Source organism: Fundulus heteroclitus, chromosome 16, assembly GCF_011125445.2.
Source record: "Fundulus heteroclitus isolate FHET01 chromosome 16, MU-UCD_Fhet_4.1, whole genome shotgun sequence".
Taxonomy (NCBI): domain Eukaryota; kingdom Metazoa; phylum Chordata; class Actinopteri; order Cyprinodontiformes; family Fundulidae; genus Fundulus; species Fundulus heteroclitus.
This window is the reverse complement of record NC_046376.1, coordinates 17,317,489-17,548,981: the sequence shown is the minus strand read 5'-3', so window position 1 is coordinate 17,548,981 and position 231,493 is coordinate 17,317,489. Positions and strand designations below refer to the sequence as shown.

The 231,493-nt window shown below is 41.5% G+C and overlaps 11 protein-coding genes and 1 long non-coding RNA gene across 26 annotated transcripts; 4 read left to right on the top strand and 8 right to left on the bottom strand.

Moving 5' to 3' along the window:
- Positions 1-401: 401 nt before the first annotated feature.
- LOC118566464 lies at positions 402-5,613 on the bottom strand. Its single transcript, XR_004933040.1, has 3 exons — positions 5,353-5,613; positions 2,583-2,834; positions 402-1,018 (listed from the first exon to the last, which is right to left on the bottom strand). It is a non-coding gene; the product is annotated as an uncharacterized LOC118566464 (long non-coding RNA).
- Positions 5,614-8,277: 2,664 nt separating this feature from the next.
- Positions 8,278-23,064, bottom strand: hs3st3b1a (heparan sulfate (glucosamine) 3-O-sulfotransferase 3B1a). The gene is made up of 2 exons (XM_012871059.3): positions 22,293-23,064; positions 8,278-10,052 (listed from the first exon to the last, which is right to left on the bottom strand). The coding sequence occupies exons 1-2, from the start codon at positions 22,784-22,786 to the stop codon at positions 9,428-9,430; spliced, it is 1,119 nt and encodes a 372-aa protein (XP_012726513.2). The 5' UTR covers positions 22,787-23,064; the 3' UTR covers positions 8,278-9,427.
- A 14,222-nt stretch (positions 23,065-37,286) lies between these two features.
- On the top strand, positions 37,287-72,160 carry si:ch211-114m9.1 (rho GTPase-activating protein 44). 6 transcript variants are annotated; one of them, XM_036147938.1, is made up of 23 exons: positions 37,288-37,821; positions 53,076-53,115; positions 54,336-54,455; positions 54,543-54,619; positions 54,757-54,868; positions 54,949-55,025; positions 55,153-55,267; positions 55,407-55,475; positions 56,823-56,904; positions 57,187-57,314; positions 57,555-57,666; positions 59,239-59,320; positions 59,508-59,588; positions 60,051-60,164; positions 60,247-60,338; positions 61,124-61,310; positions 62,098-62,115; positions 62,237-62,425; positions 63,499-64,011; positions 66,996-67,141; positions 67,227-67,613; positions 68,285-68,336; positions 70,200-70,282. In XM_036147938.1, exons 1-22 carry the CDS (start codon positions 37,769-37,771, stop codon positions 68,290-68,292), a joined length of 2,802 nt encoding a protein of 933 aa, XP_036003831.1. In that variant the 5' UTR covers positions 37,288-37,768; the 3' UTR covers positions 68,293-68,336; positions 70,200-70,282. The 6 variants fall into 6 exon arrangements, 5 of the variants coding, with proteins under 5 accessions (XP_036003831.1, XP_036003830.1, XP_036003829.1 ...); XR_004932937.1 differs by having other exon boundaries at positions 37,287-37,821; positions 67,227-68,336; XM_036147937.1 differs by having other exon boundaries at positions 68,285-70,318.
- A 1,445-nt stretch (positions 72,161-73,605) lies between these two features.
- LOC105932079 (RING finger protein 222) lies at positions 73,606-76,659 on the bottom strand. Its single transcript, XM_012871068.3, has one exon. The coding sequence runs from the start codon at positions 76,474-76,476 to the stop codon at positions 75,844-75,846; it is 633 nt and encodes a 210-aa protein (XP_012726522.2). The 5' UTR covers positions 76,477-76,659; the 3' UTR covers positions 73,606-75,843.
- Positions 76,660-82,977: 6,318 nt separating this feature from the next.
- Positions 82,978-92,861, top strand: ndel1b (nudE neurodevelopment protein 1-like 1b). Of its 2 annotated transcripts, none has more exons than XM_036147935.1 (9): positions 82,978-83,160; positions 84,996-85,092; positions 86,481-86,634; positions 88,532-88,680; positions 88,794-88,930; positions 89,039-89,206; positions 89,291-89,382; positions 91,147-91,292; positions 91,379-92,861. In XM_036147935.1, exons 2-9 carry the CDS (start codon positions 85,007-85,009, stop codon positions 91,458-91,460), a joined length of 1,014 nt encoding a protein of 337 aa, XP_036003828.1. In that variant the 5' UTR covers positions 82,978-83,160; positions 84,996-85,006; the 3' UTR covers positions 91,461-92,861. The 2 variants fall into 2 exon arrangements, with proteins under 2 accessions (XP_036003828.1, XP_012726508.1); XM_012871054.3 differs by having other exon boundaries at positions 89,039-89,212.
- A 45-nt stretch (positions 92,862-92,906) lies between these two features.
- On the bottom strand, positions 92,907-111,306 carry LOC105932085 (medium-chain acyl-CoA ligase ACSF2, mitochondrial). Of its 3 annotated transcripts, none has more exons than XM_036147932.1 (17): positions 111,159-111,301; positions 99,845-100,002; positions 99,088-99,283; positions 98,871-98,999; positions 97,068-97,121; positions 96,815-96,933; positions 96,003-96,165; positions 95,829-95,924; positions 95,597-95,748; positions 95,430-95,518; positions 95,285-95,361; positions 95,104-95,211; positions 94,647-94,798; positions 93,958-94,099; positions 93,673-93,783; positions 93,501-93,569; positions 92,907-93,414 (listed from the first exon to the last, which is right to left on the bottom strand). In XM_036147932.1, exons 2-17 carry the CDS (start codon positions 99,955-99,957, stop codon positions 93,364-93,366), a joined length of 1,821 nt encoding a protein of 606 aa, XP_036003825.1. In that variant the 5' UTR covers positions 99,958-100,002; positions 111,159-111,301; the 3' UTR covers positions 92,907-93,363. The 3 variants fall into 3 exon arrangements, 2 of the variants coding, with proteins under 2 accessions (XP_036003825.1, XP_036003826.1); XM_036147933.1 differs by lacking the exon at positions 111,159-111,301 and adding an exon at positions 109,270-109,540; XR_004932936.1 differs by lacking the exons at positions 92,907-93,414; positions 93,501-93,569 and having other exon boundaries at positions 93,674-93,783; positions 93,958-94,091; positions 111,159-111,306.
- Positions 111,307-116,628: 5,322 nt separating this feature from the next.
- Positions 116,629-125,103, bottom strand: metrnla (meteorin like, glial cell differentiation regulator a). 2 transcript variants are annotated; one of them, XM_012871067.3, is made up of 4 exons: positions 124,715-125,103; positions 122,888-123,276; positions 118,338-118,397; positions 116,629-117,280 (listed from the first exon to the last, which is right to left on the bottom strand). In XM_012871067.3, exons 1-4 carry the CDS (start codon positions 124,810-124,812, stop codon positions 116,967-116,969), a joined length of 861 nt encoding a protein of 286 aa, XP_012726521.2. In that variant the 5' UTR covers positions 124,813-125,103; the 3' UTR covers positions 116,629-116,966. The 2 variants fall into 2 exon arrangements, with proteins under 2 accessions (XP_012726521.2, XP_036003882.1); XM_036147989.1 differs by lacking the exon at positions 124,715-125,103 and adding an exon at positions 123,475-123,620.
- Positions 125,104-178,049: 52,946 nt separating this feature from the next.
- Positions 178,050-208,149, bottom strand: tbcd (tubulin folding cofactor D). 2 transcript variants are annotated; one of them, XM_012871026.3, is made up of 39 exons: positions 207,733-208,149; positions 207,598-207,648; positions 207,421-207,518; positions 207,220-207,321; positions 206,876-207,022; positions 201,419-201,474; positions 199,356-199,488; positions 198,612-198,657; positions 198,392-198,524; positions 197,983-198,128; positions 197,841-197,901; positions 197,629-197,703; positions 197,333-197,427; positions 192,867-193,023; positions 189,831-189,888; positions 189,702-189,731; positions 189,289-189,374; positions 187,140-187,220; positions 186,954-187,027; positions 186,668-186,785; positions 186,463-186,523; positions 186,344-186,366; positions 186,060-186,091; positions 185,889-185,951; positions 185,729-185,805; positions 185,237-185,318; positions 185,015-185,133; positions 184,827-184,918; positions 184,380-184,520; positions 182,952-183,035; positions 182,663-182,821; positions 182,352-182,490; positions 179,573-179,694; positions 179,348-179,425; positions 179,162-179,248; positions 178,996-179,083; positions 178,636-178,745; positions 178,469-178,547; positions 178,050-178,364 (listed from the first exon to the last, which is right to left on the bottom strand). In XM_012871026.3, exons 1-39 carry the CDS (start codon positions 207,920-207,922, stop codon positions 178,344-178,346), a joined length of 3,594 nt encoding a protein of 1,197 aa, XP_012726480.2. In that variant the 5' UTR covers positions 207,923-208,149; the 3' UTR covers positions 178,050-178,343. The 2 variants fall into 2 exon arrangements, with proteins under 2 accessions (XP_012726480.2, XP_021176380.2); XM_021320705.2 differs by lacking the exons at positions 206,876-207,022; positions 207,220-207,321; positions 207,421-207,518; positions 207,598-207,648; positions 207,733-208,149 and adding exons at positions 202,434-202,507; positions 202,914-202,920.
- Positions 193,054-197,296, top strand: znf750 (zinc finger protein 750). The gene is made up of 3 exons (XM_012871027.3): positions 193,054-193,726; positions 195,088-196,346; positions 196,437-197,296. The coding sequence occupies exons 2-3, from the start codon at positions 195,109-195,111 to the stop codon at positions 196,954-196,956; spliced, it is 1,758 nt and encodes a 585-aa protein (XP_012726481.2). The 5' UTR covers positions 193,054-193,726; positions 195,088-195,108; the 3' UTR covers positions 196,957-197,296.
- A 2,083-nt stretch (positions 208,150-210,232) lies between the features above and the next one.
- fn3krp (fructosamine 3 kinase related protein) lies at positions 210,233-212,278 on the bottom strand. Of its 2 annotated transcripts, none has more exons than XM_021320753.2 (6): positions 211,960-212,278; positions 211,606-211,689; positions 211,254-211,341; positions 211,024-211,106; positions 210,819-210,941; positions 210,233-210,726 (listed from the first exon to the last, which is right to left on the bottom strand). In XM_021320753.2, exons 1-6 carry the CDS (start codon positions 212,098-212,100, stop codon positions 210,388-210,390), a joined length of 858 nt encoding a protein of 285 aa, XP_021176428.2. In that variant the 5' UTR covers positions 212,101-212,278; the 3' UTR covers positions 210,233-210,387. The 2 variants fall into 2 exon arrangements, with proteins under 2 accessions (XP_021176428.2, XP_012726503.2); XM_012871049.3 differs by having other exon boundaries at positions 211,250-211,341; positions 211,538-211,689; positions 211,960-212,274.
- Positions 212,279-212,368: 90 nt separating this feature from the next.
- arl16 (ADP-ribosylation factor-like 16) lies at positions 212,369-215,264 on the top strand. The gene is made up of 5 exons (XM_012871050.3): positions 212,369-212,516; positions 212,778-212,833; positions 214,523-214,639; positions 214,739-214,854; positions 214,980-215,264. Exons 1-5 carry the CDS (start codon positions 212,396-212,398, stop codon positions 215,143-215,145), a joined length of 576 nt encoding a protein of 191 aa, XP_012726504.3. The 5' UTR covers positions 212,369-212,395; the 3' UTR covers positions 215,146-215,264.
- Positions 215,265-216,138: 874 nt separating this feature from the next.
- Positions 216,139-230,593, bottom strand: epn3a (epsin 3a). 4 transcript variants are annotated; one of them, XM_012871039.3, is made up of 11 exons: positions 230,309-230,593; positions 228,211-228,924; positions 223,885-224,000; positions 223,213-223,290; positions 222,746-222,838; positions 222,425-222,505; positions 222,160-222,283; positions 219,260-219,397; positions 219,070-219,177; positions 218,759-218,989; positions 216,139-218,303 (listed from the first exon to the last, which is right to left on the bottom strand). In XM_012871039.3, the coding sequence occupies exons 2-11, from the start codon at positions 228,752-228,754 to the stop codon at positions 218,014-218,016; spliced, it is 1,803 nt and encodes a 600-aa protein (XP_012726493.2). In that variant the 5' UTR covers positions 228,755-228,924; positions 230,309-230,593; the 3' UTR covers positions 216,139-218,013. The 4 variants fall into 4 exon arrangements, with proteins under 4 accessions (XP_012726493.2, XP_012726494.2, XP_012726495.2 ...); XM_012871040.3 differs by having other exon boundaries at positions 228,211-228,921; XM_012871041.3 differs by lacking the exon at positions 230,309-230,593 and adding an exon at positions 229,988-230,239.
- Between the last annotated feature and the right edge of the window lie 900 nt (positions 230,594-231,493).

Below are 231,493 nucleotides of genomic sequence, written 5' to 3'. Positions count from 1 at the left end.
CAGCACTGACTTGCATATGGAGGAAAATAGGAAGAGGAGTGAGAGTATTGGAGGATAGATTGTTGGTAATTTGGAGATACTACTCGTTCTTGAATCCTCCGATCTGTTTTTTTTTCTTCAGTTTTAAGTTGAAAAATCCACTTTTTCCAAGACAAACAAATTAAGTTGAAAAAATCAGCTAAAAATACACACACAGATACACACACAGACAAATACACACACACACACAAACAATAATACTTGTCAAGACAGAGAGACACTGTGCATTATCAGTTCAGCCTAATCTGTGATCTAGATATTATGTTATCCTTAAAAAATATTCAAGGCATTCGAGAACTCAACAATAATACAAACTTCATTTGTATGTTTTTTATGTTTTTATTGATAATGATGTCTTTACATTTAGATTCTACAGTTTCTTTAGAGTTAATGCCACACAGCAATGCCTTAAATCAGCAGGGCGCAAAGCACTGACCGCTGCATGAGGGGCCAAAAGCCACTCCCAGGAGGTGTTCACCAACCCTTTGGCCTTAACGGGACTGTGGGAAACCAACAGTAGTACAGTGGAGAAGAGATGTAGAGTGGTGCAGGGGAGAAAACGTGTATGGAGAAGGGGCATTACATACCTCCAAAGGTCTATCATCAGGCCCAACTGCCTTGTCCATCCTTATCCTTTTCAATGTCTCCTTTACTTCGTCCTTATTAATCTTTGCTACTTCCTGTTCTACAATGGTCACTTCTGCTTTTTGTTCTCTCTTATTTTTCTCATTCATCAACTCTTCAAGCACTACTTTCATCTTCCTATCACACTTGCTGCTTCTGTACCATCCATAGAGTACCGCTGCACTACTAGCAAAGATCTCATTAAAGTTGAGGTCAGCGAGAAATGGAGAAAAGAAAACTCCTAGAGAGTATTGTCTGATGTTTGGGAGTTCCTCTCTAGAGGAAGTGATTGCACACTGCTCACACACAAAGACTGTCATCCATGGCACCATCTTGTTGGATAACTTGAGTTATTCTGCAAAAAAAAATAGGCAAAAATAAATATGTGCACCGTAATTTCCATTTTTACGTTTTTTGAAAAAAAATTCAAACCAATGTATCATTTTACCTAAGGCTTTACAATCATCGACATTATATACATAAACACCTCAAGGACCAGTGCTGCCCATTGGAGCTGACGTAGCAATGTGACCGCCATCTTGGTTGGGTCCCTCACTCAACCCAGTGCATTTATTGGTACTGAGGAAGCTGTATGCCCGACTAAAATAATCATAACTCCCTGAATATCTGCCCGATTTTCACACAGTTTGGTTCGTTACAAACAGCAAAGATAGAGTTATGATACAGGGCACTGTCACTTATTGAAAATACGACGTTTTTTCATGCTGAAATTCGATTTTATGATCTTTAGAAAGACAGACATATGGTATGGAATATTAATAAAGGTGTAAATAAATACATTTTATATTTTAAGAAAGAAACAAGTTAACTGAAATCTATTTAACCCTTTCTCACACACACATACAATCCTGAGCCTTCTGTGCAACAATATTTGAATATGTTTGTGTGCTCTGCATGCACACGTGCATGTACACATTTGTTTTTAAGGCCTGGAAAGGGGATCTTAAAAATGTCCAGGTCATTCCAGTATCTTACTCTACCCTGCTTGCAACTAGCTGGGGCTGGAGCTTAAGCCCCTTGAAAAATAACTGCTTTGCACAGCTTCTTGCATGTGCTGGCACTCTGCCACTCCAGGGTGCTTAATTTTGCAATGCAATGCAGCCCTAGATTGTGAAATACAGAGACAGCAAATTAGATCGGCAAGAAATAATGGTTTTCAATTCTGAATTTGGTTTCTGCAAAGTGCTCCACGAGTAAAAACACATCTTCTCAACCAATCTCAGCAGGAGCAATAAAATACATTGCAATGTCTGATCGTAACATGAAACAGTGAGAGAAAAACCTGGTGTAGGTATGCCTTTTCAAACCACTAGTTTAAATATTGATGCCAGTCTACGGCACACAGACACAGAAATGTCACTGTTTTTTTTTTTTTGTTTTTGTTTTTTTTTCTCGGGAAGAACTCAGGCCTTTCAATAAATTTAACTCCAGGTTGCAACCGTCTGATGGAGCCCCCAAATCATCAGCTGGTTTCAGACAGACATCATGACATGCAACAGACAGTAAACCAAGAAATCTTGCTAAAGGTCTTTTATTTTTTTTCCCTTCCCAACTTCTCAGAGTCTGGCTCTGGGATTATGTCAGTGACATGCATAAAGAGCGGAGGGTTATACACGCCATTACAAAGAAAGCAGGATGGAACAGGAAAATCACTGACATGTCTAAGCTGTTTGCAGGCACTTGTGGCAGTGTATAAACACCTAATGTTGATTTTCTTTGCACGTTCCTTTCAACAGATTTTTATTCAGACGAAAGTAAGTTGGGGTTTAAAGTGCTTTAGAGACACTAAAAGAGACGTTTAAAATGATCTACGCTTTTGAATGTCTATTGTATATCTCTAGGTTTCTGCAGTTTGACTGCTTTTATGATACATGATAAAGTCATTCTTAATGTCATACCATTGGGATTTGGAGATGTCTGGCCTAATGGTGAGTCCAAAGTGGTACCAGGCAGGCGGGCGACAGCAATAAATAGTACTGGGAGACCGCAGCATGAGCATTACAAAACTGCCTGTATTGGTTTGAAGGTGCTCCTTCTTGCATGTCTCTCCTCAAGGGAATCTCCGATTACAACAAGCAGATTTCACTGCTAGTGATGCAACTTCCAGTCTCCCCATCATCACTGTGTTTGTCCTCTCCCAAACATTTCTTCTGCAATCAGAATGAAAACGTCAGGTCAGCGTTATCAGTAAGAAAAAGTATTCATCTCGTCTGTTTGTCTGTAGTGATTCATATAAATCCCATTATAAAAATAGTAGGCAATATCATTAGCATAAGGGTTGAATGAAAGAACAAAAGGTTTTACTCTTTACGCCAGAACGATCCCAAATTCTTCCACAGACCACACGAACATCGTTGACTGATTTAAAACCAACATATGGAAACTTTAAAAAGCAAACGCAGGAAAAGTATGCCTGCATTAATGAAAGCTTATTAGAATCAAACCACTTGCAAAATAAAACATAATTGTGAATGTTAGTGAGTGTTTCAGCCTTCGATTAATAAAATAAATAAGGAGCTGGTCATAAAGACAGCATATAAAAGAGCTGAATATGTCAACGGCTTACAAAAACTTTACGAATTTTCTCTGATCTGAGTTTTCCAGCCAAAATGAGAACAAATGTAATGAAAATAGAGGTTGTGATATCTTTATACATTTTAGACAAAAATAATAATAATGATTTAATTAGATTTTAAAACCAATTGGTCCATTTCATTTTACGTATGATCTCAGTCACATGTTAAAATGTTTTGACCCCCTGTAATCCAGCAAGTAAAGACAAACGTAACATGCTACTTTAAAGGGGAACTTGCTGAGAAAAATTTAGTCACGCCATGTGTTTTGAAGACGTGGATTCGCATTCAGTAGAGCACAAGGAAGATCCTGCCCCTGTAGCCAAGGTACAATAACAACACATCAGAATATGACAGCAGTTAATACGGTAATTAGATTTGACCTTCATAGCCCCAGGCGGTTAAAGCCTGTGTGCTTTGCACGAATCTGTTGTTTAGAGAAACATCTGTCTTGACTGCAGGTATTTGATCTCTTTTGTATTCGAAGTTACATAAGTCCCACAAAAAAACCCCAAAAACTGCAGGCTCATTGAGAAGAAGGATTAGATTTGAATAAGGTATGTCAGCACATACTGTCAACTCCACATCTGCTGTCTTGGATTAATGATCGTCCTTCTCCACGGATTAGGATTAGGGTTTTACAATGGCTAATAAAAGATTAATTCCGGGGTAGGAGGCAAATTCATTTAACAAATCTGAAAAAACAATGATAACAAAAAGACTAACAGATCTTTTTTTTTTTTTTTTTGTCATTTTGATCAGGCAAGTCTAAGGATTTAAGAGATCTTACTGTTTCTTCTTGGTGTGCATTTAGACCTCAGATATGAGACACGTTTCTCTAAAAAATAAAATCCACTGACTATGTGTTGTTGTCAACTTCTGTGATTTCTGTTGTCCTGTTAACAGGATAAATGTGCAGCTTCAAGCAAAGGTAAATTTTAGGCTTTATATCATATTACTTTAGTTGAGTCTTTTCTAGAATGGTGGCTGAGTTTTGTTGTTCTTCCACTTTTTCCAACTTGTGCGGTGTCACATTTTGAGAGTTCATGCTTAGCTAGACAAACTAAAAAGATTACGTTTGAGTCCTCTGCTGGGGATTTAGAAAACAAAACAACAAGTGTTATATTTTCTGCAAAACCAACTTTGGCTGCAACTAGAAGATCCCTTTATTTCCAGAGAGACATGCACTTTCAGAAGAGAGAAATTATTGTTTTGCAAATGATAGAGGAGTGAAAGCCCAACTGAATAGATGAAACTCTTAATGGATGCCTACCTGGCAACCCAAATAGCATGTGTCTGTTTTTTTTTTTGTCAATGCCTGGGTTAAAAGCATAGCTGATCTGCAGAAACTAGTATATCATTGTGAAGTGGAAATACGATGAAAAGTGTGGCATGCATTTATATTCACCCCCATTTTCTTGGATATGTCTAAATGAAACCCAGTACAACCAGTTCAGATGTCACGTAATTAGTAAACAGAGTCCGCCTCCAAGGTCCTTACTGAAATTAGACTACTCAGAGAACCCTACAAAGACCTAGGAATACAGCAGATGCATTGGGGATGAAGTTGTGAGGGCGTTTGAAGCATAGGATTTGAGACAATCTCCCGAGCTTTGAACATCCCAGCTGTTTGGACTGCCATCCACAAACGTAAAGAATATGAAACAACTGCAAACCTATAAAGAAATGAAGACGGACTTAAACTGACAGTCCAGACAAGGAAAACAGTAATCAGACTCCGGGGAAGCTACTGACATTCACAGGTCAATAAGGTCAATTTGTTGACAGCTGTGCACACTGCAAAATAGACAGCCATCAGAAGTCCCTAGTTTGCAGAAACCATTGTACAGTATGTATGGGATGTTAGATTTAGGCTTTCTGTTGTGCTTTTGCTTTCTTCAGTTGTTCAACTGTTCTTTTATTATGTTCTGTCAGTTCTTCCCTTATTAATTTATCCCCTGAGGTTATTATTATTTTTTAGATTGTCCTTCTTTGTGCATTGGAATTGATTTATCTCAGTCCAGGTCTTCACTTCCTAAGTCTCCCTGCAGTCTTTCCGACGCAGCTGCTTCACATTATCTGCTGATTTACTCACCTGCATTCTGTGTCAGTCTTCACTTCCCCCTCGGTGTATTTGCACGCTGCTTTCTTCCATTTTTGCCTCATACTCCATTCCACCGTTTCTCTGCCTGTGCTGTGTGCCTCGTTCTGCTTGTGTCTCACCCATCTGTAAGTTTTTCTATTTGCTTCATTAAAGAACTCTGACCGTTTATCTGCAGCGAGGCACTTTGCTGACCTCCAAACACGACAACATGTGGGGCACGGATAACATGTGGAAGGTGCTCTGGTCAGATGAGACTCAAAAGTTTTGGAGGAGCTTAATACACACCACCCTTAATTAGCACAAAATACTGAAAACCATGGAATATTTCCCCTTCCATTTAATTTTAATACAATACTTTGTTTGTCTATTAGATAGAAGCTCAGTATAACACATCATATAAGATGACCAAATGTGAAACAGTTAAAGGTGTGTAAGTGTTAGTTAACTAAATAAAGTTTAAAAATGTTAATTATGGCCATTATTTTGGAACTTCAGCACATATCCACACTGTAGAATGAACAAAGAAAAACAGTTTTAGCATTAAATTAATGACAAAATAATTAATATAAAATGGTTCTTTACATCTTCTTGGACATGAATTTATATTTGTTTTTTGTTTTTTTGTGTCCTGTCAGGCATTAGGAATTGTTGTCTTAATGCCACAAGTGGAGCCTTATTGCTTTTGCATTGGTGCTCTGCTTGACCTATATATGCAAGAAGCTTTGAGATTTTATGCTGGAAGTATTTCATGCTATATGGACACAGGAACAGGAAGGTAGAGAGGAAAAAAGGAGAGAAACAGGTGAGACAAAATGCTAAAAGGGAGAAAAGGTGAAAGAGAACAAGGAGGGGAAAGGGAGAGAATAAGATAACGTCCTCTGAGTCTGCTTCTACACAGGCAAAGACAGATACAAAAAAAAAACAACTGATAAAGTGTTACAGGTACAAACAACCAACGCCTTGATACCATCACTGAATAATATACAGTAGTATTTAATACAACATGTGTAAAGTGACAGCTAGAGATAATAATAGAGGTTTACTGTTTAGAAGGGAATCTGTAAGCACCTGAATCTAAGCACCTGTAGGTGTTTGTGAGAGTGTTCTTGTGTATGTCAGGTTTATCCATAAGAAAAATGCTCAATAGTGGTTGTGAGGAGCCAAAGACACACACCCCAAAGCGTCGAGACAGACACCAGGGGAACCAGAACCCCAGATGCCCAAAGGGAGAAAACATGCCCAACATGCCCAAGAGGGACCAACACAGGGAAAGCTTCCTTCCCCATCCCAGGGAAGATGAGATATGAGCCCCATGAAACCCCCCAATAGCAACAATGCCGAAGCCCCCGAGAGCCGCGGGGAAGAGCCGGCAGCCCATTACGCCAGAGCGGATCCAGCCATGGGCCTAGAGACCCGAGGCCCATGGTCACCCAGCCATCCGGCAGGCTCCCTGACAGAGCCATGGGGGGGCCAGTTCGCGCAAAGCAGCCGCCAGGAGTGAGCCAGCGCACGCTCGAGCACCCAGACCCAGACACCGAGGACCACCATCCGGCCAACAGAGGGGAGCAGGATGGGAGGGCGGGGGTGGGGTGGAGGGGGAGGGGGGGTGCTGAAAATGGCATTCAACTTACCAATTGACTGTGCACCATGCTGTTCCTCTTCCTGAAAGGACTCTCCCTCTCCCAGAAAAAAAGGTCACATGAACTTCAACCCCTCTTTTTACTGGACAAAAACATGTTTCCCCAAACCAAAATAATTAAAAAAGAATTAAAGGGGTTGTATGAAATCTAGATACGTGTTTTGCTGCCTGAGGGCAACGCCGTGCTATAGAGGGTTAATATTTTTGCAAGGCACTGTACGTCGTGACACGCAAAGAAACTTTCCACTGTCATCCTAATGAGGATAAGGTTTATGCGGTTACTTCTGCTGTGCTACACAATTCTGAACCCCTGTTCTTTGAAGCACTTTTGCTGGGTTTGAGACGTTTTATTTCCCTTCACTTTCACTCAGGAGCTCAGATTTTATCCCCGAGTGGTAGCTGCCAAGTGGATGTTTGAAGCGACTTAATTCTCCAGGCTGCCAGGTGTCTATTTTCCTTGTCTTCCCAACCTTCAAACACAAGCAGCCTCCCTTACAACAGCCCGAAGGGATATGTGCTAACAGCGATTTCCCAGCTGGGAGCCTGGCAATTACAGCACACCTCCTCCATCCCTTTAATTGCAAAGGGAGCTGCTTCCTGGGTGATCAGACAGCCTGCCTGACACCAGGGAGACTGGTTTCATCACCTTTGGCAGCCTCAGGTAAATGGAGGTGTTTTGCTGGGGAGTTAAATAAAGGTTGTTTGTTAATAGAGCAAGTTGATTCATATCTCTCTTAAGGCATCATCTCTGCATGATGGATGCCACTACTTCTTCAAAGCAAGTTAAGAGATAAGACAGAACTCCTCTGTAAAGAATCTTGTAATAAAATATTAGCAGGATCAAACCAAATTTGTGCTAAATACTGAACTTTTCAGCAGCTCCTTAAAGAGTATTAGTGTGAAAGGACATGGCTAACGCTATGTTGACAGCGCATAGTTAAGCTTCATAAAGAGCAATAAAGCTTTTTGTAATATTGTCCTCCTTTCCAGATGGGAAACCTGACCCTTTTAATATGTTTGGTGGGGTCATGGCAACAGCATCCTTTCAGTAGCAGCAGTGGGAGGCTAAAACAGCTTAAAAGTAGTTAATTGCACTCCGCTAATTAGCACTATAATGTGCAAGATGCTAAATTAGACACAGAAGTCTGCTTTTCCCTGCAGGGGTCCTGTAATGCAAACATATGTAGTAAGAGGAAAGGTCATTAGTAACACAGCAAATTTAACAAAGGCGCCATTTCTAAACATCATATCCAACATAAAAAAACATGACAAAGCACTGTGGCAAAACAGATTTATTTCCTAGTTCATAAAAACCCACAGCACTGCAGATTTGCATCGACTTCTCAGTTGAAACCGCTTCATTTCAGTGTTTGTGTTATAAATCAGTCCGTGCAGCGCAAATACTGCCTCCACCACGTGGTTGAAGACCATCAATAGTGAATACTGGCTGATGCCAAATATGCTCCCAAAGGCATGTCGATGAGAGCTGAAAAAAACTCAGCCGTTCAACAAAAGTTAACGGAGAGACTCCAAGAAGTAGCTGGGCAGATTTGAATTCTCGTCAGGTGTCGCTGCACGTTGAGGACGAGATGCTCGTTAACACGCTGCAGTAAAAAAAAGCTGTGCAGAGTAATCAATTTCCAGCAGCTTTAGTACAGATCAATAAAAGGAACAGAGCTGTATGGCTTTTCTCATAAAAGAATCTCGCGTTTAGGCATTATGAAAAACTGAAGAGCAAGTTCATGAAAAATGAATGACGATAATATCCCACGTGGTGTTGTGCCGTGACGTCCTCTTGAATAAACAATACAATAATAAATAATGAACTCAAAAAAAACTGCAGCTGTCACATTTAATTTTATATTGACCTGAATTTAGTTTAAGGCTTAACCATAAACAATGTGACCCTGATAGATACTGTAGATAGATGTTTGGCTGAGACTCTCCGGAGATCAAGGAGATGCCATCGCTCAGGCCTAATTGACGTGATGAGGAGCTATTACTGTATTGATCCACCTGGCGAGATGCACGGGATCAGCTGAGGCCCATATTGACCTAACTAAGTGAGTGCACAGTCCTCTGAGGGTCAGGCAGATGTTAAGGGGATATTACCAGTTTCGTTGGGGATTTGGATCTCAATCTGATTTGGGTGACACAAAAGGCAAATGACTTTTCGGAAAAAAATAGCTTGAAATACCTGTGCTTTAAGAAAAAAAAAACACACGCACACACATAAAATGGGTCCTGACACCATGAATAACCTGAACAGGCAGCTTTGTGATTTAAGAATAAATTATAATAAAATAGACTTCTGAACTATTTACACACAGCTAAATATTGTACATACACTGTATCTCAATGTGTCCAGGATGATTTCTTTTTTTTTTTTTTAAACAGACAAGTAACCAGCATTAGTCTGTCATAATATCATTCAGAATCCCAGCCAAAGTCATGACCAGTCATCTCGTAAAACTTCCTATTAAAAGGTTTATAGAAATCCCTTAAAGTCTGCACGACCTCCGGGTCAATATTTGGATGTGTCCTGCCTTTGGTTTTGCCCAGGCAATGTGGCTTCGTGTTCAGCTCTGGTCTTTTAAGACAGGGGAATCCTTTTGCCGGGTTAAAGTGGAAATACTTCTCCGTGACCACCCTCCGGAGTCCGAGGAAGTCCTGGACACGAGCCATCTCACCCGCAGGGTCGGTAATGAGACGCTCCCCGCTAACAAACAGCAGCTGCTCTATGAGGAAGAACTGGAGCCAACGTTCGAGGTGTCTCGCGTACATGCCGATCTTAACAGCGCTCCACGTTGTGTCGATCAGACCTGCTGACTTGTTCTTAAACATGTGGCTCTCAAAGGAGGGAATTTCTGGCTTTTTGGACAGGGTCTGCGTATAGTCCGAGATGGCTCGGGTGACAGGATTCCGGACAACAACGATCAATTTGGTGTCTTTAGACATGGCGTAGATCCGAGAGGGTACTTCCCGCGTGACAAAGTAACTTGGGGTCTTCTCCATGGTTAACTGGCCTTCTGATGACTTGGGCATCAATTCCCTGAAAAAAGAAAATACAAACATTTTAAAAGCCTATTCCTTAAAAAAAATAAAAGAAACTCTACCTGGGTCTCCCTAAACACCATGAACTAATTCGAAAAAAAGTGCAAAACTAAAGAATGACAAGATTAGCACTGACACGGTCGCTTCGTGTCAGGCTTTAAAAAAAAAAAAAAAAAAACACGCTGCCACACAGGAGCTAGTCAATCATCATCAAGAGGACCACTGTGGACGTCATGAGCTGCATTAACCAAGCCTGTGAATGTACATAAGGAGACAGAAAGTGCCAGGAAGAGAGGGAAAAACTGTCAGTCATGAGTAATTGCCTGTGAACATAACCTGAGGTTGAAGATTTGTTCTACCTACAGGTAGAAATGTATCTTTGTTATCTATTTAATTTCAAGAGCAAATTCCTCTTTTAAAATGACAGACTCCGTGCATTTAATATAACCGACATTAGCTCAGCTAAGAAAAAGGAAACGTGCTTTATAGTTCTCTCTCATGATGAACCTTCGCATTCCTTTGAAGAGAATGCTGAAATAATTGAGTCTATACCCAGACTTGCATAATCTTTGGTCAAACACAGCCCCTGTTAGTCATTATATAGCCTGTTAGCTGCAGCTCCGGCTGGATAATGGCTAAAGTGACCCGAAGGGGATTAGGACTAAACCTCACAAGCGAGCGCATTAAAGGATGTTGGGACTGTCTTCCTGGCAAACTGGGTGTGTGGCTGGCTGGTCACGAGAGAGAAAGAGAGAGGGAGGAAAGGATGGATGGCCACAACGATGGGAGTCAATGGCAAGAGTTTAATCCACGAAGTCAAAAAGATAGAAATCAGCTGCAGAGGTTGGGCACAGGATGAAACATGCTGGGTAAAGGTGAATTGTGCAGAACAAAAATGTTAAAGAGATGATAATTTAACATTTTAATCCCCCAATCATGAAAAAAATCACAATAACACAATATGCTTTTTAATCAAGTAGATAAAAGTCATGCTGCTAACAGACTGACTTTGACCTGAAGAACACTTTATTCGTTATTTAAACTAAATATTCAGTTCAATGTTATTGTTTTTGTTAAATACTGACATTGTGTTTGTAAAAAGAAAAACTTAAAAATACACTCTCTAATCACTACCAAGTCCATTTAACTAACTAACTCACTTCCCGCAGACCCTCATTAGAATAGTGTCTCACGCTGACTTGAGAAATGTCGTATACTGAGTGCTGTGTTCAGAATATTTCATGTCATTTTTCATGTCAAGTATCAGCTCCCAACAAAGTAGCTCATGTCGGTTTTACAGCATGGTATATTCTCAATTATTACACTTCTTAACAGTATTTTAAGGTTGTGATTGCTAGCGGCTGATCTAAATCAAACAACAGGAAATCTGAGGAGCCATGTCATTAACATGATTACCATAATTTCCAGCCATCTGTTGGTATGCAAGCCCAAAAATTCAATATTCCTTTCCAAACCCAGCAGCTTCATCTTACAAAGTGGCAGAAACAGGCAGAAAATTGTGCCATTTTGTGGGCAAGAGAGAAAAACTGATTGTTTATCTTGGTATTGCATTTCTTATCAGTTCCCCTTAAGTCGAAGGGTTGACGGGACGGAAGCCCCACATCGCTCCATGTGCACATAGTAATAGGTTGAGAATAGGGCTGGGCAATAAGTCAATTTAGTTGATTAATTAAAATAAAAAATAAAAATCTGATATAATTTTTGGAAAATCTGGATTTTATTTTTGCAAATGCAGTCATTGGGCTTCCATATAGAGAATAACATACAATGCTGAATATATGTTTAGAATATATTGTCAAAATATTGTAAAGAGGAAACTTTTTTACCATAATATGAGGCACTTTAATTTAGTCATTTACTTATTTTTTTATGTTAGTTTGAAGTTACACAAGTGAAGTGAAGACTGTTCTTAGCTTACCGGGTAATACCACTAGCAGCAAACATTGTGTTATATTTTCATTGCTTACAATGGCAGGGCCGCCATCTTGTTTTACAAGCATGTTGCACACTCAGGTCAACTCACAGACGAAATGCTTGGAATAAAAGCAAGTTTTTAAAATAATTTCTTTAATTTCCTTTTGTAAAACGAATAGCAGGGGGGAAAAATCTATAAATCGGATTTGGTATAATAAAATCTGAGATTTTATTTTTAAGCTGTATTGCCCAGCCCTAGTTGAAAGAAGATAAGGGCACAGCATAAAGTGCAAATGTACAGTTGAAAATAATTTTGCATTATGGTAAAAAAGTAAAAAGTGCACTGCAAATTACATTTTGTTGCTGGAAATACCTTGATGAGTAGAGTCACTATAAATCAAAAACATCAGGTAACTGCTTAAATAGCCACAGCTTAGAACCAACGTTTGCAAGATCCCATTTCTGAATGAACAATATGAGCCTAGACGGAGAAGGACTAAAACAGTTCAACACCACTCCTGTCAGTTATCCTATAAAGGTAGAATAATTGTTTTAAATTTACATGAGTTAAATGCATTTAATTATGAACAAATTATTAATTAATGAAACATTAATTACATGGTACCTTAAGCAAATGTATAATTGTTTATAACAAGTGACATAGGACATAGGGTCTCGGTTAAACTTTGTCATAACAAACTTCACACTACTCTTGTTTATGAGGCTAAGGTGCTGTGTGGATGGTTTACCATTATACGTGGACAGTAATTAACGTTTTTCCACACTCCAAAGACCCTTGGTAACCACTGTTTGTGTTGAAAAATCTCACAAACCTAGTCAAGATAACAGGTATAAGTGACACACACAACTCTAGCAACCGTCCAAAAAGAAATACCCCACATCTCTTGAGTCAACATGTCCCTTAAGGCCTTTTGTGAAGCTTTAGGGAAGTTAAAAACCGATGGTCAGTGGCAAGATTAGAATAGAAATGCTTTTATTGTCCCACAATGCACATGAAACATACAAGCACTGTTAATTTTAGCAGACAGAGAACAGGAAAATATATCTGCCTGTGCAAGTAGGGAAAATCTGCTTTGAGATTGGTGATATGGATATTAGACAAGAGTTGATCTTTACTGTAAATTAAAAAAAAAGACTGGTTTTCTCAAATCAAGCCACAATATATCAACTTTTGCCCTTTATATACAGACACAGAGGAACTACAATAATATTTGAATACATTCTGCAAATAACCAGTGCAGAAACTTCTTCTAGTTTCCTTGCAAACTAAGACGGAGGTACAAAAAAATGGTAGTGAGGGCTACAGGAAAAAAAGGAGACAAAGAAAGAAGAAGAGAAACGAGGAGCGGCAGAAGAACATAAAAGATGTTTGGATTCAGCTGCTCCATCAACTCTGAAGCAGAGCTCGCATTCCAGACGCTATGTCTACTTTTTCCTTCCTCCTACAAGACAGATGTACCCCTCAAGTGCTCTGTGCTGTGTTGCCTTCATTCTGACTGCCAGGCATTCAGGTGTGTCCATTTATGAAGAGCTGCTGCTGGAGAGACAGAATGAGTGTTGTTTACAATCCCGTTTAGCAGGAAACGGGTTCAAAGGTAGGAATTTACAACATCAGTGCATGCAGCTTTGTTTTTTATCAGCTGGAATAAGCACTAATTACCAGCATGAGAGAAAAAAAAACTGAACAAAAGGAAACCCTAGCAGCATATCCTGCTATATTCTTCTTGGCTCCCTTTAATTGGCAGACATATTTCAACTTTTTTTAAAAACAAAGGGCAACTCCATAAAAAGCCCCCCTTATCTAACGCTATTGCGCGTTCTTATCTTCGCCCTGCTGCTCCGAGAAGGGTCGAGCTACTGTTGGAATCGTCTCTCTTCGCTAGGGCAGGATGAGAAGTGGTGGTATGCAGCCACTTGGAATAATCACAGCGTCTTAACTGTGAGAAAATGTCCAGACAGACGTCCAAAAGGCTTACGTCTTGATGTATACCATCATCTGGACACTGCAGCCAGTCTTATCAGGTACTGAAAGGTATCATCATCACACTTTGCCGAAATGACCTGCTTGTATGGTGGTGAAGAGCATTTAGGTCCTCAAAGGCATTCCAGAACAGCTATGATGGAGCAGACTATCATTTTTCCCAGCCTCTGTTATCACTGTCATTTACTAAAGACCACCTGGATGTCTGGTGGAAACCGGGACAGCCAGAGCAGAAGGAGCAGAACAATGAGTGTACGAGACATCATGGCACAACACATAAGAACCCTTGAAGTTATCCTACTTTTAATTTTGTTGTTGTCAAAAAAGAAATACACGATTAAATGTCATATCAGCATGAAGCTTCCAGCATAAGAAAATTCTCAATTTAGTCATGTACAGTAGCTTTCCTCTCTAAATAAATAGGCATTGTCACTCTGTGGCTACATGAACCAGAAAGTTTTCTGATGTCTATTTGGTCGCCTATTGAGTATTTAAACCGTTTACTTTCTTTTCTAAACTGTAGCTCCACTTGGAGCGAAAAAGTAAGAAATGCATTCTAGCTTTACTAATCCCGTACTGAGGCTAAACAAACTGAACCAATAAACCCGTAAATATAACATGAGTCTAATTAAAACAAGACAGCGTGTCAACCTAAAGCCAAAGAATATATGTGGTGGAATGAAAAGTGGAAAGAAAAAAAAAAGCAGCGGAACATGTGATCACCTTGCCGGAGGCGCCATGACGCACTTTTTTTTAATCCAGAAAGTTTTTCATTTTGCTTTGTAGTTTATGTCTGCCTTTTTGGTTATTTGTGCAGCATTCAGACGGGGTGGCTGGAGCATGTTAGGAAAAATGATTTTATTGTGGAGGATGTAAAGTCCCATTTCCACTAAAATGCAGTGCTTGTAATAGCAGCTTTAAATTAATAGGAAATAAAATTCAGATTTATTTTTATATTTGGATAGCTGATCACCGATCTGAGACAGGCAAGGGGACCTTAGGCCAATTTTTTTTATCCCTGGCTGATTGATTGCTACCTAATAGGGCTGGACGATAATTCTATAACGATAAATATTGATCGATAGATGTGTATCGATGATAGAAAAAAAGGGTCAGTAAAAAGTTGAATAGAAAAAAAGTGTAACTTCCTTTTGCATTTTAGCCATGTAGGTTAATATTACAGTCATCCTCCCAACCAATCACAACGCAGACCCAGAAAGCTCTGCCCCTTCAAAGAATTCACACGTTCTTTTTTCTTTTTTAAAAACTTGCAGTTTTGGTAAAAAGTTGGTTGAATAAAGGGTTGAGTTTGAATTCAGTGTTTGTGTGTCTTTATCTAAAATAGGTTGCTAAGGCTGCACTTAAAATATATGTCTTGAATTTGTTGATAATTATCGATATCGATCAATACGATTTATATTTTATCGATATACTTTTTTCCCTATATCGTCCAGCCCTACTACCTAACTAAATATAAATGCACCTATTGATGTAAAGGCTATTCAGTTGGGAGAAAGTAATTCAGTTTTTGTGGCATAACGTTTTGCATTTGCACATTAATTCATATTTACTATAAGGCATGTTCATATTGCTGTAGCTCTACATGGAAACAGCTTCCCATTTGTCCTTTCTTTAGAAGCGTAGTCATCTATCGGCCAAACTGTGCGACCTTAGTTGTCTATTATATAATTCTATGATTGTAGACTCTTTCACTAAATATTTTCTCTCATAAACATGTAAAAATTATTATATAAGTCAGATGTGTAGCTCTGCCACTAATCCATATCAAAATCCACCAATTAACAACTGTATTCTCATATGATGGCAAAAATGTCAAGCTGCTTCAACATTAACAGAAATAACCCAAGTAGGTATTTGGAAGAGAGTTTGCAATGGCTGAAAACAGATATAAAAATGCTAAAATGCTGCTTGGAGTATTACATTGAATCGTCTTAAATAATATTGATGGATTCTGCAATATTTCAGACACCCATTACCATATGGCTGTAAACAAGCGAAACAAATCTTCAGCTAAAATTTACAAGATCTGTATCATGCATTATTATATAAGTTTTTCCTGTTGTGATTTTTAGAGAATCCATTTAGCATAAAACGGATTGCAGTCCTTGCGTGTGCATTTCCGACTTATACAGTGGTTTGAGACCATTAGGTAATTCCCCATGGATGCATGCAGGTCGGTGAGAGGATCCGCTCAGGCAGACCAAGACTTCAAACAAGCAGAACAGTGAGGGCTGAGGTGAGCTGCCACTTTCTCAAGATGCTCTGACTGTGTGTCAGAGAGTCCAGAAACAGGAAAAACATTCTCTCAGATGACTCCACAAAAGCCTGACATGGAGAAGTCAAGAACCAAAAGGGATATAATGGAGATAGGTTGCTTTGTTTTAAGTTTTTTCCATAATAAGTGCTGTGGTTTGTCAGATTGCTTCAAGATAGAGCCCAAAGCGCTCGCAGCCGCACATTTACATTGAAGTCTGAAATGTTTAGAGGAAGTGTTGCTTTACCAGAAATGACAACAGGAGATGCTCCGGTCAGCCTTTTCCTGGCAGACACAGATTTCCTGTTTTCATAAAGGAGTGACTAGGCAATCCCAGTTTTGACCAGCTTCTATTCTAATGAGGAGTATGACACATAAATGCCAGACTTGTGCAACAGCTTCTTTGACAAAGGAATTACAAATTCCTTTTGAGATATGCATTAAATGTGATTTATATAATATTTTCAAGTAGTGCCTCATACTAGATGCTCTTGGTCAACGCATAGATCCTTGCGTGATGCAAGTAATGAATGGGGGAAAAAATCCTTTTTGAGTCAATCAAGGGAAAACCTGCCAGTTCCAATCAAGACTTATTGAGTGGTGCATCTCTACTCATAAAGTAGATCACTTATAGGAGAGCCTCTGAACTCTGAAATATATTTAAAAGTTGTGGGTTGATTAGTGAAAAAAAGTTGTTGCGTGAGCTGCTTCTTTAAAGCATCACTTTATCTCTGCTGTTTCTCTTTCTTTTCCTGCCAGTGTGATGTGGGGCTTTACTTTGAGCCATTTCCTCTCTCTCTCTTTTCAGCTAAAAATTGTCAAGTGAGCAGAATAGTTGTCAAGCAAGCAAAAGAGTCCCAACTGGACTAACTAACCTGCTTTTGGAAAGCGCAGGCTTTCAAAGACTGTTTTTTTTTTGAAAGTCAAATTTGAGCCTAAAAAGCTTTAGCATAGCTTTTTTATTTTTATTTTCATTTTTTTTTTTTTTTTTTTTTGGAGGGGCCGGTTCCATTGACTGCTTCGTTCTGATGAACCCCTACTGGGCTTCGTCAAAGGGCACTTTCACCCTTCTGAGCACATTTGCATACAAAGTGAAGGCAGAGAAAACATGTTTCACACTAATTGTCTGCTCCTTTATTGTCAGGGTTAATGCAGTCCTCAGGGGTCCTCCAGCATCCCCTTTTCCTTGAGCGCCGTAGCGCAGCAGTGAGAAAAGGCTCTGTTTAAATTTACTGCCCTCTATCTGCCACTGGCGTGCACTAAGCTCCCCTGGGGTTCTGTGGAGGATTAAACCATCTTCTTTGACACCCTGAGTGAGTTTCTAAGAAAGTTTCTCTTTGTTCTTTATTTGGAGTCTCGAGAGGAAAAACATGATTACAGCAATTAAGTCTCGTCTACTGTATAGAACCCAGAGGAGCCTGATCTAGGTCTTGGTTCAATAAATGAGTAGTTAATCTGTCCAAAAAAAGACACACAGGAGGAAGTTGTCCCATTGATGAGAGGAAAGGAGGGGCGTCGGAGGAAGCCATTCCCACGGCTTTTTGGGTGTCGCGTCCTCGACTCTGCGTTAGTGAGCATGCACAATCGCCTGTCTGCTTCTGGTTTTCTTCCAAAGGGTGAAAACATGTTAGAATGTGGACGGTGTCCTGCTGTGTGAGGGCCCATCTTCTGTGTGGGGCTCCAAGGAGGATGGGCACAGCTCAATCCCACCGTAGGAGCCGACAAGCCCACCCAATAGACAGCTCCTCTGCCTAAGAGACAGCTTATCATTAGTCTGGGAGGGGGGGGGGGGGGGGGCAACAGAGTGAAACATATGGGGGAACAAATCACTGGACATCTTTGTGGGGTTTCCATGATACTGATCAAAGGGAACGTAGGACTGCAGGAGGATGTAAAATCAGTCATGATAATTCTCCAAAGAGTTAGAATCAGATGTTTTCCTGCAAGGAGGATCATTTCTGTTACGGTGGTGAGAAAAAGAAGACTTCATCCGGCACGGGCTGATGTGATTCTTGTGACTTCGAAACCCTATATAAAAATACCACAGCTAAAACTACAGCAAGATTTAATTAGATACTGTTTATTACAGTAATAATGTTTTCTACAACCTATATTTACAGTTATATTGAATTTGAAATAAACAAAAGACCCAACAAAGCGCTGCATTTGACTTTGTTTTAACCCAGCTAGCTGCCCTGTAGAGTACAGCAACAGACGAGAAAGGGATAGCATTACACCACGCACCATAGAGAAAACTAAAATCTTCTGCACTTTCCCTGGCATCTCACTAAAAGCTCTTTATACGACATGAATGATGTGATGGATAACAGTAGTGGTTTTTAAACCGTATCTTTTCAAAACCTCAGTATTTAATAGACTTCATTTTACGTCTTCAATCAATTTTCCTCAATGTTAGTGGTGAAGTGTCTAGCTGGAAATACAACCTAGAAGTTTAAAAGTAAAAAAAGGCTTTTTTTTAAATATTATTGATTCAAAAATGGTGGGAATCGTTCGTTTGTTTGTTTTTACACAAGGATTCTGGAAAGCCATGAATCTGAAGCACAACCGTTAGAAACAAAGGTCTATGTACGATGGACGTTTTCATTATTCTTTTCCATTCCATTCTGGATGCTCAGTCAGCAGCTCAGATGAACAAAAGTTTTGGCTTCTGAAACTCTACAAATGACCAAGATCTGTCAGAAATTCTTAAAGGAGCTTAAGCGCGAAGTCCCTTGAACAATGCTTCACTTCCCCCATTGTGGTGTTCTGGAGCCAGCTTTGAAACAGTGTCTAGATCCTTCGACGTTGCCTTTTAAACCCTCAGCTCAGTCACCTGAGGTGATTGCGCCTTTGATTATTTCTTAGTAGCGATGTGTCTGCTCTGGTCCAAGGCCAAACCATTTCAGGGGAACATTTTGTATATCTTTTCCATAAACGTGGCTTCAGAAATATAATTCATTTGTAAATCATCTCCACTGAGAGTGGCAAGTTGTGTGTTTGTGCAGCCAGCAAATAGCCTGCACACTGAAACGCAGTACAAGGACAGCCGTTGCCATGACAGAGAATAAAAAAATGTTGCATTACGCAGGGCTGAACATGCATGCGACTGCAGATCCCAGATGACTGTTCTTGACACTGATGTCTCTTTGAAGATCCGAACAAATGACTGCAGCTGAATCAATGCCCTGCAACTTCTTGAATCAAATATCCCTCCAGGCCACTCTGGAATGACAACGTTATGTAACTTCTCTGATTCTTTAAAATCCATTCCCTCTGGAGTCGGAGAGTTACAGGTTGAAATTCAAGGCCGGAGGTAAACAAACGAGGGAAAGCTAAAAACGACAGGAATTTACAGAGGTCAGGCAAACAAGCACGAAATCAACTGATCTTTGTTAGAGGAACACGGTTGATAACAGTTACCCGAAATGCTATGTAGCAACATAAACTTAAAAAATCAAGGTTTTAATTGAGCACCTTGACTTGTGGTTAGTGGTTACCGGCAGCTGTTTAAACAGTGGGTTGTGCAATCTCTGTGTAAACTTTCAGTATTTTTTTTTTTTTTTTTATCATAACAGCACACATAAGACGTGTACAGACTCAGAGCCCAACAAAGTACATCTTATTTGGGGGCCTGCTTTAAACTAAGCTCATTACTACATCAACAACAACAACAACAATAATAATAATAATAATATTAACAAGAATAATAATTTATTGGAAGGTGCCCCTCATGTCACTCAAGTTCACCAAAAAAGTAAAAAATACAAGAGATAAACAATAAACTATAATTATAGAATCAAAGTCAATTATAAGAGGTTATTTTTCATTTCCTGCACAAAACAACCTTACTCGATATACTTTTGTTTAAAGTTCATATCAAATGTGTTTGTCCATATGTGCATTTATAAAGTTGTTCCATGTGAATTCAAGTGCCCTAAACAATCAATAAATGTGCTTATGTCAGCTCTTTACAAACTATCAGGTTTTCAGAAATGAATGTTGTGTATTTTGCTTTTTTTCCCACACATGTGAACACACTTGTGGCTGGAGTGTGATGATATAGACGAAACTGTAAGCAGAGTTGACAGCTGATAACATTTAAGCGCACGTCAACATTTCTGTAACGCTACTCTTTAATAGAAAATAAATCTTGGAGAGACACACGCTTGCACTAAATCAAAATATATATCTTGTGTGTTTTCTGTTTGAATAACACACGTTTTTTTTTAACATTTCAAAAAGTATTCTAAATTCTTGCATGGGGTATTATTGAACTATGGGTAATTTTCAAATGTAGAAGTGCTTTAGGATAGCCAATTCATCATTTGAAATGCAGACAATGAGCTAAATGTTCCTGTAACTATTTGCATTTGTTTACTGTTTTATACTTTATTGACAAATTATGATGATAGGCTGGATAGGCTTTATGTTTAGATGAATAGACAATATTTATTGAAAGGTATTCAGTGGCTACTCCAATTAAGCAGGAGGTGGGTAGGTGTAGGATAACAGGGACAATAATCTGTCCTTTATTTAACAGTGAGAAGCATTGCTAAGATACTGACCAAAATAGCCAGAAACATGCCCCACAATTTTGCTTCCGTGGTCCATGAAAATTTCCCAGTCAAACTTCAATAAAAAGAATTACAACCATTGCAACAAATGTGTAAAGGAATGAGGAAATACTCAAGAATTATGGATAAGTACTATTTGTGTAGATGAAATGGTTAATGTGAAGCCAGCAATATATTCAGAAAGCCACATAATTGCTCAGAATATTCAAGAAATGTTCCAAATAAGTCGCCCAAAACCAGGAAGCTCCAAGTTGTTTTGGTGTTTGGAACACATTAATAACAAACACTATCAAGGTAAGTGCATTTTAGTCAGACCAGCATTACTTTGTGTCATACGCTCAATTTTAAATCTGTGGGGTTCCTCGAGGCTTCATTCACAGGCCGCTTTTATTCAAGATCTAAAAGCTAATGTGATGGACTTCTGCAACATTTTTACTATATGTATCCTGATGACGCAGCTTCATATTTCTCCGTCACCACATCATCTGAGACCATTACAGTCACCGAGTCAAATTGTCGTCACTGATGATAAGTAAGAATTTCCTCCAGTTTAATGCAAAAATAAAAACATCAGTTAATGTTTTTGGTCACAAAAATGGATAGCTATATCAGTACTGACCTCAATTAGGCTAGAGGCAACAGAGCGTGCAGAAGTTTCTGTGTCATCTTGGACTCAGAACTACATTTTAATCTATCAGGTAGCCACAGCACATCCAAAATACTCCTTACAGAGTTCTGACCAACACCAACAAAATGCAGCATATCCCAGCAGTCCTTTAATCACTGAGTTGGCTTCCTGTTTCTGTATTTTAGATCTTGTTATTGGACACGTGTTATTGGTACATCCCTTCCATTTTAAATACATCCAAGAGTTGTACAGTACGAACCATTTGGAGCCCTTAGATCATCAGATACCCAGAACCAAACAAGGGAAAGGCAGCATTTAATTCCTATGCAACCCAGCTCTGCGACCAACATTCTGAAAACCAACTTACTCCTGAAGCACAGAGATGTGTTTACCCATTCATTTTTATCATGTCTTGGTTAGTTTTTTGTTCTAAATTTGCATAATAGCCTGTATTTCTCTTTTTTAATGTCATAGTTCGATTTAGCTATTTTCCTGAATGGTGCTATACAAACAAAGTTACCTTTCACTTACCTTAAAAGTTTAAATGTACACAACAATTGAAAATTTGGGTCTGGGCTGTATTTATATTCAATTATTATTCAAACAATATACAGTGTTTAATGAATAGGACTTGAAATTAATGTAATTGACTTGGAATCTGGATTTAATTGACTATTTTTGTCAAGTGCCTGGAAACATTAGTTGTGCATTTGATATGAAGTAAAATCGTGTGCCACAGTGACCGTGGCCTAACGTCTAGTATCGCTCCTTTGCATAAGAAGCTATAATAACAAGTCTATTGCTAGTAATAGTGAGAACAATACCTGTACCACTCCAGTCCCTTGTCGTAGTTGCGGTCAAAGAAGTGCGGCTCCGCTCCCACCGCCCTGATGTCTGGATGCAGGCGCAGGAACTCCAGCAGCGCCCGGGTGCCTCCTTTCTTCACCCCGATGATGATGGCCTGGGGCAACTTCTTACTCTCCGTCTCATTGAGAAAATCTGACACGGCAGTATCATCAAGCGCCCTCGCCTCGCCTCTCACTTCGTCCCACTCGTCTCCTCTGCCGTCCAACTCATTCTCGTTATTCAATAGGTCCCTGGACGCTCCCAGGGACGAGTCTCGATTGTCAGCCGCCGCGGCGCTCTCGCGTCTCCTCGCCGACCCGTACGTCAGGTTTGGGACAGTGGAGCAGTAGCCAACACAGCAGTATATCATGTAGACCCAGAGGGACAGCATGATGCAGAAAACAAAGAGTTTGTTCCTCACGTGGGATGATGGCACAACATGTAAGCAGTGTAAAAATGGACTATATTCCATAGGAACTCCGTGGAAAAGTTGGACTCCAGCTTTAAGGCATCTTGGTGTCGCAGCCGGACTCCTCGGACGTGGTTGAAATCCTGCGCGCAATTCTCCAAAACACAGTTTATGCTCAGAGTGGAAATGAAAACAGAAAAGACTGGATAAATGCACCTTTTTCTCCGGAGATGCCCCGAGAGACACACGGGTTTTCTAGATGTGTGAAAACAAACATTCAGAGTATCACTAGTTGAGCGGCAGCCTGTGCGTAACGGAGTTTGTCACCCATCACTTGTTCTCAGCGTATGAGCGCTCAACCAGAGAGGCACTAATTATGAACTGCGTCAATAGCGAGGGGATCAGAGGTATAACCGTTTCCTGTGGAACCTGTCAAAGTAAAAGCATTCCAACATGTGATTTTCCGAGGAATTAAAAGTCATTCTTACGGAAATGTACATAGCCTAAGTTCAAATGTGATTATACTTACACATCCATTCAAAATGCAAATATATATTTAATTAACATGACTAAAAATACCAAAAAAAACTGACCAAAAATCTGACATACCAAAATCATGCTTTCAACCCCCTGTAATAGTTCAAATATTTGTGGAAAATTATCAATTATTTATATTTTTTTTAAATGGAGGTTCATTTTTATGTCTGTCTGTCTGATTGTATCTGCTTGATCACTTTTTAATCAAAAATATTGAATCTAAAGAGAACTTTTAAAATAATCAGTTGCTACTATCAAATCCTGTTTACCTTGTTAGTTCAAAATGAGTTGTGAAATCTTCACATCGGCTACATATTTTTTTTATTCTGCCATCAGCTGTTTGTCCATTGATGCATCATTTAGTTAGAGTATTAATGGTATCAGGTCGTTAAATTCTAATTAACCTGATGTTTCTGAAGAAACATAATCTAATCATTAATAACCAGCGATAAGCATTTATGTTTATGAAACATCAATCATTGTTGGAGCTGTCTGTACCAATATAAATTATTTACTCACTGTATATATATATATATATATATATATATATATATATATATATATATATATATATATATATATATATATATATATATATATATATATATATATATATATATATGTATGTATGTATGTGTATATATATAGCTCCAACAATGGTTGATGCTTCATACACATAAATGCTTATCACTGGTTATTAATGATTAGATTATATTTCTTCAGAAACATCAGGTTAATTAGAATTTAACGATCTGATATCTGCGAGGAGCAACATGAGACGCAATAAAAATGTGCCACGCGTCAGCTGTTTGCCAGCGTCACACGGTTTAGTAGGATGAGTGTTCAACTGGGTCAGTGTGAACTGGGCGTGACATTATCACGTAACTTCTCCACATGTGAACACGCTGTTCAACAAAAACAAACGTTATCAGCTGATTTCCGGGATCAATAAAGGTTTATCATCTACCCCTGGAGACTGTGAACATGCAACCGCTGCAATTCCCAGTGCTGGTGAGGACGTGCTATTTAGAATTTCCTTCAAATGACACCAAAAAAATGTTTGGCGGGTGCATCTGCCCAAACACCTCCTTTTGGGGTAGGGTCAAAGGCCTTAGGTCCCTCTGAACCCCTGAGCTGGCAGAGGATTAGTAGGATTACCCCAGGGCTGCCATGTCACTCAGAGTTTCACCAGAAACAGCCCTGCCCCCTCTGCCCTTTATCACATCTATGTCAGACATTACTAAATATGATATACTAGTGTGTGTGTGTGTGTGTGTGTGTGTGTGTGTGTGTGTCTTTTGTAAACCTAATAGTTGTTCTTTTCACAGTGCATGAGCACAGATAACCTGCTGAGTAAAAAAGTGTGCATCTTGGGATTTGTTTGACCTAGACAACTATTTATGGGGACATCTCCACCCTGTGCACAAATTGTGTTTGTTTCCACTGTTAAGATTGTAACCATCTGAGTTGAATTTGAAAAGCTCATATTTGTTTAGAAAAAAATCAGTACTCTTAACTCTGTAAATGCAAGAAAGCGAGCAACCCCATACATTTTCTTTCAAAGAATGACAATTTTTTTCCTGACTTGATGTTACAATTTACAGATGCCGTTCTTATGAAACACTCACAATCAATAAATTAGATCAGATTAAAAGTACTTTTTTGAAAAAGAACAACCTTTGAGCTGGCATTAAACATACTTTTCATCAAGCCCTCCTTTCTGCATGAAAGAAGTTTCCTTTTTTCAACCTGATGCCATATTGAAATCTTAAATACTGTGGCTGTATTAGCTGGAAGAGAGGAAACAATCGTAATTAACAAGAAAAAAAGGCTTCAAGACATCATCAGTCTGAGTTAACCTACATAATGTGTTTCCCTTAACAAACTAAGTCATTGAAATGCTGAGCTTTTCATAATATTCTGATTTATTGAACATGTATACAAACACACATGTAACACAATAAGATACACACACACACGCATATATATATATATATATATATATATATATATATATATATATATATATATATATATATATATATATATATATATATATATATATATATATATATTTATAAAGAGAGAGCGAGAGAGAGAGAGAGAGATCAAAAGTTTGGACTCACTTATTTCATTTAATGGCTTTCCCTTATCTTTATTACTTTCCACGCTACATCAAAATATGGCTCAAAAGTATATAGCAGTATGTATCAAACACAGAATTAGGTAATTTACTTTGAACTAACACAACAGCTAAAAAACTGACAGTGTTTAGAAACTATTTTAGGTGTATTGCTTCGAATACTCCATTTATGTGACTCAGTGGGAGCACAAATTGCTCATAAGCCATTTAAAGACACTCATAAACTCCTAGGAGCTGGGACACCCTGTTAACAGTTTCAGATAGGTGTGTCTTCACTCATTTATTTCATCAATCGTGAGCGTCTGCTCTCCGTCTCACTTCCCGAAGGGCTGAGGAGAAGCCAGTGCCGAAGGAAGGGCTTGACTCGGTCTGAAATTACACAAACTGAAGTCTTTTAACGTGCGGCACCTAAGGAGCCTAAACAGATGACATAAACAGCACTTAGCTCATACATAAAAGCCAGACAGTAAAATAAAAGCCTGCAGCTGGACACGCTGGCCCTGCGGTCACGGATGCGAGTGTGTGTCGTCTGCTGCACTGCGCGCTATAAACAAACGCAATGTGATCTCACCCCTGTGTGTCACCTGTCTGGAATTGTGTTTCTTATTCCAGTTCAATCGTATCTATGGAAGAATGTCGATCAAAAACTGCTTACACTGCTTATACCCCATCTCACTTTCTCATATGGTCTCATCAGTGCGCTTTCAAGATAAACCTTCCAGCATTCCAGCAGTTGTGTGAATAAAGAGGAAGGCAGGTGGAAATGAAAGCCATCTGTGTTCCTGTGAGCTGCTGTGTGAGCAGTTAGAATATGCTGTAAGTTCTGACTAGAACATCCAGTCAAATATGCAAACAAGCATAAACAGTCCTCCCGCTGCAATGCAGCAGAGACCTCCAGATGCTAAAGATCAGAACCAGTTAAAGAGGTAAAGAAGGACGGATGGGTGATCTCACCCTGCGCTCTGTCCCAGAAAAGAACAAACAAACGCAAACAACAGCAGGGACGAGACTTAGCCTCACAAATGCAAAGCCTTGAACCTAATGACAGGGTTATTAGGTGAGCTGAGACACAGATCAACGCTGCTCTGTCTCCATTAGTCCTCCATCAAGGTCTTGAGCTCCAGCTAAAGCCATTTAAGATGTCTATAAATGCTCCAGAGCCCTGCTACAAACCATCTTATCTTCTTTTAAGGAATGAGTGTAGCCTGAGCGGATTTCCTTACTTGATCCTTTGGAAAAAAAAAGTCTTATTGCCTCGCTCGTATCCCTCTGGATACCGAGGGAGCCATTTGGCAGGTTAGAAAGCTCAAAGTGGCTTAGATTTTCTGGCTGTGCTAAGTCTTCCACAATGTTTACGCTCTTAACTCTTTTACAGGTTACTGGAGGAAGCATTCATGCCTCCATCAATTTGGGATGATTTGGCACATTTATTGGTTCTTGGTATAGAAAATGAAAACTCAGATTTTTCCTTTTGGCAAATATTTACATACATATGTGTTTTTTCCTCTCTGGTTACTCTTCAAACATTCCTCATATACAAAGAGAAAGGTTGTGCACTCTTCATGTGGTTGTTTGAATCTTTTTCTTTTTTTTTTTTGCAACATCCAGATGGTTCACAGGTTTAGTCTCAAGGTTGGAGTGTCTGCTATGTTGCAATTTTATCACCTCATTTTCATGTCTATTTTAGGTTAGATTGGACACTTCTGCCTTTAAGGAGAAAAAAAACTATGGGCTCTGTCGACAGTTTTTGAGTCTACATGAAACAGTTTGAGTGAAGTCATTAATTTACCATAGTTTTTTTTTTTTTTTATTTCCACTCTGTCCCAACAGTGTCTTACAAAAGTATACACATCCATGAAGATTTCCCCTTTGTGAGGCAAGACAACCACAAACTTCAATGTAATTATGTCCATGTTTATTAATAGACTAATACAATTAGTGAGTAGAAAGAGGAAGGATACATGGCTTTCAATATTCTAGATAAAATGTAATGCAAATTCCTGTGATAAATGGCATGTACTTTCATAGCGCTTTACAATGCATTCAGTCATTCACTTATTCACACAGACGCCTCTGACCACCACCAACAGGCAAAGCGTCTTGCCCAGGGATACACCGACTGAGATGGTCGGAGCGGGGTGTCAAACCGGCAACCTGCTGGTTACAGGATGAACTCCCTCTCTCCTGTCGCCCCACGAAAAGAGGATTCTGGAACCCCCTTTTATTGCAATTACAGCAGCCTTTATATATATATATAAGTCTTTATATTGACGTCTCTACAAGCTTTATGTATTTAAAGACTCACCCCCACTCCCCATCCGTCTATTCTTTGCCCAATAACTTCACCTCAGTCAGACAGTTTGACAGAGAATATCTGTGAGCAGAAATATTCAAATCTTGCCAAAAAGTTATTCTTTAGATTTAGGTCTCGGTCATTCTACACACATGTAAATGCTAAACCATTTCGTTGTGGTCTTGGATGTATGTTAATGTTCCCTGTCCTGCTGGAAGGTGAACCTCGATCCCAATGTCCAGTCATTTGCATCCCCTAACAGTTTTTCTTCTAGGATTGCCCTTGCTCACAGTGTATTTTTTTAAAATTATTATTAAAAACATTCAGTATCATGAAAAGGTCTTTTTATTTTTGTTTTCTTCAAAAATGAAACCCATATATTTGACACATTACACATAGAGATAAATATTTCAAGCCTGTATTTCTTGTAATCTTTATGATTGTGGTTTGCTAATAATGAAAACCCAAAATTCAATGTTAGAGTGTTGTGAAATAATGCGAAAAAATTTAATATGGGAAACTCATGATGTTCCAGCCTAATCAGACATTTAACTCAAATCTGCAAAGTTTTCCTGAATCTGGTCCTCTTGAACCAAAACAGCCACGGACACCCTCCCCAATGACCACAAAAGGTCATTGCTGAAGAAGCTGGTTGTTCACAAGTGCTGTATACATGCACATTCATAAAAAGTTTAATTACACATAGTGAGATTTTCCACTCTATGTGTGATGAATCTATATAACATATGGGTTTCACTTTCTGAAATGACCGCAAAGAAATATATGACCTTTTCACGATACTAGTTGTACCTGTGGCCTCCTTATACGATTTCATAAGTAAAATTTATTATGATGCATGAACATTTAAATTTTTTTTTTAAAAATTATTGTCTTTCTCTGTTTATTTTTCCTTTGTCTTTACATTTTAATGTGACATGTCCACAATTGCAATAAATATGCAATTATTTGTTTATAATAATAATAACAGCAATAAGAATAAGAATAGTTATTATTATTACTATTATTATCATTATTATTATTTTTATTAGTAGTAGTATTATTATCATCATTACTATTCATCTTTACCCCTTTGCAGGGTGGCACAAACACATCCTAACATACTGTAGTGGGATTCAGACTTAATCATTTGATCTTTATTCTCAGCCTGTATTTGTTTTTCAGCAGCAAAACGCAGCAGATCAGCGGTATTCTGAGTGCACATGAAAACAGAACTGTGGCCAGGAATAATTTCCCACTGCAGCGTATCTGGGTGGAGGTGCTTTAAAGATGCATTATTCTGCACATTCCCAATGGTTCTCCTTCCTGGTGCTTTTGTTTCTACATTCCTCACATGCTTCATTCCTCATTCATCTTTCCCCGTTTGTCCAGATTAGAAGCACACACAGACGTTGAGAAAACTTGGACGAACGTTGCTGAATCTAAAGATTTTTCCACACTTGGTGCCCAGAACCAAATCTCAAGGTGCTGAGCAACTGTCCACTGTCCAACTCCATGCATCTCATAGCCTTTATTGGGAACCTTGGCAGCTGTCAGACTGGAACAGGGTCCCTCTGATCTAGGCTAAGGCAAGCAGACTGCGCCTTGCAATAGCCTCAGGGGTCCTCTGTCAACAAATGCAGATTATGACAAGGTTAATCAGGGAAAGTCCGAGGTAATGTGATCATTATATCCAGTTGTAACTTTATGACTTGGATGTGTCAAATTCTTTTGTCCACAACAACGTCGAAATATACAGTTGACAACTGTTTTTTTACATACACTGTATAAAAAAAAAGAGTATATGTTGGATATTAAACAGCAATAAATATTTCCCATTAGGTCAGTTAGATGAATGCCAGGATATTGGGAGCCACTTTTTGTATCATTTGCTTTTCTTTAAAGTCACACTAAGATTACGGTGTCTTTAAATAAATTGAGGAATGTCAGACAACAATATAACAGGCTTCTATTATGTGAATTATCAGCATTTGAATTAAATGGCTGCATTAAATGGATGTATTTTAAGCCAAAACCTCAAAGACATTGACTCCTTGTGTGCAACCATGGAGAACCCTAAGAAATCATCCAAGACAGGAACAGAGATGTGGGCCTACACGGTTCTTGGTTTTCTTTTTTTGTACACTTCTCAGATTCCCATAGATGCCCGAATGTCCAGCCATTAACAATGGTAAGAAAATAAACTGCATTCTATGTCCCAGAGATGGACGTGCTTTGGTGCAAACTTGTGTATCAACCCCAGAACTACAGCAAAACGACTTGCAAACAGGTAAAATAATGTCATTATCCACGGTGAAATAAGCTTCTACCGACATGGGCTCAAAGGCCGCTCAGAGAAGAAAGATACATTACATTTTGCAAAAGCTAACGGGGACAAATATTACATTTTTGGAGGCATCATCTGTGGTTTAAGAAACTAAATCTGAAGTATTTGATCATAATGACAAGCACTAAATTTAAAGGCAAAGGAGGGAACCTCTAGTGTGAGACCATTATCCCACCTGTGTTATAGGGGCGGCAGCATCATGCTGGGGATTTGGTTTGCTGCAGGAGAATATGGAGCACTTACCAAGGTAAATTGTATCAAGATAAAAGAACACTATGCAGAAATGTTGAAGTGACACTTCAACAGGTCAGCTGGGAAGCTAAAACTTGGGTACAACTTGGTCTTCTAAGTGGACAGTGGCCCCGAACACAAAACCAAACTAGTTAGAAGTTGCCGTTTTACAGTGTCCATCACAATGCCCTGATCTCATTTCACAGAAAGGTTATAAACAGAGCTGCTGAGGTGTGTGGAAGCAAAGCAGCCTACAATCTCTACTCACTTGCTCTTGTTCTGTCAGGAGGAACACCTCCAAACTCTAGAAATTGTATGCATTCTTGTTTCGTAAATAATTCCTAAAACATTCAATTCATACAGTTTAAAGGCCAAGTCTGCAAAATACTAAGGAAATGCATGTATATATCTGAATTTTAAGAACGGGTTAATAAATAATCTCGCTCATGAATCAACAATCTAGCCAATAGAAATCATTTGGTTGACCCCAGCATGATTTAGAGCAGGAAATATTTAATCCAATTTAATGTCAAACTGTGAGAACAAAATTGAACGTGTCTTTTTAAAAAGTGCACATAAATATCTATTTAAACTTTATGTCAGAGTCAATGCTATGTCATAGCTTTGGCAATTGAATGTTAAATGTATCTGAATGATTGCACTAATGGTCCCTTATCCCTTCGGAACAACTATGTGTGCAATCTCAGTGTTGCAAGAGCAAATATCTCAAAATGTGGTATGCGTGCAATCATAGAGTTGTACTTCAAGCCATTCTGAGTTAACCACTTAAATAAATCAGGAAAAATATCAGCAGACATGAAACAAATCCTTGAACAGTACTGATAAAAAAACTGAAAAAAATGTCTCTTTAATTCGGTTTTAGTCACGAAGTTGTCCTATCTGTTGATTACGCTCTCTGCGGAGGGCCTGCGCAGCTGAAATGAAATAAGCTGGTTTGTGGGCAAGTCGTCAACCCCCTGAGGAGGAAACAAGACAAACACGATAAGAGGCTGTCTGTAAAATTACAGACTTCAGGCAGCTCTTAATGGAGTTCAGCTCAGGGTTGAGAAAAATAAGGTCAGTCCATCACTTAAGCTCCTGCATGGAGGGTGATGCCTCCTGCATTCATTCCTGCTCAGGAAAACGAGTTGATTACTACACTGAGCCCAATGTTTTTACAAACAGATCCATAAAAGACCAGAGTACATTTGCTTGATTTTATGTGGAGAAGAATATTAGTTTTCACAGTGATATACTGCAGCACACTTAGCAAGCACAATGGAAACAGTCTGAAGCCAGCAAAAAAATACAAATTTGAATCCATTCTTTTAAAACACTATAAATCTATGAGACAGAGCATTGCATATATTTTATGACTAGTTATGATGTTTAAAAATCAACATCTTAGCTGTATAAGACAAAGGATTTAAAATAAAACACAGAAGAAACCATTACTGTTACAGAGTGAAAATTGCCCTACAGATGTCTTTAGTTAAGCATTTTGGGCTCTGTGAACGATCCGTTTGTGGACTTTTTCGCTGTACTTCTGGCAGGCCCATCTTTAGTTGGTAAAGGTTTGGGGTGTCGCAAATTAAAAAAGATACAGCTTTCTAAACCTGTGCCAGAAAGCACTATCTTTGTGTACCACATTCCTTTTTTTTTTCCTTTCCCCATAGTTTATGAGCAATCAGCAGCATGCAGGCAACATCTTAGGTGTAAATTTTCGCTATTGCAAGTGGCTGCCGTCGCAATCGCGGAGCTTGCTGGTCCCTCAGGTTGCTTGGCTCCCATCATAAATCCTTGAGCATCTGAGGTCAATCGGTCTCTCACATCCATGAAATGCCAAGGCCGCCTTTAGGCCATGGTTTCCAAATGTTCGTGTCATATCAAAAGTCCGGTGTGCATGCGTGTGCAATCTGCTTGAATATATTTCAGTTCAAGTTTTTTACCCCTCCCCCCACCTATACCTGTAACAATACAATATGAAAATCTTGAGGGGATAGTCTGTCTTTGCTGAAATAATGTTTAGATATCCCCCAAAAGCTGCAACACAACGTTCGTATTTGTCTAGTGGTAGAATTTACAGATGAACGGATCTATAAAAACCAAGTCCCCTTATTTACTGCTTTTTCAGTTTTTTTAAGGATTTTAGAATTTTTGCTAATTTGGATCTCAACACGTGAGAAGATGATCAAATAATAAATTAGAAATGCAGTTGAAGACATTGCTGAAAATTGCCAAAGAGCGACAGCACAGAACACTTAACCTGTCAATGCATAACAGAATGGCCCCCAAGGACATAATTAGCGATACCAAAGTCCCAGCTTGAATGCAAGTACATGAGGCAAAGTGTTTCAAGAGAATATGTTCTGTGGCACAGCAATTAAATTAAGAAAGTGGTTTGTGGATGTTGGCAGAGATTTAGTACTGACAGAAGACAAGCAAAAACAAAGAAATCCCTGTTCTCGGTGAAAACTTTGTGCTCACAAACAACACCAAGGGATGTATTGATACTGTGACGGCTCACTTTCTGTCATTACCGTGGTATGAACCGTGGTGGTCTTGTTTTTCAGCCTTGGGTTGGTTAAAGCCACGGTTTTCTCTTTTCAAGACATTACGTTTGTGCAAAAACAATGTTTTATATATATATATATATATATATATATATATATATATATATATATATATATATATATATATATATATAATCCTGCAATAAATACTGCCTAAAACAAACTGTTTTTGCTGGAGTGAGGAGACATCCATCGTCTTCATCCCTTTACTTTCATAAAGCTCCTCTGTTCTTGCCTGTAAAGAGGATTTTTGAGGAAAGGAAATGGATTAGTGCCATTTAGTCGCAAAACAGCCATTATAAATTAGTAAGAAAAAATTGTATAGCCTCATGAAACATGTAAAAGATTTATGAATCCATGAATGCAATACATTTCAGAACAAAGTCTAAATACAAAACAAATTTTTGTTAAAGAATTGTAGGGCTCAAGATTCTAAGTCAGCAAAAACACACACACACACACACACACACACACACACACAAAAGGAAGCCTCCATTGTATGTTTGAGAAAATTTAACTACCAAAATAATGACAGGTTAAGTACGCTGTTTATCTTCACATTGCATTTCTAATTCTAATTTAATCATTTTCAGAGACACCAGACGGTTATAAATATCCAATTTCAATGGCTCGACAAATCTCGATGCATCGATCCCCACGTAGACAGAGAAGACATTTGCTCCAGATTCAAACTCTCCTCAAAATCAAACTCTTCTTTTATTCAATGTGTTTGCAAGTACCTGCATGCATTAGCCTCCAACTCCACAGCTTCAGCTCGCCACACCCTTGAGCTGGCTTTCTAAACAGGGCATTGTAGTGTGCCAGGAACTTTCTTTTTAACACGTCTCAATACGTCAGGGAGGCGGCCGGAGGCAAACTCATGTCACTGAAGTGAAATATGAGACCGTTTAATTATAATGTGGGAAAACATAATCAAGTTTGTTTGCATGATATTGAGAAGCCCCAGCTGTCACTTAAGTCATTAAAATTGCGAAGTGAGGTTTAGTTGCCAACTCAAGCATAAAGAAAGACCAACTCATCCCAGTGTTTTCTTCTCTTTTTTGTCTTATATCCAATAAGATTTGTTGTCTAAAACTGAACTTACTGCAGTTACTGTTGTGGGCTGTACATTTGTGTTATGAGTACCTATCCAGTATCACCAATCCACTGCGCCATCATTTGATTAGGCCTGTCGCCAAAGTCTTGCTACTTCACAGAAAGATCTGTATCTTGAAAGATTTGACAGCATTGTAGAGCTCTATCCCTTGCTTTGTTTTAAAGGTGACTCCTGATCAGACTCAGACAGTAGGTATTACATCGCAGTTATTTCTTAGAAGAGCCGCGCTATGTCCTGTGAAAGATAACGCCTCAATAGCTGAAGTCAGCACCATCCTGTCAAATCACTTTCATCGCCTCGCTGTATAAATAGTCCATGAGTTTTAATGCTAAAACCAACAAAGTCTCTTGTTTAGTCCAAAAGCAGGGCTTCTTTTTGGTCCTTTTATTTAAATGTCTCGTTTGCGTACTTCTGGCCACACTGTCCAGCGCTCAAACCCCAGGGTTTAATACCCAGTTTGAGTCTTTAAACCTTAGCCGAGTTTGCCAGCAGGCCTGCATTTAGCGCGTCTGAGAGGTGTTTGTGATAACCATCATTTTGTGCCACTTGATGCGCGTTGAAACAGTCCCTGTAGTTTAGACCCGTAATACCTCTGTCCCTCAGATGTCACGGTGTTTAAATTAGGACAGGCGCTGGGCTTGTTGAGGCTTATTGTGGCTCCAGAAAATGCTTTCAAAACACACCGCGAGTCTGGCTTCAGCTCTCAGACTCACTTGAAGGGGTTCCCGGTTGCTAATGGAACTTTGTCTTCTGAAATTCGTCTTTGAGAAAGAAGAACGTTTCTGATCGTGAAGTGGCTTTTAAATGTGGTGTTGACTTTCCGCGCACGGCGACTTGCCAAAGCGTTCAGGCCTCTTGATCTTTTTGCACATTTGGTCACATTAGAATGACAGACTTCAAATGCCTTCTGCAGAGATTTTACTGGCAGGTTCTGCAACTAGAGAGAGGCTGGTTATTCAGAAGAATACCAACATGCACCACAGTGACATCTGCTTGCCAAATGATGTTTAGTTTTCCATCCACTTCGTAATTGTGCACGCCTTTGTTCTTGTCTGTCACAAAATATATATTTTTTGTGCTTCCTTCATAAAAAATTGCGAAAAAACTGCATTAAAGACGGACCGAGTGAAGGCCAGTGTGGTTGCAAGCTCTCCTGGCCTGCCTGATTAATATGCTGATTTCTCTGTAATGACAGACCAAAGGCTTGTGGTAACTCACACCTCGCCCCTAACCTGATTGATCTGGGTAACATGATGCTATGTGTTTGAAGATAAAACACAAGCATGAGGCGACCACCCCACCAATCTTTCCTTTGTTGGCTGGGCAACGTCTATCCTGAGCTCATAACTGGCCATCAGGTCTTTCCCAACCTCCTTACTTTTGTTAGTTTTGAGCAGGACTATCATGCACCAGCCTGACCAAACCGCTCCATGGCTAAAGAAGACCCAGGAAAAATGGATGGGTTCCAGGCTGCAGACAGCCGCCGTAACCCCTGTGTCATATCAGTAGCAGCCAAGGGTCACTAGAAGGAGAGGCTATGACCTGACAGCGGGCTTCATTAGGTTAATTGGGATCCAATTAGCCTCCAGCTCCCCAACAAAGAAGCATTAGAGTATGAGGGACACTCAGTCATTTAAGCTACTGTCAAAAACAGTGTGAGACCAGATTCAAACCTCTGGTGGGATCTTGTTTTCCTGCAGTTGGGTTTGAATGTCTTATGAGCGTCAGAGCTCTGTTCTGGTAGCTGTGTTAAAATGCATACCATCATTCTCTTTAAGCATGACTCTAGGCCTGTATTTACTGTCTTTGTCCAACACAGCAAACAGCTGATGGTGCAGAGCATGGTTAAGGGATTACCCCCTTTATGATTAAGAAGTGTCCAGCGCGACAGTCTGGGCTGGAGCTATAATTTTCAGAGGCTGGGTTTAATTGAAGAAGCCCCCAAGAGATACTCACAGAAATCCTCCCTACTTAAGGGGGCAGGGTGGGTGTTTCGGCCCGGGACTGGCCGGTTCATCTGAGTGGGGACTAATGAAAACAAATGATCTGACAGGGTCCAGAGGTTGAGATCAAGGCTGAAGGTTCCCCCCTGCCCCTCTCAATTTCCAGCTTTAGGAGATTAATGAGGGCAGAAACAGTCACTGCTCTGTATCATTTACCCCCCTCAAGGCCCCCGAAACCTTATGGTTTCAGTGTGGAGCCCACCTGTTGGTCCATTATGGCCAAATGACACTGAGCTAGAGGGCACTGCCTCTGAATTGGGTTTAAGTGCTCTGTCCTGATCACCCTTCAGCCCCAGATTGTGTTAAAGAGGATTAACCTTTTCTTGTGGTTTTCTGTCTCTAGCTCTCCTGACAATACAGATGGGTAATAGTCATCAGTGTGTGGCCATCAGATATTGTGAATAATTCATAATTGTGAATAAAATTATAGATAGTAAACTTTTATACCAATGTAAGTTAGTTGTATAAACAAGCTGGTATGTAGTCAAATCAGTTGCAGTAAAGCAACAGAACTTTGAGGCGGAATTTTTGCCCAGCCTTGTTGTAGATGGATACCTCCATAATTAAAAAACAAAGATCAAATCATATATTTTTTCTGAAATCTGGCTCAGTTACATTTTTTGTGGCACAGTAAAATAAACCCAGGAACTCACTGTGACCTGTTAGATTTATGAATAAAAATATGGTACATTAAAGATCTAATAAAATAGTAGCAGAAAGCCCAAATAAAAACATAGTCTTTGTCACCGAAGTTGTAGCTTTTTTGTGGCTGTGCTGAGGATGTGTTGCGGTTTAAAAGAGAAGACTGCCTCCTTGTGGACAGTTCACATAAAAGCAGAGCACAAAACAAAATCAGAATCAGAATATAGGGAATATTTCCCAGAGGGAAATTTCTTAATGCACATCAAGGATAGAATTTGCAGTCATATTTAAAAAAATATGACTAAAATACCTAAATTGGGTCAACCATTAAGTTCTAAGCATAAGTCCTATTACCACCCTCCCACACACACACATACACACAACTCCACAAAAAGTATTATTTAATGGGGTTCCGTTATAATTATTATTATTATTATTATTATTATTATTATTATTATTATTATTATTATTATTATTATTATTATTATTATTATTATAGTTGTTGTCATTATTATTATTGAAATGGAATCAATAACTGCATTAGCAGCGTAATGCCACTAGATGGGGGTGCATGGTAGGTTCAGAATGTAAAAATAAAGAGGCGTGTATGTGTGTGCGTGCGTGCGTGCGTGCGTGCGTGTGTGTGGTTGAGGAGGTCTGTGCGCTAGTATACTCGTGTTTTTTTTCCTGTTTTTTTTTTTTTTTTTTTTTTTTTTTTTTTTTTTTTTTGTATTTCAAAATAACACGATACAGCGAAACGAAACAGTTTTCTAGCCACCGAGCGAATGGGTAGAGCGGCTCAATTGGATTTTTAACTCTAGAGATAGTATACTACATTTCCCATACTGCCCTGCCGCGCAGCCGCTTCTTGTCACTGCTGTCGCCCTCAGCCTGTGTGTGTGTGTGTCCGCCGTGAATTGCTCCAGCATCCCTGCGCAGGCAGCAGGGCAAATATTAATGTGAAAAAAATAGAGGAATTTACCATCTAAAAAAAAAAAGATGTAATCGTGGGATACGATTTCACGCTAGGCTGTTTGCAATGACGGACGGAAAATATGGAAGAGAGAATTTTGTGCTGCGCCTCTTTGGAGGACGGACCGACGCGCAGGGAGAAATGATGCGGAATATTTCCACACATAGATGTTAACGCAGAAAATACAAGATGAAGAAGCAGTTCAATCGAATGCGTCAGCTCGCCAACCAAACGGTGGGAAGGTAAGCAAACCCTCTCAGTGCGCCATTGTCGCCGGGCCAAGTGAAATTGAAAAGAGACCCCCCCACACCCTCCAATGGCCCCGTTAAGATTTTAATAAAATGCAATAAAAGAGGCTATAATTAATGTATGTGTATACATATTGCTTGCTTAATGGATAACCGATTGGTGATTATGGGGAGCAAAAGTAAACCCCGTGTTCAAAACATCACCGGCGTTCCTCTATGCGTAATATCCAATGGAGCTACCGCATAGGCAGCGTGTAGGCGCATTGCCCCAGTAGCTCCCACCTGCCCACGGAAAGACATTAAAAATAGACAATCGCAGGAACGCAGTCAGCCTCGGCGACACGTCCCCCCCTGTTTAAGCAAGATGTGAGCTCTTAATCGTGGCGAAATCATACTGACAGGATTAGGCTGTGTTAAAAGGTTCTGCCTGTCACCGAACCTGTCAATAGGTGAACGTGATTGCGATGGATGGGGTGAGGGCTGCGACGTGAGGGAAGGGGGGAAAAATGGAGAAACGGCCCAGTGTTGTTTTTACGCAGCACCTGTGCGGAGGGAAACCCCTTCTAAGCCTGGATCACCTGCTCTGATAGACGTGAGCAACATTTTAGTAGCGCTCCTTTTGGAGATCCATGATCCATTTTACTCATTTGACGCCTTAATATCTAAAAGATAACTTGTCCACATGAGAGCATCTGGCCGTCTCTAAAACTCCCAACTATCTTCAGGAATGGATGTGTTGTGACCTTTTACACAGGTCCACCGGGCTTATCGGCTCCCTCCCCTTTCCTCTGCGCGCAGGGAGAGCAGCTTGTCGTGCGGCTCTAGGCCAGAAGGTGTTTTCTGCTCAGCACAGGGGGATTAAGACCAGAAGGTTGGGTCATTATTACTACAAGGTTGTTTGAGTGAAAGGCTCTCTCTCTCTGAAGGAGGCTGAGTCTGTGCTATCTTTATTAATCAGCGTTTAGATTCATTTGATTTTCCTTCTTGCATTCTAAGGATTTCTGCACCACTTAGTGCCCGCCTGCTTGATAGACATGTGTTGGCAGGCACGTTTTAGGACTTCAAATGGCCACCTAAAAAGAAAATTTTTGTGTGTCTAAATACATTCTCCATAGTGGTTTGTAAAGAGCAAAGTTACATTCAACTGGTCAAGTATTATGACACAGAAGTTTTATATTAATATATTTTCTTTGCAACTCAGTGCCAGATTTGCAGAGTGCAAAACTTATGTTTCTCCTGTAAAAAGATTCTGTGCGGATCTCTGCAGCCCCTCCAGAGTTAACGTGGCCCTCTGGGCTGCTTCTCTGATCAGTTAAGGTAGACAGCCGTGTCTTGGTAGGTCTGCAGCTGGGCCAAATTCTGTCTATTTTCAGATCAAGTATTGAACAGTGCTTTGTTAGACATTCAGAACTTGGGATATTGCTTTGCAACCTAATCCTGTTTTAAACATCTCCTCGACTTCATCCCTGCACCGTACGGTGTGTTCCTTGGTCGTCATGTCTGCTCGCTAATGTTCTCTGACAAAGTTCTGGGGCCTTCAACGAGCAGCTGTATGCTTACTGAGATGAAATTACATTCATTACACCGGTTACATAACATGCGAAGGCAATGGGTTGTGCTGAGTGCTCCCAGCGCTGAGTTCAAATGCAATATGCCAGGCTGTTCTGATTCTTATTTGCAAAACGAAAGCTAGGAAACAAAATACCAATAAACTATATTCTAGTCTGTGGAATTTTTCAAGGCGTCACAAACTGAGCAGTGGTTCCACTTTAGCGTCACGTTCTCCAATTTTGCAAGGAGATTTAAAACAAGCAGAATTAAATTTAACATTGTCAGAACATTACCGTTGTAGCATGAAATAAGCATCTGATATACAAATTTGATCCTTTGACTCAGAGGGAAAAGAAACAGGGTTTTGTCCAAAATTTTACAAGAAACTTTAGTATGAAGCCAGAGAAATGTATGTTGTTTTAAAAGTAAAGCATACTTGAGTGAGCCTCCTGGATAAAATAATAGGTCCATAAATGAACTTTAAATTAGCATACTAAAGTGACAATAAAGCACAGCAACCTACAGCTGTCCTTAATATTGACAGGAAGAGAAATTTATGGCAAAAGCTTTTACCTCTAAGGAATTGAAAATAAAGTGCACCCAGAGAACAGTGCAATGAAATCAAGTTACAGTTATTACTGCTCTGTGTGTATGTCATCTTGTAGTGCCGAAGACTATCCTTAAACTACTCGTTTGTCTTTTTTATCACGGAGGGTAAAAGGCCCCCGAAATGTCATCCGCAAATGATGCGTGCACGGACAGATTTCAAAGTTGAAGGAGCTTTCTTTCTGCACATGCATGCAGGGGTCTATGCATCCTTGTGCCCACGTGCAGTAGGCTATAAGTGTGGAACGAGTGGGTGAGCAAAAAATGGACAGTTGCAGATGAATCGTGCATTTTAATGTAAGCTTTCGCACCTCGAATGTGCACACGATGCTGGATCTCTGCGGTCCTTCTGCTCATTCTCTACAAGTTTTTTTTTTTTTTTTTCCAACTCTCCCATAATGACTGGATGCTTCACATTTCAGCTTTTCTGTCACGACTTTAACACCCTGAGCAGTACAAGATGAAAATGAAATGAAAAGTTCATGATTTTATCTTCCGGTTTAATGTTCTGCTGACTCGGACATCGACCTTCTTCAAACTGTGGCACGGTTCTTCTGCTTTTTCAGGCTTCTGACCCTCCTGAACTTGAACAGTCTCTGAGGAGGTAACATTGATGCGCAGTTCTCACTGTCTTATCATCCAACTCTGGGTGAAGATGTGTGCTTTACTAACAAGAATTGTAATCTCAAATATAAATATTCACGAATCAGTTAAAGATGTGTTTATATCGACCGCTTAAGGTTCATAACACGAGTCGTTTCCCCAGTCGTGGCACATCTCTCTGCCTTTACTGTCTTCTGTCTCGGGACAGTAAAAGTCTCCATCTAGTGGAGTGGGTCGGTGTTCAGGTGTGCTGTGTCAGCAGCACTCTGACTCTCTAAACCTGCTGCTGCTGCTGCTGCTGCTGCTGCCTCTGCTTCTGCTGCAGTGGGTAAGATCCATGTTATGTGATCATTAGTTGAACCAATTACCTCTGCAAAACACCACTCTATAGTGAAGAATGAGCTGTCAGGCGCACTGCACAATCTACATGAGCGTTGCATTGTCCAGTGAAAGAGACCAGACACGGCCATAGAGTGTCAAAGTGGAATGAAATAATTGCTTTCATTTGGGTTTTTGCAGGTGCTTTTGAAACTGTTTATGGAAGACATTGCATGTATTATGTCCTCGTGCATTCAGACTGAACAAGCATTGTATTACGCTGGTTCAGACAGCTCTTACCCTCCATTTCTCTTGACCTATTTCACTGTTCCCATCTCACAGTCCTATTTAGGTCCACAATAGCCTGGTAAAAGATGTCTTTTGATACAGTGGAACCATATATTTACAAACAATATGCATAAAAAAACACTTAAAGGTGTTTTTCTGACATTAAAACAGACTACATTTTTCCTGTTTTGGTTCAGGTAGGACTGCCAAAAATGAAATATGTTAGCTAAATAAATAATGTAATTAGAATAATGTAAGTAAGTAATCAAAGTAAGAAATCAACATACACTTACTGAGACTTTAGTGGAAGGAGCAACCATTTTGTGTATTCTTCTACAAGCTTCTCTCTCCTGACTGATGTTGTGAGATGCCCCTTTTAATATTTCCTTATGATAGCATCTATTTTGTATGATGCTTCCACCCCTGTATTAATATGGTGTTGTCAGGCTTGCAAGCTTTCCCCTGTTTCCTCAAAATATAATGACTATCAATATGGCCAAACACATCAACGTTTATTAGACGAGACGACATTTCTCCAAAATAAAGGTCTTTGTTCTTGATTGCATTTGCAAACTATGATCTGGCCTTTTTTGTTGCTTTTGAGTAATGGCTTCTTCCTCATGGAGTGGCCTTTCAGCCCATGTCGGTAAAGGATTAATGAAACTCTCTTACCAGCTTCGTCCAGCATCTTCACAAAATATTTTACTTTCTTGGGTGGGTTTGCACATTTCATACCAACAAACTTTTATTTCTAGGATGCAAATCATGGTCTCTTTTCTTAATGATGGCTGAACATTTTCCTGCTTTTTATGGTTCTATAAATGTTTAAACACGTGAACGTGGTACCCTCAGGCATATGAAAAATTTACTTAGTAAATCATACTTAATAAATAAATCAGATTTAAATGTATAGAACCAGAACCTTTGTAAAGGCATAGTAATTTTAAATCTAAGTGTCTGAATGTGAAGAAAGAAAAAACATCTCTAGAAAACTATATCTGATTATTCTTGCATTTGGCAAAATAAAATAATTTTAGGAATATACTGTATTTGTTACAGGAAAAGCTAAACAACCTTTTATGTAGAAACACGTTAATCTTTCACTAAATTTCCCATCAACATGTTCATTTCAATTCTCATTTTCCAACATTTAAAGAAAGACCAGGCATCAAGAAGAATGAAGAATATTTATTAACCTCAAAACCTGGAAATACTCCTTAGCCTCTAATAAGATTTAAATGTTCAAGTCAAAAAAGACAGTCATTTTGCAGAATGTTGTAAATTAAGATGGTTATAGTCTTATCATATGACCCTGTTTTCATGGAAATAGAGTCAACAATACCAAATCATCATTAAAAAAGGTGGTCATTACATAAGAGCAGATGGTCATCGACTAGCCAACAGGCAGTTTTTGGTGATTTGGTAGCAGGGTAGTGTTCAGGGCCTTTTTTATAAGCTCAACAAACTTATAAAGAAGGCAGGCTCCGTTCTGGGGCCCCCTCTAGGACCTCTGGAAAGGATTGTGTAAATAAGGTTTCTTCATGAAACGAAGAACATTATGGATAACCCTGAGCATCCTCCTGATCAGACTGTTGTACAACAACAGAGTGTCTTCAGTCAGAGGCTTCTCCAGATCAGCTGTAAGACAGACCGCTGCAGGAGGTCCTTCCCGCCTGCTGCCATCTACAACAACTCTGTGAAGAAACCACATGACATGAGTTACAACAGCATTTCATTTCCCTTTGGGAATAATAAAGTATTTTCAAATTTAAATTTGAGTTCCACCAAAAAGTCTAGTTTATAAAAGTGAAACTACACTTTTTTTGTTGCATTCCTGCGCACTAATGATGAGATTTAGGAAACATATCAACTTTTTATGGTGTGAAAAAGATATCTTGATGGAACAAAAACATAGCATAGATCCAAAAATCATCACTTTTACAATCACATTATAGGGCAATTTGAAAAGATATGTATGGGCTTGTCAATTGTTAAAAAAAAAAAAAAAAAAAAAAATATATATATATATATATATATATATATATATATATATATATATATATATATATATATATATATACTTTTTTGATCAAATGAGTGCATTTCTTACAATTACCTAAAAGACTTTAATCAAAAATGGCTGTTGTAGCCTTTATCGACCCCGTCTGGGAACAGTTACAACAGTCTGTTAAAACCTTAGTAAAAACCCTGTCTTAGCATTCTAAGAAGTCATAAAAGCATGGTTTTGCTAATTTTTTGAGACATTGGGACGTCCTATTCTTCAGAGGAACTTGCTGATGTAGATTCCCACTTCTGAGGAACTCAGAAATCTTATTTGGTATTTCGATGATAAATCCTCACAAATCAATGCATTGAAGCCCACAGTTCATAATTAACAACTCAGGCTGCTGTTTCAAATTTGGCCTTGTAAGCTGGTGTATCTAAAAATGTGTTTTGGCTCTTTGAGTCTCAACATGGAGAAAAAAGGGAAGTCCATTTTGTGGAGCTCAAGTCATTCCACATAAAGTATCTGTAATATACTATATATCTTGTAATGTGCCTCTGTTTCGCATAATGTGTGTTTATTGGGACGAGGGATGTTAAATGCCCATTCTGCCGTATTAGTATGGAGTATGTTACATTTGCCGTGATGTCACTCTCTTGTTTCATTAACTTATTTACATATTTATTTATTTAGTGTCATGTCTAACGTGCGCACAAATAACTCAGACTTGACTTTTTACCTAAAAGGACTGCTTTCCTCCTGGTTCCTTCAAATTTCTCGTTCTGGATCACAGCTCTAGCCAAAATAGGTGTTGTACTGCATTAGTGTTATGCTTGGGGTGGAACAATATTAGAAAAGCATGACATTGCAATGTTATTTGTGAGTATGGCAATAATGCTATTGACTGCGTTTTTCCCACATTTCCCCACCATTTTATTTCAATTCAATTCAATTCAATTTTATTTATATAGCGCCAAATCATGAAACATGTCATCTCAAGGCACTTTACAAAGTCAAGTTCAATCATATTATACAGATTGGGTCAGATTATACAGATTGGTCAAAAATGTCCTATATAAGGAAACCAGTTGATTGCATCAAAGTCCCGACAAGCAGTATTCACTCCTGGGGAAGCGTAGAGCCACAGGGAGAGTCATCTGCATTGTACATGGCTTTGCTGCAATCCCTCATACTGAGCAAGCATGAAGCGACAGTGGGAAGAAAAACCACCCATTAGCAGGAAGGAGAAACCTCCAGCAGAACCGGGCTCAGTATGAACGGTCATCTGCCTCGACCGACTGGGGGTTACAGAAGACAGAACAGAGACACAACAAGAGAGACAAAAACGCACAGAAGCACACATTGATCTAGTAATCTGTTCTACATTAGATGGTCTATATTTTATATTTATTTGTTTGTTTTCCATAATCACGATGACCCCAGATTATTCCTTGAGCTTTTGTATCTTGGTCACTAAGATCTTTCTTTGGTGTCAGAATAAAAGAGAGTGAAAGTCAGTTCTCTTAGAAAAACATATTTGTCAATCATAGTTTTAAACTGCATGAGCCCTTAAATATTACAGGCTACCAAGCAAATTGCAACATTACTTGCATTGAATGTGATGATAATTGCAATTCAATGTATGGCGCAGCATAAGCTATTGTAATAAAAACATCTGTATGAACTGCTGTCAATCAATGCCAATGCACCTCTTAAATAAATAGTCTTTTTTTAATAATAGTTTCGATTCTCAGAAAGCATTACTTAAAAAAACTGATTGATGTGTTAATCTTTGAAGGTTACTCTGCATTTCTCTTCGATAAAATTATTACAAGTTTTAGAAAAATATTAAAAAGTTATGTTATAGGGATCAAACAACAAGGATGTGATCTCAACCTCCAGACATCCAAAATCCCAGTACGAGCAGAGGCTAATAGGACCCACAGGTCCCATAGTGACTTGGGCCTGAGAGACAAGAGTGGGAGGGTGGTGGTGTTGAGAAAGTTGGTTTTGAGAAAGTAGAGGAACACGTCTGACTTAGTAATGCCTTCTTTGGTGGCAGTTCTATTTAGGGCTGGGTGATATGGCCTAAAATCAGTTTCACAATATATTGAGCAGTTCACTTCCATAACGAAAAATGGAAAATAACACTAAGTCCGCCTGTGGTCAACATTTTACAAAGATAACTCCTTTAAAGCTATAGTTGGTAATCCTGTTCAGAAACACTTTTTTTTATTATACTGGGTAAAATCATCCTTCCGTCCTGAAAGTAGTCAATACATTATGTATTCAGAAAAAGAAGATTAATAAATGATTTCTGTGGGAGCTGCAGTGCGTTAAAAACTTTAACCAATCACTGCCATTCACACCGAAGGGCAGAGATTGGTCAGAGTTTTGGTCCTGCTCTCACCCATAGACATAATATACGCACGGCCCTCTGTCGCTCAAGTTCTGGGGGAATCCCCTCCTTGGTTGTCCCTCATGCCAATCATTCTGACGCTCTCACGTAACACCAGTGTGCGTGCTCGTTCCTTGTTAGTTTCCGCTTGCTGGCTGCGCATACACACTTCTAGTGTTTATGTATGTGGTTAGCTTAGCAGTTAGCTCACTGTATACTTTGAACATGGCTGAGAGTCACAAGAAGCAAACCGTATACAAGTTTATGAGAAGAAGAGGAAGGCCACAGTGGATATAAATAAGACCAGAGTGGATTTGGGAGATTTTGTTTTCACGTGATCCCCCTGAGAAATGGAAGAGCATGTAAGACGGCCTTGTGCGTGCAATTCAGAAAGAGTCTTGGGGAAACATCTGGAGAAATTGCAGGCCCTACTTTTAAGATGTGAACATTTACTGATTGCCAGGTGCAGCCTGTGCCCAAAACATTGCACTCACATTGAGCTTGGCGGCTTTAATTGTCAGTAGTAATAGCGACAAGGGTCTCTGATATCCTGTGCAGACAGCATCACGCTTAAACCTGGTCCTACCATCTCCCCGGTATCGGCTGGAAAATATCCCTTCTCAAGTGCTCTGTGTGCAGTACAGTCAGACTAATGTACAGATCCATGGTGCGACTGGACCAGAGATCAGATGTGGTTGTAACAAGCTTAACAGCTGCTCCTCTTCTTCCTCGACCAGCTCTACTGCCGCTTCAACGTTTGAAATTTCCTCCATTTTCCCAATCTCACCCTCTCTTTCGCTTCTTGTTTCAGACTGAATGGGGTGTAGTCATGTGAGAACAGACCGTACACGTAGCACATCTTAAAAGAACATGAGCATAGCCTACCTATAGCTACACAGCCAAAAAGAAAGAATACAGGAAATACAGACTTCTGCAAAATGACATTGATTATTGCCGTAAATTTTGGTGTCGGTAAACCTTTATTGCCCAGGCCTAGTTCTAGGCAACATATATGTAACATAGTTTCTATATGACAAGTTTTTGTTTTGTTTTTTGTCTTTTTTTTATTAATCTCTCTTTCAAAAGTACATATGTACATACAGTCAAAAACACTATATCATTATTTCTGCCCTCATCTTCAACATGCACCTGTATGACGTTGACCATGATGCTGCGATAATGGCCTTCTTCATGCCTGTGCGTTTAGGGATAGGCCTGAATAGCTCAGCACTTCACAATCCAATTATCCAAAAAAAATGCCAGCCATTTGTGGGCTGTAGATCTTTTTTTTTTCTCCACTGCATTGTCTTGCTCTAGGTTTCCATTTCTGGTCTGATGCATCATGGGAATGCATTAGAGAGCAGCCTGCATCCTAACCAGATGTAAGAGTGGCGTGCAGAAAATCGGAACCAGAGGGTTACAGCAAGAGAAAAACGCATGAACAAACGTTGCCTAAGTCAGATTATTTTATCTGTAAATGAAAGTGTGTTTGCATATTTCTCTCCAAACTGAGTTGGATGCAAGCTAGATACTAAAACAAACATGATCATTTGCAGGTGAGATATAAGAGCCTACTTGTTGAATAACTGAGCAGCAGTTCTGTACCTTTGCTCTCCCTCTCATCCACTTTGTTGTCTTTACTACCTGGTTTAGCTGATGAAAAAAGCAGTATAAACACCTCTGAGCACTCTGTTTTTACTCTGTCTCTTAGTTCTGAGTTCATTTCTCTAGGCTTTTCTGGCTGAAACCCTGACTACAACAGAATGTAAAAGGAACAACAACAAATAGGCCTTTCGTATTGTGTTATTTTTTTTTGTCTTAAGACTGCAGCATTCACAACAAAATAAGAACATGCCATTCCATTTTACAGGCAGAGTTGTTGCTGTTATTGCATTGTGTAATCAATTGATAAGATATACCGTAAGATCCATGTTGATAACTCTCTGTGTCTTTCAGGGACAGCATAATGGTGGTAATAAAGAGCCTTTGTGAAGGGGCCAGCTATTTTGGCCAACAAAAGAGAGATGATGTAATATCAGACAGAAGCCCAGTTTCTCCCTTTGAATGTTGCTGTTTCTCTCTAAAAAGTGGTTTCTGAAGGAGCCCCTGTAATGGTGGTCAACCACAACCCTGATTGGTGGTTTAAGGCAACAGAAACAACTCGATCTTTATCAGGGTTCCTTTTTGCAGGAATTACTGCATCTGCTTGGCAGGAAGGTGATCTAAGACGCCCAGGCTGCTTTCATTGCTGCCTTCAGCCCATCTGGATTGTTTGCTCGGTTGTCTCACATTTTCCTCTTGACAAAACTCCACAGATTATCTGGTGTTTATGTCTGGTAATTCCATTGATACCAAGTAGAATGATACCGTGGTCATTAAGGTGTTTGTATCATACTTTTTCCTTCCACTGAACTTTCCATTAATTTACTTGGATACAGCAAACTTTAAACCAGTCAGATCCTTAAGGGATGACCTTTTTTTGGCTCAGCATTCTTGTGGAGGTTGTCAGTGACCGACTGACAACTATGAGGACTGCGGTATTCCCTATACCGCAGTCATAACATAACATTATGACTGCCATAACATAACATTTCTGCATTTAATTTTTTGTAATTGGTCTTATGTAATGTTTTATTAGCTGTAAGCTATATTTACCAAAATTAACATATACAAACAATTGAAATACATCACTTTGAGATACTTAAGCTAATGAAGTCATTTATATCATTGTAGGTTCACCGATGGAACTGAATTACTGAAACAACCAAACTTTTCTTTGATGTTCTAATTTATTGAACATAGTTAGTTCCATGGCTGATATTTTTTAAACCAAAAAAATACAAATACTGTATTCTAAGTTTGAATTTAAAAAAAAAAACTGTCTTCTTGTTAATAAAAACAAAATCCTAAGCAGATGGGTGACTGCTTGTCAAGCATGCCCACTTCCTTCCATTCACAGAATGCAGTCTGCTGAAAATAGGAAGCAGTGATCCACCAATATTTTTTCAGATTTTTTTTTCAAGTCTTACTTCCATTACAGGTGTTCTTGTTTGTGTGTTTTTTTTATTTTATTTATTCTAAAAAAACGAAGATCTAAAAGAGTCCCTCTCTTTTGTCGATGCAACAACTGCAACTTCTTTTGATTTGGTTGCCTAGAAACAATGACTTGGTATTGATGTGTTTCATCACAGTTGCTCGCCAACTCACATGTTCAATTGTCAAAGCTGTGAGGAGATTTGCAGATATAAGAAAAGAAAAAGTCTTTATGGTGTATTTTTGCTTTTTAATCACATTTTGCTTTGCTTTACTTCCTTGGCTCTCTCAACCGAACATTTGACATCATTTACATGTAAGGCGTGCATGGAGGGCGCAAAAAGGCAACGAGGTCTCAGTGCAGAGAACCTTTTGAAATCATTTACCATAAGTAAAGTTATTAGGGATAAGTCACTGATTGTGTTTCCAGTGAAACGTTACAAAAAGCTGCAGGCTTCCTTGCTCTTTCACTCTCTCTCTGGACATATGTGCATTTTTTTCTATGCACTTCTTGCTTATGTGCATTCATATGTGTGTGTGTTGCTTCCCTCACACTTATTCTTGCATACTTGACAGAACTGTGACCTAGTTTGCTGGACAACTACAGTAAGTGAGTTTCTCTGTTTTAGTAACCTCGTATCACGTTGGGCCCCCCCCCCCCCCCCCTTCTTTTTGCTTTTGTCATATGGGAGCAGCCCAAGCGAGACTCGAGATGCTCGACTTCGGAAAACAAAAAGCATTCAATGGAAAAATGATTTGAGAGCATTTTGAAGCACAGACATGTTGTGTGTATGCGCGGCTGCACGTGGATCTCTTGCCAGCGCTCCAGGGCGTGTGGTGCCCTGCTGAGGCCCAGGGCCACCATTCTGCTACTTTACCCTCCCCGAGCAGCACGGGGCCGTGCATCTAGTAAAGCTCTCCCCCTCAGAGCGAGCGCCCTTTCTTTAGCAGCAAACGAACGCACACCCGCCCGCTTCGCTTCGTGTTCCGAGAACGCTCCAATATCCGACAGCAGACAGTTGGCTTTATGTTGATGTAATATATTTGTGAGCTCAGAAGTTATTTTGTTCACATTTTGTCCATGCACAAATGAATTATGCAGGCTTTCACAACCTTGGACTGCGCTAAGGGGCAGGTGGTGCAGCTGTCCAACATAAACATGTCTCAAGATAGAAACATTTATTTTATAAGTTATATTTTATGGGGAATGCGCAGTTGAAATCTTCAGCTGTGTGTCTGCTTGACTTTTTGGCTCTGAGATAACGGAGTGTCCCAGATGCAGAATGGACTGCATTTCTTCCCAGACAATTGTTGCGGTGGAGCGTGTGATAGTGAGTGTTGCAGCTAATTATTCGCTGTGAAAATTTTGCCTCATCTAATGCTAATTTCGGGGCTTGCTCATGTTTGCTTTGTCAACATTTCAAGTCTGTCTCACGAGACATATATGGAAGTGAATAGGAGCTTAAGAGAATAGTTTAAGTCTGTGAATCGACAGTTAATTTCTTTACTTCGTTTTGAGTGCATTGGTCTTTATGTTTGAAGATGTCCGTGCACGTGTTGGTGTTTTTGTTCCTGCTTGTACTGAATCATCAGGAGCTTTAGGTAAAGGAATGCCTGCGCTGTGGCAGATGGTTGGCATAAAGCTGGCAGCTTCGTCCTTCCTCTCCATGAGTACACCACCCACATGGCTGCCAACTCTCCCACGTGTTTACTTTTCCTCCCAGGGCTCAATCTGCACACTGTTTGCTGAGAGGAAAATCACTCCTCACCTCAGCCTTCTCCCACAGGCTTTCTCTTCTTATCGGGATCTTTAGCACCAAGCAGGCATCTCTAGTATCCCCAGTACAGGCTAGTTATTCTTTTCATCTGTCTTCAGGGGACAGATATGGTTTAGTCCTCCGAAGGGGAAATACCACCAGCTGAAAACATACACAGAATGAGACAATTTCCCTTTGAAGATGGGCTCCAATCTTTTTTATATCAGCCTTCATGTCAGTGATGTTTACTCTTTATATGTCTCTTCCTTTGTTTTAAATCTGAACTTTTATTATCCTCTTGCTTTTTCCCAACCCATTTAATGTGTGCAGTGTTTGTTCATAGAAGTTTACTAGTAAAACGCCTTTACATCAAATATAAAGTGCCCCGTGGCTTGCAAGACTGGGTATCATTTCGTCCCAGCAAATTTGCAAAACCTCATTTTAGTGTGGAGGCACAAAAGGTCCTCCCTTCTAGGCTATTGTGTGAGGATTATTCACTAGTCGTTGTTACATCTGTACCAGGATGTTCCTCACGTTCTGAGCAAATACCCTATAAACAATGGCAGGTCTCTGGGCCTCTTCATCGATATTTTCAGGCTTGCTGTGGATGGGGAAACACCATGAGTAATTTTATCATCTTATCAGCAGCCTGAGAGGATGCAGGTGGGGGGGGGGGTTTCTGTACAGATGCAACAAGCTGTTCTGCGCTCTTATCTAGGCTAACCTGGTCTGAAGGATTCATGAACAAGAAAGCACAAAATCGGGCTCAAAGGCCTACATTTTTTATATATTATTTTGGTAGCATTGCTACTATTTGAAATATTCATCATAAACCCCATGAGCCATTGCTCCCTTTTTGTCTCCCTTCCTACCTCATTACCAAATGCGACACCATAGGTTCTCTCTGACAGCATATGTTTGTGTTTTCATTGCAACCAGGAGATCTCAAAGCTTCTCTATATGCCCCTCCATCCATTCTATATGCAATTTGGAGGAGCATGTGCTTCTCCTCTTTTCCCGCCATAAGAGAAGCAGCAGAACCAAATGTGCATAGCAGCTACAGTGCTAATTAGAAACCTAATTAGAAATTAGGTGACGGCACAGAGCACCACAAGCCCAATGTCAGCATGAGAAGGTTGTAGCCTGTCTTAGTCCAGTGTGAACGGGGCTTAAAGCAGTTTCAAATAGCTTTCACTGTCTTTCTTGGTCTAACAATGTGGCCTGTAGCGTTTTACTGCTGCTGTGCTTTGTGAGAAACATAACTGCGCAGATTATATTCTATTTTAGTCCTGTTTTGCCATGACAGCAATTATATCAATCAATCTAGCTATTTCCTAGACATACATGCAAGCACTTCCTGTATTTTTCCCTCATAGTTCAGTGAGTAGAGGAGTCAGCTTAGAGTAGATGCACGGCTACTTGACCCAGTTCCCTGTTCCAAGTTCACATCTTGGCTCAGAGGGAGGGTATTTTCATAACTGAAATCATTGAAGCTTAGCTCTCAGTTGATGGCGCGAATCTATAAAAATATTAGAAAAAATGTACAGGTCAATAGTGAACAAAAATTTGCTTACAGTCATGTCTAGCCTAACTTTTCTGATCTGCCGTGGTGCGCATTTGATCATAGGTTGAACGTGAAAAGGGTATTTCAGCACAAGCTGCTGGTTTTGTCGTGTTGGTGAACATTAGAAGAACAAACAAGGGTCTTGCCCATTCTTTTGCTAAAGATAAAAACTCATTCATTATTTGCAGCTGAGATTGGCATGGTTCAGGCACAATTGCAGGAAGGGGCTGTGCAGACAGGAAGTGGAAGTGCAGAGAGAATATTTTTACTGCCGGGTGGATGCTGGGGGTACGCAGGTGTGGTTCGCTCAGACGGTCCAAATGTCCCCGTTAGCCTGAAACCCTCATTTGTTTCCAACCAGGAATTACTTAACTGAATTTTCTGTAATTAGATCTTAATTACCATAAAATTTTGTTTTACCACCCAATTCAATTTGTTATTTTCCAACTCCTCACAGTTAATAATGAGTGGTTTCTAATTAAAACACCTAACTGGTAAAGGGCTAGAGAGTTATAAAACACAAGCTGTCTGAACTGAGCTGACACCATTTATTTCTGTCTTCCACCGGCCTGTTCTCTCCTGAGCTAATGACCTCCTTCACTTCTCCGACTGAGTAGCTTTACTGCAGCTCTGCCCTCACTTACGGCCTGAAGCCGAGGCCCTGCCTGCTGGAGTCACAGTAGGAGGCAATACACCTCAGTAGGAAGTGACATATTGAATGCGTGGCTTTAATATGCTGTTGTTAAATGGTGTTTGGGATCATGAGTCAGAAAGGCAACCAGGCATGGGAGTTCAGGTGACCCATCCCTCATGAACGATATGCAAAAGGTTAATGAGTTTTTCCCATGTTAGGGACACATGTATATGTGAAGATAAGATGACAAAATAAAATCGTGTTCTAAAAATTCATAAATAGTTAAATGAGATTGAACATTGAAGTCTTTATCGTGTCTGTACGTAAAAAAAAAAAAAAAATGCAATAATTAGAAATGCCAGTGGTTATTGCTGTTTGCAATTAGCAGGTCGGTGTTTGGTTAAAATGTGTTAAAATAAGCCAGAATAAGATGGTAATCATTGGCTAGTGTCGTTAAACGCGCTAACGGTTTGAAACTTTTATCCATACAGGGCAGAAAAAACAGAGGTGCTGAGCGATGATCTTCTACAGGTGAGCATGAACTGAACTGACAGTAACGTTATGAGCATTACGCACTGCTCAAGCTGTTTTCGTTTTTTTTATCCAGATGATGGTATTGAGGCTTTAAATAATGATGGGTTCAGAACTGTCCAAATGTTAAAGTAAAAGTCCTAGATTGACTGGCGTTTTCTTTTTTTTTCCTTCTTTCTTCAATCTGTTTAGAGCATAAAATGACAGCGCACAGCCCCTCTCTAACATATTGCTGTGCACTGCCAGTCAGGTGGCTGAAATAGGGTGTTATAATACTTCAACTTTGCTGAGAAGAAAATTGAATGCAGATTTTTGTGGAAAAATATGCAGACAGCCCAGTGGAAAGCAAAGGAGCTCCACCCTTGCAGCTGTTTAAAAACTAGTTGGCAAGTTAGCAGCATGTCTGCAAAGCTGCCAACAGCAGCCTCTTTCCAAGCGGAATATCCGGTAGTTACACTTGTGTTATTTATTTTTTTTTATAGAGAGAAGAACAGCCAAAAGCTATATTTTACGGCATTGTCGCTTAAAAGCTACTAACTTTGTTTTCGCCTATGTCTTTGCATGTGGTGTGCTTTGACTGTTGACACCTTCATAATTTGCTGTGAGATTTATCCGAGCAGAGTGAGCCAGTGAGAAATAAAATAAAAGCTCCAGTCGTCGTCTTTATGAGCGAGAGTCGGCAACTCTACCCTTATGCTGGGAATTATACAGACTAATGTTAGCTGGCTTTTTAGTCAGGCCATCTAATCAGGTACAGAGGGAAGCAGTTACTCAAAAGTTATTCTGCTTGTAGCTTGCCAACAGTTCTCCTTTAGTGTCCACTTCAGTCCGTGGTTTTTGCAATTGGAAACATTCCTAGATAGCTTTGTCTTCTTGTTGAGAGAGAAAAGATAGGACCTTCTTTCAGCAAGCTGGCCAGCAGTGCGCAATATGGAAGGGCTGCACTACTATATGTTGCAAGAGAAATATCCAGCCACTCTGACACTTTTCTCTGGCATCTCAATAAAATGGCTTTACGCAGTAGGAATGACATTACTTGGTTTTTTTTGTGGTTCCATTTTTAAGACGCTTGTATACCCTGAAACCGGCCCGGAGGCCGTTAAACCAAAAAGCACACAATGAATCGTTAAGCTTTCAGAGAGGTGACAGTAGCTGTGAGAACAGGGGTGCGTCTGTGTTTTAGACTGCACAGCGTTCAGCTGTGTCCTGTCTGCGCACAGGTGGAGAAGCGTCTGGATCTGGTCAAGCAGGTGACACACAGCACTCACAAGAAACTGACCGCCTGCCTGCAGGGTCAGCAGGGCGCCGAGACCGAGAAGAAATCTGTCAAGTCACCTTCTGTGAGTGCCCGTCTCTCGGACGCTGATGCGACGCCGCGTGGTGACTGACGATGATGTCTTTGTAACATTATCTCTCTTCGCTGACAGAAAAAGCTTCCGCTCACAATCCTGGCACAGTGCATGGAGGAGGGAGCAGCGGTGTTAGGGGATGACTCTCTGCTGGGGTAACACTCCACTTCATGGACACAGTTATCGTTAATTACTGGTTTTGCTTTTTTTTTTTCTTTCGTTCTTTCGTGAATCTTTATGTTTTCGATTGTATTCGTTGCCTGTGACTTTGTTTTTGGTTGCTACGCAACAGTAAGATGCTGAAGTTGTGTGGGGAGACAGAAGACAAGTTGGCACAGGAGTTGCTGCAGTTTGAGCTCCAGATAGAGAGAGATGTGGTGGAACCACTTTATGTCCTCGCAGAGGTAAGCCTTGCGCAAGTGTTATGCTTTGGCCTTATATTTCTCCGTCTTTGCATCACAGCTACTAATACATTCCTTTGTAGGTGGATATCCCCAACATCCAGAAACAGAGGAAGCACTTAGCTAAACTTGTCTTGGACATGGACTCAGCACGAACAAGGTGAATGGCGTTTAAATCCCAGGCTGCAATCCGCTCCTGTTAATGTCACACTTGGGGTAAAAAATATGACATATCCAGTGCAGTAGTTCTGTTTTTCTTCCCCCCCCCCCTTCCCCCCCCATGACAGATTTCAGCAGTCATCTAAGTCATCCAGCCACCCAAGCACAATGCAGCCCGGCGCCAAGTCCGAGTCCCTCAGAGAGGAGATGGAGGAAACAGCCAATAGGATGGAGATTTGTAGAGTGAGTCACCAGACAGAGCAACACATTAATCATGTCCTCCTCTGCTTCTTTTTCTCTCTGATTTAGAAATGTTGTGAACAGATTAGACACAAATGGCCCACATTGCTGGGATCTTTTATTTCTCTACTTTCATTTTTAGGATCAGCTGTCTGCAGATATGTACAATTTTGTGGCCAAAGAAATAGACTATGCAAACTACTTCCAGACAGTAAGTAAATCGAAATTTAAACCGCTGAAATATTTTTTTTGTTCAAAGTTACACAAAAAAAGCCAGCCTGGGTTCTAACAAGATAACGGTGCCTTTCAGAACTATTTATGCACCTTGAACTTTTACACAATTTGTCTCCTTGCTGCCAAAAACTTTAATGCATCCTAATGAGATTTTATGAGATAGACCAAGTAGTGCAAAATTATGAAGTGGAAGAAAAGGGATGCATTTTGTTGTTTTTTTTTTACAAATAAAACTACAAAAAGTGTGTCATTGATATGTTATAAGCCCCTGCAAGTCAATACTTTGTAAAACAATATTTTATTAGAATTACAGTATTCCTTTTTTTTTTTGCAAAATAGCTCCAGCTTTGTCAGATTAGACGAAAACGTTCAAGTCTTACCAGAGATTTGCTCAAAATCGGCCTGTATTTAGCTTCATCCATCCCTTTAAGCCTGACCTTCTTTATTATCAACAACTGGTGTGGAAGAAAAGCTTCCACACAGCATGACACTGCCACCGCCATGTGTAATTGTGGAGCTTGCCGTGATTATGCTGAGAACCGAGGATTTTCCCACCTCTGGTTCAGAAGTTATATTTACTTGCCACACAGAGGATGTTTTGCATGTCAGCCTAAAAAAATAAGCTTAACTAAAATCCCATCTGAGCAGAGCACCTTTTTTTACGTGTCTGCTGTTTCTCTTACATGGCTTGTGGCAAGGCTTTCTTTTAACCTTGGCTTTCCGTCTGACACCCGCCATTGAAGCTGGATTTGCAATTAGTAGGTTTGCACTTGAGCTTCCTCTGGAGGGTTGCTTGAACCAGCCTTAGAGATAGGGCGAGGAGCTCCATCATCTGGTGGGAGCTCAGAGCAGAGCTGCTGCCTCTCCGCATTGAAAGCAGCCAGTTGAGGTGAAGCAGGCATCTAATCGGGATCTCCCCATGGTGCTTACCTTCAGAGGTTCTTCCAGCAAGTCCCACTGGGAGGAGACTCCAGGGAAGGCGCAGGACTAGGTGGGGAGACTGTATCCGTCTGGCCTGGAAACGCCTTGGGATCTCCCAGAATGAGCTGGAGGATGTTGCTGGGGAGAAGGATGGTTTGGGTTCTAAGCTGAAGCCGATGGATAAACGGACAGATGAATGGATGGATCCTTATCGTTCCACTTCTATTGGTCTATCACATGAAATCCCTAATGCACAGTAAAATGTGTTGTTTTAACACAAGAACATGTAAAAACAGTCGAGGGGTGTGAATGTTTTTGCACGGCACTGTGAACGCATTTTAGCCATACTTTCTTGCTTTAGTTTGTTGGTTGTTACCGCCTTTTCTCTTTCCTTTCTCTCTAGCTAATAGAAACACAGGCAGAATATCACCGGAAGTCGTTAGAAATTCTTCACAGTGTCCTGCCCCAGATTAAAGCTCACCAAGGTGAGTCATCCACTGTCCGTGGAGATGTCTGTTCTCTTTCTGCACCTAAAGCTATATAACAGCAGCACATAAAAGAGAGCCTAATTGCTCAGACATATCAAATAACTTTATTTCGCAATAGTTATCTACGGTAGTAATTAAAGCGCACTGGCTGAAGCAAAGAAATAAAAGTGTGCATCTTGTTCACATTTCGCTTGCATCCTTGAAAATGTTCTTCATAGAAACATGACAGATTTGCAACTTATGTTTTCCTCCATCTGTGCCCCGCTTTTTCTGTTGCAGAGGCGTGGGTGGAGAAGCCATCATTTGGCAAGTCTCTGGAGGAGCACCTGAATATTAGTGGGAGAGAGATTGCATTTCCCATCGAGGCCTGCGTCACCATGCTGTTAGAGTGTGGCATGCAGGAGGAGGTACAGAACCAGCACGCCCACACGCTCATGCAAAACTTACACCTTGTTGGTGTGAATATTGTTGTGTGTTGATTGTTGCTTGCAAAATAAGCCCCAATGCATACCCATTAAGATTACAGTAAAAGGTCTGAACATATGCACCTTTAGCCTATTATCGGGTTAATTTACACCTCGCAGTGTTTCCACCTTATAGGTGGCGTTTACTTGTGTTAATGTGATTCAATGGTGCGTCATCTGCAGGGTCTCTTTAGAGTGGCTCCATCTGCCTCCAAGCTGAAGAAGCTGAAAGCTTCGCTGGACTGTGGAGTTCTAGATGTGCAGGAATACTCCTCCGACCCACATGCCATCGCAGGTGAATGTCACCCACACAAAATTTTATTTTATTTATATAGCACCAATTTACAAAACACATGTCATCTCAAGGCACTTTACAAAGTCAAATTCAATCAAACCGTATAGATTGGTATATGATAGAGCCACAGTAGACAGTCGTCTGCATTGTCGATGGCTTTGCAGCAATCCCTCATACGGAGCATGCATGAAGCGACAGTGGAGAGGAAAACTCCCCTTTAACAGGGAGGAAAACTTCCTGCAGAACCAAGCGCAGTATGAACGGTCATCTGCCTCGACCGACTGGGTGTTAGAGAAGACAGAGCAGAGACACAATAAGAGAGGCAAAATAGCACAGAAGCACACATTGATCCAGGAATCCTTTCTACGTTATATGGTATGGACGGATGATCTTCCCTTGATGATGTCACAGCTAACAGAATACCAGACCAGGTGTGCCTACTATGAAGAGAAAAATGACAGAGACAACAAAAAGTTAAAAATTGGAATAACAACAAGCAATGCAAATTGGAGAACAGTAGGAGAACTCAGTAGAGTGAGAAAAATAGACCCTGATGTCTTCCAGTAGCCTAAGCCTATAGCAGCATAACTACAGAGATAGCTCAAGGTAACTTAAGCCACTCTAACTGTAAGCTTTGTCAAAAAGGAAAGTTTTAAGATTAGTCTGAAAAGTAGACGGGGTGTCTGCCTCACGGACCAAAACTGGGAGTCGGTTCCACAGGAGAGGAGCCTGATAGTTAAAGGATCTGCCTCCCATTCTACTTTTAGAGACTCTAGGAACCACCAGCAGACCTGCAGTCTGAGAGCGAAGTGCTCTGTTAGGAACATACGGGGTAATCAGAGCTCTGATGTATGATGGAGCTTGATTATTAAAGGCTTTATAAGTGAGAAGGAGAATTTTGAATTCTATCCTTGATTTATTTTTCAGTTTAGTTACATATTGATTATGTACATAGAGTACTTGGAAAGGTAATCATATCCATTCATACCCTAACATTTACACATTTCTGATTTTTGTTAAAAAAATATATATATATTTTTGAACAAGTAAATAAATGTTGGTGTAGTCGACAGCCTTCGCAAATCTTCCAGTTACAAAATGCAACACTAGCTAACAAACAGTACAGCGAATGCCAAAGGACGCAACAGACAGTCCAGGGAAAAGTTGGGGAGGAATTTGGACAAGGGTTTGGTTATAAAACAATATCCAGCGCTTTGAACATCTCACATCTTGAAGATGGGATGGAACATCAATAAAAATACACTTGTTAAGTGTTGTGAAATGAGAAAATGTCAAACATCCAAGGGGTATCAGAACTTTTACTGAGCACTATAACTGGATTGAAAGAAGGTGTTTAAAGACTGTCGACAATCCTGTTCAGATATTGTTGTCTTTTAAACAAATGAAAATGAAAGCGGCGTTGAGCAAGCTGAATCTGGCAGCCTCCTGGAGGGGAGTGAATATGTGGGGCATGGCCTCACAAGCTCTCCAAGGAGAGAGAAAAAAAACCTCCGTCCTTTCAGAAAGCTGACCAACATTTCCCCCTCCTTGTTTCATTTTTCTCGCCTGCAGGGGCCCTGAAATCATACCTCCGTGAACTCCCCGAGCCGTTAATGACCACTGAACTTTATGAGGAATGGATTCAGGCCTCCAAGTGAGTTGCTGTTTTCTCATTAAAAAACATTTTCTTGGATTTTGCCATTGGCTATGATGACTAGAAAACAGTCCAACGGCTTCATAAAGAGTCTGGTGGCTTTCCCAACATGAGAAGTGGTGACATTTATTGAAACGTGGAACAAAAATAAGCTGTTAGGTTGTTTTTACTATTAATATTTTCACAGCATTCAAGATATGGACAAGAGACTACAGGCCTTAATGGCAGTATGTGAAAAACTCCCCACAGACAACTTAAACAATTTCAGGTGAGCTGTTTTGTCTTATTTTTAGCACATTATGTTGTTTTGTAACTCAAACACAACGTCACATATATCATGCTTTGTATTGTAAAAACAGGAATGTACAAATGATGTACATTTATGGATCTGTTTTCAAATCTTTCTGACTATTAAATGTATTCCCGTCTTAAAGTTGGAGCATGTTTGATTGCAGATTATCACATTTCTTAAACCAAAGGAACTAGTTGCATTTTCTGTAAGAATCGATGTATCACCTGAAGACATTGACCACTACATTTTTACCTATTTACTAATTAATTACTAATTATAATTGTGATTTTAAAGATTATGGAGAATGAACCTAATCCGCTTCACCAATATCATGTCTGCAACCAGCTAAAACATTTTTTGTTTTTGTAAATAAAACACTGATTGCCTAACAGTGGATTATGTCACTTTAAAAATAGACTATTTTGTCCAACCCTGCAGATATCTTGTCAAATTTTTAGCCAAGCTGAGTGAATATCAGGACTCGAACAAAATGACTCCTGGTAACATGGCCATTGTCCTTGGACCCAACTTGCTGTGGACACAAACAGAACCGTATGTATTCCTAATGCATCCCTGATTTACCAAATGTTGGGTTTGATTTATACGCTAACAAGTCGCCATTTCCTCCATCTAGGAACATGACGGAGATGATGACCACTGTTTCTCTGCAGATCGTCGGCATCATTGAGCCGATTATCCAGCATGCTGATTGGTTCTTCCCTGGAGGTCAGAATTACATTAATATGTACAGGAGGCAGCATTACAGTGACTTTAGGGGACATAGTTTGTATCGTTGCAGCCGTACTGGGTCATTGGATCATCTTGGTGAAGACAGTGTGTACTTATTGCATTGCCCTATTCTCTTATGGGTACTACTGTATGAACATGAGTAAAATCTATCAATACTTAGATGTGTCAGACACAGCGCCTCTGCAGGAGCAAAAAATTAGACAATTCACAGTGCCAACCCAACCATTTTTTGCATCGTATTTGCATTACATTGTACATACTTCTATCAAAATCTCATCTGGGATGCTTTTCAATCCCCAGTCCCTAAACATACTGCCAGAGCTGTGTTAGTGTCCTAGTCAAAGTCCAGATCCAATGGGGAATCCTTTGGAAGAATAGAAAATTTCTGTTTGCATTTGCTCCACATCCAACCTGACTAAGCTTGAGCGATTTTGCAGTAGAAAAAATGTCTCCACATGTTTAAAGCTGGTAGAGTCATACCTCAAAAGACTTGCAGCTGTAATTGCGAGGAAACTCTGTTCTGAATACTAACTGAATGCAAATGCACAGCATGCCTTTTTAGAACTCTATTTGTCAAAAAAAAATAAAGGAAAAGTATCCATTTCCTTCTACTTTGCAGTTATGTAATACTTTGTGTTGGTCTAGTCTATAAAATCTGAATAAAATATATTTAAATTTGTGGTTTTGATAAAGTTTAATGGATTTGAATGCTTTAACGTAGTCCTGTATCACAGTTTGTCGATGTCTTGTTCCTGCCGCAGAGATTGAATTCAACCTGACGGGCTGCTACGGGAGCCCGATTCACACCAACCACAACTCCAACTACAGCTCGATGCCCTCGCCGGAGCTGGACCAGTCAGAACGCAAGCAGCAGCAGCACGACCAGAGCCGACGCCCGCTGAGTGTGGCCACCGACAACATGATGCTGGAGTTTTACAAGAAAGACGGGTAGGGTGCCACTTTCTGTCGCCCCACCTCTCGCTCTCTTTACATCTCTTTCTCTTCCTTTCTTCTCAGCCACATCACTTTTCAGGTATTTCACATTGATTCAATGTGTTTAAGTAGGGAAGCATTCAGAAAACATTTGGAAGATCTGAGATTCTTGCCCCGTGTGTCAGAAACCTCGAAAGGAGACTGAGAGATGAGCCTCCCACTTATCATTCCCCTGCATAGAAATACACCCCCGTATTCTCAGGATTCATCAACAACAGGGCTCCAAATTGCGCTGCGTATCATTGTCTCTATAGCAACAAGCCTCTGATGGAGAGCTGCTAGTTATTTCTTTTCTCTTTTTTTCTTTTTTTTTTTTTTTTCTCGCGGGAAATATTTTTCTTGACTTATCTGCTTATCCTCCCACGCCGAGCTCCTCCTTCACAGTCTGGCCAGTGAGTCACCTGGCCTGACTCATTCACTCTGCCAGTGGAAAAAGAAAGAAAAAAAATGATGAGAAATAAGAAATCAAGTTAGTAAAACAGTTGCAGTGTTAGATGCTGAAACACAGCAATAATTCGTTTTACTGCATTTCAAGAAATGTGTGTCTTTGAAAAATATCCGCATGCTCCATAATGGTGCAATGGTGCCAAAACCCTCCTCTCACCTCCTGAACAGCCCCTCTCCTTGTTCCCCTCCAGAGTGTATCTCGTCTTCCTCTCTCATAATCCTGTATGGTGAGCCATATCTGCATCACTTATGACCTCATATCCCTTTTTGCCTCTTATCTCCCCTACTAACGCAGCATTAGGAAGATACAAAGGTACCGTGTCATTCCGTTTTTCCCACTTCTTTCCCCTCCCATCTTGCCCCCCGTCTCTTCACTAAATTCACGTCGCCTTCTCTACCGCCGCGCGTAACTCTGGACACGTGTCTCTCGCCAGCATGGGCGTCCGAGTGATGGATACCTCCTGGGTGTCTCGCAAGGGTTCATCCACGCTGACGCGCAAGGCTTCCTCCACGCCTCCCGGCATGCAGGGACCAGGCTCCCCCGCCGACGCTCTCATCCCCGAGCAGCCCGGAGAGCTCGCCACCTCTCCCTCCACCACGCCGCCGCTTGGAGAAAGGGTTTGGTAAGTCACTGTAAGGACGCGGGTCCCCTTGTCGCGCACATCTTCGCACCTGGTCATTCTTACCGTCACCACCACCATCATCACCACCACCACCACCACCACCAGCATTCTCAGATGAGAGGATGTGTTGCCCATCTTTCCATTAATTTGCGACGTCGCCAAGATGTTTGGGTCTAATTCTGTTCCATTTCACACTCTACATTGTTGAGTGTTCGCTTCACTTCTTTGCTGTGACTGTGTAACATTTCTTTTTTTTTTCTTTTTTTTTGTCCAAATGCTGTGATGAGTTTTCATCTGTGTAAATGGCGCTAAGCTTTAATTTGTCGGTTCCTCGCAAGCATGTTAAAATATCCTGTATCTCAGTATTGCCTTGGCTTTTTTTTTTTTTTTTTTTTTTTAGGTTGCAGTTCATCTTATTTTTATTCATTTCTCTTTTTACACACTGATTTCACATTTACGAACCTTCATTATCACCTACAAACACATGAATAATCAACTCGCAGTCACTTTTGTCCGCCCGTGTGGCAGACGAGATAATATGGCTTCTGGCTTGGCTTGCTTTACCCTCATTCCCCGTGGCTCTTTCAGCCCTTGAAAGGGTTTTGTGTCTGTTTCACACTGCCCTGGGCTGACTGCAGGACCTGGGATGCAAACGAGTCACATAGGACAAATTCAGGTTTCCATTTCCAGCAGTGAGGAGATCGACTTGATAATATTGTGAGCTGCGGACGAGCGCTTGGGCTCACAAAAGATCCTCAGAGCTCTCTGCAGTGTGCAGACACAAGGTGATCACAGAAGAGGTCTTCCACGCTGTATTCTTTTTTTCCGTTGCAAATAAAACATTATTTTTTTCCCGCTTTTTCTTCGTGCTTGTCTTTGTATTTGCACTTTGAACTGGGCTGGCTGTGTCCTAAGGCTGGCGCCGTACCCTTTGCCTAAAATGCTTTTGGCTCCGGACCGACTAACACCGAATCATGGCAACGGCTTTCCTATTCTTTATTTCTCCAGTGCGATTCCCTGTTCAACCATTAGAGCTGTTTTATTTGTGCTGTCTATTCTCTTAATATCTACAGCTCAGACATCGTGTTGCTCAATCGGCCAGACACCTCTTATGCCCACCCGACCCCAGGGGAGGACCGACCGCCCCCTCCTTACCCCTCCTCCTCGTGCCACTCTGCCCCCCACCACTTTTACCCCAAACCCCCGCCCTTCGCCCGACCCGTGGCGCCAGGTCCCGAGTCTCAGCCCCCAGTCTCGCCCCCACCCCCAATGCGCTGGTCTGGCTTCACTCCCCCCGCCCCGCCCCCTTCCTCCTCTTCCTCTTCCTCCTCCTCCTCACTCGACATCAATTCGAACCCCAAACCTAGCTGTCTGCACTTCCCCAAGCACAGCCCGCCAGGGGACATGTCACAAGCCCCTCCGCCCGACACTAACGCTTCCCCACTCTATGTCAAAACCCCCCTGCTACTAACCCGCCATGACCAGAGTCACAGCAACCTCCCTAGCCTCCCGTCGTCCGCTCCCCCGCCCCCGCCGTGGGCTGCCTGTCCATGTGCCCGAGAGAGAGGACCCCCCAGGCTGACTAGGTAAATACAACACTTCTGCGGCCACTGTGGGTGCATCTTAGCGTGCCGGCTGTTTTTTTCTCTTCTAGTTCGCTGGCTCATATCTGCTTTTTGCTTCTTCTTTTTTTTAACCCCTCCCCTTTCAGTTGACCTTTGATTCTTTGACGTTCGGGTTATCTGAAAACATCTGTGAAGTGGGGTACCCCAGCAACCACTGCTCAAATACTATGTGATTGTTTTTGATTTATGCTATTGCAGCAAGTTTTAACCGACTTACCCATAACCTGTTTTTAAGTATTGTTGCGGCTTCTCGTATCACATAGTTTTAGGTGCCCAATTAAAATAGATAGACTGGCTTCATAGAGCAGGAGCGTCTTTCAGAGCGAAACTTTTATTTTTAACTCTGAGGATCGCGTTGCTCCTTTTCCTAACTCATTCTTTTGTTGGTTCTGCCAACACAGAGTGTGAGTCATTGTGACAAAACCTGTTCAGCTCAAGTCAGTACGGAAATAACGATAAAACTTGTACAACCAAAATGTGACCAATGTCCCAAGAAAGGTGAAGGTTTGTTGTGGTTGGTGACTGAATTCATTTTTGAGCTGCAACACAAACAACCCACATAGAAAACAGATACAATCATATTTTTTCATCTTCTAAAACATATTAATTTAGAAAATCTTGATTATGTTTTTATGCTCTAAATTATACAGATCCAAGTTTTTTTAAGAACAGGATTTTGCCAATGCAGAGGTGACACTGAAATCAAGGCAATGCAATCTACATGCCTAAAACTCAAGAGCTTTAAGGGTCTTTTTAAAAAAGGCAAATTTTGTTAGTATTATTTAGTTAAAACAAGATTGTGATTGCATACCTATTAGAACTTCTGATCAGTGATGTTCCAAAAGCCACAAAACCTGTTTTTCTTGAGAGAGACTGATATTTTTATAGTTTTACCAGGACAGTGGTATGTTTTTTTTCACATATATGTAACTCTACACATATAGTTAACACCTTCAATAAACTCACTTCTTGAGATGAATCTTGTACGGGGATTTTTTTAATTCTATAGTGCTATGCTAAATCAATCGTGTTTACTCTTTCTTTTTTTTAAATGACTTCATAGTAATTTGGCTCATCACATAGTTTATTAGACTTCATGCTAATAATTTGCTGACACTGAAGAAGGTTGCTCTCTGTCTGGTGAGCACAGCAACCAGTACAGTCCCTTTTTTACTACAAATGCCATTGTAAAGGTTGAGAACACTAGATATACAAAATAATACGCTTGGCCTATAATTTAGTTTCACTTTTTTTTAGAATGGGCTATCTATCTACTATCTAACTTCTATCGATAGTTAACTACTATTCGGGGATTCTTCTTATATTTGTTTAGACTGTAGATGCAGGAACAATTGACTTTCAATTTCACAACCTGTCTGATCAACTTTATTCCGTTTGTTAGTATGTATCCTATTCGGTGTTTTGATCTAAATCGCACTGCAGAAAAAGCTGAAGTAATAATGAGACAAAACTTGCTTTTGATTTACGGTGTCTGAAATAAAACTAAAGTCAACACATATGTAATAAGAATATTTCTTTACATTTTCGATGAGATCCTAACTTTGAAGTTGATGCTGTATTGTCCCTTCCATCCTAATTTAAAAAAAAACAGTCTCGGATGAAGGCTACATGTCTGTATTTTACTTCCAGCCATTTAAATAACAATGACACGTTTATAATTAACCCCACATTCTGTCTCATATTTTGTTGAACACCAATATACTTTGAAAATCTAAGACCTAAGTCCAGCCATTTGCAACTGTCTTAATGATTTTTTTTTTTTTTTTTTTTTTTTTTTTTTGGACATTGCAGACTAATTATTCTATGACCACACACTATATTGGCTGCTTTTATTTTCAGTTCATGGTAAACAAGATCAAAATATTCACTGACTTAATACAAAGCAAATAATTTCATACCCTCTTATTAAAAACAGCAATTTTTGCTATTGTCACTCAGCGTGACAACAGAGGGGGAAGAGAATCTAAATCATGAAAATAAAAAACAATTGACCGAAAAAAGTAAAAAAAAAAAATCTTATGCCTTTCTTTTAAATTCAAGTGGCCGTGAACCTTTTTGTGTTTTGGCTGAACAATGATTAACAGATTTTGCAATTTTTTTTCAGTTTTTTACAAAAATGTGACTGCTCTGCTGTTTTCGTTAATATATTGCATGCTAAGTTTATTGTAGAGCACGTCAAAGAAAAAAAATCCTGGCCTGCATGGAAAAAGGTTTTGACATAAGTGTTAAATGGGCAAGCAAGAGATTTATAACGTGAGTGAAGAAAAAGTTAATTACTAACATGTATTTCCTGTCTATACGGTTATAAAATAAAAATAAAATGTTTTCTCCTTCCAGAGAAATTATCTGTTGTATTAAGGGGTGTGCACTACGTTTAACTTCTTTTTTTTTTTTTTAATGAACCATTTTGATTTTGAGGTTTCACAAGAAAATCTTATGAATTCACAATGCAGATGGGCTTTACTGCCAAATTTCACAAAATTATTTACACAAGTCCTCGTAGGTGTCCTGTGAGAAGGGAAATTCACACTTTATCATCCTTTTTTATTGACTGACTTTATACACATTTATGGAAGATTTCACAACTATGCAGGACTAGGAAAACTATTTTTGAGGCTTTTAGAATTTTTAAGTATTTATTTTTTTTAAACATCTCCTAAATCTTATGACTGTCACATTTCTTAACTGTTAGTGGTTATGCTTTTGTTCTCCATATACTGTGGGTTTCAGAACACATATTTAATCTTGGTAAGAGCGTAATTTATCTGTCACAAGTGATGGTGATGATGGTGGTTATAGCTGTTGTTGTGTTGAGTTAACATAAACCAAACTGTCCATTTTCTCTGTTTTTTTTTTTTTTTGTTTTGTTTTGTTAATTTATGTTTCCATTTTGGTACACACAATAATGTCTGCCTATCTTTCAGTTCACTAAAGAGTAAAGAGCTTTCCCCAGTGATTGGGCACAAAGGCATCCAAGTGGCAACTCCAACAGTGCCCCCCAGCTGTAGCCCTCAGAGCAGCAGCCAGTCCCCCCACTCCACTGAGCACAGTCCACACACCCTGCGCAAAGGTCACTGCTTCTGTTGCTGTAAGCTCGCTAGAAATCATTTATTCTGAGACGTTCAGATTAACGAACATTTTCTCTATGTTTGCAGGTTCCAAGAAGTTGGCCCCCGTGCCTCCCAAGGTCCCTTACGGCCAGTCCGGAGGGATATCTGACCAGTCCACAGGTCAGCCGTCCCCTGTAAGCCTGTCCCCTACACCTCCCAGCACCCCTTCCCCTTACGGACTGACCTGTCCTCCAGGGCAAGTACCTCCATCCTCCCCCGGGCAGACTCCACTCGGGCCAACCCACTCCCTATCATCTCCGCCCTCCCTGTCCGGGACGCTTACCAAGTCGCGGCCCGCCCCCAAACCCAGGCAGAGACCGAGCCTGCCCCCTCCTCAGCCACCCCCAGCGCCCCCACCCATGGCTCCAGTGCCTCAGCCTCTGGAGCAGGGCCTCCTGGATGGACTGTCTCCTGGAGAGAGCATGTCTACAGGTAAACACCAGCCATTGGAAACAACCCCCCCACCGCCGCCACAGGTGGGGCTGCAGCGGCCCTCCCTAAGACTCGCTGTGGCTCTGTCCAATGGAGACGGTGGACGAGTGTAGGACCCTTTAGGACAGTAGACGCAGACCACCCCTGTCCCCCTTAAACAACTCCTCCCTAACGAATATCTGAATGAAAAACAAAGTGGCCTCTTAGATACTGACACCAGAGAATGATGCAATGTGAATATTAGTATTTTTTTCTTCCTGTGTAGCGAGCAGAGCTCCTCACCTATGTATTTAATTGCTTGTGTTATGTGATGATGTTTCTGGGTAACGTGTGGAAACATCAGAACAGCATAGCTCGTCCTGCTTGTATGGAAGTTTGCCATTAGATTCATCACGTGCTCTCTGTTTATCTGTGTCGCCCAGACCCCCCACCCCCCTCCCACCCCCCATGTGGCAGTGGTAGGTCAGAGGCTTACACAGTTCGCACAAGGCAAGCGTCTCTCCCTGTGAGCAGACGCCGAAACATAGCCAGAGAACCCCACGTTACATTTACAGTATTATGTTCTGATGATGAGGTGTTTTCTTAATATATACCAGTCTTTTTTTTTTTTTTACTTTGTTATATTTATCATTCTCTTATCCCCCCCCTTGCTACTATTGTGTACTTTGCAGCTGTGTGAGGCCAGGGATTCAGTGTGGGCTAAATGTGAGGGGGACTTTTAGGGTAAGCCAGACCGCCCCTCGCCCCATGCACTCCATCTCACTGCCTGGCCTCGAAGTGTGGATGCCTCTGGGTTTTCCTGCAGCCTGCCTCCAACACTCACCCCTTGCTCTTAATCAGATCATATATTACCCTCTTAGCAGCAATATTGTATCTTTGCACTTTGTTGTTCAACCAGTGATGCATGGCTTAAGGATTTCCCAGAGTGCACCACACTGAGCTCACATTGCAGTTACCATCGCTTACAAAGGTTCATCCAAAAGCAGCCCCCCACCCCCCCTTTCTGTACCTTTTTTATTTCCTCGTCCCATGCCAGCAGACAACCCCCCCCCCCCCCGCCACTCTTCTCAGGGGTCTTCAGGTAACCCCCCTACTCTTCTCCTCGGCAGGTTCATTGCTTTTTGTAACCTCTGCTTTCTCTTACCACGCTCCACCTCATTCCTACACAGGAATAGTCATCAGTATGTTTGGACGTGTGGCTTCCAGTAAACGGTGCAACACAACAGATTAGCGGCAGTTTCTGCAAATAGTCGGAGCAGAATTCATGAGAATCCATTGTTACTTTAAGCCACTTGGTGTCTTGGTGACATTTTCCTACGCACACACACACACACACACACACATCTTGTCGCCTCTGTGTTTTGGCCGGTGTTGTAGACATCTAGTGTGTCAATGTGTCGTTGGATTTTTGTTTTCTGACAAGAAAAATGTGTCGCTGTTCTTTACAACTTTCCAAAAGCTGTGACATGCTGTTCCTTACAGTATTATCGTCCCTTGAACCCATTTTCACATTTTATCATGTTCCAGCCAGAAACCTTTGACGTGTCTAATTCAGATTGTGTGTAAAAGAACAGCAGAAAGCAGTGCATAATTCTCAGCTGGAAGGAAAAGGACGGGGTTTTAGGAATCCTTTATAAATAAAATCCAAATAGTGCAAAAGTAACTCAAGCTCAGTTTGATTGGATGGAGGACAGTGGTTTTCAAGTGTTTTAACAGATTCTTGATTGAATTTGGTCTAGCCATTCTAACCCATGAATATGGTTTCTTCTAAACCCTTTCATTGTAGTATGGCTGTATTTTCAGGGCTGTTGCCTTGCTGGAGGGTGAACCTCCACCTCAGTCTCTAGCAAGCCTTTTTCCAGGATTTCCATCTATACATCGCCCTATCAACTCCGGCCGGCTTTCTGTCCCTGTTGAAGAAAAGCTTTCCCATAGCATAGTGTGGCTACCGCTTGGGCGTTTTCCATTGTCTTTATGATATAGTTTGTTCATTAATGTTCTCCAATAAACCCTCTTAGGCCATCACAGAACAGCTGGATTTATACTGAGATGAAATTGCACACAATTTACAAACTAAATGTCTTGAAACAGTTGGTTGCACTAGTATCAAAGTTAGGCGGCAGAATACAAAGACACGGCACACTTTTCAGATATTTATATATAAACAGTTTAAAAATCTTGATATTCTTTCCTTCCCACTTCACAATGATGTATTGCTTTGTGTGTACTGCAGTGCGCTGAAGTTTCTGGTTGTAATGTGACAAAATGTGGGACAATTGGGGGCATGAATACTTTTGGCACTGTGCAAAACTAGTCGTTTGCCCTGGTTGATTTTAAACTGAAAACATCCCTGTGTAGAATGTGAAGCACATATAATTTACTTGTTTCTTTAATTTGGTCAAACATCATGTGCCACTCACTATGAGTTCATGAAAAGGCTTTAATATTACTTCTGCTCTCTTCCATTTTTACATCATTGTCATCACCCATATGCCTTCCCCTTTCCTCCTTTTGTCACTCATAAATACCATTTCCACTGTTCTGCTCTTCACACTCACCTTTCCCCCCCATCATGCTCACCATTAGATATCTTCAATTATGAAATCCCCTCCATCAATGTCAATCTGGACAGCCTCATCGATGAGTTCAGCGGTGCCCCCTGCAGGAGGTCCCTGGCAGTGGCAGACTCTCCAGAGGGGGACGCTGTGCCTGACGAGGAGCCCCAGAGCACCATTCTATGACCTATGACCCCGAGGCATCATTTACCAGCATCCCAGTGGTGGTACATGCATTGAACTGTCGACCCCAGGGCCTGAGGTTCTGAAGTTAACACCGACTGGCCTCACCAGTGCCCACCTGAAACCAGGACATGAATCTTCCCTCACATCTGCTACAGGCTGCAAAGAAACTCATCCTTCTCAGCTGCTCGATTTTACGTTTATGTGACTACAGAAACAAAACAAAAGAAAAAAAAAACACCAAAATGCCATAGTGGATGAACTGTTGCCTTTAAGAGAAAAGACTGGAAAATAGATACATATTACATCAAAAGCTATTTTTATCACTGATTTATTTTTTGCTTATTTGCTTTACTTTTTTTTTCTTGGTGCAGTGCTTTATGTTTATCTTGTTCTTGTATTTGTTTTGTTTGTTTTGTTTTGCCTTATAAGAACATGCAATCAAATTGCAATATGACGTTCACAAGTTGTGCAAGTTTCTTCTTTTTGCTTTTTTGCGGAGACTGGCATGGTTTGAAGCAAATCTCATCCTCAGGTTGAAACGCAGAGTGAGAGCGGGGCTCACAGGGTATTCAACTTTGCACACGTTAGGAACATGCTGGGGCCCTTTAAGACAGGCTTTGCATGCAGGAAGAAACATTTAACTTAGTTTTAATAGAGTCTCTTCATTTTTACTTCTCCTGGAGAAAAAAAAATAGGTCTTTGTTGGACATTTACACATGTATTGGTAAAACTCACTTAAAACTCACTTGACATCGTACCAGCATATAAGAAGAATGTTATTGAAATTCAAGCTTTTTTCTACTTGCACCCGTCGGTCAGTTTTCGTAGAAAGCACCATGATGTTTTTTTGCATGACAAACCCATGTGATTAATCTGCTTCAGATTAACTCCCCTAAGGGGGTTTGCTTTATTTTCTAAGTGTTAAGTTTTATTTTTGTTTTTTACCTCGGAGAGTAAATTCTGAGCCCATGTCTGTTAGGATGCTGCAGCTTGATGATGATGGACGGAAGACTACACTGCCTTTATGTTTGTGTGATTCTCTCTCTTAAACTTTGTTTCAAGTGCTTCAGGTTCAGTGACCTTTGACCCCTGAGTGTAAATACAAAGACTGTACATAGGCTTATGTATATAAAATTGAAAGGAAGAGAATATGTATAATACATATCTGGAACATATAATAATATTAATATATGTGCTGATATTTATCGTGTAGAAAATGACTTGATAAAAATGTCGATGTTATATTTTGTCCCTGCACACAATGAACAGGTGTACTGTAGATTCATATCGTTTCTCTCACTTGAACGGCAGGTTAACGCGATGCTGCAGCAGACGGGGAAAAATCTCCCGTCCGCTACAACTCATCTGAGGTCTTCAGTCCCGTTTGAGCTCTACTGATGGCACACTAACGGCTTATGCTTCCTCTACCTAAAAGCAGATGTTGTTGAAGTTCATCTCCATATACAATTTGAAATTCGCGAAACACTCCGGCCCTTTCCAGAGAGTTGGTTTAATCATGGGCCAAAATTAAAATTAGGACAACTTTAAATTGAAAAAGAAAACACTTTGGCTAATTGTATTTATTTTAACCCAAGACAATCATGCAGTGCCTTCCCAGAAGCTTTACTATACATTGAACTTTTTCATATTATATCACATAGCAAGTTTTCAAGCCTTGCCACCATTTCTTTTATTAGATTTAGCTCCAGGTTAGTTTAACATATGAATACACTTTGATATAAATCTTTCCAATGTATGTGGTCAACTCTGACCCTCCACCCTGTCCTGTCCCCACCATACTCCGCAGTGGAGATTGTATGTTCAGGGTCATGATTTTCATAGAATATTCTACTCGCATAGAATTTTGCAAAGGGGGATTATGGGTAACACTTTAGTGCATTCTGACCTGTGCACCCTTTTTCATGTACGTTGTCTTTCCTTTCATGGCTTGTGGCACGCTGCACAGGAAAACTCTTTTGTTTGTTTGCCGTTTTCTTTTTTTTTTTTTACAATCTGACAATCTTGCCACTCTTCCATTGAAGCCAGATCTGTAAAACTCACCTATTCAGTTTAATTGTATTTATATAGCGCCAATTCATGACACATGTCATCTCAAGGCACTTTCCAAAGTCGAATTCAATCAGATTATACAGACCGGATTAAATTACACCAGATAAAAGGTTGTCCTGTAAACAGATTCTGCAAGCTGAGCAATGGATCACTGCAGCTCCTCCAGAGTTAACCATTGGCCTCCAGGCTGCTTCTCTGGTTAATGCTCTCCATGCCATATTGTTGACATTTTTGGATAAAATATTAAACAGGCTTTGATGCTTCTCCGCTAATTCATCCTCGACATGTCTTCTGTGTTCCTTGATCTTCATAATGTTGTTTGGTCACTAATGTTCTGTAATAAACCTCTGAGGCCTTCAGTTGTATCCAAACTGAGATTACATTACTCACAGGGGGACTCTGTTTGCTAATTAAGTGACATTTGAAGGCCATTGTGTTCACTTGGCTTTGCCTTCGGGGTATGGCTGTAAGGGCTGAATACAAACGCGCTGCATACTTTTTCCATTTTTATGTGCAAAAACCTTTGAAGACTTTGTAATTTTCCTTCCACTTCACAAGTATGCACACCTTTGTGTTGGACTAAAACATTCAGTTCCAACAGATTACGCTAAAATGTGAGGCTGTAACAAGGCAAATATGAAAAGGTTCAAAGGGTATTAATGCTACTGCAAGGCACTGTGGAAATCAGAAATTTAGCAGATGGCTGAAGCAGCAGAATCACCTGATTAATATATCGCGATAGAACAGTAGTGGCATTAAAGTACACTTACACAGTTTACAGGTCCGCCATAGTCCGAAAAAGTGCTCAAATTTGCCTTTTGCCGAATCTACTTTTTTTAAAAAAAGCCATTGAGTTCATGGTGAAACCTTTTTTGTTGAGTTTGTTTCATGGGTGAATCCAAAAATGATGTTTAGTTTATTTCCTCCCAACACGGGATCTATGGTATGCCTCAGTGTGTGTGTTCTCAGTGGACTATCTCTAAGAAGATTTTGGTGATGTTGATTATCTTGATAGTTGTGGTAATTATATGACAAATAATTGCAAGTGCCCTCACTCTGGTTGTTACTTTTGAGCATTAGGAATATTCAATGTGTGCTAGAGGTTTTTATTCTGTGTGCCGGATCAACATGTTCATACACAGAGGCGGGACTATCTCTGAATGTGACTGTTGCAGGTTTTGTTTTTTAATGGCAGACCACCCAAGAGGTTATACAAGAGCTAGGATCAAATGTTAAGTTTGGGACTGTTGGCATCTCTTTTTATCATCCCATGGCAGTATTACTCGAATGCTTTAAGGCATCACAACTGGATTTTACAGCCGCCAGGAAGCATGCATTCAATTCGTTATTGGTGTGAAAATTAAGTTAATACAAAGAGGACAAAAAAGCATCTGTACTTTCCCTAAAAATGTGAGTCCTATTTTTTGTTCGCTACTGTACATTAACTTTACAGCAATCTTCTTCAAGTGCATATTCCTTAAAGCAACTTTTTTTCTTTTCCTCACAATGTTCTGTTGTTTTATTTAGGGTATTTTTTAATGACTGTGGGTCTTTTTCCACACAATCACTATAGGTATGTTGCTCTAAAGCAAAGACAAGTTTCCATTTTGTGTGGGTTTTAATTGAAAAGGGACAAAAAGTGACATGCATGCACTCTGAAAATATTTGATCAAACCAACGTTTTTTTTTTTGTTTGTTTTTTTTTTTTGTTAAGCACTGTCATTTTAAGGGATTGTGATAGAATGTAAATCGCAATGGACGGTCATTTGTGGGATTTTGAGCAATATAGAGGAGGAGCGGAGATTGCCTGTGGATGTACAGCCTCCTTCTGCTTTCACAACTAATGTATAAATTAAATCTGCCGCTTGCTGAGCCCACCATGCCCAACCCTTCGTCCTCTGCTTAGCATAACAAGTGGAACACAGCGTGTACTGTGAAGCCTACATGCAATCCTTATCAGAATGTCAGAAATAAATATATATTAAACTCTACATTTTTAATAATCCCACTTGGTAATTGTTGCTTTATTTCTTTTAATCAACAAACACCTACTCTGCAGTTGTTGTTTTTTTACTATTATTAATTATATTATTATACTAACATGCATGGAAAAGTATGTGATTAGGTAGCAGAAGGCTGTTGAGGTGTGTAAGTAGTGGAACTGGCCAAGCGGGATGGTTGAAGGATTGCAGCAGGAGAACAATGGGAGTGTACACCGTGGTAAAAAAAAAAATGATGGTGATTCATAAGCAGCAGGAGAGTCTAACTATTTCTTAAGCTCAGCCACGAAATGCGCAATGAACTGCGAACATTTTTGCACATGACAGCTCTTGCAATAAATGGCTACATTTGTGACTAGTGTTCATTTAACTTTCTATACTTTAGTCTTGATCTAATGCTACATTTTCTGTGGTAACCTAATCAGTCAAGCAGTGTCTCTCCTTACAGTAAACAGGCACAGCTCATCTCCTTGGGGCTGCCATCGGTGCATGAATTATTTCTAACAGATCCTTTAAAGGTGTCTCTCTCTCTTTCTCTCTTTTAAGCAACTGGTTAAAGGATTCTTACCAGTTGTTTTTACACAAACTGCTCTCGTCTCTCCAAATCCTACTAAACCTATCTCCCATTCCTTCAGAAACACTTGTAGTTCAACAATACAGGGCTCAACGTTCCCTGCTTCACGGTCATAGTTTGCTGCAACCACAAACTTTGATGTGTTTCAAAGAAAAGCAATAGATGTTTCTTTGAAATATTTGATTTAAAAAAGAAACGTGAAAATATAAATCTGCTTTCCCTTCAGTTTACAATCATCAGCCAGTTCCTGTCAGTCAGTCGCATAAAGTCCCAGTAAAGCACATGGTGGTTGTGACATGGAGAAAATACGTGTGAAAATGTACAGGGAGTGCGTTTGTTTGTAAGAGGCTGTGTCTCTACAGGTTTGGCCTGAAACCAGCAGCCTGCTGCTTGAAAACAAGGCAGTCGACAGCAACAGCTGCCACAACACTGGACTTCTTTAACAACTTTCTGATTTATGGGAAGATTTGTTTGGCGAGTTACGGTTTAAATACTGGCAAAACAAGACGCATGAATTTGTCGCCTAATTAATCCTGTTGTTAAGGCGATGCTTTATTTTAGACTGTGGCTTGGTAATACACTTTGTATGCCAGTAAACGCTTATGTTTTATTGGTCATTTCAGTCAAGGAGACAAATGACAGATTTTGTCTGAAACCACAGCCTAACGTGACTCCCACTGAATACTTTAACATAGCTCATACATGTGATGCTGATCAGTCAAATCCACATCCCGTACGGGGAACAGATCACAAACAAATGAATGACAGAGCTGACTTTCCATGGAACAAGTGTCTTGAAAAGTCGCTTTGATCGACCTCTGTTCTACAAGCGTCATTAGTTGCACTCATGCCAATAAAATCCACGGTAAAGTCGCGGCCACCAGTGCCAGAACAGTAAACGCCGACAGCAAGCAGAGTAAGCAGCGCGCCATGCTGCAAACCCTGCGTCTTCCTCTGCGCTGAGGCTGGTGATGGAGCACGGTCATCACAACGTCGCGCGCGTCCTCCTCGGCCATCGGTCGCCCCTGGGCGCTGATGATGAAGATCTGACACGCGTTGTGGTTGCGGCCGATTAACCTCTCCCGACGGACGCCTGGAAAGATACTCCGGCAGCAGCAGTGGACTGTCCCGTGAACTGGGCTCAGCGCACTGTCCCCGGAGGCGCGCTGTGCGCTCCGGAGCTGCGGCGGCGTTGGGGGAAGAGGCACCTCCAGCGTCTGTCCCTCATCTGGACCCTTGGTCGCTGCGAGTGACACCAGCGCGTCCCTTTGCCTCTTGATGAATGTCAGATGTCGGCAGATGGGGCAGGCAATCTTGTCCCTGATGACTCCGTCGCTGTTGATGCTGACCAGCGTTTTGACCAAGCAGTCGTGACAAAATACATGGCCGCAGCTTAAAGTCCGCTCGCTCCCCGAAAGACTCTCGTAGCACACGGGGCACTCGGCGTCTTCTTGGCTCTCATCCCTGTAAAGTGCCATGGAGGTAGAGAATACTGAACGCGGGTCGTCTACAGGTTAATAACTCTTGGTAAAGGCACACTGAGGTGCTCCCGGGTCCTTGTTCCTCATTTCACCTGCGCCGTTGGCTTTTGGGCGGAGGCCAGGGAGTCTTGTAAAACTGGGCCTGTCACCTGTGACAGCAGAAACTTGTTTAATTGGAACAGGCGGTACACAATTTTCCGCGAAATATCTGGTCCTGTGACTCTAGAGGTCGCTGTTTCCTCCGGGACAAACTGATTTCAAACCTCTCAAGTGCACCGACTCGATACGCAATCTCAGGGCCCCAAAAGGAATATATATATGTGTATATATATATAAACCATAAGATCAGGTGACTTAGCAACTGTCAAAGCAAAGAATGTGATGTTATTTGATGTATTTTATCATTAATAGGTCATTTTGCTCCATATCATGTGTCCTACATTAACTTCTTTCAATTAGTTTTAGGTTATATGCTTGTTGTTTTTAAACGCAAACAATGTTTGTGTTAATCATTAATGCCATCATTAAAATCAGATATGAGGTGAACATTGTTTTGCAAAGGCTCTCTCCTGGAAAAAAAAATAAAATAAAAGTTTCATTCCTCTTTCATATCGCTTTTCTTTCAGGAGTTAACCGAAAAAGGCGAGGCAAGACAAGGCAAGTTTATTTATAAAGCACTCTTGAGTAACAGGATGATTCAAGGAGCTATATATGAACAATAAAGCATTCCAGAGTAAAGAAGAGATTACAGTGACAGAGGGAAAACATTACGGAGGAAAGCACATTCCAGTGAAGCAAACTCCCAGAAACGGTTTCCTGGTAGTTTGTTCCAGATAAGTGTAGCATTAGAATGAAATGCTGCTTCTCCGTGTTTGGTTCTGGTTCTAGGTATGCAGAGTGGATTTTGAGACAGGAGAGCTTAGTGGTCTGGAGGGTGATAAACAAGTGTGTCATGTATTTAGCTGCCAAGCCATTCAGTGATTTATAGACTAACAGAAGTATTATAAAGTCTATTCTCTGAGATACCAGTGTAAGGACTTTAGAACTGGGGTGATGTGCTCTACTTTTTTAGTACACCCAGATATCAGGCCTGATCAGTGGTTACTAGCTGAAGCAATTGAAGATGTGTGCTTATACTTGATTGCTCCTCTATCAGCCCAAAACTTATTACTTCAGTTTTGTTTTTATTCAATGAAAGAAAATGTTGCCACATCTATGCATTGACTAAGCATTTACTCAGCGCTCGAATGGGTTCATAGTCACCTGGTGATGTAGAACTGTGTGTCGTCTGCATAGTTATGGTAGCTGATGTTGTTGTTTTGTAATGATCTGAGCAAAAGGGAGCATATAGATATTGAACTGAAGGGGACCCAGAATGCACCCTTTGGGAACCCCACATGTGATTTTTGTTGTCTTTGATGTAAAGTTATCTACTGACACAAAAAAGTCCCTGTCCTTTAAGTAGGATTTAAACCAGTGGAGAGCTGTACCAGCAAGGCCGACCCAGTTTTCCAGGCGCTCAGTGGCGGCTGGCCCATAAGGGGCGCTCGGGCGCTGCCCTCCCTAGATGTGGAGGGGAAAAGTCAAAATATATTTAGATTTCAAAAGTATTATTGTCAGTTTTTAATTAATGGTATGTGGCTACATGTAATATGAATTATTAAAACACTTCTACTAGTTGACTCTACCAATTCACTCTCATTTAACAGTGCATTTCCACTGACAGAACGTAGCATTTCTCCCGTAGGGCTGTCACTCAAGGAGCCCCACAAGTGTAGCGAAATAACCAATCGCATAATGTTGCTAGGGAAAATTTATAAATATTTGGCCAATCAGCATCGCCAAAATGAATGGCTGTGGGGCTACTGGACTCATAGCCCTCGCTGCACAGTGATACAGGTATATGGCAAGCCGTTTTAACATAAAGTAATGTAGCTAGCAGTCAGTAAGGCAGTGACGTAGAGATTACGGCGACGACGACAGAGAGAGACACACACATTTTGTCATGTGGTAAGTGAGTTTGATTATTGGGCTATATGTTGAAAGGATTTTGGAAGGTGCTGTGAACATTGTATGAGGAACATAATTTTGTCAGCTGATTTTTTTTTTCATATTTTGAAATTCTGTTGTGTTTCTGTTGTGTTGTGAAACCCATTGTGTCATTGTGAAACTGTTTGGCTGAAGATAATGACAGTACAGTATGGTGTATGCCTACTTTAGTGACAAATAGTGAATTTTAGAGTTGTATTTAAAGGTATACTATGCAACCGGGGTTGATTTTCCAGCGAGGCTCCCCCCAGAGGGCAAAAGTAAAAGTGCACTGTCATAAAGATGCTCAGCTGTTCTGGTTTCTCGGACAAGCGGCGAGGCGGCCGCCGCGGTAGCGTCTCGCAAAAATTAAAAAAAAAATATATAATAATAATAATAATAATAATAATAAAACTTGATATGCTTGCATGTTTATTTGAGTTTAACACCCGGTTCTTTGTTGCTTTCGCACGTGCATATAGTGAATGGCAGGGCAAAAACACATGGAGTTCTCGCCGTAAAGCAAGACCGACTCTCGCGGTCTTGCACGAAACTTCTGAGCCTGCGGATGCGGGCCGAGGGCTCCTGCAATTGCAAGTACGGTATTTCCCCCACAGACCACCAGGGCGGCCGAGAAAACCTTTGTTCGACCTGAAATGACTCATTTAATCATCCAAAACGGTATGGAACACATTCATTAACTGAAAAATGTTGCATAGTATGCCTTTAATACTGTTCCTTTCCAAAATAAGACCTAATATAGCTGTAAATGGTTAAATGTATCTGTAAGCTGCTGATTCTGAGAAGGGAATTAAATGCCTATTGTGGAATCGTAGTAATTTTCCGACTTTTAATTTGATGGCATGTACTGGTTTAGGCAGGGAAATCAATTGGCCAGCCCCACCAAGATTTTTTTTCACCAGCCACCACTGCAGGCGCTCTAACAGAATGGAGTGATCAACAGTATCGAATGCTGCACTGAGGTCCAATAATATCAGCACTGTGGTTCTTCTACAGTCTGCATTTATATGGATGTCATTAAACACCTTGATAAGGGAAGTCTCTGTACTTTGGTGAGTGTGGAAACCTGACTGGAAGACGTCAAATTGGCTGGCCATTGTTAAGAAGTTAATTAATAGTTGAAACAGCTTTTTAAATAATATTACTGATAAAGGGAGGTTTGAGATGGGCCTGTAATTCTGCAGAAGTAGTTTGTCCATATTGTCCTTTTCCAGCAGGGGTTTGATAATTGCTGTTTTGAGAGACTGGGATGAGGGACACTTGACAGAAGGGATGTGTTTATTATCAAAGTCAAATCGGACATTATGACAGGCAAAACCTTCTTAAAAGGTCCATCCAGGGTCCCCTCCTGTTCAAAGGTTTGCACGCTGTTTTTCTCCTGCATTGTTTACATTGTTTGATCACTGCTGCACTTTATATTGTAATGTTGCCTTATTCAACCTGGAACCTCACTATAATCTTGCAAGCTGTATGCAATGAAATGTTGTTCTGTATGCACTCTGTACATACAAAATGACAAAAAAGTTGTTTAAGTCTAAGTCTAAAGAAATCTGTGGGTATAACATCAAGACAGCAGGAGGATGAACTTAGCTGGTGTATGATTTCTTCTAAGCTTTTGTGGTTTATTTGGCTGAATTGAGACATTTTGTCAACATCTGTTCTAGTTGGAGACAGCTTTGGTTCTGAACTTGATATGGATGTAAAGACTGATCCTCCAATCTTTTGGATTTTCTCAGTATAATATAATATGACAGGAGGATCTGCTGCCACAACTAGTGACTGTATACTGTATTATGTCATATTTACACGCAGAAACTGTGCATATTAGGACTTATCCAGGCTCACATTGTCTCAAAAGAGTTTCACCCTTCCAAAGCTTGTCTTCCAGGAGCTGTTTAGGGCTCAGAAAAACAGCGCCCTCTAGAGTCATCTGACAGGCCGAGGAAAATGGTGTTAAGTTAAAGTTCTTAAATGGTGCTTATTTTATGATCCTCAGTCCTACAAGGCTCCATCAGACCTACTGCATGAGTACACATGCTTAGGTTGAATATTAAAAGTAAACTGGTTTCATTGCCAAGTTTAGTTTATAAGGGGAAAATAACTTCATATTTATTTTGTCTCTTTCTGTCAGTGGCACATGTTTGCCCACCCATGTGTTTTATTAAAATTTTTGGGTGTGCAAATAAATAAATCAACAAAAATCTTTAGATTTTCTGTATTCTAACTTAAATTGTAGACTTTTTTCCCACCTCATTTCAGAACAACGTTTCTCAAATATTTTGAGCGTTATTCCACAAACATTTAGTATGTTGAAGTTTTTGGGCCGCTCCTCCTCACAGACCTTATGTAACTGAGTCTGGATTGTAGGCCGCCTTCCTGTCACACACCCTTTTAGCTCACTAATTTTCTGTTGGACTGAGGTCAGGACTTTCTGTTGTCTTCTCCAAAACACTGACTTTGTTGTCCTTAATCAACCTTGTATATAATACGGACAAATCATAATTGTTGTACATTTGAAAATCCTGTCTGTTGTCTTGTATTTTCCATTTTGAAAACATGGCTGGGGGGGGGGGGGGGGGGTGCTTCTCAGACGAAAGTACACAATTCCAGAAATTAAGATCACTTCGTCCGTGAGTGCATTTACAACTGTGATCAGATTTTTTTCTCATTTTGGATTCCAATCATTTGCTTCTTTCTTGCTGTGTGATCTTTCAGCCCTTAAGCTGAAGCAAAAAAAAAATATTCTGATAAACATTTGATGGAATAATTGTATTTTTTTTACTATTTTATCTCTGATAGTGTATAGATCATTTATTTTTTTATTTTATCACACAAGTTTTATTGTAACAGCAGCTATTATTTTTACTTTTTTTCTTGTCTGTCCCTCGAGAACCTCATCTCTTTACAACTATACATATAATGTGATTAATTACGATGTCAGATATTAAATAAAAAAGTAGCTTTTAAATTGTCAATGTGGAAACTTTTTTTCTTTTGAAAATAAAGGAGATTTAAAAAAATTGTTCTGACACCTACCCATGCCACCTCTCAACCCGCCTACTACTAAAAATCATGGTAATGTTCTAAATATTATAGTCCTTAATCTTCAATAATAACATTACAAAAAGTTTTGCTTTGGTGCCACAACCATTACATTTACATAACAATGAAGTAGTCATGCTTGCACAGCTTTTTTCCCCATTTTCTTATGCGTACACCTCCCAGTCAGGGCGGGATGACAGTCCGTCTCCACCACTGTCATAAAACAACAAAGAAGAAAAGCAGATGAGCAACACGGGGGATTAAGTGTTCATATTGCAGAAAAAAAGGAAGTATTGGCAAAAGACCAGAGCCTGGATTGTGTGCCAGGCTCGATTATTTAATAACACATTTTATGTTTGGTGTCAGACAGGGGTCATTTGCAGACTGATTTTGTGTGGCCCCAAACAGCAATTCAAGGGTGATTTGGCCCACCAGCATAGGTGAATGATGTAGATGCAGTTTTTTTGTTTTGTTTTTTTTTTTTATTTGGGAAAAATTATTACAGACAAGTTAAAATCTTGTTCTATTTGAAAATCATAGGTACAACACAAAGTATGTTTCTGTTAATGACCACACTTCTTACATTCTCTTTAATTTCTTAGTAAATATAGGACCAAAGCCATTCAATGGCTTTTACTCAAATGCAGGCTTTGGTGCACCAAACTCTGCTTTTAATTCATATATTGAAATTGGCTATATACAGCAAGTGTTTTCTAAGAAAGACTAACCCAAAGTCTGCTTTTATTGCTGAGAATATACCAAAATTAATAAAATAAATAAAATAAAAGGTTCAAACAAACCAAAACGATCCAAAACTTGAAAAGCGCAAAACACTTTAGAAGTTTTGGATATACCAGGATATATATATATATATATATATATATATATATATATATATATATATATATATATATATATATATATATATATATACTTATATTTTTTACTTATATTTTTTTAAGTATATTGTTTGTCTCTGGAATACTTTGACTTGACAGTTTTGGCCTACCTGACGAACAGTTTGCATGCTACTCTAAATTGATTTAAAATATGCATGCATGGTTGTCCTGATTAACCTGTTAGGCACCCATCGAGGGTGAATGCTCCACCATGGATGGATGGACAGATGGATTTTTTTTACAATGAATAATTTTCATCTTCGCTACTGTAGCCAATGTAAAACATTTTTTTTAAACATAACATATATTTTATTTTCCATCTATCCTGTTAATCCTCCTGTAAATTTACGCCACCATGTGTTCACTAGTAAAAGTCCAACACAAATGGAAAAAAGGAGTGTCTCTCTCTCTCTCCGTCACGTCTGTGCTCTCAGCTCTCACTGCTCTCTCTCTCTCCCGTTTCGGGTTCCATGGGGCTTACGCAACGTGAAATTACGTCACCGCGTACGTCTTCTGCGAGGATTTACGTTAGTTCCGGGAGACGCGTTGGCAATTTCCTAAACAGACCACAGTTACCTCAGTCAGTTTCGGAGGCCCGGTTCGGAGACGGAGTGTGGATCGTTGAGCGTTTCACCAGGCGGACGGAGCGTTGCCGAGAAAAGAGGACCAGACACCGGGCTGATATGAGCAGGTAACCGTTTGTCTGTCCTGGAGCCGGGGCTCACCGCTCGGCCTGCCCGCTTTATAACGTGCTCAGCTGCTGCTTCTCTTCGGTGAAAACTACTTAGCGTTTTAGCTTGAATTGTTGTCTCGGTCCGCTTATAAATCTCTTTCTGGTGTCCTAAATAACTTTTTATGAAATACTACAGAGCACGTCTGGTTCTTAGATGACCACCGGTCGTCGGTTGTAGGTTCAGCTCTGAACGTTGAGATTTTTTTTTTCTTCCGGTACCCACTTCACCAAAAAAAAACTAAAACAGGCTGATCAAAGCGGCAGTCCAGCAGGAGATTGGGGTGAACCACCACCACAACCACCACACCCTACGGGGAGGGATGCTGTCATCATGCAGATCAAACCCAGTAAATATCTCCTGAGAAAAGACTTGATGTAATCCTGACCGCATCAGCATCCCAGGTGCCATTAAACGTACATTCATCAGCTTCTCGGTATGTCGGTACAGGGCGGAGGCAGAGAACGCTTTCTCCACCCGTCCCTCTTTTTTTCCCAGGTGTTGTCATAGCAAATAAAGGGATGCTGAAAATGATCGTCCCTCTCCCGATGCAGCCTCTGTCCTCCGGTCTTCACCTGAACCTGTTACATGATCGGGCCTGACCTCCCCTGGTGTTATTGTGTTACCTGTACACACTCTGTCCTCTGACGAAGGACACATTTTTTAGCTCTGTGTGAGTTTAAATTAAAGGGTTTCCATCTGTTACCACGGCAGCCTTTGATTGTCCTGTGCATTTTGGGGACCTACGGAGCTCAACGAAAATCCTCAGTGGGAGTTTCAACACAACAACCCTGTCTAGCTATTCTTGGTACTTTCCTGGTGAGCCCATAAGCCTCCCCCCCCCTCCTTCTGTCATATGAGACGTCAGACCTGTTGGGTCGGGTGTATTTTGGGAAAACCCTGCAGCTTTGCGCTGTTTCGGTGTCTGCCGCCGCATGTGGCCGGCCGGCCTCCGATGAGGCCACTTCCCAGGAATGTTTAAGCGGAAGAGCGAGGCGGCCTTTCCTCAAGAGTCGCCCACCCGCCGAGTGGAGACAGTCACACATCCTCTCTGGTCTGATCTAAGCCGGATAAGACGCGATCCACACATAACTCCAAGCCTTCTTATTCATGCTATCCTCCCTAATATTAGTCAAATGAAATCCATTTGGGGGAGGTTAACTGTGTCAAATTCACTCTTTTTTTTTTTTTTTTTTTTTTTTTTTTTGCAATTATTTGCAAAGAAATCTGCAGACAAACCCACCAGTTGTTGCTGTATTTTCTTATCTTGTTTCTGAAAGCCATCTTTTATTTATATATATATATATATATATATATATATATATATATATATATATATATATATATATATATATATATATATATATATATATATATATATATATATATATATATATATATATATATAAGCATGGGTGATGGGATGACATGAATGTCGCTACGGCAGGAGAAACGGGAGCAAGGTCGGGTCAGGTTGTAGAGCCATCCGTTCCACCAACAATGGAGTCATGCAGGCCGTATCGTGGACATGGTTGGACCGACCTGGCTTTGCTTCATACTTTAGCCCTCTAAGAGATCTTTCTATCTGTCTAGGTAGGAATGTGGCACATTTTAAAAACTGAATTTCATTGGTCGCTCTGCTTTAAGATAAGCAGGGAATGCGTCGCGCCTGCTTCGACACGCCAAAGAACACAAAAAGTTAAATATTCCCGCAAGGGCGACCATCTTTTCTCAAAGTCTACGTGTTTTTTGCCTGTGAGAATATTAAGAATGTCTCTCCTTTTTTTTTTCTCAGGTTGCCCTGACATGGACACAGAGATGATTCCTAAATTTTCATCAAAGGACGAGGAGGTTGATTATTGGAAAACTCAAGCCCTGAAATATAAGAAAAGGTAGGTTACGTTGATATTTTTCACCTTTTAGTTTCCACGCGTGTCCTTGATCTGCAAGTTCTGTGTTTGTGTAGTTATGCGATCTTGTGCTTGTTGAGTAAGCTCATCTTGCGGCTACGTTATAGTGCTGTTTTTCTTCTTATAGCTAGCAGCTGCTCTCTTGTTTTAGGCTCTTTTAAAAAAAAAAAAAAAAAAAGGCAATCACTGTTGAGAAATCTTTGTGGGTTTCTCTCTGAGGAAGGTTTCAACGCACAGCGACTGGGTTTAGCCCAAAGATGGCAAATGACTCGTCGTGGTTTTTGTGACGTAAGAAACCGCAAACATGCTGAGCGAATCATAAGGGAAATGACAACAGCTTCCCCTTCTTTGACAGAAGCCTTTCTGGAGTCTGCAGGCGCGTTGCGTAAGCCTTTCCAGACTCCGCTCCGTCCTTTTTTGTAGAGCCGAGGGCCACTCAGGCAGTCAGGCGAGGCTGGAAGTTGCCCAGGAGGGGTTAAAGAGCTGGTGGCTTTCTGAGAAATGCCGGCTGTGGGTACATGCGGGGGGAAAACATCAAGGCATGGAAAAACTAACTCCCAGTGTATGCCCAACCGTGGCTTGCTGCACGTGTTTCAAGCATGTGTTTTCTCAGGCGGACTTTAACACCAGCCAATCAGTAGCTGCAGATGTAATGGCTAACTTCCCATATTGTGCTCTTTTTCTTTTTTTTCTTTTTTACATTTGACACTTGCTGTATAAAATGAAGTGAGTTGTTGTAAATGTGGACATTTAGAGGTTAATATAACTTAGTCGCCTGGTGCTTGGATGTTAGAAAGCCCGCTGTGCCTCTCTGTGTGGAACGAACACCCACAGCATCTGATTCATGGATTCCAGCTCTCTCTCTCTCTCTCTCTCTCTCTCTCTCTCTCTGACTGTTATCCCTGTGCCAGTCAGCTAAACGAGGACTAGCGCTTGGTAGAGTGTCATCTGATCAGGAAACGGCTTGAAAGAGAACAAACCTTTCTGTTCCAGCTTTGACTGTGTCCTTTTTTTTTTCTATTTTTCAAGGAGTCAGCTTTTGCCATGTAGCTGATCATGGTTCAGACAGTTCAGCCATCTTTTTAGAGCGGCATATTTACAACGTTTGGGGTTGTTAGTGGTGTGTCCGGTTTGGTCAAACCTAGAGTGAAAGTTAAACGTTTTTCAGCACCAGGCTTATTTCTGCCCCTTTCGGGGACAGAGCTCCAGGAGCGTGGCTCTTCCTGGACAACAATAGCCTGACAGTTTTTCTAGAACTAATGCTACTGAGCAGCCTTGCGAAACTGAATGGTCGTAGTGTTGATCTCTGTTGCAGATGTGTGACAATGACTGTTGTGTCCCCCCCCCACTTCTGTGTTTGTATCATTCAGTTGCCAAGATGCTCAGGAAGAGCTGCAGGAGTTCCAGGAGGGGAGCCGGGAACTGGAAGCTGAACTGGAGGCTCAGCTCAGCCAGGCCGAAAACCGCCTTAGAGATTTACAGGCTGAAAACTCGAGACTGAAGAACGAGCTGTCCAACCTCAAGGTAAGCTGCTGACCTGGTAAATAACACAGTTTTTACAGTATTCATATCGCAAAGGACTCTTTGGACTGCAATAATAGTTGCTGAATATATTCCAACTGTTTCATAAACGTGGTAGTTTGCTATTAAATCAGTTGGACAGAGATGCACTCACCAGACACAAATGGCAATGAGGTTTTTACCCTGTTGAATGAAGATTAAACAGTTATCCAAAAGGCTAAAGGTCACAAGAGTGCATGAAGAAAATGGGAATAAGTTATATCGCAGCAGATGTCATTTCCATTATGCAGCCCTACTGACTTTTTATAACACTTTTTAGTGTGGAAGAACAGGAAGAAGAACTACAAGTTGGGTATTTCATGTGTCAGTGAGGTGTTTAAACGCGGTGGCATGTCTGGGATCATTCGGATGCCTAAACCGGGAGTGAGTTTCAGCTAAAGCCCGTACTATTTACAGTCAAGTTTGCTCTCTTCTATTGTTTTGAACAGTCCAATTTGATCCTTCGCCCAAACTGCTAGATTAGCAAATGTATTTTGAAGTAGTAGAAGTATTTTGAGCACACATGGTGACTTGAGCACACATGGTGACTTGTATGACGTGAAAGGACGAATCTATGCATAATTGAGGAGTCATTGCTCTGTGTGTTGCAGAGCTACGATTTGTAGAGACATTTCTGTCCCCCTGAAAGGCGCTAAACGCTGCCTTTAGTAATGCTGAACAAACTATGGTAACTGCTAAAATGAAATGAAAACTTATATAATAAAGCTAAAAAATGTTTTTAGCTAAAAAATAATTCTGTTGTTTTTTAATCTTAGAGACTTTGATTGCGGAGCTGTGTAACACCTACTGCTCTCTCACACAGTGTGCGATGCTGACTCTGGTCCTGATATATAGTTTGGCTGCTCTCAGCAAACTGACGAATTAATGCTTGTGTGTGTTACAATAAATAAATGAATGATTTAGTTGAACAATCCAACTCACAAATGCGAATCAGAGCATTTCCCCTTAAATACTAAGCTGGGAGCAGCTGGTGTTCGCATTGATTGGATCCTGTAGAAAACAAACGTAAGAAGGGAAGCGCTGCAAGCTGTGTTGTAATGCAGTTACGTGGATGTGGGGCTTTATTGGTACAGGTGCTTTTGTCCTCTAGCGAGGAGGATTTTACCGTGTTTAACTTTTCAGTGATGCAGGGAGAAACAGCTTTTTCACTCTGAGCTGTTTTTGGGAAATCATTACACGCAGGTCAGAGCTTTTTTTTTAAAAAAGAACACTACTTGTGGTTACTCAGGAGGTCATCTGATCTGTTTTAGAGGGGAGAGTTTCTAAAGCTCGTTGAGTAATCCTGTGGCGCTGCTTAATTGGATGTTAGGATGAAGCGGAGGAAAATAGGCAGGAGAGTTCTTGTCCTGAATTAGAGCGGGTTTGAACACTGAGTTCTGATCTTGGACGCCGTCAGCCGTATCTACGGTGCACATGATAAAAAAAAAAAAAAAAAAAAAATTCCCCATCAACACATCGTGGTGACGTGGCCGAACACGTGAGCCCACGCCGCACAAGCGAAAGCTGTAATTGAAGCAGAGGAGGTATAAACGGTGCTTTCCTGTCTTTGTGTGTCAGGAGCCCCAGTAAAGGCACGCAGCAGTATCTCTAATTACACCGGAGCTCAGGAAGCCGGGCCATTGGGCCTCCCCTGGGAACAAAGAGGCCTTTTGACACTGAAATAATGCCAAAGAACATCTTGACTGTCTTGTGACTCGGCTCATTTTCTCTGCTGTTGTTTACTAAATGCATGGGATGGTATTTTCAAGCATTATGCTTCAATGAGTTTTAATGCTCCCGATACCGTACATTGGCTCACTGGGGTGTTTTTCTCTTCTTTTATTCTCTCCATTATCATCAGGAAAAGCTGGAGCAGCAGTATGCTCAGAGTTACAAGCAAATTTCCATGCTGGAGGATGACCTGGGCCAGACGCGCAGCATCAAGGAGCAGCTACACAAATACGTGCGAGAGCTAGAACAGTCCAACGACGACCTGGAGAGAGCCAAAAGGTCAGAGCGAGATTTAGTCGTCGCATTCTAAGACTTTCAGATCAATTCAGCTGTATTTTATTCACTGGAACATCCAAGAGGGAAAAAAAAAAAAGCTGTGTCTCTGATTTTAGGGCAACGATAGTTTCACTCGAGGACTTCGAGAGCCGTTTAAACCAGGCCATCGAGAGAAACGCCTTCCTTGAGAGCGAGCTGGACGAGAAGGAGTCCCTTCTCGTGTCTGTGCAGCGGCTTAAAGATGAAGCCCGAGGTGAGAAACAAATCTTTTTTTTTTTTTTTTTTTACATTTGGTAAGCCCTGTCTCCTGCAGTTTGGGAGGGAAGGAGTATTTGATGAGTCAGACTGTCGCGTTCTGCAGACCTGAGACAGGAGCTGGCAGTACGAGAGCGGACCGCTGACAGGATGTCCGCACCGAGCTCGCCGACGTCCGACATCGACAAGACTGACTCTGCAGTGCAGGCCTCTCTGTCCCTCCCCGCAACGCCCGTAGGAAAGAGTATAGAGCACGCATTCATCAGCCAAAAGGGTAAAGGTTAGTCTCGCTCTTATTTCTGTGTCAATTAAAAATAAATAAATCTCGTTTGCGTTAATTTTAGCTTTTTTACTGCAGGTCTGACCAACGGCTGCGGTGGCTCCGCCCTCACCCCGTCTGCCAGGATCTCGGCGCTTAATATAGTTGGAGACCTTCTGAGGAAAGTTGGGGTGAGTGTTGGTTATTTCGCTGTAAATTTTTAACCGAATTGCTCCTTTTGTACCTGTGTGACAGCTTAGAGAGAGAGAGAGCCGTGGGCAAATTCGTAAAGGTTGCAGGGGCTGAAAGTGTGCAGACCTGAAACTGCTTGGAGTCCTCGTTTTGAAAATGGAGACGGAGAAGAATTTGCTCCTAAAATAGAATCAGTAAGCGAAAGAATGCTCTCTGCCCGCTTTGCAGGGAGGCGTTATGCCTGCACGTAGGAGAAAGTTAGTCTATATTCACTACTTAAAAATGATTAAAGGAACACTAAAAAGTGTTCCTTTAATCATTTAGAAAGTCCTGCAGTATTGCTCTGGTTTAGCTCTGCGGTAGAGGGGTTTGTTGATCACCGTCGGCTGTCGTGGCCTTAATTAAATTAACAGGGGCAACAATGAGACAATCCCAAAAAACAGGAGCATGTTTTACACATGGAGGCCAGACATTTTTCCTTCCTCATTTATTTGCACTGCTTTTCAGTGGTTTTGCATCTGAGCAGGGTCAGTGTCGCTAGTGGTTGCAGGGGGGCGATACCCGGACCCTGCAGAGGTTGCACTGGCAATGCAACTCCACCGGGATAGAGCATCAGTAAGCGTTTGGGTCTCCCAGCACAGTCTCAAGAGCATAGGTCAGTTTTTGTCTGCAGAGACATAAACAATGACACACTCGCTGCCATTAGCTATCAAGATGAAATCCTTAGACCTTTCACTGGTGCAGTGAAAGGTCCTAGGAGTTCCTCCTTGTGCGTGATAATGCCCAGTCTCATGTGGGAAGATTATGTAAGCAGTTCCTGGAGGATGAAGTAATTGATACCATTGACTGGGCTCCATGCTGCCCTGACCCAAATCCAACAGAACGTCTCTGGGACATCATGTTTAGGTCCATCCGACGTCAGCAGGTTGGCTGTCCAGGAGCTCAGTGACCCCCTGGTCAGGATCTGGGAGGAAAATACTCCAGAACACCATCCATCGTCTCCTAAGGAGCATGACCTGACGTTGCCAGGCTTACATACAAACTACAGAGTACCCTTTAGAGTTGCTACAAATTGAGATCAGATGTGTTTTCAGAGTGCTCCTTTAATTTTTTTTGGAGCAGTGTAAATGTAAATTACAGCCAGGACAAATGATTTTATGTTCTCAAAATCCTGAGCTGTTTGTGTTACGCACTTTGTATAAGAAGAAAAGTCCCAGAGGGCGGAATCATCCTCTCTTCCTGTGAGATGTCGGATTTTTTTTTTTATTCTTTTACAAATGCTTTGTCTGTTCAAAAATTGTATCTACATCGAGATTAACAAACAGAACTCCGATGCATTAACTCTATAAGAAAGATCCTCGTGTAATGTGTGACTTGGGCGTGGTCATAACTTAATCCAGTATATTTGTACAGAGTGCATGTAATGATATCATCATTTTAATGCATTTTTAGCTTTAACTGGTGCATTTATCTTCAAATGAATCAGTTATAAGGATGCAACATTCTGTTTTTTTCACTTTACAACCTGCCGCATCATTGATGGATTTAGAAACATTTCCATGTTATTTCTCTGCTCAAACCAGAATTCTGCTACTGAGAATATTAATAAATGAAAACATTTTACTGTATCTCTTTTGTGCAGCACTGATGTAAAAGTAGGTTGAAGTTGCTTCAGCGTGCTGGACTAGATGGCCGTCTTGCACCTGCATGGATTTGGTGCAGTTTTTTTCTAAGCACTACTTGTTTTTCTCTTTTGTCATTAGGCTTTGGAGTCCAAACTTGCAGCTTGTAGGAACTTTGCCAAAGACCAGGCGGCACAAAAGAAATACTCCACAGACATGGGCGCGCTCATCAACGGCAATGCCACAAAGTTCCCGCACCCCCTACACACTTCCTACTTTGAAACGACGTAAGCCTCTCCTGCAGATCTGCCTCCGCACTAAACTTCAATCCACATCTGCTAACGTAGTTCCTGTCCTTATATCTCAACTGCAGCACTGTTAACGGACTGGACCCGAGCTCCATGGCACCGCCCAGAGCAATGCCTCCACCAGGCATGCTGCCTTTGAGTGTGTGAGGAACCCCCACGCGCCGCCCAGAGCTCTGCTCCGACGCCTGTCCGTCCATTCGGAGACGGCGACAAACCGGGCACCTGGCCTGCTGTACGTGTGTGTGTGTGTGTGTGTGTGTGTGTGTCTGAGCGAAAGCGCTCACCCGGTGGGAGTGTGCATGGTTGAGTTAAACAGGCGCACGAGAGATGACGCCAACTAAGGAACTTGCCTCCAGGTGACGTCTCTCGGTGCAGCTGGGTGTGGGCGCGCAGCCGTTTCTGCATATGTTCCTACCACGTCCTTGCATGTGCCTAAAGCAGAGCTCCACGGTGCTTTTTATGCCCTAGACGTCGACCTCCACGCTGCTGCAGCACCAAGTCAGCAGCTCAAACGAACTCTCTCTTGACAAAAGGCCCTCAACAGACCACAGCTTCCTTTTTTCTTTATGTATTTTGGTCTTGAATTGCACAAATATATTTTGAAGTTGTAATATTTAAAAAAAGGATATGCTCATTTGAGCTAACTATTCTCATATGCTTTGAAATGCTTTTTTTTTTTTTTCTGTTTGCTGCTTTATTTTTTTTTTTATTTTTTATTTTTTGCATGTGTGCATAAGGTTGCAGAAGTGCGGGTGGACCCCGCGCTGAAGAGACAAACCGAAGTGAATGTTGATTGGCCGAAGCCATGCGGCACAGCAGTTGTCGTTTTTCTGAGTGGGTGAAGCATTCTTCAACACTCGCTGCTCCTTAAACAAGCTGCCCCCTCTGAGAGTTTTTGTTTTTGTTATTTATCAGCATTTGAGCAGATTTCTCTGTGGAAATTCACTTACAAATGTAGGAAAACATTTTTTTTTTCTTGTTTGAATTCACTGTGTTATATCTTTGGGATTTGAATTTGGCCCTAAAACCTCCGCCTCCTGCAAAGGATTCTCAAAGCCAAACAAAATGTTGAAAGACCTTTGCGACTGTTTCGGTGTTACTAAACATACCGGAGGTTAATGGCTTCTTTCAGCTTTTGTGCAGCGCAGCACATATGCTATTAATTTGGCATTAGCATTTCATGTTGGCAGCTTCGTTATTGTCTTTGTATCCATTTTACTTCTCGCAGCTTACATTTTTTATAAATCCTCAGTAGCCTGAAGTATAATTTAAAACTTAGTTGTTGTTGTTAATTGTATTTGAGCGCTCACTTTAGGCCCCAGGGAGAGCCTGTTACTAAAGTGACTTCTACAGCGAGTTTGTACAGTAGTGTTTATAGATGGTTAAATTTTGCTTACCTGTACATAGACATTTGGCATTAAAAGTCCTATTTATTTCAGATTCTGTATGGCATGTGTTGAGATAACGAGTTTTACTATCATACAGTGGTTACAGCCATTGTGAGATGTTGAATTGTTAAAGCAAATAAAGATTGAGATATAAAAAAAATTATTTATTTTTTTGTCTTGCTGAAATAAAAGCAAATGATGCATGTTTAGAATGAGGAACATAATTTATTAAAGGTTTTACAGTCAACACTAACGTTGGGGAGCATTGTAGGACTATTAAAAAGAAAACTGAATTATTCAGTTGCCATTGTTTGTAAGAGTAAATATTGTTTCCCCTGGTCAATAATAAATCGCCAGGCTGCATTAATAAACCAGCATCACTTAAAACGAGGTTTAAATTATTCAGATACAAAGTTTACTTTCAGTCTTCACTTAATACTTCATAATGACTGCAGTTCAGTGAGTAGAGTAGTCTTACAGCTGTCACATGTCAGTGTGCCTCTGGGCAAGGCACTTAATGCCAAGTTGCCTACTGACTTCCGTATCAGTATATGAATGTGTGTTTGTGACTGTAGCTCTGCTGGAAAACACCGAATGGTCAGCATGACTAGAAAAGTGTCGTATAAATTCAGTCCATTTACTTCCTGTAAGATCAAAATAAATCAAAGGCCTAATTTCTTCTCCATTTGTTCCCTTAATATGTTCTTCTTGATCTGGAGAAACAGAAAGGCTTTATTTTAGAAATCAGGCATGTATTATGGCACATTTTTAAATGCTGGCTTCAAAACAGCCCTCATACCTTCCCAGAGACGGTTAGAGGGTAGCTGTCTACAAAGATCACGTAATGTGGAATCTTAAAGTGAGAAATCTAAAGAAAATAAGAAAAAAAAAAAAACATGCATGAGTAAGCACTTAAATGTTTATAATTTCTGCCTGTTTCTAAGTACTGCGTGTCCATCAACCGTTCCTACTTTGCCTTTGCAGAAGTCTCTTATCTCCTCTGCGGTTAAGGTTTGGCCCTCTCTGAGCCTGACGCAGGCACACACCTGCTCGCCCAGCCTCTCATCTTTTACCCCGACCACCTGGGAAGCAGAGCATCACATCACTTTCTGTAGCTGTTTTTTTTTTAAGAATAAAAACGTAATGTTTTTGTACAAACAGCTCCCCCTTAAGTTTAAAAAACAAAGGTTATATTCATTAGGAAGTTGAGTAAAAAATAAACAAAAAATTGCCACGTTGTGCTATTTAAATCTTACCTGCACCTCCAGAACTTTTGGATGCTTGTGGAGGAATTGCTCTATCTCGGCGGGGTAAATGTTCTCCCCTCCGCGGATGATCATGTCCTTAATGCGCCCCTCGATGCGACAGTATCCCAGGCTGTTCAGGCTGCCTGTGTCGCTGGACAGAAGAACACGGTAAACACGGCGTGTTCAGCACGGAGAACCGCTCATTCAGAAGCAGGGGCGGTTCTAGACAGGGGCCAACAGGGGCCCATGCCCCTGTAGAAATGGCCTTGGCCCCTGTTATGGCCCCTGTACTAAAAGCATGATGTTAAATAAACTTCTCATAATTATTTGCAATGGCAAAGAAACCATAACTGATTGGTCACTTTGACCAATATTATTTGTTACCTATACAGCTGTACTCTAAAAAGAATTTAAAACTTAAGATGTTTCACGTTTAGCTTTAGCCGTATTGAGCAGGGGGCAAAGTTTTCAACTGCTAGATCAGGGGTCTGAAACCTGCAGTTCCAGAGCCACAAGTGGCTCACTTAATATTATTACACAGTTAAATATTGCCATTTTATTGTTTTAAAATTTTTTTGTTCTGTGCCCCTGTGAAAAAACACTGGCCCCTCCTTGGCCCCCCTGGTAAATTTGGTCTAGAACCGCCACTGTTCAGAACAGCATCTTTAAAACATCCCTGCATTAAAAATCTGCCTCACCCGGTCTTGTACCAGCGATCTGCAGAGATGACCTCTCTGGTTTTCTCGGGATCATCCCAGTACCCGAGCATCACGCAGTAACCTCTGATCATCAGCTCCCCTGAAGCACCCAAAGGGACCATCTCCCCTGTGTTGGGGTCCACTACCTTGGCCTTGAGAAAACACATGAAGGAACCTTGTTGGAGTGATGGTGACTCGACTGGCAGATAAGACGGAATGGTGCCGGTAGCGCTCTTCCCTTTGCTCCAAAGGTCCTTGGAGTTTTCCATCTTCCTCCGACTTCCCAAAACATGCATGTTGAGGTAATGTCCCTTAATGTAAGTATGTGCATGCATAGTTCTCTCTGTATTGCCGTGTGATGGACTGGTGACCTATCCAGGGTGTGTACCCCTCACCTCTCGACCCCTGCAAGGCTTAAGCGGGAACTGGAAGCGGATGAATGCAAAGAAGGGCATACCTCAGTGTGAGCCATGACACACCCAACAGTGTTCATCTTCAGCTCGTCGTTGTCTTGCGGGAACCCCAAGAACGTTAGAGGGCTGTTTTCAGTGGTCCCGTATAAAATCTGTGAATACATTACATCAATCTACACGCTGCAGCTCTTTGACCGCGCCATGTGTTAAATATTGGACGCCCACCGTTATCTCTTTCATGTTCATCTCTGATCTGAGCTTCCTCAGGATCTCAGGAGGGCACGGAGAACCTCCCATGAGCCCTAAGGCAAAGAAAACACTGCACGCCAAGTTCAACAGAACGTACAAATCTTGACTTAAGGTCTCTTACCGGCTTCAACCGACGAAAAGTCATACTTGTGTAAATCATGACTCAGCAAGTCCGCGTACATGGTGGGAGTGCCGTAGACAAAATTGCACCTGATAGAGGAGAGGACGCAAACGGAGATCAGTGAAGGTCCTTGTTATTGGACGCGACGAGGACTCTGATGAACATACTTTTCGTTCTGGATGGCCTCTAAATTGGCAACGCTGTTGTAAGCCGTGGAAGGGAACACCAGCGTGATGCCATGGGCTGCCATAGCCATCGCGGCGATCACGGAGCCGAAGCAGTGGTACATGGGCACAGGGACGCACACTCGCACCTGAGGCTGACGGAAAACGGTACGTATACCGTTATTTAAATCACACTCTTGTTTTCCACTTGTCTGACAGAGAAGTGTGGACTTACTCTGCTGTCATAGCCCATGCGCAGACCCAGAAAGTAGCCGTTATTTACAATGTTGTGGTGAGAAAGAGTGGTTCCCTTCGGCTTTCCAGTGGTACCCTAGAAGCAGTAAAGATAAAAACACCTTAATCAACCGGTCACACTATTATATGAAAACGGTGTCAGGGTGAAAATTACTGAAGTGAACTGGATGTTGATGGCGTCATCAAAGGACAGCTTGCTCTGCAGGTCCATCAGCTGCTGGTAGTGCTGACTCTCCCCCGCTTGCATCACATCCGCCACATGGAGCATCCCCGGCTGCCTGCTGTCGGTCACAATGATCATACGCAAGTCTGGCACCCTGGGGGATCCCGAAACAGATTCTGTGAGCCGCCAACAGAGCCGATATAGTTACACAAATTAAGCGTCCAGGGCAGAGGTGTCGAACACGTGGCCCCGGGGCCGTTTAAAGGATGTGTGGTCTCCAACAGCGATTCAAGAGTGTTACAAATTTGGCTTGCCCACACTAGCTGCTGGTGCAGAATAACCCTTTTTTTTTTTTTCCTTTTTTAGGTCGAGGTTTTCTCTGACAAATTGAAATCAACACAAAGCATGTTTCTTTGACAACAAATTTGCTCATTATTTTAACTGCATGGCATGGAGGAGCACAGACATCCAGGGAATTGGACGAGTGACCAGATAACGATCTTGTTGTTAAAAATAGACAAAAGCTTTTCCAGACCTACAATGATTTCCAGATTTCCCCCAAAAAAAAGTCAGAACACTGCTATTTCATTTCAATACGGCAACTGTATTTAATAGTCAAGCAGGTAAACTAAAGACTTTTTATAGTGGTTTATATTTTTCTTAATATCAAACTACATTTTTGCCACCTAGAGTGCTTTCAGCATCTGGCACAAGTTTGGACACTACAGATTTAAGCTCTATTAATCCTAAAATGCCAACAGTGGAAGAACACTAGTACAATACGACGTTTAATTGTGTCAAACCTGGAGCTTCTGATCATGGCAGGTGGCATAGAATCGATTCCCGGGCAGAGCTCCCGCAGCATCTCACAAAACCTCTGGCTTTTAAAGGTGCTTGGACACAGCACAGCTTTACACTGGACCTACACACAGCAAATCTACATTGTTACATCACTCACAGGTTACTTGTTGCACAAATGCATGCTACATGTCTTTTTCAGGATGTTTCGTGTGTCTATTTTCTTTTATAATTCCTGTATATTGAATGACCAACTACCTTTTGCAGCGTAAACTCCACTTCCTCCACTTGGTAGGCTGGGTTTAGTGACACCTGTAGGTGCATCAACAAGGGTTTGCAGGGTGCAAAGATTGTGCGACAAAAAAACTTTAAAAACTTTATAACAGAAAATAAGTGCACAAGTTAGATTTTGTTTTCTTTAAAAATCTGATGGCTACAGCATTATACAACATTTGAGGTTGTATAATGCTGTAGCCATCAGATTTTGGCTGTTTATTTAACCACTTCTTGGTCAAATAGTGGTTAAATTTCATTTAAATGTGCAAGTATGTCAATAGGTTGCATGTTAAACCTTAATGTTAGCATTTATGTTGTATCCAGTAAAAAAAAAAAAAAAATGTTTTCATGTATGTTTTGGATCGTTGTTCTGTTGGAACAGGAAACGGTGTGCAAGTATTGGCCATCTGAATCAGTATGTCTGCACCAGATGAAAGGGAGAGTGCTGCACATGCTGTTCAGCATTGAGGTGGCAGCATCATTCTGGTGTAGCTGAACAATGCACATGGAATAAGTTATTTAATTTCATTCATCAAATTCACAGCTCGGAGATAGGCACCAGCCAGCCATAATCGATGGATAGATGGATGAATCCGCTTAGCATTTAAAACTTCCAAAACAGTTCTGATCCAAACACACATAAACCTGGCTTTTGAAATACATAAAACATGCTAAGGTTGAGCTTTTAGAAGGTCTGACCTCAGAAATGAATGTATTTTGCTTAAAAGTTGGGCCTGCGACAGAAAACAAGTAAAGTGGGATAGGTTTATTTACATTTCTCACTACTAAAGCGTATATTAAATATACGCTTTAGTTAGGATATATTAAAATTCCAACCAGTCTTACTCTCATTTAATAAAAGTCAGTATATGAACAGGCTGAAATAATCTTTTTCGGGTAACCCACAACTGCATCAAAGGAAAGAGAGATGAATGTGGTGTGCAACCATATTTACTCCTTGAATCACCATTTTAATGCTCCAGTAGTAAATTGATTAGACTGTATCTACTCTCTGAAAGAGTCAGACATTAAACTATCTGTTCCCACACTAATATCTTGATTAATTAACTAACAAAACATCTGTACATTGTTCTCTTCTTTATCACACCTGCAATTTGATGAGTCAGCTCCCAACATTACAAAGAAGACTGTCTTTATTGCAACATCTGCATTAGATACCCGGTAGTAAAAATAGATTCTAGATCTTTTTTTGTTTCAAAACCCTGTGTTTGCTTTTTCAAAGAGAGAGAGAGTGTGTTCTAAAGATAGATGATAAGAACTGGCTGGGAGCAGAAATCAAGGACTCAGAGTGCCCAGAAATAGTTTTACCAGGGGGAGGAAAGGACAAGGTTTCTTTTTGGTGAGATATTTACTAAATAACTTTGTGGTTAGTCGCAGTTTGCTAAGGGATTGTTTTATATCAAATGTTAATGCAGATATACATCAATGCTTGAGCTTGCATGTAGAATTAGGGTGTCAAATGTAGGCAGTGTATACATATATATCTATCTATATATCTATCTATATATTTATATATATATATATATATATATATATATATATATATATATATATATATATATATATATAGGTATAAATATATTGAAATTCATAGCTATGATCTGGAAATTTTTTCATTCTTTCTGTGTGAAATTAGATTTGAGAAGAAAATATATGTGGAAAGTGATTTCCTGGCAGACATGCAGTAGCACAGCTCTCCCCTACAGCAAGGTCAAAGGTTCAATGTCCACCTGACTCGTAAGTACAGACAGTTCCTGCACTGACCAGGATGATTCCAGCCTTAGCTGAAGCAAACTGGAAAAGGACCCATTCGTATATGTTTGGAGCCCAAATCCCCAGTCGGTCGCCTCTCGTCAAGCCCAGAGCAATCAAGCCTGCAGCAGCTGAGTCCACCTTGTTAAAAAAAAAAGGTGCAGAGAGAGACTTAAACACATGCAGCATTATAGAAACCCAAGCAAAATGCTACAAATCTGAAACACACATCTCTCTGAAACTCAGCAAAGGTTTTTCTGACGCCATCCTGGAGAAAGACCACGGCTTCGCGGTCAGGATAGCGTTGGACGGTTGCTTCCAGGCTCTGGCTCACAGTCAGGGGAAGCAATGAATAGGAAGAGGTGCCATGGACGTAGCTGCTGGTCAGGGTGGGTTTGTGAGGCGGACTGTCGACATGGAGAGACCTGGCAAAGACAAAGTTCACAGATCTGTGACCTGTCATCTTAGTCAGCTAATTTACTGCAGTTTCTAACATTTTCTCAAGAAATGCAGGCCTCTAACTTATATCTTGTTTGTATGTCAATAAAATAAATTGACTTTTGATCATCTGAGCTCATGGACCCATATATAGGTTTGTATATATATATATATATATATATATATATATATATATATATATATATATATATATATATATATATATATATATATATATATATATATATATATAATAAATATATATCTAAATATATATATTATATATATATATACAATTATATATATGCATATATATACAATTATATATATATATATGCATATATATAAAAAACACCCACAAATAAATATAATATATTTGAGTGTGTTTTTTTTATTTATTGACTTTTTTGCTTGCTTTGAAATGCACTATTCCTCACACTTTCTGCCACGGCAGAACATAAATGGCCCTTAATGATCTGATCAGTTGTTAAAGCCATAGATCCTCCATAACACAATTTGTTATTTGAAGAGATTTCACAGCAACTCACCGCAGGAAAACTGCCCCTCCCGGTTTCCACGTGCTGCAGCTTTTGAGGCCATCCAAGCATCGCAGACTGTAAGTGCAGACCCTGAGCAGCGAGGAAGAAACCCGTGCAGACATTGCATTCAAGTGTCACGCTCAGCTGGATGTGAATGCAGCCAGAGTCTGTCAGGGTAGCAGGGTGTTCCCCACACAGAGAAGACAAAAAAAAAAGCTTCTGGTTCACTCTGGTTTGATTTAATTACAGCATGTGTAATAATTAACTTATATTCACCCTCATGAGATAGGTACTCTTGAAAGATAACAGTTTGAACTAATTTTGAAAAATAAGAATTGAACACTGAAACAAAGAAGGTGCTGTTTGTGAAGACAGGAAATATTAGGATGTCCACAATATTATTTTTAATATGTTCCTTTAAAACGTTTGGAATTTGTAAAGGAGTAGGTGCAAAAGTATAAATTTTATTTTACTAATTCACGTGTGGGTCAGTATATAATATTCTGTGTTTACTCTGGGCTAATAAACCAGGATTAACAACCCACAGACACTTTTGAATTTTAGTTGATTTATGCATTTATGCTCGTTTGTGTGTTGACTTTTGATATTAGGTAACTTGTGGAGACCTTGACCAGTAGATGGCGCCTTTTAAGCACACTGTGTGTTGCGGTTATGGAACTCGACTTTATCGTTGTGTTGTTTGCACTTCAGAAAGTTTTTTTTTTGTGTCAATTGCTCCTTAGGTCCTGAAAACTGGCAGTGAGACAAGCTGCGCTGAAGGCTGTCGACTGGCTGGCCTTTGCTCAGAGGCCCGTGTTTAACAACTTCAAGATAAGAAATAATGGTATTTCTGCAACGCTTGTATTCGTCCTTCAAAATGAACCAGTTGACATTTAAGTGCATCCTCTCTATCACAATGTGCATGCATGAACCCCCCCGTCTTTCCATTCATCTGCTGGAGTCACAGGACCAGTGATCCTGACAGGCATGTTATTATTCTACTGAGAGAGAAAAAAAAAACAGCGTACCCAAGATTATGCAAACTGTGCACAGGAGGCCCCCCCCCACCCCTCACCCCCTGGTGGAATTTGAACCAGCGGCCATCATGGAGGCAAAACAGTGGCGCTAAAAACTGCTACATCATGCAGCACTTGTAGTGCTCAAATTGTTAATGATCCACTGCAGGTCAGTAACAAAATGTGTCAACGGAATAATGTTCCAATATTGACCTTTTTTGCACACAAAACAATTCAGTTTGCGAAGAACAGAAATTTCTGACAGCTCAAAATACTTCCACTGGTCAAGTCAAAATCTAAAATATCTACACTGACAAGAGACACCTTGGCTCAAGAGTAGTGTATAAAGTGGGGTCAGAAGGAAGGGCTCACCCCTTCAATTCAAGAATCTCCACTGACTAGAGCTTCTCTACAGATCTGCGGTGGCAGCCATGATGGGTGAATCTGACAACTGTCGCGCACCAGCTATGCTTTACTTTTGCTACAATGTTGTTTCTCTTCATTGAAAGCATGAAAGTCTCTATTTTCTCAGTGCAGCCCTCCAAAGGGTCGACATATACAGCTAGAAAAAAATGAAAGCCACACATTTCAATCACAGTATAACATCAATGTAAGTTAAACTTCTGCAAATATTGATCTGGTAAGTTAAGTAGTAGCGGGGTTTGTTAATGAGCGTCAGCTATTCTGGTGTTATTGAAATTAACAACAGTAACTAAAGGGGGAACATTGAGATGGCCTCAAAAACTGCAAAGCTGAGGCCACACTTATTTCCCTCTTCAATTGTTTTCAGTCCTTTCCAGTGGCTTTGCATCTGACCTGGGTCCATGTCACTACTGGTGGCATGAGAGGCGATATACGGCCCCAACAGAGGTAGCACAGCCAGTCCAGCTCCACCAGGATGGCACCCAGCCTCAGATAAGTGTGCAAATAAATGCTAAATAAATAACCCAACTATAACACATGCCTAGTAGCATGCTAGCCACAGCTAGCAACACAACATTAATGCGGACCACCGCTCGCGCTAACCTCAGTAATATCTTTAATGTATTAAATTAAATTATGAACATAACATTAATTTACTAACTTGTGGAAAGTTATCATGAAGGCCAGGGTATCAGCCCTTGATTTGTTTGGCCACGTTTGTTGTGCTGCGACTTCGTTGCCACCACTTTAAAGTGCTGTTAGCACACAGGCCTGTCAAGATCTTTGGCTTTTCCTTCTCCGTTTGCCTCATATGCTAAAATATTTAGTATCAATACCATGCCAAAGTAGTATTGTATCCGAGTACAGCATTTGAATATTGATACTTTTCAGAGTATTGATATTTTTGACAACCCTACTCAGCAGAGCTGGTATCTGCTCCTTTGTGCGGGGAGAAACAAGGTAGGTACTGCTAGAGCTCTTTAAAGTGACCTCCAGTAGGCTAGTGGTGGGAATGTCACTGACCAAACCATCAGAAACAGACTTCAGAAGGGTCGCCTGCGAGTCCTGTTTTATTGCCGTTGCTCACTGCCCAGCTCCGTGGAGCTTAACTGGTATTTGCCAGAGAACCACAGAATTGGCAGGCTGGGCACTGATGGCCGGCTCTTTTCACAGATGAGAGCGGGTTCACTCTGAGCTCATGCGACAGACAGGAAAGGGTCTGGAGAAGCTGCGGTGAACATTACGCTGATTGCAACCTTGTTCGGTATGCTCCTTTTGGTGGTGTGTCAGTGTTGGTGAAGCTAGGCATATCCATGGAGGGACACACAGACCTGTGCAGGATAAACGATGGCACCCTGACAGCTGTAAGGTATCAAGATGAAATCAATGTGCGATTGTTCACGGGATCCTTCTGGTGCGTGATAATGCCAAGCTTCATGTGGTAAGAGCATGCAGCCAATCCATAGAGGATGTGAGAGTTGATCCCGTTGCCTGGCCTCCATGCTCCCCTGACCTAAATCTAACAGAACACTTCTGGGACATAATTTCTTGGTCCATCCGACACCACCAGGCTGCACCTCAGACTGTCTGGGAGCGAAACCATGCGTCACCTTTATAAGGAGCATTGTCTGACACTGTCAGGCTTGTATACAAGCACGTGGGGGCAATGCAAGCTACTGGGAACCATTTAAAGTTGCCGCAATCACATTTCAGCAAGTTGGACCTACCCGCTGCATCGGTTTCACTTTCTTGGTGACTTTGGATTAAGCCCCCTTCGGATTGATCATTTATATTTCCATCAAATGATGTAGCATCCTTTGGTGCCTAACACACCCACTCCATGTCAATCATCCATCACATATATATCACCCATTCCATCCATATCAGTATGGATATCCAGCAGGATTTTTTCCATTGAGATCTAACATGTTTTCAAAGTGTTCCTTTCATTTGTCGACCAGTGTAAGCATTAGTGCAATCTTTGTTATAGCCTTCCTAATAATAAAGCACAATCAACTAGTTAAACAATATCTGAACTGATTTAACAAGATTAGTAAGAAGGATGCAGTGCGTATGTCTGCTGTACATTTATTTTATCAGTGATCCAGTTAGTACTTTGAAAATTATACGAATTAGCATAGCATAAACTCTTTGCAATGTCTTTTTTTTTTTTTTTATCCCGCAGAAACAAAAACGTCTTAAATCAGACATTTGCTAAAATATGACGTGGCATTTTAGAGGACTTCAAGTTGTCTGTATCAGGAGCACAGAAGCATTCGCCTCCTCTTTGTATATTTTTCCTGTGTAGCTATGGAGACCGTCCCATGCACTTAAATTAATGTTTTACTCTACTAACACAAAGTTTACACAGAAACATTAGACAACACCAAGTCATCCATCAGTCTATGGGCTGCTTGTCTGCAGAACAAATTACCTACTAACCCTTTCATTATGCTGTGTCTGTCTTATCAAGACTTTGTTATGACTACAGCATAAATCTACATTTCACCACGGATGGAAATGCGAGCAGTCTCTCTGGGACTGGTGCAAGACTTTATGTACAACGCCTGTTTCCTGCGCACACACACTGCACTGTCATTATGGCTTAGGTTGTGGGTTAATACTGTACATAACTCAATTCATCAGCAGAGACCTGACCTCAAAATGTAAGGGAATGGATATCAAGCTCACTCAACATTGTTATTTATTCTTCCTAAGTTCGTGGCAAAAACTCAGTAAATATCCCGCTGCACTGCTTAACGCATCCTGCAGAGGGCGACAAAGCAATGGCAAAGACTTCATTGCTGTTGTGCTGCTGCTGCCTTTCTCTTGTTTTATTCGATTTTTAAATGAAACAAAATAAAAATGCATACCTTTGTAAACCAGTTAGTTCAGTAAGTTGCTTTAATTTCTTGCAGATTTTACTGGTAGGTTTTCACTTTTCAACACGTCATATAGATTAGCTACAAAGCTGCTGTAATGAAAGGAACTTTGACCTACATTTAAGAAATGGGAAGGTTTTTTTGCAGGATCTGTGGTTAAAGAACTACATCTTGTGTTATGTATTGTCGCATCAAGTGAGCAGAAAAAGATTTTCCTCTGTGTCCATTTAAATGTAACATGCCCTACTTGCTTGAAAAAAAATCTTAGAATATTGACTTACAGAGTTGTATTACATATGTTAATGATTTATGTCTCAACAACAAACAGTTCTTCTTAGTTTTTTTTAGATCTTTTCCAATAAAAACAGATCTTAAGGGGGGACAGCATGTATTTTATTACATTTTTACATAAACCAAAAAAATAGTAGTCAGATAACTTTGGAAATAGCTACAACAGCTTTTCCCACTGCAAAAGGGATTTCTATTAACCCCCAAGTATGTAGTTTCTGCCATTTAATCTATGTATTTTTCATTGCCATAGAAGGTTCTCCCAGCCCACTACTTCTTTGTGTTTTTCTGTGACTTTTTTTCTGCCCTCCCAACCCTAAACCTGAACCGGGGTTCTGCTGAAGGTTTCTTCCTGTTATAAGCAAGGGGTTTCTCTGCACTGTCGCCACATGCTTACTGAGGAATCACTGCAAAGTCAATGAAACACTACATTTGTAGGAACAACCTTATACAGATAGCTTTTTTGCGAATGTCAATTATTCTGAAACTGTGATTAAATTGAATTAGAGCTAGTCGGAATAATTTGATTTGAATTTAACCCTAATTGGATTCTACATAATTAGATGTGAATTGTCTTGTAAAGGGCCCTAACACAACATTCTTTTGTGAATAAATTAACTGAAAAGAATTGCAAAGCTTGATTTAAAATGTTTCATCCCTTAACTTGTGTAGATTATTATATTTAATCAGACATTATACCCTCTTTAACTGTGTCAAATATGTGTATAAAATGTTACCTGTAGGGGTGATGAACTGGACTATTTCTCACATCAGTAGCAGCAAATCCCCACATTAGTCTGCACTTTGTATCGGGCACTGAGAAGAAACTGCAGCACCAGGTCTCCCTCTTTAATAATTAATAGATGAGTCCTCTGGTGGACCGATTTTTGTTGATCATTGCTATTTTAAAATATTTTAGGTAGGATGTTATTTAGCAGAGCCGATCCAAAACCGTATGACATCCTAAGCAGCACTTCAGTTGACCCTCCATGTAAGATGAGCCACCACAGCGCCACGTATCTCCCGTTTACATTGCCATTCTTTATAACTCATATATTTTGCATTTAACTCAGCTGATGTCAAAGTTAACCAGTGAGTCAGCAATGATATGTATTGGCTGTAAGGGGGATTGCTTTACTTAGCGATCATATTATTAATTTAAGATGATTTAATAAATAAAATGTGCAAGGCTGCACAGTGACACAGTTGGTAACACTGTTGCCTTGCGGCAAGAAGGTCCTGGGTTTGATTCCCGGGCTGAATCCTGGGGTCTTTCTACATCAAGTTTGCATGTTTTCTCTGGGGACCAAGGCTTCCTCTGACAATCTAAAAACATGACGTTTATGTTAATTGAACTCTGTGTTACCCTGTGATGCCAACTTGTCCAGGGTGTAGCCAACCTCTGGGTCAATGACCTGCTGGAGATAGACACAAGCTGACCTGCATGGACAACCGGGTGTAGATAATGAGGGATAATAAAAAAAGCAATTAGATTTGATACTTTTAAACATTTAATTTCCCAAGTAATTCTATAGAACTTTTTTTTAGCTCAGAGGGTAACACCAGGTGAAAATGATCAGAAAGATTATAAATATACTTTTTTTTCATTTCTATCAGGTATGACTATTCCCATAAATGAGATTATATTAAAAATAACAGTCCCAGCAATAGCTTTGAAGGTTTTGAATATAAAAAAGTAGCCTACATCAGAAAATCGAATAAGTAGTCATTTTAAACTTCTATTTATTTGCATGAAATAGCTAAGTACAAATCTTTTAAAGAAAAGAATGACTCTAATAGCACAAGAAATAATTTATTTGATATATTTGCATTTATTTTTGTCATCAGGCCAAGAACAAAGAACATTTCATGTCTGTTAAACATCAGTCCAGCCCTGATATCTATCTATCTATCTATCTATCTATCTATCTATCTATCTATCTATCTATCTATCTATCTATCTATCTATCTATCTATCTATCTATCTATCTATCTATCTGTATATATATATATATATATATATATATATATATATATATATATATACATATACAGTATATATATATATATATATATATATATATATATATATATATATATATATATATATATATATATATACTCCTGAGTAGGGTGGGCGTGCTCTTCATCTCAAGCTATGGTCCTCTACCAGAGGCCTGGGAGCTTGAGGGTTCTTCTTAATATCTTAATATCTTCTTTAATATGTCCTGGAAGGTGAAGACAACTACTGTTGTCTTCACCTTCCAGGCTCTTTCTGGGTCTTCCCTGAGCCCTTGGTATTTTCTCATTCTCTTTTTTCCTGATGTTTGTATCACTCGGGATGGTCACATCAGTTGTCCTCTGCTGCTTATCAATAATCACAACGTCTGGTTAGTTGGTCATTAACATTTTGTCTGGTTGTATCTGGAATGCTACAGGATCTTAGCTCTGTCATACTCCACTATCTTAGGAGGTAACTCCTAATTTGATCTTGGGGTCTCCAGTTGGTATTCTGAACAGATGTTTCTGTACATTATACCAGCCACTTGATTATGGCATTCCATGTATTCCTTCCTCACTGAGCGCTGTACACTTCGGGCCATCTTCCTGATATATTCTTGGAGCATGGATGTTTCATCTTCAGTGGTGGCTCTGATGCTCACTAGGCCTCTGCCTCCTTTATGCTTAGTGTATAGCCTGTGGATACTGGATTTGGTGGAATCCACCATGCATGGTGGGTAGCTTTTGTGTTTTAATATCAGTGGTCTGGATTTCCTCTTTTGGACAACTTATTGCCCTGCAGGGTATCGGATTACTGGCAAGGCATAGCTGTTGATTGCCCAAACCTTGCAGCTGACTTCCCAGAACTTGCCTTACTTGCTGCAGGCATTTGGCTGTTGCTGCTTTTCTTGTGGCCACTGTTCCCTTGAAGCTGCACGCATGCGCAATCGCACGCTGCATCTGTATTCAACGTGCAAAGCAAATCTATGCAGCGCAGAAAATAAAATCCAAGCTGAATTGTGTGTGCAATACTGGCGAGATGGTGTTGCACGGTCCCACTCTACGCACGCCAGGTGCTGATCGTAGCGCACCACTGATTGGTCGGTCGGGAAGACGCCTTTATAGTTGGACAGGTGGGGGTGTGCGTCTTTGTTACTCCTGCTGCATGTCAGCTGTTTGTGTGGCTGTGTTTTTGGGATGTACATATGTGAGATTGTAAGTGTTTGTATTCTTTTTGTAAGCCATGCAACTTGACATATTCTCAGGTTTTGAACATGTGTAATACTGGTGTAGCCTCAGTGTGCAGGTGTGATGTTGCTGATGGAGGTCCAATGAATGCTCAGACACATTAAGGGGAATATTGCTTGTATATATATATATATATAACTATATATATATATATATATATATATATATATATCTATATATATATATCTATATATATATATCTATATATATATATATATATATATATATATATATATATATATATATACAAGCTGCACAGTGGCGCAGTGGGTAGCGCTGTTGCCTTGCAGCAAGAAGGTCCTGGGTTCGAGTACACCCCTGGGTCTTTCTGCATGGAGTTTGCATGTTCTCCCTGTGCTTGCATGGGTTCTCTCCCGGTACTCCGGCTTCCTCCCACAGACCAAAAACATGACTGTTAGGTTCATTGGCTTCTCCAAATTGTCCTTAGGTGTGAGTGTGTGCTTGAATGGTTGTTTGTCCTGTTTGTCTCTGTGTTGTCCTGCGACAGACTGGCGACCTGTCCAGGGTGTACCCCGCCTCTCGCCCAGTGAATGCTGGAGATAGGCACCAGCACCCCCCGCGACCTCATGAGGGATAAAGCGGTTTGGAGGATGGATATATATATGTATTTAAAATTAGAATATTTAAATGATCTCTTTAAAAATAAATTATGTGTGCCGGTTTTCCAATGTGGGACTTCATAGTCCTAACTTTTTAAGGATTTGATTTCTCCTCGTGCCCCATTGAGGGCCCAACTTTTTCTTAAATTTAGCTTGGAACTCAGGAGCAGCCTTGCTATTAAAAGTAATATTTGCAGTGATGCATTTCATAAGAAATACAGAGACTACAAGAAAAAATGAGCAGCTTTGCTTGAAATATAGCCAGTTATTAGATTGTCTTTATTTTTGTGCTTCTTTGTCCAAATGTTCATTTGCTTAGTTCAGTTAAGTTTGTTATTTTTATAAGAGACGTTTCATATTAATAAACATTAGCATTGAAGAATGTGCGGTTATAGCCAAGCGGCTAATTTCCATGTCTAACCCCACTGGCAGGTTGGGGTTAGACATTAAAAAAATAAAGAAGGAATAGAACAAAATGTTATACTAGAACATTTTGAAGAGCCAGCGTTTGAAAGGGAAGCAGAGAAAAAGCTCATTCAGCTTGTATGGGCTGTTGAAATACTTTAAAACTAGAAGTTAAAGTGCATGCAATGTTTCTTTTTGGGAGGCTTTATCTGCCATTGGTAAAAAATAAATAAATAAAAACACCAGACCAAACACCATGAAAACAGTATGTAAAATCTCCATTATGTACAACTCTGCAGGTTTTAGTTAAAGGAGTGCAACACTGTGGACTGACCGCGTAGAAACCTTTTGGTCCAACTGATTTAGTACGTGCTGTGAATATATATATATTACACGGTAGCAACACCCACACAGTTGGCAAACACATATTCAGAAGCCATATGCTGCCTCTTAGAATGTCTGGTGGAAATAGCTTCACTCTTAGGGTCAGAGTTAATGTTTCAATTAGTGACATTCTTTTGGTGCCAAACAACAAAAAGTGAATACCTTAGTTTCCTTGGTGCAACTCAGATATTCTGTCCCATAAACCGTCGGTGTTGGAGTTTGAGAAGAACCATTGGCTTTCAAATGACCTCATATTTTCATGTCATTACGTTTTGACTGTCATCACATTTTGGGTGGCTCCTGTAGCTGTGCTGTCCCTCCCTTACTGATTCACTATTTCAGGCAAGTTGTGCATTCCACGGCAGAGCAGCGATAATCCACCTAAAGCTACATAATGTCACCGGGGAACACTTGTCTCCTCAGTCTGCAACTGGGTAAACGTTCATGACTGTGATGCATTAAAGAACATTTCTTAAAGTAACTTTTTTTGTTGTTCTGCTTTTATCGTTTGTTTTTTGCCAGAGCTTTAGCTGAAAAACGGAACGGATGTTTAGTCGTCCACCGTCCTAAGTAATCAGGTCAGCCTTTGACCCTCTGCAACGCGAGCGGGTCACGAGCAGCCCGACGGGTTCCTCACCCCTAATTGAGGGTCACTTGCTGTCACCTGTGCCTTTAAGCTGCTATGCATGCATGCATGTGCTCATGTAAGCGTGTGACCCCCTGCAGCTCCACTTTCCCCTGCCTCAGCCATTCTTTTCCCCCCGATGAGCATTCAGCTGTTGCCAACACTTGTCCACTCGATAACTGTTGCCATAGCTCAGGAACTCGGCACACTGTTTAACAAGCAGTAATGATTTTAATGGAAACCTCATGTGCCTGGACGAACCAAGTGATGGATCATGCAGAAGCAAGGCTTAATACGCTCTGCAGTGCTGCGCTTGGTTATGGCCTTTGAGTTCAATTTGTACGGTGTACTTGTAAAATTGTTTAGTTTAAGACCCCCAAACTTTCTTTTTTTTTTTTTCTTTTTCGTTTTACATTTTGAGTCACAACCACAGACGTCGTCGTATTTTATTTGGACTTTATGCGATGAGCTTTCACAGGGTAGTGCAAAGTCCTGAAGTGGATAGAAAATGGTCGATGGTTTTCTAGATGTTTACAAAGAATAATCCAAAAGGTGTGGCTTTGCACGTTCTTTTTTTTCAAAATAGTTCAGGTTCAGCTACATGGATTGAGAATGAACATATATTTGTACGTCTGTACGACTATGACTTGGCCTTTGTAAATGCCTGACCATCATTTATACCAAACCTTTTCGATTGTAGCTCTGGCTGTATACTTAGAGTCGTTGTACTGCTGGAAAACGCTCCTCCAAGTATGAGGGGTGTGCACAGCATTTGTAACCCTAAGTAAATTCTTTTGCAAAGTGCTTCCATCAGAAGTCATTCAATTACAAAACATACATTTGTGTCTAATTTAATGCCAGTATAAATACAGCTATCATTTGAAGGCCTTAATGAGGTGAACAAATGGCATCATAAAGACCAAGGTACAGTAGATACCAGCGGTCAGGAATGACATTGTGAAGACGTTTTAAGCAAGGTTGGGTTCTGAAAAGTCCGAAGCTTTGAATGCGTCAGAGTGGGAAGTAGAAAACCAGAAGAGATCTTGTTTATAGTTTGCCACAAAGCTATAAAGAGGACACAGCAAGCATGTGGACAACAAAACCATAAAGGAACTTTTTATTCTTTTAAATTTTACAAGCATAACATTTTCAAATCCAACAAAAACAGAATGCGTGTTATTTTATTTTTTTGTTCTTTTTGCCCCACACTCCTTTCTCCAAAAAAAAAAAAAAACATCCATCATTCTCTGTTTAAATGCAAACAGCTCACATCCGCTTCTTAGTAAAGCATCTAAAGGATTCACTTCCTACCTATCTGTCACACAACCTATTATTCCCCTCGTCTGGACATCCCTCAAACGTCACATGTCCAATAATACGATCTATCACGCTCTGCGCTCTCATTTGCCATTGGCCGATGGTCTGCCTTACCTCAAATTGCCCAAAGATGCGTGTTTCCTTCAGGGTCTGGAGGGCATAACCCTGTCTACTCCAACTTCTAACGGCTAAATTTAGACAGGAGCTATTTTTTTTTCTTTCTCTCCCCTCATCCAAAGGCTGCCACCTAGGTCAGAGGTCAGAGAGGGTTGGCCCGGTTGCCAAGGAAGAGTCAAGAAGCAAGGCAAACCCACTGGTGCTCATTGGACTGTGCAAACAGCAGATTTGCCTTTCTGAACCGTGCAACTGACAGGCCTGAGAGCAATGGGGCCTTTGCAGATTGCATTGTCTCAATCAGACAAGAAGCAAGTGTTGATAAATGACAGGTTGTATGGAGCACAAAACAACACGCTCATTCAGAGCCAAGATTATGCCTGGATAGCCATGTGTTTTTTTTTTTTTTTTTTTTTTTTTTTTTGCTATTAAGGTTTCAGGATATTTTCGTAATAGTCAGTCCTAAATATATTGTACCATTTATTGTGCTGTATACTAAATAAAGACTTGAAATCTCATCCCTTTAGCAAGTCATTCTGAAACCAAGAGACGCTTGTTTTGTCCCGTTTTAAGCGATGTAGCGGTTGATAGAGCTTCATCGTTCTGGTGACATCATGAGAAAGTTTTTACCTCTGTTGACAGGACTTGCCGTTGCCATGGGGCTGCTGAAAAAGCCGCCGCAGCTCTCAGTAAATGAAGGCTGTTGGGGGAGGGTTTGCGCAGGCAAGTAAATAAAAAGTGCCATTTGCTACGTGTTTGCTGGGCGTCCCCGGAGCCAACGTCTCTCTATTCTGGGGTTGCTAAATACGAAGCTTCTCCGAGCAGGACCCCCCTCACACACACACACACACACACTCTGGAGGACCACGGACACACCAGAGGCACCTCACAGAGTCATGTGAGCAGACAGTGGTAACACACATTCATTCATTCATTCATTCATTTAAAAGAAAGAAGGAGACATTCTTGTTGGTGCAGATACCAAATCATCATTCACAATCAGAAATAGTTAGGTGTAACACAGACATGAATTTATATATATATATATATATATATATATATATATATATATATATATATAGATATATATATATATATAGATATATCTATATCTATATCTATCTATCTATCTATCTATCTATATATATATATATATATATATATATATATATATATAGAGAGAGAGAGAGAGAGAGAGATAGATATAGATATACACATAGATAGATAGATAGATAGATAGATAGATAGATAGATGTGTAATATGGGAGGTGGGTTCCCAGGGCTACTATGACTGTTGCTGTTATGTGTTTTACATTTTTGTATTATACTCTTTTAGTTGGTCCAAATCGTGTTTTATTGTGAGAAGGGTTGCCTGAGAAGGGTGTCATATAAATAAGAATTGCTCACGTATGCCCTGGACAGATCACCAGCCCATCACGGGGTAACCCGGAGACAGACGGCACAAACACGCACACACGATTTTAAGGGGTCAATTAACCTAACAGTGATGGTTCTAGACTGCAGGAGGAAGCCATAATACCTGAAGAGAACCCATGCATGCACAGGGAGAAGATGCAGAGCCCGGGCTGGGATTCAAACCCAGGACCTTCTTGCTGATACCACTGTGCAGCCTTGAAGAGTCAGGAAAAAAACAAAAAAAAAAAACAGCTTAAGATAAGCTGATTAGACATCTTCCTCCCAGCATTGGGTCTCTTTCTGTCACCCCTAAGTGAGCCAGACGGAGCCCCCAGAACAGTGGTTCTGAGCATCCCTTTCCTCGGCTCAATGGACGGATGATCTCTGCACATTTGTTTGACCCGGCCTCAGGGATGTCTCTCCAGGGAGGCACAGGCTGTTTTCATCTTGGCACAGCTGTTGGATGCGCGACGGTTCTTCTCACTGGAATTCAGAAGCAAGTCGTAAACAAGTTGAAAACTATCTTGCTGGATGATTTCATAATAACGCAACGAATAAACAGAACAACACAACTGAATTTCAAACAAGCGGACTTGATTCGGCACGGTTTCTTGGTCTTAGTGCGTCTTAGCCAGTCCATCTTCACGTCTCGCCAACTCTCCCTACCACTGTCTTTGCGTTTTTGTGCCGACTGGACACCAAGAGCTCCCAGAAATGAGGGACACGACAGTGCCTTATAAAAGTATTTACACCTCTTGGGATTTTTCAAATTTTTAATGTTGCAATCACAAAGGTAAATGTTATTCTTATACCTAGACAACTTTATTTGTCATTTTGTATGCACAGAGTGCGTACAGAACGAAATGTCATTGCATACAGCTTGTAAATTACAGTAAATTACAGTATAATATGCAGTATATTCATTGCAATTTGTTTTAGATGTACCAAAAATAAATGTGCCTGTAACTGCAAAGTGGAAGGATAAGAGGTCTTTGTGGAATATGCATCTAATTGACAAACTGTTCCACCTGAGCTGTCGTTCTCTGCAGCTTATCCAGAGTTACCATCAGCCTCTTGGCCAGCCCGGCTTGGCTCACCTTTCAATTCAGGCGGTTGAGTTGATAGGTTTTGCAGTTGTTCTTTTTATCTATTGAAGGTTAATAAATGAACTGATTATTATCATGGATCATATAAACTTTTCATGAAGTGACACAGATGTAAATTTTGCAAATGAACCAAAGCCAAATAGCGAAATAAAAGGACTTCTGTTCTGTTTACCCCAAGGAGAGGAAAATGGGACATCTGAAACAATCCGAAGCATGTTAGAAGTGCATCTTAAAAATGTCGCACACGCAGTGCATCAGATGTCGGCCGTGCAGCTGCACACCGAGTTGTCTCTCGGTGTGGGTGGTGGCTAATCTTGCTGCCGGGGTGGTGTGTTTATGTGTGCTGGGGTTAAGGCCACATGCACGCTTGCAGGCATACACACATATATACACATGAGCACTCGCGCAGAGAAACCACAGAGACTCTATTGATTCTGGCTAATCAAGACAGCGGCGTTTGGGTGGTGGCTGCACATCCCGTGTGTGTGAAGTCAACACATTCCCCACATTCTTGCATTTCCCAAAGAAACCGCTCTGGGCCTTCGCTCTCTGCTGGGGTTTTCCTGCCCCCTTAACTCAGCTTCCCCTCGTTCTCTGTCTCTAGCGGTTTCATCTCTGTCCTCCTTCTTTAAAAGCGCCATGTGTTACACCTGGCTGTATGAAAAGTGTTCTAGAAATAACGTTTGATTTATCGATATATATTGTTTTATGGGTTTTGTCTACATGGAGTAATTTGCTTTTAATCGGTTGAATATTCTGGCAACCAGCGATCAGAGGGGCTTGCATTTGCAGCTTTCCAAGCAGAGTTTAAACGTGTTCCTCAAAATCAAATCCTGAATATTTCATAAAGCTGTGTAGCTTTATGAAATAGAGCAGGTTGCTGCAAAAGTGATCTCCACAATACTAAGGAAATTAAACCGGTGATGGAAAAGTGATGGTTGGCCTTTCAAAATAATTCTCACGCATACTCTTCAAAATAAAAGCCTCCATGTTTTGTTGGTTCGCTTCTTGCAAAACTAGGTTCAACTTTACAAGTAGAACTGTACGAGGCATGGAAAACTGTGATTCTGTTCGCCCCTCAAGATACATTTCACGCAGGTTTTACAAATTAAAAGCTGTGGTTTAATTACTGCAAGGATAGGCACTAAATTCCTGTTTGACTTTATTGCCCAAGACCATTGTATTTTGGACCTGACTCAGCAACAAGCCACCACATTGGGCCAGAATTTGTCCATCAACATCTCTTTAAGATTTTTTTTTTCCTGTTTTAAATGTGGAACTTAGTAGACAGAGTAAAGTAGGTTCATTCCTGACACGCTTGACCACAAATCAGAGCTTTGGAGATCTACATTTGTAACAGTTTGACTTTGAGAGTTTGGATTTATGACAGTTTTGATATAAACTATAGTTCAGAAGACTAATACTACTATAGCCTAGACATAAAGTGTCACACGTGACCAGTGTATTGAGCACAGAGACCCGACACCTATTAAATGTAATGGGTTTCCTTATCCAACACCTACATATTGTGGCTCCAGCAACACAGCTAGTAATGGCTGTAATAACTATGAATTTAATTGCCTTTATTATGGGTCTATAAATTATCAGAAAACTGAAAAAAGTAAATTGCTGACATTAAACATCCTTTTGTGTTCAATGTTCTGCTTAAACCTAAGAAAACCTCGATAAATTAAAAAGACTTAATAAAGACTAATAAAAAAAGGTGTTTTATTATTTAGGACCTTCAAGTCTAAGCAGACTAATTCTGCAGCATTTGATGTGTGGATGTGGAAAAAAGACAGAGGACACATGACAGCACGTTACTTCTTACATTTGTTACCGAAATCTGAGGTACAATTCGGAGCGGAGGACGGAATGTCATCCGGAGCAAATGAATGAATGAATGTCCGCTGACCCTCTTCTTCCTCCTGCGCCTCGTTTTAAAAAAGCTCAAAGTCTGAAACCCAGACTGAAGCCAAAAAAACTTTCCAGAAGAGGGGGGGACTGTAACCATAGAAACTCTGTTTGCATTTCCCAGTGAGCAATTCGAGGATGTCTGGCTGTCAGCTGGAATTCAGACAGCCAATTCAGCGCCGTGCACCGTTCTGTCTGGAGAACCAATCGTCTTCACGGAGCAGCTCGATGAATGACATTCTAGGTGCATTTCCGTTCAAGTGAAAGCAGGGGGGGGGGGGGGGGGGGAGAAAGAGCTGGGGCCTCGTCCTCTTAATGCCCTCCTGTAGCCGCACTCCTTCCTTGAATGTGCTCAGAGCTGTTGGATGATGGCAGGTTTCATTTTCCTTTTTTTTAACTGAGCATGAGGCTGTGGTTTAGATGTCAATCAACATTAAGAGCGTGATTTGAGGGGTCCTACTTTATGCTGCGTGGCCACGGTCACAGGCCTGTATTCAGGTTTGTCTTCAGACCTCTCACTCATAGCGGGCTTCCCTGCCCGAACAAAGGGGCCTTTCACGTTGACCTTGACACCCGGCCGCCCCGTCACCACAGGAACCGACTCACAGGAATCCACCCCGACTCTCTGATATCAATCTCTCTTTACCTTTTTGGATAAATAGTTGCATCTCTAGGCCGAGGTGAAGCCGCTGCGTATCATATGGAACTGGTTTTACCCCCGTAGCCTGACCAGAATACACCTCCCAAAGAAAACATCACATTCGAAGGTCCTTTTTGTATCAAATAAGAGAATTATAAAATAACATTTAAAGAGCTACACTGATACCGTTTTCAAGTAAACATTCGTTTTCAGAGACCACAGCATGTGAAAAATTCACAGGGGAATAAAAAAATTTATTCTCAAAAAAAAAAAAAAAATCGTTTCTTTTTTTTTTTGGTTCATCTTTTTTTACAATTGCAGAGCCTGAAAAAAAAAAAATCAAGTCAGGCAATAAAATTGCAAATATTTTTTAAACAAAATAAGAGTCTTTGAATTTATACATTTTTCTTAAGAAAACAAATACAGAACTGTACAGACGTCTTTTTTTTTGTTTTTACAAAGCACACAGTTTCAAAATGTACAATATTATTTCACATTTTATACATAAAAACCAAAATGGGACATTTGCTACATTTAAGACTCTGCAGCTCTTCATATTGAGAAGACAATCCGAACACCTTCCCGTCATGCTCGGCTTCCGTCACGTGCCGCTTTGCGACATTTTCAATCTCCGTGCTCAGAGTCACAGGACAGCCTTGGGACAGTCCCGACAGTCTCATCTCCTCGGCTTGAATTTTCACTACAGCTCTCCTCCAAACGTGGCCGGCCAAGTCAGTCAGTGTCCACATGGCACGGGTTGGTCCCCCGCTGCTGTGCCTCGTGATACAACCGCAGGAAGTCTTTGTAACGGGGAGCGCAACCCATCCAGGCCTCGCCGAACCTCACTGTCCCGGTGAAAAGGAACTCTCCCTCGCCGGACTTCACCTTACACTGCTTCGGCATTTTGATGCTGCCTGTCCAGCTCCGTACCCTCACACCCCCGGACACAAAGACGTGGGTCTTCTGTCTGTAAAGGCGGCTGATCTCCACAGAGACCGACGAGTGCTCCTCCTCCTGACCCACGTTGGTAATGATGCCTCGTGCCACTGCAGGGAAGGAGAAAACGGGTTGCGTCAAATAATCACGACTAGCTAATCAGAAACCGAAATATCTGGTCACCGATGATAACACTCTACGCTGTGGGTGCTGCTACTGAGGGAAGAGGTCTCAAAATGATCCATTGCTAGAATGGGTGAGGTGTTTAAGTGTCTGCTGTTCATTCAGGCTCCAGCAGAGCAAGAGATTCTGCAGATAAGGCTGAAAAGTTGCTCTTTTGAGCTTTCAATCCCTGTCTGTGATGGAAAATGCTGGATTTAGTAATGCTGGAAAATCTGAGGTAAAGTAAGGTTCTATATTGTCTAGAAATTATCACTGGACTATATGGCTTAAAAGTAAAATCTCAGATTTTATTTGATCAATTACGATTAATCGATTATTTCCCCCCTTTGATTTATAAAAAACAAACTACTGAAATTATTTTCAACTTTATTTAAATCATCTAGTCTGGGAGTTAACCTGAATTCAAAGTGCAACTAAATAAAAGCTTTGAAACATGCTTTTTCACATCTAACAACAGGCTTCACTTCACTCCTGTCAATTAATAAAAAAAAGTTAAAAAAAAAATAATAAGGTACCAGTTTTATTTTATTTAATGAAAAAGTAATTTAAGTGACTCATCTTTGGGTAAAAAGGTTTTCATTTTAAAATATTTAATCTTAAACATATATTCAACATTGCATGCTATTGCAGGACGACATCTAGTGAAACTTTCATGGAAATTTAGGGACTGCAATGGAGACAAAAAATTCTATCTTGATACTCTAAAAATGAAATCATCAATCGATAAAATGTATTTATCTCCCAGCCCTGCTAGCGATACATACAGGCTGCTACTTACAGTTATATTTATAACTAATAAGTTAACAATAAGGCTATAAAATGAAGTTAAGACACAAATATGGGGGTTGGAGGAGTGGTGAACTTGTTAGAATCTACCAAAAATCAGTAATGCCGGGTCAAAGCTTTACAACAACAGGAGACCAGATATTGGCCACAAACCTCTGATTGGTTCAGCCCTACTTATGCATCATCACTAGAACTTACCGAAGTCATTAGTGCAGACTGCTAGAAGCATCTCGGCATCAGTGCAGGGCTGACAGGGTGCTGGGTGGACAAAGAGAGAGTAGATGAGTCAATGTTCATCAGAGCAGAAATGACAAATTGAACATCAATGATTTCTTTGGCACGTCAATTCAAAAACAACAAAACAAAAAAGGTGAACAAACTAACAGAACTCGGCCAGAACAGAGCATTACCATATCCTCTTGCCTAATGGAGGACTATTTTAATTTAGCAGCAAAATGAGCTGCATGTCAACATCAGTGTGCGCATATGTCTCGGTCGACATTAGACTTCAAGCGCCCACTTGTGATATTTTTAGCGGCAGACATGCTAAAGCTCACAGAGTTGGGGGGGGGGGGGGGGGGGCATCGGGGGCTTAAACTAAACAGATATCGGCACGACTATTTTAATCGCAACTACGTGTTTTCCTGATGTTGCGTAGTCCTGAATAATAAACGCATAAAGTGTCGATTATCAAACACACTGAGTTACGCATGCCTGTCAGTACGTTTAATGCTCACAGGGCCTGTTCGACTAGTGACCCCCCACCACAAGAAGCCCCCTCCCCCAACACCGCAACACACACACAGACCAGAGGAAAAGACGAAGTAAGATGGAAAGCGGCCCACGTCTTTACTACAAGTTAAAATCAGCTCAGAAACAGCTGTTTCATCCATGCTTCACACTTAGAGTACCATAACGGGGTGTGATCTGATTACTAGAAGGCAGATACACTGGAGTAAAAACTAAAAGGTCTACCAAGAGCTGGAGGCAGCGTTTCACCTTTGACTGGCGGCTGAGGAGCAGCAACTCCATCAACTAGCCTCCAGGAGGTTTTACAGCAGGAGAAACGGCAGTAAACGGGACTAATGATTAGTTGTCTTAGGTGGACCTGCAGCCAGACGAAGTTAAATGCCTTCAGTAGCCACAGGCTCGCTCCTTTTTTTCCCCCCCCTTAGCAGCAGGGTGGTACTCTGAAACAGGTGGGGAGGATGATCTGTAGCCAGTGGTGGACTGTAGGTGCAGCAGAAAGGGCCTGTCGGTCCAGAAATGAAGGAGGATGACTAACGGTGTTGACTCAGGTGGATCGTCTCCGCTGGAAATCACCCAGATTTACAAGCCGGGACAGAAATCTTCATCGGGTAAAGAAATATTACATTATTAAATGCAGAAAAAAAGCCTCTTAGTAACAGGTTTACTCCCTTTATCTTCATTTCCAAAGGCCTGGGCTTATTTCCAGTCTGACTTTCTGCAGACGTGAAGGGCAAGCATGTCAGCTGGAGCAGAAACACGAGGCGCCGCTACGTCACCGGAGAGGTCGAGGGTCAAACGGCCACAAGCCTTGATGGCTCGCTAACAGCTGGACAGACGCTCGACTTCAAGGGACCAGACCTCGCCCCAGCGCCTCGCTTTGAAGCGAGTCCGAGTTCTGCCGTGGCATCAGGCGCAGCCACGGGCCGGGGCGTGTTTGCTTTCCCGCCGAGCCGAGCTCACATGTGAAACATGAAACACGACCGCAGGAATGGGCCGAGAGCCGAGTCAGCGTCTCCCTCTGGCCCGTCCGCTCTGATCAGAACCACTTCATAGGAGGAGAGAGAGCGGAGGAGGATGGGATGGGTGCAGAGGCACATCGGAGTCCATGCAACATCTGGGACCAGATGCATTCCACTGTAATGGAGCAAAACTTGCTAATACCGCTCAGAAGCGACAAAAAACCCACGTCAAAACAACCAGGAGGAGACGGGCGGGATACACGAAGGGGAACAGAATGAAAAGCATAACAGTAAAATAATAAAATACACGTGAACAAAGAGGTAGGAAACGGTCAGAAGCAAGGGAAGCAGAGGGAGTGACGAAAAAGAAGAGAGCAGGGGGTAAACAAGTCTATAGGCTCCAAGAAGTTCCTCCCAACATCTGGCTGGAGATGCATTCCAGCATGTTGGTGAGCAACCCAATCCCTGCACAGCGGGTCAGGGAGAGGAAGAGGAGGAAGGAAGACAGGGAAGACGACAAGGAGAAGAAGAACCAAGGGAGCAATCAATCTGCCCGCTCGGGCCTCGCATGACACGAGACCACTGTCTTTGTGAATCACCACAGCGCTATCTCACGCCACATTACGGCCGCGGATCGCGCTGCCGAGGGGAGCCGAGCGCTCTGATGTGGCCGAAGCCACCGCGGCGCCTCCCCTCCGACCCTCCGCCGGGCCGGGCCGGGCCGGGCCGTGACGCAGGAGCTGGAAACGTGAGGCCAGAGAGCCGTAAAAAAAAAAAAAAAAAAAAAAACAACACATGTGGCCCCGGCACCGCTCGTGTTCGGCTTCGAGTGGAAAAAACAACAGTTTCTCAGCTTGAAACCGTGCAGGTCTGGCAGGTACGCAGCGTGAAAATATATGGCGGCTTTTCATTGGAAGGCCTGTGTTTGGCTGTGCCCCTCTCCACACGCACACCCTCCAGAAAAGAAAGAAAAACAACTGCAGCTCGCGGCGGAGCAGTCCCGAGTCAGATCAACGGTGCTGGAGGGTGACATTGTATTTAAACTCTTTCTCTTTCCTCCTATAACTAAACGAGAAGTAGAGTTTGGCTGGAGTGCACCGTAGAGTGAATGATTAGTGTCAAAGCCAGTGAAGCTTTTCACCAGCAGATGGCTGTATTTAGTGCCGAGTGCTCGCCACGGTGACAGAGGAAACAAGCAGGCACGGGTCAGTACCAGACTGGCCCGGTATGATGACCTTTGTTTAAAGACACCATGATCGAGTTGGCATTTACACAAACCCAGTTACCTTTGCTGAAAACGGAACAGCAGCACTTATTCTAACTGCTGGTGAAACTTTGTGACACATTATTACAGCTATAACAGTTTATGACACTTAACATTTAGATTTTGATGCATAGTCTTAAGCAGAAATAGGGCTGGGCGATATGGCTTAAAAATTAAATCTCTGATTTTATTATATCAGATCCGATTGATCGATCCCCCCCCCCCCCTTCTTTTCCTTTCACAAAAAGAAATAAAATTATTTCAAAAACTTGCTTTTATGTTAAGCCTTTGTCTCGGAGCTGACCTGAATCCAAAGTGCAACTAAATACAAGCTGTGAGACATGCTGGTAAAACAAGATGGCGGCTCTGCCGTTGTAAACAATGAAACTGTAACAAAATGTTTGCTGCTGGTGGTATTACACAATGAGCTGAGAACAGGCTTCATGTCACTTGTGTAACTTCAAAGCAGATAAAAAAACGGAAGGAACTGAGTTAATTAAAGTCCCTCGTTTTATGGTAAAAAAAAACAAATTCCCTCTTTACAATATTTTGACAATATATTTTTCCTAAACATATATTCGGCATCGTATGCCGTTCTTTCCACGGAAGCCCAATGAGTCCATTGAAAAAATAAAATCCAGATTTTCCAAAAATGTAATCTTAAAAAAATATATAAATTTGGATTAATTGATTAATCGCCCAGGCCTAAGCACAAATATAGAATAAATAGATTAAAATTCATTTTTAAATGCTTATTGTTTAGGAGATCATTTTGTTGTTCTTAGGGCTGGACAATGACCCAATAACAATATATATCTATGATAGAAAAAAAGCCTCAATAGAATAACAGTTTTCCTTCCTTTTGCATTCTAGCCTATCATGTAGGTCAATAGTACAGTCATTACATCCACCCAACCAATCACAACGCAGACCCAGGAATGTCCATCTCAAGCTCCGCCCCCTTCAAAGAGTTCAGAGAGCACGGGTTCTTTTTCATTTTTTATATACTTGCAGTTTTGGTAAAAAGTTGTTTCAATAAAGGGTTGAGTTTTAATTCACCGTTTGTGTGTTCTGTATCTAAAAACAGGGTGTTAAGCAACAGCATAAAATGCCCAGGACAGCACTTAAAATAAATATATTTTGAATTTGTTGATAAGTATCGATCAATATGATTTCTATTTTATGGATATAGTTGTTCTTATGTCGTCCAGTCCTAGTTGTTCTGCTCTATAGCATACACATAAGGTAACATTAAAGGGCTAATTGGCCAGGCTACCTGTTCAAGTAACGAGCTTCCGGTCTGTTGAACTGGACTGGAGGCTAGCAACGCTATTAGCTAGCCCTCCCGCCTTAGCTGGCCTCGCTAGCTTGCAAACTGCATTTTTTAAAACACAGTTGTCTTATTAAAAGAGAGAGAGATAGAGATGGGTGTCGCTGTCAGTGTTTTTGAGACTTAAAATATTTCAAAAAGGCTACATTTGTCTTTTTAGTAAGGAAGAGCAAAAAAAGCCAGCTAACTGATGGTGGGCAGCAACAGGTGGGGGAGGGGCAGTGTTGGATTACTCAGAGAAAACTAGGTCACGCCATCATCGCGTAGGATTTTAAGGACTGCGAGTTGGCCAATTCTGGGCGTTTTGAAACGTTCACTCTGAATCATTAGAATGCCTTGATATGCGATCGGCCACACCTAGAGCCAAGTTTTTAATCACAGTTCATAATCAGGTTCACCAAAACGGCCGCAACACAGGAGGCAAGGCGCCAAGAATCCATCTCACCACCGGGTGACTGCGCCTCCGCCCTCAGCCTGTCGCTGACCAGCTCGTACTGGAACGCCGTGATCCGCCGGCTGATGTCCGTGCGCGGCACCGCCTCGATGAACAGCGCCCCCTCCCGGATGCCGAAGCAGTGCACCCTCCCCTCCGCCTGGTCCCGCTCGCGCAGCAGCAGCCGCAGCTGGCCGTTGCGGTCCAGGTAGACGTTCGTCCCGGACGAGTCCCTGGACGGCTTGATGCAGACGGAGAGGCGGGCGGCGGCGGGCGACACGGTGTTGGGCCGCAGGTTGATGATGATGGCGCCGGTCGGGTAGAGCCACTCCAGGGAGCCCTGGGAGCAGCGCAGGTACACCTGCTCCACGTCCCTGGCGTGGCCTTCGTGGGTCAGTCCGCTGCAGGAGACAAGAGAGGGCAAGAGGTGAGCAGAGAAACTGTAAAGGGACACTACGCCACATTCCTTCTGGAGCATTAAAGGCTGTGTGCAAGTCTGGCTGCATGACCAGTCACGAGCCAACGCAGCCGCCATGACCTCAGCTCAAACACGCTCCCCATGCCAGACCGTTCTGCTCTTAAGCTCTGGCAAAACGCACCACTGGCAGGTTGCCTTGGGGAAGAGTTTGGAGACAGGAGCGGATGAATGGTGGAAGGGGGGGGGGGGGGGACACAGAGGGGCTTCTAGGGGAGACAACAGCAGCAGCAACAGTAGCCGGGCCTGCTGCATGCAAGTGCAAATGCCGGTCACGCACCAAACCTCCCCCCCCCCCCCCCCTTTGGTTTCAAACCACCAACAAAGAAGAGTGGAAGAGACTCGTCCGGGCAGCACTTCGGACTCTGGCGCCAGCACGACCGGATCGCTCCCTCCAACAACTTTAATGCCTGGTCAGGGGTTTGAAAAAGAAAAAAAAAACTCCCGTGTGTGTCAGTCATTCCCGTGGCAAAGCCGGAGGCAAGGAGGAAGCCATCGGCGCGCACGCGTTGCCAAAAGCCTGCGGTCTGACTCTGGGGGGAGAAAACGCCCAGTGTGCTGAAAAGGAGACGCTGAAAGTCGAAAAATTCGCCACAGATCTGGAGCAACCCGAGGCACACATGCTGAGCAGATGCAGCTGAAGCTCCTTAACCAGGCTCACCTCAGCGCGCCTCTAATTAAGTCCTATCTCAGTTCATCACTTCTGCTTGCAATTAAAGCAGATTAGGCAAGCATCTCACTAATGAACAACAGATTATTGGTTGGAGCCTAAAAAAAAAAAAAAAAAAAAAAATGGCATAGCCCTTTTGGTTGGGAGATTAAAAAAAATTAAAAAAAAAGCTTTTTGGCAGAGTTCTGGCTGCAAAACAGATTTCTGCAGATGTTGCAAGGGAGGTGACATTTCCTCTTTATTTTTATAATCCTGTAAGAACTGACGTGAGATTTACAAATATGCATCAGTTTCAGATTTCTACATGCACATAACATGAGTATTTATCAAGATAGGGTGACGCAATAACTAAAATCCAACGTACTGTTCGCCAAACCTGTTAAAGCGAAAGCTCAGGCTATTTCACAATAAGAGCATCAATCGTATGACAGTCTCATAAATCAGATATAAATGATGGTATTTTCTCCCTAAATATGTTCGGTTAATTTTTACGATTTTTTTTTCTTCCTTTTTTTCTCTATTTGAGGTAAATATAGTCAAAGAGCATCCCCCCCTTTCGAAGCGCCGTCTGAGTTTCGGCCAGTCGCTTTCAAATTGCCGCCGGGCTCCTCGTTTTCCTCCGTCCCAGCCGCCGGGAGCACAACATTTTTTTTTGAGGTGGGATTTAATTCAGAAGAAGGTCAGAGAGCCTCACCTGCCCTTCCAGCTGCACTGGTCGCTCGAGTACTGGCAGGAAGAAATCCGGCAGAGAAGGAGGAGAGGCAGGAACGAGGCCAGCATCGGGGAGAGCATGTTTATCTCGCCTCACTTTGCCTCCTTTCTCGACTGAAACTACGGGAAAGTCCAGCGCTGTGTGTCCGGCCGCATGGCGTTTCCATGTGACCCCCTTCCTCGGCTCCGCTTCGTCCGCTCTCAGGGGTCCCTCCTTTTAGTTTTCTGGAGCTCCGGCGACATAAATTAAAAAAAAGTCTCTTTTTATCAGGACACGCAGCGTTCCACTCTCCGCTAACTGTGGACTGGTTTCGGCTCGCTCTCTGCCTCAGCAGCCCTGATTGCTCTCCACGTCACACCCCGTTCGCTCAATCAGCTGCGTTCAGGCGCGCCGCTCGAGCTCGGACATACTAGCTTCTCAGATCAGAGCGACTTTTTTCCTTTCTTTTTTTTTTTTTTTTTTTACTTTGATTTATTAGCCGTAACCAGACGGTGGGTAACATATCCGAAAATTGTATTCAACCAAGAGTAGCATCGCTTCAAAAATATTTTAATCAAGTAAAAGTAGAAAGTAACCCCCCCCCCCCCACCTCCCACCCAAAAAAGTAAAAAACATAAAAAGGGGTTTGGTGAAAAGATTAGTTAGTTCTAAGTAACTGATCATGACTTTGTTTGTTATGTAATCAGGCGAAAATATTGAATTATTTGCGATTCCTTTTTATAAAATAGTCATAAAAATATATATAAAATAAATGCAAAAACCGAAATTTCCAGGTCCCACTATTTCACAACATACAACTTTTGAAACCAATAAGTACAGTATGTAGCATCAGTGGCGGTTCTAGACCAAATTTACCAGGGGGACCAAGGTGGGGCCAGTGTTTTTTCACAGGGGCACAGAACAAAGAAATGAAACAATAAAATGGCAATATTTAACTGTGTAATAATATTAAGTGAGGCACTTGTGGCTCGGGAACTGCAGAATTCAGACCCCTGAGCTAGCAGTTGTAAACTTTGGTCCCAGCTCAATACAGCTAAAGCTAAACGTGAAACATCTTAATTGTTATATTCTTCTTAGAGTAAAACTGTATAGGTAAAAAATAAAACCAGTTATGGTTTCTTTGCCACTGCAAGTAATTATTAGAAGTGTATTTAATGTTATGTCTTTAGTACAGGGGCCATAACAGGGGACAGGACCAGTTCTACAGGGGCATGGGCCCCTGTTGGCCCCTGTCTAGAACCACCCATGTGTAACATCTGTATATTTCTGATTGTGTAAACTTTACTTACAAGATATACTGTATATTCACTTGCACGGTGTACAGCACATGAGGCACCGCAGATCGAAGATAACATTAGAACATAGAGGCTTGCATAAATACAAGACGTCTCCCGTCCTTTACCATTAACTGTGTCTAAGTGTGTATGGTTACAATGTGCTTGTTTTACCCCAGTTAAGTAACCAAAGGGTGGTAGAGAAGCTAAAAATCGTATACAATTAAGTGTACTTCGACGTAGTACGACAGATGGGAAAAAATATATATACGGTGCAGTAAAAGTACTCCAAAATGAAGGTTGTTGTTTTTATTTTTGCTTTTGTTTTTTCATATTGTGACTCAAGTAGATGTAATGGAGGAAATATAACTCATTCCTATTCTTATTGTTGATCTGTCCAGCTCCTCCACATTTATCTTATGCTTCTTAGATGCTTATCTGTTTAATACTCTACTTGACTGGCCAGTCAGTTTAGGTGGAATGCCATATCTTGGTAGGCTTGCTGTTGCGCTTTACTCCGTTTATTCTTGAATGATGAATTGAACAGTGCTCAGTGAGATGTTTAACGTTTAGGATCTCTTTTTATAACCTTACCCTGCTTCAGATTTCTCCGTGACTGAATCTCTGACCAGTCAGCCTTGGTCTTCATGTTGCTCTATGTTCTATGATGTTCTCTAACAAACCTCTGAAGCCTTAAAAAAAAAGCTCTATTTACACATCAAACCAATGAAAACGCATTTTCCTTATTAGTGTATTATGAAGAGAACTGGCTGTTTTGGGTTCTATTTAATTTTGTATTACCTTTGTGAGTACAGAGGAATGTATGCAAATAACCCAGCACACTTTTTGGGTTTTTGTTCCTGAAAAATATAAAAATGTGAATAATTTTTCTTCTTACTTTACCACTGTGTGTTTCTCTATGTGGTTAAAAGTGGGGAGAAAAAGTTGGAAATTATTCAAGGGTTAAGAAGAATATAAATACAAAGATCTGCAATTTATTCAAATGTATGAATGAAAAAAAAAAAATTCCAAAGGAACTATTACTGTCATGTATAAAACTATGAGAGGAAAAAAAATGTTTGTTGCGGCATAGAGTTAAAAGAGATCTTGATCTCAATTGGTCTTTTATCTGGTTAAATAAAGGTTTGATAGAAAACAAATAAATCAAAGTTGTAGCCAGACTACATAATAGGTCTTCACAACGTTTTTTCAGATAAATCTCTTTTCTCCATTTTGAACAACCTCATGAATCACTGTATCAAAAAAAAACAAAAAAAACCCCAGCTTGAATATAAACTTCCAAACAAATCTACACAGTAACTTCTAACTCTATTGTTTTAAGATGGCTGCCCGTAACTTGCTCCATTTTGCGTCACAGACAAGTTGTTGATTTTAGAATTTGTCAAATCTCGTTGCCGGTAGCTCTTACTAATAGTTGCCTGTCATTGCCTTGCCAGTAACAGAGGCCATGTTTTTCTTAGGCATAGGCTGGTGAGTCGTGACGCATTTCTCACTCAACCAGACGTAAACTGGTTGTGTGCTTCAAGACCTGCCTGTGGATGATCTCATCTGTTCGGCTGTAATGGCTGGCTTCACTGAAACCAACAACAGTTCATCGAGTCAGGTTTGAAATGTTCTGTAAGGGCGAATAATTTGAATTAATTTGATCCTTGAAGACTGGCATAACTTTAACCCATTGATAAGTTTGAACCTTGATTTATACACCACCCCATACTCTCAGAAAATACCTTTGATACTTGCCTCCTTCAGTATTCCTCCACGTCTCCAAGGTTGGCTGTTGGTTCATTTTGGAACGTTACAGAAAACATGTGACAACAAACACTATTGTAGGTGTACCTCAAGTCTTTCTTTCTATTTGTCAGCAAAAGCACATTTATCAAGAGTAGATTTTTTTCATGAAATACAGCTTGGTGATTTATTGCTGTTTAAAAAAATAATTCCCCCTTTACACATTTCTTCCGTTTCATGTTGTTAAACATTTTTCAATATCAAGAAGATGTCAAAACATCTGAACGCATACAAAATGCAGTGTTATTATGATGGCTTTATTTGTTAAAAGCTATTCAAACTAACCTTGCTCTTTCTCTCCACTGTCGCCTCATGCATGCTCAGTGTAAGGGATTGCTGCGAAGCCATGGACAATGCAGACGACTGTCCCTGTGGCTCTACGCTCTTTCAGAAAGAGTGAATGCTGTGAAGACTTGATGCAATCTTCTGGGTTTCCTTAGGAAACTTTTTTGACCAATCTGTCTGTATGATTTAATTGAATTTGACTTTGTAAAGTGCCTTGAGATCATGTGTTGTGAATTGGCGCTATATCAATAAAATTGAATTGAATTCTTTTGAGCCATTTGGATTTAGACAGGTGGGCTCTGGACTAATGCCCAGCTGCACAACCCAAGTGCACTTGAGCTTCGTTTTTTTGTAGATTTTGTGTGTTCGAGACCAAAATAAATGATTCTGTCAAGTTGTTTAGATCACTAGATATAACAGGATGAACACCCTCTGTGTTAGTTCGGTTGTTTTATTGTGGCCAGTTTTGGCAAACTGGTTCAACATTGTTCTGCAACCGTGCAATATGAATTGCAGCTGAAAATGGCAGAGTGTCAGTGTGGGTTTGTTGCTCATATAACCACAACACCAGTGACATCCGCTATCATGTCAAAAGAAATGAAACGGAGCTGTATGTGTTGGTCAAGTAAAGACAGAACGACGTTTGCAAAAAAAAATAAAAATAAAAGAGAAGACAATGTCCCAAGATCCTCTGGTCTGAATTTTGTCTGCTGTCACTCTTTTGCCGTTTGGTGGGATTCTGAAAACCACAACGCTCAAAAACTAAAAAGTGTGTCCCTGGCGGATTTATGGTCAAGCAGTGATTTTAGGATGCTGTATGAAATCATTCAATCACCACCATTTACTCTAAACAGCTGATCTACATCTCAATTAAATGAGCAGCATGATGCTCAGTGAGTCTGAACCCAAACACCTTAAAGCTGTGTTTCTCAGTCAAACGAGAGCTGCAGGGGCACGCAGCGCAGCAGGGTCCGTTACTACTAGCCGCATCGGTAAACACGGATGACTCATAAATCATGTCGCGAATCCTGCGCAATGATTTCTTACGAACGAGTTGTTTTGTGCGCGGATGACATCTGGCATGGGAAAGAAACCTGTCTGACAAGGAAAACCAGAGCATTTTGTAACTGCTACTTATCCGCTCCAGTTTCTAAGAACGTGAAATTAGTCGTGGCTCGTTAGTGTCAACATTGCTGACCCGACATGCAGGATACGAGCCCAGGCTTGGTCCACATGCCCACCAGAAAAAAAAAAGGGGGGGGGGGGGCTCAGATGGATCTTCAGACAAACCTTTAATTCCACTGTGAGGTCACATATGCGATAAGAATCACACAAACCCTCCACTGTTTCCAGACACTGAGCAAAGCCTTGTTTGTGTAATCTGGATTAAGAGTTTGGCTCTGGGAGTGTTTGCTGTGGATTCTTCGCTGTCCTTGCCGTATTGCAGGTTGTCTGGGAAGTTTCTTGATGAGGTGAAAAGAACCGCAAGACGTGCCCAGGCAGGTAAGACAAGGGTCCATCACAATGACACCTGCAGAGTTTCATCAAAGCGTGAGTTTTCTAGTTCTTTACTGTAGTTACTCAGATCAAACCCAAATGCTTCTTCTTACGTAACACGTAGATCTGAGGTTTAGGGTGCAGGGACCATAAAACACAAATATTTATCAGATGGTCTTAAGTTGCACAGATTTTGTCAAAACAAAAACAAAAAAAAAACTTGATTGCACTTTGAGATTTTTAATGATAGACCAACACAAAGTAGCATGTCACTGAGAATTAGAAGGAAAAAACGTACGTAGCATTTGTAAATATGTGTTTTGTGAGTTTGCATTCATTTTTAACACTTTAAAGAGCACTGTTCAGTCTATAATTCAAAAAGTGAAAGAGCATAGCACAACTGCAAACATACAAAAACATGGCCGTCGACCTGTACTGACAGGGAAGCAACGAAAAGCCTCATGGCTGCAGAGATTTCACAGCTCAGGTGGGGGAATCTCTTTGCAGGACGGCTATCTGTCTTACTCTTCACAGATCTGACCTTTATGGAAAACAAACTGCATTAAAAGGAAGAAAAAAAAACTGGTGGCTACATCATGCTGTGTGGATCCTTTTTATTAAGCAGGGACAAGGATCCAGGTCGGAGCTAATGGGAACCTGGATGGAGCTATTTAACAGGGAATAACAAGACTATTTGGAGGCTGCAAAAGACTTCAAACTGGGGTTAAGCTTTACTTCCCAGCAGGACACCAAGCCTAAATCTATGACCAGAGCTGCAAAGGAGTGGTTGATATACAAAGCAAATTCATTTGTTCGAGTAGCCTTGTCCAGGCCCTTATTTCAAGCTGACTCAGCTTGAACTATTTTCAAAAAAGAAGGATGGGCAAAAAACGTCAATGTGTAGATGTGTAAAGCTGGTAGAGGGACAATGCAGCCGTAATTGCAGCCAAGGGTGGTTCTAAAAAGCATTGGTTCACCAAGCCTGAACACAAAATGCATGCTACAATCTTCATATAAGAAAATCTCTCCTAAAGCCATTTCTTCTGGGGTTTTTTTTACATCAAAATGATGTGCACCGTTGTGGTGGTCTGCTACACAAAATATCTCTGAACACATTAAAGTTAAAAAAAGTTCACGGGGGTGAATACTTTTTTGCAAGGCACTGTGTCTGCACGCCGCATTTTGAGGACCACCGCTTCATTACTTTCCAGAACATTGCAAAAGAAATATTTGGCTTTTAAGCTCTCGGCCAGACAAAACATGCCATTTCAAAATGTCACCACCGGCCCTGGAGAGTTGTGCCGAGCATGGTCACATTTTTTCTGCACTTCTTGAAGACAAAATAAATGATCGGAAAATATGGCAAGTAAGTCCTCGCGCCATGGGAATAGCATGAAGCGCACCTTCCCGATGAGCTGCTTTGGAAGAGCAAAGCTTACACAACCAGGAGGCCCGCTCCTCTTTTCACCCAGATTGCACTCATCTTGTTATTGCAGTCGCCGGCGGTGTTGGCTATTTGCTGGCCGCAGCTTAAAGGAAGCAGGTTCAGCTCTCGCTCTCCACCCGTCAGGACTCTCGCTGGGGATGGGGGTGGGTGGGGGTGTTGGGGTTTGGCGGGGATGACTCAAGCTTCATTCAGGATGTTAATAAAAAGGTGATCATGTGGTGCCCTTTTAGATTGAAACTGCGGAGGAATCAAGATGTTTGCCAGCGAGGTACAGAGCTGCGGTTTAAGGCGGAGGATTAGGTGTTTTACAAGTATGCAGCTGGGCAGAGAGTGGTGGTGGAAGGAGTTGGGGGTGGGGGAGGTAGCTGAAGTTTCTAGGGGTGGGGGGGGGTGGGGGTGGATTATGTTTTTTCAGCCAGGCCTGTTGTCCCAAGCTCTTGCTGAGTGTGACTTATGCCCGGAGCTTGCCCCCAGGTGAAAAAGCAGTCGTAAAGCAGACAGATGCTGACAAAACCCGATTTTTATGTGTTTGCAGGGCGAGTGAACTATTGTTTGTCCTCCCTGTCCTTTCTGACCTCAGCTTTTCCTTTTTTTTTTTTTTTTTACCCCCTCCCCTGAAATTTGCACATTGGGAAAACAAGTAAAGGGGCTTGCCCTTCATTGAAAACACCAAAAGCGATTTTTCTTTACTTCGCAACTTTGGCGTTTTCTCTCTGAGACGGGGCGGGTTTTCGACAACAATCCCGTCAATGCTGGAGAGAACCTGTTTGTTGCTCATCTTCAAAGTTAGTCACGGCCCGTTTTATTAGTCGACGCGTCGGCCCGACACAACACTGTAAACTCCATTACACAAGCATGTCAGATGTGTCGTGGTATGCAAAGGTAGATTGAAAGGTGCTGATACCATCGAGCGGCCGTGTGCCTGTCGTCGGCTCTCTCTGGCTTCTTTCCAGGAAGTCAGAATTGCAGCTGAGCTCAGTAAACAGGAACCAGCCCGTTTTTTAAAGATGATTTGTACCCGAAGACAGACTCATCTGAAACCTTGCACGGCGTTGTCTGCTCGCTTTTCTCTCGTCTGAGCAACAGGCTCAGAAATGCAGGTTGATGTGCGCGGACCATCCACCGTGGTCAGTACTTGTCAGCAGGGAAACGTGTGGGAGGAAAGTGACGTATTTGAAGAATGCAGCAACTGGCACAGCTCATTGCGAATTCTCCGAAGTTTTTGCAAGCCAGAAAAGACAAAGCTCGTCTTTTGTTTCGGCCTCGACGGTGATCTCGAGCAGCGAGAGAAAGAACTGAACGCGGTGGAGTACGGAGGGAGGGCTGAGATGGAAAAATGTTGCTCCTTGCAATATCTGTAAAAGTCTGATTAGATAGGGGTCAAGGCCATGGCCAAGTCAATTCCTAATGCTTCTGAGCAGTTTTTTTTTATTAGTCTTGTTATCAGCATGGGATGCCAATACCAGCAGAATAAAAAATATAAATAAAGATTCTTACAAGAAAGTGGGTCACAGGTCCGTCTGAAAGGGCACTCATTCACACTGGTGGGTCCTTATGAAGATAGAAATATAACAAAAGTGATTTTTTTTTTCCTACTTAGCTCTGCATGCAGATTTCCCAGGGAGCAGATAGGGATGAGGTCTGTATGTGCAGGTGAGTTTTCGAAATATCCAGCCACAAGAGCAAGTAAAACCTTGGAACTAGTATTAAATCTGACAACCTTTAAAGAAAGCAGTTCTGCGTGTTTAAAACACTGAAGACGATTTCCGCTTCCCAGATTAGCCTCGGCGATCGGATTCTCATGGCTTCCTCTGGTCCAAGGCCCTCCTACTTCTTCATGCCCTGGTGACCCAAGGGTTTCCTTGATGGGTGCGCTCCTCCTTTGATTCGCTCATTGAATCCAGGATGCTGGGCGCAAGAACCTTCAGCCATTTCTCCTGCTGATTTTAGATGACAGCCATGATAGACTCAAGAGAGTGTGAGGGTGGGGGGGGGAAGAAGTGAGAGCTCCTTCCTTTGTTGTGTCCAAAATTCCTTGGCTTGCACAAAGAGATCTGATCCTCGGTCTCCCAGATTCCTGTGCATCTTCTTTTCCAGTGGGCAAAGTGGAATAAAAATGTTTGACCTACTAAATTATGTAGATTTCTTCTTCTTTTTTTTGCAGAAGTTTGATTTAAAATCTCTTAAACAAAATAAAGAAATCAATGTTTTATGAAAATATGCAAAATTTTAGCTTATATTGCTTTTTAAATAAATCAGACATTTGGTGATTCCACAGACAATATGAAACTTTAGATTGGATTTATTTTTGTTCTATCTTCAGCCTTTAAGGAAATACCTCCTTGTTTTCCACAAATTGAGGGAAGTTTAAAAAAGTAACAACAAAAACACATCACTGCAAATTACCGATTTTTAAAAACGTGATTGAAATAGAAACAACTGATATTGTAGAAGTAGCTCAAGTAGACCGATTCACAACTACTGTCGGGTCAATCCGACTTGTAACAATGCACCAGCGACACACCATGATGTAACCCCCTCACTATTTATTGCTACTTACTGTTAAATATGAGTAAAAAGTGATGAAAGTAAAATGATCTTTTAATGCAGCAGAAATATTTAGAAAATATTTGAGCCTTTAATTCTGGTACTTTTGTTTAGTGAGAAAACATCACATGAAAACGTATATTGTATACATAAAATTATGTGCACTACAATTATTGACAATTTTTTTTCTCACCCCATGGATTTTATACCAAATTTAGTGATCACAGAAACTTGATTTTGTGTAAACTATTGCAGTGTTGGACAAATGTTTTGGATCATTATCCACTGAAAAACCCTTTGACGCCATATTTCCAATTTTCTGGCAGAGATCGTTAAATTATTACCCAAAATGTCCTGGCTTTTCAAAGAGTTCATGATTAGGGTCCACATAACAAAGCCCACAGCCTTACATATCCTCCACTTAACTGTTGGCATGGGGGGCTTTTCCGTGTATAATGAACCTTTCTTTTATCTGAGACCAACCCGCTAAAGAAATCTTAGTTTAATTTGGCCAAACTACTTTTTTTTTTTTTTTTGCAACTCTAGTGGCTCGCTTTTATTCACAGTAGACTGACAGGAAGGGGATGGAAGAAGGGGAGACAGCAAAGGACCGCGGGTCAGATTCGAACCCAGCTCCAATTTTATATAAATATCCAAGTTATTGCCCAGCCTGTACATATAGGTAAGTTTTTTTTGTTTGTTTTTTTTTCTCCCATAGGTAAGTTTAAATCAGTAGCTATTTTTTTGCTGCAATTTCCAAACTTAAGGGCATCCACACACACGTGCCTTACTTGACTGACATGTTCTCATGTATTTGAAGAGTAGCTCAAAGAAATGAGCCTCGCCTTAAAAAATACATTTCTGAACGTGCTGTACTGAACTTTATTTAGTTTAACTCGATTGGGTGTGAATGTATTTGACTGTATCTGACTTAGGTTTGCAGGAGTTGTGATTGCAACTAAATTACCATTAATTTAAAAAGACACAGAAACCTATGGTGAGTACCTCAAGGTATACCCATAATGCAATGCACGGACAGTGCGTGAATGATTTTGAGCATTTTACAGGTAAATTACTTATATTTACCTGGAATACTACTGTAAAAGTCCACAGCAGTATTATATTGTTTATCTATAAAACGGTATGTTTGCACATATTGGGAGAAATAAGTAATTTACTGTGACAAGCTCAGTGTATACCCACAATGTATTGCATGCACAGTAAAGTGCTGAAAGGACAAAGTGATGGTGGGTTCGCTGGTTCATTTTGCAAGATTTTACCGTAACGTTATAGCAAACTGTAACATTGTGGCAAAAAGACAAGAAATTTCATATGAAAATGACAACTGCTTGCACTAAACCACATTGCTGGTGGGCAAATCTAAGCTACCCCAATCTGCCGACACCAGATCAGTTCAAGAATTTAAAGAGAATGTAAACAACTTACTCCTTTTTCGAGAATCTGCCCTCATCCTGCTTGCGAGAAACCTGAATACGCCAACCCTGATGGTAACCAAAAACTCATGCATGCAAACTTCTCATCCAAGTTTCTGAACACTTTCAGATGTCAAAGATCATGGTGGCTTAGACGATGAACAAGACAATAAGTACAGCTGTACCCCGTCAAAAAATATGTAACAAATTAAAAAAAAAGGGATTCTCTCACAAAGATTAGCTATGATCGAAACCAGGAGGAGACTCAAAACCCGCTCACTTGTAAACATATGTGACAGAAACAAACAAATGTGACTGAAATCTATTCAATAAAGCAAGAGCAAATACAGTAAATGCTTGTTTTTAATGAACACACTCACCATTTCAACCTGTAGGGATTATTCAACAGTAACTATTATTACACTTTTTTTTTTATTTTGATTACAGCTAACAGCACAACTGGACTTTAAGATGAGATCATTGGATGCAACCAAAAAAAATATCTTGATTTTTTTATTTTATTTTAAGTTTCTTCCAGCAAAAAAAAAAAAGAAAAAAATGAATCTTAACGTTTCCTCTCCAACCGTTTCAATGTGTTAACATTGAGGAGTTCTCAGAAGGAGGAAGAACGAGAAGAGGAAATGCTGAAGGGAACAGTTGGGGTATTGTGATAAAGAAAAAAAACATGCTGAGTTTTATAACAGCACATGGTTTGCCTGAAGAAACAGTCATCTAACTGTTTAGATGTTAACAATTACTCAAATTTCAGCATAAACTAAGCTCGGCAGCCATCTGAGGAAATTCTGGCACGGTGGTGTGGTCATGAAGCGGTGATACAAAGACCTCTTTAATGTCCTCTGGCTCTTTATAACTTTCTTTTTGCTTCTAATAAGAACTGGCTCTCAGAAAAAAATGACTTTAGATGACGGTGCGGTCTGTACAGACAGTGACAATAACATCCTGTGGTGATTCAGAAGCTGCTTACAGGTGTAGCTAAAGGTGAGATGAAACAAAGGGTTGGAAATAAACTACGAAGAAGTACAGATAGTTCAAAAATAGGAGCAACAGCATTGAGAAAATGTTAATATCCATTGAACCTTTTCTTGTTTTGCCACATTAAAATTTGATTTTAAAACTAAAATTTAATTTTATGTGAAAGAACAACACAAAAAAGCACATAATAGTGAATTGAAAAAAAGATGGATATATGTTTTCAATATTCTTGAAACATGAACTGCATAACAAGACGTGCATTTGCTCTAAACCCCTTTACCCTGATGCTAAATGTAACATAAATGCAGAGGAACCAAATGCCTTCAGAGGTTACCCAATTAGTAAACAGTCTCCCTGTGTTTGATTAAATCTCGGTATGAACTCAGCGAGTGTTCGGTGAGGGTCTCACAGAGATTTGTTAGAGAAAATCTGTGAAAATACAGTATCATGAAGACCAAGGAACACAGAAGACTTTCAAGAAGAAAGTCATTATTTATGGAAAGCCATGACTAGTCCCTGTTAAAAGTTTGCTACAAGCCTTATAGAGGATCAAGTATGGGGTACATGTGGAAAAAATTTACTCTGGTCAGATCAGACCCGAACTGAACTGACTTCTATTTATGCTAAACCGGGGGTCTGCAATCTTTATAAGCCAAAGGACCATTTTTGCCCCAGGTCCAACTAAATAGAACTTGTTAAGAGCCACAGATACATACATACATACATACATACATAGCCTTATGGATAAAAGACAACTCATAGATTTTTATTTTTTTTATTTTGCGGCACTAGTGGCCTTTATTTGACAGTCGGCTGACAGGATGCGGGAGTTGAGTGAGAGGGGGAAGAGATGCAGAAAAGGTCCACAGACCAGGACTTGAACCCGGGACAGCTGCGTTGAGGACTAAGGGTCATGTGCACTACCTCTGCGCTAACCACCTTTATAGTGTTTTTTCTAAATATCTACTATAGGAGATTTATTGTCATTTTTGAAAGAACCCTCATTTTATCTAAATTGTATGGTTTTAAAATAAATACCGCTTTTGCAGAAAGAGGAGGAGTTTTTATGGTATGTTGATATTTGTGGGAAATGTTGGGAGGTGGGGGGGGGGGATAGAGATTCCAACCTAATGACATTAAACATAGTTTTAATACTATTGGTACGTTTAGCGTCGTTCTATTGTAAAAACTTAATGCAACTAATAAAAACGGAAACACTACTAAGCTCCACACTTATTAATATATGCATATTTTTCTTTTATAATTTTTAACTGTTAGGTCATTATGAGCCATTGTGGGATGTCTAAGGAGCCGGTTGTGGCTCTGGAGCTGCATGTTGCTAAATCATCACCCTGAATACACCCTCTGTATAGTGAAACATGGCGCTGGCAGCATCATGATTGCGAGGACGCTGCCACTACCATCAAAAAGGCTGATAGGAAAAATGTTAAATCGTGTTGCAGGGCTCTTTTTTCACTTGTTATACCTTGGTTGTCGCAGATGTTTCACATTACACCTGCAAAACTAAAACCCCAGTGTTTTTCTTTTCTTTTCTTTTTAAAGGAAATGGCATCTATTAAAACACAAAAGAGGGAAAAGGTAATACACACTCAGCAGACTTGCTGGGCGATATTTTTACAAGCTTTAGCACATATTATTTTAACTTTTCAAGTGGGGAGCACGTTGGTTGACGCAGGGTATAGAATTATTGAATTTCATTATGATATTATTTTGTCAGTATGCCGTTGAGGGATTGTCTTTCCGTTGATGAACTTTGACATAGAAAAATACTAAAATATTGTAGCTTGGTTGTGCAATTCTCCAGGCCATTGCTAAATACTCAAAATGATCTGTTGGTGTCGTGGAGGGGAAAAAACAATACAGACATGCTGAGACAAGAAGCACGGCGCTAAGAAAAAAAAAAAAAAAAGTACACCGACACAAAAATAACCTGTTAGGGCTGTACGCTCTTACTTATTCATCTTAAAGTCTTGTCAGGCTGTCTGCCAACAGCGCCTGTGGTCAAATGAGAACTTTTTTTAAGCTGAGGAGGCGCAATAGGGGGAAAAGGGCTGCATGAAAAACAAGATTTTTCCAGAAAGGCCTCTTGTACGACAATCCAAAATTATTTTGTCTGCGCAAAAAAGCTACTCTCATATCAAAGCGTTGCCTCTGAGTTAAAGCCGAATCTAGAGTCTCAATCTGCCTGGCTCAGCCTGCACGATGATGGAAGTCTTTGATAGGCTGCATCTTCATGATCTGCTGTGGGACGACTGCACGCGGGGACGGTGGCGGTATCGCCGTGTGGCGTGGCGGCTGAGCCCCGCTGGAGCAGCTCAACATCTGCAGCTCGCACAAACAGAGTACTGTAGAACGGCGGGTCTGAATCAGTGACCGGTCAGGCCGGTTTGGGCCGCTGACGCACAAGCCTTCAACAATCATCCCGCCTCCCCTGTACACACAGCTGGCACACTCCGCACACGCTCCTTGAGTCACACAATCCGGTTTCTAGACACGCTTCAGCAGGTCAAATGTCACATTAGGGCGCAGTGGAAAGATTTAGAGATCCTCCAGTCAAATCTGATAGTATAGTTTCCTTTCTGGGTAGTGGTTTAGTCGGAGATCTCTAATTAATGTCAGGAAAGTTTGAAATGCTAGAGTCCTGTGGAAAAATTGTTTTCCCCTTCACAATTATTTTTTGTCACAATGGTTTCAGGTCCTCAAACAAATTTCTATCTCAAACAAAGATGACCTGAGTAAACACAAAACGTGATTCTCAAATGATGAGGATTTCAATCATAGAATGAAAAAAAGCTATCCAGAAATGACAACGTGAAGTAGGCTAAAAGATCAAAACCAAAACATCATGCCCCGGTCCAAATAAATGCAAGAAACGGCAGAAAGCAATCCTGTTGACATCTATCACAACATTAAAGGCAATTATAAAAGACTTTTTTTAGGGATTTGGGATTCCATTGAACCACAGTGAGAGCTTTTCAAATAGCGATCAACAAATGAAGAAAACAGCGGTGAACCATCCCAGCAGTGGATGACATACCAAAATTACAATGACTCATCCAGGAGGTCTCAAAAATACCCAAAACAGAACAACATCTAAGGCACTGTAGACCTCATTTGCCTCATTTAATGTCAGTGTTAATGACGCAACTAAAGGAAAGAGGGTGGGCTAAAATAATAATAGACCTCCAGGACTGAAAACATAAGCTGAGCATAAACAACTCAAACGGCCTGACTCACATTGTGCCGGAAAAAAAACCTTAATGATCCTGAAGACTTTTGGGGAAATTATCTGAAGCTGACAGAGGAGCAACGAACATTTGACAACTCATTGTATTTGTCGACTGGCAGATGTTGTATTCAGTAGAGCGATGGTCTGGAGCTGCTTCAGGACCTGAACAACTTGCTGCGATTGATGCAACAGTTACATTTTCTCTCTACCAGAAAATCCTGAAGGAGAAGGTCCGGTCACCACTGTGTTTATAAGTGGCCTAGTTAAAGTGTGGACTTAAAGTTGACATATCATACTTTTAAATCCTTCCTTTTCACATTTGGGTCCTGCAGTTGTGCCATATTTAAAGTAGAACTACAATGGTTTGGTCTGAATTCCTTGTTATTGTAGCTGAACAGGTGTAGTCTGAGAGCAACTAATTTTGTTGTGATCTCTTTAAATGCAAATGAAGCACTTCATCACCCCCCCCCCCCCCCCACCCCAACCCTTTTTGTATCATGCGGGGGCGACAGTGTAATGAATTGCGTGTGTTAATGCAACCAAAAAATGTATATTTTGAGCATCTTTGAGATTGGTCCACAAAGCAACTGTGCAAAACTGTGGTTTCGCAAAATTAGTTAACCACCACGTTTTTTAGCAGCTCCACGACAAATACTGTGACGCCACTGTTCAAAACATGAATATGAGAACAGAGATATGACCTAAATAATATAAAATGATATCTAAGCAGCACCTGGAAAGACTAAATTCAACTTTTCTACATTCCTAAAGACTCCAAGTGGACAACAAAATGTATTTAAGGGCTTAAAAAGTGGAATTTGCCTGATACATCCCTTTTGTGCAGAGTTAGGACATTTTTTAAAGAAAAAAAAAAGTCCTCCACATCAAAGTCAAAGGCAAGTAGTTTATGGAAGCTACAAACACTGGATGGCAGTTGTTGCTATCAATGGTGGCAGATGCAACCCCCCCCCCCCCCCTTTTTATTCAAAAACAGAAGAAATGTACACGTCATTTAAATCTGTGTTGCCTTTGAGTTTGTCGGGATTCTTGTGGCAGAAACAGACACCTGCTAATAAAGGCGAGATGGCATCATGATGAGACACGCGTCTGGGCAGGAGGATCACGAGCCAGCTGCAGCAGGTGATACAGCCTCCACTTTATGAACTGTAGAAACACACACAAAGGAGGTTGTTGACTGAAATATTAGGTACAGGTGCAGCAGTTGTCAGCTTCCGCGTCTGTGTAAGATGAAACAGATTCCATTTAAATAACTCGTGTAATTTTAGCTGTTCTGTTGTGTCCGTATGCAACAAACACTGGAGGACTTTCATGGCGCGATCGAACTTGCTTTCACACGTCTGACGCTATGTGCAAATCAGTAGAAAAAAAAAAAAGAAAAAGCGAGTTGATTTTGAGCTTTGTCCATTCCCGAGCATATGATCAGGATCCCTGGATGTCCCTGCAAACAAAGCCAGCGATTCAGCGCCGGGCTCGCTCCGCACCTCGACCCACTCCCACTCTCATCTTGCCAAGCCTCAGATCCAGCAGCAGCCCAGGGAGTTATACTGAGCAACAATGAGGCCCTTGTGTGAGTAGAGGTAACACCATAATTGTTACAATCTGCCCATTCAGGTGAATGCCACACCTACTCCTGAGTCCCGGTGGCCTTTTGAGGGGTTTCTGACTTTCAGTGATGTTGCATTAATCAGATACGATCAGGAGGACTATGTCTTACACGCCTCAAAGGGCAAGGCACATTCTTTTTGCATAAAAAGATACCATGCATTACGGGGGAAATTAAAGAAACAGGTAAAGATAAGAAATACAGTGAAAGAAAAATAGCAAAATTTAGACATCACGTTGAAAGAAACGTTAAAATACAAATTTAAAACAAAGACATGACAAAAATGAACGAATAAATTAACGGCTTCAGCCCTTATTTGTAAGAGCCCAATCTTTCTGCCCATTTTGGGCTTTTAGAGGGTTTGTTCTGAAGCGGAGGATTAGAGAAACCAAATGCTGCCTCCCCCTGTTAAGTTCAGGCCCTGGGAACACGGAGTATACAGGTCTCAGATGACCCGAGGGATCCAGATAGTCCCTAGCTCACAGAAACACAGATTTATTTTAGGCCCATCACCATTTAGTGGTTTCACATTCAAACCAATGACAAGATTAAATTGGTTCTGCCGGAGGTTTTTCCTTCCCGTTAATGGGTGGTTTTTCTTCCCACTGTTGCTTCATGCTTGCTCAGTATGAGGGATTGCAGCAAAGCCATGTACAATGCAGATGACTCTTCCTGTGGCTCTACGCTTCTCCAGGAGTGAATGCTGCTTGTCGGGACTTTGATGCAATCAACTGGTTTCCTTATATAGGACATTTTTGACCAATCTGTATAATCTGACCCAATCTGTATAATATGATTGAACTTGACTTTGTAAAGTGCCTTGAGATGACATGTTTCATGATTTGGTGCTATATAAATAAAATTGAATTGAAAATTGAATTGATTAAAACATTTGTTGTTTTTTTTACAGACAGGGAGCCATTGCTGGAATTTAAGGACTGGTTTGACTTGATCCATTTTCCTGGTGTTGGTCATTAGTTTGGCAGCTGCACTTTGGATAAGCTACTTTGGATAAGCAATTTTTTATTTTTTACTTTTTTTTTTACAGAGACCAGTAAAGCCACCATTACAACGATATATTGAGCCCCTTTGGTCTGGAAACCCGTTAGTCTGTTCTGAAGCCCCCCCATGAGCGTCACTGACTGATGATCTCTCCTCTTGAATTTCTTTGATCATGTGGTCATGCATAAATAGTGTCTCTAGAGATGCTGTAGTACTCTATAACTTTTTCCATACGATTTTCATGCGAATTTTGAGTGAACTTTTAAAATGTTGCATAATAGAAAATGCAAAACAGACGTGTTTCCGTCTACCGCCAAGCGTAACGTTGTAGTACTTTGACCTTACGCATGGCTATAACAAACAGGAAGTAGAGGTTGCAAACTAGCGCAGACCACAAATGAGTAATGCAGTGAGGTTTTAATGAATGTGGTAATGTTTTTTTCCCCCATGGATAAAACTAAGAAACGTTGGAGTCTCTTCGTTGGTCCACACGTACCTGTTGTTGCTTCCAGCCATGTTTTCGAGCGTCACTGGAACATTCAGTAAGGCACCGGCAGTGGAACCAGCTGATCAGTCATAAGAGGTAAACGTTCGCTACGTCAGAACTTGTTCGACAAATGTGTTTCCTTTTCCTCTTTAGTGCATTTACTTTTTCGAAAAAAGCCAATAACCACGTCAAGTGAGGATAACAAAGTTTTTGCGAAATATAGCAAGTTAATTCGAATTTTGCCATTTCCATCAACCTTTTCTAATACAATACTACAAAATGGGCATAAGAAACGCTGATGGAAACACAAGGTATAATAGATGCTGAAAAAAAGTGGCCTGAGTAAGGAGCCTTGAGGAACCCCACGTGTGATCTGGGTTCCCTCGGATTTATGATTGCCAAAATGAAACAAAGCGATCCTGGTATGCCGATTTGCATATAGCGAGATTTGAATCTGTTTAACGCACACCCAGAAGCTGCATGTATCAAGCCGTACCAGACCATTCAGTTGTGATGAGCTGCAGTGACGGATTTAGTAACATTCTGATGTTTCAATAAGGTGAATGAAAGACATGTCTAGTCAAATTTAATTACTCCTTGCTATTTTTTTTTTTTTAAAGTTGCCCAATCTAGGAAAGCATAAGTAAACACGTTGAAAATATGCTCCTCTTTTGCTTATGATTAAGTTAATCGTCCCGCCCCTTTTTCTTATCACAACACAATAAGGTTATCAGTCATGCTCATGCTCCCCACGAGCCAGATCCTTCCTCTGGAGATAAATCCCAACTGTGCGATTTGTAAGCGTGTGGAGGGGCCCGTTGCAGAGGAAACGGCACCGAGGCCTGGGTGGTTCTGCCTGGTCGGCTTCCAAGTCTCAGTTGTGTCTGATGCGGGTCTGCGAAGAGCTTCCCTTGCCTTTCATCCGTTTAGGAAGCATATGGAAACATCTGCCCGTCGAATCAAAGTGCGCCTGTGTCTGTGTGCGATTGTGTCTTCCAGGAGTATTGCCAGGGAATGTTATCCTCGTGTCAAATATTAACCTCACCTCTCCAAAAAAAAAAAAATAAATCAAGGAAGCTCACTGGTGAGTCGCCAGTGGATGTTTGGGCTTTGACATCATCAGCAGGGAGCAAATTCCTGCCGAACATCCACGAGTAGTTTACAGTCAGTCTCCTCCTCATTAGTCAACGACAGAGGGGTTGACCACAGATTTGCGTGGCATAAGAATCCAATTTCCACAAAGGAATAAACGATACCCTGTCTAGTTGTGCCATTTAAAGGCAGAATGAACTCTAAAGGAATGATTCTTGGAGCCGCACAGGTGATGGGTAATGAAGAGCAGTCAGAGCTACGTGCTGCCGCTGTTTAACCCACTGGATATTGTATCCATGCGGGCAGGTGAGCAGACAAAGCCTGTAGTTGTGTGGCGTGTCTCTTCGTGTCCGAGCTGAAAAGATCAGGCCCAGACGTGTTGATAGACCGAGACAGAACCGGGGTCAGGAGTCACACCTGCTGATGAAACACCTTTTCTTTTTTTTTTTTACTCCGTGCTACACGGGGAGCTGTTACCCCCAAAACAGCAGCCCCAACCTGATGAGTGATACATGCTCTCCTGAGGGAAAGAAATGGGAAGATTACACTTGTCTAAACTTGAAAGCATAACAACTAAAACACAGGTTGGTGTTTGCTGTGTCAACATGTGTTTAAATTGATCACATCTCATAGTTCTCGTCAAAAGGTAACACGGCTGCCTTGTTTTAAAAGTGAGATGAGTCAACTGCAACGCAAACGGCGAGAGATTAAACAGCATGCCTTCGACATCTTCCCTTAGACTTTATCTATACCAATGGATAAGTTCTTATAAATCAAATTTTTAGATTAGATTTAGATTTTTTTTTACCAAGCTATGTTATTAGTCACAGACTAGGTGTGTAAGGAAGGCAGTTGCTGTGTTTGTGCTGTAGAGAGGATGTTCAGGTTTGGCTGCGACAACACCAGGGGGGGAGGGTGTGATTTTTGGGAGTATCAGAGAGGATGTTTTGCCTCCTGTGTGATGACTCCTGACCTCCACCATCCTCTCCTTATCTCCCTATAACCTCTGTCCTAGTGTAGCTCTTATCAAACTGCAGAATGTTGTTCACACATCCAGTCCAGTGTGAGTCCTTTTGGCTGCTTCCCCACTTCATCTCCATTGGAACCAGTGGATATTTTGCAGATTATGTAATACATTTTAGCATTCTTCATTTTAACAACTATGGACAATCATGCTATATATATATATATATATATATATATATATATATATATATATATATATATATATATATATATATATATATATATATATCTATATCTCTATATATTATCTGTGTGTGTGTGTGTGTGTGTGTGTGTGTGTGTGTGTGTGTGTGTGTGTATATGTATACATAGTCTAACATTGTTTTAGGTCATAGTATTCTTCTGCTGTTGCTTCTGTCTCTGTACTGTTTTGCGTGGCTGGCTTTACCTGTAGAGGGACTGGAGACGCATATTTACAGTGTGCTCCTGAATATGCATTGGTCCATTCCCAAATAAATAAACATTTCGTGCCAGACCTCCTTCCTGATTCAACTTGTATCCAAACCTAGGTCTGCAGTATCAAAAACTCTGACTTACCCCACTACACCATGAAGCGACAAGACCAATGCTGTGTACATATGGGAATATTGCAGAAATTATTGTGAAAAAACACATCTGTTATGAGGATATGGTAAAATAGCGAGACAAAAAGTTATTAGGAACTTGAGGACAGAGAATCCAATGCCAAGAAGACTGGGCTTGATCTTTTGTTAAGGTCAGTAAGTAGGGAAAAGGCAGGTGTTTAAGGGTATCTTACCAGAGGTGCTGTTAGTTTTATCATGTCATACATTTTTATTTTTTTTTAGCAGATGGTAAAGAGAGAGCAAAAAAAAAAAATAACATATCACTGTAATAGGCCACTCAAACTGATACTGGTATGAATCACTGTGAATACAGATAGAAGGACAGTAAAAAGTAACCACGTGTATTCCTTAAATGTAGTATGTGACAAAAACCATCTCCTTCTATTTCTAAAGAAATATGTTTTTTTCTCTCACAAAAGGACCTGAACACACCACCGACGATGTAAATCAAGGAGGCAGCTACATCATGCTGTGGGGATACATTTCTTTACGAAAGACAGATTTCTATTATTTGTAAAAGAAAACTAAGACCATGTAACTTTTTCCTTCCACTTCACATAACGGGAAGACTCCATAGGTCGCTTTGGGCTTCTTTCTTACGTTTTTTTTTTACAGTTTTGATACAACTCATCCATGCCTGCCACTTTGGTACCTGTGTCAGTTTCCTGTTTTAGGAAGCACTCTGAAAAGAAACACTGACCGGTCTTCTGCATCAGAGCTGCTCATTCAAACTTCCCCCTCTCCGCACTAACGGTCACCTTCTTCTCCCACCGCACCTTTGTTTTTCACCTCATCTCCTGTGTACGGCCTCCCCTGTCAGTGCTGCCTGACTGCCCCGCCTGCCAACACGGGGCCGTCCTGAGGCTGCACCGTGTCGCCCGCTGATCACACTTCACTGAGCTGAGCTCGTACCTCCTCTCATCTCCGCTAACACACACTGACAGGACCCTTTGATATCACGAGAAGCAGCGTGGTCCTGGGACGGGCCCAACAAAAGCAATCTGATCCCCCGGCTGATGCGTCCAAGCACGCCAGCGGCCCCCCCTTCCCAACAATGAGCGAGGGCAGCAGGACTCCGCTTTGTAAGTCTGGATGTATGTGTGGATCCGCACGTTGTCTGAGCTGAACCTGACATGTGGAGGAATGGAAGAACGAAGGGGCTGTTTTCTGACCAAAGCTGGGAAAAAAAAGGCAAATTAGCTTTGATATATGACAATCAAAATAAATATTATATATAAATATAATGATTTTGGCCCTAGTATGCAGTATGGATACACAACGATCGTAGAAATTAAAAAAATTTAACATTTCTCTCAACATTTACGACCCAATCTTTATAATATGATTGAACTTGACTTTGTAAAGTGCCTTGAGATTACATGTTTCATGATTTGGCGCTATATAAATAAAATTGAATTGAATTGAATTGAACATGGACTTCTGTCGGCTTATCATATAAAAAAGACACAAGTCTAAATAACTTCTAGGACTTTTGGCCTATCTCTCCTGAATTTACGAACACTTTTTCTCTAGGATGGAGCTCGGGCCTGTGTGGTGACCAAAACATTGACTTTGATGTCCTGGAGCCACTTAATAAGCAATTTGGCTGTATGCTCAGGGTCATTGTCCATTTGGATGACCCATTTGCGCCCGAGCTTTAACTTCATGGCTGATGTCTTGAGATGTTCCTTCAATATTTCCACATAATGTTCTTTTGTCATAATGCAACGGAGTAAAGAACATCCACAACGTGATGCTGCCGCCCCATACTTCACAGTTAGGCCGGTGTTCTGAACAACGAAAGCTTCCCACCTTAACCCTAATTAAAATAATGGCCATTATGGCCAAAACGCTTCCATTGTTGTGTCATCATACAGGAGAGATGTCTCCAAATCTAAGGTCTTTGTCCATTTGAGTGCATTCGCTAACTGAGTTCAGAGTGGTTTTTCACCTAATGTTTGGTCAACGCTTATTTCACCGTGGATAAATGAAACCCTATTATGAGCTTCAATCAGCATCTTTACAGGCTTTTTTGCTTTTGTTTAGAAGTCGATACACACATTTCTCACCAAAACATCTCCAGGACACAGAACCCGTAACAGTAGGATTGCTGGTCAATCTCATGCTACATGTTTGAGCAGTTGACTGTAGCATCTTGAAACATCTGGATATTGTACCCAAGGATGAATTGGAGTTGTGGGGGTCCACAATTCTCTTCCAGATACACATCTTGGCTGAGTTCCTTCGATTTCCCCGTCATATCACAATGAAAAAGTGCATTTGAGGCGTTGCCTTAAAACGCACCCACAGTTGTGCTTTAAGGTAACTCAGACATTGTGAATAAACTAATCAGAATCTTGGATTTGGTAAAGTAATCAGAGGCGAAGCAGAGTAAGTGTATCTAAAGGTCTGGTTTTAAGAAAAAAAGTTATAAATAGTTCTTTAAAAATTATCTTTCATCCAGTAAAAAAAAAATAAAAAAAAGGTACTGTCCAAAAACAGAATTTGATTTAATCTCAAACAGGGAGTGGAAAACTGGTTATATGTCTTATAATAAAGTGTATCTAAATATAGAAATCTAGAAATCAAAGAGATTAGCTGTTTCCGTACAGGCAATGCAGTCTTTGCTCTGAAGGTGCTCTTTGAAAGAAAACAAATGTTCACAGCGTTCGCTCATGACGTCTTGCAGATGTTTTCCACCCTGCTTCCTGTCTGGATGATCAATGGGTGAGACAGAATGCAAGCCCATGCTGTAAAGGGAACACGTGTGAACACCAACTGTGGAAAAAGTCCGGATAAGGGCCGCTCAGAGACACCAAGGAAAAGGTACGCAAAAACAAGACAGGGGCAAAAGGAAAAACAATATTATCATCAATGTAGTATTTTTGCATGATCTGTTTCACTAATACAAACAAGGCTCAAACAAAATGTACAATAATCGCCCATGTCACATTAACATAAATTATTTTTATTATTTAAATTATTTTACTAAGATTGCATCTTAAGTGCATTTCCCTGACTTATTATTTAATGTGTTTTTCCTCACCGAGATCATATGAGATCTGTTGTGAAGTTTCTTTAGTTTATGCTTGAGACTTGGCTCCTTCCAGGGTATCGTTGCACGCTGCATGCCCATCCATTTGACTGCATAATAAAAATACTTTATCGTATGTGTAAAATGACAGGTACTTGCAAGTATGTACAAAAGATATAGAGTCATACATGGAATTTGATTTTCAGGGTAGATAGGTTTAAACTATATTTACATTTTTACACAGGATATAATGCTTTGCATTTGTAATCGCCTCGGTGTTCTCAACCTGCCATGTCTGATTGTGTAGAAAGCCACAGAAATGTTTGACCCAAAAGGTAAACATTCAAAAAGAAAACAAATTACATGAGCAGTGCTTAAAAGCAATGGTGCTTCCAGAGAGAGGTTTTATGGATGTTAATGGAACATGACTGTGGGTAAAAAAAAAAATCAATAATTAAAAAAATTGCGTTATATTTTTCTGCTCAATATTTTATTTAGTCAAGGCATCCGATGCTTGGTTGTCAACAAACCCTACACTTAAAATAGGAACAACTCATCTCCATCATCTTATTTCGAAGTGCAGTATATCAAATTATCTTATTTTTGGGGTAAAAATACTCATTCCATTGGCAGATAATCTTATTTACCTGCTCAAATTAAGGACAAATACACTAATTTCAAGAAAAGTTTAATGACTTTAAGTAGTGCAGTGTGCTTTTAAATCAAAGTGTCCTGTTGGATGCTCCAGCCCAAGATCCAAATTCATCTATTTACTGTTCAGGGGACTATTTTCCATCTTGGCAGGAAAGTAAAAATAAATAAATAAAATAATCCAACATGGATGCTTTATGATAACTTTGATACAAAATGGGTTTTTGACCAAATACTTCTATTTTGAAATCTAAGACATCTTATTTATAAATGGGAATCCTAAGAGTGTCTTTAAATGGAGTGGAAATGTATGAGTGCCATATATGGGTAGAGAAAATGACTTCAGCTCACTGTTCCTTTATTCACTCTTCTTAATACAAATAAAAAAAATAGTAATTTACATTACAGCTCCCTGTAATTCCATCAAAACAGAGTTCACAGGAAATATGGCTTCCCGTGTTATTTTCTCACCGTACCCGCATACCTTTTGTCCTTTGGGATTATTAAAAGCTTCCTACCTTCCAAACACCTGCACACAACGCTACCACTATGAATACGACTACTACGACTTGTCTTCAGAGTTTACGCCAGCGCAAGCTTGCAAATTATATACCGTTCCAAACCGGATTTCAGGAATGACCTCAGTGCAGAGCAACGCAGCTCGTCCCATCCCATCCAGTACATCTGGATCACTTTAGCCGCAGCATCAACAAGTGCTTCCACCAGCACAGAGCCGCTGCACGCCTTTCCTCCTCTCTGTTGCACACAAAGAGAACTAATGTGAGGATCGTCTCCATCTATTAATGTTTATTTCATGAGGCATTAGATGCAGCGTTCACGCAGCGTTCTACTCTCGCTTTGTTCAGGAGCAAAACAATCGAACGGCAGCTTACTGGATACACAGGCTCGACAAAAGCAGCCTGCGTTCTCTGGATGAGTCCACTCATAGTTGTGTGAGGTGATGTGCTGTAAAGCAATGCATTTTAATATTTCTGTGGAATATTTTAATGTGACTCAACTTTTGAAGGAAAGCAAGATGCAAAAGAGCTGGAAAGTGTGGGTGTGAGTTGGCAAGCGTTTTTATGGCTGTGGAAAAGAATCAATTTTCCTTTATGCTCCACAGTGGGCAGGATCATAATCTGTTGCTAATAAAAGCTTGTCTTAAACTCACCGCTATCTGGCTGTCCTCCCTTCACGAGAAAGGAGCACATTTGCCTCGCCACCTCAGCACTGACCCAACCTCATCGATAGAAACCTGCCTCCACCATGGCCCCTGTGTCCTGAACAACGCTGCCTTTGTTCGCCCCGTGAAGAGTGGAAAATGAAGGAGGTCCCAGTCCGTAAATCATTCGAAGCAGATGAAGTCGCAGGTTTGTAGATGTAGTTTGTAGCAGTTGTTTTTACAACTTCGAGCAACCTGCTGTTACGTGCTGAGCAGCGTCGGCTGGAAAGGAAGTCTGTGACGCTCAGTACTGTCACAGACTTCTTTACGGAGTATTCAGGGCTTATTATAAACGGACCAATGTTGAGACATTGGAGGCAAAGTATGGGTTTAACAATAAGCTTTTTGACTATTTAATGAATGTTAAATATTATTACCACAATAGAAGTTAATAAATTACATTTTTTTCAATTTTTTTGCTTCTCTTATTTTGACAGCTGTACTTTTCTCTTCCAGCTACGACAACCTGGCATATAATTATCACCATGAAAGGTGACGTGAATAACATTATCACTCAACATGGCAACTGTTAGTGGGTGAGATAAACTGGGTGGCAGGTGAATATTCTGTCTTCACAATTAATGCAAGATGGAAAAAAAAAAAAGAGGCAACCGTGAGGACCCTGATAACACTTTATTGAAATCAGAAAGTGTCATGTTAGGTTTAAGGTGTCGGGCCCACATGCAGAATCACACTCGGTTACACAGGTATAAGTTAAGAATTTTATTCACTCGAGAGGTTCGGACAGCAGAACCAGTCTGCGGACGGGAGGATAACTCAGAGACAGTGGGACGGTCTGGGGAACGAGGTGACGGCTCGGGCAGGCTCGGGAACGGGGAACCGGATCGTTCTAGGAGTAAGGTAAGTGGTTAGTGCTAGCATAGGCTAACAGAGATAACTACAGAGCGTAAGCTTACCACAAGGTGCGAGAGTACGCGGCCGGGAGGGCTGTGTGTGTAAGGACTCAGCTTGATGTTGATGGCAGGTGTTCGGGTTGCCGTTGAGCGGGGCGAGGAGGTCCGAGCAGCACCGTGGCACCGGGATCCTGAACAGCGAGGGGAACCGGAGGTCGTAGGAGTGAGCCTTGGATCCGGGCTCGACTCGGGAGGAGGTCGAGGGAACAGATGAGTCACGAAGGGGATCTTGGAGCTCGAGAAGGTAACCTTTAGGGAAACACAGAGACAAAGCTTTAGCATCGAGGGAAGAACTGGCGAGAGGTCGTGGCTGCTGAAGCATACCGCAACGAAAACACTCTGGCGTCCTCTCGCTGTTCGAACGCTGTTCTTGTAGTCAGTCGAGTGCTGCTGGATGAGTCGCAGGTGTGCGTCTCCGCCCACCAGTCAACCACGAACACCTGTGAAGGGAAAATAGCAGGACTGGCCGGGAGCTGCACAGCCCTGCTGTCTGAGTCCTGACACCACCCCCCCCTCAAGGATCGCCACCTGGCGATTCCGAGGATGACGAGGAGGGACGGGAGGAACGGAAGGAGTCGATAAGAGACTGATCCGGGATGGAGGAGCCGGCGAGCCATGTCCGATCCTCGGGACCGCGGCCAACCCAGTCCACGAGGTATTGAAACCCCTTACCACGCCGACGGGAGGTCACGATCCGCTGGATGCGGCGCCCATGATGGTCCTGGGCGGGTGGAGGGGGTTCGGCCGGAGGGCACAAGGAGCTGGAGACGACGGGCTTGATTTGAGAGACGTGGAACGTTGGATGAACTCGGGAGTGAGATGGGAGACGGAGACGGACAGTTGTGGGGCTGACAATGGAGATGATCTCGTAAGGGCCGGTGAAACGTGGGGACAGCTTCTTGGAGGCTGCTCGGGAGGGGAGGTCTCGGGTGGAAAGCCAGACTCGCTGACCGGGATGGTAACTGGGGGCAGGGACGCGCCTCCGGTCAGCGAATCGGCGATTGGTCTCGGCAGTGTTCTTGAGGGCTTGGATGGTCTGGTTCCAATACTGCTTACAACGGGCGATATGGTCCTTTACTGAGGGGACTGTGATACGTGAGTTGTCTTCTGGGAGTAGAGGAGGCTGATAACCTAAAGACACTTCAAAGGGGGATAAACCAGTGGCTGAGGAAACATGGCTATTGTGCGCATATTCGACCCAAGGGAGGAACTTACTCCAGTCAGTTGGGTTCTGAGAAGTGAGACAACGGAGGGCGGTTTCCAGCTCCTGGTTCAGACGTTCTGTCTGACCGTTGGTCTGTGGGTGATAACCGGAGGTTAAAGTATACCGGGCACCCAGGGCCACGGCAAACTCCCTCCACACACGAGAAACAAACTGTGGACCACGGTCAGACAGAACCTCCTGCGGAATTCCGTGGAGGCGGAGAACGTGTCTGACCAGGAGCTGGGCCGTTTGAAGTGCTGAGGGAAGCTTTCGGAGTGGGATTAGGTGACAGGCTTTAGAAAAACGGTCGATTATAGTGAGAATGGTTGTCATTCCTTGGGACGGGGGAAGACCGGTGACAAAGTCCAGGGCTATGTGGGACCAGGGGCGCTCAGGTATGGGTAAGGGCTGTAGGAGACCCGCAGGCGGTCGGTTAGATGGCTTGTTCTGTGCACATACGGGGCAAGAGAGGACAAAGGTCTTGACGTCACGGGATAAGGAGGGCCACCAAAAATGACGGGAGATGAACGTGTGGGTACGGTGGATGCCAGGGTGCGCGGAGAACTTCTCAGAATGGGCCCACTGTAGGACTCGGGGACGGACGGAAGTGGGAACAAACAATCGGCCAGGAGGTCCGGTTCCGGGGTCAGGTTCAGTCCGCAGAGCCTGAGTAATCAAATCCTGGATCTCCCACTGGAGGGCACCAAAAACACAGGATGGAGGGATGATAGTGGCTGGTTCCTCCTCCGAGTCGGGGGGAGAGTGAAGGCGAGACAGGGCGTCTGGTTTCAGGTTCTTGGAACCGGGGCGGTATGAGATGGACAAGTTAAACCGAGAAAAGAAGAGGGACCAGCGGGCCTGCCTGGGGTTTAGCCTCCTCGCTGTTTGAATGTAGGCCAGGTTCTTATGGTCGGTCCAGACGTGAACGGGCTGCTCGGACCCCTCAAGCCAGTGGCGCCACTCCTCCAGGGCGAGCTTGATGGCGAGCAGCTCTCTGTCCCCGACGTCGTAGTTTCGTTCTGCTGGGGTTAGGCGTCGGGAGAAAAAGGCACAGGGATGTAGCTTATGGTCTGGGTCTGAATTCTGGGAAAGCACTGCTCCGACTCCCGTATCGGAGGCGTCAATCTCAACGATGAACTGCTTCTTCGGATCGGGGTGAACAAGGACGGGGGCCTGAGAGAATCTCTTCTTGAGATCGGCGAACGCTGAGTCAGCTTGGGGATTCCATATGTAGGGTACTTTGACTGAGGTGAGGGAGTGAAGGGGAGCGGCGATCTGGCTATAACCCCGGATGAAGCGCCTGTAAAAGTTGGCGAACCCCAGGAAACGTTGGAGCTGCTTCCTGGTTTCGGGGACTGGCCATTCGAGGACTGCCTTGATCTTTTCGGGGTCCGAACGAACTCGTCCTCCTTCTAGAATTAAACCAAGGAAGGTTACTGAGGACTTGTGAAATTCACACTTTTCAGCCTTAACAAATAACTTGTTCTCAAGCAGGCGTTGGAGGACTAGGCGCACATGTTGTTGATGCTCAGAGAGGTTACGAGAATAAATAAGGATGTCGTCTAGATAGACGAACACAAACACATTTAGGAAATCTCGGAGGACGTCATTCACTAGGGCTTGGAAGACGGCAGGGGCGTTGCATAGGCCGAAAGGCATGACTCGGTACTCAAAATGACCCAAAGGAGTCTTGAAGGCTGTCTTCCACTCGTCCCCCCGGCGGACCCGCACCAAGTGGTAAGCGTTACGTAGATCTAATTTGGAAAAGACTGTAGCTGACTGAACCGGTTCAAGGGCCGAGGAGAGAAGGGGAAGGGGATACCTATTCTTCACCGTAATAGCATTAAGACCTCGATAATCAATACAGGGACGTAGAGAACCGTCCTTCTTAGAAACAAAAAAGAATCCTGCCCCTAACGGCGAGGAAGAGGTCTGGATAAGCCCGGCAGCCAGGGACTCCTTAATATACTTTTCTAGAGCCTGACGCTCCGCCTGAGAAATATTATAGAGACGGCTGGCCGGCAGCGGGGCACCCGGCAGGAGATCTATAGCGCAATCGTAGGGCCTATGCGGGGGCAAGGAGCAGGCTTGTGATTTACTGAAAACCTGCCTGAGGTCGTGATAGCACTCAGGCACCGATCTTAGGGACTCAGGATCTGCCTGAAGGGGCGGCTGCGGCGGGGCCTGACAAGAAGGGACCGCAGACTGTAAACAGACTGCATGGCAGTTAGACGACCAGGACTCCACCCGGTGGTCCACCCAGTTAATGTGGGGATTGTGCTGTTGCAGCCAGGGGACGCCGAGAACCAACGGGGCGTGTTTTACGGGAAAAACAAAAAAGGAAAGCCGTTCTCTGTGATTACCAGAAATAACTAACTCAAACGGCTGGGTTCTGTAGGAAATACTCGGGAGATCTCCTCCATCTAAGGCCGAAACATGAAGTGGCGAATCGAGAGGAAAAATCTTCAGCCCCGCCCGTCGGGCGAAAGAGCTGTCAATCAAATTAAAATCACACCCTGAATCAACTAGGGCGGATAACGAAAGGGTAGCTCGAGGAGAAACAATGGTTGCTCTTAGGCAAAGCCGCGGAGGAGACGAACAAGTTAACTTAGGTTGGTCCGTCGGTACCTCCGTTATTACCGACGGACCTGATCTTTTGGCCGTTCAGGGCAGTTCCTAACATAATGAGCAGCGGAGGCACAATACAAGCACAGCCTTGAACTCATGCGCTGCTCTCTTTCCTCAGGGGTGAGCCGAAACCCGGCCCAACTGCATGGGTTCGGGTGGCGGCAGCGGAGGATCAGCGGGTCTAGGGGGGTCTCGCTCGTGGTACTGTGGCCGAGGAGCGAGCGGTCCGAGAGGGCGATTCTTTGAGCGGGAACGGAGACGATTGTCTAGGCGGATAGCTAGTGAGATAAACTCATTGAGCGTAGCTGGTTCCTCTTGGCGGCTTAATTCGTCCTTAAGGGACTCGTCTAATGCCTGGAAGAACACAGTCTTCAACGCGCGCTGCTCCCAGCCAGCCGCGGCGGCCAGTGTGCGGAACTCGATGGCAAAGTCAGCCAAACGTCTACCCCGCTGTCGGAGAGCCAACAGTCGCCTGGAGTCCTGAACCTGGTCTGCCTCTGCGGCGAAGATCATCTTAAACTCAGCCAAAAACTCATCAAAAGTAACACCAAACTGTTGGCAGTCAGGGAAACGTGCCTCAGCCCATCTAAGAGCGCGACCCGTAAGTAACCGTAAAATAAAAGTGATCTTAGCCTCGTCTTGGGCAAATAAACGCGGGGATCGGTTAAAAACTAAAGTGCATTGAAACAAAAATCCTCCACAATCTCCGCTGTCTCCGGAGAATTTCTCCGGAGAAGGGGAGGAGGTTTCTGTACCGGGTGATGACGTTGCAGGAGGGACGACAGGCTCAGGGGCGGGGCCGGGCGAAGCCGGAACAGGAGGCTGCTGGTTAGCGCTTAGCATAGCGGTAAGCTGGCTAATCTGGCCGGCTAAACTCTGCAACTGGCCTTGCAGGCCCAGAACGGTGGATTCCAGCCCCCTAATTTGATCCTGCTGGGCCGCTACGGTCCCACCGAGTGTGTCTGCTGGGTCGAACTGGTGGCCAGAGTGTTCTTCTGTCATGTTAGGTTTAAGGTGTCGGGCCCACATGCAGAATCACACTCGGTTACACAGGTATAAGTTAAGAATTTTATTCACTCGAGAGGTTCGGACAGCAGAACCAGTCTGCGGACGGGAGGATAACTCAGAGACAGTGGGACGGTCTGGGGAACGAGGTGACGGCTCGGGCAGGCTCGGGAACGGGGAACCGGATCGTTCTAGGAGTAAGGTAAGTGGTTAGTGCTAGCATAGGCTAACAGAGATAACTACAGAGCGTAAGCTTACCACAAGGTGCGAGAGTACGCGGCCGGGAGGGCTGTGTGTGTAAGGACTCAGCTTGATGTTGATGGCAGGTGTTCGGGTTGCCGTTGAGCGGGGCGAGGAGGTCCGAGCAGCACCGTGGCACCGGGATCCTGAACAGCGAGGGGAACCGGAGGTCGTAGGAGTGAGCCTTGGATCCGGGCTCGACTCGGGAGGAGGTCGAGGGAACAGATGAGTCACGAAGGGGATCTTGGAGCTCGAGAAGGTAACCTTTAGGGAAACACAGAGACAAAGCTTTAGCATCGAGGGAAGAACTGGCGAGAGGTCGTGGCTGCTGAAGCATACCGCAACGAAAACACTCTGGCGTCCTCTCGCTGTTCGAACGCTGTTCTTGTAGTCAGTCGAGTGCTGCTGGATGAGTCGCAGGTGTGCGTCTCCGCCCACCAGTCAACCACGAACACCTGTGAAGGGAAAATAGCAGGACTGGCCGGGAGCTGCACAGCCCTGCTGTCTGAGTCCTGACAGAAAGAGGGTACAGGTTTTAGCAGAACCGATTTAAAACTTAATTCATCCCCGATCTATTAACCTCATTAATGATTTAAGAGAGATGAGCTAGGTTACAGGAGGCCTCTGAGGGCCTCTCGGTGAATAATTAGAATGTGTGTGAATGTGATTAGATGCTGCGATGAGTGCTTTCATGATTTTATATATGATTTATCTTGTTTTTGTTTTCCTTCTGTTCCATTTCTTGAAATTTAACTCTTTATTTTGGGCTCTCTTTGTTGTCATAGCAGCTTTAACCGCTCCAGAAATAATTTCCCCCAAGGGAGACCAATTAAGAAATCTGGATTCGGACTGAGTTTGAGATGGGAGAAATTACAACGGAGAAAACGTCTTTAAGGTGTTCCCTGTCTGCAATGATCATCTCTCAAATGTTTTCTCAGGAGGTTAACCCGTCTCCCTGTCATGGATGGCCGAGGCTCATTGAGGCCAGGGAGGCTGGAAGCTGGTCCATGTGGTCAGATCCAACGTTAGGAGCTACTGCCGCTCAAATTCCCAAAGAAGTTAACGGTTGTTCTGACAGAACCGTGTCAAGATGTACAGTCCATTGCCATCTGCAAAGCACACAGGCCTGCATGGCTGCAGATGATTCAGGGTGCCGGTGCTGACCATTTTCCACGGTGGAAAGCACCGGCAGTGGATGTGTGAGCACCAGACGTGGACCACAAAGAAGAGGAAAAAGATGACCTGGACTGATGAATCATGCATCTTGCATGTAGTTTGTTAACCAGGGGAACACATGGCAACAAGATGCACTATGAGAAGTAGGCGAGCCGGCAGAGGCATTATGGGCTATCTACCTTACCTAAACTGTGTGCTAAATGGGTGATGTTCGTGTTTTTCACACCTTAAACCAGTCCGCATGATAGGGCTGGACGATCTAGAAAAAAAGAACATATCGATAAAATATAAATCACGTTGATCGATATAGATAATTATCAACAAATTCAAAACATATTTATTTTAAGTGCAGCCCTGGCCATTTTATGCTGTTGCTTAGCGACTCATTTTTAGATACAGAACACACAAACACTGAATTCAAACTCAACCATTTATACAACTAACTTTTTAACCAAAACCACAAGTTTTTAAAAAATGAAAAAGAACATGTGATCTCTGATCTCTTTGAAGGGGGCGGAGCTTGGGGGGCGGAGCATTCCAGAGTCTGAGTTTGTGATTGGTTGGGTGGATGTAATGACTGTAATATAAACCTACATGATAGGTTAGAATGCAAAAGGAAGGAAAACTGTTCTATTGAACTTTTTATTTACCCTTTTTATTCCATCATCGATATACGTCTATTGACATTGTTATTGAATTATTGTCCAGCCCTACTGCATGACATCCAATCCAACTTTATTTGTAGAGTACTTTAAAACAGTGGATCAAAGTGCTCTTCATAGCTAATAAGGGAAGCTTCTTTATTCTAGTGATTAGTTTGGTTTTCTTGCTACATATGAGTACATTCTTGTGGTTTTCAGAAAAGATTTGATGGTTCCCCGTTTTGGAATCAAAACTGAGTGGGAAACAGTGGTTGATGGACGTTAAAATGTGATACAGAGCACAAGTCCAAGGTGTGGAGGAGAAACAAACAAAAGTCTTGGAGAAATGTCTTGAGATTTGGTGAGATAAATGTTTTGCAAAGAAAATCATTTATCTCACCAAATCTGACAGGTGGAGGACACGTCACAAGAGGCTGATTGACCAATCGGAAGCAGATGTTGTCAGAAGGTTGTCTTTTATGTACTCAGCCACTAGATTTAAAGGTGTTTGTGTTCACTAAATGTTAAAAAAAATTAAAAGCTAAATAAAATAAACCAGGTCACTTAATAAAGCTGCATTTTCTGTATGCTTTGTATTTATATTCACATGATAATATTTTCAGAATTAATAATAACATTTCTGTTAAAGAATTCATTTATCTTCTGCACCAAGGGCATAAGTAGGGTGAACAAGCAGAGTGAGTTTTGTGTAATATCAGACTTTATTATTGAACTAAGCAGGATTTAGACAGGATCAGAAAGGAAGGTGCATCTTCTTTCTGCCTTTCCCCAACGATCAGGGACCTCCTGGTTGTGTCTGGTGCTGCAGTGTTCTTATTGGGTAAAACACTTTTAAATCTAGTGGCTGAGCACATAAAAGACAACCTCCTGATAATATAATATGCAAAAAACGCCACCAAGCGTTATTAACGCCACCGCATGTATTTTACACGAGCGCGCGTTTTTTACGTCACTGCGCGTTCTGGCTGGAAACGCGCAGTGACGTAAAAAACGCGCGCTCGCGTAAAATACGGGTTGGAACTGCGCGTTATTGTACGGACGATAATTGGCCTAATCGGCTTGCCAAATAAAAATGCTCACAACATTTAAAGTGACTAATCATTGATTATTAAAATTTTTTAGGAATTTCTATTTTAGCAAAATCGTATTATTAATTTAAAGAGGCCTAGTCATGTTATTCTGACCATAAAAACTCAAAAAATCATATATTAATTCTCAAATAAAACAATATACGCCAAGCGATTGTCCTGATAGTGTTTACTTAGTCCTTTTTAAACCTGAAAAGATTTTTGATCTGCCGGCAGTGACTATCAGAAAGCAAGAGGGCGACAACTATCAGTAGACCGTCCTGTAATGCCTCCCATTAAAGTGACAGCTCGGCGAAGTTGAAGACCAACGCGATCCACAGGGTTAGGGTTACAGATTGCTGAAGAGCAATGCTTACATTACTATGTGTACCCTCTATTTGGTATCACTTGAAAATAATTCATGTTGTGACAAATTTCAACGTAGTTCCAGATTTGTGGACAAAAAGGGGAGCTGACTAGTGTTTGAGCCGCTGTGTAGCTCTCCCCCATGCTGACTGCTGTGTCAGGATAGCAGAGCACATAGTGCACAAAGCAGGATTCAGACAGGCAGGGAGTTGCAGCAGCCAGCACAGTCTCCTTTTCACCATGAATTATCCTTTTTATGTTAAGAGCAAAAACACATTAAGGATTTATTAAATTGACAGAATGATGTGCCAAGCATATGATGCAGTTGCACAAGCTGTGCACAAGAACATTTGCAGTGATTTATAGAAGAACAAAAAACTGGCAAATCACATCTGCAAACCCGAGGAGTGCAGTTTAGTCAGGAACTAATAACCACTTAAAAAAGTCCTGGGGACCCTGTGCCAATACGTTTTCTGAAGGATGTCCAGCCTTTAAAGTTTTCGAAGTTAACACCTTATATTGCAAAAAATAGGAGACGTCTTTTTATGAGATGAGGTAAATAACATTCACACTGAAAAGAGGAGGGAGATATGGGAAAGGAAGAATAGACAAGTTGAACAAATCCAGTTTTACCAAATGTGATGAAATCTCCACAGCAACTCTTAGTTGCTGCGAACAGTGTGTGAGCTTTGGCACCTCTTTTTTTTTCTGCCCTAAGAGCCATTCCTGAAAAGATCAAAACAAAGGATGAGGCAGGGATATAAAATGAGCAGAGGCGGAGGACAGAGGGGCATTTCAGGAGAGCAGGAGTGATAAAAGTGAGTGGGGGGATAAGAAGGTGAGGATGTGAGCGAGGACTTGAGAGGGGAGTCGGTGGACATTCCTGAACCAGCTGTGGGTTGGAGGGGGAATTCTTACTGAACGCCTGACAAATAAAACAAGACGCAGGCTATTTCAGTACACCAAAAACCCACTGACACATCACTGCACAGCGAGGGGGTAGAAAGAGTTTGGAAGGAAAAAGAGGGAGGCTAATGAGAGAACCAGTAGGCTGCACAGTCCAGTAATGCAGGCCTGAAACCGCAGCAGTCCAGCGGTTAATCTTTCGTTGCCTCTCCCTCCTCTGTCTCCTTCAAAACTGAAAGAGAGGCTGGCAGCAGCAGCAGCAGCGGCGGTGGTTTCAGTCTTGCAAGCACACACATTCCTCCTGTGCAGACAGGTGGTGGGGTTGTTTAATAAATACAGGATTTGGCAGAGTGGGTCAGTGATGGAAGGAAGGGGTCAAAGGCCATCACACATTGTAAACAGCATAGCTGTTATAATGCAGCCGCTGCTTTTTGCAGGGGAGAAAACCGGGATTCTGCTTATAAGTCCTTGTTAAGCACGCATTCAGCTGAGATGCTACAGACGTTCTGGTGGAACGGCCGACCACAGATGGCTGAGTGGATCTGAAGTTCAAGAGTGAGTAGCTGAGAGACCGTAAAGTTCAAAAACTTCAGAAGGGTTTGGCATTTATTTTACTCTATCTGATGCCAATTTCTTCTAAGGATAATCTATGTTTCAAACACAGGCAATTTCATTGAGTTAAACATAAATTGGAGTTTCTTTTGTCAACTGAATGTTGATAGAAATTTATTTTAAAACCTTAAAAATGTATTCCCCTCACAAACAAAATCCACTAATTACTTTTAGGTAGTTATTTCTGCCATTCCAGCTGTAATTTATCATTAGTTCAAGGTATTGACTATATGTCCATGTGAAATAATGCAGTTACACCTTTTTTGGTGCTTGATTGTTATTAATTTCCTCTTTTTTTAACCCCGGTACTTGTAATTAGCTCAACTTTTACTTGGGTAACTTCAATCTAGGATATCTTCCCTGTAGAAGCAGTTAAATGATTAAAAAGCCTTATTTATATATATGTTTTTGGATTTTTCAGCATTTAAAATTAGTTCCAACTGCTAGAGACAGATCTACACTACATCAAATGTGGACTGCATAAATTCAAATGCCGATTAAGTTTGAACAGCAGAAAATTACAGAATCATCTGCATATTGAGAATAGGAGGTATTTGATAAGTGTGTCAGTAATACAGATTTTGAATCAGATGGATCCTAAGACTGAGCCTTGAGGTACACCTTTTATGACCTTAAGAAAGGTGGAACTGACTTCACCCATCTGAACACATTGCGTCCTACTACCCAAGTAATCAGCAAAACAAACTAATCTGGTAACCTAAACAACTGAACCTTCCAATATGTTAAAAACTTTTCAAGAGAAGCAATTTTAAGTCCCTCAACAGCATTTTTCTGGATTTAAAAGACTGATTTTACAACATCTTCCATAATAACTGGCACTCATAGTGAATATGTGTAATTAGTCCTGGAATGAATTGAATTTTTTATTTATTAACCTAATCTCACGCTGAACAATGTTAAAAAATATATACATTTAATTGTACATTAATTCAGTTGGTAAAACCTACTGCAAAACCTTTTTATGAATACATTAATTAAATTGATCAGAGTGTCTTAGAACTTTTATTTAGTGATTCAATATTTTTCTCTGTGCATGTTTGTTCATTAGAAAAAAGGTAAATGAAAACATCAGTGAAGTTTAAAGATTGTAAGACAGTAATTCTTGTGGAAAGTTTCTTTGGGCATTAATCTCATGTCACCCTTCTTGATCCAAAACAGAGTCTATATGGCCGAAAAATTTGAAATACTCACCCATACAAGTAACTTTTACACTTAAACCCAACAAAACACAAGCTTAGCAGATAAGCTCAAAAAGGCAAAGTTGCATTTACCTTATAAATTTTCTTTCCAAGTGGTTGTATGTTGTCATAATGTTTGGTAATATTTTCAAAATGAAACCAATAAAGGAACATGACCCCCCCTCCCCCTCCCCCCACTCCCACCCCTTTGATTAACACTAATACAAAAACACTTCCCCTAAACTTCTTGTTCGCTCTTTATAGGAATCAGTTAGTATTGTTTTCCATAACAGCATGAAATACTTCACACTTTTGCTACCCCCGCATCATTTAACCAAGTGAACGTTGCTGTCAGGATGTGAGCTTGAGAGCTTTGATGTTGAATTTCCTCAAGAAACTTCAGGTGGAGGAAGCGCAAGAACTGAAAAGAAAGTCGAAGCAAGATCGCGCTTTTGTTTGACAAGTTAACGAGGAGGCACTGAGAATGTGATGGATCGTGTCAAACCCTCCGCTGCTTTGTGTCAGACTCCTGTTAGGACCCACTGATGTAAGGAAAGGACATATACGGTCATCCTCGCCGCAGACAGATGGGGATTTCCGGTGAACGTTACTCCATTGTTGCCTCGCAAGGACACGGTGGTGTCCACGTGTATTAATGGGGTCGACCACATCACAGCTTGCTGTGATCCTCCAGACATCATGCAAGCTTGTCTAGCGTGCTTTTTCCTTCCTCCGATCCCCTCCTCCTTCCCCGCCGCACAGATAAAAAGTCAGTCAGGAAGACAGATGATTATTTCATGGGGGAATCCCACATCCTGCATTTTCATCTTTTTATCTGTTAGAAGCCCTGGAAAACTTTACCTCAACCAAAATGGCTTGGGTGGGGGGAGGGGGGAGTAAAGAACACATAAGTAGTAACATGAGGCACAAACAGCGAAGGATCTAATCTGGCAATCTGCTAACCATTCTGTAGCGATGTACACACTTCCTTTACTCTAGAGTGGAAGTCAAAAGCCAATTCCTGGGGTTAGGATGACAGCTACCAGTAGACCACCGCAACCACATCAACGGTCCATCGTCCCCATCCTTTCATCCCGAAGCCTCTCTGTTCACCAGCGCCGGAGTTATTCAGCGCACGCTGCGCCGCTCACTGGGTCAGAGCTGGGATGACGCACATCACTGACAGTTTCAAAGGCTCTTTTACAAACTTTTTGAGGACACTGATGTGGATCCCAAAGGTGCCCTATGGAAAAAGCCCTGAAGCTGTAGGGGGGGGAAGCTTTCCAGCTACTCTTTAGCTCACACTGCCGATGGAAACGATTAAGCATATTAGAGTGTAATTCCACCCCTTTGGTCTGGCTCTTGAAATAGAGAAATGAAAAAGAAAGTGACTGGTCTGGGTGTATGGTTGAAGTCCTCTGATTGGAGCTTGTTATTAGACTGATTCCACATTGGGACTGCAAGCAGCAAGGCCTGCCATGTGGCAGAGAGATCCATGCTATCACAGACTCCCCAAAATTACAATTACAGTTTTGCGGTTTTTCCTGTGCATTATGCCTATTGATTGCAAAAAAAAAAAAAAAAAAAAAAAAAAGTCATTTTCATTGAAATGAAAACACAAACACACCGACGTGCCTCCAAACCTGATCAGAAATACTAAGTTGTGCTGCAACAGAAGAGGCTTTGTGTTTGGGACACACGTTTTAATTGGTTCGTTTTAGTTTTTTTTTTTAACATCAAGCAGGAAGAGCCTGTTTTATATGAACCATCTGTTGAGCTCCCCCACTCCAAGCTGCGAGCGAGTGGCAGCTCTGTAACTGGTGCAGTGTTTATCATGTTAATAAACCACACACGTCTGGCACAGGGTAACAGCTCTGGTCACCGGGCTCGCTGAAGGATAGAGGGAAATGAGGCAAAAACAGCTGGAACCTTTCAAACGGAATCAGTGTGTGTGTGTGTTGTGTGTGTTTGAGAAAGAGAGAGAGAGAGAGAGAGAGAGAGAGAGAGAGAGAGAGAGAGAGAGAGAGAGAGAGAGAGAGAGGGTGAGGCAATTGAAAGAGAAGGAGCTAAGATAAGTTTATAAAGTAAGCCTGTAAATAAGTAATTCAAGCATGTCTGTGCAAGCAAGTTCAGGATTATTAATAACCCTGGCAGATTTTGGTTTAAAGTTGTCTTTTAATTGTGCCATGTTTATTCTGACTTGGGGTAGTGTTATCAATTTTGGAGACTCCTGACTTGAATCTGGTTGAGTAGCTTTGGAAGGCGCTAAAGATCAGGGTATATGGAGGAGGAGGCACTCCAACCTCAGTTTGAGATCATCAACCAAACATAAATCGTCTGAATACCAGTGGAAACATGCAAAAAAAAAGGTGGTCAGTAAATACAAGAAGGTCATGGTCGCTGTAATGCCAATAAAGATTTCATCATAGGTAATTGAAAAAAGCATAAATAGGAACTTTGAAACTGGTCAGAGTTGTGGGAAAGACGGATGGTGCTAAGCACGGGGATACTGTTGAGCAAAACCTTCAGTCTGCCTGTGATTTGATGGAGGATGGGGGTTTACCTTCCGACAGGGCAACGACCCAAAGCGTACTACTAAAGCAACCCTTGAGTGGTTTAAGGGGAAATATTTTACGGAGCTGCAATGGCCTAGTCAAAGTCCAGACCTCAGTCCAATTGAAAATCTGGAGACTTGAATGCTGCCTCAGAGTTTATCTGCTCGGCTGTGTCTCTCTCCAGGGTTAAGCCACTTAGGAAGCTATTATTGCAACAGACCTTTAACTTGTCTATCACATAGAAGTACTCCTTCAGGAAAGTACCGCAGTGCTGCTCTGTTCTATTTGTGTCCGCTCTGTCCTCATAAACTCCCAGTTGGTCTTGGCAGAAGACTGTTCACACTGAGCCTGGTTCTGCTGAAGGTTTCTTCCTTATAAAAGGGGAATTGTCCTCTCCGCTGTCGTTACATGCATGATCTGTATGAGGGATTGCTGCAAAGTCAACGGCACAATGCGGGTGACTGTCTGCCATGGTTACGCGTGAATCTAGGAGGATTGAATGCTGCAAGTCAATGACTCGATGCAATCTGCTGGGTTTCCTTTTTTTTTTTTTTTTTTGTACCAATTTGTCTGCATGATTTCATTGAATTGGCTCCGTAAACAGTCTTGAGATGACATGTTTTGTAAATTGGCCTTTTATAAATAAACTGATTTGTGAAGTGAAAACTGTGCAACATGAAAGAACTGGATCAGTTTTGCCTTGAGGTATGGGCGCTATTCCCAGTGGCAAGATGTGGCAAGCTCATGCAGGCTGATCCAAAGCCACTTGCAGCAGGAATTGTCACAGAAGGTGGCTTTACAAAGTACAGACTTTGGTGGAGGGGAACAGTTATGCAATGAGGATTGCAGTTATTTTGTCACATTTGTTTGCTTCACAATAAAAAATAATCCGTCTTCAAAGCTGTAGGCATGTTCTCTTTCAAACAATCCGTTTTAATTCCAGGATGTGAGGCAACAAAACATGAAAAATGCCAAGGAGGGTGACCAATTTCTATTCATTGTTCATTATTGAAATTTCATTAAGCTAACAGTAAGCTTGTCAACACAATTTTACATAATTAATGACGCATTTTAGTAAGTAAATAAATTAGTAAAACAATAAATAAATAACTACTTAAATGACTGAGTAGATAAGCAACAAAGTGAGAAAGTGAGTAAAGGGGTAAAAATAAATTAATAGGTAAAGTAAATTAATTATTAGATAAGTAAATTGATGTGGAAATAGGTAAACTAGCAGAAAAATCAGGTAACTGAACAGATTCTGAAAATATTTTGACATTACAACAGTAAATATGTAGTAAATTAGTAAAGTGCACATATAAGTGAATGAGCTAATTAGTATGAGAGCAAACATGGATATATATGAATAAGAGAATAAATAAGTAAGCACATTGTTAAGTAAATAACTAGATATGTGCTTTAATCGTTTAGAAAATGCACAACTACAAAATATAAATGAATAAGTCAATAATTAAATAATTAAATAATTGAATCAATAAATGAGTTAGTAAGAAATAGGAAATAAGTAAGTTAGCAGTAGATAGATAGGTAAACAGGTACGATAAATGATTTAATAAATGAATAAATGAGACAGTAACAAGCAAATAAAAAGGGTAGAATGATTGCAAATGTGTAAAAACCCCAGTAGGTAAACAAATTAGATAATGGATAATCAAATAAAAGATGGATGGATGCATTTTAATGGCAGGGGTAAGAGAACGAAAGACAAGCAACTTTTCATATACAAAAAGGAATCTTTCTTTTTGAGGACAATCAGAAAAATAAGCAACTTTATTGGAAAAATTAAAACTCTTACTTCACAGACAAAATGTGAAACAAACTAAAATATATATAAAAAAAGATGAAAGTTAAAAAAATAAGTAGTGGAGCAGATGCAGGACCACAGAGCTATTTGATTCTGAAGTGGCTCGGATCTTCCCTCTTCTTCCCGACAAAACCCATTAATCTCACAGTTCTGCTCTTTCTAGATACATTTCACTAATTATGCAAGATTGCCTCCGTTGAACTTTGCTCCAAAGCCATGAAACTAATTAACACCACCACGTTACTTCCACCATTATAATATCCACAACAATACAATGCAAAAACATATGTGGATGAAATAAAGACTCAATTGAAAGTGAACAGTCTCGGAGCAAAAACAGCAGCTGCCTCTTGCATCACATGACAGGCAAACATACCGGCAAAGATGTTGTCAACACCAAACGAGGCTTTTCGGTCACATTATCATCCGACGTGAGAGTCCTGTGACAAGCCGGGCGTCAAAAGTTCAAGACCAGCCACGGTTTTGTCCACTTGGCGTGGTGAAACCATGTCAGCGTATGATGTGCGTGTTTCTGATCATCAATAACCTTTAAAATTGCAGCAAAACAGTGCAAACTTTGTGTCGTTTCAGGGACAGAAAAGAGTCACTCGAGCCCACATGGCTGAGTCCTGCAGATGTGCGCTCAGATATGGAGGCCGCATGAATGGAAGATGACTCATATCACATGAAACTTGTTGGTGATGCAGTTCCTGCTGGCTGGTTTTATCTGCAACACATCTAATAAGATCAGTTGCATTTCAACAAATAAATCATCAATGTTTTTCGGGCTGCGTGACCCCAAAAAAATACCTGATTGGATGTGGCACAACTTTTGCACAAAGATTTCAAATTTTAAATAAATGTATTTAACGGGACCTGAATATTTGGAGCTTGTACTCACACGCAAGGGGAATATTTTCACCAAGTGAAACTTTCATGATTGAGAAAAAGAGAATTTGAACAAAGACACTCTTGTTGTGCACAGCTTTAGAGATGCGCCATGAGCTAAATTTGATCAGAAGGACCTTTGTGGAAATATGCCTGTAGTGATTCTGACCTTTGTTTTGAGCAGCCTGTGTCCCCTCTGGTGAACCTTGCAAGCAAATTTAATTATTTTCCAGAAAGGAGATCAAAATATCAACCAATTGGGACAGATGCTTTTTGGACATTTTTTTTTTCTCCAAACCCCGAGGTATTCAGTTTATCAGTCCCGAAAACCCCCCTCTGCTCCTCACTTTATTGCTAAAATATTCCAGAGCCAAGGTTCCGGCAAATAGCTATAACTATAGGCTGCAAGAATTACCTGTTAACACAACCAGCGAATCAGTGAATTTAAGCATGTGGTTGTGGTGAAGATAACTTAAAGTTCAAATCGAACATCAGAATAAAGATGAAAGAGGGATTTAGGCAACATGTCATAGTTGTTAGTCTCAGACAGGCTGGTCTGAGTCTGTCAGAAACCACTGATCTACTGGGATTTATAAGCAAAACATCTCTACAGTGAACTGTCCCCCTCCGTTAAAACATACCTGTGCTTTATCACATTGAGTAAATGGTTAATGGCTTCTACTTATATAGCGCTTTATCAAGTCCTGAAGAGCCCAAACCACTTTATACTATATTCAGTCGTTTACTCACACTGAAGGTGGTGAGCTACATCTGTAGCCACAGCTGCCCTGGGGCAGACTGACAGCTCAGGCCGTCTGACAACCACCACCAGGCAAAGCAGGTGAAGTGTCTAGTCTAAGGACTCAATAACTGAGACAGTCAGAGAGTGGGTTCAAACCACTGATCTCTATTTATTCACTGGATTGCTGATTTGCCCGAAAAACTGAAGTCACTGGCCACCATCTTGCTACTCCCTACTCTCACAGAACCCCATAGGATTTGGTTGCAACAACAAGCAGTTTTCTGGCTGTGTGAAAACATTTCACAGGTAATTTTACAGACAGCAGTGTACTAACAGTATCAAGTACTAGGAAATTATGTGCTGAAATATTTTGCATGTTATATATATATATATATATATATATATATATATATATATATATATATATATATAGATAGATATATATATATCATCTTTGTCTGATGGCGTAGCGCACGTATTCCCTAGTTACTGGGGGAAAACAGGGAGCACCAATATGGCGGCTGGTGGCTTCACAGTGACGTGTATTATATACGGCCAATGCCCAGTCCAGTGAACAAACAGAGATCAGTGGTTCAAACCAACAACTTATCAGTTACAGGACAAACCCCTAACTCCTCCGTCACTGTTGCCCCCTTCTGCTTCTCCATCCACACCCAGGCCTGATTACTGCCACATCTGTTCTCCATCACAAAATCACTTCAATTGGATCTGCCTGTAAGGCTGGCCAATAATTTTAAAAATAGAGATAAAAAAAGAGATCTAAAATGAGATTATATTGTTTATATTGACTTTTAGTTATTCCAGTTGGTTATTGTTCACTCCTTTCTCATATTTATTTACAGTTGTTTGTTAAAAATGTGCCTGTGAGACATTTGGGACAAAGCTTTGATTTAGAGATGCTTTTTAGAATTACTTTATGAAAAGAAAAACATATCAAGACAAATATCGTACATTGGCATTGAGCCTAGAAAATATTGGGGTATTATTTTTGCTCCATATCGCCCAGCCCTACCTGCCTGACAAAATGAAGTACACCAAAGTTCCTCGAGAGCTAGACGTCATGCAGAGACCCAAAGAAATTAAGGAATTATCTATCAGATCTATCAGTCATATAAGGGTTACAACACCTTCTCTAAAGCATTGGAACTCCAGAGAACCACAGTGAGAGCCTTTTTATCCGCAAATGGTGAAAATATGGAACAGTGGTGAACCTTCCAAGGAGTGGCCAGCTGACCAAAATCATCCCAAAGAGCCAGTGCCGACTCATCCAAGATGTCACAAAAGAGCCGCTAACAACATCCCAATAACTGTAGGCTTAACTTGCCTCAGTTAAGGTCAGAGTTCATGCCTCCACCATCAGAAAGAGGGCTGCATGGTAGAGGTCCAAGACGAAAACCGGTGCTGAGCAAAAAGAACATCAAGGCTCATCTCATTTTTCTTGATGATCCCCAAGACGTCTGGGAAAGTGTTCTGTGGACTGACGAGACAAAAGTTGAACTTTTCAGAATGTGTGTGTCCTGTTACAGCGTAAAAGTAGCATTGCATTTCAGAAAAAGAATTTCATACCAGCAGTAAAATACGGTGTTGGTAGTGTGATGGTCTGCTGCTGCAGGACCTGGAAGACTTGCTGTGATAAATGGAGTTCTGCTGCCTACCAAAAACAATCCTGTTTGAGACCTGGAGCTGAAACCAACTTGGGTTCTGCAGCAGAACAATGATCCAAAACACACCAGCAAGTCTACCTCTGAATGGCTGAAGAAAGACTAAATGAAGACTTTGGAGTGGCCTAGTCAAAGTCCGGACCTCATTGATATGCTGTGGCATGACCTAAAAAAGGCCGTTCATGCTCTAAAAACCCTCCAATCTGGCTGATTTACAACAATTCTGCAAAGATGAGAGGGTTTAGGAGAAAAATCACTTTCATACACAGGGTGATGTAAGTTTGGATCCCACCCCCCCTTAATAATAATAAAAAAAAACTTCATTAGGAAACTGCATTTTGTGTTTACTTGGATGGTCTTTGATTCATATTTAAAAATTTGACAAGCATGTGAAAAAAGAAATAAATCAGGAGGGCAAACACTTTTTCACACCTCTGTATTTTATTTTGTCCCTCGGGTGGTGAGGATGCACTGTTGTGTTCTACACTTAGTTGTGTCCAAAATAATCTCATTATTCCTGTCCACGTCGAGAAAGTTATTCTCACGCCGCATCAGGCCCGCCATTTAGCACGGTCCAGCCTCAGTGAGCAGGCCAGTCAATCAGTGTCAAAGGGCACCACAAAACACGGACAATGAGGCGTGTACCGTTATCAAAAGAAGGTTTATTTAAACAGACCCTCATTCCAGTATTAATAAACGTTTTAGTAACATCAACACACGGCTGCATCCCTCCCGTGTGTTGCCCTAATCTTTCTCCAAACTCCACTCAAAAGCTGGCAACTTGCTTTCGAAAACTGGCAACATTTGAAAAAGTAGGACAGTTCTGGGGCTGTTGTCTTCTTGCTTACTTTTTCCCATGATCCAAGGGAGAAAGTAAGTCGATTTTTCTGTCAACTTATATAGCGCTTGTATGCCATAAAATCAGCTCAGTCCCATCCACAGAGCATGCAAAAAGCATTCAGTACCTTGATATGAAGTGGAATACACAGTCCCTGACAAAAGCCTAGGTGATCCAAGGGCCGTCAATCTGAAACGTGGAGAACATCTCCTTTTAATTAGCAGAAGCCTCCGACTGCGTCGCATAATTGATTCCAAATGGCCGGCTCAAGAAGCGGCGGCTGAGGCGTTATAAAAGGAGGACGCAGAGCTGAGAGATACGACTCCTTGCGTTCTGACCTTCAGCCGCCCCCACGCCTGCGAGTCCTACCACAGATTGAGGCCAGATTTACTCCGTCGGCCAAGAAGACGCGAGAGTGGCAGAGTCCAGCGCGCAGCCCAGTGTGGCCATCCGATAGCTTGTTATGCTCTACGTCGGAGCAAATCTTTGAGCCCCCTATGGCTGACGAAACCCCTCAGGACCACAACCTCGCTCAAAATCCCGAAAAAAACAGTTTTTTTGTACCGTCTACGTCTCTGTACACTTTCTGGTCTTTATGAAGACAGAGGGATCTTAGAGCCTGACAGCTTAACGCCAAAGCAAAAACAAGCAGCCTCGCACCAAAAAGAAAACAAAAACACCAGATAATCATTATGGCTCCGAACACATCACACATACATTCACACGCATCGACGGCGAGACCACCCCTGAGAGCTGACCTGGCCGTGCCCCCCCCGCCATCCCCCCACACACCCCCATTGCTCAGCACTGGCGTGCGTCCAGAACAAACTGGGCCTCTCCGTAGGGAACAGTGGAGGCCCAAGGACGTGCTGCTTCGCAGGCGCCGAGAGGGCGGCAGGCTGCCAGTGGTCAGGCCCGCGACGGTGCCTCTGGGAACAGTGTCAGGCTACCCCCCCTTCCTCAACGCCCGCCCGGGTCGGGGGCGAGGGGCTCGAGCAAGAACGACACTCCTACGACCGAGCAGCGGGAGGCGCTGTCATAGATGAGCTCATTCTGGCTAAAGTCCAGAAGAGAGGCGAGCCAGAACCCCTGACGTGTGGCCCTGTCTTCATGAGGTCACTCTTAAGCATAGATTTAGAGAGAAGCGGCAGCAGCAGTAGTCGCCGGAGGAGGACAGCGTCTGCAGGCGGCCTCATAAACACAGTCACGAGGGTTCATTCAAGGGCAGAATGATGACAGGAAGAGGAGGTACGCCGAGTCTAAATGTGCTCGCTGAGAGATGTAGAATGATGTTGCTGCTGTGAAGGATGACAAAAGAGGAGGGGGGCGGGGGTGTTTTTTCCAGGGGTAAATTTAATCTCATCATGTAAATAACCAGGCTGCTGTGAAAGGGCATCAATTCTAATCTACCAGAAGAAGCTTGACGATTCAAAATGATACTAAATAAGCAGCCGAGAGATACTTATATTAAAGCAAAAGAGCAAAGAACTTAACCCAGAAAGTATCACATATACATATATATATATACATATATATATATATATATATATATACATATATACATATATATACACATATATATATATATACATATATACATATATATACACATATATATATACATATATATATATACATATATATATACATATATACATATATACATATATATATATATACATATATACATATATATATATATAACATATAATTACATATATTAGACTATATATATATATATATATACTATATATATATAAATCTATAATAGTATTATATATATATCATACAAATATATATAATATATATATGAATATATTAACATATAATATAAATATATGTACATATATATATACATACAGATATATATACTATATATATATATAATATAAATACAGATATATAACATAATTTGACATATTATAAATACCATATATACCATATAATATCTACATACTATTAAACATATATAATATACATATCATATTATATATTAATATATATATACTATATATATATACTATATCTATATATCATATATCTCATATATCATATATATATATTATATATATATATATATCCATATATATTAAATATATATATATCTACATATATTACATTAATATACATATCTATATATCTATATATATACTATATATATAATATATATATATATACTATATATCCTTATATCATATATATTATATATCATATATTATTATTTACTCTTACTTATTACATATATATCTATTTATTCTATATACACTATATATCTATATATTCTTATATATATATATTCTTTATTCAGCCACCAAATATATTTGTATATATACACATATGTATCATGTATCGTTTAAGGCTTGGGATATTGTCTTGCCATGTAATTATACAAACATCTTCTGACCCGCCTGTTGTGTTCCTGACATTGTCATGCCTTTTTTTTTTTTTAGCATCAAACCGATTTTGAAGAACATTTTAACACAATCTCTTAACATAAAGTGCCTTTTGGATTTCATTTGGGGAAATCAGAGTAAAGAGGGTACTCTGGATACCAATAAACCTTTCTGATTTGTATTTGGAAAACAAAAAGTCCTAATAAAATACGCTTAGGTGTGTGGTCTCAACGTGACGAAATGCGATAAAGGAAAATGAGTCATAATAGTTTTTTGCAAGGCGGTATACAGGTGTAGTCAATAAATCAGAATATTATTGAGAAGTTCATTAATTTCAGTAACTCAATTTACTAGGGGGAAACACATTATATAGGTTAACACAGACTGATGATGTTTTAAAGCCTTTATTTCTGCTTATTATGATTAGTAAGTACTAATAAAAACACAGCAATTAAGACTGCAGCATCACATCAAACCAATAAAAAAGCTATTTTTTCTTGCAGGACTGGAGGCTTAATGAAAAGTATGTGTAATACCGTCTAAAATTTAGTTTTTTTTCTTTTTCAAAAAAGTGCTTTTAATCTGACAAACAAGCCTTTTACAAATGGACATTCTAACTTACTGACTATGACTGCACACGCAGCCTAAAGCTGGAGTCTATGCACAAAACTACTGAAAATCCATGTGGAATTTGGGAGGTGCCGACGCTGATAACAGCTGTCAGAAACCTCCAGAATAACAGCGATAAGGAGAAGCCGCTAATTGGATAGCGTGAGCTCTTTACGGGGGCCATCGGTCTTCAGAAAACAGGGAAAGAAAAAGGTTTAGCAGGGCGATCCAGTCCTCCTGCTCAGGAGACGGCAGAACTGCTGCAACATGGTGGTCAAAGCATGAACAAACAAAATGTAACCTTACTAAACTAAAAGTAGAACAATCCCTTCAACTGCTCTGTTCAATTAGGCCAATTCATTAGGAGCACGCGCAACGATATGAAAACATCCCCCTCGTTAACCTGTGGTCTACAAAAGCATCTGGGCTCAGCAATTAACCCACATTCCCAAAACCTATCCGGCTGCCTTCAAGTCCAGAACGACTATTATCCCTTACAACATGGTAATTTACTCAGCAGTGAGCACATGCCTGGTGGAAAAAAAAACGCTGGAAACGTATAAAGACTGTGGCTTCCTGGAGGAGACCGCATCAGCTGTCATATTTATAATTACAGCCTCTCTACTATTTCTATCAGTCATGTAATTATTGTATATTTGCTATTTTTGTCCGTCATATAATTATCATCTTCAGTCATTTCTAGTTAAGCCTTTGCTTTATGTTTTCATGGGGCTGAGGTTCCTTGGCATACAAGATAGCTTTTTTTTTTTTTTTATTCAGTTCTTTTGGGGGCTTTTTCTTTCTTTTTCAAAATTTATGCTGAATTAACCCTAAGAACGTCTCAGGGAAAATACGCAAGGTCGATCGGGCTTGCTCGAAGGAGTCCTGAGTTCAAAGCCAGTCTAGATGCAGCAGCTGCTCCACAGAACGACCACTCCATTAATTTAGGGCAATTAAGACCATTAGCTCCACTAATGAAGCCGGTGGGCAAGCAGGAGGAGGGCTGTTGCTCTTACACCAGGTGCCGAGGCCATACGCAGGAAGTATCAGCAGGGGTTAACACCTGGCAATAATAAACTTTTTTTTTTTTTTTTTGAAAAGTCCATTTTAGACAGGGTGCTCTGAAAAAACACAGCAAAAGGCTTCCAGCATGAAGAGCGACGCATTTAACAGCACAGTCCCTGACAAAAGTCTTGTCACTTATCCATTTTTGAAGTAAATTATTAGTTCAATGTTCACATTACTCTCTGTAGACGAGATCAGACATTTCCGTGTTCGTTAAATGATCAATCTTTCTTCAGTAAGGCAAACTTATTTGAGGATATTGAGCACAATTTGGTAGGGTTTTAGCTCTTTCTAAACCAATGGATTCATTAAAAGTCAGGTTATAAGCTGCTGTTTCTACAAAATGGATAAGTGACAAGTCTTCTGTCAGGGACAGTATATTCCACTTCAAGGTACTGAATGCTTTTTGCATGCTCTGTGGATGCCATAAAAATCTGAGCTGATTTTATGGCACATAAGCGCCATATAAGTTGACAGAAAAATCGACTTAGCAAACAAAAGGTTATCCAGAGGGCAACGATTGTAACATGCGCCTCTGTTTGCCACAGTGGAGCCATTGATTGTGAAGGAGGAAGGGATTTTGGTAATCAGAACTTTCTGTGATGCTAATGGAAATCACACGACCGAGAGGGAAATCAGAAATATTTTATTCCAGGCCAACAACAATACAAAAAAAAAAAATCTTTGGAAGAGGTCTGACTTTATTTATTGAAAAACAGCACCAGTCCCTCCCGCCACCAGGACTAGGGACATGACGCACGAAATGAAGACAAACTATAATCAAAATCATTTCCTCCCACGAGTTCACTAATCCGCTGTTTGTTAAAGAGATGCTGCCCCGCCTCCAGCTCACCTAAAACAGTACTTTTGCAAAGAAACGTAAACGGCGCGGCTTCATTTTACAGGGACAACTCTGGCTTTACGTCGGCTCTGTTCTTCAAACCCGGAACAACTGCTAGAAGCAAACACTTAACCCCAAAGCTGAAGGAGGTCTTTCCTAACGCCGCACCAGAGCCAGTCAATGAGGGAGCAGCCCCCCTCCCGGCTCCGCTCCTCCATGAAAAAGGCCACCATTGTGTGTGAGGGATCGCCATGGCTACTGCCGGCGAACTGTAAGCCTTTCGGGATTATTAGCATTCCTCTGAACCCCGAGCACTGTAGCGCCGCTGCTCGCCTTCCTGTCCGTCCGCCTTTAAGAGAAACACGCCATTTCTTTCATCGGCAACTGCAGGAATTTTTTTTTTTTTTTTTTACGTGTGGCTGGGAATTAATTAAAGTCGAATTATGGGCTGCGGCAATATTGGGCTAACCCAGACAGAGTTGAACCAACAGCCGAGGAGGAGGGTGAAGGGTGAATGTGGCCTTGTTCATATGGGCAGGGTCGCTTATCAGCGGCTTGAAGGCAACAAAGCGACAGAACAATGGGATAGAAATATAGTGAGAAGCAAAAACATTCCTTCCCCTTGAATCTTTCCAACTTTTATCAGATTACGCCCACAAGCTTCAGTAATTTTTTTTTTTTTTTGTGACCCCTAAGTAGCACATGTACACTTCTATTCAGCCTCCTTGACTCTGATGCTCCTAATTAAAACTCAGGCTAACCAGTTTCCATCAGATGCCACCTTAATTAGTAAAGCCCACCAGCACGTAATGTAATCTAAGTGAAAGTCGGGCTGTTCTGTGACGGTCTTGAACGGCTTTGTTGGAGAACGGCGTCACACGACAGACAGAGCAGAAGGGTCAGAGGGGGAGTTGTGGAGGAGTTCAAAGCAGGTACGGGTTAGAAAATGATCACAACAGAGCGCTGTTCAAGACATCATGCAAAAAAATGGATAGAGTACGGCACAGCTGAAAGCTTAGAGAGACGCGGACCCTGCACCTGATGGCACGGGCAGTATCAGGCAAAGAAGCTGCCAAAAGGCCCATGGGTTCTCTGGAGGAGCGGCAGACATGCGCGGCCCAGGAGGGAGAATCTGTCCGCAGAACAACGATCAGTGGTACCATACGGCCTGTATGGAAGAGCGGCAGTCGAAAGAGAACCTTAAAAAGTCTTATATGAACACATCCTATGGTGAAACATGGGGGTGGCAGCATCATGGGGTGGGGATACTACCCCCCCCCCCCCTCCCCCCAACAGGCATAATTACTGTAGATGGAGCTAAATATACTTCAGCGCCAGAGGAAAACCTTTTAGATGCAACAAAACGGTGGAGACTAGGGGGAGATGTCAATTTCCAGCAGGACAACAACCCTAAATGTGAAACCGAGCCAACAACGGCAAAGGCTAGGATCACAGCATGATGCATTAGAAAGACCCAGTCGCAGTAAAGATCTAAATCCATTTGAGAAGCAAAACTTCAAAATTGATCTTCAGTCACTATTCATCTAGTCTGAGCTTGAGCTATTTTTAAACAATGAGCAAGAATTTAGGCTTAGGATGTAAAAAAAAAAAAAAAAAAGAAGCTAATAGACAGCCCCCAAAAAGACTTGAAACTGGAATTGCAGCAAAAGGCGGTTCAACAAAGTATTGAATACTTTTATTTGCAAAACATTTTTTAAAACCATGGATGAGTTGCATTTGACTTCACAATTTTGGTAACTCCGTCACGTAAAATCCCAATAAAAGTGAAGCCTGTGGTTGCAAAGGGACAAAATGTGAAAAGGTTTACAAGGTGTCGGGACTCTTTCCAATTCGCTGTAGTGAAAATTTCATAAAACATGAAAGTATACTTTAATTCACGAAAATATAAAACAGTAAAACAAAAAGACCAGGTTGTGTAAACCTGACATCATGAGGTTCCTCATAGCAATAATAATAAAAAAAAAGAAAAATCTAAAATGTTTCCGCTTCCATAAAGCCAATGTTTAGAGGTTATTTTCAATAAGTATGTTGTAACTCCCCCACTTAAATAGACCGCGCTAACACACGGTATAAACACAAGTTAAATAAATCCGTGTCCATGGGAAAGGATTAAACAGAGTTATGTGAACCGTGCTGTAAAATGTAATGCAATATAGTGATTACTAGCTTAGGAAGTTTCTGCTGTGTGTGTGTGACGAGCCAGCGAAACCACCTAATTCTAAAATAATGCAACAATTGCATCTTTGTTGCAGAGGGTGCGTGGCACAATGCGGCCACTATCGGCCGCTAATTAGAAAGCCCGGACCCACGGTGACACAACGGCCTCTGTTTCTGCGGGCTCCGCTATCAGGCCTCAGACTCCTTTAACCGCTGGCACCTTCGCCAGCGTAGAGAAAAGTAGGTCTACCTTCCCTGAGGGGAAAGCAGGGGCCTCAGTGACATTCCACGGTGCGTGCCAAAACATTTAATGGTAACCATTTCCCCGGAGTGTTTGCGCAGTACCAGTTTGAATTTCATACGCCTGTATTGTTCCAGGTAGGGCTTTACGTGTAAACAGCTCGGCTAAGGCCTAAATAGAGCGCGGAACAATGGCATCGCTGGAAGGAACAAACTTGCTACAGGTACGTTAGAGGTGGTTTATTGTTTAACAGCTGCTAAAACAATGAAAACGGTTGCTATTGGTCAGCGTCTGCAGCCGCGGAGGCCGGACCACTGCGACGGATCGCTTTTCTTCTTTTTACTTTGTGTTTACGGTGAATTACTTAGACGGGGCTGCGGTGTTTGTCTTGCACTTTTCTGGCAGACGGTCGGACTTCCTGACACAGATTCAGCGGAGAACAGTCACTTTTTTCTTTTTTTTTTTCCCTCCTAAGATGCTATCAGAGAGCTCCTGCTGGATGCGACGGCCACCGGGAATCATGACACCTGGGGAGGGCCCTGCGAATTAAAAGAGAGCTGTCAGGGTTATCTTAAAGCGACACGAAACTCAAGTGTGCGCTCATAATCCTCAGAGGCAGATTGTGGTGATCTTAAATCTTTACCGCTGGCTGCTTCCTGGGGACCCCTAACCAATCGCAAAGCTGATTCCTGTGTGGCCGCACTTCGGTGATGTTTTTGTCCCTTGAAGAAGATGATAAAGACGTCGGTATTTCGCCTTGTGCAAAACAGATATTTCCGAAGCAAACGGGATTTAAGAGATGCCACCAACCACTCGGTGTCACTTAGTAGCGTCATGACATCGTCCAGCACATCTGGATCAGTAACGTCGTCATAGGTCAGAAGCATCTCATACATCTTGCTGGACGTGGCCTTTCTTATCTGGAGTTTAAAAGCAAAAAAAAATAAAAAATGAATAAATGAACAAATAATTGGATCTAAATAACGATTTAAAAGAATTACAGTTCATTAAAAACAAGGTCTATACATGAATAAAACCTATAGTCAAACAGAAATAGAAATATTAGGCTATAATATAGGCATCCAGAAGGAAAGGGCTAGCCAATCATTTTTGAGGGTGCTAAAATCTGGAGTATGTGGATTAGGGACGATGAAGCCATGGTGAACTTACCACAGGGAACGAGTGGCAGAGCATCAACAGCAGCTGGGACAAAACCTTCTTCCTCACGTCTCCCTGGAACTGGATCAGCCCACAGAATCTGCAGAGCAACCACGATGAGGCTTCGTTGTGCTTCGGTGATGCAGTTGCCGGCTTTTATACACGGGAGGGAACTTACACATCTATACAGGCACATAGCTTGTTGACGTCCTTGGACCTCCTGAACTCTTTGCAAAGATCCAAAAGCTCCAAGCAGACCCAGTGACTTTTGAAACAAAGAGATAGAAACACCTCAGTCATCCCAGATGTATACGTACACAGTTTTGTAACCAAAAGAAAAAGAAAAAAAAAGAAAATCACTTACTCTTCTTCTTTGGTGAATATTTCAAAAATGTTGTTAGCAAGCATCTGACTGAGCATCTTAAGTAAGGAAACAGATACTCTAAAAAAGAAGAGAGAAAGAAAATTGCATCACTGCACATCCAAAATATTATGCATATAAACTGTTTTTACAAAGATTAGGCTGGCTTAGTTTTAAACAGAGAGAAAAGTAAGGTCTCGAAATGACGCTTCTAGCTCAATCAGGCACCTGTCATTGTGACGATTATCCCTAAAGATCCTCAGCAACGTCTGTGCAAACTGTGTCAGAGCATCGCGGTCGTTCTGAATCCCTTTCAGGAAGACGAACAGCGACTGGGAGGAGTGATGCACCTGAACAAAAGCGGAAGAGTGCAGGAGTTGAATTCAAGTAACCCCGCCTGAACGTCAGCGCAGGACTATCTACTGCTGCCTGGATGGAGCAAATTAGTTTAAGAAAGTAATAAGGTAAAAATGGTGTGGGAAAACAAAGAAAAGCACACATGAAGACGTGTAAAGTCCGTCCTACTTGTAATATAGCACCATAAATAATAGGGCTGTGCATAAAAATCGATATAAAGATTAATATCGATATTTTTAAAAACGATTTAATATCGATATTCTGGCTTTCAATATCGATATACCTCCCAACCTCTAGGGGGCGTTTTTTTTTTTTGTTTTTTTTTTGTTTTTTTTTTTTTTTCTTCCCCAGTGTCCTGTCTAGCAATATGGCAATAGGAATTGATATCTCAATGCCAGATAGAGCTCGACAGATTTTGCTTTTACAAGTGGAGCAAACGGCTTTCGCCATAGTGCTCCACTTGATTTATGCTTGTAAATAGCTTTATTATGATTCCTGCAAGGAGAATTTCAAATTATATGGACATGACAATGGGAGAGTAAAGGAAGAACAAAAAGTGAAAGAAGAAAAAAAAGAGTAGAGGTGAAAGAAAGAGGAGATTAAAGGGAGAGAATGATAAAACCTTCTTTGTCTGCTCCATCACCTGGAAAGAGACACAAAAAGAACAGCACAACCAACAGACATAAAGCAACAGATACACTCGAATAACACCTAGATGCCATTGCTAAATCATATATATTATTATGTAAGCTGACATGTGTAATGTGATATTTGAAAAAAGAAAGTGAAAGAACATAAATAAATAAATAAATAAATTACAAGATTACTGTATATAAGTGAACACTTAATACCTGGGACCCAGCACCTGTGGGAGATGTGAAAGTGCACTAGTTTAGGTGAACATTATCCAGAAATAGCTTGATAGTGATTGTGGAGAACCGAAGACCCTAGGGGGCGTTATTACAGCGCAACCATTACAGTTCACAGCAAAGGAGAGCGAGTGAGACGAATTTGTGGAACGGCCGACAGGATTTTAGAAGCTCCTTTGACCCTAAAATCAGATGTTTGGGCACATTTTTGGTTTCTGTGACACGTTAAATGCATTGAAGCAAATGCACTTTATTTTCCTGTTAATATGTCTGTGATCAATAAATAGAACATAAACATAATATTTGGCTGATTTTGGTGATTGAATCACTGAGCATTAATTCAAAGTAATAAATATCGATATTGGAATCAAATCAAGCTGAGCCATGTATCGAGAATCGTATCGTATCGTGAGCTGTGTATCGAGAATCGTATCGAATCGGCTCATCCTAGATGATACCCAGCCCTAATAAATAATGTAATTTAGGGTAAACATAGACTTTCTAAAATGATTTCTCTCCTTCATTGGGCTAGAACAGTTTCTGTAACTTCGTTTCTCCGAGGTTCTACTGCGTGATCTAAATATGCCTCGCTTCTTTCTGGCTTGTGCGTGTATGGGAATGTACTGTGAGACCCCTAAACTTGGCCCGTACATATACAAATTCAAATATATCAGTGCCTCTTGTCACAGAGGATGTTTCTATAGAAGAATAAAAACCATAAGCGGAGGAGATAAAAACAAGATTGGGGCTGGATGGTCTCCGAGGGAGCATGTTTTAAAGCAAAAATGGCAGATTGGTTTAACGTCTTGGGCCTCACTGTTATTACAGGCCTTAAATGTATTTTCTTTCTTCGGTCTATAAACACTAACGTTAAAAATAAGCTTGAGTCCTCGCAGCCTGGACCTCTTCTGAATGTCTGGTGTGAACAGGTTAAGTCGCAGTGGGAGAGAAATAAGAGCTCAATCGACCCCGGTTACGAGCCGAGGCTGAACCTCCAGAGAGATGTTGCGTAAAGAATTAAAAAAAAAAAAAAAAAAGGCTGCAGAGGAGTTTCACAGGCATAGTTTTAAGATAAACCACAGATTAAAACCAGAAGAATAGCTTCTTTGTCTGCATAAAGAAGAAATGGGAGAATGAACCGATGTTTCAGGTCCAGCGGTCGTGCAAAGGTCTGCAGGTTAAAACGTAGCAGGAGAGCAACAGCAGCTGATCTGTGTGATTCCAGGAACACACCGAAAAGCAGGTGTAGCACAGAGGAGACAATAATAGACAAACAGCTCCCCCTGTTGGTCGGACACCCCGAGTAACAAGCAACAAACAGCCGCTGAATTCTTATTGGCTACAGCGAACCCACAAGTGGCCACATTTAGTGATCCTGAACGATAAAATCGAAGCTTCTGTGTTGAAATAAACAACTTGTGCATTTGTCACATTCCATTAACTGATAAATATCCCCAATATGTATTTTTTATTAAAAAGAAAACTTCTCATCAGTTTTGCATGTCCACATTATGTTAATTGCTTTGTTTAATTGAACTGCTTTGTTTGTGCCGTTGCCATGAAAAATAAACATCCACTAAATCCACTTTGTAGGTTAAATCTGGGCTTGAGTATCAAATTAAAGGCAAACTGTCTCTAGTTGCAGCTAGTGGCAACTTAGAGCTTTGATTCTCCAAGGCAAAGCCCGTGAAGGTCTTTCTTCCTTTCCCGCGCATTATTCATTTTGCCAATCCGTTCGTCCGTCTGCTGCGATTTGACAACGTTCTGCCTCTTCCACTTACCGTGGACTCGGTGATCCCTCCCACTGACACAGACAGCCCCAGCAGGGTGTGGTACTGATACTCAGGCAATCCAAGCAGCTGTGCGATGTACTTGAAAGCCTGGGATGGGGCGTTCCAGTTTAAACTGGTTATGGTCTCACTGGAAGGCAAACCAAGCAAACAAAATTAAAGATCACCAAAAAATAACATCTTTAAATCAGACTTGATGTGTTTCGACTAAAGTAACCAAAACCACATTAAAAGGAAAAAAGAAAAGAAAAAAAACTTGTTACACTTTACAACGCTGCTGGTAATATACTTGAGTGACTCACACAGGAAAGATGTTCAACAGCTCCTCCTTGTGGGGTATGTGGGGCACTACAGGCTGAGTGCTGTGAAGGAGGAGCAGGAAGATGTTGCCAGCATGGGCTCTGTAGTGGTCGATCTTCTCCGCCGCCTGTTGAGCCAGGCAGCACATGGTAGACTTCACCCTGCGTAGACGCCAGACATTATCATAAAGATCATTCAATTTACGTCTTTCATTAAGACCTGCCGCATAGTTAACCGTCATTTTGCTGAAGTTCACTTAGCAATAAAGAAAGAAATAGATTAACACTCAACAGGTTTGAAGAAAGGATCTCTGGAGCGCTGCTGGCCACCATCAAGGTGAGGTCCTTTAGGCTCGTCATTGCTGCCTTTCTTACCCTGACAGGGAGAGAGAGCAAAGAGTTCACGCTCACAGTAGAACCGAGGTGTGTCGATTCACCTGAAGCTCATTGAACGGAGTTAAAATTCACCTACGGTTCAATTGAACATCAAAGAGAGAGAGAGAGAGGTAAAAAAAAAAAGGATGCACATAAAAAGTAAACCAACCCTGATCGAGGGAAGCAGGTCAAGCCTGAAGATTGCAGCACGACTTGTGTTTGGGGAAAACTGCGTCTGAAATAACCGCAAACCGTCTGGAAAACTATTCCACGTTGAGAGGAAACCAGGACCCGGCTAATCTGCTGTGTGTCAGCTGCCAAGCATGGTGGTGGGGGAGTGGTGATTTGGGCTCGTTTCGAAGCGAGAGGTACTGGGTGCCTTATAGTCAGCCATTTGTCCGGTTCTCACATATGTGAGGCCGTCTATCCAACAGCTAAAGCTTCACTGAAATCAGATCATCTAAGCAGCAAAGCAAGAAGGAAGTGAGAAAAAGCTGCAGCAATGACAAACACACCACAGCTATTTATTGCCCTCTAAAGGTGGTTCTGTGAGCTATTTAAATTATAGCTGGAACTTAGTGCGTACACACGGCTATTTTTGTTTATAACTAATCAGAGCGGGGACTCTGACAGACATTTTTTTGTAAACAGTTAAAGGTGGATTTGGATAAATTTAGATCATTTTTACCGTTTCCTGATAGAGAGCCGTACATTTGAACAAAGGTGTACTTTCCTTTCACCGCCACAATGCGAGCAATGCGAGCAATGTGGTAAACTGATACGTTTTACTTTGCAAACTGTTCCTTAAGCCCAACTTATGAACCAAGTGACTTTAAATTCTTTAAACAGACACGAGAGACATTAAGATACAAATACCAGAATTCACTGGGCTACAATTGTGAAAGAGTGAGATATTGTGACCCATGGACTAGCACCCATTCAGCTTAAACTTTAGCCCAAACACTGCATTAGTAAAGCATTAGTAAAGCATTTATTAATAAAGTATATTTTGGATGGGTGGTGTAATTGTGCCTATTATTAAAAGAGCTTACTGTTTGAGGAAGTTGTGCTACAAAAAAACAGTAGGAAGATAAAGTGTGAGGAGAAGCAGGAAGAAGTTAAACAAAATAAGGGAAAGGATATTACTCGACAGCCTTAAGAGAGCCAGCCCATCCCTTGTCGCAGTGACAAGTGACAAGCCAGGTGACATTCCCCACGTCCCAAAGCATGGCCTGAAGCTACATGTGAGAGAAGTATTTTTTTTGCTTCACTTCTATGTGAAGCATCAGCAAAAAGCACCAGAAGCCTGCGGCGGGAGAGCCACCGTCAGCATAGCAGCACTCACCAGGCCCCTACGTCCCCCCTGCTGTCTGACGTGTAGTCGTTGAGGCTGCTGAGCAGAAAGCCCATCACCTCAGCTATGTTCTCCGAGCAGAGGACAGAGTCGGGGCCGCCGTCGGGACGAACACCGGCCTTCAAAAAGACTCTGACAAAACACGGGAAAACAGGGTCAGGAGATGCAAAACAGAGACAAGAACGGGCATGTGAACAGGAGGGGGAGGGGGGCTGACTGAGAAAATAAATGCACTTTGGAGGGAATATGCGAAATCCGATTTATGGACGGATGCGCCGTTCCGGTCCTTCTGGTAGAGTCAGTCCACAGTTTACTTTGGCGTTAGTAATGGGCTTTATGCGTCTTAACAGAAAACACGAGGAACCGAGGCGAGACAGAAGATGCCTTTGTGTTGTGAACCTGTACCATCAGGCAAAATGCATGCGTAAGAAAACTCACTGGGCGACCGATGCGACCGCGTCTCTTCTCGCCTCAGTGAACTTCCCCTCCTTCTGGCTGACGGCACACATGTGCTGAAGGCCTTCAAAGACCTAACACAAAAAGGTTTTGTTTGTTTTTTAAACCATTTATTAAAGGCTAATAACCTAGAACACCTCTTAGTAAGCACACACGTTGAACAAACCGACCTGCTTCAGTTTGTTGTGGATCATGAATCGCGGCAGACAGCCGAGGGCGCGGGCCGATCCGCACCGAGTGAGCAGCAGCGAACTATTCAGTCCTTCAAGGTACTGGGATATGAGCGCATCTTAGGAGCATAAGAGAAACCATTGTAGGGAAACTCCAGCAGGCAGATGAACCTTTTGTGTCTTTAATCAGGGTCTACAGGAAAAAACGACGAGGACTCCCACCTTGTATTTCTGCGTCAGCCTGGTTTGTTTCGTCCTGGTAATACTCCTCACACAAGGCGGATAAGGCTGTTACCACATCATCCTGCAGATCCAAGTACAGAAAGCTCACTGTGTTGTAGAGGTCACAACAATTATATATTAAATCTGTGAAAAGATGTATGTTTTTTTTATTTTTTATATTCTTAAGAAGACCCACTTCACTTTAGCCCAAAAGACACGCTCAAATCCATACTTTCTCATAATCTAGTCAAGTTATCAGTCATTTTTTGTCACATTTACAAAGTACAAAAACAAAACTAAGTCAATCTGCAGACATTTCTATTGAAGTATGGCTTTAAATATGCAACCGCGAAAGATCAGAATCATTGGTCAATTCATTCACGGACCCTGTATTTATATATATATATATATATATATATATATATATATATATATATATATATATATATATATATATATATATATCTGTAAAAGAGTCAAAAGTTAACTTACAATGATGCCCCCCTTTCGTCCACTTGAAAAGAGATGAAGATTCTTAATGGTGTCGTCGATGATCCACTGCCACCCAGCTAAAACGTAACAGAAACTTTCAGCTTTAAAAACAAACAAAACAAACAAAAAAAAAAATCCAAAACTAAATCAGTTTACTTACAGATTATGGGGTCACTCTTAAAAGGCATTTTAGACAGGGACAACTTTTCTATCAGACTGCAAACTGTTAAAAAAAAAAGAGAAGGTGCCAGAAATATACAACAGGATTGAGTTATTGTTTTTGCAATAAATCTGAAGAATAATGAAATGTTCACATGTGCTGTAGACCTACTTGCTGGTCTCATTAGCCCTCCACCAAAGCCCCTATAAAAAATAAATAAAAAAATAACGATGTTACTGTATTTTTGGAACTATAAGTCACACTGTTTTTCATAGTTTAGCCGATCCTGTGACTTATATATGTATTTTTTCCCACTTTATGACACATCTTTTTGTCTGATGCGACTTATATTCCGGAGCGACTTATAGTCCGAAAAATACGGCGTATAGAAAACAATTTTCTTTTCTTTTTTATAACACTTGAAGCCAAAACATTGATGGATAAGTTCTGCCTACCTGTATTGTTTCCTTTCATGGAGCTGAAAGTGGCAGCGCATTTCAGTCAGTTACATCAGACAGTCTGACCACAAGCTACTGAGGTAACAAGTATTACACGGAAGCTACTGCACACTCACCACATTGTGAATGTTCTTTAGTGCGTCCACACACTCTGGAGAAATTATATCCACCACAGTCCTGTTAAAGAAAGCAACGTCGCTCACTTCATTCTCCGTTTTCAACTTCATTTTCTTATGTTGCTGAAAACGCTCGTTAGGGTAAACAAACATCCGCCGTACTCATTTTCGAGCACATATTGTTTGAATCGTGTTTCAGGTCTACCTGTTGGTCTGGAGAGCCACTTTGTACAGCGCGTGCGTTATTTCCCCGCAGGCCAGGATGGCTCCGTGGCGGCCGTGCAGATCGACGCCCACCGCTGTGGTCAGCAGCTGCGGCAAAACTGAAACGATGGAACGAAGGGAGAGAGCGCCTTTACGAATAACTCTTAATTAAAAGGTTTCAGTCGGTGCAAAAGGAAAAAAGGAAAAAAAGAAAGCATTTTCCTGTGGCCTAATTAGCTGAAAGCTCAACGCTGGCTGATGAACAAGTAAGGTGACATTGCTTTTACCTGTTGTTGCCATATAATCAGGTGCTTGAGGCGTCAGGTTGTGGAGCGCTTTAGTGGCAAGCTCTCGGATCGCGCTGCAAAACAAAAACAATCAATGTCTCCTAAAGATATTAAATTCTACAACATCCTCATAATGTTTTTTTTTTTTTGTTGTTGTTTTTTTAAAGAAATGTTCAAAGCACTGACCTGTCCCAGTGGTTGATTTTCCGGGAAATCAAATGGTCGATCATGGATTTAGTGTACTCTGGGAAACTGGCTATATAAACACTTTACAAGCAAAACAGATAAAAGTTTTAAGATATACAAATAACAAAAGCAATTTGTGACAAGTCTGCATATTTTCTCAAAAAGAGAAACACCTATAGAACTAATCTTTATAGATATATGCCTCTGCATTCACTCATACCCTAAGGCTACCCTCTTTTTCTACCAACACTGTGGTAATGTATGCTTGGATTTGTTTGTGACATGAACCTGATCAATTGGGCAAATCAAGGGAAATGGCAAATAACAAATATTCAGATTCATGGTTTTTAATTGGCAGCACATCAAAATATATTCCGGCTCTACAAAGATTTAAATGAAATTGAAAATGAAATGCACTGTTTGTTTTATTGTCCTTTGTTTACGACTCTCAGAACCGAATTGTTCGCTAAGGTCCTTGATGTTTACCCAGATTTCTTTTATTTGAGTGATGAAGATGAACTACAGTATTTATTTAAGCATTATGTGTTTCAGTTTGCGCAGTACGGTTCAAAAGCTTGGCATCTTCGAAAGAGAGACGCTTTCTTTGAGAGACGTTGATGTTATTTGTCTGCATTTCTGAATGTTTGTGTGTCTTAGAAGCCCATGGTGGCTGGACACAAAGTAAAAATAATTACCCATCCAGCAATGTTAATAAAGTCCTCAACCATGAACTCTTCTGTGTAATAAAATGTGCTAGCATTGAATGTGGGGCCGTCTGTCTGACAAGGACAGCCTTGTGAAATTGGGTCAGAAAAAAAGCACAAAGATTCAGAGCAGAGCTGAAAAGGAAAATAATGAATGTGCTGCTGGGGTCTAGTTAAACTCCAGCCTTCGATTACAGTGAGGACTACCGTCACGTTTTTGTGATAATATGAGATGTGATTGTAGAGCTCCGTCTCCAATAAATCTGAATATCAAAACATTAATTTGAATAAAAAAAAAAAAAAAAAAAAACTTATACATGCGTTATGCAGACTTTGATCCATTCACATAAATGTTTTTGTTAATTTGGACAATAATGTCTTACAGCTGATGAAACCCCAAAATGCTGATTCTTTTATTAGGCCAATAAAGTATTTTTGATGCAGGCATGTTCCGGCCTCCACAATCCTCGGGATGACTGCTGACTTGTTCGGCTGACGGTGACGGACTGATTCCCACCAGGAGAATAAGCCGCAAACGGTCGTTGCATCCCGGCACATCGATGGGAAAAAGTTTGGTAGAAAAAGGTGCAAAAGCAACAGGGATGAACGCGGTCTTGAGAAGATTGTGAAGCTAAACACATACAAGTTTTCGGGGAGGGATTCACAAGGCGTGGGCTGCTTTTACCACACATGACGCATCGAGGACGTGGGCTCATTCTGTTGTAATCCTCGTAACAAGCCTATCCTGAACCAGACGATCTCCGAAGCGCCTTAGCTGAGTGTTGTTCGGTGGTAAGAGTCTCCGTTACCGACGAAGATGCATTTTCTATTTAATTTGGAGATTAAGGTAGAAAAGCACAGAATCTGTGTTCTCCAGTAGGAAGTTTCTTCAGTCAGTGCTTGATGAATCTATGGGGCATTGTCAAGAGAAAGATGAGAGAATCCAAATACCACACATAAGCTCTGGAGCACCATTAGATCAACCCAGGCTTCCTTAAGAACTTGCCAGAGCAAAACACGATGATCCCCCCTCTGTGCCACGCTGCACCGATGCACTAATCCATGCTAAAAGAGGCCTGGCCAACGACTGAAGTTGGGCCAACGAGTGAAGTTGGGTTTTCAGCAGCTTTCAGCCACGATCCTCAAAGTTCACAGAAATAAACACCTGAAACATCTCAACCTGTGTTTAATGACTCAATATAATACTAGGTTATCACTTTTTGAACTAAATTACTGGAATTATTTTAAATGATATCCTTTTTAGGGAGATGCAACTGTGACAAGAAGTTGAAATTAAGTAATTTTCTTCGACTGGCAACAGGATCAGGGCTGCGGGATCCCATGCCTAACTAATCTACTACTGTGGTGTAATGCATATGAGGCGGTGATGATGTGCACTTGAACAGCTTGTAATGAAAAAGCCTTTCCATTAATAATGTTCTCACCTAATATTCAGATAGCAGTTGCTGATCTTTCCCACAGAAAAGTAGTCTGCTGCTGTCAAGATGTCAATACCATGAGGGAAGGTGCCCTAATGGAAAAACAAAAGCAGGGCACATTACCTTAAAACGGTCTGCATTGCATCAGAAACCAGCTACATTTAAGAGGAAAACCTCAGTGACAGTGTTCTCAAGTCAAGTAATGACAAATCTGGAGTTCTCGCTTAAGGACTACTGGCACGTTCAGCGTTTGAAGGTGCCCTGTAGCTACACTAGAAGGCCGTTTCCTTACAACGAGGCCTTTCGTAATGAGGCAGGTTTGAGCATGAAGTGGATATCTGCTGAAAAATAAGTGTCAAATAAGGCTAATACTGTTTGAATGTCACGACGTTCAGGCCGTCGGAGCTTCGGTCACAAACCTGTCTGCCGACATTCTCCTGGAAAGCAGCCTGGGAGAGACAAGAAAAATAAGGTTTCCTCATCGGGGATATTTAGAAAAGCTGAGGACGTTTATTTATTTTGGTGGGTGGGGGGGGGGGTGGACTTACGGAGGCAGCTCTGCGGCAGTTGACGTTTCGATCAAAAACAGCGGTGATCAGCATGGCACTGTGGAGAGATTTTATTTCATGAGAAACGACGACATGGATTTATAGCACAGTCTTCTGAAACAAAAACAGAAAACATTTAGAGACGGACCGTTACCACAAACCGAGCTCGCGCGCTTCACATAGCGGAGGTTCAACGCCGGCGATATCATTACCCATGACTCTCGAACGACATGAGAGGTTTCACCTATACACATTAAATCCTTTCACAGCACAAGGCCTTTGATAATCTCAGGGAGTGGGTGCGAGAATGCGGGCTCTGGGTCGAGGGGGGGCTTACATATGCGTGGCGGTGACAGCCTGAGGAAAAAAAATACTAAGTGCTGCAACCTTGTTTATCCTCCTAGCATGTACCCCGACTCCAAAACCAACCAGAACCAGGCACGGTGATTCACCAACCGCTTGTGTTTGCCTAGAAAACTGCTCCTACCCAGAGGGCTTGCAAAAACAACGCTGCACAGAAGAATATGCTGAAAAAAAAAAAATAGATACAGTGCAACAGGTTTGTTCATGGGAGTTGCAACTTTGCAGAAACACAACTGTTTGGATGTGCCCCCGAGTCACTAAGTGCCATTTTCTCAAAACGCACATTTTTCTGGACTTGTCATGGAGCTGTGATGAGGGGAGCAGGAACCAGCTTGTCCCTGCGTCTCTGCCAAACGACGACCGAAACCTGCGAGCAGCAGGCGAAACCTGGCAGTCTTGTGGCCCAGGGAAAAAGGGAGGGTGTTGTCCTGGGTGCCGCTGATGATTCGCAAAGGGGTTAACTCTGACACTGCAGAGCTGGTCTGCACAGTCAGAGGCCGCAGGTCCATACTTGCAAGGCGAGAGAGAGCGCATGACATAAACCGTTACGGGTAACAAAGACGGAGAGCACCTCGCTGGGCGATGAAAGTTGCCTCTGCCCCGCTTAGAGATTAGATTGGGCAAATCTTAAGATACAACTTTTCGACTGTGGATCTGGAGCCTCTAGTTCAAGAAAAGTCATGAAACGCAGACGGCGTCCAAGAGTTTAGACCTGAAACCGATGCGTAGCTTTGTAACTGTCAGCTGAAAGATCTAAATGAAGTCTTAAACATAAACAAATGTACTCAAGCCTTAGGGCACCAAAGTGAAAATGATTTAGCAGCTTATTAGAACTCCGTTTCCATTTTATACAACCTTTCCAACACACGTTTATAATGAATCCGCATTTTCCTGCCCACTATCGACTGAAAATCTAAAATGACTGCAGGACAGATTGCAAATGAATGCCTACTTTAATATGCATTTCCAGAAACACCCAGCGATCTGCAGCTACATAGGCAGCAGTATGAACGTGCAACAGCAAAACTGGTTTCAGGCAGTAAATTACAGCTCACAGGCAAACTGTGCAGCTTCCATGTAAATAGCAGTGATAAGGTCTTTCACAATAAAAAAACAAATTGCATTTACTGATTTTGGCGTGTCCCCTTAATGCAGTTCAGGAATAAAAAAAAAAAAAGGAAGGCAGCATTAAGTGGATTTAAAGCTATTTTTCATGATTTTTCAGCTTTTCAACCTTACTGCGTTACTTTCAAATAGTTTTATAAAACAGAAACATAGACAGTGCACTGATTGGCCAGGACGAGGGAACATCCCAGATAATACCAAAGGTATTTAGAGGTAAAATGCAGAACAACCAAGTCTGAATAGATATTTAGATATATAAACATGGACCGTCAAGCAACCTTTGGATTTTCATCAAACATTATTTGCTCTCCTGGCCACTAGCTGGCCTTTAGGATTCAGACTAAATAAACGCTTAGTTTAGTCATTAGTGACTTTATGAAATATTGGGCAAGTTAAAAATGTATTTTAAAAATGTTTCCCTGACCTTCCAAACTGTTTTTGTACCATTTTGCTTCAACAAAAACACCATTACTGTGACTAGACCCGAACCGGTTTGACTCTGCTCAACTCCATCTTTGTTCTTTACCTTCTGCACATGTGAGTAAATCTTCAGCGACTTTCTATAAGCGCATCATCTGCTTGCAAATTCAAGTTGCTTCATCACAATGTCTTAAGATGCTTGACTCTGTCTCTCCTTTCTGAGGTTCATCACAAACTGCAAAACGTCAACACACCATTGTGATTCATATTCACGGGTGGGATGGCCAGGTTTGGTTCTTCTGGAGAAACGCTTGTTGTTCCAAAAACTAGAGGCAACCACGGTTCGGACCAAAACACCAGAACGCATTTCGCTGTTCTACTGCTGGTGGTTCTGATGACAAAATATGACCAGACTGTCCTGGTTGCTCCAAAACCTTTTTCTCCCATTTAATCTCTTCTCTTAGAATGACTAAATCACACAACTCCAAATTAGACATTAGAATAAACATAAAGCAGTTTGCCTTTTAAATTACTTTTCCTCAGTCAAAACTATATAGCTGACAAGTAGAACAGTTTTTGTTGCAGATTAGAAATTTAAGTCAGTTTTAGAATCCTTAGTTTTAATGAATGTTAACTGATTAACTGATTTTCAACGTCTCATGTTGATTTCTTGAATAAATATTTTTCATAAAATATAAGCAGTGCAAAAGGGGAATTAAAAGTAAATCGAATTTTCTTGAAATTACTGTATTACTCCTTGATTTGAGCAGCACGTTTTTAAGTTCTGCCACAAAATAAGACTTTTGCACTTTAAATAGTAAAAACTAATCTCCATCATCTCATTTCGGTACCGTCTTACTCCCCTCCCGTCAGCAGACAGGATGTGGTATACGATTTTTGTCAGAAACACACAATACAGAAAAATTGCTCTGTTTCACATGTTGAAGTTGTTCTAGAAAAATAATCAGCACTCAATTAGAAGACGTTGTTTTCTGACAGCGGTAAAGCCAAAAGGGCAAATAAGATCAATTTCAGGTGTTCTCATTTTTGTCTTAAGACGGTAACTTGTGACGGACGCTTAAGAGAGTTGTCAAAAACAAAAACTGACAACAAAAAGACGAGTGTTACCTGGCAATCTGAGTGACGAACGGCTGAAGTTCCTTAGGTTCATAAGCTCTGGAAAAAGACCAGCAGACGTAGCAGGCGGCGTCGCGCACGTTGGAGCCGACACTGCACGCTCCCCTCTTCTCATCGTAGGTCAGCGACTTGATTATAAGTGGCACCACTGAAAAATATAAAGCCAAAGTAGAGCCGTTTGTCTCAGGATAGAAATCAAGACAATAAAGGCTTGAAGAAAACAACACAGAGGATTTTTTACGCAACCTCACATCCTGCATCCAAACCCCTAACTGATTATGAGACAACTTTGAATTTCACATGGAAAACGGAAACACTGACAGACCACAATTGTTTTTTATTTATCATCCACAAAACTTCCAGATTCTGTTTTTTTTTTTATGCTCATCCTTCATGCAGACCAAACCGTTGACACCATATATCAGAAACGAGCAGTAAATGCAAATCACCTGCAGGCTGCTAACTGAACCGCGTTTTACAAACTTTACATGAAGTCGGGGAGGACAGAGCTCCGTCTGACCGCTTTAACCAAAAGGTGACCCAGAAAGAGTTACATCTCCAAGTCGACGTTTAAATCATTGCTCGAGGCCTGACTAATATCAGGCGCATCACTGTTGCCTGAGGGCCCTACTGTTTGGGCTGAAGCACCACCCACTAGAGAGGCAACACCTTACAAAGGAGAAGTCACCACGCAGCTAAGCTCACACTTCCCATCACACACATCCAACAAATGCATCCCGGGCTCTAAGCTGATAAAACCAGATCCGGACGTCTGCTGTGAGCTGTGGACCCCCCCCCCTCTCTTTGAGCTTCGTACACGGGAACAGACGCCGCTGCATCACTCCGGAAAGGTAACTCCTGTCCCATTAATGTCTTTGGTTAAAAGTAACAGCATAACTTTTTTTTAAAACTGCAAAACTTGATTTGTGTAATCAGACTGTGTTGATTAGGCTGTAAATAGGAGGGATATAGGGAAGGGGTGCACCTGTTATCTACAGATCTTAGTTCGAACGGCTGCTATAGGTGATGAACGGATGAGCGCATGCCTTTGTTGTATTTTTAAGCTATTTGTGAACGCAGCTCTACAGCGTTTAAAACCTGTTGCTCAAAATGTTGAAAACAACTGGTTTGCTTCAACCGTCGTGGCTGTCATTTTGTGCTTATTAAAAAGAAACGATTGTGATTGATTGGTGTATATTCCCCGTAAAAAAAAAAAATGTCTTAAAACGGCATTTTCAAGTGAATTAGGGTTCTTGAGAAAGGGAGTGTCCTTGCACGGCGCTTTAGTCGAAACTTGAGTGACAACTTCTTGCGACAGCGCACGACAAGCAGGTTTCTCGATGCACGCCCAGCAGCCCTAAACTAACATCTCTAGGTGGTGTTTAATTCGAAAGCGAGAACGGGCAAATGCTTCACACAGAGCCCGTGTGAACGCTTTTTTATTTTTTTATTTTACTCGGTTATTAAACCAGGGGTGCTGTGAAAATGAGCTAGGATGAGCAAACTTCATTGGCAGCAGGCTTATGGAGTGATAAATGCATCCCGCAGGTGCAGCCATGGAAAGCAGGTTGGTAAGCAGGTTGACTCGTAGTTCCCACGCTGACAGCACACAGTTTAGAGAAAGCAAGTCTCTGCATGCCCTCCAGGTCTGCGAAACTAAAAGAGAATGAACTGGCTGTTTGGCGAATTCGTTTTTTTAGGAAGATGAGCAGAGAAAAAAAAAAAGAGAAACTAAAAAAAAAAAAAAAAATGAGCGGGTAGCATTAGAAGAGACACATGTCAGCTGACGGCAGTAACCCAAGACCAAACCCAGAGTGAACCGGGATGTATGCAAAAAATGTGGCCACTGTTTTGCATGAGGCAGACAGGTTCTCGCATTTAAATGTTTCTCTGCTGAGTGTCCGTTCCAGTGTGCAGGAACAAATGTAGCCCCAGGCCGTGGGGTTTTGTGCACCAGGAGATTTCTCTCGCCGTGCAACTACAAAAAAAAAAACAAAAAAAACACCCAGTTAAAACATCCAATGATGAGCAGTCTTCCCCTGAACCAGTCCAACAACTCTAAACAACCCGTCAAAAACAAATACCTTTTAGGTTACATTCGCCCATTTAACATTCGGCTTTTGTAGAAAACAAACACAAAAAAAAAAAACATGACACTTCATTATAATGTGAAGCATAGCTCCTTCACCATGTTTTGTAATTCTTCTTTCAGGAAAACGAGTCAAGAGTCGAGATGGAGACGGATCAAGAACGCAAGCCGAAAAGGCCCCACTACATTCCTCGGCCGCCAGGCAAACCTTTCAAGTACCAATGTTTCCAGTGTCCTTTCACCTGTAACGAGAAGTCTCATCTCTTCAATCATATGAAATACAACCTGTGTCAAAACTCAATCTCCTTGGTGACTCAAAAAAACGGACAGACACCCCGACAAACGAAGGCTGTGGCAAAGGCGGTCTCTGTCAAAACTAAGGATTGTACAAATGTCCCTCCAGCAGTCCAGGGTCCTGAGAAAGAAGAGGCGGAAGAGAAGAAAGACGAGAGCAGAGACGACACAGAGGAGCTGGATGTTGGGTGCGACAGTCCAGCCGGTAAGGACGACCAGAACGTGGCGAAAGCGAGCGCGCTCTCCGAGAGCGACGAGGCCAAGGATGCGCCACGGCCATCTGCTTTCTCCCCCGTCACGCCTAACCGTGACGGCGCTGAGGCCTCGGTGGCGACGGTGCAGCGGAGAGAAGAGCCGCCGGCCTCTAACATCGGCCACCCGAGCGGCCCGTGGGGCACCAGAAACCTTCCGTTTAAATCTTTCACCCCTCTCATGGTTCCCGAATACCCTCCCTATCTCCTGCCGGAGCGACCCCTGTATCCGCAGTACTTCCTCCCGAGACACGTCCCTGGAAACGACCCGAGCGCTCCGTCTTTCCAGCCAGAGTTTATAGATGCCCAGAGATCTCTGGTGCAGCCACCCATCGCCCCAGCTCACGGAGCCCCGTTCCCGCCTTACCCTTACAGATATTGCCACACTCTTCAGCCAGTCGCGCCCTTGCCTTACACCCTTTACCGACCCCATGAGCTTTCCATGCCCATTTCAGGACACAGGTACTTTCCTTTGGATGGCTATGCTCAAAGCTTCGGCCACAGGGACCTGGACCTGTACATGTATTCGCAATCCAGCCTCAACAGCTCTCACAGCTCTGCCCAGGGGGAGAGTCACCACGGCCAAAGTGGAGACAAAACAACCAGGTCGAGCCCTAAGGAGGGCTGCTCCGCTTTAGGGTCCCCAGACAGACCCAGTCAGGCAAACGTCCTGTTGAGAGACTCCGAGCCTTCGCAGTACACGACCACCGGTGAGTCGGAGGCCTCCCCCCAGTTCGGACACGCGTCTAAAGCCGCAGCATCGGTCACTAAAGATTCAAGACAAGAGGAGTCCGCAGAAACCTTACTTCAGTTAGGAAGTCGTCGCCTAGATGGAGGGTAAGACAAAGAAAATCACGTTTGCTTATCGAGCAGAATTGTTCTCTTTGCAGTAGTTTGCCTCTAATGTTTTTGACGTGTCCTTTTCAGGGCAAAGGGAAACGGGCCACATTCCCCCTCGCAAGATAAAGACCGCCAAGAGGAATCAGAGAGCGTAGCGCCTCTTAACCTGTCGAAAAGAAACCAGGACCACGAAGAGAAACCTGATCACAGGCTGATGGGTTTAGACGCAGATGAAGTGAACGGCGCAGAGCCGCTGAACCTCAGCCTCCGAGCTCAAAGCCCTTCAGAGGACCTTCCGCAGAGAGCCGACGCAGATCTGGACGAGGAGCCGTGCGACCAACGGCAGACCGCCGCTCTGGCTCTCTGCCAGCTCGCCACTGCGAGCTCCGCAGCCTCTTTAGGTGACTTTCACATTACAGCCCAGCCCTCTGAGAACTCAGCGGACTCTGCGGCTCCTGATTCGCCGAAAAGTCCCGAGCCGACTGAAGGTGTTAAAGCGACTGGCCTGAAAAGACGAAGCGGTGGCCAGACTGAGGGCAAACGGCAGAAACTTACGAAAACAAGCGCAACGGAGCGAACCCTGAGGAGGAGGACTCGCTACTGCTAACAACTAAACTGGGACTGTTGCAGAAAATGTTGCAATGAGACTATATCGTCATGCCTTCGCATCAAAATACTTTTCTTGATTGGAAACTGAGAGTTGAAGCGTTCCAGCAGCCCAAGATATGAAAGGCCAGACAGGTACATCGTTACAAGTCTATGGGAAAAAAAAGTTCATCAAAAACCCTGTCTAGTTTACAGACTTGCTGTCAAAGGCCTTCTTATTTAAAACCCGTCATCTTTACATGAACTTTAGTCAGAAAACACAAATGCAAAACTGTGTTTTCAATGTAAATACCAGTAAAAATGTATGTAATGTAAGAAATAAAGATTTTTTTTTCCATTTATTGGTGCAAAATTTAATTCCTCTTGAGTGCACGTACCATCAGTCAACCTTGAGGGAAGCAGCAGACCTCTCCTTCCTAGCTCGGCCAGTGCGAGGCAGCCTCCATGCCAGGCATTATCGGTTTCCTGAAAGCTAGAGAAAACACACATATATTAAAGTTAAAAACAGAGAACTGGGTGTAATCTGAAAATAAATTTAAAAAGTAACCGAGAATGTTTGACTCTTGATTTTTTTTTTTAATAAAGCGGAGGACAAAAAGAACGTGAAAAACTAACAATATATGGGAAAGTGTAACTCAAGGATAGAGCCAATGTGCCCAAAGCATAAACTTACCTGAAGCAGTCCAAAACTGATCCGACCACATCATCTGCCAACTCCTTAGGAAGCCTCCCAGTCACCCTCCCAATGCTGAAAGGTTCAAATACATCGTTACCACCCACTAAGACGTCTTTTAAAAATAAAGAATGCCAAAGACAAGTAACAACAAGGGGTTATCGTCAATCAAGCATGCAGATTTGCTGGGCGCCACATGAAAGCACCGTTACCCCTTAGCCGCCGACCAGCGCACAACTGTCTCCTTATCTTTCAAACCAATGAGTAGATCCTCTAAAACAAAACAAAGAAAAAAGGTCAAACATTTATTTGAAGCAGAATTTCACCAGAAACTGAGAGGAGGCGATAACTTACCAATTACAGTTTCCACCTCCTCAGGAATGTCGTAGTCTTCATCCTCTTCTTGCATCTCTTTCTCAGCAGCAGCTGCAGCCCCGGCGGCTCCGGCGGCGTGAGTCGCAGTGAGGTTAGCAGTAAGGGAGCGACTCCCTCTCTGGTACCTGTAAATATATGCATTCATCTTTTAAAACGCAGAGGTTTTGCACGCTTTACTGGCAGAGGATGTGACACAGGCACAGCTAAGTGTTCGAAACTAGTCGAAAGAAAGTGCAAATTCCTAAACCCAAAACTCTGAATTGGTTTATCAGAGTATCAAATAGTAGTTTAGCTCCAACACAGTTAAACTAAAGGCAATCATACAACGAGCCGGCGGGTAACTGGAGTAAAACGGAGCCCGTGCTGTAAGTCGGGCGTATCATCTGACCTCCAAGCAGCTAAACGGGGCTTGAGGAAAGTGAGGCCGAGGCGCTGGATCAGCTTGACGTTGATCTTTCGCAGCTTGGCCTCGCTGCTCTCCGACAGGCGCTTCTGCTCCAGACAACGCAGAACGACAGGAGCTGGGGAATCAGAACGACCAAATGTTACACGAGGGCAGAGTTTTCAACCTATAAACCCGACGCTTAAAAGTAGGAAATGGAACCTACCATACTGTAAAAGGTCGTCCCGTTTCCCGTGTTTAAAAAGCTTTGCCTATCAGACATTAAAATAGAAAATAAGAACATTAATAGTTATCTCAGATACCAAAAAAAAAAGACATACTGACGGACATGGAGGTTATTTTCAATAGCTATTTCACTCAGAAAATTAGCAATTCATTCATTCTTACTGTGATCTTGAAATTTGCATGAATCTTAGTTATTTAGAGCTTTTTCCAACATAAATAAAATCTACATGGATGCTGGTGACAGAGCACACTCGGCCAGATTCAAAAGCCCCGAGCATGATTTAAGAGGCGCTCCGGTACGCGTGAAGATTTATGTTCCAATGAATATAAAGTTCCTGCTGTAGGGGCCCAAGCTAAATTATCTTAACACAGAGTGGCACTTGCTTTGCAAAAACTTTCTGATTAATAAGACATCATCAATGAGGTCATGTATGAGGCATTATGCCCACCCAAAGAAAACCTGAACATTACCTCAGCGTGACTCTCGTCTACAGAGAAACCGTTTAGCCTAAAGCTGCGGATTAGACTCCCGTAAGTGACTTGAAGCAACAGATCCCACACAGACAGCAGGTGCATCGCACACCTGTCACAACCACACTAACGATTGTGTAAAGCATACCGATCGTGTCAGCTCTTGTAAATTACACTCCTCGGGCTGAAGAAAGCCCGAGCGCGCGCCGGCAGGCAACGCGCGCACGGCGACTTCGCGAGCGCGGCGTTTTACCAGAGACTGCAGGACACCGTCCAGCTCCATGATTTCCCTCATCGACTGGGCGTTGGTCCGAGACACGGCGGCGAGACTCCAGTCCAGAAAGTCCCCGAGACATTTCTGTTTCACGTCGGGGCGTGTCATGAACCTGCAGGGTTGTGCAGAGCCCGACAGATAATTAGAGGTTTTATGAGGACAAGCACACGTACGCAGGCACTGCAAGAGCAACATCGCCCTCTGGGGACAACGAAGACTGGTGACATTCGTCTTTTCTGAGCATTTCCAAGCTGATGTTTTTGTTCACTTCTATACGCTTTATTTTTAGTGAAAACTCTAATTAGTCAGTAAAGTGAAATAAAAGTTTCTCTAAAATTTAGCTGATGTAGTTTAAAAATCAAGCAATTCTTATTGGCATATTATGTTTTAGATGCAGTTATTGTAGATAGATTTCCATCAAAAACATAATAAGACTTAATATTTCAGGATACAATAAATTATGTTGTAACGTGGCCTGGGCCAGTGTGCCATAAGTCAGAGGAAACATACAATAAGCCAACAACCAAGATTATTTTATTTTAAAAGAAAAAAAATAATATGACAACTTTTTCCACTTAAATAATCATGCTGTACCTTTTCTACCATAGCTTTTAATTACATTGTTTTTTTGTTTTTTTTCTAAACGGGCTCAGAGGGTTTCAAAAGCAACTTCCGCCTGAAAATACACAATTGCAATAAATCAAGAATAGCTCCACAATTACCAGGTCTAACTGTAACATTTTGGTGCCAATGTAAAGTTAAGACATGATATTTTTCCAGTGGAACCACTAACACAAATGTGACTATGTCTGATTTATTTGTGTTTAAACAAAGGAAAAAACAAATTTGCCTTTCCTGAAGTTTTTTTCTAAATAAACAGTGAAAAATACTATGAAAGTCCTATTGAACACCTGAGAGACAGCTCCGATTGTACTATAACTGCAGCAAAGTTGGACTGAATGGGTTAAAGCATAATTTGATCCATGATGGTTTTAGAGGAGCATGGTGCCAGGCGGAGGTATCAGCTTGGTACAATTTAGCCAAATGTGCCAAATCTGTTCTTCATCTCATAAAAAGGAAATCTAGTCAAATAAAAGAGCTGGTTTCTGTTGTAGAAATCATTTTGCATATGACAGAGCTTTTGATAACAACATGTTCGCTGTATATCATTAACTGTGTCCAGAGCAGTTCAGAAAGCGAACTGTGCGTAAAGCATGGAAATTACGACACCTGACAACAATGAAAAAAGATGTGCGATAGGTTGTAGGAGAGATATGACTCTAGTTTAATAAGGATACCAGCCATGAAGGGCGGAGTCCTGAAGCGTTTTTCCTGAAGAGTCCACAATGTTCGCTAGACCTTTGAATGGCATCATCTGCATTTAAAGTGCTATAAAACCTGTTATTACACCTTTGAACAATTATGTTTTCACTGTCATCTGTAATTACAGCAGAACTTTAAAATTCTTTTTCCCTTGAATGACTTGAGATTTGTGGGTTTTGCGTAACACTTTTGCATTTGAATGTACAAAAGCTGCTATGATAATTAGGCTTTGCTATAATACTGGTCATTATAAGCCAATAAGTGGGACTGATATTTGAATTCAACTCAATTTTATGTATATTGCACCAATTCACAACATATGTCATGTTAAGGCACTTTACAAAGTCAAATTCAATCAAATCACTCAAGACAATATCTGAAGTCAATTTAAAATCAACAACTACTTGCGGTGTTCCAAAATACGTGATTTAGCTGTGTCTCAACATGCTTTCCACGTGCTCCAAAAACAGACACATTTTATTAAAACAAGTTGAAGCCACGAGAACAGTATGAGGTTCTTTTGCTGTCTTTCCATCTAGCAATGTACAGCACTTTGGCAACCATGTGTTCTCCTAAATGTGCCAAATAGATAAACTGGACTGAATGAAATAAAGTTGTATTACACTCTGACTTTTGTTAAAAGCAATAAAATTTCCTTAAGTTTAACTGTAAAAAAAAAACACACTTGATGAGACAAAAAAAAACTAATTTGCACTTACTTTGAAACAAGAACTGAGGCAGCATTTCTAGGAGAGTCACCAACAAGTAGATAAGTCTATGAAAGGAAACAAGCAAAATAAAACATTAGGGAAATACATGCAAAATATTTCATTTAAATAAAGTTTAAGGAAGAAAAGAAAAACCTAAATATATTGAGATATTATTTTTTGGTCCATAATCGCCCAGCCCTAACTGTACATCAATATCTGGTTTCAACTGCATTTAATTTGTATACCTTTTTGCCAATTAATTGATTATAGTTTAAGCAAAAAAATATATCATTTCCCTAACAGATTTATTAATGTGATTAATAGAAGTTTATTTATTTATTTTATTTTATGTGTGACAGCTTCTTATACCCCCCGTCCCGTCATGCACACACGGAGGTCAGTTGGTTGGATTTTATGCCTTTTACTGAAATGGTTGGTCAACAACACGTCATTTACAAATTCTTATTCCAGTGAGTTTTGACAACTTTCTTTTTGTGACATGTGATCGTATAGTGGTGTGATGGCAAGCCACACAGGGTAAAAGCACACCCTACAACAATTTGCTTTTTTTTAATTCACTTTATAGTTATAACTTTAAATATTCCTTAATTATATTTCTTAGTTTGTTCCTTTATCGCCTTACAATGTTTATATGGAGTGCACACATATTAACACCGCAAGGTCAATTCAGTTTATGTTGTATTAATACTCTTTTTCTTTGTTTGAGTTACATTGGTGTTTGGCTTCCCCTTCTGGACTGAACCAAATGCCTCTTGCCAAGTAGGGGAGTCTTAGGGGGTAGTTTAGCTTTATTTCATTGTTTGAGTTAGTAGTTATGTGGTAGCCATTTTGTTTTCCCCTATTGTGTCTGTGGTTTAGCTAAACTAGTATTTAAGGGCCCTTGTGTGTCATTTCATTAGGTGAGTTTGGTTTGTGTCTGTCTGTGTTCAGTGTTTTCAGTTGACTTTTTTTTTATTCCTAACTTTGTTAAATATGTTTGTGTTTTTGGGTAATTAAAACCCACCTTTTGAATCCAACACCCGTGTCCTCCACTACGTACTGCTTGGTCCCTCGACAAGTGGTTTTGATAATACATCTCTAAAATAAATTGAATACAATTTGGTCTTTCTTGTACAAATGAAGTAAATTAGAAAAATAAATAAATACAGAGAGCGGTCAAAATTAATTATTAAATTACTTAACAGCATTCTCTGGTGGTTCACAGAACATAAAGCTAGCCATGTCATGTTGTCATGGAAACAACTAACAAACTGACATAACTGACAAGTACAATAGACCAACTGACGAACCTAACTGACAACACAAATTACTGACATTTAAAGTAACATAATTATCTCAAAGGGGTGGTCAACAACACACGAATAGCGCAGTGGGCTTCCCTACTGGTTTACTAGTCACTCTGTGTACTGTGACAAAACTCCAAGTTAGCCTTTGAACATAACCACCAATACTACTGAGAAGAGAATCTGATTTGATGGCTTACCACAGCAGAGCGCTGAACAGACTATGTGGAATTTTTGGCTTCCCTTCACATTTATAGGCCACCAGTAGGGGGCGCCAAAGACCACCCATCACAGGACAATTACAAAACAAATGTTAGCAAGAATTTCATCTGTATATCCAATACCCGTTACATATGTGTTTATTTGACAGGGACAGTGTGCATTAATTAGCATTCCTGCAAATGCACTAGAATTAGCCAAGAGGCTATTTTCCATCTGTTGTCCCTGAACAGATCTTAAAACTGTCTACCTAAAACAGGGGCGTCAAACTCATTTCTTTATGGGGCCACCTTAGCATAATGGAGTCATTAAAAGGGCCAGTTGCACCTGTATAGATGATACTTTTGATTTCATAATTTCATTCCAGTTCACATAGAAGTATAAAGAAAATGCACAGTAACATAAAAGTAGCACCAAAAGGCCCAGTTTATACAGGTTTATATGAAAAAAAGTTGATATTGTGGTGAGTTACACTTTAAACTCATCATTCTGCGTCACTTTTTCTCTTTTTAGATATTTCTGGGTTGTTTGAATGTGTTTTGGGAAAACTGACATCTAGTGGCAGGATGCTGTTACAACACAGTTAAAACAAAAATCAACATTCGCTACAGGAGGCACAGTTTTAGCCACTTTATACACTTTAAAAAGGATATATGCCTCTACTTTATGACACGATATGCCTTTGTTGGCTCTTGAGGGCCAGATAAATTGCCTTGATGGGCCAGATTTGGCCCGCGGGCCTTGAGTTTGACACCTGTGACCTAAAAACACAGCAGTAAGAATTTTGTAGTGAACAATACAAATATAAAAAGAAATTAAAAAAACAGCTTCAAAACTTGTATGAAAATACAGAGTTCATGTTCACTACTGCTATGGGGAGTGGTGGCCGAGTGGTTAGAGAAGGAATGCAAGTACCCGGTTCGATCCCCACAGCCGGCACTCTGGGTCCCTGAGCAAGACCCTTAACCCCCAGTTGCTCCCCAAGCGCCGCACAGTGGCAGCCCTCTGCTCCCCAAGGGGATGGGTTAAGATGCAGAAGTGAATTTCTCCATTGTGAGATCAATAAAGTTCAATTATTATTCACTACACTACAGATTTTAGGTTAATAAAAATAGAATAAAACATTCGAATAAAAATATTAATATTTTTATAATTATATTATATAGCCTCATGAGGCATTGAACCACTTAAGCCAACTGGTTCGAAAAAGGGTACATTTCTGCTATATATATATATATATATATATATATATATATATATATATATATATATATATATATATATATATATATATATATATATATATATATACACACACACACACACACAGCAGAGACACAAATGGCAGCATGGTTTGGTTATTCAACACATTCAATTAATGCTGACATGTCTGATGGTATTTTGCATGTTCTCCCTGTGCATGCGTGGGTTCTCTCCGGGTACTCCGGCTTCCTCCCACAGTCCAAAAACATGTTAGGTTAATTGGCTTCTCTAAATTGTCCTTAGGTGTGAGTGTGTGCGTGTTTGTTTGTCCTGTTTGTCTCTGTGTTGCCCTGCGACAGACTGGCGACCTGTCCAGGGTGAACCCCGCCTCTCGCCCAGTGAACGCTGGAGAAAGGCACCAGCAACCCCCGCGACCCCATGAGGGATAAAGCGGGTCAGAAAATGGATATATGGGTAGATGGATGTCTGATGTGTTATGAGCCAGTTTTTTAGATGCTTTTTAAAAAGAGTATGTTAAGCATGTCATGACAGCAGATGGTGTGTTTTCTCCATTTAACTTGTATTACAGTAGACCTTAGCAAAGAAAGGCAAAGTAAGAAAAAAAGGACTGGTTATATATGGTGGTATTTAATCAAGACAGAAGTTTGCATAGTCTTATCTTGGGCATAAATGTTAGATTTTGTTTTCTTTTTCTGTTTGGATTGATAAACCCACATGATGTTTTTTTAACTAATCCTAAAGTGTGCATGTCATGAAATTCACTGTTGATTTTCTTTCATCCGCAATTACAAGTGCATGATCAATATACACTATATTGCCAACGGTATTCACTCACCCATCCAGATAATCACGATCAGGCGATCCAATCATTTCCACGGCCACAGGTCTATAAAATCAAACACCTAGCCATGCAGACAGCCTGCATGCCTAGGTGTTTTCAAACGTTCTGGAAGAACGGGCCGCTCATAGGAGCTCAGTGAACTCCAGCGTGGTTCTGTGATAAGGATAAATCGACAGATCGGGGCTGATGCTGAAGTCCGCAGAGTTTGCCACCTTCCTGCAGTCATCTGCTGCAGACCTCCAGGCTTCATGTGGCCTTCAGATTAGCTCAAAGACGGAGCGTAGAGAGCTTCGTGAAATGGATTTTTAAGGCCGAGCAACGGCACCCAACCCATATACAGTGGGACAAAAAGGTGATTTTCATTATAGGTACACTTCAACTATAAGAGACAAAATGAGAGATGAAAAAAAAACAGAAAATCACATTGTAGGATTTTTAAAGAATGTATTTGTAAATTATGGTGGAAATTAAGTATTTGGTCACCCACATTCAAGCAAGATGTCTGGCCCTCACAGACCTGTAAGTCTTCTTTAAGAGGCTCCTCTGTCCTCCACTCGTTAGCTGTATTAATGGCACCTGTTTAACTCGTTATCTGTATTAAAGACACCTGTCTACAGCCTCAAACAGTCAGACTCCAAACTTAACCATGGCCAGGACCAAAGAGCTGCTGAAGGACACCAGGAAGAAAATTGTTGACCTGCACCAGGCTGGGGAAAGTGAATCTACAATAGGCAGCAGGTTGTTGTCAATAAATCAATTGTGGGAGCAATCATAGACATTGGAAGACATACAAGACATTGATGATCTCCCTCCATGTGGGGCCAGATGCAAGATCTCATCCTGTGGGATAAAAATGATCATGAGAATGGTGAGAAAAAAATCCCAGAACTACATGGAGGGAGCTGATGAATGAGCTGCAGAGAGCTGGGACCAAAGCTACCAAGGCTACCATCAGTAACTGCGCCGAAAGGAACTCAAAGCCTGCAGTGGCAGGCGTGTCCCCCTGCTTAAGACCGTTCATGTCCAGGCCAAAGAGCATATGAATGATTCAGAAGAGGATTGGGAGTAGATCACGTGGTCAGATGAAACCAAAATAGAAGTATTGAGTTGAACTTTTGTTTTTGACCAAATACCTTTCCACCACAATTTATAAAGAAATCATTTAAAAATCCTACAGTGGGATCTCCTGGCTTTGTTTTTATTTATTTTTTTCTTCATTTTGTCTCTCATAGTTGAGGTGTACCTATGATAGAAAATTACAGATCTCTCATCTTTCTAACAAAAAGAACTTGCACAATCAGAGGCTGACTAAATACTGTTTTGCCCCACTGTATCACCATGTGCAAAGAGTTGGATGCAGTGGTGTAAAGCATGCCACCACTGGACTCAAGACCAGTGTTGGTGTGTTCTCTAGACGGAGGAATTGTGCTTCTCCATCTGGCAATATGATGGACAAACGGTGTAGAGCAGAGACTGAGATCCAGGCCTTCTCAAACGACCTTAGAAATATGCTTCTGGAAGAATGATCAAAGATTCCCATAAACTCACTCCAGAACCTTGGACAGCCTTCCCAGAGGAGTTGAAGCTGTTATAGCTGCTAAAGGTGGATCAACGTCATATTGAACCTGATGTGACTTAAGTTCATATTTGAGTCCAGGCAGGTGAGTGAATACTTTTGGCAATATAGTGCATAACTCATGTTAATAAATTGGTTTCTGAGCATGGACCAGGTATTCTGCGTCTCGCCCAATGACCGCTAGAAAAAGGCATCAACTTATCTCCAGTAGATCCAGCTATAGATAATGGATGGATGGCATGGACCAGGCATGTAAAGAAAACCCTGAAAACTTTTCCATATGGAAGATTTTCACCACTTACCTTTGCAACGGTTAAAATACGCTCCATGATGGGCTCTCTAATCCTGACGCCTTCTGATTCCAGGTGACCATCCAGGCGATAAAGGTCAAACGGGATCAGGCAGCCCATGGACAGCCACAGCAGCAATATGTAGCGCGTTTCCCAAGTCTGCAATGCCAAAACGCACAGACCTCATCACGTCGCTGTAGAAGGCATTTGCACACGATTGTAACCAGAATCAGAACCAGGATGCTGCACACAGCAAGGTAAGGGGGCCTGGGTCTCAGAGGCAGACCCAGGACACGCTGGAGGGACCCGATCCTGGATAAGCGGAAGAAAATAAGAAGAAGCCCGACAAAATTTACCTCCAAGTCTTCGGGATCCTGTCTCGATATCAGCTCCAAAACCGGATGGACGTCAGCCACCTCATGAGGAAGAAGCTGCATGAAAACTTTATAGCTTCTCACCTAAAGAAGAGGGGAAAGAAAAAGTTATTCAAATCAACCAGAGGATTAAGTTATACGTAAAATGGATGTGAGTCCCTAGATAATAAACCTTAAACTGACCTTACAGATGACATAGAGGAACTTGAAGCTCAGGTGCACCAATGACGCGGGGGAATTTTCACTCCTTGTGAAGTCCAGCAGCATCTTTGTCATCCATTCTGATACGACATTCAGAAGAAAGCATTAGTTGCAGTTTCCCCTGGTCTCCGCAGACAAGAAACAGTATCTGCAGTGTACCTAGATGTGGATCCAGCAGATGAGGCTGCTCCTGGTATCTGTCCATTATTACTGTGGGTACAAAAAGCACAGACAGTTACGGCCGGAGCTCCAAATCCAACCCGTTTTAAATGGTTCATTGTGGTTCTGCTGCACCTCGGAACTTCTCCATTGCCCCTTCCCTCGCTCGCTGGTCTCCGTGCACCTCAGGCAAGCTACTAATCAGTGTTTTGGTCTCACCGCTCTCACTGAAGCCACCCAAAACACACGTTTTAACAATAGCATCTGCCTCTTCTTCTTCTTCTCCTCCTCCTGTGTTGTCGTTTTCTGCTTCCATGAAGGCCATTGTGACGATGTATTTTACCCACCGGCCTGTAGAAGCAGGTTATTCGCACTATTTAACTTGCTAACGTTAGCTTCTCAGATTAGCCAAGTAACTGGTACAAGCTGCAAGGCAAGCAAACCACTGTAAAATGTTTAAACTTCAGAAGAAAACGACTGTATTATCTGTATCCGATGAGATGCTGGCGCTCTGTAGCGCACTTGTGACGTTCCACACCCGTGTACGTAATGTGACGATCGTGAACGAGCCGTACGGGTTAGCAAGCTCTTTCAGGATGAGAGCTGGGGGGTTTGTTTTGTAACATGATTGGATCAGATAATATGTTTGCAAAGCTCAACACTTGTCGCTAACACACCGATTTAGTTACCTTTTTAAAAATAAATTAGTAAATACATATCACATCCATAGCAATATCCCCATGTTTTCAATTACCCACACACTATACAGTGGCGGTCTTCATCTTTGGAGTGGGCTTCCTAAAACCTTAAAATGGATAAGAGAGCTGTACTTAAAAGACATTAAAACTGAAAACGCGTGTCTTATGTGTAAAAGCTAGAAGTCTTCGTAGTGAATGAAAAAGGCACTTTAGAAGAATAGGCTGTTGATGAACTGAACCGAATGATTTGGATCCCTCACATGAGTCGGAATTCCCCTGGCTGGACGCGCCCCGCCTTAGTACGGCAAGCGAGATAATTCTAAAAGGCAACATATACGGGGTAAATTGTGGTAAAAGTGCTTTGACGGCCCCAAAATGAAATAAAAAATGAAAGTTCACATACCATTGTTCAATATTTATCATTATTAACGTTTTATCTGGTTTTACTGTAACTTACATTCTCAGATTTACTTTTTTTTTTTAAAACATGTCTCATTTATATTGTTGCTCTTTTACCCCGTCCTTATTCATGCAATGTTTCTATGTTGCCTTTTGGTCACATATCTCCAAACAGTCTTCTTGCTGATAGAAATTCAGATTTCCTCTTTTTTTTTTATCCTTTCTGGCCCTACTGTAATCTTATTTTCGTTTTTTTTCTAAGTAAGCATGAATACTTGCTTTAGATCTAGAGTATTCTTTGTATACAATTTTTATGAATAACATTTTATGTTAACATAAAATTATTTGCATCTTCAACAATAATCCGTAAACAATGTAGATATGTTTGATTAATTTATCTTCAGAAATTGTATAATGGAGGTTTTTGGACCATGTGTTAATAGTATTTCCAAAACTTGCATTTAGACATTACAACACATTTAAATTTCATTGTGCTTTCTTGCATAATGACAATAGAATTCTGATTCTGAAATCTAATTATATATCACTTTATAAATATTCCATATTTGATAAGACATACAGCACTAGAAATTTGTGGGGAATTATATGAGACTTTATCTTTGAAAGCAAATAACAACACAGAAAAAGACGATATTATTCATTAGAATGAAATTGACTTATCTATAGTATGGCAATAAAGGTATTATACTGGTTATCATACTAAGTAATAAAATGAAGAAAAGCTAGTTTACACAAATGTTTGGGATCACTGGATGATTTATTGTTGATTTAACAGTAAACAGACAACCAGTACAAGTCAGAATCATTTTGTAAGACTAGAAGTACAATACTGCATCTGTTCAATCTAATAAAAGGAAATGCAACCCACGTGAAAATAGACATCATTTGCAAGCTGGTCCAATTTGGGTCACTGCATACAATAAAACAGCAGATATAAGTGAGAGGAAATGTAGGGAGGCAAAAAAAGACAAAAAAAACATTTCTTATATATATATATATATATATATATATATATATATATATATATATATATATATATATATATATATATATATAGTGCAATTAATACCTTGCATTTTTTTCTTCTCCCAGACCACTATAAATAAATCTAATCAGTTATATTAAAAACAAAATCTGGTTTATTAGGTCCACTCCAACCTGAGTTTTTACCTCATGGTTATCACATTTTAATAAATTCCTGTCAGACTTATAGCTAGAGCGGTGAGCTGAGATTAGGTCAAGATTAAGGTTAGACATAAACTGACGATAGGTAAAATCAGTATTGCATAGGAAGTCAATGAAAAGTTCTGTCAGTAGAGTCTCATTACAATAGTTGTACATGCTTATTTGTGTGGTATGACCTTATTATTGTTCTTTACTATGCATTTCTTACATTTATTGCTGTTAAAGACACCTACACTTCACTTATTTGGCTGTGGTTTTAAATAATAAAATCACACTAGTGTAAGACGAGCTAATGCACGGCTATTCTTTTGGCTTTGCTACAGTTTAACTCCATTTTCAAGACAATTTCAGAGAAATTCCAATAGGCAAATAGATACTTTATCAGTTCTGTAATGGTCATTTTTAGTATCTTTAACTATTTACCAGTTATATTACCTAGTGTAGGATTACAACTTTAAAGCTTTTTAATAAGTATCTGTGCAGGCTTCTATTTGAGCAAATTCTTCATTATCCTTATCGAAGAGCCTCTGTAGCCACCACCAAAGTGGTTCCAGTGATTCAGGTAATGGAAGAGTTGGTAAAGCTGGCTTCTTTGTGAAAAGCCTGGTGCTTGAGGAATCTTATCGTGATAAACAGAGTAAAAAGAGCTGTTGAAGCCACCAAACATCCCCGCAATAGCCAGTTCATACTCCGAATGGCCATAGAAGGAAGCTGGGTCAAAGATGACTGGGCCATCTGCGCATTCTGCCACGTTGCCTCCCCATAAGTCTCCATGGAGAAGGGAAGGGACAATCTCCACACTGGTGAAAAACTCAGGGATCTTCAGCTGTAACGAAGGGACACAGTGGGTGCATTGCATCGTCAGATAACTGAGGGTGTCACAAAGATTTAAGTAAATGCTCAAATAGTTTGGTGCACCTGTAGTTTAGCCCACAGCTCACGGGCCTCCCGATCCCCATACGATTTCTCCACCAAGTTCAGTTGGTACTGCAGCCTCTGCTGGGAATAAAACAGCACCCAGTCGCTCTGCCACTCATTTTGCTGTAGAGGTAATGAACAAAAACAATTAAAAGACTGTTACTCCAGATGTTTCCAGATGCATTATGTAGACACGCATTTTTACCTGTGCTATATATCCACAGCATGTATTTAAACCAAAACCAAATTTCTCAACAGGAGCCACCTCAGTCTGTCCTGCTCCTTTACCTAAAAAGGGCAACAATAAAAACAAACTCAATTCACAAATGCAAATTGAAAATAAAAAAAGGAACTCGGGTGCAACACAAACATGCTTTTAAACGCATTGTTGCCTGGTGCATATGCACTGAGGTAAATTTAAAATTAATTACCCACAGTTTGCTGCTCTTTGTTTTGTTTGTCCATCTGTCTTTTGTTGTGAAGGTGCAGATCTGCCAGCTGCTCTCCAAGCTGTTTTGAGTACCTGCTCAGTGGATTTGACAAATTTTAACCAAAGAAAGACGAAACCACAAACTTAAGTGTTTAAAAAAAACTGGACCGGTGCACCTCCATCAATTACAATGAAGTTTAAAGTTGTAATGTGTAATGCAATGTGACAAAATGTATAAAATGTGACTCTATTCCACACGGCACTGCAAATAGAAGGACAGAGCTCTCACTTGTTGAGGCTTTTCATGTCCAGGTGCTCCATCACAAACACGCAGCCTCCTGTGTCAAGCTCAATCACCTTCATCGGCTTTGGGACTTTGACAGTTTCTGTCTTTAAAATGGTTTCCAGGCTTGACATCTCCCCATCAAACATCAACTTGGCCTGTTAAGAAAAAAGAAGAAAAAGAGTAAACATAGTTGTTGAGCAGTGTCGTTGGACACAAGTTTCCTGTACATTCCAGGTTCACTGTATGCCGCAGTAGATAACTGCTGGAAAAATAACTGCACACCACAGCACTTCAGAGTTTAACAGCTGGAACTAATCATTTCCCCTGTTGTCTGAATTTGACGCAGATAGAAAACGGGAGACTAATCCAAATTAGACAACCTTTAGCAAATCAGAAAGTCACTATGATTTTTTTTTTTTTAATACCTCTGTTTTATGATTGATCTTTACAAACACTCTCCCATGATCAGTATCGTAACTCTGGCCCTCACTGATGCATCCACCGCCTGCGTGGCCAGTTGCCTTCAGCATGGTTGTCCCCAGCTCTTTCTTTAACTTAGCTTCCATGACGTTCTCCTGTGGTTTGTCCCGATAAAAGCACAAGACTAAAAACAGACAAATTTCGAATCCAACTGTTGGGTGGGGGAGCTCAGAGTCCGTCTCTGACAGCTTCCGTCGTGTGGACCGACGAGCACACCTGCTAGAGCACGAGAGGATTGTTTTGTTTCCGCATTATTTTTCGCAAATTACATTGTGACCAATCAGAGGCCGCTCTGACAGGATTGACCTTCGTCATCACCTATAGCGGTTAAGTTTCAGGATCACGTGAGCGTCACCATGGTAGCACGCATTAGCTTTATCCATGGGCAATTGCTTTACCTGCCACCTCCGCGCAGACAGACGCAAAATGGGCAGCAAACAAGTGTGCTTACTTCTTGGAGCAACTGGTGTTGGAAAGACTTTATTGCTTAAACGGCTACAGAATATCCTTTATGCTCGTCTGAATGTTTTTCTTTTTAATCTTAAGCTGGAAACTGGATAGGCTAATCGGCTAATATAGCTATTAGCCTGGTGTAAATGGGGTTTAAACGTCTTTCGACACGACGTGTTTAATCACTTAAGGTGTTTAATGAGACATAGTTTAAGAAGTAACTCATAAAACAACCGAATATGTTTTTACACGGGTGAAATTAAGCCATAGCAGTTGCTGCTTGGGTTATGTTTCCTTACAGATTTTGTTTAACGGATCAGTTTACATGGTTCATGTGAAGTAGACTCGCCTCCATCGACTCTTCCCACAGTAAGCATTTTTATATATGAACAGAGCGACACCACCCAAAGCTGGCCCAAGGTACAAGCAACCTTAGCGGCTGTTTAGGGAATCCATTCCAGCAGGTTTCACCTAAGATCACTAATATCACTGCAGGAGTAATGGTTTACAAAGGTACAAGTAGCGTATTTATGTCTTCTTGGTGCATTCAAATACTAAAGATCCACAAAGACCAATAGTAGAGCTGCATGTGTCCCATCATTGGCTTAATAAGATGTAAACCATCAGAAATGCTAATAAATAGTTTTTACATGTACGCATAAATATTCTGTGCAGTTGGAACAAAATTCTTAGACCTGTCACAAAATTAGGATTCATATAAACAGGTTTAAGATGCTGTTCAACAGAGCAAAACACTTAAGACAGCTTTTTTAATACCTGTGAGAGATATGTCTAAATGCCGTTGAACAGATCCCATGCTGCAAAAACGGAACAAAAAATAAGTAAAATGTTCTTGTAATGAGTGTAAATAAGATTATCTGACAATGGAATGAGTGTTTTCACCCCTAAAATAGGGCAATTAGTTATACTGCTTTGAAATAAGATGTAAGAGACATGTTGTTCCTATTTTAAGTGCAACAATCTTATTCCATTGGCAGAAAATCATATTTACCTGCTTAAGTCAAGAACAAATATGCTCATTTCAAGAAAGTGTTACTTACTTTTAGTTCCCTTTTTGCAGTGCAATAAACTAATGAATGTCCCAACCTAGTCATAAATCTTCTTAAAATGATCACTAGACAATTCTTGCACATAATCAAGACCCCTTCTGCAGAACAGTGACCTGTAAGCCACTCTGAAGCATGCCGTGGACAGCCTGGAGAAAGATTCAGGCATCTCCTGTGGTCAGATGAGAAAGGAACTAGAGTTCTTTGCACACAGAGATACTGCTAATTTGTGAAGAGAGGATTTAGAGGCTTACAACCCAAAGAACCCCCCCATCATCAGTGAAACATGGCAGTGGTTTCAGTTTGTCCAGAACTTGGAAGGCTCTTGTGAAGGTGCAAGCAATCATGAAAGGATATGTGAAGGAAAAGCAAACAGAAGCAGTCCACAGCCTCGTCCCCTAAATGAATATCCTCACTTTCCTAAAATAATGGGCTAAGTAATTTTTGTGACAAAAGTGATATTTTTACCTAAATCAACCTAATAAGGCATCAACATATTTTGTGTCTCCTGAAAAAAATGACATAAGCCATTATTTTAGGAACGTGGTGATATTAAAATGTAAGCATTCCAAAAGACACGGGATGTATAAAAAAAAAGTTAACACTTCATTTTAATAGTACTTAGGAAATACTTTATATGTTCATGGGGTTGGGTTGGGGGGCAGGGGGGTGGAGGAATTTTGACTGCAGTTTTGTATTCAAATGTTCAAATCTTAATCAGGAATCTTTATTGTCACTGTGTTACCATAATTATTCATTTGCTGAGGCGGACACCGGCTCAGAATGCTCACAATTACACATACACAAAACATATTTGTCCCAAACTTTTTTATGATTTATGATATTTAAAAACCAACAGTGAAACTGTTATGAGAAATAACAGTTGGAAGTTTCCATAATGAAAATCTGTGTGTGGGGCACCGTACCTACATTCTTGGGTCTGACAGCACCTAATCATCATTGTGTCAACACAGCGTTTATTCCTCTGCAGGTAGGAACCAACCTCACAGACCTGACCATGAAAAAGAAGAAGGTGACGGTGAGGGAAATTGGCGGCTGCATGGGCCCTATTTGGCCCAGTTACTTCCAGGACTGCTTCTCTGTCATCGTGCGGGCTTTGTATACACGTTGCATTCATTATTCATTTATTTTATTAACAATTGACTCTTTTCTTAGTTGGATTCTGTATTCTTTTTTTTGTATCTAGTTCATGGTGGATTCCGCCAACACCGTTCAGATATCCTCCTCCTGTATCCAGCTGCTGTCCGTGCTCTCTGCTGAGCCTCTGAGCAACGCTGCTGTGCTTATTCTCTTCAACAAGAGGTAAAAGATCCACATCAGTCCAGCTGAATTTGTTTTAAGATCTGATTTCACATCCTTGTGCCTCGGATTGAACTTGTTGAACTACGTCGCGTTGATTCCTGATTTTCCATTCCAACGTTTGCCAGGGATATGCCTTGCCTCATGAGCCTCACAGAGATAAAGTCATTGTTCAGAATGGATGACATCATTGCCTCGGCTCCGCAGCCTGTCACGACGCTGGAGGTCAGCGCCCGCTCTGGACAGGGTCTGCAAGAGGTGTTGAGCTGGCTGGAGTCCGTCACAGTCAAGTGAAATGCCTTTGATTTTTTTTTTTTTTACTGAGACATAGCTGGGAGCCTGGAGAAGCCTTATGGTCAATTACGTCAAGATTCTCGATCTGAAATAACGTTTAGGGCTGGACAACAGAAAAACTGCACAACATACAAAGAACATTGAAGAATATGTAAGACAGTTTTGTTAGGATACCTTTAAAAAGGGAGATTTGTAAAATTATTTGTTAGAAAAATTGTGTGATTTTGTGAAATGGTCATTGTGGCATTTGTACAGTGACGTCACTTTAGGTTTGATCTGCCAATTCTCTTTTATACGGCTCACTCCCACTAATTAGATTCTTGTCTGATAAGCAGTGATTAAACTGCAAGTTAGGAGTAAATATAATCTGATCTAAATAAGGCTGTGAATTTGTCTTTAACTGCTGCACTTTGGTTAGTTGTTTTGGGGTTGTTTTTTTTTTCATAAAATTGAAAAAAACAGTTTGACTTATCAGTGAAAATACTGTGCTTATAGAGAGCTTATCACTGGTTAATGAAACTAATTTTATCGACCTAACTTTGTGTATAATTAGAGTATTGATATGTCATCCCAACTACACTGCAAAAAAGGAACTTAAAATAAGTAAAATGTTCTTAAAATGAGTGTGTTTGTCCTTGATTTGAGCGGGTAAATAAGATGATTTGCCAATGGAATAAGATTTTTGCTCTTAAAATGGGAACAACTCATCTCCATCATCTTATTTCAAGTGCAGGATGTCTAATTATCTTATTTTAGGGCTCAAAATACTCATTCCATTGGCAAATGTTATTTACCTGCTCAAATCAAGGACAAATACACTAACTTTAAGAACATTTTACTTATTTTTAGATCCGTTTTTGCAGTGTAACTTTCAAAGATCTATGTAAGGAAATCAGTCCAAGAAAGACACCAAAAGAAGTACAGATGTTTCCAGAAACAATCAGAAGTAGTCACTCTGAGATACTGTGCTATGTAGAGAGTAGATCAAAATACTACTTCTCACTTTTATTTATAGACAAGAAAATTGAGCCCACTATGAAAAATCCAGACCTACATGAAGTTGCGCCAAGACCTGACGATTGACAACAAGTGTTGATAAAAGAGTGTAAAGAGGGAAAAATTATCACAAAAAAAGTAATTTCTGGTTTTAAGTCTTAAGTTCTTTCAACAGAACAATTACTTAAATCTCACACAAAAAGGGATTAATGGTTAAAAAGTTCACTACTTTAAAAACGGGTCGTCGACCTCTTTAGATCACTGAAACCTGCCTTCAGAGGAAGAGCACCGGCAACCTTAAGAGCTTGGATGAAAGCGATGACACTGTGTGTGGCCGAAGTGACCAGAAGGTGGAAGATGGTGCTCCAAATGTGAAACAGGTGCATCTCAAATTAATTGAATCTCACTGAAAAGTTTATTAATTAGAAAGCCATGTATAGTACAGATTGTTTAACATGCACAACGATATATTTCAGGTATTTTATTTCTGTAAATTTTGATAACAATGGCTTAGAGGTAATGCAAACCCAAAATAATATAACTAAATAAAAAAAAAAAAAACATTTTGTGCTCAATACTTGATCGGTGATTTTTTATTTTTTTTTTCCTTCCACACAACTTTTCAGCAATGTGCTGGCATACATTTCTCGGTGCCCAACCAGCCTTCCTAGCAGTGACCTTTTGCGACTTACCCTCATGGTGGAGAGCGTCATTGACAGTCTACTGAATAACTGTCTAATCAGCAGTCTTCCTCATGATCGCGTAGGCCGTTACTTGGTCATGACATAACATTTCTGTTTAAAGTGGTAGCAGTAAGCTATTATCATCAAAACAGAATAAACCCAAGAAACCATTTGAGATGTGTAACTGTGTTTCTGTAATTACTGAAATAAACGGATATGATTTATGAGATGCACCCATTTGTGGCAAATTGTTTTTCGTACTATTATCGGTGTTGGGGGTAGAGCATACATTTTTTTTATTTTTTTTATTTTTTTACCATTAGCTATGATTTTTAAATTATTTTTTTCTTGACTGGTGTCTGGAATGCTTTTATTTTATTACACTGTTGTTACCAATTCAGTGCAGCTGGGTTTATTTGTGACGTGAGGTTTACATGAGATTTGGAGGCGACATTAATTCTTTTTTAGGATTTTTCCCACTGAGAAATAATCGCAAAACAAAAACTTAAACAGTTTCTTTGTTCGTTTTTTTTTTTATTTTTTATTTATTGTTTTAATTTTGGATGATTACGGTGTGTTCTAATTCAATGTACTAATGAAAAAAATGAGAAAAAAAAAAGACTAAATGATTCTGAATGAAGAAAACCAGTTATACTGCTGTATTAGATGAGTTAGTGTTTAACAAGCAAATGGTCTTACATTCAGATGCTAACTTGCATACTGGAAATCCAAAGCGCAATGTGTATGTTCATTCCAGTCTTTTCCTCAAATTTTATATAAAAACCCAAGCAGTTCTGATTCACAGAAGCTTCATTGGTTAAATGAGTGGATGCAGGAGCGTTTTCAGGCTCTGAACATGTTCTCAAGTTGCCTGTTGGGAAACATCTGTCACGGACAACAGCGTAATATCAAAGTGTGCTTCGGTTGTTGTTTAACTTGTAGCCCATTAGTAAGAGTTCGACAGCTTTCATTGTTTTTTGTGAGGAGTAGAACTAGCTTGTGGCAATGCAAGGATTACCGTTTTGTACACTCGTAAAAAAAAAAATAATAATAATACGCTTTCCATACAAGTCTTTTGGGCTGCGGTTTGGTTTGCAAAATGAGCGTTATTCCAAGAGTGTACACTAATAGCATTTCCCCCATTTTCTAGCCCATGGTTTTCCAGTTGAGGGGGGGTTGGGGGGGGTCCTTACAGGAATGGGTTGACGTTGATTTGTGCAGCTTCCTCATCCTTGGCTGAGGAGAAGGGCAACAGAGGCTCGGGGAGCTTCATCGGCAGTTCCAGACCAGGCGGAGTGGGGTGGGTGAGCGACGAAGGGATGGCGGCACCCTGGTGGTTTGTAGGCAGGGGCAGAGAGGCACTGTACGGCAGAGAGGTGCTTTGGGGAACCGGAGAAACGAAGCTGGAGCTCATGTCCTTCAGGCTGACCTTCGGCTGCTCGGTTTGGAATGGATTGGCAGCTGCAGAAGCACCGGCACCTAAACCAAAAAAAAAAAAAAAAATGTATTATCGGTCTACGTTAAACGAGTGAGGACGTTTCTGTTAGGTGGGTTGTTCTAATTTCTTTTTTCTTTGTTGTAACAATGCCTCTTGGCAATAAAACGCACAAGGAAGATCTATTTCTGGGTTGAGCTCATGAAAAAACTGACAGCCACAATAAAGATGTGTGCAAGCAAGGCGGTCTACAAAGCCGACTCAGTTACATCAGTGCTGTCAGGACAAATGGGCCAAAAACTTGTGAAAGAATACACATCCATCCATCCATCCATCCATCCATCCATCCATCATAGGCGTTAAGCAAATAATAAATAATTTTGGTTATCCTAATGGACATAAAGCAAGGGAAATGTCTGAGTTGAGTCTTTTAATACAATATAGCTATATCTGATTTCACTGCAGCTGTGCAAACATCTGTAGTGCAAAATAAAAATACCTGCTAAAAACGGATTTGTGGTCATTGCTGAGGGGTTTGTGGGAATCAGCGCGTCCAGGTCTACCAAGGAAGCCGCTGTGGGCCCGAGGAAGGCCTCAGGCGTCCTGCATGAGCGAGCGCTGGCGAGGCTGTCTCTAAGACTGGACATATCAAGGAAGTCAGCGTTGTCCTCTTCTTTACCGTTAAGGTTCGCGTGACCACCGTACATGGCGTCATCGAACCGATCGGCGTCTAGCAGGAGAGGAAAGCAACACGGTCAGGGTGCGGCCTGCAGGAAACCTGCCGCAGGCTTGGCTGAAGAGGAGTGTTACCTGAAACGCTTGCACTCTGAAGTGGAGGTTCCCTGACCGCTGCTGCTGCTGCTGCTTGAGTCGCTGTTTTGTCCGACGGAACTAAGAACGGATCCACTCTGGTGGAGGCTGCAGACGAACCACAATTTATGACGGTTGTACTCATTTGTTTTCTTAGGGAGCATTAGCGTGTCCGAGGACCAACACTTACCAGATGTCCAGTCCTGGGCCCTGGGGATGGAGACGCTGTCTTGCACCGAATCCCAGGGGTACGCTGGCGGTTCCCACGGTGGTGGGGGGCTGTTGGAAGGTGGCACCATCCAGGGAGAATCAGCTCTCGGGACGTTGTCTGCATTTAACGAAACAGCAGTAAAACAATTTTAAAGAACGGTCAGTAAATAGGCATAAAATATTACCACCAACAAAGACTTAGAGTTTAGCCGACCAATATACATGAAAATGTATATTTGTGTAATATTATGTACAGATTACTGTGAAAGGATATGTTGCTACAATGGCTTTAAATACAGTACCTTGTAAAACTGTTCATGCCCTTGAAGCTTTTCCCATTTGGTTTTTTTCACATTTACATACATAAGTGTATATTATGAGGATTTTACGTAACAGATCGACATAAAGTAGCACATAGTTGTAAAGGGGAATGAAAGAGAGCCTTGGTTTTCAAACTGAAAATTTGGGAAGTGTGGCGTGCGTTTGGTTTCAGCTCCCCGATGTCAATACTTTAAAGGAGTTGCAGCTGTAACTTAAGTCATTTGTTTTATAGAGTAAAGCCCCTTTTACACTACACTACTCTTTTTTTAACCGTGCAGAGAACGGTCCGAGCACGGTAACTGAGATAACTATCGAGTGTAAATGGAAAGCAAACTGAACTGTGCCAGACACAACCGATCCGCGCTAAATCTAGACCAGTTTGATAGTAGGTCTCGGCACGGTTTTTCTCTGGCTCGGTTCTCAGATAACAAAGAGCGAATGAGCAGACCGCGTCATCTCCTTACAGTCAGCTGACTGATTTTGCGGTTTCATAAAAATACTAGCTTTCTTACCGTGCCACACGGTTTCCAGTGATGATTCTGCTTAGCAGTGTGATGAACCTCAACGTCTGTCATTGTTTCCTGCGTCTGTAAGCCCTGTTTAGACGTTCGTTTGTCTTATCCACTTCCCAAAAGCCGACTCTGTCAAGTAAATTTACCAAAGGTTGCCTTCTTCGCCTGACTCTCCGCAAACAACGACATATCACAATTATAACCAAACATAACTTCCTGAATGTTACGGGCGCCGCCAATTTTTATTTGCTTGATTCCCTCCTTCAAATCCTATAGAGCTGTAGTACCGTAGATCGTCACTAGGAGGCGAGGAACCGTGCTGGCGTGATGTGTAAACGGTCGTAAGAACCAAGCTCGGCACGGTTAACTGATCCAAGCTCGGTCCGAACATCGGCATGGATCGGTTAAATAGGGTAGTGTAAATGGGGCTTATGTCTCTACCAGCTTGCACAGCTGAAGACAGAAATGTCTGCCCTTCTTTGCAAAATAGCTCAAGCTCAGTCAGATTAGATCGGGGACCATCTGACACCAATCAAGTATTGCCGCTGATTCTCGTCTGGATCTAGGTCTCGACTTTTACCGTTTTCTCTAGGTTAACACATTTTTACGCTTTGATCTTAAACCATTGTGGGTTTGGCTCAACATTTAGCGCTGTTGTCCTCCCAGGAAGTCAACCTACGGCGACAAATCGTGTTTCTCTTTGTCACAATCAAATGTATCAGTTGTGGTCTTATAGAAAACTGGACTGCAATGCTTTGGTCTAAATTCCTCATTAATTGACCCCTACGTTCCCCTTTTATACGCCTGTTCTTAGGTGCGTCTGAGAGCAACTCGTTTTAATGTCTCTTTAAAATGTAAAGCAGGCACCTCACACCCTGCCCCCCAGGGGGGATAGACAGTGCACCCCAATCGGCTATTTTTGGGGTACGATAGAGAGACATTGTAACAAACAACCGATGACTTGTCCAAAATGAAGGATGCCGAAGCTGCAAGCGGATAACAAAATCGCTCCGAGAAAAAAAAAAAAAAATGGCGAAAGCGGACTGATATGCTGGAAGTCCGTGACCTTGTTTAGCAGTTCTGCAGCAAATATTGTGGCATTAATAGTTCAAACATCAAATATTCGCACAGATCCTGGACAAACTACGTTCAACTTTTCCGCACTCTTAGAGACTCCAAGTATACAACAAGGAGTTAAAGTGGATTTTGCATTAAATATCCCCTTTTAATTCTGTTACAGCCTCTAACAGGTTTTCTTCCAGGATTGCCCTTATTTAGCTCCATCCATCTTCAACTGACCTCAACTCTAACCTGCAAAACAAAAGCAACCCCAAGCATGATGCTGCCACACCCCATGTTTAACTGTGAGGGAAGTGTACACAGTTGGATTTCTGCCACACACAGCATTTTGCATTCAGGCCAGCAAGATTTCCTACAAGCTTGCTGTGCTGCGTGGCTTTTGGCCAACACCAATTTGGAGCTTTCTGTCCACAATAACCACCTTCTTAGCACTTTTCCATAAAATTCAGATTTGTGGCGTGTGTGATTTATAGTTGTCCTGCCACAGATTCCTCCACCTGAGCTGTGGATTTCTGCAGGTCCTCCAGAGATACGGCGAGTTACTGCTCTCCTCGCTCGGCCTCTCGGGTTAGCCATGTCTTTGTAGGCTTGCAGCTTTGCCACACTCTTTCCGTTTTGTGATGATGGGTCGAGCAGCGCCCTATGACATCTCCAAAGCCCGTAATACTGTTTTAACTTCTCTGTGGCCCCTTCAGCTTTGTTCCTTGGTCTTCATGATGCCTGCTTATTAAATGACGCTCTCTGACAAACCTCTGAGGTCTTCCCAGAACATCTGGATTCATACTGATTGAATTACACACGACTCAAATCTATTTGCCTATTAAGGTGAATTCTGAAGGCTGAAGAAAAAGACACGCACCACTGTTCTCCCGCTTTGTAATGATGCACTACATCGTGTCGGTCCATCACATAAAAACACCCAATGAGTGCTTCTTTTTGGTTAAGTGTAAGTATAGTCAAGGCTCACCCATGGAGTCCCAGGGGTCTGGGGCCCCAGCTGCCGTCCGGTGTGAAGCACTGTCCCAGCGAATGTCACTGGGAGGTGGCTCCACTGGTACCGCAAAAATGTCAACCAGGTCCATGAAGGCCGTCTGGGGGAAGCAAACCAGAGAAATAAAGGGGTGTTAGACTGGCTTCTTATTTCAGAACACTTTTGATGGGTTATTTCACGCGTTTTGACTTTTAATTAATGGTAAGCAATATGGAATCAGGATTAAAGCTAAAAGCTTTACTTTTCCCTGCATTTCGCGCTTGCTCTCCTCCAGAGCTTTTCGGAGGTCAGACTCGTCATCTACCCGGCGAGTGAGCTGCTCCTAAAAAATGGATACAGACACATGGAGGCCTCTGAGCATGACGGCTTTCGGCAAAAATACACATATTGTCACGTTGGGCCATATTTATGGCTCCGAATCAGCCCGAGGCAGCCCATGCACACAGTTGGCACAAACTAGAGAGCTTATATGGGAAATGCAACCAAAAAGTCATATTTTTAAAACCTTAAAAAGGTTAATAAGGGGGTTAAAGTTGGCTGAAAGTCAAGTTGCATGGACTACCTGCTGGTGCTCCTCCTTGCTGAGGCTCAGGGCTAATTGGAGCTGGGCGTCCTCGTCCAGTTCCAGGGCGGGCGCAGGTGCACGCTTGACTGGCTGTAAGAGGGGGGGGAAACCGTGTTATAAATTACCATCAAAGCAAAAACAAAGCTCGGACGTCCTGTTTGTTAACTCCGCATGCAACCTTACTGAAGAAGCATTCAAATAAAAGTGAAGGGCTCAATTCATTAGAAGAAATCTAGTGGTTAGTTATATAGAAGGATGAGTCTGGAGGGGGTTAATCTTTGGAGAAATGTGTCCTTGTCCAGTTTAAAAAGCGATTAAAAGATGGGTGTTATGAACCAGATCTATGGGGGAGGGCGAGGGGGAGGGGGGGGGGGGGGTAGTGCATGGAGTTGGTTGTTGCAGAGCAACAGATGAAGTGCTGCAAGGCAAAGGCAGGCTCATCCCTGCTCCAGGTTTACTTTTACCTTCTGGGCCTCCTCTTTGCTGAGTCTCATAGCGATCTGGAGCTGAGTCTGTTCATCAATGTCCACTGTGGGAGGTGGCTAGAGTCAAGCAGGAATGATTAGGAGGAAGACCGATCAAAGGGAGACGTTCCAAGCATGCTATTGCTGAGTTCACTGGGGAAATCATTTGACCTTTTTGCAATAATAAAAGTTGGGTATTTATGTGCAAAGCTGGTACAAAGAGTAAAAACATGCGCCGTTTGATTCTGGCCTAGGGTGTCGTGGTAGAAACAAGCAAACACACGTTAGAACTGAGCGAGCAAAAGTCTGAAACTCTGCCCTTGCCATGAGGACTAATGCAGAGTGTGGGTCTCCAGGAGCGGATCGATGCACATTTCCTGTTCGGCCTCTCGCATTACTCATTCTTCAGCGTCGCTCGCACTGATTGGCCAAAGTGCCATCCCTTAACGACACGCAATTGCATCATTTTCATCTCCAGACGAAAAGGCAGGAGAACGGAGCGAGCCGGAGACGTTTAATGTTTTACGAGGGTGGAGCGATTTTAGAAGGCAGCGCGGCTGAGAAATCTCTTTCCGTCGGACGCGTGTGCTGGAAAGGCAGGAGTTTTGTACCCAGCTGGAGTGCAAGTGTGTGTGTGTGTGGGTGTGGGTGTGTTGTGTCCTTTTGAGATACCTTTTCACTTTCTTCTCGGCTCATAGCCAGAGCCAGCTGCAGCTGCAGCTCCTCTTCTCCAGTCGACCCTGGAATGGCTTGTTCGAGATCCGGGTCGAGTCGCGACGAAGGGGCGGCTGCGAGGCAGGCAATAAGGACAGAAAAAGAGCAAAGAGATGTGATTTTCAACGAGGAATTGGGAACATTTGGTTGGAGGTAGAAAGATTTTCAGATGGAAAGAGATGGAGAAATAAGAAGAAGAAATAAAAGCAGAAACACCACAGGCTGATTTTTTAAGGTCAGGAAAGAGGCAGCTCTGTTGTTGCATGTTAATTTTCCACCGCCTCTTGTTTAGGGCCTTAGCTGGCATGGCTCGCCACAGCCTGCCCAATTCTGCCTGGGCTGAAAACAATGGCGCTGCTGTGTGAAGAGCCGCGGTTGCTGGTGGGGGAGAGGAATGGATGCGTTGGATTTGGAGTTGGGCCCACCTTATTACCCCCGAAATCTTCTGAGACGGTCGCAGGATGCATGTGGTTGATTGGGGGGAACTGACTGAGGAAGGCCAGGCGGTACACCGGCCTCGGGTGCCAGGCTGTGGGTCACTGGGCTAAAATAGGAAAGTAGGCCGCGTGCTGGCAAACGGAGATTTGTGAAAGCAGTCGCTTCCAGGGAGCCGCTCCCCAATATCCCCAGTCAGATCTGAATTACTCGCTGGGAATGAACTCCCTAACCCTTAGATCATCCTTCAGCTGCAAGGATTTGGCAGGTGAAGACAACGAATAGATGGATAAATGGATTTCAATTTGGGGGGGGGTCCAACGCCTAACATTTCTAAAGTGCGGTATTGTTAAGCATATTCTGCACAAAACAAACCTCCTTGTAAGCATCACTCAAACCCAAAAGCCTGAGGGCCTGAATAGGTACGCAAGGAATATCTAAAGATGGTCTGGAAAAAAGGAAAGTAAGAGGACACATCTGTGTTCATGAAATCAGCTGAAGAAATCCCTGTGGAGCAAGTTAGTGTTTTATGAAACCAAAGCTCTGCTACCAACACCCTCTATAAACGCCATGAAGACCTCACCAATGCCGAAGTATAATTGTTATACCGCAGAAAAACATGTTTACAAAAGGGATTTCGGTTTTCACATCGTGTGGTTTGAGCTGTTTGCAGTAGCTGATAAATCAGTGTCGTCAAGGTTTTTCTTTACCGAGTGTAAAGCCCAAATCAAGTTAAGTCACTGAACCACCAGAAACAGAAACCATTGAGAGGAAGAAAGTCTGTGTTTGAATAATCATCGTTTTTAAGACCTCGTTGGCCCTGAATCAGTATTCATCCCACTGTCGTCTGCATATCTGATAAAGTCTTAGGGAGGTTTTTTTTTTCTTTCAGTTTTCCTTTAAAATGCAACATACATCTATTTCTATCCCTTTTTCAAAAGTTAAATATATATAGAGGTTGAACATATTTTACTCTGGACTTTCTTAAAAGCAATCTGTTATGCTTGTACCAAATTTTTGTAATAAAAAAATAAATAAATTTAAAAAAAAAGACTACAGTTACAACTCCAAAGCTTTTTTTATGTTACTGAAGTCAAAAGGAAGATTTATTTTTAAACTATTGAGCTAATTATGAGACTATGAGATAAAAAAAATATATATTTAAAGAATGTTGAAGGCTAAAAGGTAAAAACATAATAAAATTACATTAATAATGTATTAGGCTACTAAGTAAGCTTCACCTGAAGTTCCTGTTGTAGCTTTATTCTAACGCAAAGGGTATCATGCAAAAGCTGTCAAACATTTATTCGCCCATTATCTACATTTGGTGCCGAGGGCATGGTTTTGTTTGCATAAAAGATAAATACTTAAGCGATCTGACTAAGGTATTTACAGTGCCTCATACCGCTGGGAGTGTTTTTATACAATAGACCAACAGGAAGGAGGAGCACATAATTGTGAATTAGAAGAAAGGCGAGACAACAAATAAAAATAATACTAATTCGTACACAAAACAAACATAAAAAGCTTGGCTTTTATCTGCGTTTAGCCTGCTTTACTCTATCTCTGAATAAAATCCAGTGCAACCAACTGCCTTTAGAAGTCTCTCTACAGGGATACTATCAGTGACGAATTTCACAAATCAGCCCTTTATGGAAGAGTGGCAAGGAAAATCTATTTCTATTTTTTGCAGTGTTCCACAAGCAATGTCATGAGCACAGCGAGAACGTGTTCTGGAGAGATGAGACCAAGACTGAACCTTCTGGCCTACATACGAAACGATACGTTTGGTGGAAAACTAACACGGCACATCTGCCTGTACATACCGTTTCTACACTGACGGGTCGGTGGAACTACTTCTTCAACCAGGGAAAGAAAAAGCTTATTAGATTTGATGGGAGGTTAGGGTGGCGCTAAATACAGGGAAAACCAGGGCGAAAACCTGTTTAAGACAGCAAGGAAGTTGAGACTGAGGTAAAGGTTCGGCTCCCAGAAGGACAATGACCCTTAACTAAGAGCCAGAGCCAATATAATGCTTCTAGAGCAGGGGTGTCAAACTCATTTCTATATAGGCCCACTTTGGCGTCATGAAGTCTTTAAAAGGGCCAGTTGCACGTGTATAGACGATACTTTTCATTTCATAATTTCATTCCAGTTCACATAGAAGTATAAAAAAATGCACAGTTACATAAAAGTAGCAACCTTAGGCCCAGTTTATTTACCTGACTCCGCCAGATAGATTTGCTCCGCATATCCATCTGGAAACCTTCCGTTGAAGTAATTTTGGGAAGGGGCGAAAATACTGGTTAGCTGATTGGCCTATGTTGGTGATAGACGGGCCAAATGAACCAATCAGATTCGTCGTCGCTCTGTTACGAGCGACGACGAAAACACAACCACAAGCCAAGCTACTCTTGCTGCTGCAGGTAAAGGTTCGTTAGCTCAGCAAAGAAATACTCTAATTCCGATAAAACTTGCTCAATAGCCATGCTAACGCTAGTTTCATCGGCTGAAGCCGCCATGTTGTTTAGACTGAACTGTCGCGCTTCTCGTTGCGTCACACTTCAACCCGCCTCAAAGCCAACGCTGATTGGACTTTCGTTTGGTGAACTGCTCCAAATTTTCTTTAACGGAGAGTAGCCAGACTGATCTGCGAGTGAAACCTTGAAAGCTCGCGAGATCAGGATGGTCTCACGAGGCTACCAGTTTATACAGCTTATCTGCAAAAAAAGTTGATATTGGGGTTAGTTACACTTACAGGAGGCACAGTTTTAGACACTTTAAAAGGATATATGCTTCTACTTTATGACATGAAGTGCCTTTTTTTTTTTGAGGGCCGGATAATTTTTCTTTGACGGGCTGGATTCGGCCCTCGGGCCTTGAGTTTGACACCTGTGTTCTACAGCATAGCACACCCAGCTCTTGGGTAAAAGTCCAGGGATGAATCCAAATGTGAATCTGAAAAGATTGACTGGAAATTGATATTCAGGGATCCATTCCATCTGACTGATTTTGAGGCTTTGTTGCAAAGAAGAAAAGGCAAACATTGGAGTCTCTTGATGAATTGAAAGGTGGCTCTGAAGAGTAAGTGACTCAGGGTGGCTAAATATAAATGAACATCAAACTTTTCCGGGGGAGGGGGTTACATTGAAACCATCTATTTAATTTCACTCCACTTCATAATCAAGCTCAACTTTGTGTTTGGCCTGTCACATGCCATCACAATGACACAAATGGACGTTTCTCTTTTTCTTTTTGTTCTCAGTCGAACTAAATCTGAACGCGTTCAATGGGTCTGAATACTTCTGCTTGGCACCGTATGTCGCCTAACCTGAATTACGGCAGCACTGTCACCGCCGTTGTGGCTTCATATCTGAGGGACAGCCGCTGGGCACCCCCCCCCTCCCACCCACCCCCGGTCCTTTGTCAATCCAGTTTGGCTGACCTGACGGTTAAAGTGAAAGAAAGGAATGCGGACGTCCAACTGTGATGGGAGAGCATGGCTGACGTTTTAGCATAACAAGGGGAGCGAGTGCTTCATCGATACGTCACCGGGGTGTTAAACATCGCCCTGGGATGCTGCTATCAGAGTAGAATCGATCGGACCGCGGTAAGGATTCACGCGAGAAGACGGCAGAAGGGAACGCGTGCTTTCGACATTTGCCCAGCAAATAAAAGCATCCATCTGATTAAGTTTTGACTCGTCACATGCGCATTCCTCAACGACAGGTCCCACGCTGCTGCAGGACAAAAAAATTCCAGGTATCATTCAGGTCGGCATTTACCCGGTTATGTAACATCTCAAGGTAAGTCACGCTCGTCGTTTCGTGAAGGGTCGGCGCTACTCACAGCTGAACGACGGCGACCCCGCGCATCTGTTCACAGTGGCGTCCTCACAGTGGCGTCCTGTGTATCCGGCGCCGCTTCTCCCCACCCGTGACTTGGTCTTCTGTGCCTGGCTCCTCTCGCTCTTCAGCTTGCCGTCGTCCTTCAGCAGGGCCACCAGCCGCTTGGCCTTCTCCCGGATGTGGATGCCCTGGTCGTGCCCGTCCCGGTCGATGTACTGGAAGTCCTTGAGCGTCTGAATGGTGTGGATGTTGTCCCGGCACAGTTTGGGCACGCGCTCGGAGCCCGTTTTGACCAGGTAGTCCAGGAGCGTGAGCGCCTTGTAAACGTGGCGCCAGTTTTTGCCGTGATCGTTCAGCCTCTTGAAAACGATTCCCATGACTTCGGTGAAAGCCACCACGTTGAAGGTCAAGTCTGAAATTTCAGCCATGAGAGTGGCTGAGGGCCCCCAGGGGTCGTTGGAGGTGGCCTCTCGCACCTTGATCTCTGCCTCCGTGTAGTTGTTGACCATGTTTTTCATCTGCCGGCGAAGCGACGAGCTCTGCATGGTTGCTGCCGGGTTTCACGTGCGACAAAGGGGAAAAAAAAATAATAATCGAACAGCAGGACAGCCCCGCCGCCTCGGACGAGGGAAATGCTCAGTTCAGCGGAGAAACGCGGGAAAGTCGCCACAGCCTGGCAACTTTGGTGATGTCCACAACTTCAACGATGGTCCTGCTGGAAAGAATAAAAAAAGACGTTTTATTTAATATTTTGCATTGTTAGCATGCCGATCACACTGGATTCACACAAATGTAACACATTTTGGTGTCTTTATAGGTTAAAAGCACCTGAAGTGTCGCAATTGCGATGAAAAGGGCACATGGATAAAACTCGCCATGAAACAAAGCACCTGTGATCAATTTTCCCTGAAGCTACTTTAAAAGGATTAACTATACACTCTTCTTTTCTTGACACTCCTAATAATAACCCCATTGAAGAGAGGACTACACAATGTGCTGATATAAGAACCTGTGATTTACCTCTGAGTGTTATCAGAAAAGGGGAGGAACCGATCCTCCCTGTTGTTCTAGCTTGATTGCATCAGAGCAGCAGATATAGGGTTACAGCTTCCGATGATTCAAAAACTTGAACAAAGTGGCTAAACCTTACAGGTTGTTTTTTTTTTTTTTTTTTTCCTGGAACTGAGACTGTTTTGTCTAAACTGATCAGGTTTAATAAACACGGGCAAAAACAGCTCGTTCTGACAGAACTGCTCTGTAATTTTGGTCAAGGGTCCTATTGGTCTGAGTGAAAGATCACAAACCTAAATGAGATGTTTTACACGATTTTTTTTTTTTTAAAAGGCATAAAAAATACGATTAATAAGATCAAATGGAGGGAAGTTGTGGAAATAGCTGCACAACATGCCTTAAAATCTGGCTTAAAGCGACCCTGTCTCACAGAGAAGCTGCTCATCAAAGCTAATAAAGTGGAAAAATCATCTTTTAATATACATAGTAACAAAGAAGCAGCCTTCATAACAAGATCAAAGCATTTAAGAGACAGGTAAACACTCTCTCTGGCCTAATTTGACATCTAAATTGGGTTCTTCTGTCTAAATTAAAATGTATTAGAGGCGGATCTGGCACCTCAGACATTCCCGTCTCAAAACGCAGTGAAACTAAAAGGCTCTGTGTGAGTTTAAATGTTGAAATAGGAAAACGGGTTCTTTCCTCTGACGCCCATGAAGTGGACTACGCAGAAATCTCGTGTGAAGCCATAGGTTTTCCCAACAAACCTCATCGTTCGGCAGCAAATCAAGAATCCCTCCTAAAAAAAAAATCAGGCCGACGTGCTCCCCAGCGCCAAACAAACGCGTAGCGACGTTTCAAACCCGACTTATTTGTCCTTTCTGTCCCAAACCAGGACGTCTGATTGGTGCCATTGTTGCGTCATGTGGGACGATCGCGTAGGTGAAAGTATGGGACGGTGACTCAGCTATATGTTTCCGAGTTTAAAAAAGTTAAAACGCCGACAAAAAAAAAAAAAAAAAAACAACAACCGCAGAGCAAAAGCCACGAAGACCTAGTTAAATCCTCCCATTCCTCCCCTCTCTTACCTTCATGTCATAGCGCGTCAGCAGGGTCCCAACTTGGGGAGGATTTAGGTGGAAGCAGAGAGGTCCCCGCCTCTCCACATATCCCGTAGCTGGCCGCCGGACAGGGAACACCTAGAATGGGTGTTTAAAAGCGCAGCACTCGGAAATAAAGTAAAGCTGAACACAATGGCTCGTTTTCAAACTAAAGTTGTGTGTGCATTTCGCAAATCCGGGCTCTTGGTTTGCGCACGCACGCACAAACACGGCAGAGAGACGCGCGCACAGTGAGAGAGAAAAAAATGGATGGAGAGTAGAGAGGGGAGGGAGAGAGGGAGGAGGAGTGCTCGGTGCATGCAGAGTCAGACTTAACCCCTTCGTGGCCTGCAGGAGAAGCCTCTGGTCTGATTGGAGCAGGTGATCATGCTGAGGAATCCCAGTCAAAAACGAATTAAGTAGCAGGGGTGTCTCTAGAAAGTGGCCACGTGGGGCCCACTAACCCGTTATGCATCTGTATAGATTGGAACATGAACTATGGAAAAGTTATTTCAAAAGGTGCATGGCACAAGTTTTGAAGTTAAATTGCATTTATTTTCCTTCCCATACATACCCTTATGACGTTTAACATGAGTTATCCATTATTTACGCAGTTGCCTCTGTAGCGGGGTCACCAAGTATCCCCCTAGGACCACATGTGACGCCCCTTGAGCAGACCAGATTTAGCAGGGGGGCACAGAACAAAAGATTGGGGGGGGGGGGGGGGGGGGGGGGACTTAACAGGTCAACGTTTTATTGTTTAATATATTAAGTAAGCCAAAGAGCCAATTGTGGCTCTGGAACTGTGGGTTGCAGACCCCTGATCTTTTCTCAATACAGCGGGAGCTTAACGTGAAACATCTTAATTTTTAATTACTGTTATTTTTTTATATATATTTATTTTTAAACTTTTTTGTTATTTCATTATTGGGTAAAAACATAAATGAAAAAAATACAACTGATCCAAATGACCAGTCAGTCACGGTATCTTTGTCAGCATTTATCATCCTTAGAAATTTAATATCATTTCTTTAGTACAGGGGCCATAACAGGCACAGGCCCCTGTTGGCCCCTGTCTAGAACCGCCCCTGCCCATGAGTCTGTTCTAAAAATAGCACAACCCGCCAGTGAGCTGCATCTAAAACTTTATGTTATTCCGTTACTCCTCCGTGT

Excerpts from the sequence above, each read along its gene's own strand:
- ndel1b (XM_012871054.3), top strand. The coding sequence starts at position 85,007 with ATGGACACAGAGATGATTCCTAAATTTTCATCAAAGGACGAGGAGGTT. Across the intron at positions 89,213-89,290 it reads CATCAGCCAAAAGGGTAAAG|GTCTGACCAACGGCTGCGGT; the intron begins GTTAGTCTCGCT and ends TTTTTACTGCAG. Across the intron at positions 89,383-91,146 it reads ACCTTCTGAGGAAAGTTGGG|GCTTTGGAGTCCAAACTTGC; the intron begins GTGAGTGTTGGT and ends TTTTGTCATTAG.
- metrnla (XM_036147989.1), bottom strand. The coding sequence starts at position 123,605 with ATGCAGCAGGCCCGGCTACTGTTGCTGCTGCTGTTGTCTCCCCTAGAA. Across the intron at positions 118,398-122,887 it reads GGAGGCGCAGTCACCCGGTG|CACCCTGTCAGCCCTGCACT; the intron begins GTGAGATGGATT and ends TTGTCCACCCAG. Across the intron at positions 117,281-118,337 it reads AGTCTGCACTAATGACTTCG|TGGCACGAGGCATCATTACC; the intron begins GTAAGTTCTAGT and ends CCTTCCCTGCAG.
- arl16 (XM_012871050.3), top strand. The coding sequence starts at position 212,396 with ATGGGCAATTGCTTTACCTGCCACCTCCGCGCAGACAGACGCAAAATG. Across the intron at positions 214,640-214,738 it reads AGGACTGCTTCTCTGTCATC|TTCATGGTGGATTCCGCCAA; the intron begins GTGCGGGCTTTG and ends TTTTGTATCTAG. Across the intron at positions 214,855-214,979 it reads CTTATTCTCTTCAACAAGAG|GGATATGCCTTGCCTCATGA; the intron begins GTAAAAGATCCA and ends AACGTTTGCCAG.
- hs3st3b1a (XM_012871059.3), bottom strand. The coding sequence starts at position 22,786 with ATGGAATATAGTCCATTTTTACACTGCTTACATGTTGTGCCATCATCC. Across the intron at positions 10,053-22,292 it reads AAGGGACTGGAGTGGTACAG|GGAATTGATGCCCAAGTCAT; the intron begins GTATTGTTCTCA and ends TTCTTTTTTCAG.
- LOC105932085 (XM_036147932.1), bottom strand. The coding sequence starts at position 99,957 with ATGTCTGCACGGGTTTCTTCCTCGCTGCTCAGGGTCTGCACTTACAGT. Across the intron at positions 99,000-99,087 it reads TTGCTGAGTTTCAGAGAGAT|GTGGACTCAGCTGCTGCAGG; the intron begins GTGTGTTTCAGA and ends TTTTTTAACAAG. Across the intron at positions 96,934-97,067 it reads TGGAGTTTACGCTGCAAAAG|GTCCAGTGTAAAGCTGTGCT; the intron begins GTAGTTGGTCAT and ends TGCTGTGTGTAG.
- epn3a (XM_012871039.3), bottom strand. The coding sequence starts at position 228,754 with ATGCAGAGCTCGTCGCTTCGCCGGCAGATGAAAAACATGGTCAACAAC. Across the intron at positions 223,291-223,884 it reads GCCGAGAAGAAAGTGAAAAG|CCACCTCCCACAGTGGACAT; the intron begins GTATCTCAAAAG and ends GCTTGACTCTAG. Across the intron at positions 222,506-222,745 it reads GCAAGGAGGAGCACCAGCAG|GAGCAGCTCACTCGCCGGGT; the intron begins GTAGTCCATGCA and ends TCCATTTTTTAG.
- tbcd (XM_012871026.3), bottom strand. The coding sequence starts at position 207,922 with ATGGCCTTCATGGAAGCAGAAAACGACAACACAGGAGGAGGAGAAGAA. Across the intron at positions 198,525-198,611 it reads GGACGACCTTTTACAGTATG|CTCCTGTCGTTCTGCGTTGT; the intron begins GTAGGTTCCATT and ends CTGATTCCCCAG. Across the intron at positions 185,952-186,059 it reads AGGGCTAATGAGACCAGCAA|TTTGCAGTCTGATAGAAAAG; the intron begins GTAGGTCTACAG and ends TTTTTTTAACAG.
- si:ch211-114m9.1 (XM_012871061.3), top strand. The coding sequence starts at position 37,769 with ATGAAGAAGCAGTTCAATCGAATGCGTCAGCTCGCCAACCAAACGGTG. Across the intron at positions 54,456-54,542 it reads AATCTGTCAAGTCACCTTCT|AAAAAGCTTCCGCTCACAAT; the intron begins GTGAGTGCCCGT and ends CTTCGCTGACAG. Across the intron at positions 55,476-56,822 it reads ATGCAAACTACTTCCAGACA|CTAATAGAAACACAGGCAGA; the intron begins GTAAGTAAATCG and ends CTTTCTCTCTAG.
- LOC105932079 (XM_012871068.3), bottom strand. The coding sequence starts at position 76,476 with ATGGCACTTTACAGGGATGAGAGCCAAGAAGACGCCGAGTGCCCCGTG.
- znf750 (XM_012871027.3), top strand. The coding sequence starts at position 195,109 with ATGGAGACGGATCAAGAACGCAAGCCGAAAAGGCCCCACTACATTCCT. Across the intron at positions 196,347-196,436 it reads AGTCGTCGCCTAGATGGAGG|GGCAAAGGGAAACGGGCCAC; the intron begins GTAAGACAAAGA and ends TGTCCTTTTCAG.
- fn3krp (XM_012871049.3), bottom strand. The coding sequence starts at position 212,100 with ATGGAAGCTAAGTTAAAGAAAGAGCTGGGGACAACCATGCTGAAGGCA. Across the intron at positions 211,690-211,959 it reads AGATCAATCATAAAACAGAG|GCCAAGTTGATGTTTGATGG; the intron begins GTATTAAAAAAA and ends TTTTCTTAACAG. Across the intron at positions 211,342-211,537 it reads GACATGAAAAGCCTCAACAA|GTACTCAAAACAGCTTGGAG; the intron begins GTGAGAGCTCTG and ends TCCACTGAGCAG.